Source organism: Neodiprion fabricii, chromosome 4 (assembly GCF_021155785.1).
Source record: "Neodiprion fabricii isolate iyNeoFabr1 chromosome 4, iyNeoFabr1.1, whole genome shotgun sequence".
NCBI classification, from domain to species: domain Eukaryota; kingdom Metazoa; phylum Arthropoda; class Insecta; order Hymenoptera; family Diprionidae; genus Neodiprion; species Neodiprion fabricii.
This window is the reverse complement of record NC_060242.1, coordinates 6,642,435-6,881,193: the sequence shown is the minus strand read 5'-3', so window position 1 is coordinate 6,881,193 and position 238,759 is coordinate 6,642,435. Positions and strand designations below refer to the sequence as shown.

At 38.2% G+C, this 238,759-nt stretch overlaps 8 protein-coding genes and 1 long non-coding RNA gene across 18 annotated transcripts; 4 read left to right on the top strand and 5 right to left on the bottom strand.

Moving 5' to 3' along the window:
* The first annotated feature begins 36,563 nt into the window (after positions 1-36,563).
* Positions 36,564-42,815, top strand: LOC124181334. Of its 2 annotated transcripts, XR_006870427.1 has the most exons (8): positions 36,564-36,821; positions 37,095-37,202; positions 37,757-39,247; positions 39,678-39,809; positions 39,999-40,083; positions 40,495-40,599; positions 40,736-40,913; positions 41,627-42,815. XR_006870427.1 is itself a non-coding variant. In XM_046567808.1 (6 exons), exons 1-6 carry the CDS (start codon positions 39,184-39,186, stop codon positions 41,768-41,770), a joined length of 708 nt encoding a protein of 235 aa, XP_046423764.1. In that variant the 5' UTR covers positions 38,308-39,183; the 3' UTR covers positions 41,771-42,815. The 2 variants fall into 2 exon arrangements, 1 of the variants encoding a protein (XP_046423764.1); XM_046567808.1 differs by lacking the exons at positions 36,564-36,821; positions 37,095-37,202 and having other exon boundaries at positions 38,308-39,247.
* Positions 42,816-44,971: 2,156 nt separating this feature from the next.
* LOC124181333 (protein roadkill) lies at positions 44,972-109,747 on the bottom strand. Its single transcript, XM_046567807.1, has 8 exons — positions 109,693-109,747; positions 60,944-61,091; positions 48,452-48,573; positions 48,187-48,338; positions 47,843-47,970; positions 47,550-47,727; positions 46,665-46,986; positions 44,972-45,520 (listed from the first exon to the last, which is right to left on the bottom strand). The coding sequence occupies exons 2-8, from the start codon at positions 61,019-61,021 to the stop codon at positions 45,376-45,378; spliced, it is 1,125 nt and encodes a 374-aa protein (XP_046423763.1). The 5' UTR covers positions 61,022-61,091; positions 109,693-109,747; the 3' UTR covers positions 44,972-45,375.
* On the bottom strand, positions 61,022-201,088 carry LOC124181332 (origin recognition complex subunit 2). 3 transcript variants are annotated; one of them, XM_046567804.1, is made up of 12 exons: positions 200,930-201,088; positions 200,434-200,565; positions 200,029-200,229; positions 199,650-199,912; positions 199,309-199,523; positions 199,035-199,167; positions 198,720-198,960; positions 198,245-198,478; positions 197,887-198,097; positions 194,353-194,409; positions 109,693-109,753; positions 61,022-61,091 (listed from the first exon to the last, which is right to left on the bottom strand). In XM_046567804.1, exons 1-9 carry the CDS (start codon positions 201,009-201,011, stop codon positions 197,895-197,897), a joined length of 1,704 nt encoding a protein of 567 aa, XP_046423760.1. In that variant the 5' UTR covers positions 201,012-201,088; the 3' UTR covers positions 61,022-61,091; positions 109,693-109,753; positions 194,353-194,409; positions 197,887-197,894. The 3 variants fall into 3 exon arrangements, with proteins under 3 accessions (XP_046423760.1, XP_046423762.1, XP_046423761.1); XM_046567806.1 differs by lacking the exons at positions 61,022-61,091; positions 200,930-201,088 and adding an exon at positions 200,744-200,881 and having other exon boundaries at positions 200,309-200,565; XM_046567805.1 differs by lacking the exons at positions 61,022-61,091; positions 200,930-201,088 and adding an exon at positions 200,744-200,881.
* On the top strand, positions 79,255-82,990 carry LOC124181337. The gene is made up of 3 exons (XR_006870428.1): positions 79,255-79,795; positions 79,856-80,157; positions 80,671-82,990. It is a non-coding gene; the product is annotated as an uncharacterized LOC124181337 (long non-coding RNA).
* Positions 160,775-162,852, top strand: LOC124181336 (ARL14 effector protein-like). The gene is made up of 3 exons (XM_046567810.1): positions 160,775-161,270; positions 161,959-162,230; positions 162,468-162,852. Exons 1-3 carry the CDS (start codon positions 161,202-161,204, stop codon positions 162,562-162,564), a joined length of 438 nt encoding a protein of 145 aa, XP_046423766.1. The 5' UTR covers positions 160,775-161,201; the 3' UTR covers positions 162,565-162,852.
* Positions 201,089-201,765: 677 nt separating the features above from the next.
* On the bottom strand, positions 201,766-204,949 carry LOC124181335 (signal peptidase complex catalytic subunit SEC11A). The gene is made up of 4 exons (XM_046567809.1): positions 204,780-204,949; positions 204,546-204,655; positions 203,490-203,639; positions 201,766-203,397 (listed from the first exon to the last, which is right to left on the bottom strand). The coding sequence occupies exons 1-4, from the start codon at positions 204,825-204,827 to the stop codon at positions 203,163-203,165; spliced, it is 543 nt and encodes a 180-aa protein (XP_046423765.1). The 5' UTR covers positions 204,828-204,949; the 3' UTR covers positions 201,766-203,162.
* Positions 204,950-211,153: 6,204 nt separating this feature from the next.
* Positions 211,154-215,901, bottom strand: LOC124180160 (laccase-4-like). Of its 2 annotated transcripts, XM_046565286.1 has the most exons (11): positions 215,813-215,901; positions 214,896-214,938; positions 214,458-214,675; positions 213,353-213,563; positions 213,014-213,288; positions 212,779-212,902; positions 212,484-212,701; positions 212,236-212,386; positions 211,923-212,141; positions 211,431-211,815; positions 211,154-211,358 (listed from the first exon to the last, which is right to left on the bottom strand). In XM_046565286.1, coding segments are annotated over exons 1-11 (1,932 nt in total). In that variant the 5' UTR covers positions 215,900-215,901; the 3' UTR covers positions 211,154-211,357. The 2 variants fall into 2 exon arrangements, with proteins under 2 accessions (XP_046421242.1, XP_046421241.1); XM_046565285.1 differs by having other exon boundaries at positions 211,154-211,815.
* Positions 215,902-218,538: 2,637 nt separating this feature from the next.
* LOC124179771 (ATPase H(+)-transporting accessory protein 2) lies at positions 218,539-223,961 on the bottom strand. 3 transcript variants are annotated; one of them, XM_046564495.1, is made up of 8 exons: positions 223,800-223,961; positions 223,469-223,596; positions 222,626-222,856; positions 222,192-222,506; positions 221,774-221,866; positions 220,695-220,796; positions 219,410-219,518; positions 218,539-219,177 (listed from the first exon to the last, which is right to left on the bottom strand). In XM_046564495.1, exons 1-8 carry the CDS (start codon positions 223,840-223,842, stop codon positions 219,098-219,100), a joined length of 1,101 nt encoding a protein of 366 aa, XP_046420451.1. In that variant the 5' UTR covers positions 223,843-223,961; the 3' UTR covers positions 218,539-219,097. The 3 variants fall into 3 exon arrangements, with proteins under 3 accessions (XP_046420451.1, XP_046420452.1, XP_046420453.1); XM_046564496.1 differs by lacking the exon at positions 220,695-220,796; XM_046564497.1 differs by lacking the exons at positions 218,539-219,177; positions 219,410-219,518; positions 220,695-220,796 and adding an exon at positions 220,845-221,607.
* A 2,599-nt stretch (positions 223,962-226,560) lies between these two features.
* On the top strand, positions 226,561-236,598 carry LOC124179498 (acidic leucine-rich nuclear phosphoprotein 32 family member A). Of its 4 annotated transcripts, none has more exons than XM_046563942.1 (8): positions 226,561-226,821; positions 230,667-230,810; positions 230,962-231,081; positions 231,166-231,278; positions 231,580-231,686; positions 232,051-232,127; positions 232,463-232,580; positions 233,379-236,598. In XM_046563942.1, exons 1-8 carry the CDS (start codon positions 226,774-226,776, stop codon positions 233,435-233,437), a joined length of 786 nt encoding a protein of 261 aa, XP_046419898.1. In that variant the 5' UTR covers positions 226,561-226,773; the 3' UTR covers positions 233,438-236,598. The 4 variants fall into 4 exon arrangements, with proteins under 4 accessions (XP_046419898.1, XP_046419900.1, XP_046419897.1 ...); XM_046563944.1 differs by having other exon boundaries at positions 226,562-226,821; positions 232,463-232,565; XM_046563941.1 differs by having other exon boundaries at positions 226,562-226,821; positions 233,376-236,598.
* The last annotated feature ends 2,161 nt before the right edge of the window (positions 236,599-238,759 follow it).

Sequence of the window (238,759 nt, the reverse complement as noted above, 5' to 3'; positions counted from 1 at the left end):
GTAACTTTCGATGCGTTGATCGCAGCGTATTTGAACTGCGCCCAATCGATTTCTCTTGCGGAATTACGTCGGAATAGTGCCACAATTAATTTATTCCAGCACTTTTGAAAATCCCGAGATTTTCGCCAGAAATACAAAGGGGTTAACCTTCCTTTTTTTTTTGACCAGAAAATTTTTCGTCTCGGAATTGATTCGTATGACTCTCTCCCGACCAAGTGGACCCCAAGGAACTCAGAAAACGCAGCAAAAGGAGCGTGGGATCAACGGGAGAGAAGATACGAGGGAAAAAGCACCTGCTGAAAAATGTCGAAAATTCAGGTTTTCGTTTTTTGGCTGTAACTTTCGATGCGTTGATCGCAGCGTATTTGAACTGCGCCCAATCGATTTCTCTTGCGGAATTACGTCGGAATAGTGCCACAATTAATTTATTCCAGCACTTTTGAAAATCCCGAGATTTTCGCCAAAAATACAAAGGGGTTAACCTTCCTTTTTTTTTGACCAGAAAATTTTTCGTCTCGGAATTGATTCGTATGACTCTCTCCCGACCAAGTGGACCCCAAGGAACTCAGAGAACGCAGCAAAAGGAGCGTGGGATCAACGGGAGAGAAGATACGAGGGAAAAAGCACCTGCTGAAAAATGTCGAAAATTCAGGTTTTCGTTTTTTGGCTGTAACTTTCGATGCGTTGATCGCAGCGTATTTGAACTGCGCCCAATCGATTTCTCTTGCGGAATTACGTCGGAATAGTGCCACAATTAATTTATTCCAGCACTTTTGAAAATCCCGAGATTTTCGCCAAAAATACAAAGGGGTTAACCTTCCTTTTTTTTTGACCAAAAAATTTTTCGTCTCAGAATCGATTAGTATGACTCTCTCCCGACCAATTGGACCCCAAGGAACTCAGAAAACGCAGCAAAAGGAGCGTGGGATCAACGGGAGAGAAGATACGAGGAAAAAAGAACCCACTGAAAAATGTCGAAAATTCAGGTTTTCGTTTTTTGGCTGTAACTTTCGATGCGTTGATCGCAGCGTATTGGGACTGCGCCCAATCGATTTCTCTTGCAAAATTACGTCGGAATAAAGCCACAATTAATTTAGTTCAGCACTTTTGAAAATCCCGAGATTTTCGCCAAAAATACAAAGGGGTTAACCTTCCTTTTTTCTGACCAGAAAATTTTTTGTCTCAGAATTGATTAGTGTGACTCTGTCCCGACCAATTGGACCCCAAGGAACTCAGAAAACGCAGCAAAAGGAGCGTGGGATCAACGGGAGAGAAGATACGAGGAAAAAAGCACCCACTGAAAAATGTCGAAAATTCAGGTTTTCGTTTTTTGGCTGTAACTTTCGATGCGTTGATCGCAGCGTATTGGGACTGCGCCCAATCGATTTCTCTTGAAAAATTACGTCGGAATAGTGCCACAATTAGTTTATTCCAGCACTTTAGAAAATCCCGAGATTTTCGCCAAAAATACAAAGGGGTTAACCTTCCTTTTTTTTTGACCAAAAAATTTTTCGTCTCAGAATCGATTAGTATGACTCTCTCCCGACCAATTGGACCCCAAGGAACTCAGAAAACGCAGCAAAAGGAGCGTGGGATCAACGGGAGAGAAGATACGAGGAAAAAAGCACCCACTGAAAAATGTCGAAAATTCAGGTTTTCGTTTTTTGGCTGTAACTTTCGATGCGTTGATCGCAGCGTATTGGGACTGCGCCCAATCGATTTCTCTTGAAAAATTACGTCGGAATAGTGCCACAATTAGTTTATTCCAGCACTTTAGAGAATCCCGAGATTTTCGCCAAAAATACAAAGGGGTTAACCTTCCTTTTTTTTTGACCAGAAAATTTTTCGTCTCAGAATTGATTCGTATGACTCTCTCCCGACCAAGTGGCCCCCAAGGAACTCAGAAAACGCAGCAAAAGGAGCGTGGGATCAACGGGAGAGAAGATACGAGGGTAAAAGCACCTGCTGAAAAATGTCGAAAATTCAAGTTTTCGTTTTTTGGCTGTAACTTTCGATGCGTTGATCGCAGCGTATTGGGACTGCGCCCAATCGATTTCTCTTGCAGAATTACGTCGGAATAGTGCCACAATTAATTTATTTCAGCACTTTTAAAAATCCCGAGATTTTCGCCAAAAATACAAAGGGGTTAACCTTCCTTTTTTTTTGACCAGAAAATTTTTTGTCTCAGAATTGATTAGTATGACTCTCCCCCGACCAATTGGACCCCAAGGAACTCAGAAAACGCAGCAAAAGGAGCGTGGGATCAACGGGAGAGAAGATACGAGGAAAAAAGCACCCACTGAAAAATGTCGAAAATTCAGGTTTTCGTTTTTTGGCTGTAACTTTCGATGCGTTGATCGCAGCGTATTGGGACTGCGCCCAATCGATTTCTCTTGAAAAATTACGTCGGAATAGTGCCACAATTAGTTTATTCCAGCACTTTAGGGAATCCCGAGATTTTCGCCAAAAATACAAAGGGGTTAACCTTCCTTTTTTTTTGACCAAAAAATTTTTCGTCTCAGAATCGATTAGTACGACTCTCTCCCGACCAATTGGACCCCAAGGAACTCAGAAAACGCAGCAAAAGGAGCGTGGGATCAACGGGAGAGAAGATACGAAGAAAAAAGCACCTGCTCAAAAATGTCGAAAATTCAGGTTTTCGTTTTTTAGCTGTAACTTTTAATGCGTCAATCGCAGCGTATTGGGACTGCGCCCAATCGATTCCTCCCGCAGAATAACGTCGGAATAGTGCCACAATTAATCTATTCCAGCACTTTTGAAAATCCCGAGATTTTCGCCAAAAATACAAAGGGGTTAACCTTCCTTTTTTTTTGACCAAAAAATTTTTCGTCTCAGAATCGATTAGTATGACTCTCTCCCGACCAATTGGACCCCAAGAAACTCAGAAAACGCAGCAAAAGGAGCGTGGGATCAACGGGAGAGAAGATACGAGGAAAAAAGCACCCACTGAAAAATGTCGAAAATTCAGGTTTTCGTTTTTTGGCTGTAACTTTCGATGCGTTGATCGCAGCGTATTTGAACTGCGCCCAATCGATTTCTCTTGCAAAATTACGTCGGAATAGTGCCACAATTAGTTTATTCCAGCACTTTAGAAAATCCCGAGATTTTCGCCAAAAATACAAAGGGGTTAACCTTCCTTTTTTTTTGACCAAAAAATTTTTCGTTTCAGAATCGATTAGTATGACTCTCTCCCGACCAATTGGACCCCAAGGAACTCAGAAAACGCAGCAAAAGGAGCGTGGGATCAACGGGAGAGAAGATACGAGGAAAAAAGCACCCACTGAAAAATGTCGAAAATTCAGGTTTTCGTTTTTTGGCTGTAACTTTCGATGCGTTGATCGCAGCGTATTGGGACTGCGCCCAATCGATTTCTCTTGAAAAATTACGTCGGAATAGTGCCACAATTATTTTATTCCGGCGCTTTTGAAAATCGCGAAAATTTTCGACAAAAATACGAAGGGGTTAACCTTCCTTTTTTTTTGACCACAAAGTTTTTCGTCTCAGAATTGATTCGTATGACTCTCTCCCGACCAAGTGGCCCCCAAGGAACTCAGAAAACGCAGCAAAAGGAGCGTGGGATCAACGGGAGAGAAGATACGAGGGAAAAAGCACCTGCTGAAAAATGTCGAAAATTCAGGTTTTCGTTTTTTGGCTGTAACTTTCGATGCGTTGATCGCAGCGTATTGGGACTGCGCCCAATCGATTTCTCTTGCGGAATTACGTCGGAATAGTGCCACAATTAATTCATTCCAGCACTTTTGAAAATCCCGAGATTTTCGCCAAAAATACAAAGGGGTTAACCTTCCTTTTTTTTTGACCAGAAAATTTTTCGTCTCAGAATTGATTCGTATGACTCTCTCCCGACCAAGTGGCCCCCAAGGAACTCAGAAAACGCAGCAAAAGGAGCGTGGGATCAACGGGAGAGAAGATACTAGGGTAAAAGCACCTGCTGAAAAATGTCGAAAATTCAAGTTTTCGTTTTTTGGCTGTAACTTTCGATGCGTTGATCGCAGCGTATTGGGACTGCGCCCAATCGATTTCTCTTGCAGAATTACGTCGGAATAGTGCCACAATTAATTTATTTCAGCGCTTTTAAAAATCCCGAGATTTTCGCCAAAAATACAAAGGGGTTAACCTTCCTTTTTTTTTGACCAGAAAATTTTTTGTCTCAGAATTGATTAGTATGACTCTCCCCCGACCAATTGGACCCCAAGGAACTCAGAAAACGCAGCAAAAGGAGCGTGGGATCAACGGGAGAGAAGATACGAGGAAAAAAGCACCCACTGAAAAATGTCGAAAATTCAGGTTTTCGTTTTTTGGCTGTAACTTTCGATGCGTTGATCGCAGCGTATTTGAACTGCGCCCAATCGATTTCTCTTGCAAAATTACGTCGGAATAGTGCCACAATTAGTTTATTCCAGCACTTTAGAAAATCCCGAGATTTTCGCCAAAAATACAAAGGGGTTAACCTTCCTTTTTTTTTGACCAAAAAATTTTTCGTCTCGGAATCGATTAGTATGACTCTCTCCCGACCAATTGGACCCCAAGGAACTCAGAAAACGCAGCAAAAGGAGCGTGGGATCAACGGGAGAGAAGATACGAGGAAAAAAGCACCCACTGAAAAATGTCGAAAATTCAGGTTTTCGTTTTTTGGCTGTAACTTTCGATGCGTTGATCGCAGCGTATTGGGACTGCGCCCAATCGATTTCTCTTGAAAAATTACGTCGGAATAGTGCCACAATTATTTTATTCCGGCGCTTTTGAAAATCGCGAAAATTTTCGACAAAAATACAAAGGGGTTAACCTTCCTTTTTTTTTGACCACAAAGTTTTTCGTCTCAGAATTGATTCGTATGACTCTCTCCCGACCAAGTGGCCCCCAAGGAACTCAGAAAACGCAGCAAAAGGAGCGTGGGATCAACGGGAGAGAAGATACGAGGGAAAAAGCACCTGCTGAAAAATGTCGAAAATTCAGGTTTTCGTTTTTTGGCTGTAACTTTCGATGCGTTGATCGCAGCGTATTGGGACTGCGCCCAATCGATTTCTCTTGCGGAATTACGTCGGAATAGTGCCACAATTAATTCATTCCAGCACTTTTGAAAATCCCGAGATATTCGCCTAAAATACAAAGGGGTTGACCTTCCTTTTTTTTTTACCAAAAAATTTTTGGTCCCAGAATTGATTAGTATGACTCTCCCCCGACCAATTGGACACCAAGGAACTCAGAAAACGCAGCAAAAGGAGCGTGGGATCAACGGGAGAGAAGATACGAGGAAAAAAGCACCCGCTGAAAAATGTCGAAAATTCAGGTTTTCGTTTTTTGGCTGTAACTTTCGATGCGTTGATCGCAGCGTATTTGAACTGCGCCCAATCGATTTCTCTTGCAAAATTACGTCGGAATAGTGCCACAATTAATTTAGTTTAGCACTTTTGAAAATCCCGAGATTTTCGCCAAAAATACAAAGGGGTTAACCTTCCTTTTTTTTTGACCAGAAAATTTTTTGTCTCAGAATTGATTAGTATGACTCTGTCCCGACCAATTGGACCCCAAGGAACTCAGAAAACGCAGCAAAAGGAGCGTGGGATCAACGGGAGAGAAGATACGAGGAAAAAAGCACCCGCTGAAAAATGTCGAAAATTCAGGTTTTCGTTTTTTGGCTGTAACTTTCGATGCGTTGATCGCAGCGTATTGGGACTGCGCCCAATCGATTTCTCTTGCAGAATTACGTCGGAATAGTGCCACAATTAATTTAGTTCAGCACTCCTGAGAATCACGAGATTTTCGCCAAAAATACAAAGGGGTTAACCTTCCTTTTTTTTTGACCAGAAAATTTTTCGTCTCAGAATCGATTAGTATGACTCTCTCGACCAATTGGACCCCAAGGAACTCAGAAAACGCAGCAAAAGGAGCGTGGGATCAACGGGAGAGAAGATACGAGGAAAAAAGAACCCACTGAAAAATGTCAAAAATTCAGGTTTTCGTTTTTTGGCTGTAACTTTCGATGCGTTGATCGCAGCGTATTGGGACTGCGCCCAATCGATTTCTCTTGCAAATTTACGTCGGAATAGTGCCACAACTAATTTAGTTCAGCACTTTTGAAAATCCCGAGATTTTCGCCAAAAATACAAAGGGGTTAACCTTCCTTTTTTTTTGACCAGAAAATTTTTTGTCTCAGAATTGATTAGTATGACTCTGTCCCGACCAATTGGACCCCTAGGAACTCAGAAAACGCAGCAAAAGGAGCGTGGGATCAACGGGAGAGAAGATACGAAGAAAAAAGCACCCGCTCAAAAATGTCGAAAATTCAGGCTTTCGTTTTTTGGCTGTAACTTTCAATGCGTTGATCGCAGCGTATTGGGACTGCGCCCAATCGATTTCTCTTGCAGAATTACGTCGGATTAGTGCCACAATTAATTTAGTTCAGCACTTTTGAAAATCCCGAGATTTTCGCCAAAAATACAAAGGGGTTAACCTTCCTTTTTTTTTGACCGGAAAATTTTTTGTCTCAGAATTGATTAGTATGACTCTGTCCCGACCAATTGGACCCCAAGGAACTCAGAAAACGCAGCAAAAGGAGCGTGGGATCAACGGGAGAGAAGATACGAAGAAAAAAGCACCCGCTCAAAAATGTCGAAAATTCAGGCTTTCGTTTTTTGGCTGTAACTTTTAATGCGTTGATCGCAGCGTATTGGGACTGCGCCCAATCGATTTCTCTTGAAAAATTACGTCGGAATAGTGCCACAATTATTTTATTCCGGCACTTTTGAAAATCGCGAAAATTTTCGACAAAAATACAAAGGGGTTAACCTTCCTTTTTTTTTGACCACAAAGTTTTTCGTCTCAATATTGATTCGTATGACTCTCTCCCGACCAAGTGGCCCCCAAGGAACTCAGAAAACGCAGCAAAAGGAGCGTGGGATCAACGGGAGAGAAGATACGAGGGAAAAAGCACCTGCTGAAAAATGTCGAAAATTCAGGTTTTCGTTTTTTGGCTGTAACTTTCGATGCGTTGATCGCAGCGTATTGGGACTGCGCCCAATCGATTTCTCTTGCGGAATTACGTCGGAATAGTGCCACAATTAATTCATTCCAGCACTTTCGAAAATCCCGAGATATTCGCCTAAAATACAAAGGGGTTAACCTTCCTTTTTTTTTGACCAAAAAATTTTTCGTCTCAGAATTGATTAGTATGACTCTCCCCCGACCAATTGGACCCCAAGAAACTCAGAAAACGCAGCAAAAGGAGCGTGGGATCAACGGGAGAGAAGATACGAGGAAAATAGCACCCACTGAAAAATGTCGAAAATTCAGGTTTTCGTTTTTTGGCTGTAACTTTCGATGCGTTGATCGCAGCGTATTTGAACTGCGCCCAATCGATTTCTCTTGCAAAATTACGTCGGAATAGTGCCACAATTAGTTTATTCCAGCACTTTAGAAAATCCCGAGATTTTCGCCAAAAATACAAAGGGGTTAACCTTCCTTTTTTTTTGACCAGAAAATTTTTTGTCCCAGAATTGATTAGTATGACTCTGTCCCGACCAATGGGACCCCAAGGAACTCAGAAAACGCAGAAAAAGGAGCGTGGGATCAACGGGAGAGAAGATACGAAGAAAAAAGCACCTGCTCAATAATGTCGAAAATTCAGGTTTTCGTTTTTTGGCTGTAACTGTTAATGCGTTGATCGCAGCGTATTGGGACTGCGCCCAATCGATTTCTCGCGCAAAATAACGTGGAATAGTGCCACAATTAATCTATTCCAGCACTTTTGAAAATCCCGAGATTTTCGCCAAAAATACAAAGGGGTTAACCTTCCTTTTTTTTTGACCAAAAAATTTTTCGTCTCAGAATCGATTAGTATGACTCTCTCCCGACCAATTGGACCCCAAGGAACTCAGAAAACGCAGCAAAAGGAGCGTGGGATCAACGGGAGAGAAGATACGAGGAAAAAAGCACCCACTGAAAAATGTCGAAAATTCAGGTTTTCGTTTTTTGGCTGTAACTTTCGATGCGTTGATCGCAGCGTATTGGGACTGCGCCCAATCGATTTCTCTTGAAAAATTACGTCGGAATAGTGCCACAATTATTTTATTCCGGCACTTTTGAAAATCGCGAAAATTTTCGACAAAAATACAAAGGGGTTAACCTTCCTTTTTTTTTGACCACAAAGTTTTTCGTCTCGGAATTGATTCGTATGACTCTCTCCCGACCAATTGGACCCCAAGGAACTCAGAAAACGCAGCAAAAGGAGCGTGGGATCAACGGGAGAGAAGATACGAGGAAAAAAGCACCCACTGAAAAATGTCGAAAATTCAGGTTTTCGTTTTTTGGCTGTAACTTTCGATGCGTTGATCGCAGCGTATTGGGACTGCGCCCAATCGATTTCTCTTGAAAAATTACGTCGGAATAGTGCCACAATTATTTTATTCCGGCACTTTTGAAAATCGCGAAAATTTTCGACAAAAATACAAAGGGGTTAACCTTCCTTTTTTTTTGACCACAAAGTTTTTCGTCTCGGAATTGATTCGTATGACTCTCTCCCGACCAAGTGGCCCCCAAGGAACTCAGAAAACGCAGCAAAAGGAGCGTGGGATCAACGGGAGAGAAGATACGAGGGAAAAAGCACCTGCTGAAAAATGTCGAAAATTCAGGTTTTCGTTTTTTGGCTGTAACTTTCGATGCGTTGATCGCAGCGTATTTGAACTGCGCCCAATCGATTTCTCTTGCAAAATTACGTCGGAATAGTGCCACAATTAGTTTATTCCAGCACTTTAGAAAATCCCGAGATTTTCGCCAAAAATACAAAGGGGTTAACCTTCCTTTTTTTTTGACCAGAAAATTTTTTGTCCCAGAATTGATTAGTATGACTCTGTCCCGACCAATGGGACCCCAAGGAACTCAGAAAACGCAGAAAAAGGAGCGTGGGATCAACGGGAGAGAAGATACGAAGAAAAAAGCACCTGCTCAATAATGTCGAAAATTCAGGTTTTCGTTTTTTGGCTGTAACTGTTAATGCGTTGATCGCAGCGTATTGGGACTGCGCCCAATCGATTTCTCGCGCAAAATAACGTGGAATAGTGCCACAATTAATCTATTCCAGCACTTTTGAAAATCCCGAGATTTTCGCCAAAAATACAAAGGGGTTAACCTTCCTTTTTTTTTGACCAAAAAATTTTTCGTCTCAGAATCGATTAGTATGACTCTCTCCCGACCAATTGGACCCCAAGGAACTCAGAAAACGCAGCAAAAGGAGCGTGGGATCAACGGGAGAGAAGATACGAGGAAAAAAGCACCCACTGAAAAATGTCGAAAATTCAGGTTTTCGTTTTTTGGCTGTAACTTTCGATGCGTTGATCGCAGCGTATTGGGACTGCGCCCAATCGATTTCTCTTGAAAAATTACGTCGGAATAGTGCCACAATTATTTTATTCCGGCACTTTTGAAAATCGCGAAAATTTTCGACAAAAATACAAAGGGGTTAACCTTCCTTTTTTTTTGACCACAAAGTTTTTCGTCTCGGAATTGATTCGTATGACTCTCTCCCGACCAATTGGACCCCAAGGAACTCAGAAAACGCAGCAAAAGGAGCGTGGGATCAACGGGAGAGAAGATACGAGGAAAAAAGCACCCACTGAAAAATGTCGAAAATTCAGGTTTTCGTTTTTTGGCTGTAACTTTCGATGCGTTGATCGCAGCGTATTGGGACTGCGCCCAATCGATTTCTCTTGAAAAATTACGTCGGAATAGTGCCACAATTATTTTATTCCGGCACTTTTGAAAATCGCGAAAATTTTCGACAAAAATACAAAGGGGTTAACCTTCCTTTTTTTTTGACCACAAAGTTTTTCGTCTCGGAATTGATTCGTATGACTCTCTCCCGACCAAGTGGCCCCCAAGGAACTCAGAAAACGCAGCAAAAGGAGCGTGGGATCAACGGGAGAGAAGATACGAGGGAAAAAGCACCTGCTGAAAAATGTCGAAAATTCAGGTTTTCGTTTTTTGGCTGTAACTTTCGATGCGTTGATCGCAGCGTATTGGGACTGCGCCCAATCGATTTCTCTTGCGGAATTACGTCGGAATAGTGCCACAATTAATTCATTCCAGCACTTTTGAAAATCCCGAGATATTCGCCTAAAATACAAAGGGGTTGACCTTCCTTTTTTTTTTACCAAAAAATTTTTTGTCCCAGAATTGATTAGTATGACTCTCCCCCGACCAATTGGACCCCAAGAAACTCAGAAAACGCAGCAAAAGGAGCGTGGGATCAACGGGAGAGAAGATACGAGGAAAAAAGCACCCGCTGAAAAATGTCGAAAATTCAGGTTTTCGTTTTTTGGCTGTAACTTTCGATGCGTTGATCGCAGCGTATTTGAACTGCGCCCAATCGATTTCTCTTGCAAAATTACGTCGGAATAGTGCCACAATTAATTTAGTTTAGCACTTTTGAAAATCCCGAGATTTTCGCCAAAAATACAAAGGGGTTAACCTTCCTTTTTTTTTGACCAGAAAATTTTTTGTCTCAGAATTGATTAGTATGACTCTGTCCCGACCAATTGGACCCCAAGAAACTCAGAAAACGCAGCAAAAGGAGCGTGGGATCAACGGGAGAGAAGATACGAAGAAAAAGGCACCTGCTCAAAAATGTCGAAAATTCAGGTTTTCGTTTTTTGGCTGTAACTTTTAATGCGTTGATCGCAGCGTATTGGGACTGCGCCCAATCGATTTCTCTCGCAAAATAACGTCGGAATAGTGCCACAATTAATCTATTCCAGCACTTTTGAAAATATCGAGATTTTCGCCAAAAATACAAAGGGGTTAACCTTCCTTTTTTTTTGACCAAAAAATTTTTCGTCTCAGAATCGATTAGTATGACTCTCTCCCGACCAATTGGACCCTAAGGAACTCAGAAAACGCAGCAAAAGGAGCGTGGGATCAACGGGAGAGAAGATACGAGGAAAAAAGCACCCACTGAAAAATGTCGAAAATTCAGGTTTTCGTTTTTCGGCTGTAACTTTCGATGCGTTGATCGCAGCGTATTGGGACTGCGCCCAATCGATTTTTCTTGAAAAATTACGTCGGAATAGTGCCACAATTATTTTATTCCGGCACTTTTGAAAATCGCGAAAATTTTCGACGAAAATACAAAGGGGTTAACCTTCCTTTTTTTTTGACCAGAAAATTTTTCGTCTCAGAATTGATTCGTATGACTCTCTCCCGACCAAGTGGCCCCCAAGGAACTCAGAAAACGCAGCAAAAGGAGCGTGGGATCAACGGGAGAGAAGATACGAGGAAAAAAGCACCCACTGAAAAATGTCGAAAATTCATGTTTTCGTTTTTTGGCTGTAACTTTCGATGCGTTGATCGCAGCGTACTTGAACTGCGCCCAATCGATTTCTCTTGCAAAATTACGTCGGAATAGTGCCACAATTAATTTGGTTCAGCACTTTTGAAGATCCCGAGATTTTCGACAAAAATACAAAGGGGTTAACCTTCCTTTTTTTTTGACCAAAAAATTTTTCGTCTCAGAATTGATTAGTATGACTCTCCCCCGACCAATTGGACCCCAAGGAACTCAGAAAACGCAGCAAAAGGAGCGTGGGATCAACGGGAGAGAAGATACGAGGAAAAAAGCACCCACTGAAAAATGTCGAAAATTCAGGTTTTCGTTTTTTGGCTGTAACTTTCGATGCGTTGATCGCAGCGTATTGGGACTGCGCCCAATCGATTTCTCTTGCAGAATTACGTCGGAATAGTGCCACAATTAATTTAGTTTAGCACTTTTGAAAATCCCGAGATTTTCGCCAAAAATACAAAGGGGTTAACCTTCCTTTTTTTTTGACCAGAAAATTTTTTGTCTCAGAATTGATTAGTATGACTCTGTCCCGACCAATTGGACCCCAAGGAACTCAGAAAACGCAGCAAAAGGAGCGTGGGATCAACGGGAGAGAAGATACGAAGAAAAAGGCACCTGCTCAAAAATGTCGAAAATTCAGGTTTTCGTTTTTTGGCTGTAACTTTTAATGCGTTGATCGCAGCGTATTGGGACTGCGCCCAATCGATTTCTCTCGCAAAATAACGTCGGAATAGTGCCACAATTAATCTATTCCAGCTCTTTTGAAAATATCGAGATTTTCGCCAAAAATACAAAGGGGTTAACCTTCCTTTTTTTTTGACCAAAAAATTTTTCGTCTCAGAATCGATTAGTATGACTCTCTCCCGACCAATTGGACCCTAAGGAACTCAGAAAACGCAGCAAAAGGAGCGTGGGATCAACGGGAGAGAAGATACGAGGAAAAAAGCACCCACTGAAAAATGTCGAAAATTCAGGTTTTCGTTTTTTGGCTGTAACTTTCGATGCGTTGATCGCAGCGTATTGGGACTGCGCCCAATCGATTTCTCTTGAAAAATTACGTCGGAATAGTACCACAATTATTTTATTCCGGCACTTTTGAAAATCGCGAAAATTTTCGACGAAAATACAAAGGGGTTAACCTTCCTTTTTTTTTGACCAGAAAATTTTTCGTCTCAGAATTGATTCGTATGACTCTCTCCCGACCAAGTGGCCCCCAAGGAACTCAGAAAACGCAGCAAAAGGAGCGTGGGATCAACGGGAGAGAAGATACGAGGGAAAAAGCACCTGCTGAAAAATGTCGAAAATTCAGGTTTTCGTTTTTTGGCTGTAACTTTCGATGCGTTGATCGCAGCGTATTGGGACTGCGCCCAATCGATTTCTCTTGCAAAATTACGTCGGAATAGTGCCACAATTAATTTGGTTCAGCACTTTTGAAGATCCCGAGATTTTCGCCAAAAATACAAAGGGGTTAACCTTCCTTTTTTTTTGACCAAAAAATTTTTCGTCTCAGAATTGATTAGTATGACTCTCCCCCGACCAATTGGACCCCAAGGAACTCAGAAAACGCAGCAAAAGGAGCGTGGGATCAACGGGAGAGAAGATACGAGGAAAAAAGCACCCACTGAAAAATGTCGAAAATTCAGGTTTTCGTTTTTTGGCTGTAACTTTCGATGCGTTGATCGCAGCGTATTGGGACTGCGCCCAATCGATTTCTCTTGCAGAATTACGTCGGAATAGTGCCACAATTAATTCATTCCAGCACTTTTGAAAATCCCGAGATATTCGCCTAAAATACAAAGGGGTTGACCTTCCTTTTTTTTTTACCAAAAAATTTTTTGTCCCAGAATTGATTAGTATGACTCTCCCCCGACCAATTGGACCCCAAGGAACTCAGAAAACGCAGCAAAAGGAGCGTGGGATCAACGGGAGAGAAGATACGAGGAAAAAAGCACCCGCTGAAAAATGTCGAAAATTCAGGTTTTCGTTTTTTGGCTGTAACTTTCGATGCGTTGATCGCAGCGTATTTGAACTGCGCCCAATCGATTTCTCTTGCAAAATTACGTCGGAATAGTGCCACAATTAATTTAGTTTAGCACTTTTGAAAATCCCGAGATTTTCGCCTAAAATACAAAGGGGTTAACCTTCCTTTTTTTTTGACCAGAAAATTTTTTGTCTCAGAATTGATTAGTATGACTCTGTCCCGACCAATTGGACCCCAAGGAACTCAGAAAACGCAGCAAAAGGAGCGTGGGATCAACGGGAGAGAAGATACGAAGAAAAAGGCACCTGCTCAAAAATGTCGAAAATTCAGGTTTTCGTTTTTTGGCTGTAACTACTAATGCGTTGATCGCAGCGTATTGGGACTGCGCCCAATCGATTTCTCTCGCAAAATAACGTCGGAATAGTGCCACAATTAATCTATTCCAGCACTTTTGAAAATATCGAGATTTTCGCCAAAAATACAAAGGGGTTAACCTTCCTTTTTTTTTGACCAGAAAATTTTTCGTCTCAGAATTGATTCGTATGACTCACTCCCGACCAAGTGGCCCCCAAGGAACTCAGAAAACGCAGCAAAAGGAGCGTGGGATCAACGGGAGAGAAGATACGAGGAAAAAAGCACCTGCTGAAAAATGTCGAAAATTCAGGTTTTCGTTTTTTGGCTGTAACTTTCGATGCGTTGATCGCAGCGTATTTGAACTGCGCCCAATCGATTTCTCTTGCAAAATTACGTCGGAATAGTGCCACAATTAATTTAGTTTAGCACTTTTGAAAATCCCGAGATTTTCGCCTAAAATACAAAGGGGTTAACCTTCCTTTTTTTTTGACCAGAAAATTTTTTGTCTCAGAATTGATTAGTATGACTCTGTCCCGACCAATTGGACCCCAAGGAACTCAGAAAACGCAGCAAAAGGAGCGTGGGATCAACGGGAGAGAAGATACGAAGAAAAAGGCACCTGCTCAAAAATGTCGAAAATTCAGGTTTTCGTTTTTTGGCTGTAACTACTAATGCGTTGATCGCAGCGTATTGGGACTGCGCCCAATCGATTTCTCTCGCAAAATAACGTCGGAATAGTGCCACAATTAATCTATTCCAGCACTTTTGGAAATATCGAGATTTTCGCCAAAAATACAAAGGGGTTAACCTTCCTTTTTTTTTGACCAAAAAATTTTTCGTCTCAGAATCGATTAGTATGACTCTCTCCCGACCAATTGGACCCCAAGGAACTCAGAAAACGCAGCAAAAGGAGCGTGGGATCAACGGGAGAGAAGATACGAGGAAAAAAGCACCCACTGAAAAATGTCGAAAATTCAGGTTTTCGTTTTTTGGCTGTAACTTTCGATGCGTTGATCGCAGCGTATTGGGACTGCGCCCAATCGATTTCTCTTGAAAAATTACGTCGGAATAGTGCCACAATTATTTTATTCCGGCACTTTTGAAAATCGCGAAAATTTTCGACGAAAATACAAAGGGGTTAACCTTCCTTTTTTTTTGACCAGAAAATTTTTCGTCTCAGAATTGATTCGTATGACTCTCTCCCGACCAAGTGGCCCCCAAGGAACTCAGAAAACGCAGCAAAAGGAGCGTGGGATCAACGGGAGAGAAGATACGAGGAAAAAAGCACCTGCTGAAAAATGTCGAAAATTCAGGTTTTCGTTTTTTGGCTGTAACTTTCGATGCGTTGATCGCAGCGTATTGGGACTGCGCCCAATCGATTTCTCTTGAAAAATTACGTCGGAATAGTGCCACAATTATTTTATTCCGGCACTTTTGAAAATCGCGAAAATTTTCGACGAAAATACAAAGGGGTTAACCTTCCTTTTTTTTTGACCAGAAAATTTTTCGTCTCAGAATTGATTCGTATGACTCTCTCCCGACCAAGTGGCCCCCAAGGAACTCAGAAAACGCAGCAAAAGGAGCGTGGGATCAACGGGAGAGAAGATACGAGGAAAAAAGCACCTGCTGAAAAATGTCGAAAATTCAGGTTTTCGTTTTTTGGCTGTAACTTTCGATGCGTTGATCGCAGCGTATTGGGACTGCGCCCAATCGATTTCTCTTGCAAAATTACGTCGGAATAGTGCCACAATTAATTTGGTTCAGCACTCTTGAAGATCCCGAGATTTTCGCCAAAAATACAAAGGGGTTAACCTTCCTTTTTTTTTGACCAGAAAATTTTTTGTCTCAGAATTGATTAGTATGACTCTGTCCCGACCAATTGGACCCCGAGGAACTCAGAAAACGCAGCAAAAGGAGCGTGGGATCAACAGGAGAGAAGATACGAGGGAAAAAGCACCTGCTGAAAAATGTCGAAAATTTAGGTTTTCGTTTTTTGGCTGTAACTTTCGATGCGTTGATCGCAGCGTATTTGAACTGCGCCCAATCGATTTCTCTTGCAAAATTACGTCGGAATAGTGCCACAATTAATTTATTTCAGCACTTTTGAAAATCCCGAGATTTTCGCCAAAAATACAAAGGGGTTAACCTTCCTTTTCTTTTAACCAGAAAATTTTTTGTCTCAGAATTGATTAGTATGACTCTGTCCCGACCAATTGGACCCCAAGAAACTCAGTAAACGCAGCAAAAGGAGCGTGGGATCAACGGGAGAGAAGATACGCGGGAAAAAGCACCTGCTCAAAAATGTCGAAAATTCAGGTTTCCGTTTTTTGGCTGTAACTTTCGATGCGTTGATCGCAGCGTATTGGGACTGCGCCCAATCGATTTCTCTTGAAAAATTACGTCGGAATAGTACCACAATTATTTTATTCCGGCACTTTTGAAAATCGCGAAAATTTTCGACGAAAATACAAAGGGGTTAACCTTCCTTTTTTTTTGACCAGAAAATTTTTCGTCTCAGAATTGATTCGTATGACTCTCTCCCGACCAAGTGGCCCCCAAGGAACTCAGAAAACGCAGCAAAAGGAGCGTGGGATCAACGGGAGAGAAGATACGAGGGAAAAAGCACCTGCTGAAAAATGTCGAAAATTCAGGTTTTCGTTTTTTGGCTGTAACTTTCGATGCGTTGATCGCAGCGTATTGGGACTGCGCCCAATCGATTTCTCTTGCAAAATTACGTCGGAATAGTGCCACAATTAATTTGGTTCAGCACTTTTGAAGATCCCGAGATTTTCGCCAAAAATACAAAGGGGTTAACCTTCCTTTTTTTTTGACCAAAAAATTTTTCGTCTCAGAATTGATTAGTATGACTCCCCCCTGACCAATTGGACCCCAAGGAACTCAGAAAACGCAGCAAAAGGAGCGTGGGATCAACGGGAGAGAAGATACGAGGAAAAAAGCACCCACTGAAAAATGTCGAAAATTCAGGTTTTCGTTTTTTGGCTGTAACTTTCGATGCGTTGATCGCAGCGTATTGGGACTGCGCCCAATCGATTTCTCTTGCAGAATTACGTCGGAATAGTGCCACAATTAATTCATTCCAGCACTTTTGAAAATCCCGAGATATTCGCCTAAAATACAAAGGGGTTGACCTTCCTTTTTTTTTTACCAAAAAATTTTTTGTCCCAGAATTGATTAGTATGACTCTCCCCCGACCAATTGGACCCCAAGGAACTCAGAAAACGCAGCAAAAGGAGCGTGGGATCAACGGGAGAGAAGATACGAGGAAAAAAGCACCCGCTGAAAAATGTCGAAAATTCAGGTTTTCGTTTTTTGGCTGTAACTACTAATGCGTTGATCGCAGCGTATTGGGACTGCGCCCAATCGATTTCTCTCGCAAAATAACGTCGGAATAGTGCCACAATTAATCTATTCCAGCACTTTTGAAAATATCGAGATTTTCGCCAAAAATACAAAGGGGTTAACCTTCCTTTTTTTTTGACCAAAAAATTTTTCGTCTCAGAATCGATTAGTATGACTCTCTCCCGACCAATTGGACCCCAAGGAACTCAGAAAACGCAGCAAAAGGAGCGTGGGATCAACGGGAGAGAAGATACGAGGAAAAAAGCACCCACTGAAAAATGTCGAAAATTCAGGTTTTCGTTTTTTGGCTGTAACTTTCGATGCGTTGATCGCAGCGTATTGGGACTGCGCCCAATCGATTTCTCTTGAAAAATTACGTCGGAATAGTGCCACAATTATTTTATTCCGGCACTTTTGGAAATCGCGAAAATTTTCGACGAAAATACAAAGGGGTTAACCTTCCTTTTTTTTTGACCAGAAAATTTTTCGTCTCAGAATTGATTCGTATGACTCTCTCCCGACCAAGTGGCCCCCAAGGAACTCAGAAAACGCAGCAAAAGGAGCGTGGGATCAACGGGAGAGAAGATACGAGGAAAAAAGCACCTGCTGAAAAATGTCGAAAATTCAGGTTTTCGTTTTTTGGCTGTAACTTTCGATGCGTTGATCGCAGCGTATTGGGACTGCGCCCAATCGATTTCTCTTGCAAAATTACGTCGGAATAGTGCCACAATTAATTTGGTTCAGCACTTTTGAAGATCCCGAGATTTTCGCCAAAAATACAAAGGGGTTAACCTTCCTTTTTTTTTGACCAGAAAATTTTTTGTCTCAGAATTGATTAGTATGACTCTGTCCCGACCAATTGGACCCCGAGGAACTCAGAAAACGCAGCAAAAGGAGCGTGGGATCAACAGGAGAGAAGATACGAGGGAAAAAGCACCTGCTGAAAAATGTCGAAAATTCAGGTTTTCGTTTTTTGGCTGTAACTTTCGATGCGTTGATCGCAGCGTATTTGAACTGCGCCCAATCGATTTCTCTTGCAAAATTACGTCGGAATAGTGCCACAATTAATTTATTTCAGCACTTTTGAAAATCCCGAGATTTTCGCCAAAAATACAAAGGGGTTAACCTTCCTTTTCTTTTAACCAGAAAATTTTTTGTCTCAGAATTGATTAGTATGACTCTGTCCCGACCAATTGGACCCCAAGAAACTCAGTAAACGCAGCAAAAGGAGCGTGGGATCAACGGGAGAGAAGATACGCGGGAAAAAGCACCTGCTCAAAAATGTCGAAAATTCAGGTTTCCGTTTTTTGGCTGTAACTTTCGATGCGTTGATCGCAGCGTATTGGGACTGCGCCCAATCGATTTCTCTTGAAAAATTACGTCGGAATAGTACCACAATTATTTTATTCCGGCACTTTTGAAAATCGCGAAAATTTTCGACGAAAATACAAAGGGGTTAACCTTCCTTTTTTTTTGACCAGAAAATTTTTCGTCTCAGAATTGATTCGTATGACTCTCTCCCGACCAAGTGGCCCCCAAGGAACTCAGAAAACGCAGCAAAAGGAGCGTGGGATCAACGGGAGAGAAGATACGAGGGAAAAAGCACCTGCTGAAAAATGTCGAAAATTCAGGTTTTCGTTTTTTGGCTGTAACTTTCGATGCGTTGATCGCAGCGTATTGGGACTGCGCCCAATCGATTTCTCTTGCAAAATTACGTCGGAATAGTGCCACAATTAATTTGGTTCAGCACTTTTGAAGATCCCGAGATTTTCGCCAAAAATACAAAGGGGTTAACCTTCCTTTTTTTTTGACCAAAAAATTTTTCGTCTCAGAATTGATTAGTATGACTCTCCCCCGACCAATTGGACCCCAAGGAACTCAGAAAACGCAGCAAAAGGAGCGTGGGATCAACGGGAGAGAAGATACGAGGAAAAAAGCACCCACTGAAAAATGTCGAAAATTCAGGTTTTCGTTTTTTGGCTGTAACTTTCGATGCGTTGATCGCAGCGTATTGGGACTGCGCCCAATCGATTTCTCTTGCAGAATTACGTCGGAATAGTGCCACAATTAATTCATTCCAGCACTTTTGAAAATCCCGAGATATTCGCCTAAAATACAAAGGGGTTGACCTTCCTTTTTTTTTTACCAAAAAATTTTTTGTCCCAGAATTGATTAGTATGACTCTCCCCCGACCAATTGGACCCCAAGGAACTCAGAAAACGCAGCAAAAGGAGCGTGGGATCAACGGGAGAGAAGATACGAGGAAAAAAGCACCCGCTGAAAAATGTCGAAAATTCAGGTTTTCGTTTTTTGGCTGTAACTTTCGATGCGTTGATCGCAGCGTATTTGAACTGCGCCCAATCGATTTCTCTTGCAAAATTACGTCGGAATAGTGCCACAATTAATTTAGTTTAGCACTTTTGAAAATCCCGAGATTTTCGCCTAAAATACAAAGGGGTTAACCTTCCTTTTTTTTTGACCAGAAAATTTTTTGTCTCAGAATTGATTAGTATGACTCTGTCCCGACCAATTGGACCCCAAGAAACTCAGAAAACGCAGCAAAAGGAGCGTGGGATTAACGGGAGAGAAGATACGAAGAAAAAGGCACCTGCTCAAAAATGTCGAAAATTCAGGTTTTCGTTTTTTGGCTGTAACTACTAATGCGTTGATCGCAGCGTATTGGGACTGCGCCCAATCGATTTCTCTCGCAAAATAACGTCGGAATAGTGCCACAATTAATCTATCCCAGCACTTTTGAAAATATCGAGATTTTCGCCAAAAATACAAAGGGGTTAACCTTCCTTTTTTTTTGACCAAAATATTTTTCGTCTCAGAATCGATTAGTATGACTCTCTCCCGACCAATTGGACCCCAAGGAACTCAGAAAACGCAGCAAAAGGAGCGTGGGATCAACGGGAGAGAAGATACGAGGAAAAAAGCACCCACTGAAAAATGTCGAAAATTCAGGTTTTCGTTTTTTGGCTGTAACTTTCGATGCGTTGATCGCAGCGTATTGGGACTGCGCCCAATCGATTTCTCTTGAAAAATTACGTCGGAATAGTGCCACAATTATTTTATTCCGGCACTTTTGAAAATCGCGAAAATTTTCGACGAAAATACAAAGGGGTTAACCTTCCTTTTTTTTTGACCAGAAAATTTTTCGTCTCAGAATTGATTCGTATGACTCTCTCCCGACCAAGTGGCCCCCAAGGAACTCAGAAAACGCAGCAAAAGGAGCGTGGGATCAACGGGAGAGAAGATACGAGGAAAAAAGCACCTGCTGAAAAACGTCGAAAATTCAGGTTTTCGTTTTTTGGCTGTAACTTTCGATGCGTTGATCGCAGCGTATTGGGACTGCGCCCAATCGATTTCTCTTGCAAAATTACGTCGGAATAGTGCCACAATTAATTTAGTTTAGCACTTTTGAAAATCCCGAGATTTTCGCCTAAAATACAAAGGGGTTAACCTTCCTTTTTTTTTGACCAGAAAATTTTTTGTCTCAGAATTGATTAGTATGACTCTGTCCCGACCAATTGGACCCCAAGGAACTCAGAAAACGCAGCAAAAGGAGCGTGGGATCAACGGGAGAGAAGATACGAAGAAAAAGGCACCTGCTCAAAAATGTCGAAAATTCAGGTTTTCGTTTTTTGGCTGTAACTACTAATGCGTTGATCGCAGCGTATTGGGACTGCGCCCAATCGATTTCTCTCGCAAAATAACGTCGGAATAGTGCCACAATTAATCTATTCCAGCACTTTTGAAAATATCGAGATTTTCGCCAAAAATACAAAGGGGTTAACCTTCCTTTTTTTTTGACCAAAATATTTTTCGTCTCAGAATCGATTAGTATGACTCTCCCCCGACCAATTGGACCCCAAGGAACTCAGAAAACGCAGCAAAAGGAGCGTGGGATCAACGGGAGAGAAGATACGAGGAAAAAAGCACCCACTGAAAAATGTCGAAAATTCAGGTTTTCGTTTTTTGGCTGTAACTTTCGATGCGTTGATCGCAGCGTATTGGGACTGCGCCCAATCGATTTCTCTTGCAGAATTACGTCGGAATAGTGCCACAATTAATTTACTCTGGCACTTTTGAAAATCCCGATATTTTCGCCAAAAATACAAAGGGGTTAACCTTCCTTTTTTTTTGACCAAAAAATTTTTCGTCTCAGAATTGATTAGTATGACTCTCCCCCGACCAATTGGACCCCGAGGAACTCAGAAAACGCAGCAAAAGGAGCGTGGGATCAACAGGAGAGAAGATACGAGGGAAAAAGCACCTGCTGAAAAATGTCGAAAATTCAGGTTTTCGTTTTTTGGCTGTAACTTTCGATGCGTTGATCGCAGCGTATTTGAACTGCGCCCAATCGATTTCTCTTGCAAAATTACGTCGGATAGTGCCACAATTAATTTATTTCAGCACTTTTGAAAATCCCGAGATTTTCGCCAAAAATACAAAGGGGTTAACCTTCCTTCTCTTTTAACCAGAAAATTTTTTGTCTCAGAATTGATTAGTATGACTCTGTCCCGACCAATTGGACCCCAAGAAACTCAGTAAACGCAGCAAAAGGAGCGTGGGATCAACGGGAGAGAAGATACGCGGGAAAAAGCACCTGCTCAAAAATGTCGAAAATTCAGGTTTCCGTTTTTTGGCTGTAACTTTCGATGCGTTGATCGCAGCGTATTGGGACTGCGCCCAATCGATTTCTCTTGCAGAATTACGTCGGAATAGTGCCACAATTAATTTACTCTGGCACTTTTGAAAATCCCGATATTTTCGCCAAAAATACAAAGGGGTTAACCTTCCTTTTTTTTTGACCAAAAAATTTTTCGTCTCAGAATTGATTAGTATGACTCTCCCCCGACCAATTGGACCCCAAGGAACTCAGAAAACGCAGCAAAAGGAGCGTGGGATCAACGGGAGAGAAGATACGAGGAAAAAAGCACCCACTGAAAAATGTCGAAAATTCAGGTTTTCGTTTTTTGGCTGTAACTTTCGATGCGTTGATCGCAGCGTATTGGGACTGCGCCCAATCGATTTCTCTTGCAGAATTACGTCGGAATAGTGCCACAATTAATTCATTCCAGCACTTTTGAAAATCCCGAGATATTCGCCTAAAATACAAAGGGGTTGACCTTCCTTTTTTTTTTACCAAAAAATTTTTTGTCCCAGAATTGATTAGTATGACTCTCCCCCGACCAATCGGACCCCAAGGAACTCAGAAAACGCAGCAAAAGGAGCGTGGGATCAACGGGAGAGAAGATACGAGGAAAAAAGCACCCGCTGAAAAATGTCGAAAATTCAGGATTTCGTTTTTTGGCTGTAACTTTCGATGCGTTGATCGCAGCGTATTTGAACTGCGCCCAATCGATTTCTCTTGCAAAATTACGTCGGAATAGTGCCACAATTAATTTAGTTTAGCACTTTTGAAAATCCCGAGATTTTCGCCAAAAATACAAAGGGGTTAACCTTCCTTTTTTTTTGACCAGAAAATTTTTTGTCTCAGAATTGATTAGTATGACTCTGTCCCGACCAATTGGACCCCAAGGAACTCAGAAAACGCAGCAAAAGGAGCGTGGGATCAACGGGAGAGAAGATACGAAGAAAAAGGCACCTGCTCAAAAATGTCGAAAATTCAGGTTTTCGTTTTTTGGCTGTAACTTTCAATGCGTTGATCGCAGCGTATTAGGACTGCGCCCAATCGATTTCTCTTGCAAAATTACGTCGGAATAGTGCCACAATTAATTTAGTTCAGCACTTTTGAAGATCCCGAGATTTTCGCCAAAAATACAAAGGGGTTAACCTTCCTTTTTTTTTGACCAGAAAATTTTTTGTCTTAGAATTGATTAGTATGACTCTGTCCCGACCAATTGGACCCCGAGGAACTCAGAAAACGCAGCAAAAGGAGCGTGGGATCAACAGGAGAGAAGATACGAGGGAAAAAGCACCTGCTGAAAAATGTCGAAAATTCAGGTTTATGTTTTTTGGCTGTAACTTTCGATGCGTTGATCGCAGCGTATTGGGACTGCGCCCAATCGATTTCTCTCGCAAAATAACGTCGGAATAGTGCCACAATTAATCTATTCCAGCACTTTTAAAAATATCGAGATTTTCGCCAAAAATACAAAGGGGTTAACCTTCCTTTTTTTTTGACCAAAAAATTTTTCGTCTCAGAATCGATTAGTATGACTCTCTCCCGACCAATTGGACCCCACGGAACTCAGAAAACGCAGCAAAAGGAGCGTGGGATCAACGGGAGAGAAGATACGAGGAAAAAAGCACCTGCTGAAAAACGTCGAAAATTCAGGTTTTCGTTTTTTGGCTGTAACTTTCGATGCGTTGATCGCAGCGTATTGGGACTGCGCCCAATCGATTTCTCTTGCAAAATTACGTCGGAATAGTGCCACAATTAATTTAGTTTAGCACTTTTGAAAATCCCGAGATTTTCGCCTAAAATACAAAGGGGTTAACCTTCCTTTTTTTTTGACCAGAAAATTTTTTGTCTCAGAATTGATTAGTATGACTCTGTCCCGACCAATTGGACCCCAAGGAACTCAGAAAACGCAGCAAAAGGAGCGTGGGATCAACGGGAGAGAAGATACGAAGAAAAAGGCACCTGCTCAAAAATGTCGAAAATTCAGGTTTTCGTTTTTTGGCTGTAACTACTAATGCGTTGATCGCAGCGTATTGGGACTGCGCCCAATCGATTTCTCTCGCAAAATAACGTCGGAATAGTGCCACAATTAATCTATTCCAGCACTTTTGAAAATATCGAGATTTTCGCCAAAAATACAAAGGGGTTAACCTTCCTTTTTTTTTGACCAAAATATTTTTCGTCTCAGAATCGATTAGTATGACTCTCTCCCGACCAATTGGACCCCAAGGAACTCAGAAAACGCAGCAAAAGGAGCGTGGGATCAACGGGAGAGAAGATACGAGGAAAAAAGCACCCACTGAAAAATGTCGAAAATTCAGGTTTTCGTTTTTTGGCTGTAACTTTCGATGCGTTGATCGCAGCGTATTGGGACTGCGCCCAATCGATTTCTCTTGAAAAATTACGTCGGAATAGTGCCACAATTATTTTATTCCGGCACTTTTGAAAATCGCGAAAATTTTCGACGAAAATACAAAGGGGTTAACCTTCCTTTTTTTTTGACCAGAAAATTTTTCGTCTCAGAATTGATTCGTATGACTCTCTCCCGACCAAGTGGCCCCCAAGGAACTCAGAAAACGCAGCAAAAGGAGCGTGGGATCAACGGGAGAGAAGATACGAGGAAAAAAGCACCTGCTGAAAAATGTCGAAAATTCAGGTTTTCGTTTTTTGGCTGTAACTTTCGATGCGTTGATCGCAGCGTATTGGGACTGCGCCCAATCGATTTCTCTTGCAAAATTACGTCGGAATAGTGCCACAATTAATTTGGTTCAGCACTTTTGAAGATCCCGAGATTTTCGCCAAAAATACAAAGGGGTTAACCTTCCTTTTTTTTTGACCAGAAAATTTTTTGTCTCAGAATTGATTAGTATGACTCTGTCCCGACCAATCGGACCCCGAGGAACTCAGAAAACGCAGCAAAAGGAGCGTGGGATCAACAGGAGAGAAGATACGAGGGAAAAAGCACCTGCTGAAAAATGTCGAAAATTCAGGTTTTCGTTTTTTGGCTGTAACTTTCGATGCGTTGATCGCAGCGTATTTGAACTGCGCCCAATCGATTTCTCTTGCAAAATTACGTCGGATAGTGCCACAATTAATTTATTTCAGCACTTTTGAAAATCCCGAGATTTTCGCCAAAAATACAAAGGGGTTAACCTTCCTTCTCTTTTAACCAGAAAATTTTTTGTCTCAGAATTGATTAGTATGACTCTGTCCCGACCAATTGGACCCCAAGAAACTCAGTAAACGCAGCAAAAGGAGCGTGGGATCAACGGGAGAGAAGATACGCGGGAAAAAGCACCTGCTCAAAAATGTCGAAAATTCAGGTTTCCGTTTTTTGGCTGTAACTTTCGATGCGTTGATCGCAGCGTATTGGGACTGCGCCCAATCGATTTCTCTTGCAGAATTACGTCGGAATAGTGCCACAATCAATTTACTCCAGCACTTTTGAAAATCCCGATATTTTCGCCAAAAATACAAAGGGGTTAACCTTCCTTTTTTTTTGACCAAAAAATTTTTCGTCTCAGAATTGATTAGTATGACTCTCCCCCGACCAATTGGACCCCAAGGAACTCAGAAAACGCAGCAAAAGGAGCGTGGGATCAACGGGAGAGAAGATACGAGGAAAAAAGCACCCGCTGAAAAATGTCGAAGATTCAGGTTTTCGTTTTCTGGCTGTAACTTTCGATGCGTTGATCGCAGCGTATTGGGACTGCGCCCAATCGATTTCTCTTGAAAAATTACGTCGGAATAGTGCCACAATTGATTTATTCCAGCACTTTTGAAAATCCTGAGATTTTCGCCAAAAATACAAAGGGGTTAACCTTCCTTTTTTTTTAACCAAAAAATTTTTTGTCTCAGAATTGATTGGTATGACTCTCCCCCGACCAATTGGACCCCAAGGAACTCAGAAAACGCAGCAAAAGGAGCGTGGGATCAACGGGAGAGAAGATACGAGGGAAAAAGCACCTGCTGAAAAATGTCGAAAATTCAGGTTTTCGTTTTTTGGCTGTAACTTTCGATGCGTTGATCGCAGCGTATTGGGACTGCGCCCAATCGATTTCTCTTGCAAAATTACGTCGGAATAGTGCCACAATTAATTTAGTTCAGCACTTTTGAAGATCCCGAGATTTTCGCCAAAAATACAAAGGGGTTAACCTTCCTTTTTTTTTGACCAGAAAATTTTTTGTCTCAGAATTGATTAGTATGACTCTGTCCCGACCAATTGGACCCCGAGGAACTCAGAAAACGCAGCAAAAGGAGCGTGGGATCAACGGGAGAGAAGATACGCGGGAAAAAGCACCTGCTCAAAAATGTCGAAAATTCAGGTTTTCGTTTTTTGGCTGTAACTTTCGATGCGTTGATCGCAGCGTATTGGGACTGCGCCCAATCGATTCCTCTTGCAAAATTACGTCGGAATAGTGCCACAATTAATTTAGATCAGCACTTTTGAAAATCCCGAGATTTTCGACAAAAATACAAAGGGGTGAACCTTCCTTTTTTTCTGACCAAAAAAATTTTTGTCTCAGAATTGATTAGTATGACTCTGTCCCGACCAATTGGACCCCAAGGAACTCAGAAAACGCAGCAAAAGAAGCGTGGGATCAACGGGAGAGAAGATACGAGGAAAAAAGCACCTGCTCAAAAATGTCGAAAATTCAGGTTTTCGTTTTTTGGCTGTAACTTTTAATGCGTTGATCGCAGCGTATTGGGACTGCGCCCAATCGATTGCTCTTGCAAAATTACGTCGGAATAGTGCCACAATTAATTTAGTTCAGCACTTTTGAAGATCCCGAGATTTTCGCCAAAAATACAAAGGGGTTAACCTTCCTTTTTTTTTGACCAGAAAATTTTTTGTCTCAGAATTGATTAGTATGACTCTGTCCCGACCAATTGGACCCCGAGGAACTCAGAAAACGCAGCAAAAGGAGCGTGGGATCAACGGGAGAGAAGATACGCGGGAAAAAGCACCTGCTCAAAAATGTCGAAAATTCAGGTTTTCGTTTTTTGGCTGTAACTTTCGATGCGTTGATCGCAGCGTATTGGGACTGCGCCCAATCGATTTCTCTTGCAGAATTACGTCGGAATAGTGCCACAATTAATTTACTCCAGCACTTTTGAAAATCCCGATATTTTCGCCAAAAATACAAAGGGGTTAACCTTCCTTTTTTTTTGACCAAAAAATTTTTCGTCTCAGAATTGATTAGTATGACTCTCCCCCGACCAATTGGACCCCAAGGAACTCAGAAAACGCAGCAAAAGGAGCGTGGGATCAACGGGAGAGAAGATACGAGGGAAAAAGCACCTGCTGAAAAATGTCGAAAATTCAGGTTTTCGTTTTTTGGCTGTAACTTTCGATGCGTTGATCGCAGCGTATTGGGACTGCGCCCAATCGATTTCTCTTGCAAAATTACGTCGGAATAGTGCCACAATTAATTTAGTTCAGCACTTTTGAAGATCCCGAGATTTTCGCCAAAAATACAAAGGGGTTAACCTTCCTTTTTTTTTGACCAGAAAATTTTTTGTCTCAGAATTGATTAGTATGACTCTGTCCCGACCAATTGGACCCCGAGGAACTCAGAAAACGCAGCAAAAGGAGCGTGGGATCAACGGGAGAGAAGATACGCGGGAAAAAGCACCTGCTCAAAAATGTCGAAAATTCAGGTTTTCGTTTTTTGGCTGTAACTTTCGATGCGTTGATCGCAGCGTATTGGGACTGCGCCCAATCGATTCCTCTTGCAAAATTACGTCGGAATAGTGCCACAATTAATTTAGATCAGCACTTTTGAAAATCCCGAGATTTTCGACAAAAATACAAAGGGGTGAACCTTCCTTTTTTTCTGACCAAAAAAATTTTTGTCTCAGAATTGATTAGTATGACTCTGTCCCGACCAATTGGACCCCAAGGAACTCAGAAAACGCAGCAAAAGGAGCGTGGGATCAACGGGAGAGAAGATACGAGGAAAAAAGCACCTGCTCAAAAATGTCGAAAATTCAGGTTTTCGTTTTTTGGCTGTAACTTTTAATGCGTTGATCGCAGCGTATTGGGACTGCGCCCAATCGATTGCTCTTGCAAAATTACGTCGGAATAGTGCCACAATTAATTTAGTTCAGCACTTTTGAAGATCCCGAGATTTTCGCCAAAAATACAAAGGGGTTAACCTTCCTTTTTTTTTGACCAGAAAATTTTTTGTCTCAGAATTGATTAGTATGACTCTGTCCCGACCAATTGGACCCCGAGGAACTCAGAAAACGCAGCAAAAGGAGCGTGGGATCAACGGGAGAGAAGATACGCGGGAAAAAGCACCTGCTCAAAAATGTCGAAAATTCAGGTTTTCGTTTTTTGGCTGTAACTTTCGATGCGTTGATCGCAGCGTATTGGGACTGCGCCCAATCGATTTCTCTTGCAGAATTACGTCGGAATAGTGCCACAATTAATTTACTCCAGCACTTTTGAAAATCCCGATATTTTCGCCAAAAATACAAAGGGGTTAACCTTCCTTTTTTTTTGACCAAAAAATTTTTCGTCTCAGAATTGATTAGTATGACTCTCCCCCGACCAATTGGACCCCAAGGAACTCAGAAAACGCAGCAAAAGGAGCGTGGGATCAACGGGAGAGAAGATACGTGGAAAAAAGCACCCGCTGAAAAATGTCGAAAATTCAGGTTTTCGTTTTCTGGCTGTAACTTTCGATGCGTTGATCGCAGCGTATTGGGACTGCGCCCAATCGATTTCTCTTGCAAAATTACGTCGGAATAGTGCCACAATTAATTTAGATCAGCACTTTTGAAAATCCCGAGATTTTCGCCAAAAATACAAAGGGGTTAACCTTCCTTTTTTTCTGACCAAAAAAATTTTTGTCTCAGAATTGATTAGTATGACTCTGTCCCGACCAATTGGACCCCAAGGAACTCAGAAAACGCAGCAAAAGGAGCGTGGGATCAACGGGAGAGAAGATACGAGGAAAAAAGCACCTGCTCAAAAATGTCGAAAATTCAGGTTTTCGTTTTTTGGCTGTAACTTTTAATGCGTTGATCGCAGCGTATTGGGACTGCGCCCAATCGATTTCTCTCGCAAAATAACGTCGGAATAGTGCCACAATTAATCTATTCCAGCACTTTTGAAAATCCCGAGAATTTCGCCAAAAATACAAAGGGGTTAACCTTCCTTTTTTTTTGACCAAAAAATTTTTCGTCTCAGAATCGATTAGTATGACTCTCTCCCGACCAATTGGACCCCAAGGAACTCAGAAAACGCAGCAAAAGGAGCGTGGGATCAACGGGAGAGAAGATACGAGGAAAAAAGCACCCGCTGAAAAATGTCGAAAATTCAGGTTTTCGTTTTTTGGCTGTAACTTTCGATGCGTTGATCGCAGCGTATTGGGACTGCGCCCAATCGATTTCTCTTGCAAAATTACGTCGGAATAGTGCCACAATTAATTTAGTTCAGCACTTTTGAAGATCCCGAGATTTTCGCCAAAAATACAAAGGGGTTAACCTTCCTTTTTTTTTGACCAGAAAATTTTTTGTCTCAGAATTGATTAGTACGACTCTGTCCCGACCAATTGGACCCCAAGGAACTCAGAAAACGCAGCAAAAGGAGCGTGGGATCAACGGGAGAGAAGATACGAGGAAAAAAGCACCTGCTGAAAAATGTCGAAAATTCAGGTTTTCGTTTTTTGGCTGTAACTTTCGATGCGTTGATCGCAGCGTATTGGGACTGCGCCCAATCGATTTCTCTTGAAAAATTACGTCGGAATAGTGCCACAATTGATTTATTCCAGCACCTTTGAAAATCCTGAGATTTTTGCCAAAAATACAAAGGGGTTAACCTTCCTTTTTTTTTAACCAAAAAATTTTTTGTCTCAGAATTGATTGGTATGACTCTCCCCCGACCAATTGGACCCCAAGGAACTCAGAAAACGCAGCAAAAGGAGCGTGGGATCAACGGGAGAGCAGATACGAGGGAAAAAGCACCTGCTGAAAAATGTCGAAAATTCAGGTTTTCGTTTTTCGGCTGTAACTTTCGATGCGTTGATCGCAGCGTATTGGGACTGCGCCCAATCGATTTCTCTTGCAAAATTACGTCGGAATAGTGCCACAATTAATTTAGTTCAGCACTTTTGAAGATCCCGAGATTTTCGCCAAAAATACAAAGGGGTTAACCTTCCTTTTTTTTTGACCAGAAAATTTTTTGTCTCAGAATTGATTAGTATGACTCTGTCCCGACCAATTGGACCCCGAGGAACTCAGAAAACGCAGCAAAAGGAGCGTAGGATCAACGGGAGAGAAGATACGCGGGAAAAAGCACCTGCTGAAAAATGTCGAAAATTCAGGTTTTCGTTTTCTGGCTGTAACTTTCGATGCGTTGATCGCAGCGTATTGGGACTGCGCCCAATCGATTTCTCTTGCAAAATTACGTCGGAATAGTGCCACAATTAATTGAGATCAGCACTTTTGAAAATCCCGAGATTTTCGCCAAAAATACAAAGGGGTTAACCTTCCTTTTTTTCTGACCAAAAAAATTTTTGTCTCAGAATTGATTAGTATGACTCTGTCCCGACCAATTGGACCCCAAGGAACTCAGAAAACGCAGCAAAAGGAGCGTGGGATCAACGGGAGAGAAGATACGAGGAAAAAAGCACCTGCTCAAAAATGTCGAAAATTCAGGTTTTCGTTTTTTGGCTGTAACTTTGAATGCGTTGATCGCAGCGTATTGGGACTGCGCCCAAGCGATTTCTCTCGCTAAATAACGTCGGAATAGTGCCACAATTAATCTATTCCAGCACTTTTGAAAATCCCGAGAATTTCGCCAAAAATACAAAGGGGTTAACCTTCCTTTTTTTTTGACCAAAAAATTTTTCGTCTCAGAATCGATTAGTATGACTCTCTCCCGACCAATTGGACCCCAAGGAACTCAGAAAACGCAGCAAAAGGAGCGTGGGATCAACGGGAGAGAAGATACGAGGAAAAAAGCACCCACTGAAAAATGTCGAAAATTCAGGTTTTCGTTTTTTGGCTGTAACTTTCGATGCGTTGATCGCAGCGTATTGGGACTGCGCCCAATCGATTTCTCTTGCAAAATTACGTCGGAATAGTGCCACAATTAATTTAGTTCAGCACTTTTGAAGATCCCGAGATTTTCGCCAAAAATACAAAGGGGTTAACCTTCCTTTTTTTTTGACCAGAAAATTTTTTGTCTCAGAATTGATTAGTACGACTCTGTCCCGACCAATTGGACCCCAAGGAACTCAGAAAACGCAGCAAAAGGAGCGTGGGATCAACGGGAGAGAAGATACGAGGAAAAAAGCACCTGCTGAAAAATGTCGAAAATTCAGGTTTTCGTTTTTTGGCTGTAACTTTCGATGCGTTGATCGCAGCGTATTGGGACTGCGCCCAATCGATTTCTCTTGAAAAATTACGTCGGAATAGTGCCACAATTGATTTATTCCAGCACTTTTGAAAATCCTGAGATTTTCGCCAAAAATACAAAGGGGTTAACCTTCCTTTTTTTTTAACCAAAAAATTTTTTGTCTCAGAATTGATTGGTATGACTCTCCCCCGACCAATTGGACCCCAAGGAACTCAGAAAACGCAGCAAAAGGAGCGTGGGATCAACGGGAGAGAAGATACGAGGAAAAAAGCACCTGCTCAAAAATGTCGAAAATTCAGGTTTTCGTTTTTTGGCTGTAACTTTGAATGCGTTGATCGCAGCGTATTGGGACTGCGCCCAAGCGATTTCTCTCGCTAAATAACGTCGGAATAGTGCCACAATTAATCTATTCCAGCACTTTTGAAAATCCCGAGAATTTCGCCAAAAATACAAAGGGGTTAACCTTCCTTTTTTTTTGACCAAAAAATTTTTCGTCTCAGAATCGATTAGTATGACTCTCTCCCGACCAATTGGACCCCAAGGAACTCAGAAAACGCAGCAAAAGGAGCGTGGGATCAACGGGAGAGAAGATACGAGGAAAAAAGCACCCACTGAAAAATGTCGAAAATTCAGGTTTTCGTTTTTTGGCTGTAACTTTCGATGCGTTGATCGCAGCGTATTGGGACTGCGCCCAATCGATTTCTCTTGCAAAATTACGTCGGAATAGTGCCACAATTAATTTAGTTCAGCACTTTTGAAGATCCCGAGATTTTCGCCAAAAATACAAAGGGGTTAACCTTCCTTTTTTTTTGACCAGAAAATTTTTTGTCTCAGAATTGATTAGTATGACTCTGTCCCGACCAATTGGACCCCAAGGAACTCAGAAAACGCAGCAAAAGGAGCGTGGGATCAACGGGAGAGAAGATACGAGGAAAAAAGCACCTGCTGAAAAATGTCGAAAATTCAGGTTCTCGTTTTTTGGCTGTAACTTTCGATGCGTTAATCGCAGCGTATTGGGACTGCGCCCAATCGATTTCTCTTGAAAAATTACGTCGGAATAGTGCCACAATTGATTTATTCCAGCACTTTTGAAAATCCTGAGATTTTTGCCAAAAATACAAAGGGGTTAACCTTCCTTTTTTTTTAACCAAAAAATTTTTTGTCTCAGAATTGATTGGTATGACTCTCCCCCGACCAATTGGACCCCAAGGAACTCAGAAAACGCAGCAAAAGGAGCGTGGGATCAACGGGAGAGAAGATACGAGGAAAAAAGCACCCACTGAAAAATGTCGAAAATTCAGGTTTTCGTTTTTTGGCTGTAACTTTCGATGCGTTGATCGCAGCGTATTTGAACTGCGCCCAATCGATTTCCCTTGCAAAATTACGTCGGAATAGTGCCACAATTATTTTATTCCAGCACTTTAGAAAATCCTGAGATTTTCGCCAAAAATACAAAGGGGTTAACCTTCCTTTTTTTTTGACCAAAAAATTTTTCGTCTCAGAATCGATTAGTATGACTCTCTCCCGACCAATTGGACCCCAAGGAACTCAGAAAACGCAGCAAAAGGAGCGTGGGATCAACGGGAGAGAAGATTCGAGAAAAAAAGCACCCACTGAAAAATGTCGAAAATTCAGGTTTTCGTTTTTTGGCTGTAACTTTCGATGCGTTGATCGCAGCGTATTGGGACTGCGCCCAATCGATTTCTCTTGAAAAATTACGTCGGAATAGTGCCACAATTATTTTATTCCGGCACTTTTGAAAATCGCGGAAATTTTCGACAAAAATACAAAGGGGTTAACCTTCCTTTTTTTTTGACCAGAAAATTTTTCGTCTCAGAATTGATTAGTATGACTCTCTTCCGACCAATTGGACCCCAAGAAACTCAGAAAACGCAGCAAAAGGAGCGTGGGATCAACGGGAGAGAAGATACGAGGGAAAAAGCACCTGCTGAAAAATGTCGAAAATTCAAGTTTTTGTTTTTTGGCTGTAACTTTCGATGCGTTGATCGCAGCGTATTGGGACTGCGCCCGATCGATTTCTCTTGCAAAATTACGTCGGAATAGTGCCACAATTAATTTATTCCAGCACTTTTGAAAATCCTGAGATTTTCGCCAAAAATACAAAGGGGTTAACCTTCCTTTTTTTTTAACCAAAAAATTTTTTGTCTCAGAATTGATTGGTATGACTCTCCCCCGACCAATTGGACCCCAAGGAACTCAGAAAACGCAGCAAAAGGAGCGTGGGATCAACGGTAGAGAAGATACGAGGAAAAAAGCACCCACTGAAAAATGTCGAAAATTCAGGTTTTCGTTTTTTGGCTGTAACTTTCGATGCGTTGATCGCAGCGTATTTGAACTGCGCCCAATCGATTTCTCTTGCAAAATTACGTCGGAATAGTGCCACAATTAATTTAGTTCAGCACTTTTGAAAATCCCGAGATTTTCGCCAAAAATACAAAGGGGTTAACCTTCCTTTTTTTTTGACCAGAAAATTTGTCGTCTCAGAATTGATTCGTATGACTCTCTCCCGACCAAGTGGCCCCCAAGGAACTCAGAAAACGCAGCAAAAGGAGCGTGGGATCAACGGGAGAGAAGATACGAGGGAAAAAGCACCTGCTGAAAAATGTCGAAAATTCAAGTTTTCGTTTTTTGGCTGTAACTTTCGATGCGTTGATCGCAGCGTATTGGGACTGCGCCCAATCGATTTCTCTTGCGGAATTACGTCGGAATAGTGCCACAATTAATTTATTCCAGCACTTTTGAAAATCCCGAGATTTTCGCCAAAAATACAAAGGGGTTAACCTTCCTTTTTTTTTAACCAAAAAATTTTTTGTCTCAGAATTGATTAGTATGACTCTCCCCCGACCAATTGGACCCCAAGGAACTCAGAAAACGCAGCAAAAGGAGCGTGGGATCAACGGGAGAGAAGATACGAGGAAAAAAGCACCCACTGAAAAATGTCGAAAATTCAGGTTTTCGTTTTTTGGCTGTAACTTTCGATGCGTTGATCGCAGCGTATTTGAACTGCGCCCAATCGATTTCTCTTGCAAAATTACGTCGGAATAGTGCCACAATTATTTTATTCCAGCACTTTAGAAAATCCCGAGATTTTCGCCAAAAATACAAAGGGGTTAACCTTCCTTTTTTTTTTGACCAGAAAATTTTTTGTCTCAGAATTGATTAGTATGACTCTGTCCCGACCAATTGGACCCCAAGGAACTCAGAAAACGCAGCAAAAGGAGCGTGGGATCAACGGGAGAGAAGATCCGAGGAAAAAAGCACCTGCTCAAAAATGTCGAAAATTCAGGTTTTCGTTTTTTGGCTGTAACTTCTAATGCGTTGATCGCAGCGTATTGGGACTGCGCCCAATCGATTTCTCTTGCAGAATTACGTCGGAATAGTGCCACAATCATTTTATTCCGGCACTTTTGAAAATCGCGAAAATTTTCGACAAAAATACAAAGGGGTTAACCTTCCTTTTTTTTTGACCAGAAAATTTTTCGTCTCAGAATTGATTAGTATGACTCTCTCCCGACCAATTGGACCCCAAGAAACTCAGAAAACGCAGCAAAAGGAGCGTGGGATCAACGGGAGAGAAGATACGAGGAAAAAAGCACCCGCTGAAAAATGTCGAAAATTCAGGTTTTCGTTTTTTGGCTGTAACTTTCGATGCGTTGATCGCAGCGTATTGGGACTGCGCCCAATCGATTTCTCTTGCAAAATTACGTCGGAATAGTGCCACAATTAATTTAGTTCAGCACTTTTGAAAATCCCGAGATTTTCGCCAAAAATACAAAGGGGTTAACCTTCCTTTTTTTTTGACCAGAAAATTTTTCGTCTCATAATTGATTCGTATGACTCTCTCCCGACCAAGTGGCCCCCAAGGAACTCAGAAAACGCAGCAAAAGGAGCGTGGGATCAACGGGAGAGAAGATACGAGGGAAAAAGCACCTGCTGAAAAATGTCGAAAATTCAAGTTTTCGTTTTTCGGCTGTAACTTTCGATGCGTTGATCGCAGCGTATTGGGACTGCGCCCAATCGATTTTTCTCGCAAAATTACGTCGGAATAGTGCTACAATTAATTCATTCCAGCACTTCTGAAAATCGCGAAAATTTTCGCCAAAAATGCAAAGCCTTGTAGTTTTTTTGGGCGAAAAACGTTGAGTCTGCGAATAGATTTAAATGATCCTTTTCTCACCAATTCGAAAATAGCGTATCCGTGATGTATTACAGTTACTCTGAATGTTTTTCCATACGAACACTTTTTAAAAAATAATTCTGCTTCTCTTCCTGACGTAGATACTTTACTTGCGACTTGCTAAAATAGCGTTTCGATTTTATGCCCACGATAATTTAAGATCGAGAGAGCAAATGAAAAGTTTTTGGAATGATTATCAATAATAATATTATGGAATACATCGAGCGCGGATCGAATAGAATCCCATTTCGAAATGAATATTTCTTCCATTTTCATATCATAGACGTATTATTGTAGATAATCTAGTTTGCCTCCTGAAAAATTATCAAATTTATAGTATGCGTCACGTATTAATCGTAAAGGGATCATACAGATTAATATCGTACATGGACCGCATATACATATATACTTTCTGGTCTCTGCATCATTATTACATCTGATCTATTATCATTCATGATCTATGTATCCATTCTTCTCTCGGGTACCTATACTGTAATTAAATCACTGTTTTCGAAATCGGTACCTCTCTGATGTTTTGCAATAAGTTTTCAACTCTACCGTTGGAACATCTCAGAGAGAGCGCACGACGATTTTCGGTTGTTACACCAAATCCTATTAAGTACAACTGTCTTTATATTTTTCAGCCAACGTAGGAGGTGTTTGGCGGCGGTCGGCAGCGATCGGCGGTGGTCGAGGAGGACCAGGACGACGCGACGTCGAGAGGCCCGAGCAGGAGGCGGAGGGGTACAAGGTGAACAAGGAGGACGAAGTTGGTCGGAGATGATCGGCGGAGGTTGATGGTGATTGGGGGTGGTTGCTGGCGGATGCGGTTACGCTTCTTCCCACTGGTATAATCGAGCTAATCGACATTTCTAAGTCGCAGTCGACAAGAAGTCTTACGTACTCACTTTGTACTGACTCAATCTGAAGCCTTGATACCGAAACTTCTTTGCTACTACGAATGTCAGTGCAAGCTCGTTAGAGAGAGTCGATAGAGCAGAACTCCTCTAGGTACGCTCCCAGGCCCACCTTGACCCACTTGGCCGCCGAAAACTGGTCACAAAAATTTATCCAGGGGTATCCGTCTTTATGTTCTTCAGTCAACGCCTGAATTCGAAATAGCTAGACTTATCCGACAATGCATTATCTTTCTGAATACACGTGACGGTAACATTAGTCTTTTCGGCCTTAAAGACTTTACGTATCGACAGTTCGCCTACTTTAGTTGCGCAACGCAGAGGGCGCTGCTTGACGATGAATTTACGATGAATTTGTCTCGTCCATTTGCGCTCACGGAAAGCCCCATAAGGATAGCAAACTTTATACATCTCCAATCAACGCTAGTGCTATACAAAAATCCACAATCTGTGTTCGACAATGGCGGACGAAGATGTGAATGGGGATTCTGACGAGGTGCAGCAGGAAAAGTCACAAAAGAAAGCTGCAAAATATGATAGTGGTGCTGCGGATTTGGAAAGAGTAACGGATTACGCAGAGGAGAAGGAAATTTCTTCGTCCGACGATTTCTCATGTGTAAGTTCAATCCACGTGCACCACACTATCTGAACCATTCATTTATACCATAATCATCGTCATATTTCATACACGCATTGTTTTGAGTTACAAATAAATTCCCTCATCAAATTGTTCCATTTTCCTCGTATTAATTCAAATGCTAAGTTGTTATTCGTTTCAAAGATTCGACAAATTTCTCACGCCATTCAAAAGTGTCTAAATGGAACCTAACCTATCTTCAATTCTTCGCTATGCACCAGTGTAATGATAATCGTCATTGTCTTAACTTAGGCGCTAACCATCATCGGAGATCGACGGAATAAGGAAGCAGCTGAAAAAATTGCTAAAGAGAAAGAATTGCTCAAGGTCTCCATTCATAAAGACGATGTGGATCTTATCGTAAGTATTTGAAGAATAATCATTGTAAATTTCTTCACTGGAACAGTTTGTAACTGTTTGAGGGGATACAATTTGATAGGTAAACTACAATCTTAGCAAAAATATTAACCTCAAGTCTCTGTGCAACGTCGCAATGTATACTTCTATCAAAGTAAATCTTTCATCTACTTCAGACACATCCTTACTTCCTGATTCGCAAGTTTCAAGTGTCATACACAACAGATTAAAACCCATTACAAACAGTCTCAATCAAAACTATGGTAGTAGAGCAATTAATTAATTTATAACCTGTGGCATGAGGTGAAGAAATATGCCTCAAAGAAATCTTACACTCCAGTTATTTATAAATTTGTCATGCTCGATAAATAGAATACTATTACACACTTGAAACCTCCTCTGGAGATCGCAATTCACTGTTACACTATATATTATTTACTTCTCCCATCTTTGATAGTATGTATTTTTATTTGTACGGATTCTCGTTGGTGTACTTTTTACAGTGAACCCTACCAATTGTAGTAAGAATTTTTACAGTAGTTGTTTGGATATTTCAGATGAAAGAGATGGAAATAAGTCGAAGCTTGGCTGAACGGACATTAAGAGAGCACAGAGGAGATGTTGTTGAGGCCCTTGTTACTCTGACCAACTGAGTTGAGATTATCTATGAAAATATTAGCTTCTCATTATTCCAAGCACTATTGTAAATTACGCAACGTATATATTTACATAGAAAACGAGGGAGGAACTTGTAAACTGAAGTTTGAATACGAATATTTATTATTAATATAAAATAAAAACTTTAAAAAAATACATAAATCCACAGACTTCTTATAATTTTTCATCCACTCGAATCAAACTTGTCATCTTTATCTTCTTTCTTTGTTAACGTATAAGATTGTACCAAATCTGGTGTTATTCTTTGATCAATGTTCCATCGAAACGTTTCAATTCCATTTCTCCTTACACTATAATTGTGAGGAAATTTTGCCGAATGAAAATTCCAAAATCGTCGCCCTCAGCTTACTTTACAGATGGAGAAACCAGTAATTTGCCTCAAGATTACATTCTTTCTTGCATTGTCGTTGATCTTGTCTTTCAAAAGCCAACTGCAACATTATAAAAATTCTATTGCTATCATGATTTACACATACTCGAAAATTGTCAAATTGTGAAATGATACGGCAGCTAATTATTTGTGTTGGAAAAAAAAAATATCAAATTTAATTCAATAAACAATGCCAATTGCTTTTTTCATCGCAATTAAAATCGCTGAAATTACCAAACAGTGATAAAAAATGTATATAGCAACTACTAAATCCACACGTCAGATTATCGTAGTTATCATAATCCAGCTTTGAAACGACCACTTACATGTATGGCCTGTAATCAACACAAGAAAATTTCATCAATGACACAAAGGACTCTGTTATTTAAGTAAATGAGCTTAACTACTAGGGCTTGATATAGTTACGGCATCTGCTGTAATTGAATGGAAAACGCATTGTATGCTCACGATTGCTTGTTCAATACTATAATCAGAAATAAAGTAGTTGTTAATAATCTTTTTTCATACGTTCAATAAAGATGATTCCTGAAAGAGATACAAGGATAAAAAATGTATGAATAATCAGACCCTTCAAATTCGTCAAGGACAAATGTTGAGTCATCAGGTGTGGAGGATGTAGAAAAAAATTTCATACTATTCGTAACAAAGATATGAGGCATGTGTGCGCATTATCACTGATAGCATTGAGCACATATCAGGAAACCCGAGATTGGCTTATGATTGATAGGTGGGATAGGTATTGCCATTTACTTATCCAGAACTCTTAACGTCTAGCAACAGTATTGGCAAAATGGAAGTTTATATCAGTGTTAGGTAAGTGCATGACAGTTAAGCTCCGCGTAATCTTATGTAGGAGAATGGGACTGAGTACAATTTCCTGAATAGACTGATGTCTGTATTCAATTCTTACTAATCATGTTGTTCGAACTTGAAAAGTTGTTATTGTTCTGGATTTTTATTCAAGAAAGTATCGTGGCAGGTACGTGAACACTGAAATTATTGTCAAGTATATGTTTTCTGATACTGGCCATGATATCTGTATGGATATATATCCACCCATTCGGTTTTTGACAAAAAAAAACAACCTTCTAGAAGCAGTTTAGTAAAGTGATGGATTTGTTAACATAAGCTACAGTGGAGCACATTTTGGTAATATCGAGCTATATGCGTGTGCAATCTTAAATCAGTGATAATATAACTGCGTAAATCATGTATAACATTTCTAAATCATTGAGAATTTTGAATGTTAAAACTATACGTAAATATTATCAAAGCTTGTGAGCCAGTTATTACAAACTTTTTCGCACGCCATTTTTCGTTCACCAAGTAGAATTTATAGATACTTTTGCCAACTTTTAAAAGATATGGGTAACAAATCAAATTGATATGTAATTTTTCTCATTCTTCAGGTTCATTTTCAGGTGAACTGACAAACCTTGGAGAATCGACTTCTAAACATAATTTGTCTAATTATCAGTTTTCAAACTGTTCATTATATACGATAGCCTATGGATCGTCTTGTACCTGCTTCGAGTGCGATAGTAAGTAATGATAATATTACAATTCGCCTGTATTTATCAAAAATCGAATTTTCCGATCGACTCTAGTCCAATCTCTCTGAATCTAAATTGTGACAGAAATCTAAAACATTGTATGTGTTATTAGCTAATTTAGAATAGCAAAAGATACCATGACTTCAGCGCTATATTCAATCATATTAATACTTACAGAGGGCCAGTGTACTATATGCTGCAATTCCCCAGGCGTACCAGCATTCACATGCTGTTACTGTCATGCCTGCCTGACGTCATGCTGGTAGTTATACAGTAGATCTACTAAAGCTTCTAACCACTTTTAGTTTGTAATTCCCACAATAAATGAAACTATGAATTTGTCTCTCCCATTGTTCTATCGGTATACTTCACGTCTCTGTATTCCCAGCGCTCGACACAGTAGTGTAAACTATAAAATCTGATGAACATCCAGTCACATCGCTGATATGAATAGTATTGACAAAATGCAAACACATAGAATTCTTCCATTCGTAGTGAGAAGGATGGAATAGATGTTTACTGCAAATTAAGATAAGAGAATCAAAGCAAGAGTTGCTGATATAATTGGAATTAAAAATTTCAGTACAAACATCGTCTCACGTAGGAGTGGCAAAAAAATTTTTAAATTCATATCGGTGCTATACAGATACTTAAAGGACTTAAATATTTTCAGGAACAACGAATGGCAGCTGATATCCTTTGCTCAAGTAGGATTATCGACCGCATTGCTCATTGCAACAGTCGTTACCATTGCACTATTCTTCAGAATATGCAACAGGTATGACGTTCCACTCAGAATGGTTGTTCCCACTCCCTGAAAATTAATTATCGAACTCGTTTACAGTAATGTATACTCGAAACAAACTAGATGCATTTAACTTACTGTCAAGTAATCTGATCCTTGCAATTTCAAGTGGAATGCAGTTCGGGGCTGCCAGGCGACCTGGCAATCCAGTGGTGAGAAACTCTGCGGGTAGGATCAGCATCTCTTCAATTCAACAGTACGTTATTCAAAGGCTTCAAGACAGACCTCCGAGATACAATGACCTATCCGACGCTCCGCCGGTCTACGGCACAGACCCTGCAAATAGGGTGGGTTGCATTGAAACATATTAACCACTTTCAAAACTTTGAGATCAATATGAGACAAATTTGGCAGATGGGGAAAATCGAGATTCACTGATTCATGGTATAACTGTTTCGACGAACTCTTAAATTTTTTTACCAACACGAAAATCTGATACACATAAAGATTCAGCCGATCTAAAACTCATTTCAGACTCTGAGCACCAGTAATTCATTGTAATATAATGATTTCTATACAACTAGAATTTGCCAGTAAAATTACTTCATGTCCTAATGTTCCAAGTATTAAATATATCCGTGATTGGATTTTGGAAAAATGTCTATTGGATGAACAAAACGTTCAGCAATATTTTCTCTGTGCAGACAACGTAGGTGATTTTTTTGGAAAAATATTGGACACTGCTAATAGAATTAGAACAATAATGAACTTGAAACTTGACAATAACAAAGCCATTCTGCTAAATAATGGTCACTTGTTGTGCTTCTCTGTGTAACTTTCATGTAATGAGTCAATTAGAAGGAGTTTCAGAAAAGCCGAAATTTTGTGCACATCAATAACTTCTTACTTTATTATTCTCAAATAACAAGTATTCCAGAAATGAATTACAATGTAACTGATTCTGTATTTTCCTTGTTCTTCAATGCTGACTCATAAAAATTCCCTGGCAAATGTCACTTGTTATGTCTCGAATAAAGCCAATGGACATAATTATTCACAGGTTGCAACTTCCGAAGCTCCTCCAAGTTACACGAGAAGAGCGGAACCAGCTGAAAGTGTAAATAATTCAACGCCAACAACAGAGTCGTCGACACAATCGAATACAAACGATTCACAATTACCTACGGCTATTAATCATATCTAAAATACTGTATTCCACATATCGATTGTTCTCGTTTTTATGTACCTTTTTTTTTACACAAATAATTATTTTTTAAGATTTTTTTTTTCTTTTCTTTTCTCTCTTTTGGTAAATTTTTATCTTCAACTATACAAATAGAATCAATCGAATCGTAGATATAGATAAATATATTATTATGAAAGTAATTAAAGAATCAGTTTTCAGGAGAAACCAAAGAATTGTAACTATATTGTTTAAAAAGCATCGAATCCGCGAATTTGAACGCGTCAAGAGATAAAGATCACTTAAGTTTGTCTGCAACTTTATCAACTGCAAAACTTTATCAACCAACTGTTTCTACTTAAGTGTATTGTACATTGTAATACTAGTAATAATAATAGTAATAATAGTGATAATAATTAATTACCTTACCAGACAACAAGAAATAACATTATAAGGGTATTGGAAATCATTACAAGGTCTCAAAAATTATATAATGAAAATGTAGTTTATTTGATGTGGTGCAATGACTTAAAATAAATTGAAAAAAATGAACGTCTGTATGAGCTGGGATTGATGGTCAGCAATTTGTGTACTAAAAACTGCTGCTAAGCTACCGCCTCCTCTAGTCACTACAACTTTTATAATTTTAAATGCAACATATAATGGAAGTAGACAAATATTTTACAGCAAGCAGTTGCGTAGCAGTAGTTAGTGACCCTTCTTTTTATGCTGATATTCATGATGAGGTAACACTTGTCTTACTTGTACTTAGATTATCAAATTATCCAGTCATACACTCAAGTATATGTTATATTCTTGCTGCAGATTGTTATCAGTATTTTTCTTTCTGTCTTTTCTTTTCTTCCATTATTCATTTATTTATTTTATTTATTTTTTGAGGGCGTGATCTTTATCTTCTCCTATAAATGTTTCGTCTCGAATTAATTTTTCGTTTTCTTAACATCTTTAGTACGCTATTCAAAACAGGGACAGTAGGAAAGAAAAAGTATGAAAAAAAAAAAAAAAACAAGTACTACTGACATTAATCAAATTTCTCAACGAAATTGCCAAACAGTCCCAAAGCTTAAGTTAAAGCATAATTGAAATAAAATTAGAGCAATAACAATATTCAAAATTCAATATGAAAGATTGTAACGAAATATAAAAATTTCAAAAGATTTAGCAATGGTAAGTCGTTGTTTGTATTTAGACACCAGTATTTAAAAAGGGTTGAGTTCCTTTACCTGTTCTTTTTTTTTTTTTTTTTTTTGTCGCAGTTTTATACAATCTTTATGTACAACAAGTTAAAAATTGGACCATATCTGGACTACTTCCAGGACCATGTGGGCAATGTCCGCTGCAAAAGCCAATATAACTTCGCAACTGGCTGTATGGAATTGGTATGCGGAATCGGAAGGGCAGGTTCTTAGGGGTACGAGTAAAGATCTGCGTATAGAAGGATATTTTGCAATACAGGAGGGGAAGAAGGAAAAAAGGATAGATTAGAGATGTAATGTTTTTTTGTTGCAGTAATATAATGGTCTTATCACAGAACATGTATGGCATTAATATTCGACATCATTAATGTAATGGTATAAGGTATTTTTTATATTTAAGTTGGCGATACTATCTAGCTAGTAGGAGGATCGGGAAGCCAGTAGAGCAGTAGTAGTAGGTAGTAGTAGTAGTAGATAGTAGTAGTAGTCTAGTAGTAGTAGCAGTAGTAGTAGTGGTAGTAAAAGTAGTAGAAATAGTGTTGTGTAGTGTTGTAGCAGTAGCGGTAGCAGTAGCAGTAGTGGTGGTAGTATAGTATCAGTAGCAGTATATACTGTACAGAATGATCATCGTCTCTGGTTGCCCATAATTCAGTTCATTTCACCACACAATTTTTATCAATTTGACAATTATATTAATTAGTTACACAAAACGATTAATATTTCATCATACTATAATTGACTAAACTTTATTTATACAATGTGTGTGATTCTTTTTCTAATTTATTATCATTACTTTTTGTTAAATAATTTTTATAACTTTATTTTTTTTTTTTTTTGTTTTTATCTCCACTAATTATCGATAATAACGTTTAACCATTTCAAACTGCAATCTTCAACATTTTACACTTTTTCTTTTTCGTATGTTTGTTTTTCGTTCTTCTGAATGCGTAACACATATCTGCATACATATCAATTTCTGGCATCGCGTACGCGCGAGCAAAACATGCGAAAAATAATAGACACCTTTTCGCGTTTTTTTCTTTTTTTTTTTTGTCTTCTACGTTTTTCTTCTTTTCTTAATCATTTATATAATCAACACAAAATTCTCATAAATTATGGACAACCCTAAAATTTAATACATTTAATTACCTTTTTGTTTTTTTAATCAACAAAAATTGTTCGTTCCTTTTTTTTTCTTGTCTACTATTTGTATAATACGTTTTACAGACGATGAGGGAACAAAAATCCCAAACTGCGTCACAGCTTGGGGAGGGGGAGGGTATCTGCAGACAAAAAAATATACAAGAATACAGGAGGAGAGGGGAGGGTAAGGGTCACAGATTTGCATGTATAGCAAGTTATCAGAAATCATATTGATAATTAATAGTTAATAGTTATACATAATTATATTGAGAGAAAGAGATCATAAAAAACACTAACTAGAATCATTTCTCCATTGATGGAAGAATTTTCACATTTTTATAATTATAAATCACTATAGGTAATAAACAAAGTGTCTAACCCCACGTTGGGGGTAACGTTTGATCCGTTGACAAAGGAACAAAATTTATACTTAGTCGTCTGGCTGACGTCTATCACAACTTTTTTTTTATTTATTAATTCAATTTTTTTTTTTTATCTTTTATCAATTATTTATATTTTTTTCCTCATTATATGCTTCGTTTTGTGCCAACACACAAGTATTTTAACGTCCTGGTCCATTGATTCAAGTTTATTCACTACAAATCCGTTACATCGTACGTCAAAATCAATGTTTCTATCAAAACTCTATTTGACAACACACGATGATCTGACATCGACGAGGTTGACAAAAGTGAAAATTAGAACACACGCGATACCTTCATTATTCCTTTACAATTTACTTTTCATCTCTTCATCCTTCCTCGTCACCAAATGGACAAAATATACACCTTGTTGCATGAAAATTATCAACAAATCCGTAATTGGGTGGGTTTTTCTTTTATTGTTGTATGTTTTTTTTTTCTTTAATGTTTTTATCGTGAGCGAGCGACGAGTGACACAGTCACAATATCTCTACCACCGACAGTGGTCACAGAACACGAAAGTCTGGTTTGGTGGAATGCGCCTTAGCTATATCGTATCGCTTGAAACCGGATATTTTCTCTGGCTCATCTGTATCATGTTTACGTTATGCCAGCTCATCCATGCGACAAGTCAGTCATTAGCTATTTCCGGATTCAATATCTGGACTCTGGACCAGGTGGTGGTGACAGTGGTGAGGGGCTCGCTAGGAAACATTGACTTTATTATTCACCACTAATCTTATCTTCTGTCCTTTCCTTTTCATCACTGTACACAGAGTCAAGAGGGATGTAATAGAGGAGGGGGCGACGTTGTCGTTATCCCCGGGGCTAAGGGCGTCTGCTTTCAGCTTTGCTTCATCCGTTTCCTCGGCGGACCGATTGGTGGGATCTGTTGGGTCGCTAAAGCGCGGAAAGCTTCTGCTATGAGGTGCGGATGAGAGTGGATCATTGATTTCCACCCTGCTGTATCCATCACGTCTGTTGCATGTCTGCAACATCACACAATACGCCCTTAATAAAACTTGGATCAACGGAAACCTGCATTATAATACATATATAAATGATGTCTTCGTGAAACCGGATATCCCACCCTATTGGTGAAAATTTGAAAAAAATATCCACAGTAATCAATACCGTGGAACTTGAGTCGTAAAAACGTTGCCCGCAGTTTATAAATTATCTTGTCTTTTTTTTATGATTTAAAAAAAACTAATCCTATATTAAATCCTTTTTATTTAATTTGATGAGTTACTACTAACAATATAATGTATTCTTTTCGTTTTTTTATAACTCTGTGATTCTCTTTTTCAGAACCTGACATATGGAATTTTGATCACCTAATACATACTCGTTAAACAAAATTAAATAACTGTAAGAAAGACATCTGAATATCTAGTTCTAATGTAAAACGATTCCTTCATGGTCAAATAATTTATGCCGAGTCAACTCCGTTCCGATGAAACTAAAGTGATGAGAAAACGATGGAAGAAAAAAATTGTCACAAAGCAGACGCTAGTTGTCATTGGCATGAAGTTATTAGGTGAATGTATAATCCTAATAATATGTAATCATGTGTGATAAACACCTGTTATCAATCAAGTATTGAATCTCATTTTGTTTCAACGTATAAATCTAACATAAAACATTTGTTCAACATTGTACATTGGCGTATTTTTATCTTTTCTTTTTGTGCGATTGAAAGTGACTGTATCAGTTAGTGTCAATACCAGTAAATTAAGGTATGATAACGTGGCTTGACCTTGTAAATTTCTTAGGAATCTTTTCTCACCAATCCGCTAATTTGCGATTATAATAGAGGTATATTTGTTCTAATACACGTCAGATTTTCAAGATTTACGTGATGCAACTATTACTAATCTACAAATAAAAATAAAACAAGATCGTGGAAAAAAAAAGAAACTCACTTTTAGTCCAAGGCATTCAAAACTATTGCTACCGAGAGTACTAATTGAAGAGACACATGAATAATTATGAACATCGCATGAACTTTCGGCTCACTAAAGAAATTACGTTTTTATTGATATTCCGATAAACAAGCCATGTTTTAAAAATAGTTCGACGGTAAATAACTACAAAAATTATCATTTATTTAAATATGTATTGGCAACTTACGTGTTAATAAAATCTATGGCTTGCGCTTTGAGTTGATCAGCGCTATGAAGATCGGCAAGGATAAGAATATCCGCCGCATTCTCAATAGCTAAACTCGTACATAACGCCTCTTCGCACATTACTTTAAGCCTCTCAAGTGCATATTTATCTGCAGCTGCGAGTAAATCGTCAGCCATTTTTTCTAAATTTGCCGCTTTCCCCGTATATATAAAGCGTAACATTTCTCTCAAGACTTCGTGATCAACGTCCGTTATATCGACTCTGTTTTGTTTTCGTTCCTCCATTTCATGCTCAAACATTGCCGAAAATACAGGACTTCGAGCTGTAATATGAAAAGAAAGGGTCCTGATTAATACCATCACATTCATCAGAGTGACAAATATATATAAGTGCAGGGCATCTTGACAAAAAATAATAAAAAAAAAAACAACAAACAAACACGTTTATACTGTAAGAATTTAATAAAATTCAAGAAACTTTTTGCTCTAACACTGAAGAGTAACGTAATGAATTCTAAAAGATGAGCTCATTCAAAACCTTCAATTTATCACACAAGTGAGATGTTAAACTTCCTACTTTACTTATTTATTTATATTTGTATAAATTCAAGGCTAAATCGATTCACAAGCTCTTTGAAAATGATTAAACGACTGACATAACATTCATAGTTAGATTGTGAACGCAAGAATAATTCTGTATGATTTCAAATAATATCAAGAGCTTTCAAGGCAATGTGTTATTTTCAATTGATTCCTCGTACTCGAAATAAGAGTGTTAACGAAAATTCAAGGTAGATAATTTTAATTTTTTTGTTTCTACATCATTTCACGATCATCTAGAACATAACAGAACGAAGAAAATTGAATGAAACAACCGTCAACTCACCAGCAAGTATCGCTTTGTGTGCCTGGAATTCTCTACCGCAAACGGTGAGTGTGACATCACTGAATTTTTGGTTTTCAAATAGCAGTCCAAGATCGTCGGGTAGCCGGCATTCGGGAACTTTGAATTGTATCGTATTACTCTGCCCAGAGATGTTTACGCTATCGGCAACGACACTTACCTAGTTGGCGGGTTTTATAAATTGATTATAGAACTAATTAGCTCATTTATCCATTGTATATAAATTTTGATAATATATTAAATAAATGTGACAATAAACATACAAAGGTATATACCTCACAGAATATCGTGAGTTTGTCATCGGGCAAAAGTCCATTTGCTTCGTCTAGTAGGAAATCTCTTCGTATGAATTTTTTGAACCCCCAGTCCTTTCCTTGCACAAACCTATAGGCTCGCTGGCTCTCTGCGAGATGAAACAGAAGAAACAAAAAAATGGTTTTAAAATTATTATAGCGATATATTTTAATGAATTATCGGTCAAGGAAATAATACCGAGTTTCAAAATTACGGTCGTCTACTTTTTACTGCAGAGAATAGTCTTCATGTCATATTCGCCGAATACTTCAACGATAATACCGTTTGAGAAAATAGCTTTTGAAATAAATTCACTTTTACTCACCCATAGCTTTGGTTTCTTCCCTTTTGGCATTAAGAATAGAAAATTTGAACTTTGCTCTGACTTCGGATTTGTTGCACGAGACAAGCAGTAGATATAAAGAGAGGTAGTCTTTACTTTCCTCGTCCAAACCCTTAGGATTCACTCTCAGGCACCTGTAACCAAACAAGTCCAATCAATAATCGACAACAAATTTTCCAAAAATACTATGAAAATTATACGGTAAGAAAATTGAACATTTTTAGTGCATAAAAGAGGATTTTCTCACCATTTAAGTTTGTCGTTTGCCCCTGCCGAGAAAGTAGACGACTTGAGGACTTCACCCATTTCCTCTCGGCAGAAGCTGAAGTTGTTTATTGTCCACATGTAGCTGAACTTGACCACCTTCACCTGTGCACACAAGACCTTCAAATGCGACACCATGTCAGAATATATCCGGTGGACACTGTCCTATACTATACTTAAGCTACAACAAGTATGCATCGTAGTCATGTTAAGTTTACGTGTAAAATAACGATAATGCTTTTCTTTCATTCTTTCTTTCTTTTTCATCTTACTGTGCGAAAAAAAAACACTTGTATTCATTTATCTAGAATGTATTGTATAATGTGTCGAGGTGTTGCGAACGTATCATTAATTTTTCAGCCTATTTTCCTTCTAGTGATGATCTTACGTCGAAATTCGTTACCGTAATACTAATGCTAAGATACAAATTGTTTGCACATAATTTACTTTCAGAATTTACTATGTATGTTTGTTCGTTATTTTTCCCCTTATATATAAGAAATTTTTCCAATAGAAATTATTGACGAGAACCAGCTCGCATTGAAACTTTGACCAACAAGCTGTCTAGTAAATATTTAAGAAGAAAAACATCTCTTTAGAATTTTTTTCATATTGTCTTCGCAAATTCGTATAATATCGTTGATTTTTTATTTTTTTTTGCCCCTTAATAAACACTGCAACACCTGTTCACATTAAAAACATACACGAAACGACATTGAGAACGAAAGAATTTTAAAGAGTGACTCGGTAGTTGGAATTTTGGCATGGAAAAGTATTGAGCAGCAAATCGTGAACAATTTGTCATAATTTTCGTATTGTAAAAAAAATATTTTCCTTCAAAATCGTGACGCCAAATTCCAAACACCGAATCACACGCGTTATGCATAATTTACACGTATTCTTGACTGACAATAATAATTATTCTTTCTAGTAATGCTGTGCAATTATTATTAAAGCGATAACAGGAATGAGGAGGAGAATACGTTGCGTGGTTGGATATAAAAATTGAAAGAAAAAGAAAGAATGGAAACGAGCTTGAATGATGAAAAACATGGAAAGGGAAGGGATGGAGAGGTATATTCACGGTGTACCATTTTTACGATGGCGTATAACGGCTTCTACAAGGCAGAACATAACACGTTCTGTTTGTCAAAACCCACCCACGTATAGCATTCCGGTAGATATTACGTATATCACACCTTGGTTCGTCCTTACAGTATATATCGCCGAACCAGTTCTGCAGCTAATAACTATTATTAAACTGTTTTCACCACGATCATCGGTCACGTAACTGACGAAAACGTGTAAATCCCCAGCAGTGTGTTATATATCTTGAGTACATTTGAATATACACACAAGCCTACTCGACTTTGGCAAATGAAGAAAATACAACTTCGGTCAGGTTATAATTATACTTCTCAAAAAGAGTGAATATCGTGAAAATAGCAATTTCACTAGTTTTACAACAAATCGTTAATTGAGTTTTTGAATGAAATTTTTTTATTTCATACTCTTGTAGATTGGGAAAAAAATATTTTGGACGTATTTTTTATTTTTTCGATTCAATCAAAATTGCCATTAATTTAACAGATTTAAAACTATAACATTGTGACGTCACCCGTGTTAAGATATATCTGTAAATATTAAAATCAGTGAAATTCAATCACCTGTAACATGAAAAATTATCATTCTTTAACGAAAAACAAAAAATACGTCCTCATTATTTTGGCTTGCACTGCATTAGGCACCCCTAAAAATGGAAAAAAAAAATTTCATTCAAATACTCAATTGCTGTAATCAACACTGTTGCGGGACAGCTAATTAAACCTTGGAAAATACTTGACGCACTATTGATATAAAAATTTCGAGTCTTTCAATAAACGATTGCATAAAATTTCTTTAAATTCGTTCCTTGCAGCTTATAACCGTTTAAAGTCCCCAGCTTTTTTCCTTAGAAGCGATACGTGATACCAATTATGAAAATTCAAAATAGCGTATCCAATATGGACTCCAATAATAGTAACAAGTATATAAACTATTCACGAAAATCATCATGTATGACGCAGAACATTCTTCGTTTATTTACCGTACGTAGAGGAGTGCGAACGGTATACGTATTGAGAAAAGTTTCTTTTGTTATAGTAACTAGAAAAATTCAGTACAACATGTATCGTTAAAACAACTGTTTAAATATTGTTGGAATTACGAAAAACGAGGTACGCCTAACCATTTTGCGCTGTTGTCGATCCTTTTTTGGTTATTGCAACGCTGAATCAGTTTCTTCGGTTCACTCTACTTTTTTAGTTAAACAAGGCTTTAACGTCAATTTATCGTTGCACAAGAATTAAATTTTCGCAACAGTTGCAAGAAAATATAGTAAGAGTGATCGTAATGAGAAAGAATAGTACCGGATACTAGACTTTCCGGCAACAGCTATAACACCAATTTTCATTTTCTACCTAGAACTATATTTTTCGATCGTGGTAAAAAAATGAAAATTGTCAAAGACTGAGCGGTAACCGGAACTAAAAATTTCTCCAAGTGCGGTTAACTTTTTACACACATGTCGAAAAATGAAAAAGAAACGACGATATATTCGAAAATTCGTGGGAAAATAATCAGTTGACATAAAAAAAAAAAAAAATTAACTGGAAACAATTCTCAAAGACATCTTTCGGTTTGGTACCCGTGTAATGACTCTGGTATAAACTATGGAGATGAACGAATTGCTAATTTTTCTCGAACGACGTCCGCGTGAAATGATTGTAGGAGAAGGGGCATCGGCGTGAAGGAGTCAACGCTCTCTGTTTCCCTGACCTTGGTGACTAGTTTCGGCCGAAAGCCGGACCGAAGCGTTATCTATTAATCGGCGATGTTATTTCGTGTGGCGAACCCGATGCACCCGTTCCTCCTCTCTTTTTCCTCTTTTTTTCCTCTTCGTCTCTCCGCCGCCGTCCATCCAACTTGCTATTCGCGCAAGCTCTCCTCGTCCTACGCATCACGTACAGAACGAATTACGCAACGCGTTAATAGCGGATCACGTCCAATGGCCGGGGTCAGTGTTCCCGAAGGCCTTAAGTTTATTTTAAAATCGCACTCAAGCAGGCCTGAAACGCAGACAGAGAGACATACGGACAGATCCCTGCTGTGCTGTGCTTCAGTCCAAATGTACGGTTCGAAATTGTAATTTTTTCATACCTACGTTTTCTTTATTTGGGTATTTCTTATTCTAAATACAAAATTTCCACCAGATTCTGCAGCAGCTTCAGCCGCCATCTTGAATTTATAGGGGAATTAGTTTTTGTCAAATAAATCGGCCGTGTTCAATTTTTTTACCAACGGCCGCCATCTTGAATTTATAGGGGAATTAGTTTTTGTCAAATAAATCGACCGTGTTCAATTTTTTACTAACGGCCGCCATCTTGAATTTACAGGGGAATTAGTTGTTGTCAAATGAATCGATCATTTTCAACTTTTTACTAAAAACTGTCACATCAATCTAAACTTGCAGTAAAATTAATACTCTAACTTTGAGGATGACATATCCATTGTCTACGATCGATATTTCCGGACCTGAAACATAAGTTCAAGATGGCGGCGAAGCTAATGCAGAATCTTTTCGAAATTTTGGATTTAGACTACGAATGACCCCCTCAACGATTAGAAACATAAGGTAGCGGTATCTAAAAATTGTAATTTCAGACTTTTCTTTTTTGTAGGCGCATAGCGACTGGGCCAGTGTCCAGGCCTTCCGTCCAAGTCTCACAGATAGTAATCTCGTCTGATCGTCAGGTTTGAGGCGCACTATTTTTGAACCATTATGCAAAATTCGCTTTTTTACGCGAGGTTGAAAGTTGTTAAACTTGTTGTAAAGAAGCTTACTAGCAACAAAATGAAGTTAACCCCCCTGATGCAGCAAAACATACAATTAAATTCCATGAACTTGTTGACTAATTTAGAAACGACGAAAGAGTAAATTTTGTACCGCCTCGTGGTTTCTCATTAAAAAATTTCTACTTTTTTGGTAAGAAAATAATTCGGAATTAAATCTATCGTGTCAAAATTTTGTCAACGTATACATAGTTAAAAGTATTTTGACTCGAAAAAATATTTATAAAATAATAATCTCGCAGATATTAGATTATTAGATCGTCGAAGAAGGAAACAAGCGCATTATGTGTTATTCTTTTGCCGCGGAAACTAGTTGTTAACAATATGCGGTGATGCAGAATAATGGCACACATTCTTCATGGAATTATACATTTACATTATGTACGATACGCCGCAAGTTGAAAGTTGTTCGAGCAATTCAATGTATATTGTATGCTGTGTGATATCAAACTATACCCAAGCGGTATACCGACTAAAGTGTTCGAGATACGTGATAACCGTTAAATATAACCATGGATTTGCCGTTGCATCGTTATTCTATGTACCTGTTACAGTTTTCGCCGTCGAAAGTTTGAAGTCTCGACTGGTGATCGAAATATTACTTTTATGACAGTTTCTTTCTTTTCAAATAAGGAAGTAGAAAGATAAGCATATTTAACAGGAACGAATTCCATCATCTGTACTTCGATTGAACTTTTACTGTTTTTTTTCATTTTTAATTACCGTGATTCTGACGGTATCGATTCGCTATTTATGAATATACACGAGTCAAATAGCACATTGTGAAAAAGCACCTACTGTTATTAGTGTTATTAAAAAAAAAAAAAGTAAGCTGATACACGCAAATTGAACCGAATCATTCTGTACAGAATATTAGAATGATGAACCGTTACAACTGATCGCGAGCCTGGGAACTAATTCAAAGTCGTTATTTATCAATATTCAAAAATGTTATTAACCTAATCACAGTAACGTGACGCAAACAAGTCGCGTTGTCAAAAATGACGCGTTTAAACGTGGATATTTTCCCGATTTGCATATATTCCGTACTCCAACGAACGTATACATATATTTTTTTTTAAGATAATTCGACACTCTCTGTAACAATGTCAGTTACTCTCTAAAACAACTTTACAAAAATAATCGAAAATCACAATTTTGTCGTATTATTTTTAGTGCCAGATCAGCATCTGCGATCAAATATTGATAATTACACAGATGCGTTAATTCTGTCATCGCATTTAAATATTTTATGCTTTAAGACGGGTAAAATTGACATTTACAATCACACGATACGTAATAGTAAAATAAACACTTAGAATTAGTATTTATCGTTTGTTTTAAATTGGAGTTTTATTATTTTTGAAGCGAACCTTTTTGATTTCTGTAAGAGAAATATTGAAATCCGTAACGCTAAACATATTCAAAAAATCTGATCGACGCTTTCTGGGCTGATCGCGACGCTGACAAAACGATACACCATTTGGTATAAAAGCAGCTGATGATTAGGACTGCTCGAAATGGTTTCAAAGGAATTTCCAAAACAAAATTTCTGACCTAAAATTAAAATCGTTACAACTACTCGGATTTTCTGTTTACTAAAAATTGTTCATTCGAACAGTCTCTTACTATCGGCATCATCGATCAACCATTAGCAGCATCGTAAATTCTAACCCAACCGGAATTTCAATATTTTCTCGTTGTAAAAAAATCTTCAGGCATTTCCCGGGTTTCCAGTAGTACTGACAATGTGATTTCAACTTTCAAACTAGGCAATAGGATTCTTTTCCGATTACACGTCGTACGATAACAAAAAATTACAAATTGTGGTTTTAAAAGAAACTCTGAAGCCCGAATTTTTTTATTAGATAAACTTTTGTCTGCTCAATACTTTAAGCACATACTTAAAAACGGTTAGTCAATTGTGAAAACGGACAAATTGAGGCGAACATTTTACGCATGGATCTCGATTGAGTATTAATTATCAACAGCGTGAATTGTGAGACAGTAAAAACGCGGTGATTTTCATTGTTTCGCCAATTATAGGAAACGAATAAAGAGATAATTATCTGAATGATAATATTAGATCAATTGAATATTGAAGAAAAATATCATTTACTCGACTGACGCGGCAGGTGAATTCGACCAAATACAAGGTTTAAAAAGAACGTATATCGATCACGTAAAAAAAAAAAAAAACGAATTCAAGAATAAACCAATTCCTGATATTTTACAGATCTTACACCACGTTATCGCGCAAGTGCTAAGCCTAAATACGAACGATATAAAATATTGTTAAAAAAGAAAGAAAGAAAAAAAAAACGAATAAACAAAAGAAAAATGATTAAATAATAATGAAATATTGAATGAAAAATTTACCAGTTGTAGAAACGACGGTAAGAGGCTCTTACCGGGTGATAAAATTCTCATGGCATAAAAAATACGCGTTCAAAGTTATACCGTTAAAAAAAAACTTGGATTATCAGTTTATTTGCGTTATCAGATCGGTATATTGAATATCGGATGCCTCTCTTCGTCATCCTCGGTTATCCTCGGAGATACTCTCCTCTCTCACGACGTCTTGGTCCATTATATCCGCAAGCACAGCTCTGCCTCGAAGTGGAATTAACTCTTTCCCGTGAACTCGGATCTCTCTGGCAAAGGGTTAAGAAGAATACGTAGGTACGGTCAAGGAGTACCTAGAACGCCAAAGCTGAAAGAGGAGGGAGAGTAGGTATCGTTCGGTTCGGCAACTCTTGAAACTCCACTCCTCGAAGGTCTGCGCTCCCTAAGCGGTTGTCGGTTCGCCGGTCGACGCCCGGGAAGTCATTCAACTCGTGATCGCGTTCGTAGTCGTCGTCGTCGTCGTCGTCGTTGTCGGATAGAACGAGGAACAGCAACAGCAACAGCAACAGCGCCGAGTATCGCCTGAATCACGTCCTTGAGTCATCTTCGCGTTGCGCGAGATGCCTGAGCGTTCGGTCGGCTCTTTTCTATACCCGTAGTCGAGGGCAGAGGATATCCCCCGCTGCTCGTTCGTTCTTTATTTCGCCCCCCCTCCCCACCACCCCCTCCTCTCTTCGGCGGGCGGAACACGCGAAACTCTAGGAGTTCAGTCCACGGTTCAATCACCTACCGGACACGAGGGATACCAACATCACCATGCAGCAGTACGTACTTCCGGTCCGAGTGGGTTTGCGGTGTGCCTCGTTGGGTTTCCGAACGGACAATGACCCGAGTGGAGGATTAGACAAGCCTCCAAAGAGAAAGAAGAAGAGCCTCTGTCTCACTCCCTCTCTCTTCCTATCCACGTGCGGCACGTAACCACGACGTACGACGAATAACGCCCGCGTCCCCTTGTTTATGCAATACCGTGTACGATGTAGGGGATTCACTCTGGACCGTTCGCAAGGTTGGAAGGGAAAACGAGAGAACTCGAGGATGGTCCGCGATCCAGGGATTTTCTCCGGTTCTGTAACCGCGGTACCGGAGAGCAGCAGCGGGACCGACTCGAGTTCCCAGGACGTGGAGCAAGACTGTTCACGCCACAGTCAACCAGGCCTCGAGAGAGATCCGGAGACAGAGACGGAGATGGAGACGTTCTCGTTCACACGAATCAATCCCTAGCCCTTCGGCCTGGAGTGACTGCTCCGGAGACTAGCAGACATTATGAAAGTTGACTCGAGCTTGGCTTCACTTTCGATTCGGTGCTGCTGCTGCTGCTGCTGCTGCTGCTTCATTTTGCTCGTTTACGGCCTTAGCGTCCCCCCCCCCCCCCTCCCGCCCCGCCGTTTCCCCTGACCTATCACCGACACCATATTTTGTTGTGCCACAGATGTCAGCGAAACTTAGATTCTCGTATTCCCCGACGAAAATCGCGTAGAATTTGTCAAGACGAGATTTTTCAATCTACCGCGGTTTCGGAACTGGAGCGATTTCAAATCGGACCAATCAGCGCTCGGTTCGAGTCCGACGTTCCGGTCCGCGTTCCGAGCGCTCTGATTGGCCGATATTCAGGTGGCTTTAATTTGAATTCTAAAAATCGTAGAAAAATATCGTTCAAACGATATCGTCCCCGTTTTTAACGTAGATTACAAAGAGCTTGTTCCAGATTCGATTACACCGACTACGAGCCGCGGATGTAACGCGAGGACGTATCGCAAGCTCGAAAATTGAATGAGGCTAGGGTGGGGGAATTGCCGCGGCGGGTTTCCAACGTGAGATATCTAGTTGCAGGTCGTTCACTTCTCTCTTCTTCGGTACCGGGGACGAGCATTAAAAATAGATCCTATCCTTACGCGACGGGACGCGCCGGCGCAGTTTCGACGAGTGCGTGAGACTCGTGCGTACCCGACTAACAACGCTGCTAGGGCGAGGGCGTGTGCGTGAATCTACGGTGTATAAACTTATCCGAACGAGGCTATGCCAGTGAGACAATAATCGCGGCCAACAACCTGGGGCCAGAGGCCCCCGACTCCCTGCGAAGGAGCATCTCTACGAGCCGCTATCGCGACGACTGACAACGACGCGTCCAAGATGCGGACTTCGTTTCCGTCCTCTGGTATCATATCGGCGAAAAATACATCCGACGAACGAATCGAAGCCGTCGGGTGGGGGGGGATCGGAATACGGAAAAACCGAAAGTTAGAATGTCCAGAATTCCGAATTTAATAAACTGGAATGACAATTATGAGAGAACAAATACTGTTGCAAATTTTAAGTCACGAATGGTACGCAATAAAAAAGCTGCGGTTTACCTAAAATGTATTTGGTAGAGGACTATTATCCGAACCTAATTACTTCGGAAAACGTTAATCCAAGAATTCAGAGATACAGAATTTAATAATGTGTAGAGTCGATATTCTAGAGAACGAATTCGTACAAAGTTTCATACTCCCAAATGTCCAAATATTATAAAAATAAGAGTCAGAACTCGATCATCCAGAATGTAGAAGGGTCATTATTCAGAAAGATCGGTGTTCCGAAAGTAACCGTATAGATGGCCTACCACCAGAATTTCACTTTCCGAGTCTATCCAACTAATCTACTTTGACTTGTAAAATGTTTTATAAACAGAATCAAACAAATTCTCTACTCGATACTCAATAAAGAAGAAAGAACGCAGTTGTTAAAGCTGTTGGGTTAGGCCTTAGAGTGTGACCAACGACGTGCCCGACTCTTCTCATGTATTGCGATTCTTCATTCCGATGATTCTGATGTACTGCAATTTTATATTCCGAGCCTTCTACGAGACTACTACTCGGAGTTCTAACCGTTCCGATTCTTCATCCTTCGCATTTATGAATTCGAATAGACGATAATTCTACTTTACGATCCATCCGAAGGTTATTTATTTGTGATTTCGAGCAATCGCATTTCCCCATTTCCGTTAACGGCCTTTCGGAATTTTCACCAGTTGTGTATTCTAATTTCTATAACTTCAAATTTCGATGTTTTTATATTCTATTACCATTATTTCTGGCTTAACGAAGATTCATCACTTTGTTCTTTCGTTATTGCGAGTTTTCGATATATTTAAGTTCGGAATTCTGACCATTCCGATTTTTAGTATTACTGATTTTTTACCCGCAGCCAAAGCCAGCAAATGATGTTCGAGTTAAAATTAATAAACTACGAACCTTTTACGACTGCAACGATGCATTGTTCGCGAAAAGAATTCTCATTCTCTTGTTTTTCAAAAGTCTTATACATCAAATACGAATATATGCGGCGAACTGCATGTTAATCAAGACACGGCACAGTTCTCAACTGCAACGACGATCGTCATTCCGTCGTAACCGAGACCCAATCTATTCGATCTCTGTGAGCGAGGACACGCGTCAAGGAATAGGAAATATATGGGACACCCGAGTGTTATTCGATCGCTGAGGCCGCCGTGGTTGCTTTTTACGAAATATTACACGTCTGCACAATAATTCATACTTACTAACCCTGGGGAAAGAAATGCTTGCTGATATTACAGGCATATTGAAACCCGATTACCTCGGGCAGTCGCCCGAATGTCTTCGAAGCAAATTTCAATTTCAAACATTTTAATACTATCGACATTTCGTTGGCATAAGATGAAAAAAATTTTGTATAAATCAAGCGTGTGAACATTGATAAGAAAATCGAGTAGGTATTAACTTATTGATCAAGACAGACGAGTTCGTTGGGTGAAGATTGAAGAAAACGTGACGTACGTGTGTGCGAGAATATAACTTTGACAATCAGGCGAGCCAAATTTATTATTTACTCAACGATTTAGCGGATGAGATAACGAGCTTCTCGATTTCCTGCCTGACAGCTAACAACCTTGCAATATCCGTTTCACCGAAAACCTTCCAATTACGAACAGTGACTAATTGGACAGGCAAGCAATCTTACGAGACTTTCGAAATTGAGGGGCAAAGATGTGAAGGAAAGAGAGACGGAGCGAGAGAGAAATAGAGAGGTTAAACGGTTAAACGACACAGAAACGAACAGGCAAAGCACTCGGATTCCAAGTTAAGCCTCGAGCTTCACGCTCATCGATTTTTACCTATCGCGCCCAAAGTTTTGCGAATAATATCGTGAAAAAAGTTCAATAAATGTTTCAACCGTGTGAAAAAAAAATTTATACTCGGTGTTCCTGAAAGCTCTTCGCGCATCATTGCCATGAGAAAATATCTCTTAATGAATTTAAAAAAAAAAAAAGAAAAAGAATCATACAACGACTATACGGTATTACATTGATTTGAGATTATGTTTGATGAAACTTATCGCCACAATTATCGATTTATCTACAAAAATAAAAAGACATTTTCGCATCGATATAATTTCACTCTTACTCTTCTCTTTGCGAAGAAGGATTCAACATCATTTCTAGAACCTTGTATAGATTTTATTTCAATGATTATCGACAGTTGCTCGGGATTTTTACAATATTTTAGACAAGCATGGAATATCGGAAGCTTTGCCTACAATTTGATACAATTTTTTTTTTTTTTTCTTTCATTTTCTTTTCCTTTATTTTTTTTTTTCTAATTATTTACCGTACCTACTACAACAGCAGCAACCACGACGTCAAATGTTGGTATAAGAAAGATCGAGTAGCTTGCTTGCTACAAGTGGGTTCGATGAACTATAGAACGAAATACACGGTCACAGTCCGTCGAGCAAACGCATTTATACACCGAACAAATTACGTATCACTATCAATATTCAATTGAACTTTGGAAATAAATGCTTGGCTCGACCGTCCTGCAAAATTACTTCCGACACATGCTGCATAGTTCAATTTTTCTTCCAACATTTGATAATGAATGAAATTAAAATACCGAACCAGGTGAGACTCTATGAAAAGACAGTAAATTATTGTTACATCAAAATTAATCTCATAATGATCTGATACACGTTAAAAAAATATATTTTCATGAAATTGGAACGGTTTTTAGATTCAGAGTTATCGAAAAATGTTGCGATTCAGTTTCCGAGTATTCGTCAAATACTTCAAGCTTCGTACAATTTGTTACAAGGAAAGAATGAAACGAAACCGCGATACATTTTGAATCTATAAAAATCCGTCGACGTCTTGTGTATTTTTATTTTAAAGTGGTAAAATTGAATTTACCATTCATTCGCTGCTAATTGTCAAAGGATCGACGTACCGAAATTAATTAATACGAATGTTGAGCTACGAAATGGTGAATCTGTAGATTTAAAAGCTTGTGAAACCAAAATTCAGTAATAATTGCAGGCCGGAATCGACCAAACAGCATAGTAAAGTTCTCAGGCTGCACTTTGTGACTAATTCGCGTGATGTTCGAACCGAAGCGATCGCGGTGTCGAAATCGTAATTTCCGAAATGATAATCGGTAATATTAAATAAAATTCTGCCTTATCAACCATCGAGACGATCATTGGTAGTCGTAAGAAATAATTCAAGATTACGGAAAAATCTGTTTGTAATCTTAAAGTTCGGTTAAAACAGGTATCGTTAAAAAAAAAAAAAAAAAAAACTGTTCAAATATTGTTGGAATTACGAAAAACGAGCTACGCCTTATAACCATTTTCCACCATTGTCGATCCTTTTTTTGTCAATTGCAACGCAAAATCAGTTTCTTCGATTTCCTCTACCTTTTCAGTTAAACAAGGCTTTAACGTTAATTTAAATATATATATAGCAAAATACAGCAACAGCGATCGTGATGAGAAAGAATAGTAACGGATACCAGACTTTCCGGCAACAGCTGGAAAACTATAAATTTTTCATTTTCTACCTAGAACTATATTTTTCGATTTTGGTAAAAAAAAAAAAAAAAAAAAAAAAAAAATGAAAATAGTCAAGGACCGAGCGTTAAACGGTACTAAAAATTTCTCTCAGCGTTAAGCAACGGCAACGAAATACGTAATCATGGCGTAAAAAAAAAAAAAAAAAAAAACCGCGATTCAAGCCGGCGTGTCGCAGGTTGGTCGTGAGGACGACCTCAGGATAACGGACCTTGGGTGAGGGAAGGGAGGAAAAGCCGATGAACAACAGAAGGTAAGCGGTCCGATATTTGTAGTAAAAAGAAAAACAAAAAGAAAAACGAGTATTACGTACCTGCGTGTAGCACCAGTTCTCGGCGACGGGCGTGTTGACTTCGGGCGGCGGAGGGCTCGGAACCCGGCTCACCGCCATGCTACTGCTGCTGTGCAAGTTCGACGTGACCCGCGACGTCTGCGGTGCGCAGTCACTCACCACCGGGATCCTGGAAGCAGAATATCAAACGTGCCGAAATAAGTACCAAATTCACGATCCCGTGTGCGGGGATTCCTTTTTTTTTTTTTTTTTTTTTTTTAGAAAATGACAGTACTCTTAGCAATTTGAGTTTCAGGGCTTTATTGTTTGCGGTATCGAGAACGTTTTAGAATTTATTCATTGAAATTAATATAGAAATGTAAGGATGGCGAATACAAGTTAGGAACGACCTCGCATTCAATCCGTTGCCGCAGCAGAGTCCTCGTTCAATTTTAATAATATATAATTTGTTTATCAAATTCGAGCTCGCGGCTAGATTTTTAAACTTCAGTCCCAACGTTTTTGTACGCAAATTTTTTTCAACAATTTTTTGGTCGAAGACGAGGAAATTTTTTTTTTTCACAATCGTACACGTTTGATTTTGTTTCATCAACGTTTCGTGATTTTCAAAGTCTGAAAATTTTGTCGATCTGTGGACGGCAAAAGTCCTCGAGTTTCGGTGTCGTTCGCTATACTTGTATTATACGCCATGCCTCCATTTCGTTATTCATTTCGATGAAAAACTTCGAAAATGTTCTTGAAACTATAAATAATAAAGCCCTGAAACTGAAGTTACTCCAAGTGTTTACATTTTCTTTAAATAAAAAAAAAAAAAAAAAATGACAAATATTGCTAAAAATAGGCAAGGCCATCCAATTGTAAACCCACCACCTCAAGGATTTCTTGATACCTCGAGCAAATACCAGATAGAAAAAACCGCGATGTTACGTGTCTTCGAATGAAACCAAATTTCTTTCATCGTACTCGTCAAATTCAGTCATCTTTTGAAATATTTAATTTTCATTTATTTCAAGATCCGACTACCTACAGCAAAATTAATCGATGCGATATGTGACCGGCAAGATTATTTTCAAACGTAACCGCAAACTGTAAAAGTTCCATGACAATTACACACACATTTTATCTATTATACTTTTATACCGTCTAACCGTAATCGGTGATTCAACTTTCATTCCGTTCACTTTATTTTTTCCAACAGCGCATTCGATCGCAAAATGAATAATAATCTCGATCATTAAAACATCACGGCTAGTCTACAGACAAAAACAGCAGAAACGACGAACAATGTGGGTTAGACACGTTGAACAGTTCGAAAAGTACAGAAAATAAATTAACAATAATCAGTATAAAAACAAAAACATTTTTTGTTTCCCTGTCGAGACATCACGTCCAATGGACAATGAAATAATAGAACAGATCGAAAGTGTTCTTCGTCGAACGCGATCAATTCCGCCGATGCTTCGAATCCGCCAATTGACCTCTCAATTTCCATACACAACCCGTGCAGACTTCCTTAAGCGAACCTTTCCTCCGAACTCATACCCACGTAATTTCCATCGTAGTATACGACTACGAATTAGGTATACAATTGTTCACCCTGTGCCCAATTCTGCGGTTGTTAAAAATGACCGTGCGTGTTTCTCACTGGCTCGAAGTCGGCAGTTGACCTCTGCAACAGTACCATCATCGCATACCTCGACGCGTATACGAGTCAAGAATTAAATCTAACTGAACCGATGTGAAAAAGCACGCACGGACGCGGCTGGAAAGCGTCGTCATCGTCATCGTCATCGTCATCAACGTCATCAACGTCATCCTCGTAGCAACGTCACATCTCTGGCCAATCGTCTAACCCAGACACGAAAGAGCAACCTTTGTGTGTGTTCTCGCAGTTCGAAACCAGCTCCGAGGCCTCGCACACAATCCATGGGCACTCGACCGACCGATGAGAGTCAGGCTCAAGGTATTTGACCTTCGATCGTTACCATCGCCAGCACGCAACACGGTCACTGCGACAATTTCTGCAATATATATATATGTATATATATATCCTCGGAGGTCGTCCTTCAATTATGTAAGGTTAATTGCACTAACCAACCGACTAACCAATCGACCGAACCCCCCACCACCAGTTGTTGATTTTGCATCAATGTCGTTTAGAAACTTTTGCAAATGTAGCCCGAAAAAGTGGCGGGGGGAAAAAAAGCAGAAGCGATATCGCTGGGCTTGAAAAGACTGGTCCAAGAAGTTTCGACTGTAACTGGAATGACCGATTTTTGGACTTTGATCTTATCAGTTCCGAGTAAAGTGTAGAAACTGTTGCTGTTGAAAGACTGGATGAATTTTTGGCCGAATTCGTTTATACCGGTTTTGATTTATCTTCAGACGAGAATAGATTTACATTTTTGAAAACAACTTGGTAACTACTTGGACAATTTCGCTAAAAATCTGATCAGTTCGGAGCTGGAAGTAACAGGAAGAATCGAAACCACCAAATATATAGTAGAATAAACAATTTGTCACAACGAATTACTTGGACGTTGATTTTAATATGGAAATTGGTCAAAGGTAATTCTATTCAGATCTCGATAAAACGTGAATATATATCGAAAGCAACAATTTCCTTTCTTCTCCGAGTATTTACGAAAAGCGGAAGTCTGAATATTTGGTTAAAATGCATCGTTCGAAAACATTGGAGCGCTATTAATAATCATCTGATATTCTCAACTTTTTTCTATTTACTTGAAAATTATAGTTTCTTTGTTGAAACGAAGAGAGGCATTTACCCTTTGAGTTACAGAGTCAATTTTTAAAACAAGATACTATTTAATGGTTTTTGGAGTCGCTGATTACGAATCTGGGATCTGATTTTGAAAATTCAAGACGGTGGATCGAATATACCGAACGAAAATTTCAAATTTGATCGAATACAGTCAAGAAACTCTGTGCAAGAGTTTTACGAGTCGCTGATTGGATTCGCCATAATGAGTTGTCAAAAACTGATTTCAGATTCGTAATCATCGACCCCAAAAACCAGTCGACAGAGTTTTTTCTCCGGATTCAATCAGATTGAAATTATCGTCCACCATATTGGATCCGCCATCTTGAATTTCTAAGATCCGTTTTCAAATTCGTAACCACCGACCCCAAAAACTTGTAATTTATATTATATTAAATAACTTTCTCACGAATGAATTATTCCATCTTTATCCATATTTGTTTCAATCAATTTTGTTCTAGCAACAATAATTTCAAATATGTTGAAAAGTTCTCTAAAAATACAAAAAAAAATAAAATAAAAATATAATAGGATATAAAATAGGTGGTAAGAATAATAGTTACCACTACGACTCGAATGGTTGGTTAAAAAAAAAAAATAATCAAGATGATAAAAATTTTGTTGCACATGTTCCGAGAGACCGGAACTAACAAAATCCCTTTTCTCATGGTCGTGACTGCAGGTTGCGTTGGATCATCGTCACATCGTTGGTCAGATCAGTCCGATGACCTCTCAGTCGTACGCTCTGGCCCACGTGAGTTTTCTTGTCACGTGCAAAGGGGCTACACCACCATAAACCCGATGCCGATGCCTACCTAGCCTCAACCTCAACCTCAACCTCAACTTCCACTTCCACTTCCTCTTCTTCGCTCATAATATACATGAAGTATTCCATGCCAACTGAGAGGTTATTTTCCCCGACCCCCGCCAATTTGATTCGTTATTTTTTATATGATTCTACAACCTAAAAAAAGCACTCACCATTTTGTTCAGATGTTTCGTCCCAACCATTCTTTTTTAAAAAATGTTACACGAGATGAAAACTATTTTGTATTTGTCAAAATATAATTGAAAACGAATAGAAGCCGTTCAGCAAAAGTATAAATCGAAATTGTAGAGTGAGAAGTGTTAGAGAAAAAAAAAAAAGAGCCACGCCACATCTACTTTCACTTTATTCTACATGCGTCGCTGTGTAGATAATATTACTAGTAAAGTACCTGCTACGAAAAAAACCAAAACTCAAGAAATTCACGCAGTCGTATAACTTTACCCTAATTCTCTTCTAACTAACCTCAAAATCTATTTAAAATCCAAATTTCACGTTATACCGTATAAGAATTATACTTTTCCTAATCACAGATGTTATTTTCGATAAAGATAATAATAATATTACAAGCATATATCGGCATTTGATAAAATGTCATAAACGTCAACGGGTTTTTAATGGTAAATAAATATGTACCATAGCGCCAAGAGCGTTAATTAATTTATGCTAATTGGCGTTCCGAGATGCGGAAATAACCAAGCGTGCAGCGTGACGCAGCGTCCGTCTGCCGATGCAGCGGCAATTCATTCAATTCGGAGACCAAACTGGAAATAAACAAGGACAAAACCCGACAGACTTACCGGCTTTGCATTTTGCACGACCGAAAGTGATTTACGAAAATGAGTAATGAGAGAGAGAGAGAGAGGAAAAAAAAATAAACGATAAAAACCGCGAAGAATCGCGTCAACGACGTTAGAAATATCAATAATTATTCGCATAAAAATAATTTGACGAGGAATTATGAATAAAGTAAGCACGAAACGTCGAATGTTACGAAGATAAATAAAAATCAATAATAATTTTTTCAAATTTAAATGCCGAATGAGGGAATAAAAAATTAATCATGACACGATATTTCACACAGGCGGGGAGAGTTGAGCTGCAAGACGATTTGCATTTTTTACATTTACACTTGCGTTAAAGTCAACAAGTGACATTTAGAGTTGATAATATGCCACGTCTACAGAAGCGATAATTTTTATATCATATTATATTATAATAAACCTTCCTTCGAACTATTCCGTTTATTTACAATCCAGACGAAATAAGATTCTGCAATATAATCTGATCGTTTCAGGTTTAATCAAGTACTTTAAAATCATAGACTTTTACAGTTGCATTTGCATTTCTCTTTTATTTTCATTGAATTATTATTACACCCGATTAGAATCTCACATTTTCACCGTTCGTAGAAACATGATAACGTTACATAAAGCTTGTAGGAATTAAGTATTCAAACACCGGTGTCAGTTAATTTTCGAATCGCATATTCACTCACAGTTTTGTAAAACTACAAAAAAAATTTTAAAAATTATCAAATTAAAACATGTAGTAGTCAAGGATAAGCGTCGATTTTTATTTATTTATATCCTCGTATCGTTGACTAGCGAAAAAAAAAATAAATAAATAACAACAATTTAAAACAACTCAACGTTTTCGATAAAAATCAATATAAATCATTCGATGAACGAATTTTGAATGAACGAGAGCCTCAAGTTACTGAAATAGAAAAGTTTAGATAAGTGAAAGGTAAGTGTGGATAGGTACAAAGGCTCACAATCAGAGAGCGCGTAAGCAAAACTCGTCGCTGCTGTTGTCCAATCGTAACCGAGAGTCTGTAAAAGTACGACCGACGACATTTCTATAGTTTCCCTCCGTTGACTTTCACTCTCAAGTTACCACACACACACACACACACACACACACACGACGGTATACCGGGTGTCGCGAAAGTAACAAATCTGTCCAATTCATGTTTTATAAAAAGGCTTCAATGGTATGGAAATGCTTGAGTAGCTCAGAAATTCGATTTTCACCACGATTTTTATACACCTATGAACGAATGAAATAAGCGTAAAGAAGAAAAAAAAAAAAAAAAAAAACACAAGCATTCGATAAAAATATGCCCTAAATTTTTCTGATTTCAACAATCTCTTTCACGTCTTTAGGAATCACTGCTAAATCTCTTCGATAACACAAAACGTGATAGCGAATCGAATGATAATTTATACACGTGAAAACAGTTTTTGTCATTGAATAAAATATAGAGAGAAGATTTTTCGTTCGCTTTTAAAGCAACCAATGAGAAGAACAGAAATTCAGTCCATGGGAAATGAAACAAATTGATCGGGTTGTGGAAATTAAAATTTGTCCCACACTTTTTTCCCCTCGTCAAATTTATCACAGAAAAAAATGTTACAATAATAGTAATTATTATTATTATTATTATTATTATTATTAACGTTTCGCGAAACGCGTTCGCGTATAAATGTTGAAAGTGATTAAGTACGTGTTAGGCAAGATTATGTTAGTTTGAGAAAACGGTTACTACACAGCATATATGTGTATGTATATTAAGGCGGAAGTTGATGAGAAGAGAATTAACGACGTGAAAGTAGAACAGCTCTCGGTTAAACGGCTGAGAGGCAATGAAGCAGAGTGAAATTGTTTAAACTGTCGATCCTGCATCTAACAATAAGCTGAGTTTCTCGCTAAAACCGCGAATCGCAATCATCGCGCGATGCGAACATTTTAACACCGGACTTGTAACACGATGACTTTCTCGCGCCGTTGTGCAAGAATTACAATTTTAAGATGACGCGAATATCCCTTTTGTTTTATGTCTATGGTGCGCATCGTTTTTATAACATGTGCGTGAAAAGTGGGGCTTTGCCCAGCAGTTTAGCGGGGCGAAAGTAAACAGCCAACTTCATCTAGGTGGCGTAAAGATGGGTTCGCGCATACGCGGTCCACAATTGCTTCGATTTCGTCCCTAGGGAAATTACTTTTCTCCCTAGGGAGAAAAACTAACCACTCGTCGCATATATTGTACGTAATACACGCATGCGATAAATTTTTTTGTCCGCCGATACCTCGAGAATGGATTACCGGGTTTGAATCATTTCGGTCTCAATTGTCGCGGCCTTTCTAAACTTAGAACTGATTACAGTTTGGCTTTGATCGGTTGAATACTTTTCGAATTATGTAAATAACATGGTTCTAAAAGATAAAATAACAATCGTGGTATCTTTAGATCGGAATGAAGGATTTTGATGAACCTTGGTACCCTCAAGTTTTTTTAATCGCTGATCACGAATTCGAGGTTAGATTGCAGGTATTACAAAATGGCGGATCCAATATGGTGAACCAAAATCCAAAGTAAATCGATTTGGACGAAACTCTGTAGTTGAGGCTTTTTGATGTCGCTAATCACGAATTTGAGGTTAGATTGCAGTTATTGCAAAATGGCGGATCCAATATGGTGGACAAAAATCCAAATTAAATCGATTTGAACAAAACTCGATGCTTGGGGGTTTTTCAGGTTGCTGATCACGAATTTGTGGCTATATTGCAGGTATTACAAAATGGCGGATCCAATATGGTGGACAAAAATCCAAATTAAATCGATTTGAATTAAACTCGGTACTTGGGGGTTTTTGAGGTTGCTGATCACGAATATGATATTGAATTTTCAAAACTGAAGACGGTGGATCCAATATGGTGAACAAGAAACCAGAAACATCCTCTTTCACCTCGAAATTTCATGTCTCAGGATTTTTTGTCTGTGAATTTAGAACCTGCAGTGTGAAAACGGAAAGTTCGACGGCTGTCTCACGATCAGCCTGAAACCGCTTGTTTCCGCCTAGATATAAAATACGTGATTATTTATATTTTCATTAAAAGTTTTCATACAAGATAGTGTTTTTTTTTTTTTCTTTCTTTGCTACATAAAGTGGAAGTTTTTTTCTCTGGTATGCAAACTTTAAGACGGTCGATGATCCAAATGCGAGTTTACCGTAATAAAATCAATAAACCAATATCCTCAACGTTATACCGACAATAATTTTACTAATAACTCTTGAAATTATCGCATTTAGCCAAGATTTTCCGTTCAAAGGAAAAGTAAAAAAATGAATTAAGTCGAGTTTGACGTAAAAGTTGATACAAAAATCAGCTTGTCCAGGGAGTCAAGGCCAACGCGTGTAAAGTATTATACGATAAGAGCCAAGGGCGTTGCGGAATAATCGCGGACGGTAAAACGTGACTAGTGTGTTATACTTTATGCGAATACGTGTAGGCTCAAACATAAGATACATACGTGTGTTAATTCAATAGAAATAGACTCGTGTACGTGAAGAGTCGCAATTAAACCGTTCGCAACGCGCCAATCGGTACAAAAGTCGCTGAACATACGAATAAACATAACACGAATGCGCGCATATATAAGTACACGTTACTTAACGGTAACATTGTTGAAACTGTGTTTTTTTCATCATATCGAAGTTAGTAAAGACATCGTAATGATTCATGCTGAGGAAAAACCCGTTACTTCACGATTTTGGAATTGCCTGAAATTCAGTAAACAATTCATACGGTTATACGTATACTACTGGTTTATATATTGCAACAAGAATTTTTGCTAAATATTGTTGAATAGTTCAATGAAGTTATTTTTTAATCCAAGAATTTGAGCATTTTCTTTTCGCAAATAATGAAAACATACGGTTAACTTATTTATTTCTAATAACATAGATGATCTATTGTTGAATTGTTAGGACATTTGTTATACGACAATGCGAAAACGGTGATTTTAACGATGAAGCTACACCTGCAAGAAGAGAAACAAACTAATACAACCAAGGTGAAAATACGTTTCAAGAACGTTGCAACATAAATTTTGCGACACCTGTAATTTGCAAACTAACTCTCCCCGCCTACTACAAGTTTGCAGAAATGTAAATATGTCGAATATACGTACAAAAGTCTAAATAGAAAGGGGGGAAAGTTTCTTTTATCCCGTTTCTTTCTTCTTTCTCTCTTGCCAATTTTTACCGATGCGCGTCCTAACTACAGAAAAGCGAACATATCGAGCGTTAATTTGAAAAGTTATCACGCGAATGAGAGCAGCAGCAGGAGCCACGCAAAATAAATCGTTTCTACTTTTCCTGACGGCAGCCGCCGCCATCCCAAGTGACATTTATAAAAATTTCAAACAAAGTACGACACGAATACGTGCGTGGCTCACTTTTTCTTCATTCAATTAATCGCGTCCGTGAGTATTTCAATATAGCCAGCAAAGTTTTTGCGCTATTTCAAATCCAGAACCGTTGTTTAAAAAAATATTACGTTCTATGTAGAAGAAAATTTGCATCAAATATCTAGACGTGAGTAAAATTTGTGATGAATAAATAAATATGAGCGTGTTGTTTCGAGAAAAAAAAAGAAGAAGACCGACTGTAAGTGAAATTAAGTATTACGAAAGAAACAATACGACCTTACAGACAATTGCAGAAAAAAAATGTTTCAATAAAATCACAAATGGCGAGGGTCAGACGTTGGTTGGATTCTCATGGAATCCTGCAGACTCAGTTCTACTTTAAATTGGAATAAAAACTTATACCTATCATGAGAAAATTAATGTTTAATAGATTCACATGGACGTGAATTTGTGCGTAATATCTTCACTCGATTTTACCGAGTTGAAAAAACTCCAGCGGAGTTTTTACCGCTACAATGCTTATTTTTGATCATCCATGGTTGAAAATACAAGTTGTAAACATAATTTCACGTATACGAGTCACGTGATCGAGATTTCGCAGAGATGTTTCAACAAATACTTGCAACTTGTGACAAGTAAAATTACAACGTTTCGTACTCTCGTGCCTTTTTTTCCGTTTATTGTTATTTACTTGTTCCGCTATCGATAAGCGCTCTTCAATACCGATAAAATAAAGTTAAAAAATATACCACTATGTATACGTATTTATATTTCATCCACTCGTCGTTTTTATATTTCTAAGATAAATATATACAGACACACACACATATATATATTATCAAGTGCGACCCAATCACGGATAAAGAAAAAAAAAAAACCGTGACCACATACATTTTACGTTCGTGGCCGCGTTTAATTAATTACCAAACGGTATTATAAGTACAGCCGGTTTTAGTACGAGAAACTAAGCGTTTATTATATTCTTATTCCTTCGATAATATTTTACGTCAGGTAACTTCTATCAGAAAATGGTGAAAATTAAACGGTTGGACAACATCTTGAATCATCAGCTACGAAAGTTTATTCTGGGAGAAAGTTTTGAAAAGCGTTGAAAAACTTGGAGAGTAAAAGAGAAGAACAGACTCTCCAAAATTCATTCACCGTATTTTCTGCTCAATCCGAGCGAGAATAATAAATAAACGTACCTGTCGCAAATTCGAAACGGTTTAGGCGGTAGAAAATTGAATTGCTTTTAGAAAGTTTAGAACCATGCGTAAACATTTCGTTGAAACATACGTGAATGACAAATGTGTAATTCAAGATAATACATGTCAGTATATAGTACGGGGATTTTTCTTCCTTATTAAACTGTAACGTTTAATCACAGCGAGCTCTAACGTGATAATCGAAGAACATCGTAATTTCACACTTATGTTACGATAATAAAAATTATTAAAGTAATAAAATCAAATTCAATAGTGGAGAAAAAACAAATCATCACCATTAAGAAGCTAAAAAATTTTGGTGCGTGTACGAAGATTAAGATAAAAAAAAATAAAGATCGTTCCTAAAATTATAGAATTACACACAAACGAAAATCAAAAACATTGGAAACTGCTACTAATCGTTAGCAAATATTTATACACGTAATTTAAGCCATGCGTTTGATGTTTTAAAAGCATCAAAAATAAAACAAAGAATGAAAAAGTAAGACCAACGTTTTTTACACTTTTGTATCGTTTATTTCAATGATTGAAAACAAGGCAAAGAGCACATTTGTTGAAAAAAAAAAAAAGAAACAAAGTATTTCGAAAGATCTCGCAGCTTTTGCATTACAGAAAATACGGTAAACGATACAAAAAAAAAAAAATCAAAATATCCATCGGTCAAAACTTCGGAAAGTAAACTCCGTTAGAAGTAATTACGTATTCAATAAATATTCAATTTATTTGTTTTTTTTTTTTCTTTTTCAAACATTTTGTTACGTTCAAATTCGTTACCGATTTGAATATCGTTCAAAAAAAATACGGGGGGAAAAAAATATCCCCACAAGAATTTGACATTCAGGATGATTTTTTTACGTGCTTGGAAAAGAAAATAAATAAATAAATAAATAAATAAAACAATATATTCCCAAATTCCAGATTCACCGGGATTTCTGTTTTTTTTTTCTTTTTTTTTTTCTTTCTCCCTCCTTGTCCGTCCTCCACCATTAACGCGAGACAAGTTTGCGGCGGCGCGGCCGCCGCGTTCCGAGCTTTGCAAATTGACCGTAAGTCTCAAGGTCGTCCGGTATTCCACACGGCCGAAGATCAACGGCCTGACCATGGTGGGCCCGTCTTTCCCACTCCGCCGGGGAATGGGACCTTTCAGAAATTCAACCAACTTACCGAGGCAGGTATAAATTTGGGACCGAGGCGTGCGGGGTCCCATTATTTCGCTGTCGTTGTTGCCGGCGATCCTTTCAAGACTCGAGATGGAAACAAAGAGAGAGATCCGTGTAATAATAATCACACAAAGGATCGAAGAAAGAATTCCACCCGAATTCGTGCAAAAGCGCCGAATCGTTCTCTGTGTTCAATTAAACTTACAGAAGTTTCCCGCAATTATTGTAAAGAAAAAAATAATAAAACAAAAAAAGATAAATATTTTCACTCGTAAGATCGCGGATTTAATTTTATAATGAAAAGCTTCCGACGGAACATTTTTTTTTTTTTTCATTTTATAACGGTTACAACGATACGTTTCGTTGGTATAAAACAAATTGTTGTAATTTTTCCAATTGCGCATTTAGCTTGTATTGTAAATAACTTGATATAGTTTCGTTTTGTTTTCTTCATTTTTTTTTTTTAATCATTATTATCCCTTGCGGTAATTTTAACAAACGGTATATTTATAAACGACTTGAGGATAATTTTATGGAACACGATCAGCGTAACAAGAAAATTCACTTCGATAGCTGATCCCTCGGTTAGGCAAATTTGTTATATTCGACATTGGAAAATGTAACGTGAATCTCCTGACGATAATTACATACAAATTAGCATAAATTGAAATTTGCGATTGAAAAAAGAATTTCAATTTTCAAGGAACGTTGTTTGTTCGAACGGCTATTGAAATTCACTTTGTTTTTCACCTTCAAAGCATTCGTTCAAAAATCATTCAAATTTTGTCAATATGTTGTCAATATCAATTTCTCGAATTCAGCTTCGTTTTAGAATCAAAATTCGCCTTTTTCACTCAGCGCAAAGAGGTCTTGGTCGTCTTTTTCTCTCTCTCTCTCTCTCTCTCTCTCTCTCTCTCGATCTCTATCGCTTTCAATATCGTTTATTCATCTTCGTATACATAACTCAATCAACGCGTTATACTCAAATAGCAACCGCACTTGCGTATACATCGTATAAACATATATATATGTTTGAAGTTCAAGCGTCAAGGTTAGCCGGGGTTCTTCTCCGCATAGAATTGGGAATAAATTCGATGTTAGGTATAAGGTATATAATTCAATACGTGCCGAAATGAATTTCGCAGAAGGTCTGAACCTTCGCTCTTAGGCCTCGACGGAAAAAAGTTGAATGTATAAACGGACGAGAAGCGATTCACTCCGAGCAGTTTGAATGCACAATGAATTCACAATCAGCTATGCGAGAATGATTTAAACTGTAATTAAAAGATTGCAAATATCGTCAAGTATACGAATATACATATACATATATTGTCAGGGACTTTGAACGTGCACGCGTGTTAAGTATAGTTGGTTAGAAACTCCGTGTGTCCAACGTAGAGAAGAAGTGAAGGTCTTCCGAGTAATTCATCGCATTGCAGCACACAAATTCAAATTAATTATCTTCGCAGTTTCAAAACCTTGCAACGCTGACTATTGCAGAGTCTTTATAAGTCGTCGTGATCGTTCTTGGACGTTAAATTGCGAGAAGAGTACTTGACATTTGTCGAACAACGAATAGTGGAGCTGAAGTATGGAAATCGAATGAGAATAAACGGCTATAATCGGTTAAAAGCGTCTTTGGCGTCGTTTCGAACTTGGATATGAAATTTCGTCGATTGCAGGATTTTTGTGGTTTTTGAATAAAAAGTTTATCCAACTAATTCCACGTTTTTCCAGATGCTCCGTCTTTATTTTTTACCGCCTCTTCATATTTTGACCGATGTAAAGCGTTCTTCGGTTATCCTAAACTCCCGAGGTGAGAAAAAATTTCAAACCCATTCGCCACTGCACATAAACACCCGACGTTTCGTCTGACAACTATTTCCAGTCCATTGTTAACATAGGTATGTCATGAATGCATCGTGTAGTGGAGTAAAAGGATATAAGGGAGAGAGTGAAAAAGATTCGAGCCTGTAAGCATCGGTCTGTAGACGATGGTTCGATTCATCCTTTTGCAGGTAAAATTTCAGGCAGACTTGTTCGGGTCCCGTGGGAGAATTTCCGGAAATTTTTCTTCCACTTCGAATATAACGCTGATCCCGATAGCGCGTAGACTGAACATCACCACCTGTCGAATTGACGGCGGGGTTGGAATTCCGAAATTTTTAGTAACGGCGAAACTTCAAGTAAAGAAATAAAACTCTGACGAAACATGGAAATTTCGAATGATCAAAGATTTTAAATTCTGTGAATTTCTGGCCTGTTAGTGAAATTTCCACGATTTGAGCTTTTTTTGTTTTGATTTTTCGATGTTTTCACCTTCGGAATCCTGGTAATTCTGATTTTCGGTTTTTCTCATTTTTTACCACCACCCGTTGAGTAAATTATCCTGCGTGAGGATATTTTAATTTTACTCTGTCCAAATTTTATTTTTCCAAATTTCGCTCCATCGGAAATTAACTTTTCGAAACTTTGTCGTTTCGTAAAAGCTGGATTCCTTGACCTCAAGCTTTTCGCCTTCGTATAATTCGGAACTTTCCAAATTTGGAAATCCAACCTCGCCACGATGTCGAGAGCTTTTGTAAATTCCTGAGAAAGGAGGACAAGAAGAAGAAGAAGAAGAAGAAGCTAATGATGATGATGATGATGATGATGATGATGATGATTATGATGGAGGAAAGAGGGTGAATAGCTTCAGAAGAAGGACGACAGCTCCCAGCCCTTTTCTGCCCTTGAGGCCCACGTCTGACGGCGGGGATCTCATCCCGTCCTTCCTTTCCTTCTCGTCCTTCTTCATTTCTTCCTTTGTGTCCGACTCGTTTAAATTCACCCCACAACCATAAAAGAGAAGACTTACTGCCTCAGTATTTCGTCGAATGCGTAAGCATGGTCGGATGACGTATTTTATACGTTGCAGATGTGAGACATGATTTTGAAACACAATCTTTCACACTGATAGAGAAATTTCATTGTTCCACAAGTACGCGTTGTTGAAAAGAAAATGAGTATCGATTGAGTAACATTCAAACATCCGTTCTAACGACGAGAAAATCCGGTACATTAGGTACAAATAACTATTCACTGTGGCCGTGTAGTTAGTTGTCATACTAAGTTTTCTGAGAATTTTAAAACCGCAATCTCTTCGTTCAGTCGGCTAAAATTTTTTCGGTTATTAACAACGCCTTGACATCATTTTTTAATTGCACCAGCTCAACAAATTAACACAAAATTCGAGAAAGTAACTAGAAAAATTCAGTAAAACTCCTCTCACCGTACGTATATTATACACATATACAAAAAGTATAATAACATATGGTAAAGATTTTATTGTTTGCAAAACTATATTGTAATCAATTTTCATTTTGTAACGAGAAGCAGCGTATTCTTCGGTTAGGATGGAAAACGGAGTTAATTCGTGAACCCGTTAACACAGTACGTGTAATAATTCCGTTCACCTCCATTTTTCTTTCCAACCCTTGTACAGGATGAAACAGTCTTTTCCTGACGACGAAAGGCTGGCTATCGCTGCCTGAATAATCACAGCGCTCGATTACCGAAAGCATTTTTATTTCACACCTTTCGAAAGCTATTAATAAACAAAATATTCGGATGAAACACGGTCAACTTTTCCGCCGTCGTCTTCGCACAGATTCATCTAACGTACGCCAAACTTGCGAAAAACCACGCTGATCACCGACACAAATTGCACACACTCAGTGTGCGAATAAGATTTCGATTTTTGGCAGCGTTTCAATAGTTGATACGACGCGCTACGATTCGAGGATGTCGCCTAGATATTTATACGTAATACATACATACCTGATAAACGGTGTACCGTTAACGACACGTCATTACTCCAATCTGGCTTTAGTCCTAAAATTTATTTTCCCCCCAACACGACGTATTTTTCATATTTCCGAAGTTAATGAAATGCGGTTTCAAAGATCGAAGCACAATTAAAAAATAAAGAAAAGTTGACCGCCGAAGGGTCAAACTACGACGAAAATACAAGGTAAAGAAAAAGGAAAAATGAAAGGTAATTTTAATTCGCGTAGAATCCGTTCGAACATACATTTTTTCGAGTTCACAGTCGTGATATCGCATCGGTGTGGCAAAAGGCAGGAATTATGCATGCAACGGTTCTTTTATTATCTCAGGGCAATGAATGCCGGGCGTATAATAGAGGCTGGACGATGGCATTTAGTATAGGCAAGCAGGCGTATACCCGAGGAAAGTAGAACTCGGCGTAGCTCTTGGCTTGAACGCGGTTACATGCATCGCGTATAATACGTGTATTATCTGGGGCAGAGAGACAAGTGAGTGTTTCTCTTCAATCCTCGAGGTTCGCGTTGATGGGTGGTTGTACCGCAGGCCATAGACAACGACCACGGCGTCCAAATTGCTCGAACGATTCGAATTACCCTCATTTCGGGTTTTCATTCCTGCCAGACAGCAGCGAATTCACGCTGGATGTAAGCAGACGTCGTACAAACTAAGGACAGCTGGGATCTATTTTTCGTTTTACATTTTTTCACTCAAACCAGATCGCACATCGACGATACAAACGATCGCCGAATCTTCCGAAATTCTTTCAGTGAGATCGAGAAATAACTCGTAACCGGGGGCGGGATTGAAATTCCGATTTTTTTGCTGGCCAAACTCAAAGTAGAGAAAACAAACTTTGACGAAACATCAAAGCTTCGAATCGTCCGACGCGCGACGCTCAAAGTTTCGAAAGTGCAAAAATGAGTAAATTTAAAAATCTCGAGCATCGAGATTCCGAATGATCCAAGATTTTCAGTTCTGTGAATTTCCGGCTTGATGAAATTTCTTTCTTTGTTTTGGGTTTTCCATATTTTCAAGTTCGGAATTCTGGTCATTCCGATTTCCGGTTTTTCTCATTCTTCACATCCACTCGCTGATTGAACTACGCTGTGTGAATATATTTTAATTTTCGGATTTTTACTCTGTCGAAACTTTCCTCTATGGTAACTTGAATCTTCGGAATCTATAGTTTCTCAACTTTGAACCGTCGGTTTTCCGACCACTCGAAACTTTGTTTCATAAATATTTCATTTCTTTACTTCAAGCTTCGTTACCAAATAATTCGGAATTTTGCGCTTTCGGAACTTTTCAAATTCAGATCTTAAGCCCCGTCCCTCGTTTTGCGTAGTCATTGCAGTTTTATAAAACCCAAAAACTGTTACAACACAACAACTTGAAGTATGTAATAATATCATTACTGAAACCCATCCGAACATTGGCAAAAAAACAATTTCTATGATCTCTTCATATTGTTCGAACCGCTGCAGAATTTCAAAGCTTTTCCTGACCACAAATTAATAATGACCTGTCAGACCTTTTCACAGAGTATACAATCAAAGCCAGGTATTCTGGCGATCGCTCGTCAAAATTTACGACTCTCATCTACACGAGTACGAAGTCTAAGCTGCGCGTCCTTAAAACCGTTTCGCACCTGCCTCCGTTTTGGAGCACCTGGCTTCAGGCATATCGGTGCTAAATAAAACGCGGAAATTACCGGCAATACTGAAATTTGGGTGAGGCTGATTTTCAAATACATAGTATACCTGTGTACGTACACAAGGAGCAGATAATTTGGCCGCTTGAGTTCTCGTAGGGTCTTTAGAAATGAAGTATAAATTCGCTGAATGTGTTTAGCACCGTGATGGGTGGTCTGCGAAACGGTTTCGCCGTCCTTTCGTTCGAAAACACAAGAGTCTGATAACTACGCGGTTAACTTTTCAACGTTTTTGACCGTTGGGCGGTAAAATCAAACGAAAGCAAGCCAAGTTTACTCAATTTAACGTAGGAGGATAGCGAAACTTCGTAAGTTTGTTTCTAAAAAAAGAAACCTGAATTTCTTTTACCTTCACATATTTCAGAAATTTATCAAAAATGTGTTAAGGTAGAAAAAAAAAACGGCTTGAAAAATCACTTCAAACTCCTTCATTTTTCAATAACTATTTATTACAAGGTTGAAGTCAGCGTATAGTATAACGTTACAAGGTGACTAAACGTTGGAAGAAAAATCACTGTTTTGCATCTTCGGAATAACTTTGAACGAATTGCCTCTGCAAAATATGACTATTTTAATGCTGCATCACGGTTTACTCTATTTTCAAGCGATCTTAACGTTGCGAAGTAGGTGTCGAATTTTCCTTCAAACTTATCGTTACAATATAACGTGACGAACTTGAACCTCGTCAACTCGCGTCAGTGAATGGGACAAATTTCATCAATCAGCTAGAAAATTGAGACACAATAATTCCCGGTACTGTTGTGGCATGTTCAACCGTCTCAAGTAGGCAACGTGTATCATAACGCAGGTGTTGAGACTTAATGTAACATCCATAACCTACAATGTCAGTGAAAACTAAATATAAACTACAACATACTTTAGCGCTGACACATTGGACGACGGGTGAACTTAACTGGTTAAGTTACAGTTAGATGCGTGTGTGTGTGTGTAAACTTGACAAACGGTTTCATTCCTACAGCGATGACAACTTGTGAATAATTTAAATAGACGAAGGAAAAAAGTTCGACGCTGAAATCTCTAATCACTTGAAGTTAGTTGTGATTTTATCACGAATGCATATCAGACTTGGTTTATTCATGCATTATATAGGTGTTTCTATTTTCCACGTGTGGCACCAAAAGTGCTTGAGAAATGTAATTTTTCATTAATGAGACGAAGCCGAGTACAAAATACGATTTTAGTCTCTTCGCTATAAAACGAGCATTGCGTATACGCTGCATCTTCAGCAATTTTTCATTCAAAGGAACATATAACAGTGTGACGAAAGCCTCGTTATTCCAATTTTCGAGACAACAATGAGTAATATTCAAGGATAATAATCACGGGTAGAGGTCGTGGTACGAACATACCTATATACATATGTACGATGACAGAAAAGCCTGAGCAAACCACGTTGCTAATCTGCCCGAGTACATATGGTTATAAATTCCCGACAGCAACGACGACGTTACTTGTTTACCATTTACCGTCGTTCTCGTTTATTCTCTCATGACATATCTCTTCACTTTCTTTTTCCTTTTCCTTTGTCTCTCATGCTTGAGGAGAATCCTAACCTAACCTAACCTAACCTAACGTAACGTAACCTGAGCTAAGGTAACCTAACCATCACTATTCTACAAGTTTCATGACAGTAGAGCTAAACACAGAGATCATATTGAAGTTAGTAACGTTACCGTAACGATTCATGCTGAGGAAAACCGTTATTTCGTGATTTTGGAATTGTCTGACGTTGAGTAAACCGTAATAAAAGAAAACACACTCATATTTCGAAACCTTGGTTGCTTTAAAGTCGTAGTGACATTAAGAAAATAGTGATTTTTTTCTCCAATGTTTCGTTACGACAACCTTGCTAACTTCAACGTCGTAAAGAGAGTGCAGGTTTCTTATGCACCTGTTCTCGTTCGTTTTCTTATTTTCATTTCTCACGACTGCGCTGCACCTCGACACGACGAATGAAGGACGTTATACGGATAATAATCAGCGTAAACAGTCGCGACAAACACGTAAATACGTCGAATGGGTGCTTAACAGTTGCGAGAAAGGCGTTTAGTCAAGACCCGACGTTTAAAAGCAGAGGAATCGCAGCTTCTTTTTCTCAATAATGGTAAGCCACGTTTCTCGATGTTCGAGGCACCATTTTAACATCGAACCTGATTACTTTCAGATTTTCATGCAAAACGGCAAACAGAATTCCTGGTTCCTTTGTCTTATGGAGTAAAGTGCACTACAGATCAGTTCCCGATATCCTTCGGCAAGTAGTCACTAAATACTTAGCAACGATTGTCTAGGAATGACGGTGATTGCGCATAGACGTAAATCGAGAACTTGACTAGACGATCCATGGGATAATTGAGAAAACTTTGGGAAGCGCGAAAGAACGATGATGTGAGTGAAGTTGGTCGAGTTTTGGTTGAATCGGTCAACGCGATGACAAGTGAGGCTCGACTCGCTGCAACGTTCGGACATGTGAGTCAAAACTTTGTTTGACCAGATTTAAACGCAGGGACGTGTAGAGATATAGGGGGCGTAGTAGAAAGATAGAGGTTACGTACCGTGCCAGGGCCATCCTGACATGAGATAATCCAGATATAGACGTCGGTAAGGTATCCAGTATTGTGACCGACGATATCTCACTTCTTGCCACATACACACGACATATAAAAACACGGTATTTTTCTTCTTTTCAACAAAACGTCCGTGTATCTTCTTTTGATATAATATTATTTTGAAAAACCTGCACCACCTTTATTATCCGTGCTACTTTTCTTCTTCTTCTTCTTCTTCTTCTTACTATTATTATTAATATTATTGTTATATGTCACTGACTACCCACGTCCTTTGCAACGCTACGCCTCTCTTCAATCTTCTCATAAATCAACGTTTAAACATAGAAACAACAAACGATGAAACATTGGCAAAGATAAAAAAAAAAAAAAAAAAAAAAAAAAAAAAAAAAAACGAATCAACAACCGGTTTCAGGCTTTGCAATCAATCGAGCAGCGAGAGTCCTGTACTACTACTTAACACACCGATCCGAATGAAGAACAAACAAATGGGGATGAAAAAAACGCGGATTAACTAAAAGGAGCGTGATTTACGACAGCACAACGAAACCGATAAAAACTGAGAACTGTATTATCGCCTGCCTGCCCGCCTGGCTGTAGCTGGTCCTCCTCCTCATTCCGGCACTTTGGTCACCATATCATTGAACAACGACGATCGGTGGGCGCTAAGCGGCTCGGAGGCGAGAGCAACTGAGACTTGTCTACCAACTCCGGACACTGCGCTGGCTCGACTGAAACTGGTTGAGAAACGGGCGCCCGGCGCCCCCACTTCGAGGGGCCCTGATTCGTCCGTTTCCGTATCGCTTCGGGCGGCTTCGGCTCGGCCTCGTCTCCCCCACGTGACCCCGCTAACGGCTTCCTCCCCTCCCCGCCAGCGTCGGTCGTTCCAGGGAGCGAATCGCACGGGCCAGGGACGACGCTCACAGGAAATAGACAGGCGAGGGCCACTCGATTCTGGGCGAGTGTTTAGTCGGTAGGAAGGTACAGCCGACAGCCGGGCCGACGTGCACAGTCGAACCCCTTTGGCTGGTCGGAATTCGATGATGGATAATCCGGCGGATTTTACGAGGCGAAGCTTCCGAGCAACTGGCTTTTCGAAAGCCCGTCGAGATTAATTTTATTTGCAAAAGTCCGTGTTGTCCGAAAGAATTATCGAACTAACCCTTGTGCCGCACACCAAGGTCAGAATGAAATAGGTAAAGGGTATCCCATAATTTTTTCAACTTATTCGAATCGATGTCTACGTTTCTGCGCAATTACTTTTGGTATGGGGTATCCAGCAGAGGTATTATACACGGGCGGTGTGCAGCGTAAGGGTTGATATTGAATTCGAACTTTGCTAGTGACGACGAGGGAAAAAGTCACATCAGCCTACCATATCTTTTCACCGAAACATCCGTATTAGTTCCTACGATTCGAATGAAAAGTAGCTGTTTTTGTGTACGAACGAATTTCCCACAAATGACCTACTTGTGAAGCAGTCATTTACGATTGAAATTGGCTATTGTTTGTCAGAATAGAGAAACGAACTGTACGAATGTTTCGGTGAAATTGTAGTATAGTAATTAGGTTTCTCTATCTCTGTTGAAAAAAAAGGTGTTTATAATTGAAATCCAGCGTTTTAAACTTCTTCACTGGAACAGATTCGTTGACACATTTTATACCCTTATTTTGTCACGTTTTTGTTTGAATATCTTTCTTTGATCTCACTGTACGCCCGAACGTAATTAATGACAACGCGTTGCGAGGCCTCAAATTATTGGAGTTTAAACGGCAGAAGGGACGTACGATTACAGACAATTGGGCACATCACCTGATCATGACAGGAATTGAAACCTCGGAAAAAATGTCCCGATTGGTATTTTCCAAACAACATTCACCGCACAGGCAGTTCTCTCGGCTGTTTGGACGAGGTTCAGCGAAATCGCGAGCTTCGCGCAGTTGGCATCGATATTCGAAAAGTCATAGAATTTGCATTCTTCTAAAAGGACTAACTTGCAAACCACGTGACATTACCATCGGTCGTTAAAAGCGTCGTGAATACAATACACTTGCTATGGTTCAGTAATTACTCGAGCTCTTTAACGGGCCAAAAATCCCTAGACGATGACAATCAAATTGGATCGTTCTAACCTTGCCCAATTTATGGTGAAACGATTTATGGTTAATGGGTTGGATCGTTGAGACGATGGTTCGACTGTATAACCAACTGGCAAGGCAATGCGCGTGTATGCTTCTTTTGTCGACAATTTCGAGGGGGCGAGAGAAGGGGGATGAACGGAGGGACGGGCCTCTGACTGTGCGGTGTATCTAGCGCTTTGTATATGAACACCCATTCGGTCCTCCGCGTCCGCCATAAAATACTTAAATTAAATTATATCAGCGGATCAACGTGCTTCTGTGTAGGTTGCACGCATATTGTCAATTGAGCGTAGACGCACCCAGGTATCAAGGTTAATTTTTCTTTCTTTCGAAGCATGCGGGGGAGAAATCGGAATCAACCATAACGTGGGTTACACGGTTGTTTGACCTCTGATAATTTCAATATCCAATTATTCGGTAATCCTTTTTCATATGTAACACCTTACACACGGTGTACAGTGTTCTTGAAAACTATCCTTGAATTTTTCTTGTGTCCTGGAAATATTCTATTTTCAATGTCCCTGAATAACCTGAAGATGTTCTTTAATTTGAAACAGATTTTTTACTGAACACCATGTTATAATGTCATGCTGGCGGTATCTATTCGCATCAAATTTTCTACATACATATTTCTTTGCAAAATTTCACCATTATACATAAACATTAAGCATACATTATTATTATTACTATTATTATTATTATTATTATACTCTACATAGTCATGAGTGTTCCATGCGTATTCCTAGTGGAAAAATGACTACCAACAAAGGGAGAGGGAATTGGAAAATGAAACGAAAGTTATACGGAACGGTGGCTGATCGACGATTTTCCATCATTGAACACAAGATTCCGCGTGAATAAGCAAAACGCGTATAGACAGTTTCAAACGGATAAGGAAATACGGGTCGTGCCTCGGATTAAGTATGGATTGTGCGACATTTTCGAGCAGGTATACTGGTTCAGAGAAAGAGGACAAAGGAACGCCCATGAGTGCAGTGTCAAGTATAATAGAAACAACGAAACGCGTGAATTAATAGTTACGCAGAAAGTTACGATAGAATTGTTTCGTAAAACAAGATGGCGAAAAAACAACGAAACACAATAATACTGCCCATTATGTACTTGGATCCGGACGAGTTTGCTAAAATTCGCAATATCTTCTCGAACGCGTATAAGCCTATTTAGTGTTCCAAAAAGACCTTGCTTAACTTGACTCAACTTAGCACTTAAGCAAACTCTTATTTCCTCTGCTCGTCGTTAATCTTAGTTTAATAGTTAGGTTAATTCTATCTCACCGTTCTTATCCCTTGGTTGGTGTGCAAAGGGAACTTGTCCGAGGAACACAATAAGCGAACATTATTATCATCATTATTATTTAATAACCTAAAATTTGGCGTACAAATTTTCCTGAATCGTTCCTATACTCCAATTACAAGGCCCCGCGTATTGGCCCGTAAAGAAAAGAATGAATTAAGAAGAGTCACATAGTCCGTATAGGTATAACAAAAAATTAACCAGCAACGACGATCGTTGACGTTATTTAAAACATGAAACACTCCCAACGAGTCCCGACATTCCTCGTTTCCGCTTGCCGTTAAAAAGAAACCTTACAGCATACGATCGGTGCCTTTTTGCATACCGGCTTTAGAACGCGACCGCGGATAAGAACGGGGCTTCGGTGGGCCTTGAGACGGCCCTGGCTGGCCGCGGCGAGCCTCCGGACTATCCGTCGAAGCCCAGCCTCCTTCTGATACAGACGGGTCCACGCGTTGTGTGTGCGTGGGCTGTTTCACGACACGCGGGGCTCCGGTGCGCCTTGAACCCGTCCTCTCATGCATCTGCTTGGCTATCAAATGTGGCCGGAGGTTTGTGAGACAGGTTAGAAGCTCGCTAACTTTCCGCCCTTGGGGCTGTCGTAGGGGCGGCGGGGAGGGGGGGGGGGCTCTCGGAAACGTATGGATCGAATGGGAGGTAAACGCGTTCGAAGTGGTTCAAGAATTAAGAAACGAATGCGAGCGAGAAGTTATCGAGCTTCTACTGTATCCGTTACAAGATTCTGATCGTTTTAAACAAAGCTAGGCCGTCTCGAATATACCGTTTCTCTGCATCAGGAATGTGGAGCGTCGCGAGAGGCCGTTTGAAGGCTACGGGATATATCGACGCCGATATCCGCCTATGGCAAACTTGTCAAAGTATTTGCGCAGAGTTGTACAGTATTTGTTGTTGGTATTCAAATAATTTGGAGTGTATTTTCAAATAGTTTGAAATTATTGCTAGCCAGTCGAAGATATTTCGCGTCAAACTTTGTTGGAAAGAAATGTATAATCTACGAATGTAATGTCGTAGTAACACTATTCGATACACTAATCGTCGTACTTTAAAATACGGCATAATTCGTGCTGCGTACGCATCGTTGACACATTTTTGTAAACGACCGACAGTCGAAAGTTTTTTTATCTTTATATTTCAGTTGAATACCTAAAAACGAGTATTTTTAAACAAGCATATCGAAAGTGTAACTATACATATACGTCAATATTAAAGCCATTATATGAACCAATTATTAAAGTTAAAACGCGCGGGTGTAATACAAAGTTGAATGAAAATTTTAATAAACTTGCTAACTTTGACTGGTGAATAAAAGGAACGTATTTTGAAATGTGCTCTTTCTATAAAAGCATTTCTAGGATAATTGAATTTGAAAGTATGTTAACGATATTTGAAACACTGCATAAGAAGTATTTTTTACAAAATTTCTCACCCAGTGTATACTGCGCTAATTGTACACTGAGAAAAATTTCATTTGTTGCAGTAACTAGAAAAATTCAGTAAAACAGGTATCATTAAAAAAACTGTTTGAATATTGTTGAAATTACGAAAAACAAGGTACACGTAACCAATTGCAACGCAAAATCAGTTTCTTCGGTTTACTCTACTTTTTTAGTTAAACAAGGCTTTAACGTCAATTTATCGTTGCACGAGCGTTAAATGTTCGCAACAGTTGCGAGAAAATATAGCAACAGCGATCGTAACGAGAAAGAATAGTAACGGCTACTAGACTTTCCGGTAACAGCTGGAAAACTAATTTTCATTTTCTACCTTGAACTATATTTTTCGATTGTGGTAAAAAATGAAAATAGTTAAGGGCCGAGCGGTAACCGGAACTGAAAATTTCTCTCCGTGTAAATTATATTCGACACGAAGGAAGGATTTTCTTTGAAACTTTCACGGTGAAAACGAGCGACTAGCTCGTTGGTATGCTTTGTACAGCGCCGCGATAACCCGACAGGTGCGAATCCGTACCTAAGCCAGCGTCCTTGCCGAATATGATTTAGGAACCCAGGTTATATTTCACAGCAATTTTTATGACGACCCGGAAAACGTGGCGCTTGTTTACGAGTTTATCGGCACAAATAAAACGTGCTGATATATGGGCAGTTTGAAAGCAATAGAACATCAGCAATAGCTCTTAATCATCCAGCGAAGGTGCGATTATTCCAATTACGATATGTTTGTACAGAGAATTTTGTTCACGTTGGTATGGCGCGATGCTAGGCGACGTCGCGACCATGAATTCATGACCTACGAATACACTTGGATATGCGAGGTGGACTGAAAGAAACGGCATTGGAAAAGCGTGGCTTTGTTTCAACTGGCTTAAATTTTCTTATCGTTAGTCGATTGTAATATTCGTACAAAGTTCATTCTACTCCCGAATGTCCGGCGGTAACGTCTAACTATAAGTACATACACGATAACACCAAAGTTATTTTACGTACTAATTAGTGTTTATGTGAAACTTGAATGACTCGAGTCATTCCACCTCATGAGAATCAAATACAGGTAAGTAGTAAACACTAATCAACTACTTTTATTCAATTAGACGGGCAGTTAAATTTTACGATACCGTTCTACTTGCCGAAGGACGCGGTAATTCTCCTTGACTCCAACTAGATTAGTTTGTAGTCGAGTCAAACGACGATCATTTCGACGCAAGATAATTTATTCGAAGCAAGCATTGTCTCCTAAATTCTTCGATTATCGATTCGTTACAACTCGCATTACGAGTTCAGATACAACCAGACGCTAGGAATTTCGATAACGTAGAAAACCTTGGCAGTGTAGGCAGTCGACACGTGGAGTTACAGGGCCGTACCTAAGGTTGTAAGCAGGTTGGGCAAAAATTTTTCATAATATTCCCATGTGAAAGTCTTCCGCCATGGTACGCGGTGTTTGTTTTTTACCATCATTTTTCATACCCGGATTCATCAAGGTTTTACCGAACGAACGAACGGTGAGAAAAACCTCGTGACGCCATTACCGAATATATACAAACAGATTTCGGTGACGGCTGTGTGTTCGCCTTTGGAACCGTCAAGCGGGTCGTCCAAGGCCGATAGACTAGGAAGGGTTTCACGCTCCGTGTCTCTGACGTAACGCATAAATTGTAACGGTTTTAGGTATCGGCATACCGTTTGTAAAAGTGGTCAATTTTTCACAACCTTCGCCGGTATTTGTTTTCTTTATTTCTCCTCTTCTTCCGAATCACTTTCACACAGGACTGGATCAGCTTTTCACGGTTGTTCAGTTTTCATACGATACTTTGATGCCTCTCGGTCTCGATGTTCCAAGTAAATATCTCGAAAAATGTGAAAAAGCTTTTTTCAAGCTACGTTCCTCGTTCAAGCGTGCGCTTCACAGCTCAGGTATCAGATTTGGATCGTTTTAGACGAGATACAGCCTTGAGTTTCCGGAATACTAGACATGAAAATCCCATACACTTGTGGTCCTTGTTGAGAGTGTGTTCGGAGGGAAAGGAAAGAGTAGACTTCCTGGTGCTACGGGTATCGATTAATACGGTAGTAGCTGTACATTAATCTAATTCACTTCCAAGTTTTGCTTCAACGAACACGGCATGGTTTCAAACAGTTCGATCCACTTCTCTATTTTCTTAACACAAAAAGCGCCAACGATCGACTACTTTTCGTCAAAACGGTAAATTTATTTAACGCGTAACACGCGTGCTGCGGGTATTGAAATAATTACTGCCAGAAAGAATGAATCAGACGTCGTCGTTGTCGGAAGTACTCGCAAAACACGACTCGACTCTAAGACAACACGTGAATTTGTGCACAACACACACGCATGGATATCAATATCACGTCACGTCGTCAAAGTCATGTTTTCTACCAATGTGCTCACACTACAATAATCGCTCGATATATGCGTGAGGTGGGAGTTTTGTTTGACGTTTTCCATTGTCCGATTTGTCATTAGGCTCTTTGTGGCCATAACCTTGGTATATACATTTGTATGATTAATCATCACAAACATGGGACATACGGCGTGGTGTATAATGGGCACATAAGGAACGTTCCACGCGTACAAGTATGCGCGTACGTAACGAGATACATTTGCTCGTTCCCTTGCTTCGGATGGTAACTCTATACTCTCATTCATCGAGAACACGCCTGTATCCACTTCTGTTATTTCTTTGACTTATTTTTTTTTAATTTCTTCTCTTTTCTTTCTTTTTCGTTTGCGTCGTTATAAGCATTATCCCGCAGTGGCGACTGTCGTTCGATCGTATCGAGTTCGATTCACACGCCTATAGACACGATCCATACCTCATCGTAACCACTGTCTATACGCAGTGCATCCATGTAGGTATGTATACATATATATACATATACTATACGCAGCAATAACTCCAAGAATCAAGTGCAAATGTACAAAATAATGCATAATGTGCTTCGAGCGTTGGAACAAAGCCGCAGGCAAACATCGGACGCGATGTTCTTTGAATATACTTCCGTCCATGGCTCTCACGCAAGGGTTACATATTTCCGGTTCTGCTTGGTTGGTGCATTTGCAATTAATTCCAACATTGGAATAGCTCAGCGTCATCCAAGAATCTACGTTACGAGGGGCGGCTGATCACCAGGGCATGGACACTTGTTACTATTCTTCACAAGTTATTCAAAAGGTTTGAACCAAAGGGCTACCACAACAATGGGAGAAACGTTATAGAGGATGAAATTCCTTTTAGTTTCATTCTTGATTTTATGCAGCGCCTTCTCGTGACTTCTTTCACGGATCAAAAAAATTCGTACGTGTAAAACATAGCATCGCTGATATATCAGTATATTTGAGAATTGGAGTATAGAAGTAATTCATAAGTTGTTAAGAGGGGGACAGAGATCGCCGTAAATATTAAATTGCCAACCACTTCAGTGATGATATAAAATATTTTGTAACGTCATTATAGTGGAAAACGTTATTATGTTGGCTACAGTTTGGTCCAAGCCCGATGAATAATTTGACCACACTGAGTAAGATTTCATTTGTTATAGTAGCTGGAAAAATTGAGTAAAACAGGTATCGTTAAAAAAAACTATTTGAATATTGTTGGGATTACGAAAAACGAGGTGAACGTAACCATTTTGCGCTATTTTCGATCCTTTTTTGGTAATTGCAACGCAAAATCAGTTTCTGAGGTTTACTCTACTTTTTTAGTTAAACAAGGCTTTAACGTTAATTTATTGCTGCACAAGCATTAAATTTTCGCAACAGTTGCATGAAAATATACATAGTAACAGCGGTCGTAATGCGAAAGAATAGTAACGAATACTAGACTTTCTGGTAACAGTTACGAAACCAACTTTCATTTTGTACCTAGAACTATATTTTTCGGTTGTGGTAGAAAATGAAAATAGTTAAGGACTGAGCGTTAACCGGAAGTAAAAATTTCTCTCAGTGCGCCAAATGGTATAGTATCCATACCCTGATGATCATCACCGCGGAAACGTAGACGTCTACGAGTGTGACATCCGTAACAGTGTCAACGTGTTATAGTTCACGTGATGGGACAGCGTTAAAGAGAATCGGTTTTTGCAATCGCGCGTTCGAAGTAAGTGCATGCACGCATGCGTGCAGTCAGCATTGGATATTGCATGTGAAGTTATCGAGATAGGGAATAAAACGAGGATGGTTGAGGCCGGAGACACGCGGCTACACAAAGTCTGCAGCGACGGTTTTTCACTCGTCCATAGCATGCAAACTGGAGCGTACAAGCGCGTCTTTCGAACTGCTGCTCATTTTTTATTGCTGTCTTTACTGTAGCCGTCTTCCAAGAGTTTCACATCACGAACGGAGAGCGGCTTGCAAAGTTAGGACGCGTACGTGGTTAAGGATGTGTCAGGTGTGTAATCCAGACAAAGAAAGACGGAAACAGAAAAATTAAAAAATCGAGGTGCACAGTCAAGACTGAAAGACGGAAACTATTTTTTCGTTAAATAAAAAATAAACGATTGAAAACTGTCGATTGCGAAGCAACTGGTTTAAGAATCAATCGATCGTCGGTATGGAACGACTTATTCGTATTGCTGATCAAATTTCAATGAATAGTACCTGGTTTTGTTAGTAAATAAATTATACGCAATTTACATGATACGAATTACTGATTACATGAATATATTTTGAAATAAAGCGTCAGTTGATTATAGGTACGTGATACGTACACTGATTTCTAACCAGTCGTTTTTCAGGTCAACTGAAGAGCTCGATACAAGTTTTGAGTTCGGACGATCCCATAGATGAACCTTTTACAAACGTAATAAGCTATGGCTCATTGAAATTCTACACTTTTTCCATAAAAAAAATCAGGCACAATATCATCACGTCTCAAAATTATTTCAAAACTAGACTTTTCCAGTGTGAATCTGGTAATTTTTACTTTTCTTGTTCCGCACATCGAAGGAACATTGTTTTGGCCTGATTCATTTCTCACATTGACTTCAACCGTCGTTTAGTAATTCTTTCATTCGGATGAAAAAAAAACCTGCTACGGATATTCGTTTGAGTAAATCATGAACGACTGATCTTGGCAGCTCAAAATACGAGTACAAGAAATCTGCTGAATGTAAAGACGATTTTGAGCGATGACCGTGGATGTTTTCAAAGCTCTTGTAAAATCGAGGAAAACGACTCGAACTGCAGGATCCGAATGTCGAGTTCTCCTCCTTTCGAACCCAACCAGACTGAATTCGTCATCGAGTTGTTCAGCTTGATAAAGCATTCGATAATTTCGACTACGTTGACTACTTTTTCCACATTCACCCTCCACTTCTGTACAAGCGTACGTTGTACAAAATAAGTGTATACCCATTATACCGTAATAGTCGTGTATGTATTTTATATATATATTAGGGTGGTCCCTATTCAGGGTGTTGACGACTTTTTGCCAGACCATCCCCCAAATCAATTTCAAATAATTCAAAAAAAAAATCGCCTGATTTTTCCAGATTTTTACACCGAATCTAAGATAGTCCGCATTGTGATCGAAGTTTCTTATGGAAATTAACATGGGTAAAACTTTTTTTCTCAGTATATATTTTATTGCAAGTGTAATAATGTTCCAAACAATTTGTAACCGCGAGGTTTTTGTGAGAATTAGTGCTACTATCTGGGAAAAAATACACATTATCGTACGAGGCAATCTATACGAATTGCACAACCTCGAAACCTGACTTTTTTTTTTATTTAGAGGAAGTGGAATTCGTCTAGATTGCCTCGTACGATAATGTGTATTTTTTTTTTCACATAGTATCACTAATGCCGACTAAAACCTCGCAGTTACAGATTTTTTGGAACATTACTACTTTCACGATAAAATATATAGTGCGAGAAAAAGTTTTTCTCACGTCACTTCCATAAGAAACTTCGATCACAATGCGGGCTACCTCAGACTTGCTGTAAGAATCTGAAAAAATTTGGCGGCTCTTTTTTAATGATTTGAAATTGATTTCAGTGATGGGGCGGTAAAAATTCGGCAACACCCTAAACAAGGACCACCCTAATACATATGACTATTAGGCATACTAAGGCATACTTCTGTGAATAATACGTACAGTTACGAGCCGAGGGAGAAACGCGTAACCTCTGTACGACCGCGTGTGCAGACATCTGATGTGGTTGCTGGGTATACTGCATGTTCTGGGATTCACAAGTTCGAGGCAATGGATGGGGGGGAAATCCCCGTCCCTAATCTAACCCAACCAAACCTAACTTAACCTCCTTCGCTCGTTCTTCTTTTTCAGCCCAGTTTTGTTACATACCACGTACCTACATACAACGTAGGTAGAAATGTTCAACAGAGTTTCCCAGCACGCTTCACGAATTGCCTGCTGCGACGTCTGGTTTCAGACATACGGTGACTTATACTTGGAAGTGTGTGTTTTTGCGCGCTTTCTACCCTTCTACGCCCTTCCTCTCCCTTCTCTCCATCACCAGACGGGTTATACACTCGTCTGTACGATATGTTGCACAACGCGTGTACAATACGCGTTGCAAAAATTTCGCCATCTGTGTGCGGGAACGCGGTTTGCAATAATTCGTCTCAATATTGATTCATTCGTCGGTGAGAAAGTTTCGCCTTCGAGTGAACCAATTTTCACCGTTTCATGTTCTCACTAATTGAAATTGAACACCGAGAAATGTTGCAGTATCGGCAGTTATACTGCAATCAAAAATCCTGTAAAGTTTCTAAAATCGATGACGGCCCGAGCTCCGTCAGATCGAATTCGAGCGCCATGCACGTTACACAGTTACAGGTATATAATCTGAAACGCGATACGTCACAGGTATCAAAATACGCTACGCGCAGCACGTGCAATACTAAACCGAGGTAAGTGTACGTGGAAAATTTGCAACTATAATATAGTATAGTATAGTATAGTATATAGAAGCAAATGTTCGTAGTAGCGAGAGGCGACTGCTGTGTGCTTTCTAAACTCTATTTGGCACAGTTGCACCACCGGACACACGTACGGCAGCAGTCCCTCCTAGATTCGACTCTCTCGGGAAGGGGTGAGAGCGATCTATGTGCTCCATATGCGTACCTACATAAGTGTAGTATGTAAGCCACTCCTGCCGAGCTGCTCTCCCCGATTATTATACCGCTGTGTATTCGTTCGATCATGTATGAAGCCAAGCTCATGATCGAGGACTCTCTCTGTGTGCCCGGCACAGATTTGGCATGGAAAACTTCTTGCCTGTACACTTGGGGACAATGAATCTAAGACGGCTAATTTTTTATACCAGACCGTTACGTTGGCAACGCAGAGAAACCTACAGCGCCACAGTCGGCCGAGCGCGAAACTAACTCAATCTCAATAAACGTATCATGACCCATGATCGTTGAATCTAACTTTAAAATACCGCGGGGATAATGACTTGTTGGATTGACACGTATTTTAAGGTTAGATTCGACGGTCATGGGTTATGATACGTTTATTGAGATTGAGTTAGTTTCGCGCTCGGCCGACTGTGGCGCTGTAGGTTTCTCTGCATTGCCAACGTAATTGTCTAGTGTAAAAAATTAGCCGTCTCAGATTCGTTGTCCCCAAGTGTACATACAGTGAACGCCATGCGCATCGTGTGCACCTAATTCTACACGGGAGACACATCCTCGTTGTGACAAGGCTTATATCTCCTCATATATCCTCGTTAACTAGAATATCGCAGCATACGCAGCCTCGCATTGATTGAAAAACAGAAATTGGACCTGATTAGTAATTATTTTCCCATCTTATAAATGTGTTGTTCTCAATTTCTTGACCGCATTGGAATATTTCGCTATAAGATAATCGGAAAGGTGATTCATGTCGCTTTCATTTGATGCTTGTGTTTTTGATATTTCAATAGCGGGTCAGCAAGGCATGCGAATTTTTAAACAAAATCGCGGGTTGAGGCAAGTTCGTCACAAGTGACGATAATTTCCCGAGTCCGAGTGAAGTTTTTCGGGATTTTCGGAATCTGAGTAGAATTTTTCACGTTATTTCGTGTTTTCGGGGTCTAGGTCGACTGGTTCGTGGTTTCCAGGAAAAAAGATTCATTGCTTAATAATATACATTGAAGACCCGAGTTTCTCACATGAAAACAAAAACAAGAAAACCAAGGAGCGAAAAAAAAATTATTCATAATTTTTTATTAGTTTTCGTCGTTTAAATACCTACTCAGACTTGCTTTGGAACAGCCACAAACTTTCTCTAGGTGGGCAAAGGATGCATCTACAGTCCCTATATCCGAATTGAATGAAATTTTGATTAAAAAAAAAATTCTAAAAATCGGAGAGTAACAAGTGTGACAACTAGCACCGGTCTCTCCTACCGCGGACTTTCAGCGAAGAAAGGAAACGCGATTCGTGACGATCGCAGACTTTTACCGTGCTCGTATGGTTGCAGTGCCGACCGGACGACGAGGTGTTTGCGCAGCTGATCCGAGTTCGTGATCTCTAGGGATATGTTGAAGGATTCAAAAGTTGAAAGTGAAAGTACACCGCAGCTAGGGAAGTTGCTCTGTTGAAGACCAGTTATTCAGAAATATCCTATCGTTGCAGGTTTACTGATTTTTTGACACTGTAGATGATATTTACCAACCAAACGAAACGACGAATTTTAAGAAACATTCGACAAGTATTTCGAAATATTTTTTTGGAATGAGGAATTATATAAACCTTGTGTTATTTCGGTTTTTTTTTTTTTGTTCTTTTCGTGTCAATAGAACAGAAAATACATGACTTACAATTTATTCACCTCTTTATCTCCGACAGTTGAAACATTTTAAACGTAGTAAGAAGATCCGTGTATGAGCGATGAAAATCATTAATGTGACTAAGCAACGTGATATTGCATTGCTCATTTCGGTGCAAAATATGACTGCGAAAATTGGCCAATTAGAATTATAATCGTATAATTCATACCTACTGAAGTATCGTTGAGAATAATTACTGGTCTGAAGAAATAACGATGGATTCTTTACGAAGCCTCTGTTTTATTCGCTCCATGTTATTGCCGACATCGGTTTACTCCTTGGTTCATATAGAACAAAATTGTTCAACCTTGACAGGTGAGACAGGTGTGCTAAATGATAAAGGAAGACGTTTGGGCAATGTGTATCGTCCCGCTCTACACCGCTTCTTTCTTCCTCCTCCTTCTGCGCCTGCACCTCAAGTTGTACGGACTACATATATCAATATTTTCTTAGGTAAATAAAATCATGCATGAAGATCCATGTGTTTGCAGGTAGATAAATATCGCAAATGCGTGTATAGATGTGAAGTTGTATGCGTTCCATAACACGAGAGGTTTGGTAACTTATTTGGCAAATGGATAAGATAAGAGTAATTGATTTTGAGTAAAATTTCTCTTCTATTGCCGGAATTATCAGTTGGCAAATAGCACGCGGTGCGATATTTGAGGATGGATATAGAAACTAGCCTTGGAATAAAAGTTCTACCGGTGAACCGACGCCAACCCGTCGATCCGGCTTTCAAACATATCGGAAACTCAAGGTTTTACAATGTCGAAATGTTCTGGCTGTCCAGTAATCAGCAGATAAAATTACCACAGAAAGAATGAGCTTGGTTTAAGTTGCATGGTCCGAAGATTTGCCCGTTTTTCTCAAATGAAATTCGGTTTTGACCACAATGATTTTGTTCCAATAAGGTCTTTTACCCTCGAATCAATAACGTAACCTGAATCCTAGTTACCCGAGTTTGGAACTGATCAATGGGTTTCAGGTGGCGATTGTCTGACGCTAAGTGCCAGGTGCGTGTGAACGTAAACTGCACGAGCGGCAGAGATATATTATAGACGCAGTAAATAGAAATGGTAAAATGAAACGGTGTTTTATGGACTCGGTTGTACAAACAACGAACGAAGATAAATCTTTACAGCTCAACAACGCTGCTGTTTTACAGCCATAGGTTACATACGTCCCAACCGATAAGGGTATCCATCACCTCATTCTGGCGCAATCCGCACCCTTTCGACATACTCAGATTATCGACGATGGCGTGGCTGCTTCCCCTGCATATTTCTTGTTCATTCGAGATAACGTTTCGCCATCTATTTTGTCAGTTGTTTCGTGAAATCGTGAGTTATTCTCATTGTCAGATATAAGAGAGGAAGTTTTCCTCGACTGGATTGACGAGATTAAAATTCTTCCGAACGACACTGGATCATCAATTTTCAAATTCTCGTCCCACGTTGCACGAAATAAACCTATGATTTTTCACACTCGTGATCTGTTCGAAACGTTACTGACTTACAATTTCTTTACTACTTCTTTACTATGAATATATCAGTCTCCAGGTATTTGGTGAAATGCCCTTACGGTATATCGGAGAAAAATTTCGAACCTGGAGACCTTCGGGTTTTTAGGAAATTACATCTTCATTGTCGCAGTTGTTATAAAACTTTCGTTTTTAAAAAGTTACCGAGTTTCCTTAATTGAACGTATAAAATTTTCCATTTACCTATAGTCAGTATACAGTCCATGAATATTCCACCTCCTGCCATCCGCAGAACATGGTTCTAAGTACACGATAAAAACTATGCTTGAAGGTACGACCAGAATATTTATGACACGTTTTACTTTTTCGTTTTAGAAAATAGTCACTTTGCCTCTATATTTTCTCGTTACTGTTGCAGTAATTTGATATCGTATCGATAAAAAGAATGATGTAACTCAACTGAAAAGTCACCAAATAGTAACAAGTGCCACATTTTCGTTTAGTTTCAACAACATTCCAACGTTATTATTCAATCCTCATTTTCCTATTCAACTTCACAGTAAACCCCAACAGAATGACATTTCTCCCCGCGTGTTTTGGGCAGGACAGGGAGTTGGAGATGGTCATTGGTCAAAGTGATGTCAAAACCGGCATCCGTAAATCCCACGAAATGTTCGTTTGAATTCGAAGGCCTCCATATACCATCCGTAATAACCCATGCCCGCATGCGTGTCGTTGGAGAGAAAGAAGTGCGAGTAGCGATCATCGGAGGGAAGAGAAACCAGAGAACGGACAGTTGGAGGGTACCAACGTGTTCGGTGAACCCCTGGGCTGAGATGGTACGGGAATGGCAGGCAGGGTGAGGGTGCGGAGGGTTCAGACGAGGTCAGGTCACGGGAATGGCGAGCGGTCGATACCCCCGCTACTCGATCCACGGCGTGGGAGAACACCCTGCGTTCTGCGTTCTGCGTTCCGTTTCCAAATGCATGTGAGCGAGGTTGTGTAAGTGCTGTACGCATCACTGGTGTATGCACCGTCCGGGAGAAATAATTGAAAAGGGCGTTGCGAGAGGGCGGAGGAAGTAAATGAGGAGATCCTTCTTAACGGACAATTTCAACTTCGTCTGCACACTCCTGCTGCAGACGTATCGCTTCGTAAAACGACGATGACACCGAGACACAATGTTCCTTGGAAGTGGTAGTCATGCGGGACCGTCGGTTAGGAAAACGTTGAACAACGCACATTCCTCGAATCATTTGGCTGGAGAAGCGAAAGAGTGAAGTACTGTCATGTTACAGCAAAGTATGAAGTAACGTTGCATAATTTGACACTGAAATCAACTCCCTATAGTTTCTTAATTTTTTTTTTTTTTATTCCAACAGTGTCCTCTTCTTCCATATAACTTCGAGGATAGAATTTCTCAGGAATTTGAACTATGCTTCGGCCAAATAATACGAATGCCGTACCTACTCTTGGGTCGTTACGAGGATTCCAGCGCTCGATGTAACTTTCGTCAGTTCCGATTTCAGTTTAAATTTTAGATAGAAAGTATATGCGGTGTGTTGGAAAATCTGTAGTGTAAATCTAGAGATATCTTCAACTTCAATTCACGGTTTCCCTAACGCAAAATAGGATATTTTCATCGATGTTGGACAACATAACATCAAGACACAGATCAAGTTCACCAGAATGTTCTTGCCTCAAATTGTACCCTTCGATTCTGTAAGACATTAATCATAAAATATCGATATCGCGATGAAACTGTAACTTGACAACACGACCTTAACCAATATTCAAAAGCAGCGATGCCCATCAATAAAAAAAACCCTGTCAAATCTCGCCGAGCTTCGGCAATACTTTCACAGCGTCATCATTGGAATGAAACTGTACTGCATCATCTCATTTGAAGGGTCCAGGGTAAGAACCACTTTAGTCCGCTCAGAATTGATTTAGAAAAAAACGAGTCCATTCGAAATCGATACTTGCGCCAGATTTTTCGTGGACCGATGCTGGTATTCCCATTCAACATTGGTCATTTTATGAAAATAGTCTCTCTAATGCCACCAACAATATCATCACTGACTCGTTTTCGATCCAAGAATACGGACTCGATCGGTTGTTCCCTTGGGCTGTTAATTCGAATGAAGTTCATGGTGTTTGGTTGTATCGTAGGCTTCGAGATATCTCGCGTAGAAATTTGTCGTAACATTATTCTCACGTCAGCCTAATATTTTCTCTCAAAGCACAACCCTAGCTTGATCCACGTGTGTCGTCGTACACGCGCAGGGTCCAAGGCTCAATTTTACATGTATATCCGTGTGGCTTGCTCATGCGCGAGGTTGCTCACCGAAGCCGACTGCTTCCCCTTGAACGGTTTCGGGCTCGCACCACTCTCCACGGCCTTGCCCTGCGGCCCACGTGACGGTTCTGGAAAATCAGAGTCGGCACGTGCACGCGGTCCTTCCCTCGGCCCTTCTTCCCTCTCGGGAACTCCTCCTCTGCCCCTCGTTCTCCTCCCTCTCAGCTCCGAGTCCACGACTCACGGCCTTGCTTCATCGACGCCATTTTGCCACTTTTCCCCACCAAAAGCCGCCATCCCTTCGCCCCCTTCGAGCCGCAGCCAAGGTGGAACTGCAGGGCATTTATATGATCGGAAGGCTTAAAGGGACCGGGCGAATTCACTCTGACGAATTGGGACAACCGAGATTCAACGTTGGCGTTGTTCTTTCAAGACACTCAATCGTAATGTTCTGACTTGGAATAAATGAGTTTGTGACAATGAGTGGAGTGTTACCAGTTTTTTCAGACCTGTTTTAGTTTAGTCATCGTCACAGATTCGTAAATCTTTTTCCTCACATGTCGATTACTCTCTTTTGGAAGAGCCGTTGATCTCAAAAGCAGATCAACTTCGAGCAATGCGATGAAAGCGTAAGTTTAATTAAAAGTTGTCATTTGTTCATTTTCATAGATCGTTGACTGCATCGATGAATCGAAAATGAATTGAAACTCATGCTGATCCCTTTAATGAGGATCCATATTCGTCAAATTCAGCGTAGATGGCACCAATGTTCTAGGCGTACGACAGGTTGTAATAAAATGAGGTAATGTTGACTGACGACTATACATATGGTATCGATCATGAATATATCTAAGGCAATATTTATGCAATAATAAAAATTTACTTACGTTTTTCACAATTTAGCGATGCGTAAATTGTCCATTACGAAGAGAAGTGACTGATTTGATAAGTAATTCGTTGAAGTAAATGTTATTCAATCATGAAAAGTAAATTTCATAATTAAATTCTCCCGCCTCTGTGAAAACGATAACAGTGCTGTCCTCAACTACGCCATGATCCCAATGAAGACCCCTATTAGAGTGCATCAATTTATGTAGTGACCTTAAGATCTATGTTAAATGTCTGCAACATGGAATTGGATGCAATTTGACAGCTGGCAAGTAGCGTTGATACCGAATATCGGCCAAATACAACTTCACGGAAGAATTATACCATAAAGATAAGAAACCACATTAGACGTTAGGCGAGAGGTATGAAGAGACAGATAGAAAGAGTATTTCCAGCCCTCGAAGAGCGTTTAAAAATTTCCTTGAGGAAGATTGTTACAAAAATTGCGTTTAAACCTAGTCAAAAGTTGGTAAAAATTGAATCAATTTAATGTTCGTTATCCTGCAAAGTATTCCGAGGTACCTTTTAGTCCGCTAAAAGTACTCTGAGTAAATTTGTCCGTTGCATAAAGTATCTTTAAAAAAGAACCAACGGTTAATGAAATTGGACCGTACTTTGTTACCTCGTACCTGGCGTCTATAACAGCCATAATTGGATCAAACGATGCAGAGGTACGCGGGTGGACGTAACAAGAATGGTGTAAGCGGTGGGACGAGTTTGAAGTTGAACTTTCCGAGGCGATGGATTCCGGTCAAGGCGTTCGAAGTTCAAACTGGCCCCCAGCTCGTTCTGGCCTTTGCACAATGCCGCGACTTGGACTGAAGCATGTCTCTGTGTGTATATACCAGCATTGTGAAAATTATATCCAGTATTCGCAGATGAGTTTCAAGTAGTTCAACGGGTTGAATTTGGCAAATGGAAGCATGATCGACATTCAATGATCGAAGTAAGTGATCAATTATTATACGATTAACGTGAAGAAGCACATTGATACACACATCTGCTCACTGAGCGTTATTTGATTAGGTGATTTCGAATCCAAGCAGAAGACAATGCGTGATTTTCGAGTGGCAATGACAACGATGCGAACAACAATAAAGCGGCATTAAGGATTCGCAATTTCCATACAAATGAGCCATACGTACAGTGTGCTGATTCGAATATAATCTGCAGTATACAGTTACAACAATCGCCCGAGTGATTCACCCGGAAACGTAACACCGCGGGATGGCTGATCTTGTTTTTAACTCGTTTCAGGTCAGCGGTTGCAGGAAGAATTCACGGCCAGAAATTTCTGCTCGAAATAATAACGAATGCATGCGTAAAACACACCGCGGATGTACGGCACGTAACGTTGCATACAACCGGGTTTGAGAAATAATTTTCCACCGCTGACGTCAGATTATTTGATTATACCACGCGTTGGTATTTGTTGTTATCTTGAAAATACAACGACGTCAGCAGTGTTAAGTCAAGAGAGTTATCGAGGTTTTAGTAATAGCATTTGTCCACTTTTCATTTGTGGACATATTTTGTTCGTGACCTTCCCTGTGTACAGGTCTTATATGTAATATACCAGAATCGGACCCGACGAGTTGTTGAGGATAAATAAAAAATGATGAAAATATTTCACACAATACCGGCTTTGAGCCGACTTCAATCGCATGCGCACATCTGTTTATTATACAAATCCGGTGTCGATTTACATTTCACCTTGTACCTCTGGATGCGTACTTAGTCGTACAAATTAATATACTCTGCTACGTATAGCTTTTGCTTTAAACCTTGTAATGTTTATAACAGTGGCAGTAGCTGAACTTACGGAAAAAAAACTTTCCAAACCGTGAGGCCGTAATTACAATAATTACATAAGTGTGATTGGTGAGATCAGTTTTCCTAGATTTGTGTTACAACTGTAATGTACAAACACATGAAGCACACTCTAATTCGAGAATTATAACGATTGAGAGGGGAGGGGGCTTCGCCGTTACAAAATAATATCCATTTTTAGGTGTTTTTTTTTTTTTTTTTTTTTCAAAGAAAATGAAAACACTTGGAACCATTTTTAGTTTTGGAGCTTTCGCTACTTATATGCGCCATGCAGCCATTTTGTTATTAATATCAATGAAAAAATTCTAAAATGTTTTTGAAACTATAAATAATAAATCCCGCAAACTCAAATTGCTCCAAGTGTTTTCATGTTCTTTAAAAAAAAAAAAGGCCCTGTCAGTCCATTGAAAACCCCAAATTCTAATGACACAAACTTAGTTTTCAATACAACTTGAGGAAAATAAAATTATTGTTCGATTTCTGTAATGCTAATAACAAGATCGTATTGTTTGACCCATTTCGATGGATGCCTGTGATCTCATTTCGTTTGTTAATGGATTCTCTACAAATTACCTGAAATCGATTTTTAATAACGTTGTTAAATTTTCCAATAAAACACAAGGTTATTCAACCCATAATCTTTAATCATTTTCTCACTTGACATTTTTGTGATTAACTGAGGAACCGATGGAAAAATTCACACATCAGGCCGTTTACAAAAAATGCATCGTTTTAATAAAATTTGTTGTACTTCGAATCGCAGCTTTCGAACCATGCGATTAATCGTTATTATTTTGTGGTATTAATTTTTACTTCTAAATCAGATAAAAAAATCAATTAAAAAAATAGAAGAAGATCGAACAAAAAGATCGACTCCTGCAGGTATCACAAAGTAATTGCTAAAAATTATAAATGCACCTGATTAATAACGTTGCAGCTACGAATCGGATACAGATGCAAATTTGCGTCTACTATTCCGGTACGAATTGCCACGTGTCAGTGCAGCTTTGCAAATCTATGCGACGCCTAAAATCACGGTGCAAATTTGATTTCACGCCTCTCGAGCCGCTCGGTGATGCTCCGTTGACTGTCTAAGCATCGCTAATCACACTTCGACGATCAGCTGATAACGCAGCCATTGAACGAATAAAGGATATAAAACTTACCGAGATTTTTCATGACGTTTAATTAACTCAAGTGGGTAAAACTAACTGTGTTTTTGGGCATCGAGATTGAAAAAAATTCATTCAGTGTACAGGGTATTTATTTTTAGAGGGAGAATCGGTTTTATTTTACTCGTCTAGACATTTTTACCGAATTTGACAAATTTCTTTCGTGATAATTTCAAGTTTGGAAGGAAAAAAAAAAAACAAATGGAATTATCCTGACTCAAAATAATCAAGCATTCAGAAATAGTATAAAATATCTGAGTTTGTGATTGTAAGAATGTATGGAAATGAATTTAAAATACACATAACAAGTCACTGAGAAAGATTACAGTTATGAGAATTAACAGGGAACAATTTCAAGATTTTGGTCAAATATAGTCATATAAATTCGAGGACACTTTAAGGACACTTCGCGCAGAATTTTTAGGACCGCTTGACATTCGGATCGCATTACACGACATAAAAAAAACACCCGACTACTACCCAAGCGTGAAGAAATTTTTCGGAAATATTACAAACGAATAAATCAGTGTATTTCCGGCGTATTTTGGTGCGCTGAATAGACGATAATGTTCCCCGATTTTATCCATCACATCAAGATATCAAAGATATCTCGATCAAAAAATGGCATTATTATCTCCCAAACCGCTTCGTAAATCATGGTAGAAAAAAAAACGTCCGTTACGTGTCGTGACCTACAGAATGACATACTGCTTGGAGAACAAAAAAAAAAAAAAATTTATCACGTCTGAAAACAGCCATAAATAAAAATAAAAACCAAAAAAATGTTTCACACCCAAGATAATTTCAATGCGACAAGGGTGTTTTCATAATTTTCATTAAACAAGTGATATAATTTGATATAAGAAAAAATATTCAACCCCTAGTATCATTAAATTGTACGTAACGTGCCAAAGTATACCAGGACTCAAATTGTTGTTCCTGTCAAATGAAAATAGCTATTCCTAGAATTTTTCCAAGTTAATTATGCGCGTATTTACCGGTTGTATGTAGTAACAGGCGGCACCGCGTGCACGTGTAAGCCTGAAGGCGGACGCGTTGTATGTGTGTAACATACCTCTAGATAAGGCTGAGCGCGGTGGATCGTGTAAGGTCAGGCAGCGAGGCATGGGCATCTTGGGTCACGTGGGACACGTGGATACTCGGGTATCTGGCATGTAGTCAGGCGCACCGAGTGCCACGTTATACGCAGATGGCCAAGCCATGTCCTTGCCTCGCGGCTTTCCGGCCAATTCTCGCGAGCTAACGTCGCCGACGTCATCGTATGCCGGGACGATCTCTTGAAACTTGAAAATCAACCGCGCATGCGCCGAGTAATTCAATCTCATTGGTCGGCCAAATCTTCCCGCGGCGATATTCTTGTCCGCGACGCAGGCGAGCCAACCTACGCAAAATGTGTACGTTTGAATTTTCAAAGAGCGTAAGCGTTAAGTTCCGACCGTTCTTTGAAGAATCGACTCTCCGACCCGACAACAAATGCTTCCCAAACCTTTCCGAGTCACTGCCTCGATTAGTTGAGATTCTAACCTCGAAAATTCGTATCAACTGCATCGCCGTCAGAAACAGTTTAACGGCTGAAACTCGGGATGGCCAGCCTGCAATGAACAGCCGATAAAACTCGCGCATGCGCTGTTGATTTTCAAGTTTCAAGAGATTCTCCCGGTATGTATTACAATCCAGATTCGGTAGCCTTGTCAAAATTATTCCGGCCGAAATTCGAGAGGGAGATGTTTTTTCGTCTAATATTAATATATCGACCGTGTAAGAACGTGAGAACAAAGTTAACGAAATTTTTACGTTATTTGTTGATTTTTAGAATTTTCTTGTTCTTAGCTCTTCAACCGAAATTACTTAATTTTTGTGCAATACCCAACCCCATATGATTCTCATTTCATTTTCCAAATTTTGGGTAAGCCACAAGTGTGATATGGCAACGACATGTTTTTTGTTCGTTTAAAATTTGGAATGAAATTAATCAGAACAATTTGAATGTTATAAGGGAGCGCAATTAATTTAATTCTCAAAAACATTCAATCCTTTTGCTACACTTTTTCCATAATCTTTATCCAATCCTACTACAATCTATTACTGTAAAGTGAAAGAAGGGGGGAAAAACACGTTTTCCATAACTGGGTAGCTCAAATAAATATCAGTTTTTCTCTGCAGTTTAAAATTAATCTCACGAAAATATAGCTAAAGAACATTATTACGTTTTTGAATTTTTCAGTCCACTTATTGTTCAATTGATATCCCGTCGATTATTTTTCTAAGACTATGTTTTCGTATTTAACTTAAACTTGCGTTGAACTTGAATATATTTTAGTTTCAAACGAAAGGAAATAGAATAAAAAATGCGCAGTCGGAATTCGTACGCGAGTAAAATGAAATGAGCTGGTCATGTAATCGGAAGGAATTTTAAGCACGCCAAGAAATTGGTTGGAATGTCTTGTCACACACAGTGACGTGAGATTGAAGAGGAATAAAGAGAGGCTCAGAAAAATGTTGTGAAAAGAAAAATAGAAACGGTGAATCGATTAAACCGAGGTGTAGGATTTTTAGCTCGTGCCAAGATTCAAGGATACTTGTCTATAAGACCAGTAAATAACCATGTAGATAGTTTTTTTTTTTTTTTTTTAGTATGAATCCACAAACTTGATTTAATGGTAATTCGATGATGACGCCGAATGGAATGGTGATAATGATTTTACAATCAACCCCCTAGAGAATGATAAAAGAAAAGGGTAAAACCGTTCAATTCGGAACCTAATAACTTTGTCAAAAAATATGTTAAACAAAAGTTGTTGGGAAACACAAAAAAAAAACAAAAAAAACCTAGAAAAGTGTCCTACGTTCATCTTCGTATCTTCAAAAATAGGGGAGGAAAAAAAAAAACGAAAAAACCTTAAAGTTTTCATTCAAAGCTATAAATTTTCAATCGGTTTTTTCTATTTTATTTTTGAAGATACGAAGATGAACATAGAATACGTTTTTGTGTTGTGTTTTTTTTTTTTTTTTGTTTGTTTTTTGTCCCCAACAACTTTTGTTGATAAAGTTATTATGTTCTGAATTAGACGGTTTAACCCTTTTTTTTATAACTATCTCGGTGGTTGATTGCAAAAATGTTATCAACGTTCGATTTAGCGTCATCGAATCGTCGTCAGATCAAGTTTCCGGATTGATATGCCTAAAAAGTACTATCTTTAGATTTTTTTCTTGGCCTAGTTTCAGATATTGTCGATCGGGAAACGAATGTTGTGAAAACAGCAGAGTCGTTACGATCAAACTTGTGTTCCAAAATTTCATCTGAATCCTTTGAACACGCCGACGCAGCTTCTCGAAACTAGAAACTAGAAACTAGCTACGTATGCAGCTCGTTTTGCAGAAAACGTAAAACCATATTCAGTCCGCGGAAGCTTTCAGAATTATTAGGAAACTGTATAATACGAAAACCGTTTCCGAGTTTCAATACAGTTTACGTATACCAATTTCATTTATGTCCCAGTAAATCGCGATCGCGAAATTCCATGAATTTTTCAGGTTTTCCAGACAAAAATCTCATAATTTTCCATGAACAATTTGAATGAACCGGTTTTACAAAATATAGATAAAAAAAAATACATGTTTTCCATATAATTTATTTTTTTATGAAAGTACGAACTGTCACTTGGATCACACGGTCCAATTTAGTCAACGTGCACAATCAGTTTGTAAGGTAACATTTGGGAATATTCAAATTTCGAAGAGAACCTTCCGGCGAAGGTAAAACAAATTTGTATTCGATGTAATTTATCTAAAGCTTGAAAAAATTGCGGAACGTATTTTTACGAAAAGAAAAAAATGTAGTGAACGATTCCCTGACTTTCCGCAAAAACTCCTGACATTTACTTGATTGTTCCGGAATTTCAGAATTCCATGACATTTCCAGATTTTTAAAAATTCCCTGACCACTTCATGGTTAAATGCTAAAAATTGTTCGCAAACCTTTGCTAATCGTTAAATTTTCGTTTTCATTGCGTATTATTCGGGATGATTTGAAAATTACGAGAATATCTCAAATTTTGATGAAAATCATATTCACGTTAGAGATGTACGACGATTTCCAAATTCTTTTTTCCTTACTTTCATCAAAGCTAGCTGACGAAAATTTCTATAAGGGTTGATGATGATAATACGCGAAAAGTGATGCCAAAAATTGACAACGTTCTCGTAGAAAAGCCTCGAGAAGCTCGACGAACAGTTTCGTTTCGCAAACGCGAATTTCATTGCGATAATCCGGAGCGTTCGGTCACTTGGGACAACGAATTTAAATCCAAGGACAGGGGAGCTGAAAATTGCACGCTTATCGGTTGGCGTCTAGAGAGACGGGACTGACTTCGTCGTCTAGCTTGGCTTAAGCAAAATGAATTAGGTTACGGAAATAACTTACACGTTGCCTGTGCGAGTCTAAAAAATACAATATCAAATTCGTATAGACTGTAACGACTCGTCACTCTCTGTTGCTTTAAAATTTACAAAAACAAATAAAAAATGATGTTTTTTAAACTCGAAAAGTGTTGGTCAAAACAAAACCACTGTAAAACAATGCTTTAAAAAGTGTCATTGACGTTGATTTAGTTACGATACTAAAGTTTAACTAAAAACGCCTCATTACTTATCTACAATATCGAATCAATCACATTTTCACACCATTTTGTATTATTTTTATGTTTGACTAACTTGTCACATTCGTTTTTTTTTTTTGTTTTTTCTTTGTGTTTTTTTTTAACAACAGTAAAATAATGATAACTCTCTTTGACATTGTTAACGAATCAGGACGTTTAAATTTGAAATTCAGTATTCAACATTTTTTCTTTTTGGATCACAGTGTTATTTCTTAATAAAATTTACGTTAATTAGATCGAGCCGCATTATCTTTGAACCTTTGGATTACATCACTAATTTTCTTCGAACTTATCTTTCAACCTAACAGCAGTTAAAACAGGATGTTTGTATGACCTGATTGACACTTGCCGCGATAGGAAATAATTGACGAATTAACTACAGAGGAAAATCCCCGGAATGAAAGAATTCCTTTCAGTCAGAGACGATCAAGCTTCCTTTCCTTGAGATCATTTCCTGAAATTCAAAATCAACTCTGTGTGTCCGCTTTAAAATTTCCTCCGAATTTTCCTCCGATGTTTCATTATCTATCCGATTGTGTTCATCGGTTTTACCAAATTCGACGTTTTCGTTTCACGTCGAGACCTACGTGCTTTACTCCAGGAAAAGCAGAACAAGATTACCATGACCGACGTTGAGGAGAATTGATGGAAACTATTGATTCTTCAGCCTGATCCAATGATCCGTGGTTATTGATGAGCTGCGTCGTTTCATTAGCGGTGTAATTCTACTTTTTTTATCCCCTCCGATCTTCAGATCTGCCTTGATTAATTACGCTATACACGCGCTTAACTTGGTAGAATGTAAGATATTTACACAAGAGAGAATGCTAATAATTCTAACGCGTGTAATCATCCACTATGTGTTGCAGAAAATTCAATTCAATACAATTCTGGCGTACAATTTTCGACAAATTGAGAGAATGATTTTAACCATATAGTTAATCTGTATTACGGGACTTTTGATACCGAGATTTTATTCTCTTTACTAATATATACGATTCTAAATCATAAGCTTTCAAAGTATTAGCTTGTAAATCAGATATTTACAATCGCATAAATAACATTTCAAATCTCGACTTGTATTCAGGTTTGAATATGAAATAAATTTTTTTGAATCATCCTCTGTGCTTTGTTTTCCCGATTCTGCGTACATTATTTATGATTTTCGTTTTCTACAGGGAAAAAAAAAACTCATCTACTGAGCTTTCATTTTCTTCGACATTCGTAGCTTCGATTTGACACACAGACCGCTGTATTGATTTTTTCGGATCAAAAACTTTTCGCTGTACTCCGCCTCGGATTATCGACGAGATTGAAGTTGAACCGCAAGGTTTGTATAAAGAAAAATCACTTTTTGTCAGGAAACCGAAAACAAGCGATTTTTCTAGAATTTTTCATGAAGAGAGATTTGAATTTATTAATATAAAAATTTATATATATATATTGGGGTAAGATTGAACTTGATTTCTAAAAATAATGATTTTTAAATCTGTTATAGCCGATCTCTGAGAGTACTTGTAAAAAAAAGACCTCTTGAGGTAAGATATTTTTTGACTGGATCATTCGAAATGAAAAAAAAAAAGAATATTTAGTTAATACAAGGTATTATCTGATCTTTGATCGAAGGAATAAGCAAAATATTAATTTATAACAAAACGGCGGCTTTACAAAAAAAAATTTCGCCTCAATTTGTTTGTAAAATGGAAAATATTTATCTGTGAGAAAAACCGTTCGATCAAGGACTGAAAAATATATTCATAAAGCTTGTGTGAAAAACGCGTTCCAAGTTTCAAAAGCACTTTCAAACGCTCCGGGGCGTTTTTGCAAATGCGCGCGTAACTTCGAGACCATTTATCGGATCGAGATGAAATTTTCCGTGTATATTCTTGAACACATAACGTTCGTAACGAGGATGAATTAAAAAAAAAAAAAACATAGATTTTTGGAAAACCCTGAAAAATTTATCCGTCAAATTGCATCAACTTTAGGAATTTCAACTTGGCGATTATTGTAACTTCGGTTTAACGATTCTCCACATTTCGTCCCCCATGCGGCCGACCTTGAATAACACCGGGTCGATTCAAGACGTACCGACGTATCGGCGACGTCTCTGTTCGTCCTTTCGTCCGAGTAGACTGAAATAACTCGCGGAGGCTGTCGCGATTCGATTTCGTTCGTGAGGCTTTTGCGCGTGTATTTGCACGCTGCTTACCCTTCAGCGATTGATTGGCTCCGATTACTCGCAATTCCCAATCTCTATACCTACTCTGTATAGTTACTCTGTATATTCGTCCAAGTGAAAACCACGTCATGCCCTAACGATGCTTAGTGTTTGCACAAACGGTAAAAGAAAAATATTACTAACAATAGTGCTTGCGCAAAAATAAGACGTCAAGATTTTTATATTATAAGATTCAATTTTGCAGACTGGATGTAAATATTGTAAAATATTGTTGAAATGTTGTCTTAAGATGTTCAATATTTTATTTTTAAAATTGTATTCAAGATTCAGATACTGCGTTTAATCTTTTGAGTCACACGTTATTGTGCTTAGTCGACTTTTGTAACAATATAGTGTTCTGTGAATTTCGCGTTCACTGATTAGAATCTGAAATCGGGTTTAAAAAATTTGAGAAGTCAATAAATTTTGCTAATGTTGTTCCGAGATAACCATAAATTATTTATTCTTTACTCAAGATCTTCGTTTAAAATATTGTTCGTTTTTTCCACGATAAAAAATAAAAACCGAGACTAAAATCGACCTACGGATATTTGCAGCCCCGAAGTATCGTACCGACATGTTTTTGTAAAGGCCAGTAAGTTGGCTCGTGTGAGATTCGAGGTTTCCTGCCATGTGGGAAAATTAATTATACCTGTTGTAAAACGCAATCAAGGATAGTTTCACGCAAATGGAAGTATACCTACGTGATGAACAGCTCTTGGTGGAATTAGACTGCGATATGAGTACACCAACCTTGTATTTTGTAACTCGCATAGCACACTGTACAAAATCGTACGTCTACAGTGAAAAAACGTGTTAGAATATGAAGAAACTGATAAATTGATTGAATATCTCAATTACTCAACAATTAGTATTTAAATCAGCGTCTCTGTAAAGTCGTTCTTTTATTTCGCATCGATGTTTATCGTACATCCTTGAATCAGGAACACCGTACAGGTACATACTAAACTTTCCTATAATTTTCGACTTGTTTCAAACCCATTTTGGAATCGATTAACGTTTATACACACAGAAATAGCGATTGAATAAATAAATAGGTGAATAAAGAATGCAATGAATATAATGTGTATCGTATATTATAAGTGAATGAACAAAATGTATATTACTTACGGAGAGACATATCGCTTTCTATCAGACAACAAGGCCTGAGGACGACTCAAACAAAGCGTATCTGAAATCAAACGTAATAAAGAATAGGTAAAAAATGAACTCAAAATTAAACCACCGAAATACATGTGTGGAGGGTTGATCATCGTGTCATTTTTATTTTTTTTTTTCTTTCTTATGTACCTACATTGTTGCGTGAGAATGAAAGAGCATGGACTAAAAATTATTTATTTACATGTAACAACGCAATAGTCAATTTTACACACTGTATTGATAATTGTTAGCAAATAATATTGAATTCATGTACAGTGTGTTCTTTCTCATCCTTCCATTTCTCACGATGCACTTTTGCCGGAAACGAGAGATAAAGGTATCGTCCGTACATACGGCACTAAACGATCATCGTGATCGTCAAGTTTCGTCGATTAATAGTCAATAACGGGATGGATAATCGTTCGATTGTAGAAAACTAGAGAATGAAGCGAGTGCGGTATCATTGGGTGCGTGTTTCGAAACCTGAAAGGTCTCGAGAATTTCCCGCGATCCGAATATCGTGCCTGTGGTATCCGCGCCTAGAAGGACATGACTTTCTAGTATCCAGTAACATAACCTATTAAACTAGTTTCATTCGTTCGTCACGGTTTTGTTGAACGAGTTGTTAAAACTTGAGCCGTGATTCGAGAGGAGCGAATTTATGGATTCAATTACTCCGTCTGGTTTCCTTGATTGACCTGCTACGGTGTTGGGACACACACGTTTCGTGTTTGTGATATCTAGGCGGACTGCAAGCTGGACAGTCGTCTGAGGGACAAAGGGAAGGAAAGGGAAGGCAGGGAAAGGAAAGGAAAGGAAACAAGGGGCTGAACGCCACAAGGAAGGGATAAAGAAGCCGAAGCGAGAGCGACTAGAGAAAGCGTCTTCACACACGCCGGTGTTCCAGACGTGGAAGTACGTTCGATGCAACGCGACTAGAGAGAGAAAGAGAGAGAGAGAGTGAGAGAAAGACTTCGAACAAGCGAAAAGGAAAAAAAAGTCGAGAGAGATAGACGAGAGAGGATGTTGATGGGGGGGGATATCGCTTTTTTCAACGTCTAATTTTCTCCCCAACGGAGAGAAAGAGAGATGGAGAAGGAAAATCGAAAGCCGATCGGAGAGAGAAAGAGGGACCGAAACGCCTAGTGGGGAGAATTTGGGCACCAAAACGGCCCTGAGCCACTTACTGCAGTAGGTCAGCTCTCTTCACACAGCACAGGACAACATTTACGAGACGCGAACCGCAACGGACTCGGCGTTATGTATGCGCCCATATCATGTCGGAGACTCATTGTGCGCCTAGTCCGCATGATGGACACCTTTTACCTCAAAACTGTTACCGTCCGGACAGACCGTGTAGTGGTCGTTTTTCGAGTAATAACAGCTTTGTTTCAACCCATTCTCATTATCGTGTCCTTCTTCAATCGAATCATGAAAACACCGTCAGTTCTATTTACTGTAGGAAATACGTAGAAAGTCAAGTATCGGGTCACCGAGTCATCAGGGATCCTGACTTCACGGAACAGTTGAATCTTGGAGTGTTCAGATTTTTCGGGATGTCCAACAGCTGAGCAATTCATAAGAATTCTAAGTTTCCCTGACTGAGATCTCAAAGTTTTAAGACCGTTTTCACTCTATCTCTATATCTCTCTCTTTCTCTTTCTCAACGTATATTTGCTCGCTTTCATAACTTCGTTTCAAAACACTCACTTTCACGTAGTTCGAAATAAACACGTATCCGTATAAATTCGATAGGTACCCAGTGTTGTCGTGAGTTCGAAGACGTCCATCCTCTTTAAAGGCCAAGACTGGTTACTTAGCAGATTATGTAAGTCGACTCTATCGATCTTCAGGGGTCCTAGATATCCAAGTTCATTTCGACCATAGCCTATCCATGAACTATCGAAGATTCCGAATGTTGTTACCAAACTGGTTATAAGAATACTTGAAGATCATTGCACAAGAAGTAGTTGGCGCTCGAACCAAGTTCTTTGTTTGTGGTAAGAAAAGTATCCGAATACAGGAGGGATCCATTCCATATATTCAGAGGCAGGAATAATATCACAGATGTGAAAATAAGATGCACATCGCGAATGAGCTTTGCAGGCGTGAGGAATAGCTTCAAGGATGGGCGGATTGGAATAGCCGAATTCCGTAGAGGTAATTAAAGATTGGAATAACGTCGGTAATCGACAATACAATCGGCCGATATAAGACAAACACAAGGATATGGACACGTATGAAATTGCTTTATTTGCGAACGGTTCAATGCCGCTGGTAACGAGACAGATGTATAGTCTGTTTGAAATGTCGGAGAGACTACGACTACTATAAACAGTACAGTCTTTCTTTATATAGTTCTCCTTAGATCTCTTCTACAAAAAATTCTGAGTTGTCAATCAACGATACCCAATACTTGTGCTCTTTGTTGTGAACTAACAATTAGATTGAAAGAATCGATTGTCAAACGTTTATAGAGAACCTTCGGTAAGTGGGCAATGAAACCAGAGGAGTCCAGGTGATCAGGGCTGTATCGAGAAACAAAGATAACAAATTGAATCTCGCAAGGTACCCCTGGTGCAATTGATAAGAATCATCAAAGGTGAAGGAGAAGTAGTAGAAGAAGCCGAAGCGAAAAGCAAGATAAGTCTACTGAAATAGAACATCCATAATCAACCACAGAGAACGGGCCGTGCGAGCTCAATCTCTCGACTACTATAGGAAAATTGACTTCAAAGCGACCATCGTCTGGAGGTTCTCCTCAGCACGGCCCTGTCCTGAATAGACGCAGAACGTACCACGCTTATCCATATCTAGGCTCGCGTCACTAACACGCCTGTGCAAACACAGAGTCAAGTATCGTCTCGGTGTGCGAGTTGAGCTGCATTTATGTGACCCAATGTTATTGACGAAACCGACAATGAGATCGAGCCCATATTCTCGTTCACGTATAACAAACGCTGCTGCCTAGACCTGGTCATTGTCAGTCAGCGAAGTGAAATCTACAACACGCAAGTGTAAGAACGGTACCGGAAGCTTGTGACCCTGATCTATTGTGTTCCGATTTTTTTAGTCATTCAAGTACACGTGTATACTACACTGTAGGTATACCACATTTACGAAGGTGGTAAGTACGGACCTGGGCATCGAACGGTTCACGAATCACCGCCGATCGGTTATACTTTCCTTTATTACACCCAGACTTATGTGGAGCAAGTCGAGCCGTCAATGGATACACAGAAATTATTGTTTCTTCGTAACTGAGTAGCACCAAGTTTCTTGGACAGGGTGGTGCTCATTCGGAGGACAGTGCACGTTGATCGTGATGTGCAACGGTCCAGCTTTCGACGTTGTTGTAGCAGTGATTCTTGACCATTAATCATGGGATTCGCATCGGAGTTTCCAATCAGGCTGACCGAATGAGGTAAGGAGGATTCCAGCGTGGGCCAGGAAACGGTTCTGGATCAAAGATCGGCCAGTCGCGTCATTAGTCAAATCACCTACGACCGGCCGCGACCTGTGATGACCCACAGAGTTATACCCCGTTCTTAATTCTCCTCTAATTGCATCCGTTTCACGAATATCACGCGGGCAGTTGGGTGTAGCGCCAAGGTGCACGCTTTGCGTGTGGGCGACCGAGTTTCAAAGTGGAATTTCGTTTCTGCCGGTGCAGTTACGAAATTCTGCTGATTTAAGCGGTTCCAAACCGTCTCCAATTCCTTGCGAAACTTCGCCGCGACTGCAGGGAAATCCTCGCTCCATTCGGACTATGGTTTCGTGTGTATATATATATATACACATTTTACAACCTTGCAATATTTGGTCAACCTACTTCTCCTTCTTTTTATTATTCGACATTACGAGAAGGAGGAAGAGCCGAGCGAGGATTTTGGAGTTTAAAATCGAGACGCGCGTCTCTGTTCCAACTTTGAAATAGTTGGACAAAAACTACGAATTACGACGATTTTATACAGTGAGAATCGCTGTAATTACTATTTAAGTTTTATTACAGGTTTCGATCCAGCATTTCGCATCTTATACGCATCTAGACTCACGGTGATCTGGTGACGATTTACGTCAATTATCCATCCTGTCTGCCTTGGCCTTTAACACGTCGATAATACGGTTACCTGTTATCTCACACCTCGATCACTTCCGGCCACTTCTACACACGCTTTGCGTCAGTTTGTGTTTAGGAATTATGAGAAATGAAGTATAATAAAGATTGGTACCTTTGTCTTTTGGTTAATCAATATCGAGTGTTTTCTTTCCATTTCCACGAGTGCGCAAGATCGTGGTCACAGAATTAAAGTGCCAAGGATGAGTCACTTTAGAACACTTGAGGCATTAAGGTATCGGAAAAAAGCAGTTCCTGAATATATTTACGATTACGTAATGCTCGTTGACATTCACAAACGCGCGTAAATTTCGTTTTAAAAAGTTAAATACCTATGAGAGTAAAAATCAAACCTCATATTCGCCACTTTGCATCTAGGCAGAAGAACGATAGGCTTTAAATAGTTTCGATTCTCACACGCACAGCGTTTTTCGACAAGAAGAAATTCTTTTTCTTCTACCGATATGGAATTCAACTTAACATCAGCATGACGTAACCTCGAAGCAAGTTAGAATCCAGTTCCAAATATTTATACTGTTTCTATCAATTTTCGAAACTTCTTTACAGCGGTCGTAAAGATACAATTGCAAACTCTATAATTTCCCAATGTCTGAAACGACTTCATTAAACATAAGAAGAAGAAAGTATAGAATACCATTTGCTTACTCCAACGTCTCCTCAACTTTTTGAACAAAATTAATCAAGGTTGTAGATAATGTGACAGATTTGTATCGAAGTCATACTTCCAACTTCAGGAATAGGTTCAGCCATATTGACCGCAAATGATGCACCTTTCAGCCTGTATTCCAGATTTTTTTACCGCCTCCATACCGTGTCCAACAGAACCTGAACTGACGAGATGAAATCGACGCGGTGAAACTGGACAATCAAAAAAGACCCTAAACAAAGTCTAACAGTCCCTCCGAATACACCCTCTTCGAAGGTTCGTCCGTCAGTCGAGAAGCAAAGCTCTCAAGGTAAAGGGAGAGCCCTGTAATATTCGAATGAAAAGCTAACGAAACCACGCGCAGGTGGCAAACTGCGCAACGGACAGATGGACGTCGGCAGGGGTTCGCCCACGTTTCGTTATTCTATACCGAACCGGATTTGGTGGTTCGAAGCCATGGAAGCGAAGGAGCGGAGAAGCTCGGCCTGCAGAATGGCCGCAGATGCCGGGGTGCGGAAGGGAGACGATGAAGAGACGATGGTGCTGGGCTTCGGGGTTCGGACCCGGGAGAAACTGGATGAATAACCTGTGCAGCCCTCGGTCCTAGAAATTCGGGGTTTGTGCTGCACCGCAGGAGGGTTCGTCGGCCTTCCGGAGGGGAAGAGAATTCAGCCCTTCGTCGGAGGGCGATAGGGGATTCGTTTCGATTCTTGGAGGGTCCCTTCGCTCACGGATGATGGGAACGTACCTCCTCTTCTCTTATTTCCTCCCCCGATTATTATTCCTACCTTATACCTGGACACGTATTTGGTCTGAAAGTTAGAAGGGGAAGGGAAACAGGTTTTGGAACGATAACTCAACATTACGATATCGCGTGTACGATGTGCAATGTGTTGAAAAAGTAGCCGGAATTTTGTAATTTTGCGTGTTGCGATTGTCCGATTCGCGTTACTGTCTGACCGAATCCCATATTTTTCGCATTTTTTCATCAATTTCCCGAACTTTTCTTAATAACCACGTAATCGCACTCATAAATTATATAATAAATTGTCTTTTCCGCGGCAGGTTTAACATCAGTGACACCTCGGGACTGGGAACAATCAATAAACTTTAGCGTCAGACCTACAACGTCGTGAATCAAATTTTGCACGGGTAATTCCGCGAAGTACTTAATGAAAAGCAAGCAATCCGCACACGCGGTTCAATTACGTACACGACGTACAAGTACCGTATAACAAATTGTTCCCAAGTCGAAGTTCATGATAGTAAAAGTCATTTTAATCGCCCCATAAATTGGAACTGTTGAAAAAAAGAACGAGATAAATACAAGCAAGTCTCGAAACCCAAACGATCAGGCCTCCTTAACGTAGCTCTGTTTTCACCATACATATGATTCAGAGTTTAATTCGTTCGTCGAACATTTAATGCAAGATACCGAATGCCGTTTAAATAAAGAACGTAAATAACGGAACAGTTTGTTTAAGGATGAAAGGACGGGTTTAACAGCAACAAGAATCTGTCTTCGAGATGTTTCTCCATAGATTCGCAGCTCAATCCCTTGCACAAGTCTATTGAATAGTTTCAGGCTGTCATTACTGCGTGTAATTGAAAGAAGAATCGAAAGTCGTCCTCGAATATTCAAACTGCTGATGATGCCGGTGCTACTGGTGTTCCTGCAGTGTCGTTTCACATACGAATGAATGAATGAATGAATGAATGGATGGATGGATGGATGGATGGATGGATGGATGGATGGATGGATGGATCTTCTGTTTTTCTCAAGCAGCGCGAAACGAGAGAGTGCCTGACTCGAATTTTACGAGTTACTCAACACTTCATTGCTGTAATGACGTGACTGCTCCAAGTTGGTCTCCATACACGTGAATACGCACAAATATTCGTGTTGTACCCGGCATTAACCAAACACTCATGTAGGCGTTTTGTAGATAATGCGAATTACACACTATTCATTTCTCTCGTCTTTCTCTCTTCCTCTAATCTCCACCTCGTTATCATCATCGTCGTCATCGTTTCATTATCAAACTCTACGTTCATTTGTTCCTTCTCGTTTTCTTCTTAAAACTTATTGAGGAAGGTCGTTTTTTTCGCTACCGCGAGGCGCGATTAAGCAAAATAAAAATTGTAAAAACATACACGCGCAATCAGAAAAAGACTCGTGTAACTGAATTTGAATCGCGGTCAATGAAATAAATTTGAATAGTATAATAAACGATCCTATCTATTTTCTACTATTATCATGATCAAATTTATCGCTGTTGCTGTTTGACTTTGCATTAATTTTACTAATTTTTTTTTCTTTTCTTTTCTTACTTTAAACTACGTTCTACGTATTATAAAAAAAAAAATATCTATTTATAATCCGCTGAGGGAAAAATTAAGAGAAAATCGAAGCATTTTTTTTTTACTTCTTTCTTTCCCTCTTTCTCCGCAGATATTACGTTTTATGCGCAACATGTGTGAAAATCGAGTTACTTCACTCATTCGATTGATAAAAAGTGAGGTCAGAACGCAAACAAGTTGGCTCGATTCTGTAATATCAAGTCACACGAATGTGTTACGGTATATGAAAATAAAGTGCGTGTTACATGTGTTCTAGAAATTGAATCGTAGTCGTTTCTTTTTTTTTTTTTTTGTTTTTTTCGATGTTTATAGTTGAATTATAACTGATTTATGAATCGTTGTCGGTCGTTTTTTTTGTCGTTGTTGCTGATGTCGTTACATCCGACTGTTTCTTTTTTTCCTCAGAATCGATCGTTCAATTAAATTTATCATAAATGACACTGTTTCATTCATTGAATTCTTAAATAATCGTCACACAGACCTGAATAGTTACTAGGTCAATCAACGGTTCGGAGAGGATTGAATCACGCGAGATGAAACAGTGTTCGAAATTTGCTGGAAACATATTCGACGCTAATGATTTCAGGATAGCCCGATCGATGATCAGGGACACTGCGACGTAAAAGAATTTGCGTTACATACTTTGCGCGCATATATCGATAAGAAATCAAAAAGTGTAAAAGAAAAGTAAATAAATGAATAAAGAAACCACTCGCGAGATGTCAAGGCGCGTCGGTTGTCACGATTTCGCAGCAAACTCGATGGCACAACACCTAATAATTTCTCGACGCCGTTAACCGCGTTTCTTTTCAACTTTCGTACCTTGATCGCTCGGCAAAACCACGTCGCGTAAAAAGTCGTCGGATAAACGACATATATTCAAAAAAATTTTTAACTTTGGCATTTTTCTAATCTTCCCGATGCGTTTATGACAAATTATTGATTTACCGCCGAATTATCGTTCAATGATTTCATATTCTTACCTCGAAATTTGCTAAACGACTAAAACTCGAGGAATGAAAAATGGTAGCCTGAAAGAAGAAAAGCTTTCCATTCGCGAGTCGGTTATTTTACCTACATACGAAACAAATGACTTTATACTGGCTTTGAACCAGCCTTCGGACTTCCCGTTTTCACACTTCTGGTACAAAGTTCTTAAAGAGAAAAAAAGCATAATATACAATTCGAATTTCGAACTACAAATTCAGATTCATGATTAACGATTTCAAGGCCCTCGGATACCATATTACGTGAAAATACGACAATTTTTTTTTTTTTTTGCGTATTTTGAACCACCATGACGGATCCACCATTACAAATTTTGGAAGTCTGACCTTGGATTCGTTATCGGTGACCCCAAAAAACCTCCACCTACCAATTTCTACCAAAACCCGTATATTTAAAAATTTTTTTTAGCAATATTGGATCGCCATTTAAGATTTCGCAATCCGACTTCTAATACGTGATCAGCCACCCAACAAACCGACGATCGTCTATATTCGTCAAAATCAAAATGTTTATAGTATTTTTTTTTGTCCACTTATTGAATACGCCAAATTTAAATTTTGCAAATCTGACCTTGGATTCTTGATAAGCGATCAAAAAAACGATACGGTACCAATTTTTCTTCAAATCGATTTATCCATTCTCAAAATATCATCACTTTTGCTGGATTTTTTCGAATTTTGTTATTTGAATAATTGAAAAATTAGCGAAACGATCATAACGAAAATCTGATCAGTTTTCAGTTTGAAAAAGCCGCATTGATACAGACCAAAATCATTGAAATTCTGTAACTCGTTCTCAAGATGTCGTCGAACAAAAAAATTGATCACATACGTACGTCCATCCGAAAATGATTAGAAATGATTTTCCAAACTACAAAACGTAGGGATTTAGCGAGAGCTCAATTTTTCATTTTCGGGGCGATTGAAATAACTCACATTTTTCTGTGAGAACAGCAAGACGGGAAGTTAAAAAAGGCGAGTTTATCGGTGAATCGAGTTGTTCCCGCTTATTGACCGTTGTTTTAGTACCCCGATATATTTTACCCACTATCGGTTGGCGCGCACACTGTCGATATGCCTGGGATTCGGACAAACAGGGTTGAAAGCACGCGAAAGCTACAGTCGGGTGGCTTTGACTCGGTTTTCTCTGTGAAAGCACTGCACAGAGAGAGAGAGAGAGAGAGAGAGAGCGCACACGGAGTATAAACAAGTAAAATTGGCTTTGCTCGCCGAGCTGCTGCAGGTTTCAAAGAGTAAAAGTATATCACATATACGCCGCTCGGATTTTCAGTAACGGTTCGCTTTCACTTCCTGTACCAGACAATTATGTAAACCGTAAGCCGTAAACCGAGCAGCGGGGTGTTCGGATTTAATAACGCACGAGTAGAACAGCGGCGATTGCTAATCGTGAGACGGTCGAACGGTCGAAACCGTAACAGGAACGGAAACAATGAAGACGGGTTTCAAATTGCCTCGAGATCCCGAGAGTCGTTTTTATATTCAATGAGATAATCGGTTGCGAAACGTTTCGTCGATTTCATTTTTCGATGAAAAAATCGACGGAAATATAAAGAAAAAAAGAAAAGAAACGAGCAGAAAACATCGTCAACTGACCTATAAGACGCAGAACGATAAGAATGAGAATGTTTGACAGATTTTTACTTTTATTTATTACCCTGTCGAAAGTAGTTTCTTTATTGGATATAAAATCTTTGAATTTTGAGTAGAATTTTTTAATTTTTTTTTTTTCTTGTCAAATAATCTAGAATAACAAAAATCTTTCAGGGTAGTAAATAATTCATAACTTTGATTCGACAATGCCTGCACGGAGAGACAAAAGTCGTTAAATCACCCGACTCGATTTAATTGGATGAATTGATTGTGGCTTTAATCGTTAGTTTGTGAAAATAAATACACCGTAGTTAGCATGATAAATTCTATCAGGTCAAATAAAGCAAACGAGTTACCTGCATTTAAATGCGAGCAATCGCTTCGACAAGTAATTTTTTATCGTCAAATAATTCAGTATTACGCGGAGTCAAATTTGATCCTTTTGAATCAACCCCTGCATGTGATTTAGTGAACAAAATGATTTCGTCAGACTAGGTGATTTTTATTCTCTCCGTTCAAAGTTGTATTTACATTGTTTAACACGTATGGTTGAATGAACTAAATGTGCCTTTTGTCGGGAACTTTTGACGATTGAAAGAAACAAATTAAGTTTCTAACTTGTTTCGCTTACGTATCCAAGTCAGCGAATATTAATCGACTAACTGCAAATACTTTTGTTGATTCAAATGCATGTATCAGTCTAAACAAGAACAAAATTGTTTTCATACAAATAGTTTAACGAATCCATCTACAATCACGAATAGGCTAACGAGTTCAGCTACTTTTGAATATTTTGTTCGTTGAAAGAAAAAACCACTAAAGTCGATCGTGTGAAGCAGCTGGGAAAACACGAAGGTAATAAAATCCAAGTTTTTAGCTTGTTGGATATGAGCGAAATATTTACGTCGAATAAATAATTTGGCGATTGGGAGAATTTCACTGGTCAAGTGAACTGTTTCATCGGCTTTTTCACTGCTTCCAAATTATTGAAATACTGATGAAAACTTCATGTCCATGCTTCGGATCCCGAAGAGAATCACGCGGCGTTTAATCGGTAACTAAAAATGCGTTTCTGAAAAATCTATCGACTGTCGTAATTAGGTTGAAAATTTCAATATTATTCTCGATCGGCATCATTCCAAATAATTGCAGGGCTTCTTTTCATTCCATGATTCGGTCTCGTCGATAGAAATTTAGAATAATTATAACGAAACGTTACCTTACTTTATAACCTAAGAATTTGTTTATCCCAACGATATGAGACTAGAGTCAACAAATAATTCGTTTCAATCAACGATTGAAACATTACACAGAACTGAATGTTCAATTTCTTGTACCTAGCTGTAATTTTTTCATCTAAATATCAAGTTCCGTTAACTGAGATGTTTTTAAACCAACAGAACAGGATCTTGCATAGATCAAAAGTTTAATTTCTTGGATTAAAAAGTAGGATATTCAGATTAACAAAATGATTGTCATATTCCTTAACTCGATGATTCGTCGACTGTGGATATCCTCGTATTTGTGTTAAACAATTATTCAAGCAACGGAATTACGTTTAATATAATTCGTGCGACTTTTAAATTGTTGTAACAATCAAATGTTCGTTTCGCCGTTTGTGAATGCCGCATTTAGTTGATCGAAACAATTTCTTTCTTTTGTTTCGTTTTTTTTTTTCTTTCTCTATTCAACGACTATTCTCTCTCTCAATGCGCAGCCAATATCCTGTCCAGCCCAGTTTCCTGCCGAGATCGAGGATATATTTAACCGCATAAGGTGCATTCGGTGTATTTGAAGTATCCGATGTGTCAGCCAGTGTAGTTGCCCCGATGCAGGGCTGAGCGGACTCGAGCCAGATATTCTATTTATACGAAACCTAAATAACTAAATAACCAACTCAAGTCGTCCGATTATACATCGTCAATCTTCCGCGTTAATATCGAGATGTCGGCGGCAAAATGCGAAGAGAGAGAGAGAGAGAGAGAAGAAGAACAAATTTTCACTGAGAGAAATTTTTAGTTCCGGTTACCGCTCAGTCCTTGACTACTTTCGTTTTTTACCGCAATCGAAAAATATTGTTCTAGGTAGAAAATGAAAATTAGTTTTCTAGCTGTTACCGAAAAGTCTAGTATCCGTTACTATTCTTTCTTGTTACGATCGCTGTTGCTATATTTTCTTGCAGCCGTTGCGAAAATTTAACGCTCGTGCAACGATAAATTGACGTTAAAGCCTTGTTTAACTAAAAAAGTAGAGTAAACCGAAGAAACTGATTTTGCGTTGCAATTGGTTACGTGTACCTTGTTTTTCGTAATTTCAACAATATTCAAACAGTTTTTTTAATGATACCTGTTTTACTGAATTTTTCTAGTTACTGTAACAAATGAAATTTTTCGCAGCGTTGCAAAGTGTTTTCACAGTCTTGACTCGATGCGAATGAATACCTCATTTGGACGATCAATGAATTTCTTGCGTATGAAAATTACAAGCATTGAAAATTACTCCCCTGCCGGCAGGCAAATTGCTGCTCAAAATGACGGTCGACAAAAATAGCGAAAATAGAAAGAAAATTACGGTGATGCAATAAATTTTAACCGACCGTCCGACGAAATCCATTCGCTCGATTCGGTCAATTCCATTTCTTTTTATCTTCATTTTCGTTTTCACAACGAGAATTTATTAACCGTTTATACACGCATGATGTAAGTTATATAGTTATATAATTATGTATAGAGACGATGTACGATCAAGATACAAAATAATACACTCAGGTGCACGCATTTAAGTATATTTTATATACACGATCGGACTTGATTTGAAAAATAAAGAAATGAAAATATTTTCAAATTGCTTCAATTGCGAATAATTTCGTTGTCGTATACGTACACTTCTTATCGCAGTGTCTGCCAGAAATTTGTATGGTAAAATAATGGGGCGCTCGGTTATCTTTTCGATCCGAAAACCCGTGGCGAAACATTCGACGGTGTAAATTTGTATAAACTATGTAAGCGTTATACGCGCATATATATATATATATATATATATATGTATATATAACGGCGGTCTAGCTGAAGACAACAACGAAGAGAAGAAGGGACGAAGGGGGAATGCAGTAAACGATATGTAAGCGTGCCATAAGCGAAATCAGTTGCAAATGTCTCTAACGCGAACTTTCTAAATTACGTCAGGAAATCGCATGCAGGAGTACATGCCTATTATCCGTATACATACATATGTATACGCATACATATACACGTGTGTAATACTCTTAAGGTAACCATGGATGAATATATACCATGAATGAAACAGATAATATATAAAACAGAAATGTAAAGTGAAAATTTCCATAATAGCGTTCTTCGATAGCGTCTGAAGATCCGATAACTCGATCTGAATATCCCAAAGCGAATTTGTTTCAGCGAAAGTTCAAAATTCAAGTGAGAAAGAGATCTAGATATACGTTATATGAAATAGAAACAATGAAACGAAAACGTTGACCAAGTTTTCACTTCTTTAAATTTCAATTAGGTAGTCACTTTTCTGTTCCGTTTAGTGTCTAAGTTAACATAGTAGTGGATTTGTTAGAAGATAAAAAGAATCAGATGTTCGTATGATTAGTTGAGACAGAGTATCGAACGATTATACGCAACGCAATAATTGCGCGGACCTGAGATTCGTGCGATCCGAAATTCTATTTTCGTAATCGTATTGAAAACGTGGAAGATTTGTAAAAATTTAATGACGACGTACTTGTTTAACGTACGATAGAACGAGGCGGGGTTGAAATTTTGAATTTGAAAAATTCCAGAAGCGCCAAATTCCGAATTTTTGTGGCGAAATTTGAAGTACAGAAATGAAAATTTGACGAAACGTCAAAGTTTCGAATGGTCCGAAGCCTGACGCTCAAAGTTCGGAAATGGCTAAATTCCGAAAGGGCATAACTCGAACAAGTCAAAATTCCAAAATTGCAAAAACGAGAAAATTAAAAAATCTGAAACATCGAAACATTGAATGATCCAAGATTTTCAGTTCTGCAAATTTCTGGCTTAGTGAAATTTCACCAGTTTGATCTTTTTGTTGTTTTGGATTTTCGATATTTTTACGTTCGAAATCCTGGTCGTTCCGACTTTCAATTTCTCTCATTTTTCACACCCGCTAGTTGAGTGAACTACGCTGCGTGAATATATTTTAATTTTCGGACTTTTACTGTATCGAAACTTTATTTTTCCGAATGTTTCTCTACCGAAACTTGAATTTTCGGAACTTTGATCCGCCGGCTGTCCGACCATTCGAAACTTTGTTGTTTCTTCGAAGTTTGATTACTTTACTTCAACCTTCGCCGCTAAATAATTCGGAATTAGGCGCTTTCGGAACTTATCAAATTCGGAACTTCAACTCCGCCCTCGGTTCAATGAATATCAAGTTTATATTCGAGGACGAGAGAATTTTCCCAGCAATTATTTTCACTCGCGCGTTCGTCCTGCTGTATGCGACGATACCTTGTATCATGAATAACGCATATCGAGTCAACCACGCGTTGCTTTCTGTTAAAGTTATCGCTATCTCCTACACGATTATCGCCAATGCAACCGCGTGTATCGAGCAACGCCTGATTTCTACGTTCAGGAAGTGCAGCTAAACCGTTAAATTCTCCGCCTCCGTATAACGCTTGCTACAAATTTATACAACTGCTTGTAACGTAACGCGGTTTATACATAAATAAGACAGTTCATGAACGAGTATGAAAAAATTCACCTGCTCTCCGTGAGGTAATAAATTCATTTATCCCGTTTCCCTTTCTCTCGAAGCTCGATTCTCGATTCGAACATCTACAAGGTGAAAGGGAGAAATGTGAGAAATTTAGCAAACCATAATAAACAAAACGTACTCTTGTCTTAAAAAGCCAACTCCTTATAAAAGTCGTTCGACAATTGTGCAATAATAATGGTTCCCTGATGTGTCGTTACGTCAAGTGGTAACATCACTGTCTACAAAAAAGAAAACCGCTTTTTTCACCATTTTCTTACTTTTACTTATTCTGCATGGAAAAAAAAGTCATAAGATAATAATATTTTAGGAAGTTATCAGGCATGTGTTTAAGTGTAATAGATAAAATTGTTCTCAACCAATATTAAAAAATGGCGACACTGGCGCAATTCTCGCGAATCAAATTGCATATTTGAATCTGGAAGAGAATAAAATAAAAAAAAAAAAAAAAAAACCTAATCTACGTATCAATAGCTATAGAAATACGCAGGATATTTCGAAAATATTGATTTTTGTGTAATTGGCGAGTATTCGAATGAAAATGTACAATATTCGATAAAAAAAAGGGTACTTGTTTGTTAGTAAATAACTTTTGAATTAATTTATCAAAAATCCACCACGCATTTATACGTAGACTAGATGACGTTTTTTTTTCTCAGATTCAAATTTATACCAGTTACATCGCGTGCCGCACGTTTCGCGAGAACGGCTCCAGTGTCGTCATTTTTGAAAATTTGTTGTTAATAATTTGTTTGGATTATTCTTAAACACATGCCCGATAACTACCTTGAATATTATTGTCTTATTACTTTTTGTTCCATTGAAAAAAAAAACAAAATTTCAAATTTTTAGGCATTTACAGTGGTGTTACCCCTTAACGTTCCTTCATGGTTCTCGAAGCTATCTCCTCTCGTAGTCCTTTTTCAGTCCAACGAGGTCCAGGCGATACACGCGGCCACGTTGACGGGCACCTATAACTTAACGTAAGAGAGCGCAGAGCATGCTTTCATGGAAAGCCAATAGTTATTATATCCGCGTGGGTGATTTGAGAAAGGGGTCGGAATCGCGGGTTGGATCGTTTTGCGGTCCGTCGTCGTCCGGCCGAGGCGGAAGTCCAGTCTGCTGGATGCGGACAAAAGATGAAAGTAGGTAGGTGCGACGGTGCCACACTCAGTTTTCAGGACTGTTTGTTCGGCGATGCTTCCACATTTCCCATTATGAGAACACTGCACCTTCTGGTACAATGACTGCATTCGTTATAACCTTGCGTACTCGGCATGTTCCAGTTGCCGAGCACTCGGAGTAACTTATTGCGTCCTGTTGATGCCACGCAAAAGGCATTCGGGAAAGCCGGGCGAAAGTCATCTGGCGTGGAAAAAAAGTGCAATGATTTCGTCGGTGCTCGGCGGGAAATTATCGACGAAATTGGATCCATCTTCTGTCGAATATCTAATCACCTGATAAATCGGGACTCTGAGACACGAGTCAAGCTCGGAGTTCGTGGATTTTAAAGGTTTCGACCAAACCGAAGGATGTCGAGCTGCTTTTAGCAACTTCGAATGAAAAGACTTTGGTTAAGTTCGAGGGACTTGAACGTGACTCATGAGGTGCTTTACCACTTCGAAGCAATTGGTACTTGGCACAATTTTAGATGGCTTTGAACAAACTCTTGGACAGTAATTAAGGAAACTCGAATTGGTTTCAAGTTACTAAGGAGCGAATGAGGGAATTCAGAACTTGGAGTGATTTGAAAGGAATTGAGACATCGCTGGAAAATGATCGACGAAATTGGATCTATCTTCTGTCGAATATCTAATCACCTGATAAATCGGAACTCTGAGACACGAGTCAAGCTCGGAGTTTGTGGATTCCAAAGGTTTCGACCAAACCGAAGGATGTCGAGCTGCTTTTAGCAACTTCGAATGAAAAGACTTTGGTTAAGTTCGAGGGACTTGAACGTGACTCATGAGGTGCTTTACCACTTCGAAGCAATTGGTACTTGGCACAATTTTAGATGGCTTTGATCAAACTCTTGGACAGTAATTAAAGAAACTCGAATTGGTTTCAAGTTACTAAAGAACGAGCGAACGAATTCAGAATTTAGAGTGATTTGGAAGGACTTGAGAGTTGTCGTCAAGTTTCGAATCGTTTGCATCGACTTCAAGCTACAGAACTGGCTTCACAGTCCGTGGCGTAACTAATTCAAATGACTTTAAGCGACTTGACCGAACGACTTCCGAGAACTTGGAACGAATGGATGAAATCGTTCACGTACTAGAGTTTTAGATGAATGTTGCTTGAACTCTTTTCGATGCCGAACCGCCTCTTCCGCTGCGATGAGACTAGAAACACAGTTACTTTTACGAGGATTACAATGAACTGCAAACACGTGTATGTATGGAACTTGAAGCCAAGGATGACACGTTACACGAGCTCCACGTGTGCATAATGAAAAGGCTTAGATTTCCGGGTGACGAGTGTGCGTTCGTGTACACGGCCACATTCCACTGCACTGAGCGTTGAACTACGTGGATGTGGATCCATGAGAATGGGCTTATTTGAACGTTCTTTATCGCGTATCAACGATGTAGGATGTCGTTGCCGAGTCGGAGATAAGGTCGAGCGACAAGGCGTGACCCGTTTTTGCTCTTTCGTTTCGCACGAAAGTCGCTTTTAGCCCATTCGCAGCAGTGTTCCAGTTACTGAGCATCTCGTATTGTCGAGTATGAATATACATATACATATATATACATACATATATATATATTAAATAATGTATACCCGGAGGCTCCTTCAAACTTTTTTAAACAACGCGTGACTGCTGAAACTGTTTATTCCCACTAGGAAATACTTATCAATGGTTTAAAAATCCGTTTATGAAAAATGGAGAACCGGGGTCAAACGGACCCCACGACATCCTCACAGTGGATTCTACGTAAAAATCGTTGATTTATTCTTTTTCTCAAACATCTGTGGCTTGAGAATTAGTTGGTCAATTTTCTGCTAAAAGTATCGAAAATTCAGTTAGTGGTGATTTTTTTTTAACAGAACGATCAATTTTCCGGTATTTTGTTGTTTTATGAATTTATTTCAAGACTAGTCCTAGGCTATGAAATTTGAGAATTTTCAGCTAAGTAGACTGCTTATTATCACGTTTCAAAATTGGAACAGGAACAAATACGAACTTGTAATGACAAAAGTTTACTATCTTCATTTCACAATCAGCTTTAATCTCCGCAGCCTTCGAATCATTCATGTTAATAGCCCATCAAATTATTCACAAAGATATGAATCTTGACGTAAGATATTGTGTACCGTTTGTTATCGCCCAGTTACCGAGAAAAAGCGTCGCTAACATTGAAATGTCAGTAAAAGGCTAAACGGGTTTGCCAATTCTAATGCAAATTTATAGGGCATTCTAATGCCAACACAATCGGCTTTCGATCTCTCAGTTTTGAATTTTATTAAAACCTTTTTAGGCAAAAATTTCATTCCTTTATTATTTCTTATTTTTTTGCAACACATGTATAAAAAATATATTTGAGACGCAAACATTAATGTTTGAATATGTTAAAAATGTTGAAAAAACTCTCAAACCTTTTCGACTACGTCAGAAACGTACATACTGTTCGAATAACGTAAAAAGTGTCATTGATTTTGGAGAAATTTTTTCAAAAATATGATTCAAAATGTTTGATGCAAAGTTTAAGAGACTTGCTGAGTAATCTTCGACATTTTTCACCATGTTTAACACCGCTGACAGGCAAGCATCCAAATCGTTTACCTCTCGTGGCAATGAGTGTAAAAATAACCAGTCGAAATCAATTTCAAATATCTCAGCTTGTAAGAAAGCTATCGAAATTTTTTGTTTCAATTAAAGTTCAAACAATTCCGCATAAAATGGTTGTATTATGAGAGTAATTAAGTTGAGCTAAACAAATAAAAGTACACGTTTAATGAGTTCAATCCTTACAGTCTGCTAAAAGAGTACAAGATTTTTTTGGGGCGAAAATTTTACCCTCATTGCCTGTCAGGGGTTAAGCATTCATTTTTGTAAAAAGCAAAAAAAAAAAACATGACATGAAATGAAATAATTGACAATAAGGAGAAAATACTTCAAGAATAAACGCAACAAATAGAACCAAATAATATAATGAAAAGAAAGAAAAAAAAAAATTCGACAGATAAAAAAGAATTTGCGAAACTAATTCACCGTACAAAATTTACACTCGATTTCAATTTCTGGGGAAGAAACGTTTCTCTTGTATAATAAATGGAGGAGTGGACGAAACGATTATTAGGTACAGAAAATTAACCGTTGCATCAAATGATCAATTGAATGATCAAAATTTAATTAACCGCGTCTCGGTCTCACCGATTAACGTAAGTGTTAATATTTTTGATAATTTAATCGTTGGATAACCGGTCACAAAAGTCGATCCATTTTCAAAATACAGAACAATTTGTAATCGAATATGGGAAAAATCTCGACAAGAAAACTTTCAAGGTGAATTCAAACGATTCAAAAATGATTTTAAACGGTTTCAAACAAATTTCTGAGTTTTAACCGATTTCAAAGTAATTTAAACCGGTTTCAAACTAACATCAAGGAGCTTCAAAGACTTTCAAAGTGATTTCAAGCGACTCAAAAATGATTTCAAACGGTTTCGAACTAATGTGAGTTTCAAATCGATTCAAAAGTAAATCCAACCAGTTTCAAACTAACATCAACGAGTTTCTAACACTTTTAAAGTGACTTCAAACGATTCAAAAATAATTCCAACCGGTTTCAAACTAACATCAGGAAGTTTCTAACACTTTTGAAGTGATTTCAAGGGATTCCAAAATGGTTTCAAACAGTTTCACACTAATATCTGAGAATATCAACCGATTGCAAGGTGATTCCAACAGGTTTCAAACCATCATCGAGGAGTTTCTAAAGCTTTCAAAGTGATTTCAAGCGATTCAAAAATGCTTTAAAAATAAAAAATCCTAAAATGAAAGTCACTACACTGCAGGTTACGAAGAAACGTGATTGTATACACAATATGCATACAATTGGAACAAAGATAAGTGCAGTATATATAAATCCAAGTGAAGTGAAGTATAAAGTGAAGCGAAGCGAAGTGAAGTCGAGGTCATCAGAGGCGTCGCGCGTTCCGAATCGTGCCGATTTCAAATCAAGGTTCAATAAAAATCAGGGCCGGATGGCTGCTGCTGGTGTACTTTCGCTCATGGCAGTTCAATCTCTCGGTTTCTTTGTTCTTAATCTCGTTTTCTTCGTTTTTATCACCTTGTCTTCAATCCAATAATCTTCTTCCGTCGATTTTATACGCTAGAGAAATCAGGCCTCGCGATTCGATAAATCAACTCTAAATGGCTGAGATATTTGATCGATTAAATTAAAAATGCAAGTTCGTATGGTTGGTTTTTTTTAAACTAAAACGGTAGTAAAAATTCTGTGTTTGATCATTACTTATTATCGTTACCGAAACTCAAGTTGCATTTCTTTTCTCATAATCAAATTTAATCAACTAATTGCCAAACAAATTCATTGTGATAATCGTTATTGTCTGGATAATATGATATTAATTGTCGATAATTATGATATTTTCGACTAAAACGAGTAAATGAGGATACTGAGCAAAAAAGAAAAGCAGAAAAAGAAGTATAAATATGAAAATGAGAACTGTATTAAAGCATAAGAAGTATAACAAAGAGAAACAAAGATTATTTAACTGTGAAAAATGTGCAACAATCACGTCTTTTCACACAAGTTTTGATTCTACGGATTAAAAGTCGCAGGAAAAAAAAAAAAAAGAAAAAAACACGGCAATAAGTGGGTCGAAATCTATACTGTTTGCAATAATACATGATGAGATGCACACCGGGAGAATGTACAGAACGTCAGGCGAGGAGGAAGAGGTTAAAAATATATGCAAAAAAAACGCACACACGAATGCCTCAAGCGATTTACATAATTGAAGCAGAGTAAATTCGGCCGATGAACGCGTGCGCTTAATTTCCACGCCGATATAGGATAATAAACATCTCATTACATGCCCCGCACCTATAATATAAACCTGACCGCGGTCTAGAAATCGACAGCCACGAGGATTGAGGAACGAGTAGAGAGGATCTTTCGATCGTTATTGTGAAATTGCCTGAAATGAAATGATTTTTTGTACGTAAAAGAAAACTCGAAATCTTGGCATTAACTCGAGAACTTTCTTAAAGCATTTGTCGACCTGTCAAAGAAGATTGTTAAATCACCAAAAAAATAAAAAACAAAAGATGAGTTCTCGAATAATTTAACTAAAATATGGAGCAAGATTAATTAATTTTTCTTTTCTATTTCTTGTACTTTTTTCAACTCTAGATACATGTACAACTAGATTAACTTAATTCTCGGATTTAATATTCTAAACATGTCGTAAAGATAAAAACTTTTTCAACGACGTCTGAAAGAGAAATTGTTTTACTCCAACTGTTTCGTTCGGGGGGGGGGGGGGGGGATAAACATATGTCGTCTTTGTTGGCGAAAATGTCGTAAAATTTATGCGCAGATGTGTAAAAATTTCAGCGAAATAGAATTTTTTACTCGTTAGCCGGGAGCAAAGAAGAAAAGGCAAAAAAAAAAAAAATCGGAGCAAAAATTGTCCCAAATAAAACAAGAAGAAGAGAGAAAAATTTCTCTAAGCCAAGTTAAGTTAACAATAAACTGAGCACCGGAATTTTATTCTCTTTTTTTTTAAACTTTTTCTTTCAAATCTAACTAACAAATTAATTTTATAATTCCGATCGTGTCGGTTGAAAGTAAAAAATTTCATCTCCAAAAACTCGTGGCTGCGGTAAACGACAGGTATTATTTGGTATTTGCACAAGCTGTGCATGCACGGGAAGAACAAATTATCATTCTCTTTCTCTTTCCGTGCACGTGAAAGAAAAAATTTAGAGGAAAGGAAATTAATTTTTGTGCGACGGTAGTAATAAAAACAACAACAACAACAACGACAACAATAACGTTAATTGGCGTGTCACATGCACTGTTTATGATTTACGATGAAAGTTGTTCGTTACGGGTGTTGAAAGTTTGTTAAGTTCGTACAGTCGAGTCGAGTCTCGAGTCTCGAGTACGTGACCTGGTTTTGTCACTGAATACACTCCTCCCGTATGAATGCAGGGTCGGTTCGTTTAAATCAAGTAGGCCAAATGAGTGTAACACACATAGGCGCACGAACACGAATTAAAGATTCGAAGAAAAAAAAAAAACAAAAACAGAGGAAAATAAAAACAAAATTCATATGTATATTAACGCAAATATAAAATTACCAATAACAATGTGCGCAATAATTATATGGAGCATATGGGTCACGCAATTGTGTACTGTTCCTAATTAGCGAGATCTCGATGCCTCCCCCCCTCCTTCGACCTAACGTTTATCGAGACGAAAAAAAAAAAAACAAATTCTGCGCAACACATTTTAGCGATATTTGATTATTTATGCGAAAATTCGACTAACCAACGTGACCGTGTGACATGATAGTAACGAATTGATTTGACATTTTTAAACTTTCACAGGATTCGATAGTTTGATTGTTAATATTTTGAATTTTCAGTTTTTCGAAGGAAAATATTTCGTCGCGTGTCTTTTTTCCATATATTTCTGACAGTTGTAGAAATACAACTCGAATGGCACAATTTGCAGTTTTTCATATTTTCCTTCTCTTCCGTTGCAACACTTTCACTCGCGCAACGTCGTTTTGAAATACTCAAATACGATAAAACATGAAATTTTCAAACTGTACAAATTTTCAGGTTTTCCAAATTTCTTATATAATTTCCATTTTTCAATAGTGCGATGTGAAAAACATCCAAGTATAAAAGTGCAGGGTAATCAAAATACCACAAAAAAAATAAAATAAATAAAAAATAACAATAATAATAGTTCAAGCATCAAGGTGTTCGTTACATCATTTTTTTTTTTTTTTTTTTTTTTTTCATAACCGCGTAACAAACGCGAATCGTGAATAAAAATTACCATGAAAATGTGGTGATAAATTTGAAGGGGTGAGAATTGATATACTTGTAAAATTCATGAAAGACGACAGAAGCCGGGATGTGAATTTTCAATCGCAATCACGTCACAGCGACGCATCGACGTCGAGGATTTTTATTTTGACAGCTCTGCACTTCAATCGGCAAATCCGATTTGGTTGACGTCGAAAGGTTTACGTAAGTATGTAACGTACGCGGATATGTGTGTGTGTGTGTGTGTGTGTGTGTGCGTGTGTATTTATATTCGTGTGTAAAACGAATACCTGTGCATACATATTTTGCGATACATAATATCAAGGGCATGCCGTTACAGCAGCTCGTAACTAGAATTCAATTTTCCGAGCAAGCGGTAAGGATTGTGCGATAAACCGGAGCGGAATGTGGTTCGTAATTAATAATCATATTGTACGTAAGGAAAGAAAGTTGATGTGGGGTTAAAAATTTTAAATAAATTTACCATCATTTTCAGGTCAAGTTAATTTGTTTAATTTTTTTGAATCTAATAACGTAGAAAAAAAAAAAAAAAAACTTTCTCTCATAAAGTAACAAAAAATTATTTTAATTATAGAAATAAAAGTAAAAAATATAAATAAGAATAGTCAATTTATAGGATATATTTGTGGAATGAAAGAATATTAGAGTTTTCTAATATTTATAGTTTGGCTGAGTATTATTTTAATAAATTAATTTTTTTCATTAAGAATATTTGCTAATATACGATAAAATGATTTAAAAATGTTTCAATAATGTTCTTACATACAATAATTACACTTCAAACCCGTTTGATCTCAAATCAAATATCGTATAAAAATGCGTACATAAAAAAAATGTCTAAAGTTTTCCCGCGCAAAGACACTTTCGAGGAAGTAATTTTTCGACCGGCCATTCGTTTAATTATCACGTGGCAAACAATTTCGAACGACTTTGAAATAATTTCGAGTGGTATAAAAATAATTCTACCTGGTTTTGGACTAGTATCAAAGAGTTTCTCATACTTTCAAAGTGATCAGAAGCGATTCAAAAATGATTTCAAACAGTTTCGAACTAATTCAATCGATTCCAAAGCTATTCCAACCGGTCTCAAACTAATATCAACGAGTTTCTAACAGTTTCAAAGTGATTTCAAGCGATTCAAAAATGATTTCAAACAGTTTCGAACTAATTCAACCGATTCCAAAGTAATTCCAACCAGTTTATAACTAATACCAAGGAGTTTCTAACACTTTCAAAGTGACTTAAAGTGATTTAAAAACGTTTTTAAACGGTTTGGGACCAATGTTTAGGAGTTTTACCCGATTTCAAAGTGATTTCAAATGGTTTCACAATAGTAACAAACGGTTCGAAACTAACGTCAAGGAGTTTCCAACGATTTCAAAGTGGTTTCAAGTAACTCCAAAAGGTTTCAAACCAATCGTAACAAGTTTCTAGCGTTCAAATATAGTTTCAAGCAATTTTAAACGTCTTCAGTCTCATTTCGATGCATATCGAAGTGATTTCAATCCAATGCAAGAGGTTTCACGCCATTTCCGAGCAATTGCAATCACAAGTGATTTGCATTTTCAACGAGTAATTTTCATTACGTGCATATGCGGCTAAGACCTTGATTCCGATATGCTTTATCAATCGTAATTGATTCCTCAGTTTCGCATTTCCATCTAACATATCTTGAATTACACCCAGAGGTGCGGTACAGCCGCGTTCAGCAACCCAACATACAAGCGTATATAAAGTCGATTCGATCTTATTGACTTGCCGTTAATTCGTAATTCGCTTCAACAAGCCATTGTTTGTTTGATACTTGCCTTGCAGGATTGACCGCTCGTGTATCGCATGCTGTTTCTTTATGCGTGCGTGTGTGTGTGTGTGTGTACAAATGCAATATAGGTAGGCGAGCAAGGCTGACCGAGGACTGTTGCCAAGCAAGGAAAATGCTGATCGAGTATCGGGTCAACATTGCGTAAACTCGGTACAACAATGAATTGTACGGTGCATCATCGAATCATTCAATCGATGATCGCCGTTTCTCCGCAAGATCCGATTTATTTCGATCACTGTACCGCGTACGCCAGTCAACCTGCATCCATCATTATTGCTCGATCATTATGCGAATGTGATCGAACTTCGCCCATGTTCCAACCGGCAAATATCCATAAACCAAACGGTAAGAAGCTCGGGATTAACGGAGATGTACATCCTGGATTCCAAAACCTGTTACGTTTAGTGAATTTTTGACGCGAATACCGATCGCGGTTACAATTTAACCGCTGTTTATAAAATTCGGTTTGAGCAAAAGTGGCAGCAAATTTTATCGCCCCGATTCCGGTTCGGTTGAATTAAATGTACGTGGGGAATTTCCCGGTCTCTATGCAAATCGACGATTGAGAAACGACTTTGGTACGCCTTTTGCGATTAAAATTTATTGACAAACTATGCACAGACGGATAAATTAGAAGACTAAATCTGCGTTCACCTTTTAGGACGACTGCGCGGATCATGAGATTCGCAATCGCGTTGATCGAAGGTTTTAAAATACGCGCTAAATTTTGAACGTGCAAAAAAATTGGCAAACAAATTTTTCGTCGCTGAAATACAGAACACAAATTTGTTCAAGTTCTCGACTTTAAAACTCCTGCAGCAGCAAGAGGTGAGATAGATTTTAATACACGATTCGCTCGCGTTCAGTTCTGATAGTCATTACATGACTGTGTCTTCAGCCTTCAGCTTCTATTATAGAAGCGATCGAAAATATTCTCAATCTCGTTATATAGAACGAGGAGAAAAAATTGGAACCTCGATTATCCGAAGGTTGTCTAAAGAAGTACATTTTAGTGTAAAATATGCATTGTTGCTCGCTGAAGAAAATGTGTAAGCAGCCATTCGTCAATTGAAAATGGACGACTGTATAAAACCGAAGTGATAAAATAAGAGTTCGATGTTTGATCGAGTTTCAAAATGTATTTACATGTTTAATATATGTAAAAATATAACATAAAGTAATGAAATATACTGTTTGCCGGTTTAAATTTATGGTACATATATACTGTATATTATTATCGCTCAAGTTAACAATTGCTTTTCGGTAATCCGAACTTTTCATTATCCGAACCAGGCTCTCTCCCAATCAATTCGGATAAACTATGTTCTACTGTACCTTCTTACAACCAAACGAATGGATTAGAACGATATGAAGCTGGCGCTCAGAGGTTGCCTACAGCAATGCTAGTTAAGGACATCATCCACACGTTACGTCAGTTATGAATTATATCACACCAGTTGTTTATCCTATTCCAAGTGCAAGTGTACCGAATGACTGTGCATTACGTTGGAAAAAAAACAAACAAACTTGATGTTGTTGTGCAGTCCTCACGTATTAATGACAAGGAAGCGAATTGCAGACGACAAGATTCAGTGCGTATACATATGCATGTATAATATAGCATTAAGGATGAATCAGATGGCTGTACAGTCCAACCTAAAACGACGTCCATATTTTGCAAAAATTAAAAAATGTGGTTAAATCGGGTCGAAACATTAATTTCCCGTCAACGTGACAACAAATGGAATGAAAAAAAAAAAAAAACTAGGAAACAGATTTTCGATAACTCTTTCAACGTCGAGCTATTCTGCAGATTTGTTTAAACAATTACACAATTTCGATAAATCGTAGTTGCTTTCGTTTGCAATTGAATTGTCCGTAAATCATCTGAACTTGTATTATTCTTGTGCTTTTTAACTGATCGAAAGAACAAAAAATAATTAAAATCAGCACAGTTTGCGTGGAAGAGACTGATGCTTTAATCCGAAATATATTCACGTTATCGGAATCTCATCTGAATCAGTTGTTGGTACAGAAATTAGTCAAACTTTACGAATTTGGCAAAAAGAAAAAGTGCTTTATAATGGAAGCTGTCTCAGATGGCAGAAATTCATAGTTTCGATTTTTTTGTTTTTTTTTTAAATTATTTCTACACAAAGAATAAGTTTCCGATAAAATTTTTTTGCTTACTGTCAATTTTTCAACCGAACTGTACACTCGATGGGTACATACATCGATCTTTGAGGAAATAACACGTGATTACAACCGTAGTTAATATCAGCAATTGTTCCAACGTCGTGCGGAATATCAGAAATGCGAAAATTGATTCGGATTCAAGGATGCAGCCGGAGGTAAATTTGTGTTTTTCGAAGATTAGCGCCAATTAAACAATCAGAACGACGATCGTCTCGGGAGAATATGTAAGAATGAAAATAAAGGCTTGGCGTATAATTTGGAGACGAAACATGAAAGTGTCTGGCATTTGAACTCGGATCGGCCGGATGCTCGTAAAAAACGCCGAGGTTATCCGGTGCGGCGATGTTGAGGATGAGAAGATGGTATAAAAATAAGAAAGAAATATAGAAATAGAGAAAACACCGTCACGGAGTCAACTTCAATCGAATATCACTTGACTCAAGTAATCCTTTCCCTCCGTATAATTCTGCGCTGTTTTTCAATTTCAACCGCTGCTGGGGCGATTTCACGAGCAGCGTTAGGAATCATAAATTATTTTTCGATCTGTTTGTTCCCAGAGAAGACTTCGATGATTGATAAAATTTAACCATTTACGAACCTTTAAAATAGACGCGAGTTCTTTCTCTATCAGACGCCGTGCGTTTGACATTTAGCATAAAAGCCAGACGCCTCGATGCGAAGCCTAGCAATCGCGGCATATTCCGGCCTTATTATAGTCGTTGCAGGTGTAATTATGTGAAAGTGAGTCAGGACCTGTGAGAGGTCGAAAATTGCGACACGAGAATATCGAGATGGCTGGCGCATCGCGGGCAAACCAAGTGGGCAAAATCATTGAGAATAATTTTGTGAAAATGAAACCTTATCTCAAATAGGCAAGACCTCGATGATTATTTCGCGTAAGCTGCGAGCTAGAAAAATATATCATATGTAATATAATGTACGAAGAAACAGGCTAACGATAAGTTGTGTGCGAAATTTTCCTTAAAAAAAAAAAAACAAAAAAAAAAGAAACCAAAAAAATTAGCGAATCTTCTTTTGTTTGTTTTTTTCATCTTTTTTTTTTTTTTTTTTTTTGTTGTTTCGTTCTACGAATTATCCAATATACTCGGTCAAACGTTACGCTACAGAAATGCGGTCGAAAAGTTCCCTCGAGAAATCCCGCAAACTTCGAAGATGTAATCCCCTATAAAAGATGGATCCTTTTATAGCCGGTCTTGCTTTTTGTGACTTGTAAGATGAACGTGAGTGAAGTATATACGTATATAAAAATGTTTTCATTTTTCCTTTACTCTGAACAAAAGACGGAATTGGTTACAGAGAGTTAAAAGAAAGAAGTGATTTTTCGAAAAAAAAAAATAATAATAATAATAATAACAACAAAACAGTCGATAGGTAAAGAAGGATGAATTTTTTAAACTGCATTGCAACCTCGTCATCTGTCCCAGATGCCAGAATGACACGTGCGACACTTTACACATTGCAAAGAATGTGTCAGCTTTGAATTTTGAAAAAATTCACCAGCCTGGATTTTAGTGTAGAAAATTTTTTGTTTACAATTCGAAAATTCAACAACAGTCAAGGTTTCAGATTAACATCAAAACCAAGATTTTCGTCTTTCCTTTCAACGTGCCGATTTTCACGGATCTGAAGTTAGTAACGTTGTTTAAAAACGTTATATATAAAAAAAGAAAAAAAAAAGAAATCGCTATCTCATTAGTCAGAGTTTATGTAAGTAATACTTGAAATGCAGTAAATTATAAACGGCACAATATATTCATATAATTTAAGAAAACTTGACTACTTCAAAGTCACTATAAATTTACAAAATTAGTGATCCCCCCCCCCAACGTTTCGTTACGTTAACGTTACAAACTTTAGCCTCATCGATTTTCACCGTCGAGTGCAAAAACCATAACCTATATGGCGCTTGCGAAATTCTTACGATACCCAACCCCTGCGGCAGGCTATTACGAACAGTTAATAGGACTAGGTTGTCGTTTTTACTGTGAGAGAATTCAGCTTGAGAAAGTGAACCACCGTTGCACCCATCATGTAACCGGGTGGCTGCTGTGGCGAGGCACGAACGGCTTCGTTGGCGAATAAACGTTTCGACACTAGTGCGAAAATTTTTCTGCACAAGTGAAGAACGAACGAAGTTAGTAGGAGTAGTTTACGATCTTTGTTCGCGAGACTATACAGCTCCCGGGGGAAAAGAGGAATAGAGGGGATAAAGGTAGGGAAACGGAGAATAAGGGGGGGGGGGGGGGGAGAACGGCTCATGTACATTTCTCTCTTATTGTACGTCGTGACGTTCTTTGTTTTTCGAATAGCGTTTTATTCCCCCCTGACTGCAGATACGCTTTGCATATTTTATTTTCCATCCCGACGACTAGACGGTCATGATTTTCTTTTATTTTCTTTCCCCATCACTTTACCATCGTTCTATTCGCAGTTTCCTTGTTCCTTTGTATTTTTTTTTTTTTTTTTTTTTTTTAAATATTTTCTTGTACATTACAATTTTACCCCGAGATTTTTTTCGCTCCTCCCCTAGTTGTCAGAACCGATCTCTCAGTCAATGTTATATTTTTGAACGTAATTCATCGCATCGAGAAAAATATATATATATATGTGTATATTTTTCTCGTTGAATAGTTTTGAGGCAAAGTTTGAATGAACCAAGTTTCAGAGTCGTTGACGACAAATCCTACGTCGGAATTTCGAAATTCAAGATAGCGGATCCAATATGACGGACTGAAAACACAAAAATTGATCCTGTTTGCTTGAAATTAGATCCACCGTTTTCAATTTTGATAAATTTCTCCGGTCTCAGCCCATTTTTGTAATCAGCGACCTCGGAAATCCTTCTATGTAATCAGTTTTAAGGAATTTGACTGCAGGGAAAAATTCATGCGTCAAAGGGTTAAACCGTACTCGCAAATCTGTAATACCTGCCGTAATAACAGCATCAACTGTAAAAATCGATTTTTCATCATTCCCGGCAATTCCGGTAAGTTAGAAGGGGGGAGGTGAAAATTAAGAACAGGCTACTGGGATTAGGAACAAGCTTCTCCCTGAGGATGCGTTAAGCCGGAGCAAAGCTAAGCCCATAATCTGAGGGTGATATTCGCTGCTTGTAGCACAGCGATCGCATTTAGCTTCGCTTTGTTCAATAGAAACAAAACATACCGGGAGAATCTCTTGAAACTGGAAAATCAACCGCGCATGCGCGAGTTTTATCGGCTGTCAAACTGTTTCTCACGGCGATGCAGTTGATACGAATTTTCGAGGTTAGAATCTCAAATAATCGAGGCAGCGACTCGGAAAGGTTTGGAAAGCATTTTTTGTCGCGTCGCAAAGTCGATTCTTCAAAGAACGGTCGGAACTTAACGCTCACGCTCTTTTAAAATTCAAACGTACACATTTTGCGTAGGTTGGCTCGCCTGCGTCGCGGACAAGAATATCGCCGCGGGAAGATTTGGCCGACCAATGAGATTGAATTACTCGGCGCATGCGCGGTTGATTTTCAAGTTCCAAGAGATTGTCCCGGTATAGACATGATTGAACAAAACACCGCATCTCGTTATGAGACGAGTGATATGATATGGTGGTGTGGGAATTGGCTAATTCTGAGAAACAGTGGATTCTTCCTAGGTAATAACCCATATTTAAGTAAATATTTAATTATAATTACGACCAGTTTGATAATATTGCGTGACTATCGTGATTAATGTGAAACTGATCATCAGCGTGTATAAAATTAAGGTCAAGTTCAAGAGTCGGGGATGTTTTAATCTGATTTCAAATCTGCACGAATAATTTTTCGGCATCTTATCTTCCCGATATCGAAATGAACCAAGCAAACGTCGTCCCGTGTGGTTAATTTATTCGGAATTGGCGCACAGCCGCTTTCGTCGGTTTATTACAACGACTGTTAAATAATGAGCGCACAGTGATGGTGGATATGACCCTCTTCTACGCGAGCAACGTGCGCTGTAACCGAGCGTTATAGTCTCCTACAACATCACGTTTCGTCATGTTTCAAAACGCATATTTGCATAAATATAGCGCCGAGGTACTCACTAATAATCACCAAGTTTCAGAGCGCCTAGTATTTTAGGATAAATCGGGTGTACAGTCAAGTCGAAAATTTGTCGAATCTAAAAAACAAAAGAAAAATAGAAATAGAGGTTTAGAACTGACGACTGAATCAAGTTGTGATAAATTTTATCGAAAAACTATATAATTTGTAGAGGAAAAAGTATTGAAAAGCATGAATTTTGGCCGAAATGGTTCAAAAATTTTAAAAACATCTGCTATCAATTAATGTCGAGTTCGTATAAGAAATTGGTCCAAATTTTTATGAACAATAACTGTTTGTTTGTAAATGAAATCTAGAGGAATCAGATTTTTAATCGCATGAATGTATTTTAAAATAAAACATATATGTAATTCATTAGATACAACTTCTAGTATTTATCCTACATAAGTTAAAATTTATTTCGTTTAATTAAACAGCTCGAATCAAATGGAAAGTCAACTTCCGATGCGATTTGTACATCGCATAATTGAAGAAGCAATGCGAATTCCGGTCGCTAAAACGCGGAATAGCAATGAACGTATCTCTCTGCATTTGAATTCACGGATTTTAGCTGACTTTTTGAACAAAAAAAAAAAAAAAACATTGGTTGAACTTTTTAAACCCTAGTCGGATCAATTTCCCAATAATAACCTAAAATTTTCACCAGCCCAACACTCCCTAAAATTAATCAATCGTCTTTTCTCTCATTTCGCGAAAAACGAGTGCAACAATTTTTATATATATATATATATATGTATATGTATGTATATACGTTAGGGTGATCCTTACTCAGGGTGTTGATGGTTTTTTTTCAGACCACCCTTCAAATCAACTATAAATAATTCAAAAACAATTTCCTAATTCTTTCAGATTTTTATATCAATTCTAACCCGTGCCTGTAAATGGATGGATATCACCGTTTAAAATACACTTGTTTCAGATACAGTCTCAGCATATAATTTATTGTAAGAGTGACGATGTTCGAATCAATCTGTAATTGCGAAGATTTGGTGAGTATTAGTGCTACTATCTGAGTAAAAATTCACATCATCGTACCAACCAATCTCGACGAGTTGCACACCCTAGAAATTTGACTTTTTCTTTTTATTTGTAAGAAATGCAATTGTCTACATTAGCTGGTATGATGATGTGAATTTTTTCTCAGATAGTAGCACTCGTGCTCACTAGAACCTCACATTCATGGATGTTTTCGAACATTATTACTCTTACAGTAAAATATATACTAAGAACGTGTCCGAAACACGTGTATTTTAAATTGGGAAATCCTTCCTCTTACACCGTGCCTGCGATTACAGTTGATATAAAAAGCTGAAAAAAATTGTGAATTGTTTTTCAATTATTTATAGTTGATTCGGTGGGGTGATCTGGAATAAATTCGTCAACATTCTAAATGAGGACCACCCTAATATACATACATGCAAAAGAATTTGAAAGATTGGGAAATAGTTATAATAATGATACCTAATGCAATTTTTACTCGTTCGTAATTTTTTACATACCAACATTTTCAATTCCCTCCCTCCCTCCCACCCTTCCTCCCCCCTTCGCCGTCCTCGCTTTCACTTAGCGGATAAAATCTGATAGGCTGCATTCGTCGTGTTACTATGAGATATTTTATCTCCGCTTGCGTTGTGTGCGTTTTGTGAATGTGGGTCTACTACGTACGACGGATTGTCTACACGATAGTGGACGAGGCCTCGGATTGCAGCGTGTAATTTGTCTAAAAGTGAGAAATTTGAAAGGGACGCGCGTGGGTCGATACGGATAGTGATTCTCGCGTGTGAAGCGAATAAATACATACGTGTATATCTATATATATATATATATATATATATGTGTTCATAAGCGTGTTGCACGTATTACATATTATGACCTGCATTTAACGCGGTTACTCAACTCGCGTCTGTGTTTGTGATACATACCTATAATAATAATAATAATATTAATATTAATAATAACAACAACAACAACATCCACGACAGGCGTGTTTATTATAATAACGCGACTGAATTTCGTCCTATGTGTATACACGGCACGGTTATTATAATCGTGCAATTGGTATCGATCAAACGTTTATCAATATACGCAGGTATACACAAAACGACACGCGAGGTCGCTGTTCGTCCTTCGATTTATCGTTCCGAATTTTCTACACTGTAATCCCGATAAAATGATAATTTCCCAGGTTTTCCGATGAGTTATGTAGGTACTAACGATCTCGTGCTCCGATCAACGGCGTTCGTCGAAGGCTAAAACAACTTTCGGCTAAAGACGCAGACTGGCCTGAACGACGAAAAAGAAAGCAAAGTTAATCGAGGTGAATTCGCTGGGTTATCACGGGAAACATGATTTTCTTACGAGCGTATCGCCGTTGCGTTATTCGGTGAAATTTTATTTTTAATTTCGTGTTTTTCCGGAAAAATCTTACGAATTCGTAGCTAGTAAACAGGAAGTAATGAATGACGAATTTGAAACGGAAATACGAAATTTAAACAATAGAATTTCAAAAATGGATATTCTGGAATACGCGGACGGTGAATATTTACACTCGGTATAAAAATTATGAGGAAGTGAAAAGTATTTGTTTGTTGAAAAAACGAGAAGTGGGCGAGGAAAATTTCTCGTTAGAAAGTTCAAATTATACATCGATGAATGAAAAAAAAAAAAAACCAGATTAATCCTTACGATATTTAGAAGCACGCTGTGAAAATTGTTATTTTTTCGTGTATGTTCATCGATTTCAATGAAAACAAAAAATGTCGAAAATAATTGAATTTTTTGGTTTTTTTTTTTTTTTTTTTGATCACGGTGAAGAAAGAGTCTTGACACTATAAATTCGATACAAAGTTCATTACTTATCCAGCTACGGATATCGAAATATCGAATTATTCAGAAGTGCCGTTGTTTCCACGTGTACTTCGGTCCGAGAAAATGTTTTGCAATAAAGAAAAATTTCTTTTTTAAACCGAAACGTTTGTCGACCCTAAATGGTTATTAAGAATCCCCCTCACAGCGACATTTCCCACAAAGTTACAGATAGTTTCGCGAGATCGGGAGACGAGGAACGCTCCGCAAATTGGTCGTAACGTCCAGAGATCGGTGAGAAAGCGAAGCGAACATGAAATAACGAGAGAATCTCATCTCGTTCATAAATACCCATCGGTACGTAAGAACGAACTAGCCAACCCAACCGTTGGCCGGTAAAAATCACCCGGATAAAATCACAGGACAAAATTTCCCCGGTATAAATCCCCACAAAGAAAATAAGAAGAGAATTTTTATTTTAAACAAAAACCAAATTAAATGAAATCGAGACGTACGAAGTTAAAGATTAAATGTACGATTTTGACGATTCAATGATCGCTCTGGGTGAAAATATAAAATTCTGCAGATGGAAATTTTGTCCGTAAGAGTTGCTCGCATGAGGAATTTTCCCAGGGCGGGGGAGAGGGGGATTTTTTTCGGGGAGATTTGAAATAAGGGTATTGTCGATGGTAACCGACCAACCAAACCTAACCTAACCTAACCTAACCTGACGTAACCCATGCATCGAGCGGAGAACCGCCAAAATGCGATAGACAGAGCGACCGGTTCCCCATTCCTCATTCCCGTTCCCCCCGTTCCGAGATTTAGAAGCGCCGCCGAGCGGCGCCGCGACACTGAGCGCAGGGAAGGGAGGGGGGGGGGATTAGCAATGGTGGTCAACATCGCGATAGCGAACTGCAGGAGAGAACAGCGAGCAATTGAAGACCGAGCATCGCGAGAACGGCAATGTGGGTTCTGTGAGACTGATTGCGAGTGTAACCGAGGCCTACTCGGTGAAGTGGAGTGGGGGACGGGGCGGGAGGGGGGTGGGGGGGAAAGAGGGGGAGTCGCGTGCCACTTAAGAGCACGAGAAGTCGGTCACAGCCTCGGCCCGTCCGGCCGGCCGTCCGCCCCACCCTCCCTCCCTCCCGGCCCGTGACGACAGTGGTTCTCACCCCGTTCCCGCCATTTCCCGTTTGACATTGCCGCGAAAAAATTGCAGCGAACGGATTGCGCGGGAGGATGATTTGTTTATTTATTTATTTTTTTTTTTTTTTTTTTTCACGTGGGTGAGGGGGGAGGGACTCGAAAGCAGAGCACTAAATACGCCCCTGTTTGTTTATTGCGATAATGATCTAATTTACAAGATGGTGTTTGGCGAGCTGACCTCATTCGCATGATATACGTACCATATATATATATATATATATACGAATAAATTCTAATACTGGAATGGAAATGTTTTTTGTTTCGAGATATTTTATGACGAATTAATAAATGTGCGGTGAGATGTTGTTTTTTTTTTTTTGTTTTTTTTTTTTTTATGATACGGCGACTAGGAAATTCTGGTTGATTCGGTATCGTGACAAACAACGTTGGAATTGGAAGAAAATGTGACAAAAGATATTAGTTGGTGTGATCATAATTGTCGATACTACATTTTCTGGTTATTGCAGCGTTGAATATGTTTGTTCAGTTGAACTATATTTTTTACACTTAGTTCGAGACGATTGAGTCGATTTATTGTTACACCATCATCAAGTTATTGCAATATTGTTACAAGAAAACAATCAAATAATCAGAGAAAATGGTGACGCATATACTAGATTTTCCGAATACATCGACAAAATTCATTCGGATTTTTTTTTGTTTTTTTTTTTTTTATCTAGAACTGCATTTTTCGGCTATGGTAAAACAAAGAGCATGGTATAAGAAATTCAAGTTTTACAAATCTTTTTCTTTTCCTTCTTATTATTATCTCGTTGATCTGGTCTGACATTTTTTATACATAAGGACACATAACTCCCCGACTTTCGTGTACTGAAAAATGAATTTTTTTTCCACAGCGAAATTTGATTTCATGTCTAAACTTCCTTAAATCGACCAAAAACTCGATGAATTTCTTTTCAAACAGTTATAAAATACAGAACACTAGGATATACATAACACGATACTGCATAATGGGCCGAATGAATATTCGGTGCTGATTTCACATCGCATCGCGCAGCTCGGATTCGGGAGAAAGAGGGGGGAGGGGGGTAAATTCTAACCGATTAGAAGCTGGATGTAAACTTATTTTCGCGTTGCTTAGCGAATAGTGTGACATCCTCTTTTCGACGCGCTGAAGCCTTCGGGGTAGTCGAGGAACGACACTGTAAATTAACACCGAGTTGTGTTGAATAAAGTACCAAAAACGAACGCAAAGTCCCCCCTGATTATTTGGACAGTGAGAAAAATTTTTAGTTCCGGTTACCGGTCAGTCCTTAACTAATTTCATTTTTTACCACAATCCAAAAATATAGTCCTAGGTAGAAAATGAAAATTAGTTTTATAGCTGTTACCCGAAAGTCTAGTATTCGTTACTATTCTTTCTGATCACGATCGCTGTTACTGTATTTTCTTGTAACTGTTGCGAAAATTTAATGCTCGTGCAACGATAAATTGACGTTAAAGCCTTGTTTAACTAAAAAAGTAGAGTAAACCGAAGAACCTGATTTTGCGTTGCAATAATCAAAAAAGGATCGACGATAGCGCAAAATGGTTACACGCACCTCATTTTTCGTAATTCCAACAATATTCTAGCAGTTTTTTCAACGATACCTGTTTTATTGAATTTTCCTAGTTACTATAACAGTAAAGGTATCACGTAGCCATCGTTGTAATTTTATATTCTCAGCTTAGATGATTGGAAAATTATGAAAACGAGTTGCGCCATCATTCCAAAGAAACGAAAAAATTCCAATCAAATGAATCATTTTTCAGTGTACATTTCGCTCAAATGCCGTTGCAAAGTCTACTACAATCTTTCAATTCAGACACGTCATGCAGCGTTGTTTTGTTTTCACATTTAAAGCAACTGAACTGCGTTTTCAACAGTCATTTTTATTATCTCAACAATCGCATCCAGAGACATACTCCTTACGATGTTTCATTCTTATTCTTTTTATTCATACGTTTCTTTTTATATCTGACGAGACTTGCAAACATGCGTCAAGACGCGACCGTTACTGGTGCCTAAAAAAAAAACATGCTGTGAATATATCATACATATATATATATGGATACTTGTAAGGCAGATTGAATCGCGGGCGTTGAACCGGTTCGATTTTAAAAGAGCCTGATTGATCGGTCTACGAATTATAATCTCAGTCGAATGAAACACTGACCCATATATATTCTCCAATTTCTGGTTATCAGTTAAGAAGGCACAGCTGGAGCCGATCGAGAAGCACTCGAAATGAGAAGATTAAATCTGGTCCGACGGAGAAAAACGAAAACCATTGAGAATGAAATCGAAAGTCACGGATACCTAATTTTTAAAAGAATTAATCTTATGACAGGATTCGTTCAGGGTTCATTTCTAAACTGGAGAATGCAAATGATCCAAGTTTTTGTGGTTGGACGCGTTGTTTCTGATCATAAAGTCCCTTCATGCCATCTCCGATGCTGCCCACATAAAACTGAACTCAACGGCTAGAGCTGGACCTTTGGAATCTTTGCACGATACATTTTTTATGTTAAAAGTATGATGTAATTCACGACTGGCATTCCAAAAAGTTAGTTTTCAACCTGCATTAGTCGAAATTCTGTCAAGTTACGTACAGATTTGTCCGCCGATAGTTTGACAAGAGTTTGGACCGAACGAGCGATTCTATGAAAAACTTCACGTTTCGAATCTTCCTGATTCGTTTCAATCAACGTCAGGGCGTCGAGCTGCCAACTATTCCGCAGGGTGCCGACTTGGGCTCGATGGTTTCCAATGTGGCAGCAGGACGAAAGGTGGATGGATGTATCGCGCGTCGGCGTAAATCAGTGCATCTTGGCGAACGAATGACGGTTTTGCGAAAGGAACAAGCCTGAAGGATGAGTGTACAACCGAGTGTGTCGATGTATTGTAACGACGACGTTTAACGTCTTTGACGATGTGGAGGAGGCGGAGGCGGCGTCGGCCTACATTTGACAGCTGCCACTACACGAAAGCCAGAAGTGAGGTGGAGAGCAGCCATCTTTGCAACGTCGTTCGTTTCTGCCGCCGCGCCTGCTGCGCCTCCGCACATTTGACCCTGGCTATATTTAGTCAATATTTCATCCGTTTTACGATCAACCCGGTCAAGCTAATTATTAAACTGTCCCTGGGCCGATTTGACCTGGTCTCGTTTAAGCCGGAAAAAAATTCGCCAAACTGACAACTTCGTTCTTGTTGTTACCTTGCGTAATAACAACTTCGTTGTTGAACCTAACTTGCGGCGATGAACGCGGTATGACAAAACCAACCACTCGCAGAGTTAACTCATGGAGTCATCATCGATAGCCACGTGCAACTGATTATCTCCGAGGTTTTTCTACATTTTCATTTTTGGTCAACGATTTTGGGCTCCTATCTTCGCTGCGTATTATTGTACCATTATATTATACCGTGTCCTTTTTACTTTAATCTCGCATTATCGTATAAGTTTAACTCGTTTTACCAAAGAACTCGGACAGAAACATCACAATGCTCTACACGGTGTTTAATCTCGCATTATCCACACACATATAACGTACGTTTAATATAAAATTAACGATCTTTGTCAGCTGGGTCACATTCTTTTGTGTCGCGTCAGACGTTACAAGTCCAACTGTTTACTCGACTTTTCTTTTCTTTTTTTTTTTCTTTTTTTTTCTTCCTCGTTAACAATGACAACGAGGTTTTAGAACAGTTTTATAACCGTTTACAGTACATCAAGGTATAATATAATACTCTATCTTTCCCCTGTAATTCACCATATATTACAGAAATCGAATTGAAAAATTATGAAAAACGTATACGTTCCATAAATTTCTCATTTGTCATTGAAAACATTGTAGAAATTCAATTAGTAAAAACTTTTCGTATAATTGTAGCGATGTCGATGAGAAGCATATTTAAATAGGCTACTGATCCCCGTGGTCTTTTCGAACGTCTTTCTTGGTTATTAGTTTCCGTCTATTTCTCTTTAAAATTCACTGTTGCTGGGCAAAGATCGTAATTATGAATAATAGAGACCAATAGGCGTGAATAGGAGGTCACGAAACTGGCCACTGCCGAGGAATTTCAACTAATACATTCATTGTACATACACTGTATATATATGTGTGTATGTGTGTGTGTGTATCCTACAGAAGAATAAATGTGTTGAGTAGCATAAGTAGCAGGTATAATAATAAGAGACCCACGCTTTGTGTCAACGATGTGAAAATGACCGCGGCCTTAATGCCGCACTAAACGGTTGTACATGGACTGAGAGGACGGTGACCGTGGCTGTAATACATAGTAAAAATTCCGTAAGAAGAACTGTGCATAAATTGCGTAGATTTGAATGCGCCCCAAATTCACAATTTACACAATGGTAGCGATATTTAATAATTTCGCAACATGACGCGTCGATGATGAACCGCTGAAATTCTCAATTAGATATCTTCGTTCTTTCGTTCATTATCCAGCCTCGTAAAGTTTGCGTCACTTCATTACTCCTAAGCGGTGATGGACCGTTGCGAAATTCTACGCATGCAGCGAGGATGTGACGATGACGGATGATATTCATCTTCGAGATATAGGCATTAAAACTCGACTCTGTATACATACCGGGATGATCTCTTGAAATTTGAAGATCAACCGCGCATGCGCCAAACAATTCAGTATCATTGGTCGGCCAAATCTTCCCGCGGCGATGTTCCTGTCTGCGGTGCAGGCCGGCCAACCTACGCAAAATGTGTACGTTTGAATTTTCAAAGAGCGTAAGCATTGAATTCCGACCGTTCTTTGAAGAATCTACTTTCCGATCCGACAACAAATGCTTCCCAAACCTTTCCGAGTCGCTGCCTCGATTATTTGAGATTCTAACCTCGAAAATTCGTATCAACTGCATCGCCGTGAGAAACAGTTTGACAGCCGATAAAACTCGCACATGCGCGGTTGATTTTCCAGTTTCAAGAGATTGTCCCGGTACATAATCTTCATACTTCCAGGATCAACCCAGTTGCAGAAAACGATACGAGGCTGTAATTACGATGGATCATTAAAGCCTCCCCGATCCATTGCTGCGACAAGTTTATCTCAAGGTCCAAAGTACGAAACAGGGATATGTTTATACCCCTTGAATTTTGGTTTTACTATACATTTCTATCTTACTTTTGTAAAATAAAAGGCATCGTCATCGTTTGAAGATGCTTAATATCTACCAACGCTATAACGAAGAAGATGGCTCATACAGTACCATAACTCAAATCCAAAGTATGTCACTAAAAATTTTTGATCATCGTGTCACAATTATTCGAGTGTCATTCGATACCGAGACGAAGTTACCTTGCACAATTGAATCGGACCAGTAACTCATTGAGCTCCCGAAACGAGCAAATGAGCGTGAAGCGTGACCAACGACTGACAAACGGACAGTGTGAAATGAAACCGCCACGATGTTACATTAAGACGCGATGAAACATCATGTCGGAAGAAAATTCTTCGGTTCGACAAGGAAGACGCAAGGTGGGCGATGCTGAAGGTGAGTATCCAGCTCGACCCGCCAGGCAGACCGGCATTCACACACCGCAGAGCCACGGAGGCAGGCAGCTCTTCAAAGTAGGCCACGACCTGCAGCTGAGAAAGATGCTCCGATAGATGGAAGGAAGCTAGGTGAGAATACCCAACGAATACCGAGTCATAGACGAGCAAGAGTGGAGCGGATGAGTATCGCCTACACGGCGAATCGCACTCGTCCACTGTACAAGCAGGGTGTCCATTGGTCCTGGAAATGTCTGTGAATTTCGATTGTTCTTCAGAAGTCCTGAACACTATCCTCGAGTTTTTCTTGGCTCCTGGAAATGTTGTATTTTCAATGTCCTTGAATTTGTTAGAGATTTTAGTTACCGGACACCATGATTAGCTCCTCTGTCCATTCACTTGTGAGCAAGCGACCAGCGACCTGCACTTCCTTGGGATGCTTGCACGCCTCGTGCAGCCTGACGTGAAGGGACCAGCTCACTCACGCCCAACGACACGCGTCTTTCGAAGCACGCCTGACGCAAGGAGACTCCGGTCTACTACGGGGGCGTACGAAGTAGGTAAATAGCGTACCGGTGACCCGTCACCTGCGTTCTCGTTCTATTGAGAGCATCGCGTCGTGGCGTAGGGGGGATAAGCAACGGAGTTACAGGAGCTCCCGTATCTTCGCGAGATTGAGGAGACTGCGGGCCGAATTCAGCGGCCAATTTCGCGGCGCCACCTTCTCTTCTTGTTCGTTTCGACCGCGAATTCGATAGTTGGAAATCCGATCGGGGAATGAGGAAACCATGGAGACTAGATAAGGAGCAGGGACTCAGATTAGTGAATTGACAAAACTTGTCACAATAATCGTACATATTAGATTCATTTCTAATACCACTGGCGTCTCTAGTGTTTCTTTTGCACCCAAGTGTCATTGGTTGCAGGGATTACCAAGACCGACTAATCGGTGATCTTGGAATGTGATTCGTAGAAAGTTGTACTCCCTCCACTGTCTTCGGTGCGTACGAAACACCAGTGCCATCTTATTTCAGGCAGCTATTTGGATACATGGAATTCCTGCTTCTTGTGTAGTCTCCATGGAAGAAACACTGTAAAGACTAGTTCATTCCTCGAGAAAGATCGATACGTCGATGAATTAGTCACTACCTGAACGATGCTGCTGGTTGTTTCGAGGATTCTAGAGACCATTTTTCGCCAATATTCAACGTCACTTGCAAACTTTGAGACAATGAATTTCGTGTTGGTCGTTTACGATTCATTGTCAAATTGATCCCCTGACCAATTCGTTATACATTTTACGCTGTAAATGAACGTACATGCAGAGAAGATCGTATACTTTTATTAGTGCTGGGCACAAGAACAAGACCGTAGTTGGTCTCGGCTTGGTCTTGCCTTGATTTTCGAAATAAAACCAAGAGAAGATACGTCTCAACGAAAGTCTCGCCAGGAGTAGTCAATACTCAAAAAGGAACTGCAATGAATGATAGGCGACATTTCGTTTACCTAACATTGCAATCATTTTAAATGAATATATCAGTTTTTTTCTAATCCACCACAGTGAGAATTTTCATAGAAACAACCGATGCGCTATTTCGAAAATTCCAAATTGATATATAAGCGTTATACTTGAACAATTGAAGGCCAAAAAATCACACAAGAAGACCATACCAAGACAAGACATGAAAACCGAGTTTTTCCCAAGACCAAGACAAAGCTGAACAGACCAAGAGAAGAGACTCTGCAAAGTCTCGTCTCGTCTTGTATCCATCGCTTGCACAGATATGCGGTATATTCGATTCGTCGAAACGGTTCTCTCGTTCCTAAGTTCCTAAATTTTGGCAACTCTGTCGCTATCAGCCCTGAAGATCAAAATACTCGACGACCTAATCTTCATTCGTATCGCTGATTTATGAAGCGATCCGAGATACGTCCTGAACCACTATCCCCTTTTGGTATACCAAGTCCTTCAGGCACTGAGTTTATTTCTGGCTTCGACTGGTTCGGCAGCCGTAGGCCGCGAAGAGCACGGCAATGCAGGCGTGCGTGAGTTGTCGCACTTTTAAATTGGACACAGGTCAGGTAACTGGAATCTCACCCCCCTTGACGATGCACCAGATACCGGACACGTGCACTCCGAGCGATCGTTCACCGAGTTGGAAAATTGGAAAATGACGGGTATGGGGATGCAAAAATTTTTCCATTTCGATCCGTTGACGTCGAGCTTTTGGATCCTTCAGACTGGTCCAACTTCTTGAAGCCAATACGAATATTAGGTGATGACGAAACTGGTAACGTTACAGTAACGAAGCATGTTTAGGAAAAATGCCGTTATTTAGCGATAAACAAAACATACTCGTATATTTCGAAAAGTTGACTCCTTGAAAGTCGTTTATAAATTGCACAATAATGATTTTTTTCACCGACGTTTCGTTACGTTAACGTTACTAACTTTAGCCTCGTAAGATTCGTGGCTTTGAAGTGATTTGACCCTCAGACCAGTGATCACTCGATATTATTAACAATCTTGTCAATATTTAAGAACGTATATTCAACTTTGAGCAGTATCGAAAAATATTAGCTTGTACCAGGTTGTTTAGCCTCGTTAAAACCTTTTGGTAAAACCGAAAAGTAATGAAAAAAATGAGATCGTGAATTAGGAATTGATTCGACGTCTGCTATGTTTCATCAAAAAACCGTCTCCTGGGTAAAAAAAAAAAAAAAACATTTAAAACCAGTAAATTTTAATTGAAATACAGTTCGATGATTGATAATTTGACATGCGTTAGATTATCGAGAAGCTTTTGTTGATGCCCGTAGTTCGTCAAATTTCAATAAATAACAACTAATTTCGTTTGTAACGTAATTCCTACAAAAATTCCTTGACACGTATTTTTAATAACACGCGTGCATTACTTGATTATATGCAATCTGTGACATCGTCAGAGGAGTGACGCGTGTAATTTGGTCGACTTTCGTCGTAATTTGAAATTCACTGAAGATTGAAGCGCCGTATTTTCGCGAACGAATACTCTTAACGATAATTAGTTTTTTTCCCTGGTACTCGGCTTTAGTTGACACGTGGGAACACGAAGGCCATTACGCGGATTGTGCATAATTAATGCAAAACGACGAAATGTATTTCCTTGATTGCATGCAAGCTTACGTTCGTCAAATGGGGTTGCTTGATGAACGACGAACATAAACGTACATTGATCGCGAGTGGAAAGGCCAGTAGAACAAGGTTGTATACCACAATTATTAATCGTGTTCTCTTTTATTCGCCCCTCAATTCTCTCGGCAGACCCGCCGCTTATACTCAACAGCTGCACAATACACTCAAACGTGCGTGCGATGTGTGATCTACATTTCGTTTTTGCATGCAACGTTTTTTTACTATACCTACGCGGTAAATTTTCGTTCTCCCAAACCGAGCTCGATTCAAATCGCTTCTAGATTGCGTTGTACGGAGCAGAACGCTGGTCAAGAAAGTTTTGTGACAAGGAAGGTGCTTGCTAATTTTTAAATAATTAATCACACCTATAATCTACCCTCTTTAAAAAACCATAGTTATTTTGATTCGATCAAGGTCTTGTTTTTGTTTTACAACTACTATCGGTGATATTGATCGTTTATCGTTTTGACTTACCTTTTTGATTCAGAGTCTTTTGTTATTCGCTATAAGTACCAGTTAATTAGTTACAATAAATAACAAACCACCCCGAATCAAAATCAGGTAAGTCAAAACGATAAACGATCAATATTACCGATAGTAGTTGTAAAACAAAAACTAGACCTGATCGAATAAGGATAAATATGTTTTTATAATGAGGTTGGATAGGTATTTTCAAATTAGTAAGCACCTTCGTCGTTAAAAAATTTCGTTAACCTGTACATATATGTATAACCACATTTTTTGTTCATAAAGACTGTAATTTGGAAAAACTAAGAAAATATATTACAATAAAACTATTCGACGTATAAAATATTCCAATATCAATTGAATTTTACTAAAGCTTCTTTCTAAGATACTCAGTTAAGGTTTTCATATTGCACAGAAAAAGTGCGCTGATGTTTGTTGAGGAAATATGGCATGGAATATAATACCGATTCATGTTTATAATAAAATCTCGCAATGATTCCTGCGTCGGGTAACAAATTTAACAATATTATATCATCAAAGAATTTCCGTTAAAAGTAATCCGAGTAACCAACAATTTATTGCACGAGCGATAAATGAGGTGAAATTTAATTCCGTGATATTTCACTTTCAGAGAATTAATATGTTATGTAATATATATTTAGAAAAAATGGTTGTCTGGATCTTTTTCTTTTCTCACAATCAATAGTTACTTGAAAAGGAGAGTAGACAAAAAAAAAATTGATTTACAAATGACATATTATAATACGGAAAGCTTTAAGAGATGCTGTTTCGAATTCATGAATATATCCTTTTAAAATATTTCTGACCAGCGACTGAAAACCTTGAGAAATTTTCAAGTCATGCAAAGTTGACGTTAACTGTGGAAAAAATGTTAAACCCGATATCGGTGAAATATTTCCGACTCGTACCGACGCATTTGGTTGATTAGAAGCGTCGATTTACCGTCCCCGGTGAATCCAGGCTGATGCAAGGTAGAAGGGCGGCGTTGATAAAAAGGCTAGTCTCGGTTATATCAGGTCAGTCGGCAGCCGCCCGTTCCAGATTTCACACGATATTGGGTCGATTGCGCCTATAGTGGAAAGGCGCTAGACCAGCGTATTCCGGGTCAAGAGGTATAAATAAATGCTAATATCAACACGCGCCGGATTGCCGGCTCGTATTATAACCTGTATACCTACACCATTATCTCCGCTGCTACCTACACTCGGAGAAAAATTTCTGCTTTTCTTAAAAACATCAATTTTTAAACGCAATTTGTAGAAAATTTTCTCCTGGGTACGCGATATTTTGTTGTCGATACCAAAGTTGATGAAGTAATTGTTTCAAAATTGCAAAAAAAAAAAAATTGTACTTTAAATAAAATATATTCGTAAATAGGAGATCTCGATTTTAATTTAGTCAATTTAATGAAATTATAATTTTTTCACGGTATTATCAAAATATTGAATACCCTCAACACAGTTCACTAAATCTGTTCGGTGGATAAATATTAGTCAAATTTAAGAAATCGTGAGAGCTACTAATTGATTACCGTTATAAAGTAATAAGTTACGTCGTAAATCCATTAAATTTTCTGTTCAAGGGACAAAACACTCTCCGTAACGCGTTAAAAATTCTTTCTCGGAAGAGAAGTTAGACGAGCAGTCATTTGGAGGGGCTCAAGGCATTTGTCTAGTATAATCAGCGCAACTAAATCGTACATTATTGGTCCAATACCATCGAATCAGCCTGTCAATTCACAATGGCATATTTCTCTGTCACAGTTTGATGTGGCACATAATTCACGTAGCGCATAAATTACGATCGAACGATAATTTTTTCGGTTACAACAATTAAACGATCATTTTTCAATCTTCACAAAATGATTTCACTCCGTAGATCTCGTTTCGCAAAAGCAACAGAATCTATTGGACTGTGGATCCGAACCTGCTCTTAGACATATTTCTAAAACATTTTGTTTACTGCCCACTATGAAATCAACCAAACTTCTTGATTCTGTGAAAAAAGTGTTTGGTCGGATACATGTTGACCCTGAAATTGTGTTCCAAGAACCAAATTTTGGTCATTACAACCTAATTTTTTACCGAGTGTATTATTTACGTTCATCCTGCACCCTGACACAGAGAAAGATTTGATTTGTTACATAGTAACTGGGAAATTGTCGTAAAACAGGTATAATCGTTTTACAATAACGCTTTGAATATTGTAGCAATAAAAAGAAAATTGTTTTACAAGTAGGTATATTTAGTCTAAGCAAACTTTTCCACAATTTGTTTTCATTTTTTAACCCAAACTTATAATACATTCTTCGAATAAATAATTATATGTATATCATAACCAGAAATTAATCTCCATTTAATTTTGGTTATAATACACATACGCGGTAATATTTTTATAAGTATTTTCATTTTCCACCTTAACAAGTGAAAATCAATTCCGTAAAACTGTAGCTACAAAATGTACAATATGTGTTATTATCACTTTTGTACACGTTCACTAATTCTAAATTCGCTTCTGACGGTTGCGATAATTTGTCAATGATGGAGCCATAAATTTGTACCATGAACTCTGTTCGGTTGAAAAAATTCGGCAAACCGAGCAAACAGATTATAGCAACAATAACCAAAACATTTTCTATTTACCGCGAAGAAAATAATAATGAGATTTCTCTGGGTAAAACCAAGGCGAGATAACGAGTCTGGCACGACGAGGTCGCGGTTAATACCGAGCAGCTATTATTTCAGGGATAAGGCAGCTGCAGACCTCAAGACTCCTGAAGATTACGCGATCTGTGTCAAATTATTAGCAAAAATAACTCTTATTTATCACGGTGTTGATTCAACTGTCGAATGTTTGGTCGCTATCTCGTATCGGCTGCGCTCAACGATTATACGTATAAATGAAATGAAATGAAATGAAAAAAAAAAAGAAAAGAAAAGAAAAACGGAAAACGGCAACAACAAAGTAACAAGGTGACGGTAATTGACATTTGAAAGACAATTGCCCGTTTCGATGTTGAAATAATTTCAATATCGTGGACATATTTGACTTTTGTAACGACCGTTCTTTTTATACAAATGATTTTTTTTTTTCTATTTTACAACATTTTAGATCTTTGTTCAATGCTGTTTCCAAGGATCGTTGGAATTGGTAATAGCTATGCTTTTGAACAGCGCTAGAAGATAAAGTTTTCTTTTATCGTCAGTCAGGAATTCAACATTTATAATAAGTTTGTGAATTGTTCGCAAATTTTGAGGGACTACGAACAGTAGAAATTGATAACGATATTTTTTCATTATGGCTAAACAAAAACTAATGGTCGAAATAGAATGGAACGAAATTTATTCGAAAGTAACAAATTTCCTATTTGAGAGGAAGAAAAATAAAAAAATTTCAATAATCTTAAAAATTGAGTCCTGTTAAAATTGAAGCTCTGCGTAAAACGATTGGCAAAAAGGTAACCACGTTTTCAGGCGAACGGAATATCCGAAATATGAAAACCAGGACGTTTTAAAATCGTCAATATACGCTCTAAGCTTCAGTGAAACGGATTTTTGACTCGACCTTTTACTTTTGAAAAATGAATAAAAGTGTGCCCGAAAGGGGTTAAAAAAAAAAAAAAAACACGAAACCTGAAGCAAAACGTAGCAGTTAAGATAAATTTCAATTTATCAAAAATCCGGGCCATAGAAACTTAAGAGGATCTTTTGAAGATTCTAAAGTCTTGGTTTTTGTATTTCGGATATTCCGTTCGCCTGCCAAACGTGGTTACACGCGGTAAAAGTTGCAAAAAAAGAAAAGTAAAAATGTCCTGTGGAGTAAACTCGAAGCAAAACGATTCCAGATAGGCACGACAAAAACCGTTAAACAATTTATTTATCCGAAGAGAGGAGGCAATGCGATAACTTTACTTTCACGCCACGTTACGCATGTGTCGTCTTCGACTCTGTGAACGCTTGCTGAAGAAACAAGAAGGAGAAAGAAGATAAAGGCTAAACAAAAGTACCAGATTAAAATTACCAACGTTGATGTAACAAAATATTGAAACTAACAGAATTGTTTTGAAAATTTAGAACGGATGCAAAGGAGTTTAATTTGCAACATTCGAATCAATTTCATTTAAAAAAAAATATATATTACTCAATTTGAGACGATCCTACAGTTGCTAAACAGTGATTTTTCGTAATAATTAATCCTTACAAGCTAGCTTCACTCTCTTACAAAAGTGAGTTTACGATTTCACCGATGTCAAAATATCTATATCATAAACACTCAGAATCCTCACAACAGTACCGAAATATCGTAAAATGGTAAAATTTTCGGAAAGCATAGTACTAAAATAAATAAAAAGTCGTTAATCCTGAACTTAGCACAGTTTACTTACAAGTTTAAATGATCATTGTTAGCTCGTATAACCCTAAGAACCCCCGAGTAACAAGCTACAGCCAGAATCATCGAATCCTTTAACGTTTTTTCGATTTTACATCCGCCATATTGAATCCGCCATCGTGGATTTAGAGATTATCAAATTAATACTTCAGACTCGTGATCAGCTACCACAAAAAACCTCCGAGTGACAACATTCAGGACAAAATATTGAGTTCAAACATGTGTGACTGAAAGGATTAAACTTTGTAGGTATCTCACGGTCTGGATACTTGCGATAAATCTTGTCAATTTAACCTTAAAATAAACAGAAAAGAAAAAGCTTCGCTTTTACCGATATAGTGTATATATATTAGGGTGGTCCTTGTTTAGGGTGTTGAAGAATTTTTACCGCCCCATGACTGAAATCAATTTCAAATCATTAAAAAAGAGCAGCCAAATTTTTTCAGATTCTTACAGCAAGTCTGAGATAGCCCGCATTGTGATCGAAGTTTCTTGTGGAAGTGACGTGAGAAAAACTTTTTTCGCACTATACATTTTATCGTGAAAGTAATAATGTTCCAAAAAATCTGTAACTGCGAGGTTTTAGTCGGCATGATTGATACTATGTGAAAAAAAAATACACATTATCGTACGAGGCAATCTAGACGAATTCCACTTCCTCTAAATAAAAAAAAAAGTCAGGTTTCGAGGTTGTGCAATTCGTCTAGATTGCCTCGTACGATGATGTGTATTTTTTCCGAGGTAGTAGCACTAATTCTCACAAAAACCTCGCGGTTACAGATTTTTTGGAACATTATTACTCTTGCAATAAAATATATACTGAGAAAAAAAGTTTTACCCATGTTAATTTCCATAAGAAACTTCGATCCCAATGCGGACTATCTTAGATTTGGTGTAAAAATCTGAAAAAATCAGGCGATTTTTTTTTTGAATTATTTGAAGTTGATTTGGGGGATGGTCTGGCAAAAATTCGTCAACACCTTGAATTAGGACCACCTTAATATATATATATATTTATATGAAAAACTGGAACGATGCTGTAAATTTAATTTTTATTTTTTTTATTTTTACATCATCACCTTGCGATTTCCAGCGTTTCAAATGACGCGATTTCTTCAACGTTATATTATTATACTTAACCCGCCTAATACGAGCATATTTGGAACAGAGACGCTTTTCTACAACGAGCTTTCAGCGGGAACAAGCAAACTCAATCCCGTAACGGCAATGCGAGCACGTTTGTTTTTAGATCGAACAAAGTCTGACAGATGTCGCTAATTATACGAACGTTTCATTGGCAGCTGGTTGCCTAGGTTACGATTACCGGTAAAATCCCCTCGAAACTCTAACGAGTAGTGATATTATTCCGTTTAGACGGCCGGAGTGTGACGACAAAAATAAAAAGAAAAAACTGAAAAATTTACTTCCCGTATAATTCTTTCGAATCCTGACAGATTCATTCGTCGTTCGTATTTTACGGAAAGATGTGTTAATTTATGTGAGTACCTGTTGACTTACCGTATCAGTATTACAGATACACGACGTAGTATTACTCGGTGAAATTCGCGTGATATTACAGAGTGAACAAAGCTGCCGAGTACGATTGTGAATTATACAATCTGCAACAGTGTTGCCGACTTCTTTGACACACATAAACGAATCGCGTCTCCGTATCCGCAAGAGTGTTTGAACAAAATATTGTTTACGCGTATACTAGAGAACTGTCTCGACGACTGTCCGAGATTTTTATCGATCGATCAATCGTTTGATCGGACTAAACGCGACATCCGCATGGTGACTTACTTTTTCAACGTTGGATCGTAAGAAAAGTAAACCAAGATAATATGGTCAAAACTTGAACCACATTCACGGTGTGATTAATGTAGTTTTTCATATAGTTAGCCAGTACAGTTAGACTCGAGCTACAAAAATGATATATATTCATTGTTCTAGTACATCCGGTCTATTTTCTTTCCGTTTCGATGAAACTTGGTGTTGGCACGCTATTACGATGTGACAAAAATCTATTACACATATTCAATCCGTAAACATCTCACTCCGAATTATCTCCAGTCGCTTTAAATTCAACAAATATTACAGCAAATTCCCTTTCAATTGTCGTGATTTAAAGCCAAGAAACAGATTATTCGTTAAACATGAGCTCAGCGCAGTTGGCAGGAATGGACAAACGCAAAACGGCGGGAAATAATAAAACTACAACAATCATAATCACGATTGTAAACGTTTGGTATAAAAGTTATACGAATAAAAGAAACACCGGGAGAAATCTTTAGTTCCGGATACCGCTCATTACTTAACTATTTTCTTTCCTTACCACAATCGAAAAATATAGTTCTACGTAGAGAGTGAAAATTAGTTTTCTAGCTGTTGTCGGAAAGTCTAGTATCCGTTACTATTCTTTCTCATTACGATCACTCTTGCTATATTTTCTTGTAACTGTTGCGAAAAGTTAAAGCCTTGTTTATCTTAAAAGGTGTACTCAATTTTCCTAATTACTGTAAGAAACGAAATTTTTTCTCAGTGAACGAAGGAGAATTCGACTCGTGCGTTAAAGTTATAGACAGAAATTTTACGGTCCGTCATAAATCTCGGGAATGATATAGAGGGGGGAGAGAGCGATTCCGATGTGAAATTGCGTAATCAAGATGGCGGATCCTTAGGGTCGGCGGTAAGTAGCGCGATCTAAAGGCGGAAGAGACGCTGGCCTTGTTCGGCGATTACGTGTTGATAGGGAGTGCGACACAACCACGTGACTCGGTTTCGGTGTGGGATCGTCGTCCAGCGACTGTTAAAGCGTGGTGGATCAAAGGCTGCTCTCACCGATTTAAATAACATTATTATTTTATACTTGGTCGAAGGGAGTGAGGCAGACGACTCGATTCGAGAGGCGTATAGGTGTCAAGAGAGGACGGGAGGATCGTGTTTCAATTTCTGCGCCAGCGCCGATCGGCGTTTATAACCTGAAAACGAGACGCTTCGACGCGGTCGCGATCAAGTGGCGCCACCTACGTAGAGAAAAACTTGACGATCGGTTTGACGGCTGATAAAGAAACGCGCGTCGTTTTTTGACTCCTGCTTCGTGTTTCGAGGTTCGGTTTTTGACTCTTTTTAAAATTGTTGCGTCGGCTGGTTTTTTGTTTTGGGAACATCTCGTGAACGAAGGAAATGAGTGACGATCTGCGCGCGCTTGCTTCGAGGGAACGAAACTCTTCGCAAACAACCAAAAACGAACAAGTCAGTTGCGGCTGGTTATTTTTTACGACTTCTGTCATTTTTCATCAGTCGGGTGCGAATTGGATCAATTGGAAGACCAAAAGAAATATAAATAGAAACACGTACCGATTTCGCGTAGATGGTTTCACTTTTCAGAAAGTCAATATTTTAGATAATTATTCAGGTTATTTAATTGGTTTCTGATGTCGGATTTGAAACATTGAAAAGGCCGGATCTCGTATGCCGTATCCAAAAATATGATAACGTTGAGTCGTTATAAAAATTTATATGTTCAGGATTTTGGTGCTTTTTTTGCCGTCAGAAATAACAGATAAAAGCTGATTTGAGGAAATTTACAAATCGATCGAACGACAATTTTTACAAAAATCACTGTACTTCGTTAAGCTTTCGATTATTTTGAATTTTTGAGTTCTATTTTCATATTTAGATCCACAAGTTCAAAATGCTTGATTTTGAAGTTACTATACTAGTTTGATAACCTTTTTTTTTGGCAAAAAAACAAACCTTCAACATAAACCAAATGTATTTTTCTTTTTTTCTTTACCGTTGGATACTGGGGAAAAATTGAGCACCACGAGTATTGTAAAAAATTACAATGATCATCGTTGTATTTGAATTTTTGTTTTCACCGTGGTAAAACTTTACAAGATATTTCATACGAATTACTGAAAATTGTATCAAATTTCAGAAGGCAGCGAGGCTATCAAAAATGGCGGCGATCTCGTCGGAGAAAGGATTCAAGCCGTTTTTAAGTGATTTTGATCCCGAAACTAGCGAACGTGAGAAGCGTAAAATGAACCAAAGACTTAATCTGAAAGATAAGAAGCACGTTTTATACGATGATAAAGGGATTTTCGTTAGAACTGGAGAGGATCTATGCGACTGTTTGCAACGCGGCTGTCCCGGATGTCATTTCCCTTGTTCTAAATGCAGATCTAGGAAATGCGCCCACGAATGCAGGTCGTCATATTATACTCAGCTGCAATATTCGTTACGATTATCACGATAGTCAGAGGCGTAACAGCGATTCGCAATTTTCCAAAACCATATTTCGCGAGATTAAGAATTTATGAAAATTTGGCGAAAACAATTCCGCCGAGATTTTAACTCGTTTTCTATTCTTCAAATTATGATCAAATCATACATGCTGTAACGACAGACTATCGATAAAAATATTTAATTATAATAATATTCCAGAGTAAATCGAAAATGGGCGTACAAGTCAATTTCTTACGAAGGATCCGACATCGTCATCAGAAATCACTATCTCAACGACGGAAATGCTGATCATTAAAATTTACAACCATACCACGTGCAAAAGCTCAACATACTCGACATTCAGTTTTAAGCTATTAATTATTAATTGCATCAATGTTGCATCGACAACCGCAATTATATTTTATTTCGCTTAAACATTTTTCTTTTCTCGCTAAACTTGTACTTTTATTCGTAAACTCTCACATGTCTTTTAAACATTTTTAAACTTCATGCACGTGTAAAACGTCCTCATTTTCGTAATATATTATCACTTTGTTACATAACTGATAAATATATTTGAAATAAAATATGTTGTAAATTTGTGCCTTTTGATAAATACAAACAATCAGAATACAATATAGTTTATAAAAAGCATTATTTTCAGAGATTAATTCCAACACCAGTGAATTAAAATTTTCCAATTGACGCAAAATGAATTCAGTCGAATTTTTAGAATTCAATTGAACTCTGACGTCAAAAATTTCATACTCTGCAATATTTACAGAAATGACACGGTGAAATAATTGTTATTATTTACCATCCTGTAACAGGATTCCAGAATTGATAATTCATTTTTCGCCTGTATAATATGTATAAAAATGGATTAAACGAGATGACGATTAAAATGTTAGAATTTTGCAGCGTCTGCGGCTCGCAAAATTCTACTCTCAATTCGTACCGCAAAGTTTAGGCAATAAATAAAATCCCTCCCCCTGACCGAAGAGTTCTTATTCCAGTGCCGACTGCACCACCTGCGAATATAACTCATCGTCAGGCTCTCGCTATATACTTTTATTTCCAGCTATTTCAACCTCCGCAAACAGCGCTCCACATCTTTTCCATCTGCAGTCTTCTTCTTCTGCTGCACCCTGGCTCAAACAAATACGGCTGCTCAATACCAGCAACGACAAACGTTTTACCTTCTGCGACAGCAAATTTCGTCTGTATAACGTCGAATTTTGTAATTATATAATTGTTTAGTTTTACATATATATGTATGCATATATTTTTTTTTTATTTCAGACACAAATTTTCAAACATACGCCTCGAATTCGAAAAGCATTTTACGTACCTAATAACCCCGAATCCTATAATTTTATTACCGATTCGCATTAACCCTAATCGGTCGCTCAGAATGAATTTCACACTAAAAATTTGTCACACTTCTTTCGTGGAGTTCCTTAATCGTGAAAATGGGCCTCTTGGCGGAATTCTTTGTCCAATTCTTAATAGGAATTATCTGTTGTTTTTTTTTTCGTTACTTTTAGCACATCCTTTAACTTTGCCGATACTTTATAATATTCGTAAAATAAATATTGATTAGAAAAACTGTGAGAGATTTTTCCGCGATCCTTAAACGATACCTAGATATCTTTTTGAAGAAGATTTTTAGAACTCGTTGCGTCCAGCAACTCTCCCACAGTTCTTATACGAACATCGTGGTCCTCTTATCTCTACCAGTCTCACGCTATTCACTATCGCGCTTACTCATCTAATTCCATTCCCTTCCTCTAGCATCTTCACACCTTTTCCGCACCCCGACGATTCTCGTCTCTAGCGACACTCCTATTCTAACTCTCAACTACGTCACATCTGGACTTCTTACATAGCTTCGTACAGCAGACTTCGTTTTTACCGCCATCTCAGCTTATCCGAAATAAATATACAAGTAATGCCTCAAACAAATCCTACGTTATTTAATCCTCATACTGATTTCCGGTTGACCCGGAACGTAAAAGTGAAGCCAACCGGTTTATTCCTACCGCTCAGGTGTAAACTCCATTCACGGACAAAACAAGTTAATTTTTTTTTCTTTTTTTGAACAAAGAATCACTTTTGGAAGAATTTTAACCAGTGTGACAGTTGTGGGATAAGGATTCCACGATGATGAAACCCATCGTCATTCGATGTTTCGTCTTTTCCGATTGAAAAGACGTCCGCCCTACAAATAAACTCTAAACTTTATTAATCTAATAAAGGTTAGAGGTACAACAGGGATCGATTAATAATTGAGTATGTAACCCGGGAGGCGGAAGTTGACCTTCGCCCGTTTCGTTAAACTATAGGCGAATATATATATATATATATATATATATATATATATATATATATATATATATACATATACACCATACATACATGTATACATACAGATACAGACACGGGTATGATACATGGTTACGGATAGCAATTTGCCGAGGTTCGATCGGTTAGACTAGATTGGGTTAGGTCGGGTCACGAAAACTTTCTAAGACGTCGTTAAGGTGAGAGAACGCCGCCGTGACGACGATGATCGAATAAAACCCGGTGCGGCGGCGTCTCGGTCACATGAACGACGAAATCCAGGCCAACTCTTCCGTTCGTTTCGAACCGCGTTGTGTGCCTACCCGTCTTTTCGAACTTAACCGTGTCACCTTTGCGGATACGTTCTTATTCCTTCTTTCACTTTTTCTTTCCGTTTTTTCTTTTTTTTTTTCTTAGTATGCCGCATTTGATGACCCCTTCTTTTACGAATATGCATAAAGTTGGACTAGAGCGTCGAAACGGTCGAAAAGGCAATTTTTCTTCAGGAATTAATTTGGAACAAACGAATGTCGGTAAGGTAAAAAAAAAAAAAAAAAAGTTTCCTTTCGCGCGATGTTTAGTAATGGTTTGAATGATGTAAAAAAAAATTCTTTTAATCCCGTAACGTTAGTAGTATTCACGGGATGCGGGGTCAAAGGTTGGGTCATTTTTTTTTCTTACATATATATATATAAATAATATATGTGCTTCGTTTTGCAGCGATATCTTGGGTCTAATCGACCGATTTGAATCGAATTTCATTGGAATGCTTCTAAGACTGGTAGTTTTCGGTCCACGCTCGAAGGAAAAAAAAAAAAAAAATCAACAAAATTCAATCATTTTTGTAAAAACATCAATTTTTCACTAGAATTCAAAGCTTTGTTAATTAATAATTGAGAAGTTAAGCTTTCCCCGAAAACTTCCGAGCATGGCCCGAAAATGACGAACTTAATGAAGACGCTGTTCGAATTTCAAGTCGATTGAAGGCTCGGTTTTCGAGAATTCGCGAAAATCAAAAAAAAAAAAAAAAAAAATGATTAAATAAATAAATGGGAGAAAAACGCTCTCAAAGTTTGGGATGGCTTTTGGATTTCGCGAAACGTGCAACGATTCGCGTTTTCGGCTGCCAAATCCGTAATTTTTTCGAATTATTCAAAAATTTTAACTCCGAGATACTTTCGGAAAGAGAGAAAAAAGTCGGATATGCGATTTTTCGACGCTCTAGTCCCCTAATTATCCTGAGAATGACGCTAAATTGGAAAAGCCAGTTTTCTCCTTGCAGAATCAAAAAGTGGAATGATATGCGTATAATAAAAAGAACGCAACGTCGTATTTTCAAATTTTGAAAGTCCAAGTACATATACAAAAAAGTCGAAAAATTGAAAGGTGAGAATATCATTAAAAAAAAAAAAAACGAAAATGCAGGATAGACGGAATAAAGATTCTGGAATATCAATAAAACGATTGAAAGTTTAACGATTGCATTTTTCGCCTTTCTATATATTCCGAATTTTCTTCATTTTTCGACATTCTACATTTTGAAATTCTATTACAGCTTCAGATTATAGCTCTGTCGGAAGTTCGATATTACATATTGCGACTCTCGAATGTATTTCGTAGCCATTTTACCTATTTTCCATCGGGTTAAAATAAAAAAAAAAAAAAAAAATAAAAAAATCACGACATAATCAGTTAAATTGTCCGAATTAGTCTCACTGGAAACGAACCCATTTAAAAAAAAAAAAAAAAAAAAAAACAACGATTTCCATTTCGTTTCATGGATTCTTGGTCGTACTTTACGAAGTGTTGCAGATTTCAGGATAAATACAAGTCGTATTGCATGATAAGAACGAAAATGAAATCGGGCGTTAAAAAAATTGGCGTAAATTACACATTCGCGTTAGATAAAATCCGAAAGTCTAACGCGATAAATGCTGGAGCCTAGATTGATGGTAAAAACTGACAAGAAATGGTTCGATCGGCGCCTAATCCGCGTCTGCGTGAAGTGTAAAAGAGACTTTCTTAGAAACCGTGAAAGTATGGATACGAGCTCTCGCCCGAGTTTAGCCAAGATTGGAACGAAGGTGACCAACGCAAAAGGAAAAGTAAAAGAAAAACGAGAATAAGATTAAGGAAGAAAAAATGAAAATCATGGCAAGGAGACGGCGGTGATAGAATGATCGTGTAAAACGTGAAATTGACTCTCTTCCTGAATATCTCGCAAGCCTCGATAATACGGCGAATGCTCACTTTCTCCCCACCCATATCCATCGTTCAACCGAGAGAGTAAAGTCGAGCTTACGGAGGCGGACGCGGCAAGTAAGCGTTTTATACCTACGAGTAATTCCTGCCGGGAGAAAACCGTCGTGTTGGCCGAGTTTTATCGGCTATGCGAGACTTTGTCACGAGCCGTTCGTTCCTGATGTATTAATTATACGTTCGTTTATCTGTTCTTGCTTTATCGTTGACGTTACATGCCTGTAAAATATATTGTATGAAGATAAAGCTGGTTCTCCAGCTACGGAAAATTCACGAAAGCCGTTTCCATCCAGCTGATGTTATTGGAGTTTGCGTCTTTCGAATAAACGGTCATTTTCAAACTTCGGGCTTGATTGTATATGCGGAAATTCACCCGACCGTGATAAAGGAATACGCAATGTTTATATTTTCATAAAAAAAATTTGTGAAAATAATTATTTACCTCTGATTAGAAAATGCTTTAAGATTTGTCAGAATTATGAATACACACACACACACATTCGTTGCCAAAACCATGCATAAAACTGATTCATCGTTTGACAAGGCGACCTGAATCGAGTCGATGCAAATATCGGCAAATTCTTTTAATACACTGAGAGAAATTTTTAGTTCCGGTTACCGCTCGTTTCTTCGCTATTTTAATTTTTTACCACAATCGAGAAATACAGTTCTGGGTGGAAAATGAAAATTAGTTTTCTAGCCGTTGCCGAAAAGTCTAGTATCCGTTACTATTCTTTCTCGTTACGATCACTCTTACTATATTTTCTCGCAACTGTTGCGAAAATTTAATTCTTGTGCAACGATTATAAATTGTTGTTGAAGCCTCGTTTAACAAATAAAAGTCGAGTGAACCTCAGAAACTGATTTTGCGTTCCGATAACCAAAAAATGATCGACGATAGCGTAAAATGGTTAGGCGTAATATTTTTTTTATCGATACCTGTTTTGCTCAATTTTTACTAGTTACTGTAACAAATGAAATTTTTCTCAGTGCAAGTCATTAATTTGAATGCTGTAAAATTGACTTGTGTAAATAAATTTGAAACAAATAACTAATTATTCAAATAAGAATATCTCATTGATAGAACTTCGTTTCCACGTCTTGCCGAAGAGAGTGAAAAGTGGGCTGATTGTGAGAGGCTTGGCAAACGAGGCGACAGAGTTTGGCCAGCGTTGCAAAGGCAATAATTATACAAATGTAGAAGAAAGCTGTTTTCGCTACTGAGCTCGATATAGTTGGATACTTTTTTCTTTTTCTTTCTTTCTTTCTTTCTTTCTTTCTTCAACAACAGAACATAATCGAGGTCTCCGAGAGGAGGAGGGCGAAACACAGTAGCAGGTAGCGGCAGCTGCAGGGCTTAGCTGCTGCCACGGCGGCGAGAGTTTGCGCACTTTCCCCTGCCTTTCATTTGCATGTTCACAGAATTCTATAACGCGTAGATGCCGAGCGTGCATCAAGAGCTACGTGCACGTCCGCGCGTTGAAAGGGTGTTTGAAGGAAGAAGAGAAAAAAAAAAGAACTTTGAAAATTTGCAGAAAATTTGCGGGCACTCTTCGAAAAAAGGTCTGATATTGTTTTCTGATAAATTTACTCGTTCGAAAGTTATTCAACGTAAAATGTTACTCCAGGAACTTGAATAACTTTTGAAAGAGTAGATTTGTCATAAAATGATGTCGCACCTTTTTTTGAAGAGCGATTAATTGTGTAGAAAAATATGTCTGTTCATTTTCTGTACGACGCATTGTTGGCTAGTTATCAAAATCAGAAGGAGCAAAAACGATTTTTCCCATGTTATTCTTATGGAAAATAGAATAAGTGCGATTCGTAACGTTTCTAATGTTAATGTTGAGAGGTCAAATTTTAACAGGCGTATTTTTATACCTAAATGAAACTTTTGAACCTGTTTGGAAGAAAAATGAATTTTTTTTTTTTTTTATACATTCGATTTTTCCGTCTAGTTAAGTATCCACTTCCAAGAATCTCTCGGACTTTGGAAAAGACGAAACGTCAGAGAGACGAATGATTAGATTATCAGAAGGCCCGATGCAAGCAAGCCTTGAATTGGGAGTCTGATAGGAATTGGGAACATGACGTTTGTCGAACCGCGTAATGAGCACTGATTTCTAGTCTTTCCTAGAATTCTCAACAGATGATGAAGATCATGAGAAGTTCGAACTTCCTGGAATCTAATTTCATTTCTATAGATCACTGTTAACCGATGACGATTATCGCGGATAAGTTGACAGATGACAATAGTTACTTTAACGTGACTGATTCGGAGAATGAAAAATGTGAAAGTAGGTACAAGTATAACACATCTCAACTAGAAACACGGAAAGTGTGAACCTTCTAGTTGTAGATATATTATAATATGAATCACCGATCATTGGGTACCTGATTGAAAAAATATCCGTACCTTCGATAAAAGTTACTGCTTTCCAATTCTAATTCCTTTTGAGAACGATCAAGCATTAATTAATTGCAGGCATCCGGTATCGATGTTATGCAAGGAGTAGTTTTTAGGGAAATAAAAGAACTCAAAAAAACAAAGGAATCCTATTCGAGTAACGATTTATAAGATAATCTATTTTCCGACAAATTATATACTGCGATTTTGATCTGATCTGATGTTGGACAAGCAGTAAAGTTTTGTCATACGAAAAAATGAGTACTTCGTACAACCCGTTGTTTTTTTTTTTTCACCTCGTTTCCTTGTAATATCGAGGGGACATTGCTTCGACCTAATTCAACTTGATTAACTTCAGTTGCACTTGTTGTTCACAGTCTTTACTTCGTATAAAACTCTCCGATTTGTATATACGATACATAAATATATATATATATATATATATATATATCCAAAAACTCGAGGATATTTCAAGACAAATTAACAACAAGTAAACACCTCGAGTGTCGCGTTTACGTTAAATCTGTTAAAAAAACACGCTCGAGGATCACGAGATTGCGAGTATTAATTTGAAAGTCGTTTGTTGTACATAAACGCGGTGAAAAGAAAATTTGCATGGATTCCCTCAGGAATGGATGCGGCGATTAGTTTCTTCCCCCCCGTTTGAAGGGTGGCTTTTGACGTAAATTGCATACCCGCGTTGAAATAGGTAGGGAAAAGGTGGGTAACCCATTTCGGAGGTGTTCGGTTGGCTGCTCTGGTTGTGGAAGGCGGGAATGGAATGGAAGGGAAGGGAAGGGAAGGGAAGTGAAGGGAATGGAAGGGAAGCAGCCCGGCCCGCCTTGCTTCTGGTGGATATTGAACGGCACGTCGACGGGGTGAACGCTCTTGCGCAATGCATGCGCTAACACCCCCATCATCTCCTGGAAAATCATTCCAGGTAGATCTGCAGGCACCAATGCCTACTTGGCTCTGATGGTTGTGACCGTACCTGTACAGGTGTACAACACAGGGCTTCGAGCCTTCGAGACGAGACGATTGAACGAGGTTGTCGTGGTTAGAGGAGGTATTAGATCATTGGAAACAATGGACATCGAGGTCGAAATACCGGCGCCACACGGGCCACAATGAATATCGAATTACGGGTGATGCTACAATTGATTGCTGCGAGTTGGAGCTAATACTCGTGCGCAAATGTAAAGGATCACTTGGGCTTGGTGAATGGATAAAAGACTTCTCGGAGGGATGATTCAAGGATTGAAGTCTTTCCAGTTACACGCAAGAAATCCCATCGCTTAATGTTATACGCACTTGAAATCCTTCCCGAATATTGGATTAAACAATTGCCCCAAGTTATTCAAATTCACTTCAAGTATCGAATCGTGAACGAAATAAATATTCATAATGGTACTCGCAAGGACATTGTGATTCTAAACAAGGTTGATAATGTCACGAAAGAACGGTGGAAAGAATTAGAGATTATTGTATCGAACAGTTATTTGCGGATGAATGTACCCGCTTGTTCAAATTCCTTGTGACAAAGCAGCTTTTTTCATTAATTTGCAGAAATGTTTGTTCTGGCCGAAATTCAGCAGGACGAACAAAAATATCAAGTCTCTGAGTACGATTTTTCGATAAAAAGTTAGCGAAGTAGCCACTGTGCGTGATGATGGAGAAGCTGAAATTAGATCATGTGAAAACGGGAAACACAAATTTTTCAAAAGTGACTAATGAAAAAAAAAATGTATGCAACGAGTGCAAGTTTCGAGTCGTTTCAACACATGACGTGAAATTTCGTAGAGCCTATTGATCGTGTGTTTGAAATTTAGTTTTCAGTTCACGATCGATCACCTGAAGGCGGTAATTAAACCACGGAAAGTGACGTAAAGTTAATTTAACCCTTTAACGGCCAAACCTTTTTCCCATTAATATAAATAATTTTTCTCAAACAAACTGTTTGAAAAATTACACACTTTGAAAATAGAGTTATCCAATTTTCATGCCTAAATAAAAAGTTTTTCACGTGAAATCATTCGGTGAGAATTTTCTTTATAGTGCGTTACTATTTGTCAAATTATTTCCGAACTTTCAGATTGAAATTGAAGAGGAAATTTTCGAATTCGAAGAGATTCGAATTAACGTTGAAGTCAAATTCAAATTCAAATTCTATCGTATTAATTATGTGGGTCCACCCTTCGAAGTGTCCCTCGTTTAATAAACCATTTGTTCAAAGGTTACAGCACGTTGCGCGTTGTGCGTAAACGCGTGGGTCTGATACTTAAAATATTTACGATTCATCGTCAACCTACTTTTGTGAACGTGAAAAATTACGGAGTAAACGCGGTCACGCAGGTCGTGTGTCTATTACTACGTGGAATCCTTCTTGACTCTGGTCTAAAAACCAACGACGAAGATACTATGCACACGCCGTACGTGTACAGACCTGTTTTATTCTAAATGAAATTCACTAATTTTTAACCATCGTTGCGCTGACGTGTTTCAGAGTTAATTAGTCATTAGCCCAGTTAGCCCGATTAGTCATTGCTCGAGGTACTCGCACAGCAATTCTACTCTACCAAGATGCTAAATCGTCGTAACGTTATACACGTACCAGCTTGCGCAAATAAGCTCAATTTTCTTTGGCACGGTTTATTTTTCTTTTTCATCATTGACTCGATTAATCACAGCAAACGCAAAATCACAGAAATCACACCGTTACCACAGTCTGCGTTATTTATTTTCTTTCTACTTTCCGTTTTGTCTGCCATCGCACGAGCAAATCTAAACCAGATTTATTCGAAACGCTTCTGGGACTGCTCGTATTTTCTGTGTGGCTTGTGCGGTAAACTCCGATCACCCATCGCCTCGGGGATTCAACTTACAAATCGACGTTCCCAAATAACGACATTTCCTCTGGCTACTCGGTCAGGGTTGAGACGACTGGAGATGATCGTTCGATCGAACCTGAATCTCCCTCCCGCTTCTATTAACCACCATGAACATGTCGAGAAGGAGGTATGTGGTTTTCCCAAGTTCCTTATACCGCGAAGCTTTACATCGGAATACTAAATCCGAATGAAAACTATGTCGACATATAAATCCATCCCACTTAATGCTTATTCCAATTCGACAGATGCATGTAACTTACTGCGATTGAACGTTTCCAAAGAGGTTCAAGACTGTGAAGGAACTGCGAGACATTTAGTGACTTGGGAAGCGAGGAATTTTCACAGAGGTCCAAGCTTCCCTGAAACTGGACACCATGGTTTGGTATTCCATCGGTATCCGGGTGTAAACATATCGGTGAGCAGACATTCTTCCACATTTGGGAAACAACGAGGCGTTAAGCTTCCGGTACGACAAGACCGGGGTGAACATTCCACCGTGAATACCTTGGCATCGCTTTTAGCCAGAGCCGAGGGATGCGAGGTAAATCGATAACGGGTCCTTCTCGAGGAAACATTTTCCATGGAGGGCGTTAAAGCCGGAGGCTTTGAGCCTTAAAACCTGTCAAGGATAAGAGAGGGTGGAGGGTGAAGCTGAGGAGAGCCTGACTCCTGGAGGACCGAGGACGCCGTCTCCTTCACCATGTCCTTGATGGAGTTCAATTTAATCCTACGGTAGTTCGTCCATCGATCACCGTTCGGGTGATCCGGTCCTTTTAAATTTCCTGATAAAAATCCTTTCTAGATTGAAGTGCACTCAGTCGAATACATCGGGCGAAGGATTCAAATTCTGAAACGATTTCGTCAAACGTCGCGACGCGCATTCTCCGCAGGAGTTGTTGAGGGAACCAGGTTGAAAGGAGTCGATTTCACAACGTGACCAGTCCAGTGCAGACCATGTCGGGACTCTGGGATTAAACGACGGGATCTCTGACCCTTGATTCAGTGGCTAAAGATCATTAGATGGGGTAGTCGTTCCGGGCGACCGCATAGACGGAAGCACAACTCAACCGCCAATCGAGCAATTGGTCTGATAGGCAACTCGCTTTGGACTGCAACGCGACTAGTCGGAGGATTTATTTAATTGGGTGTGTCGCGCTTGCGGATTTCCGAGGCAAGTTAGGCAGGAATATCGAGATACAGCGAGTACTGGACTTCTTTTGTCTGTATCACAGAACTTTTTTTATCGGAAAAAATTGGACGGTGATATCGTTTCGGAAGCTGTTTGTAATGAAAGAACAGGTGTCATTGTCGATATGCGTGCGTAGGGAAAAGCCGGAGAAGCGAACGAAAAACGGAATATTCAACGTTTCAAATGTTTGTACCTGCAAATACTGCGAAACGTAGTCAGAATACGGAGGTCGATATCGACTTTGAGCTTGCTTATTTAAAGCTGTGGTCCAAGCACGTTTCACTTCATCCGCGCCATAAACGTGTATCAAAATATCCTAGAAAGACTTCACATCAAAAAGTGCTTTTACACCTGATGTATATCTCTCTGATGAAATTCGTCTCTCTCGCTCTCACCTCACCTTCACTATTATTGATTCAGTATTTCAGATCAAGGATTTTATCAGAGTGATAGTTGATATTGCAATATTTTACGCGATAGAGATTGACGGACTTACAAAATGAATATATAACGGTAATAAAACGCAAGTGTGTACTAATAATCGAAAAGGTTATGAGGTTGACGTTAGTAACGTTACTGCAACGATGCATGTTTCGAAAAAAAATTGCTACTTCGCATCTTTAAGATTGTCCGAAATTTAATCAACCGTAACAAACAAAACATACCGATATTTTTAAAAAACCAACTCCTCAAAAGTCGTTCTAAAATTGCACAATGGTGACTACTAGGTTCTACTACCCGATGTTCCTCGTGAAAGATTTAGGTAAACGTCAGAGAGAATTGTATACCCTGGTAGAAAGATAGGGTACACCAAAGAACCCGCATGGTCGTGAACGACTCCTATCCCAAGCTTCAAGTTTCATTTAACCAAAATGGTGGTATTTGGGCATAAAGTTGAAGCCGATAAGGAGCTCTACGATATTCGTCATTCCATGTGCCCTAAAAGTCGTCCGATGAAGAGGAGGGTATGTTTACTATCCAAAGACAGCCAGAGGCTGCACGTGCCATTGGCTTTCGGGTGCTTTCAAGTTCCGAGGCACGATGCACGCGGCACGAGGTACACGCGGCGCAGCATCGGGCCTGCTCCATGGTGTGGGTTGATGTCTTCCATGAGACGGTCCGAAGGAGTTGTGTACAATCCACGTGCCCGTGGTGAGCGAGTGAATGAATGAGTGTGCGCCTACTCGTCATACGATAATAACGGTTATGAAACTTGACTGCGTTAGTGAAAGTGGTGGCAGCGTTTCACAACTCGGCGTTAACGACGCCGTGACGAAGTATCTCCGATCGCACGTATGTGAACACGTGTATGACTTATGCTCTGCCGATTGAGAGGTGCCCGCTCTACCGTCTAGGTATTTATTTATTTACCCACGTACGTACGCATGTGTGCCAAGACGGATTCTGCACCGTCCGAAGGGTGGTGCACCAGACCATCGCATCGGTTCATTGAAGCGAGTTGAAGAGCGATATAGATAGAGAAAGGCGTTTACTTAAGAATGTCCTGGAGCGATGAGCACCCTAAGGACAACTTCGGTGTACAATGCATGATACTCTCCATGAGATGTATGATAAGAAGATACGTAACAGATATAAACATTTGAAACAGAATATACAATATATTTGAACTTTACGCTATCAAACGCATACTACACTACCAAAATACAAAATAGAGAACATAGAGATAAAAAATAGATGATATCAAAAAAAAAATAAGAAACAGGAAATAAGACGCGAGGCATGAGTGCTTCTGATCTAATTGAAAGAAGTTCTCAGGCTGTCTAAATAATTTGACAGTTTTTACTTGAAGGTATCTAGATGGAAGATGACGTCCCGAGTAGAGGTAAGCAACGAGTTCCGCAGAGCACAAGCAAACACCAGAAACAACGACTTCTAGAATCCAGCTCTACGATGCATGGGACCGAGAAAATCAGAAATGTAGCTAGGACATTGAACAGAAATGGGAGGGGGGGGAGGTCGTTGAGAAAAAATCGAGGAAATGTTGACAAGAGAAATTGATTTTCAATACGGCGTTACACAAAACTGAATGCAATTGCCGAAATTTCTATGGTGATGCTGTTCTTGAACAAAAATGATTACAGTCATTTCTACTCCACTGCTGTTGTTCAGCAACCTCGACTGATATCAAAATTGCCTTCAATCATGTCCAGGATTTCCATGCTCTTTCCGATGGTTCAAAGGCTTCGAAAGTTGATTAGTTGAGTGTAGCCTGTGTCAACTGTCAAGTGACTACGCATGATATTTGACCGTATAATTAGATCAGGCTGAAGTTTGTAACCTTATTGTAATGATGCATCTTTGGAAAAAGTTGTTATTTTTCAACTTTAGGATTGCCTGAAACTTGGCAAATCGTAAATACAGCATCAACAAACCAAGATTTTGTACATTCGACTTTTCCATTTATTCTAAAGTTGCGAAACAGTAATTTCTTGTTTCAACGTTTCGATACGTCAACGTTACCAACTTCAGTCCCGCATAATTAGAGCTCGGCTGCAGGTGTACGCTAATGTCGCAAGTACCACACATCGATCAAAGGGGCGAATGAGAAAAAAATAAGGGAAGTACAAAGTAGGTGCAGAAAAAAGCTTCCAAGTCGGTTAGTTGTAAGAGATGCTTCAAGAAAATCGCCTCGGTGATGCTTAGAGTGAGTGATTGAGTATTCCTAGTACGACGAAACGAGGCTTTTCAATTACCACAATTATGATGTACTGCTTAGTTAATGTATTCCGCGTTTCATCTTCTCGTTATTCTGTAAATTTTCTCCTTGGAAACGACGTTAGAAAAGAACCAGGCCATCCCAGGCCGTAACCTTCATCGTATCTTAGTAGGTAGGCATATAAATGCCTATAATACTTGATATGAAACTTTATCTTCAATTGATGTTAAGCAACGTTGAAACACTAGCACTGAATTACTGTACAGGCACGTATATACCTTATAGTGTACGTGAAAGTAAGCCTTATTTTATCACGATGATGGTACCTACACGCTTCCAATACGCACGTGCACACGGTATCTACATACATCCTACTTACAGAGCCGCGACCTGACTCTCCAAGCGTACGCAAGATTTTTCACTTTCATGATTACATGTATGTAGGCAGGTAGGTGTCCTGGCTTATTTGGACATTCTGTTTTATCAGCTTTACCCATCGCATGTGTGTGTTTGTGCGTGTATGCGTGTGTGTGAATCGTTAATGAGGACAGATCCGATACAAATTGTTCAAAATTGTAACGATTACTCATCATCTTAGTGGTGTACGGATGAGCAGTGAGCACCTGGAGAATGTGATTTATGTAGCGATTCATCGAGAATTGGTTCAAGACCTATTTCCCGTCTCTGCCAAATCATATGGTACAACTCTCTCCAACCTCATCGTCCGCTTTCAAAATACGAAGTGAAAATCTTGGATAGTAATTTAAAAGTAAAGCGACAAATTATCGTAATTCCGTGTTTTAATCATCGATCGTAGAGATGGTGAAGTTGCAGCAAAGCAAAGAAAGAACGATTGAGGAATTTTATTCGAAGATTAACGACAAATTCTTGACGAAATTAACGAGCGAATTTTGATAATCAGTTTGTCCGTTACACCAGTTATGCGAATTGAAGGTATTCGTGAACATGGCGGTGAACAGGATCGCAGAGTTATTCAGGGCGAAGTATAGCTTGGCAAGCTACCTCGGGTGCCCATTTAATATATAATGGTGTGGAATTATACACTCGCCGTCGAAAGCACGGCTTTGGTACATAAATAACGAATCCAAGGGGCGGTCGACGAGGGAGAATTTCGAGGGTGGGTAAGTTGGAGAGAGAGAGAGAGTGAGAGAGCGAGGCCAAAACGGAGAGCGAATCGAAGTGAGGAGGAGGAGGAGGAGGAGCTGCCAGTAAGGAAGGGTGCTTTTCACCAAAGTATTTCCTTGAATTCTCCTTCTCATTATTAAACAGTGATTAGCTCATGCGCGAATTGACCTCGTATCGTCATTATCAGAGTCATCGTAAATGCAGGTTTCTGCGAAATAGAATTTTAATGTTAACGTTTACTCGTATTATACTCGTCATACCAGAGTATTAGATATGAGAAGTACCTAATTACAGGAATTAACCTCCAATGTCAAAGATGTCGTCACTTCGCACGTCACTTCATGGTCATGGGAAAAACTCTGCGAATTTGTTCACTCTATAGTACAATCGAGGTGTTGACACGTGAATGAACAGATTTTCACGGTTTAAAAATTGTCGAGATTATTCAATCTAGTCTAATTGATGCCGATAATTTGTAAGTCAGTGAGTCACGAGATGTCACTGCGAATACGGAGTTCCCGCGAGAAAACCGCTCCAACTTTTATATTCTCATCAGATTTACGTACAGCGTGTCTACTTCAATCGAGAATTCAGATTTCCGGACTATTCCAAGGGTTTTCAGGACAATTAATCTCGTTTTATTACAAATTTTAGGGACAGGATGCGTTGGTTAAATATCGAGTCAAAAAATGTATATAGCAGTTTATCAAGAGAGAGTTTCTAACGACTACATGGTCCGTCGTCTGCTAAAATTTAACGCATGCAAGGCCGTTTATTACAAATAAAATGTAGAAATTTTCTAATCAAAAATAAATCATATCGACTTTTCTAGGATTCTTGAAAATATTACTTGAGGATCAATTTTTGTTTTCCATGATAATTCCACGATTTAAGGATATTCAAGACGCTGTGGACCCCCTTTACGTATCCACCACATATTCGCAAATATTCCCGGTTTTTGCCAACTTTTCATAACACCGACCCTGATCAATACAGAAACAAAGAATTTGGTTTCCCGTAGTATTCGAGCATCGATCACGCCATTATTCCACAGTCACGAGTCCAATTTGCTATTTAGTGCAACGTGCCCGTGTTTTAACCATGTTCGACAATGGGCCACGTGTTTCATTTCTTCCAGTTACAAGAACAATGAACACAGCTGTATATAAACTGTCCGTCTAATCTCATCCCTCGGACCACCCTCCGGACAATCGAAGCCGGAAGTGTTCCGAGCACAGTGACGCAGATATGTAAGTCCCCCAAGAGAGCAGATCCGGCCCCTTATCGTATAATACCGTAATCTTAGACTTCGGCCCCCACCGACTTTGTATGAGGTGGAATATCCGACCGAGGGGCGGTAGGGGAGGGAGCCTGGAGGCTGGAGACACGGTGGTGGAAGACGTTGGGGGGGGGGGAGACTGGAGGTATATTGTTCACAGTCTATTTGTCATCGCGGTCCCGCAACGCGTGCGAGCCTCGGAGTCCTTCGTGACGATCGACGCGTTCCCGAAGAGGGACGAAATTTGCCGAACCCGAGCGAAAACAGCTGTTCGGATTTCGGGGGAAGGGAGAGAATAATCTACCTCTCTCCTCCCCCCCCCCGCCCCCCTCACTTTTCCCCTCGTCGCTCTAAACCTCCGTTTTTCTACATCTTCCGTTCGTCTCTTTCTCGTAAGCTTAAACTAACAAAGCGAAGAGCGGGAAATGAAGAATTAGTGCAGGATGAACCGTTCAGATGATATATATATATATATATATATATATAATACTATAATACCGATAGGCTGATGCAGATTTTTTTTTTTTTTTTGTACGGGATTGCTCGCAGATCTATGAAATTGTGCTGAATTAAACTAAAACGTGTCATAACTATCGTGTTTAAAATATTTTATCGATCGTAATTCTCCGGTTTTTCGCACGTTTTCTAAACATGCTAATCGATAGTTGCAGATTTTATGATCGGTTATACAACGCGGTGAAATCTTTGATACGTTCTGCAAATCGTTGTACGCGCACGAGTTTGACTGCTTTTTTTTTTTTTTAATATTTTTCCGTTTCATTTTTAACGTAATAACTGAGAAAGTTTTAGAAGATATGGATTTCTATTTTGAGAATTTCGATAATTCTCCGTAAGCGAGATCGTTCCATTTCCATCGTGAAATACAGCTGTAGGATAAATTATTATTGATCAAATATCGCGAACTGATTTGTTTTGTAGTTTAAATTAAATCAGAAATTCATTCGCACCGTCTTGAAGTCGAGGATCTTCAGAAAAATTTCTTACGCATGTACTGTTAATAATCTGCAAAATTTTTGTACTCAATTAAAATCGATTCCAGCTTACCACACTGAGAAAAATTTCATTGTTTATAGTAACTAAAAAAATGCAGTAACACAGGTATCGTTGAAAAAACTGTGTGAATATTGTTGGAATTACGAAAAACTAATTTTCATTTTCTACCTAGAACTATATTATTCGATTGTGGTAAAAAATGAAAATAGTTAAGGACTGGAGCGGTAACCGGAACTAAAAATTTCTCTCAGTGCACACGCCCAACAAGTTTTCCAACCTGACATCGCACTATTTCATCCCGATCACGCGGCGCGTTAATTATTATTTTTTCAAATTCCACGTAGCTACATCATTCCATTCCTTAGCTTTCTGTGTATCGGACCATTTCGGCTTATGACCTGACTTAAACGAGACTAAGAGGCCACTTACGTCAGCAACATTTCCGGCATTGTGTGTACATGTTATATAGACAGAGCGATATTGCGCGTATACTGTACGCTGCTTGTCTTCTCGCCCGGATATTATAACTCCACCTTGATCATCTCATTCATCATATCACGACACGAGTTATTAATTATTCCGACGAAAATTCGGTGGCCTAAATTCCTGCGACACCAGCCGTCACGTATCACACGCGTCATTATCACTAATCAGATTTTTTACATGACCCTGAATTTGTTTTGTTTTTTGTTCTGCTTGCTTTCTCACCGTTCATCAATATAGCATCCGCAACGATTTTTAATTGCTCTGTTTCAACGCCGACACAACAATGGCGACTATTTTGAACAACAGTTTTGAAAAGTTGTAAAAATTGAAAAGAATTCTACGAATCGTTTCTAAAATAATTGATCACAGTAAGCATTTGATTTTCACGTAATTTGTAACTCATAAACATGATTAAAAAATTAAAAAATACAATTTTTATCGCAGAAAAACTTGCGAAAAAATTTAAATAAAAAAAAATGTAATACGCGCATACGATTATCGTCTCTTTTAGATTAGCAATTTTCACCACCGCATCGACAATGAAATTCCGTCATTGCAACGCGTGCGAACGTTTATATTTATATCCTTGGTTTATTTGCAATGTGAATAAATTACGTAGCCATATTCGCGACGTGTAGCAACACAGGTAAAGTGTTACACGCGCATACACACAGAGACACGGGTTCGGGTAATGCGGTGCCTTATATACGGACAAGGTGAAAAGTATTGAACTTGTTACAGACGAACGATCGCTCGAGCTGCCGTCTGTCTGTCAGTCGTTGGGAAATGGACCGATCAGTCAAGGGACCCTGACAATTCGGTAATGACCTGAATTTGAGGAATTACTTTTTCAATAAACCGCAACCGTACCGCTGCAACGGAGCAAAAACCGGACATTGAAGCGAGGTGAAGCGAACGTCACACCGAATTGCCTCTGATCCCCTCAGGGTCGCAACATGCTCGAGAAACGCACCGGTTCACTCGACTTTTATTATCGTTACGCAGGCTTCGTTATCAATCCACGACGTCGAAGGGGATGTTGCTCGCTTTTCAATAATCTCGGTTTCTGCAATCTGAGAGAGAAAGAGAGAAAGAAGAGAGTAAAAGTGTTTGTATCCTCCGTAAATTCGGATGGTAAAATTTTTGTGCGTGATTAAACTGAGAATATCGTAATGTAGAATTGTAGGTTAAATTGAGAATATTGTACTGTAGAATTGTAGGTTAAATTGAGAATATTGTACTGTAGAATTGTAGGTTAAATTGAGAATATTGTACTGTAGAATTGTAGGTTAAATTGAGAATATTGTACTGTAGAATTGTAGGTTAAATTGAGAATATTGTACTGTAGAATTGTAGATTGAATTGAGAATATTGTGCTGTAGAATCTTATATTGAATTGAGAATAATGTGCTGTAGAATTGTATATTGAATCGAGAATATTAAACTGTAGAATTGTAGATTGAATTAAAAATATTGGACTGTAGTATTTTAGGTTGAATTAAAAATATTGTACTGTAGAATTGTAGATTGAATTGAGAATATTGTGCTGTAGAATTTTATATTGAATTGAGAATAATGTGCTGTAGAATTGTATATTGAATCGAGAATATTAAACTGTAGAATTGTAGATTGAATTAAGAATATTGGACTGTAGTATTGTAGGTTGAATTAAAAATATTGTACTGTAGAATTGTAGATTGAATTGAGAATGTCGTGCTGTAGAATTGTAGATTGAATTGAGAATATTATACTATAGAATTGTATATTGAAGTGACGATATTATATTGTAGAATTGTAGATTGAATTAAGAATATTGTGCTGTAGAATTTTATATTGAATTGAGAATAATGTGCTGTAGAATTGTATATTGAATTGAGAATATTAAACTGTAGAATTGTAGATTGAATTGAATTATACTGTAGATTGAATTGTAGAATATTTATACGCAGGTAGCACACCCACCTTCAAATTATCGCTTGTGACAAAGTAGGTACGTGACTTTGGAAGACTGGAAATAACCTTCAGCAGTGATTTCACTCATCTTCAACTGACAACGTCACTTAAAAAAAATTCATGTTTTTACGTATGACTAACTTTCAGGTGATTAATCGTCTTCGGAAGATTTCACAAAATTTCTAACAAGACCAAAACTCTGCGCGACTTGACATTACGTATCGATATACTTTAAGTGGCTACAAGTGCAACTGTATACGCAACGTTTCAAATCACTTACATTGGCTTCAATGCATTTCAAGTAACTTCGAGACATTCTAAAATACATATAGTGAATTGGAAATAGTGGAATTCGTTGTCCTCTAACTGTAAGTGAATACGCCTTGTCCCACAACGACTGACTCTTACGTTGTACCTACAACCCGAAAGCTTTTTTTCCACAACCTTGGAGGGATGTCGGAAATGTGATCTCTAATTAAACTTGTGGCTTAAGGCAGATGATAAAATTAGTCAGTTTGATAAGAAGGCCACGTTCGATAAGAGCCATTTATATCTGTCCTCGAGTAGGTGGATGATCAAGGTGAGGTTAACGAAGCGTCACTCAATTTCAAAAAATGTCGTTCTGCCATTGCTCATTTTTATGACAGTTTAAAATTGGTCGTAGATAAACCTCTTGGACAATAATTTTGAGTTGCTGGAAAAACGATGATAACAAAACTTGTCCCCGTGGCACCTGACACCATTTTTTCACAAATCGAAGAGACTGTACTGGAAATTTTTCTCCCCTCGACGAAAAAAATTAAAACCGTTAGTGTAAACCGATGCATAAAATATACTTTGAATCAAATACCATTCGACAGCTAGTACAAGCACAAGTCCGAAACCTTTCGACTCTGATGCCACTTTCTTTTCATCGAAGATACGTTAATGGTTTATCCAAGCACATTAAAACTGAACATCAGCACAGTTAAACTAGAGACAGCGTAAAAAAGCGTGGAGAATTTCGTGACTCGAACCGCTACATTACATTGCAGACTGCACAACGTTAAAGAAGGTAACTCGCCAGCTTCTTTGTAGCGAAAACAAAGTATAAAATAGCCGGGGGAACGTTAGCAATCCGTGGTGTTCACCGAGCCGCGAGATCACGTTGTTACACGGAAGGATGGAGAGACATAATTAACTGTACAACTCTTAATAAAAATCCACACAGTCACGCTCCATTATCCACGATAACGTAGCGATGAAATATCGACCCACCGTAACAATTCCCCATACCAGAAAACTATACCTACGTACACATCGCCTGAAGATATCCACCTCATCTCTCAAACTCCGTTCAGCGAAGGCAAACTTTTCCTGATCATTGATCAGGAACGTTGGAAAATGACATCTCAAGTAACGTCAAGTAACGTTTATAGTGAAATGGACGGATTGTTTTGACCACATTACAGTGCACTGATGTTTTGATGATTGGTCCGGCAAGTCTTTAGCCAAGACTTTGAGTCTCGTATCATCTCCGACTTTTTCAAACCCTCGAAACTCTTTCTTCTTCGTTGTAACAAGCTATCGTCGCAAGGTTGCTTTGAGTCCAAGGATCATGTCAGTCAAGCTCGATACGGTTTGTCCCACTTTCCTCTAAATGCTCGTAAAACTTGATAATCTCTCGGTTCTGTAAATGTGCGACAGATTTGTTATCCATACGCATACCTATCCAGCTGAAGAAAATCTGTAGCGACTTTCTGGTTGGCCGGTTATCCCTGCGCCATACGAAGCCTAGCAGATCCGCGGATCCGCGATGAGAGATCAACCCAGATAAAGTTATGCAGGTTATGCTTGAGGAGAAGTAGGACTGCGCAGCAGCGATGATCGGGTTGTCGCCTTATCACGTTATGCTAATGCGAGACAAAGGATATGACACAAATCCGTCGGGTATCTGCGGGATAAATTCAAGACATGCATGTCGCGATGGAAGTGCGGCGTGTCCTCCTTGAGCAAGTGTATTATAAACAACATGCTGCTACAGAGACTACGCCTCATGAACACTCGGTGCCTAAGATGTGCGCATCAACGCCAGAAGGATGAGAAGGTCCATCCTCGTAGTGTGCTAACTATTGACGCGTCGTCATCGGTTGTACGAAGTTGAAGTTAGTAACGTTACTTCATTAATGGGTGTTCAGGATAAATCGTTACTTCGATCCTTAGGATTGTCTGTGAAATTCGGCTAGTAAATCATAACAAAGAGAACATGTTCATGTTTTGAAATGGCAAATTCCTCACTTAGAACGTCGTTGTACAATTGTGCACCAACGATATTTTCCATTATCTTTCATCACGTTAACCTTACCGACTTCAGACTTGATCATTTGTAACTTTGTACGTAAGTTGGTGTGGATGACAAAATCACGTGAGAGAGTCTCCTCATCGCGCTAGCAATGATCGAGGAATCTAGGTTGCTACGTGGGCAGGGCTCGGATATTACAATAAGTTCGTCACGCGTTCTTGAGCGTATACCCTGACGAATAGATTACCATACCTACACACAGTCTCGAATTATGATCGGAAAAAATCTGCATTCGTCAGTTCATTCATTCGATTATTATCGCAGTTTATCCATGCCCGGTTTCAACATTAAGACAAAGATGACTATGCACTTTGGTTAGTATCTTTTCAATAAGAACGAACCGACAGTGATAATAATTCATGACGATCGTTGAATTATGTACCATAATTTCGTGATTCACACAATCATGGTACAGTATGCAGTATGTACTGGTTGGTATTTGGTAAATCAATTTAGTGATCTAACAGCTATTTTTTTTTTTATCAAGATCAATATCAGTTAACCCTTCACGCGAACACTTGTCTTTTACAACATTTGTCGATACACTTTTTCGAAGTCTTCCTGGCTTTCGAAATATGTGAAAAATTCAGGCTTCTTTCTCAAAGCGTTGACTATATTATTCAAAACATGGTAGGCTCCAAAGTTTTGAAGTATTATTCATAAAAATTGATATTCATAAAACTAACGACTGTTCCTCACAAGACCCGGTGTGTTGACAAGAAGGATTAAGTCGTCAAAGGTTGAAAAAATCAAGAAGTATCGGTTTTCAATTCACCGAGGTCTTCCAAGTGTACGTAAATAATATATAGATATATACCTGAGTGAAAATATGATTGCTTATAGATATACCAATTGAAAATCTCCAGCCTTGAGAAGCCTAATCTACTTAACAGCCTGTTCATCTAAACTGTGATCAAGGCCACTCTGTTTGACACAAATCATCGGCTTCCGGTTTGCGGTTTTTCCTTTCCGCACACTGCAGCCATGTAAGCTGTCGCACATAATAGCCTTTAAATCTACGAGAATAGCACTGCGCTAAGAGTATATAACGTGATAATATGATGTTGGTGCGTGCATGGTGTGAAGGTATGTACATACGTACATATCACATATGTAAACATCAATTACTGGAGGTAAACCGCGAGTTTTTATTACAAATACATGCGACGATTGCGAATTCTGCCTTATTACTATACACACTGAGAGAAATTTTCAGTTCCTGTTACCGCTCAGTCCTTGACTATTTTCATTTTTTACCGCGATCGAGAAATATAGTTCTAGGTAAAAAATGATAATTAGTTTTATAACTATTACCGGAAAGTCTAGTATTCGCTGCTATTCTTTCTCATTACGATCACTGTTGCTGTATTTTCTTGTAACTGTTGCGAAAATTTAACGCTCGTGCAACGATAAATTGACGTTAAAGCCTTGTTTAACTAAAAAAGTAGAGTAAGCCTCACAAACTGATTTTGCGTTGCAATAACCAAAAAAAAATCGACGATAGCGCAAAATGGTTAGGCGCACTCGTTTTTCGTAATTCCAACAATATTCAAAAAGTTTTTTTTAACGATACCTGTTTTACTCAATTTTTCTAGTTACTACAACAAATGAAATTTTTCTCAGTGTACATAGTTAAGTATATATATTATGCATGTGTACATACATGTTTGACCAGAATTCAAACGGAATTCATGTACGTATAACTATGTGTAAATAAATCATATAGATGATAAAAAATCACGGCGATTCGTAGAGCAGATTAATTCATTGTTACAGGTGACCGAAATAAAAAAAAAAGGAAACTCATTTTTCAATCCATAAAAACAATTTTGATCAATTTATCTTTGAACGTCACAGTTGAAAAGGTAATTTAGGTTACCTGTTTTAGTGACCGGATTGATTAGAAAATTTACTTATAGGTACATACTTAGATGCGGTACTAATTATTGTGACCGCAATTTTTTCAATTTTTTTTTTTTTTTATTTTTTTTTTTACTGAATTGAACTTAATCTCTGGATCGTAAAAAATAATATTCAAATAGAGATTAATCGTAACATTCAATTCTATTTTCCTTGGATATTTTAACGACGATTATCGATGATGAAAGTTTAGTTACCATTAATTTTCCTCTTCCGGCATACGTAAAGGACTAATTATTACAATCACAATGCATAACGAAAGAAACGCGTTCACTTTTAGCGGTTAGGATAAAAATCGTTCGATAATTTCTTTCTTCTTCTTATTTGTCAACTCCGTCAACAAGTTATTTTCATGGATTTGTTTTTGTTTTTTTTTTTTATCACTTTCTGCATTACCGACTGACGCTCGCATGCGGTACGTTACACATTGTACAACGTGCGCATGCGGAAACGGTAGAAACGTACAACTCTCTCTAACCTTTCCAAGCTTCTCAGATTCGCTACCGCGGCACCACTTGCTGAGAAACGTTGCGGAATGCAAAGTTTCCTGTTACATGCCGACTGTATTACATATACCGGCGTTGCATGTGAAAATATAAAAATATAATTATGGTAAAAATAAAAATATTGGCAGTCTTCCGAAATATAATTACTGTGTTAACAAAGGAAAATGGAATAAAAAAAAAAATAAATAAATGAATAAAAAACAAGAACGAGTCAACAATCGTTGGTTTGTAAATGAACGGCTTTAAACGTCCGCAGCGGTGATTCGTTATAAATTTATAATAGCGTATGAAATCCGACAAGAAGATTGTTTCCACTGTATTGGCACGACCTTGTCTGACGGTTAAAGATTAGCATTACTCGAATCGAATGCCGCGAGGAGCAAGGCGAGCACTGCACACGGCTGAATATGAGAAGAAAAACAGCAGACGAATAAAAAGAGAATGAAAAACAAGGCAATGATATCGGAGAGAAATTGATATACAGTCTCGTACAAAGTCTTCTCAATTCTTACACGCATCGATGTAGAAAATTTGCAAACCGATGTTTTTACGAATTATACGCAAGTAAAAACGAAAATTATTCGTACAATTTTTAATTAACGGAGGGAAAACGATTCTCAACATCGGATCATAATTCGAAAACTTTCGTATGAATATAACAACGTGTAAAATAATGCAACTTCTCTGAAGTTGTTAATATAATAATTCAAGTGAATTTTAGAGTTAAAATTCGGTATAATTTCAATATCTTTTTTTTTTCACAATCGTGGGGACTTTTTTTCTTTTAATTATAATGTAAATAGATTAATTTCTTACAATTGCTTAAGCTGCACGCACGACTGTGTGAAATAATTTCATAAAAGTTTATAGTAAAACCTCTCTAAAGTCCGATGAATTTATCTGAAACTTCGTAGACTTAATAATTATACAAAAAATCGTTGTTAGTCAAGTAGAATAATCGGAATAAATTTAAAATGGGGGGAAAAAAAAACTCAATTATTTCATAGTATCCAAAACAAGTCACGTTTACAAACGATTTGAGACATTTTCTTTCGAAAAGTGTGTAAACGTGAAAAATAATACGAGGTCGAAACTGAACAACGTTATCGTCACAATTAACGTTGCGGAAAATGGTTATTTCGAAATTGCAAGTAGGTCGGAAATTCGGTAAATCATTTCTAAGGATAAATGTATTAATGTTTTGAAAACTTGACTGTTTCAAAGTCACTATAAACTTGCAAAATAGTTATCAATCCGCCGAATGCTTCGTTACGTTAACGTTGCTAACTTCGGTCTCGCAAGATGAAATGAAAAAAAAAATAAGAAAATTGCACACGTTGCGACGACAATGATGCGACTCTCGTATATATATGAGGTATTCCATGCCAACTGAGAGGTCATTCTCCCTGACCCCCGCCAATTTGCTTCATTATTTTTTATATCATTCTACAACCTAAAAAAAGCACTCACCATTTTTTTCAGATTTTTCGACTAATGTCTTGTACACATACAAAATAAGAAAAATTATTCCTCTAAAAAAATATTTAAACAATACAAAAAATCAATTCTGCACTCTTGAACTATGGCTCAAAATGTTTGTTTTGGAACCCTAAAATTATGTGAATTTTTGCAAAAACAAAAAAAATCAGGCTTTTTTTTAAGACCATAAAAGGGTTTGTAACATTTTTTAAAAAAGATTGGCTGGGACGAAAAATCTGAAAAAAATGGCGAGTGCTTTTTTTAGTTTGTAGAATCATATAAAAAATAATGAAGCAAATTGACGGGGGTCAGGGAAAATGACCCCTCAGTTGGCATGGAATACGTCATATATATATATATATACACACACATATAGTCTACACGATCTGCCAAAGTGTAAATTATATGCATATACGAGATGAACATACGTGCGCGATTCTCAAACGAATGAATGGAATTTGGTTGTGTGGTGGGGGTGGAGGTAGGGAGAGGAGGGGGAGGAGGGGGGGTGGGGTTAAATTACGCAATCTATTATTATTATGTTATGTTATGTTATGTTTAGTTCGAGCGACCTCGGCGCGCCCGTTCTTACGTCAAAGAGCTTATGTTCGCCGAACGTTATAATGCGTAGCTATGTATAACAGACAGACACGTGCAGAATTCGTCGTTGTGTGTGGATGGTAAGTAAGTTTGCACGGTAAACGGCAAAGGTGTGTAGGTTTTAAACGGTTTCATACCTATATCCGTCAAGGATGATTTAAAAAAAAAAAAAGAAAAAATCACAACTCACCAAAGCTTCGATACTTTTAGCTGAAAATTGACCGAGTAAGTCTCAAGACACAGATATTTTAGAATAAAAATATAGATATACCGCGCGATGAAAAAAAGGTATTTATTTCAGTGAGTGAAATTGGATTTTTGTCAAAAAAGAATGAATCGAACGATTTTTACGATATTTCATTATTCATCTTGGAATCAATCAGATTATTTCGGATATTTTCTTTCATATGGAATTTACGGTGAAGATGGCGCGGGGTCAGTTTGACCCCGGTGTGTAGAATAAGGATCATTAATGAGTAATAACCCATTTGGCGTAAAAGTAACTTTTTGTTTGTTTACACGTGTTCGTTATCCTGTTGGATTATTTTTTTTTTTTCATTTTCGGCATAATAACAATGATTATTACCACCTTGAAATGGTCGAGGGTCATTCATTGGGCGGCATTGTCTTTGCGGCTCCCGAGATAATTGAAATCGTCGCTCGGCACAGACCGTCGACGATAAATTCTACGATAGACACGCGTGTACAAACGACGAGGTGAGGCGTACGAATAATTCTTGTCGAGGTAAAATGGAGCAACGGGAGAAAAAGAAAAAAAAGAAAAAACATTTAAAAGGTTAAATTAACGACAGTTTTTCCCTCGAGACGTTCGTTCGTCGTTTTTATACTCTACATGTATAGTAGGGTGATCCTTACTCAGGGTGTTGATGATTTTTTTTCAGACCACCCTCCAAATCAACTATAAATAATTCAAAAACAATTTCCTAATTCTTTCAGATTTTTATATCAATTCTAACCCGTGCCTGTAAATGGATGGATATCACCGTTTAAAATACACTTGTTTCAGACACATTCTCAGCATGTATTTTATTGTAAGAGTGACGATGTTCGAATCAATCTGTAATTGCGAAGATTTGGTGAGTATTAGTGCTACTATCTGAGAAAAAATTCACATCATCGTACCAACCAATCTCGACGAGTTGCACACCCTAGAAATTTGACTTTTTCTTTTTATTTGTAAGAAATGCAATTGTCTACATTAGCTGGTATGATGATGTGAATTTTTTCTCAGATAGTAGCACTCGTGCTCACTAGAACCTCACATTCATGGATGTTTTCGAACATTATTACTCTTACAGTAAAATATATACTAAGAACGTGTCCGAAACACGTGTATTTTAAATTGGGAAATCCTTCCTCTTGCACCGTGCATGCGATTACAGTTGGTATAAGAATCTGAAAAAAATTGTGAATCGTTTTCCAATTATTTATAGTCGATTCGGTGGGGTGATTCGGAATAAATTCGCCAACATTCTAAATTCGGACCACCCTAATGTATAGGTACTTCTTTTTTTTTTTTTTGTCGTTGAAGCAAAGTAACGTCGATTTATGCATCATTTCACGCTACCGCAAAAAACAAGATAATATTATATTACACAATACCTGAATATAAAAATAGAAACAAGCCATATTACGACGTAAAATTGTTCACGCGTTATCTCTATTTTTTACCAAGTATATAGATGCTAGCTTATATTATATATTCTATACTGACGTTTGAAAAGATTTATTACACAAGTGAAGTGATTTCCTCAACTCTTTGAGTCACACGCTAATGCGCTGAGTCAACTTTTATAACAAGATAATGTTCTGTGGTTTTTGGGGTCGGTGATTACGAATCTGAAATCAGGTTTAAAAAACTCAAAATGGCGGATCCAACATGACGGACGAAAATTTCAAACTTGATCTAATACGGTCAAAAATTGATTGGATTAGATTCGCCATCTTGAATTTTTAAAATCCGATTTCAGATTCGTAACCAGCGACCCAAAAACATGTATGTAATACGTGTAGAGGGGTAACTTTCTCGAAAATAAATTATTCCGTTTAATTTTCAAGATTTTTTTCATCGCAGTAATTACTCTCGAGTATTGAAAAACTATTGTTATACTGTCGAAACTATCGAGAAAAAAAAAAAAAAAAAAAAACGACATATGTCGACAAGTTCTGCAAGTATACGAAAAATGGATTATAAAAATAGGTGGTAAGAATACTTAGCACCGTAACTCGAAGGGTTAGAAAGATTGAAGGAAAGAAAAAAAAAAAAGAAAAGAAATAAAAAACAGAAATGAAAAAAAGAGAGAAACCATCACGTTTCACTCTCGCTCTATTTATTTATCCATCAAATTCTCATTTTCTTTCGCAAATGTTTGTATAAGCTATTATACACGCATATAAATAATAAGACCTTGGACGGATCTTCGGATAACGGGTTTTTATACGTGAATATGTATATTTTTGCAAATGCGAGTATTCATCGCTTACGTAAACGTGAATATAAAATTGAAATAAAAATTGTCACGACCTTGTAATTCCCGAGGTCTTAACATACTGAAGCCAAATAGTAATTAATCGTATTTCACCCGCTGCTCGACGAGTCGATTTTGGGGCTTTTTTATGGCTAATTTTTTACGTAATGCTTGGTCAAACTCTGTCCGTGTATAATAGCGCACAAGGCATCACGGCAAATTACGCTTCGCATGGAAACGAGACGTTGAGACGAATCGTGTAACTTGTTCCGTAACGTCTGCAGTTATGTATAATGAATGCGGGGGAGTAATTTATAATTGTTCGAGTTCGCGTGCGAGTATCGCTGATTAAGCGCTGCTGTCATCGGGAGAGCAGGAGAAAAAATAATAGTAAAAAAACTGGGTAGATAAACAAATGAAAACCAAATAACCGGATGAATAAACAAAGTTTTTACGACCGTTTATTCGAATCGTATAATTAATTAACGTGTATAAACGATGTGTTGAAAAATCGGAGAAGATTATTGGAAAATTCTCTGCGATATTTACGGTGGTATTTATTCCGTGTTCCAAACTTTATAACAAAACTAGATAAAACTATATAAAATCATGCTCTTTAAGACGAAGAGAATTCATTGAAATTTATTCGGTAAGAATCTTATCGGAAGAATAACGTTTCTTCTTCTTTGGTTGAAGAAAAACAACCGTTTTCCACGTATTTGTAATGACAAATAAAAAACTGAATTAGTTTTCCAAATGTCAGTGTCAAAGATGACTCTTACACGACGTAATAACCGTCGGTTTCTTATTTATATATTAAAACAAATCTGCGGCTAGCCGCAATTAATTATCTCATCGAGATCTTTACAATTTTATTGTATTATATACGCAGAGCGGAAGTGTAAAGCGGTGATGTAATTTCTATTTCCGCTTAATTTTCTTAACGTAATCTCAGACAGCGTCGGTATGTACTCAAGATTATACGCGCGTCAAGAATAATCCTTACTCGTTTTTAAATATGAAATAATTATATCAGTATTATACGTATAATGATATCAGTGCGCATCGTACAATGCAACACCGAAATACATGCAATTAAGAAATTATTGATAAACGCGGTAACGTTCACGCGTATTCGTAAGTCGCAATAAAAAAAAATAAAAAATTTGCCAACTTTTTGCAAATTCATTTCGCTACGTATAATGCATTATATTATGACTTGAATATATATTCGAATGGTTTACATGACGTCGATGCTTTGAAAATATACATATGGAGGGGGGGGGGGGGGGGGGGGATTCTTTATGTTCGCAGTCTCTCAAAATGCGGCCTGTTATTATATCGAAAATTAGCTAATTGCAACTCAGGATTTCCTCACAACGAATTCTTGAGATGCAAATTAGCTTTCGGCTAAATATTGCACCGATCTACATGTTCATTTTTTGTTAGAATTGTAGTATCGGTATAAACTTGATTTTTTGATCAACGAAACGTCCGGTGTACGAATATTATTTTGACTTGTATACTCTCGTTCAGAGAAAACTTTTTACTTTCTCGAAAAAATCAATTTTTACACGCAATTTGTAGAAAATTTTCTCCTGGGTACGCGACATTTTGTTGTCGATACCAAAGTTGATGAAATAATTGTTTCGGAATTGCAAAAAAAAAAAAATTGTATATTAAATAAAATATATTTGTAAATAGGAGATCTCGATTTTAATTTAGTCAATTTAATGAAATTATAATTTTTTCACGGTATTATCAAAATATTGAATACCCTCAATACAGTTCACTAAATCTGTTCGGTGGATAAATATTAGTCAAATTTAAGAAATCGTGAGAGCTACTAATTGATTACCGTTATAAAGTAATAAGTTACGTCGTAAATCCATTAAATTTTCTGTTCAAGGGACAAAACACTCTCCGTAACGCGTTAAAAATTCTTTCTCGTAAGAGAAGTTAGACGAGCAGTCATTTGGAGGGGCTCAAGGCATTTGTCTGGTATAATCAGCGCAACTAAATCCTACATTATTGGTCTAATACCATCGAATCAGCCTGTCAATTCACAATGGCATATTTCTCTGTCACAGTTTGATGTGGCAAATAATTCACGTAGCGCATAAATTACGATCGAACGATAATTTTTTGGGTTACAACAATTAAACGATCATTTTTCAATTTTCATAAAATCATTTCACTCCGTAGATCTCGTTTCGCAAAAGCAACAGAATCTATGGGACTGTGGAGCCGAACCTTCTCTTAGACATACGTCTAAAACATTTTGTTTTCTGCGCACTATAAAATCAACCAACCTTTTTGGTTTTGTGAAAATAGTGTTCGGTCGGATGCATATTAACCCTAAAATTTCGTTTCGAGGACCAATTTTTTTCCGAATGCTGTAGAAACGAGCGATATTGGAAAGCAGGAAACCTTTTTCCACATTTTGAAACGTGCGCGTGAGATAAGGCTCGCGTCAATAATTAGAATATCGCGACCGACTTTGCCGTTTCCTTATTCACTTTATAACGGCTAGTTTTCATTCGTTCGAACATCAAAGCATGCATAACGTTGTTCGAAAACAATAAATTACGAAACCGCATCCGCCTTGCAACGTAAAATCGGCGAATTAGGTATTCAGTTTCAACTGCAGCTAAATTTGAATTGTAATCTTGGAGCTAATTTCATTTCCCCTGATAGAAAAGTATAAAGCAATGAACAAAATTCACCCTCCAAAAGTTTGACAAATGCTAACGAGACGAAAGTTTCATTTGTCAACCTAACAAGTAGATAAAAACAAAATATTTGTAGATCTAAGGTTCGTTGATCTGGCTTATTTATTTATTTATTTATTTTTTCTTGTTTTTTTGCTTGTTTTTTATCGTAGACTTGAGCGGTACGTGGATTAGTAAATGTTATCGCAATTTATAGATCAGTATGTTACACATTACTTCACGGACGCAATTTAAGTTTAAAAATTGCAGAAACCGAATCACAATATTATTATTTGCAAGTTTTTAATACATGTGTGAAGCACGTCGAATATACCGAGTAATACGCATTTTTATAGAAATAATGGTATGCTTATAAAAAGTATGCATTCAAGATTGGACTTCATTTCGAGTACTCACCGAAACATAAGACGAAAATTGGCGATCCCTTGATCGGTTCCGAGCTCACGTAGCAGCCTGAAACAAGACGATTTTTTATCAATTATTAAAATCCAAACTTCAAATCGCGATGATAAGATGAGCATCGACTGATTGATGTCACCCATCAGTGCGTACAAACGTGTAATACCAATTTAAATATCGATATAACAATCAACTGATAAGATCGATGTGAAAAACTCATCATAAACAGCAGGAAATTCGCTTTATCAATCGAAAATAGAAATCACTAGCAATATATACATATACATACATATTAAAAATTAACAATTAAATTCGCACGTTTTTCTCCTTAAAATTATTACATGCGTATAACGTGCGAATTTAATTATTAACTTTTTGTACGAATAGCAATTAATTAATTGAATAAAACTAAAATATACGACGTTGCACGTGTAATAATTTAGTTCGGTTTTACGAGTAACGTTCGTAGTCGACAGTTTATTTCCGAATATTATACACACGCGTATTATTATACCGTGCTTGAGCTACGAACAGCGATGCACATTAGAAGGTCACAATTCGTATATAGCTCGGCTACAGAATAAAGAGTATACCTGTGTATAAGATACAGTGCAAACTTCCGGAAATTAGATACATCTACGTACGTACTTTGCACGAGTAGTAATTGAATTAGGTAACCGCGTCTCCTTGAATTCCGTGTAAATATCCGCGTGTTCAAACGGGTTCGAAGTTTTGTATTAGGTAACTTGAGGTCAGAGATACCGGGTGAGAATAAAATTATTACCAAACGACACCGACGATCTCTATGATATCTCTACAATATCATGTATTAATTTACGAAGCGTAGTAAACTTTGTCACATTGTCAGACTTCAGTGCCGGAAACTTGACCTTCGCATTATCGTCACCCGACAGTGTAATAAAGATTGATTACGAGTGATGAAAACACTGGCCTTGAAATTGGTCAAAAGGGCTTTCCACCTTTTCGTACGAGTCTGAAGTTAGCAGCGTTACCGCAATGATTCGTGTTTCGAAAAATATGTTATTCCGCAACTTTAAGAATCTCTGAAATGCAGTAAATAATAACAAGGCAGAAGTAATTCGTGTTTTCAAAACTTAGCCAAAGTCACTAGAAAATTGAAAAATAGCAATTTTTTTCCCCAAGTGTTTTGTTACGCTTACGTTAATAACTTCAGCCTCATCTTTTCACGTGGTTTCAACCTCGACTGGATTGAAGTTGGTCATTTCCTGTCAGGAATCTATTTGTAATCCGAAACTTGAGCATCTTGCAGTTAAAAATTTTCCAACCGACAATTTCTTCGAAAATGATAATAAACTAGTATTCAAAATGATAAGTAATAGTTTCTTAGAGGTATGATTGTTTTCATCACGAAAACCAAGGTCTCTCTCATAATAGACCTGGAGAAAAAGAAAAAAAGTGTTTCTTTGCAGACGACGCAAATGTCATACACTACATTCATAAACAGACGCAGATGTCCGACGTATCGTAAACTAAACACCTACTCGAGCATCACACATACCTAATCGGTCTCACATACTTATCCGACAGTGAAGATACGATTGGATAGGTTAGTTTGTTCTTTAATCCTCAATATGCAGCCGTTGACGGACTCGAATTTCGTCGGTGGTCAAAGCAGAGGGAAAACAGGAGGGGTTAGGTCAGGTTAGGTTGAAGTTACGCGTGCCGAGAAGCTGCGTCTGAGCCGAAATAAGTGTCGCGAACGCAGAAAATGTAACGAAGTATAAACGGTGATCCTGAGTGAAGTTTGCCGAGTTAACTGAGCCCACGGATTAATATTTTCCCGTAATAAGTCAAGGACGTTCAACCCTGTTCAGTCGCTGCGCAACAAAGAGTCCCTCTTTGACTGACTGACTAACATAAGTGCGATACGTACGTGCTAGCAGCCTTGAAAATCTTTAGCAATCGTTTCTGTCTATCTGTATGTGTGATTTGTCTACCATCTCTCATCCTTCTTTTTTTTTTTCTTTGCATTACGAACGAACGAACGTATGTACGGATAGATATGCGTAAAGTACTCACCTTTCGTAATTACGGCGGTTCGGAGGGTGAGGGACGAGGAATAACTTCGCGGTTTTAGTATCACTCGGAGTTAAACGCAATTCACCTCAAACCAATCGAGGCATTTGACATTTCAGACTGTATGTGTTTATGGTAATTAATAAATATACTCTAAGGAGCGAGAACCGTCTTATCACACACGCACAATTTACTCAGAAACACCGAATGCGACTATGGATTCTACCGAGCGTTACCAACACCGAGAAAATACGGACGTTTACCACGATTCTTGCACGTCTGAGGACTTTGAAACCGGCGATTACACTCCCGCTTTTGTTGCAAACGTTTTTAATCCTCCTCGCGACCGAATTAACTCGGATTTTATTCTCACGGACGAAGGATTTTCAAAATTAACTCGTTTTCAAACCTATGCTTTGGCTGCACTGTTAAAAGATGTTTGTATTTTGTTTTTACCGCGCACACTTCAAATTCACTGCACACCAGATGGCGGTACTTACTGGACAACATATCCCGTCATCTTGTGCCGAAATAGCCAAATGTGATCATACGTATACGCAGATAGTACCGAAATCGCGATTTTCTTGAAACCGAAATTTGTCCTGATATACTGAAATGCCGTTGAATAGCATCAAAATAAAGCTTTGATTGAACACAGCATTATTCATAGACAATACGTAAATTGAAGTAGTTACGTTTATTTTTGTTGTAGATTATTTTGACTTTGGATTTAAGAACCAATTCAGACGAAGATAAAATTAACGGACTGGTGGTAACAGTGTTTGGATTTAGAACATCAATTCATGGGTCTACAATTCGGTCACTTAGAGATACGATTTGCCGTTTTCAATCCTAATTCCCTGCAGTTGCCGTAATAATGACGTATGGTTAGAAGCATTTTCCTATCTCGCTCAAAATTGTTAGCTAAGTAATAAGACAAACACGTTTTTCTCCGATTTGCTTTTCGTTTGTGAGACACCTGATGGTTGAATTTCAAATAAGTGAAAGCCTGCAGACGAATTTCGGGGCGAAAGACGAAATGTTCAACATCATAACATCACATAGCATTTCTCACAACAATAAACTAAAATTTTTGCTCGTTACACGTAAAACCGAAAGAAGAGAGTTGCTTTAAAGTTATTGAAAATCACAAATACAAATATCAAATTATTTCATCAAGAATTTTTTCGCGAAATCACGCCGGATTAAGAAGGAAAAAAATAAACGACTAAAATACATAATTTAACGCTTGCGGAACTACGTAATACGAGTGAAACCTATGTACATACATTACTGTGTGTTATTGAGAACGAATGACTATAAAGAATAAAATTGATTTTAAAACTGAGTAATTCCAATGAAGAAAATCGACTATGCGAATTTTTGTTTACTGAGCTTATGAATGATGCGTATATGTGAATTATCGTTACTAAGGCACTATGCACAAGTTAGAAAAATTGGAAAGTAAATCACCAAATTCGTTACGCAGTTTCTTGCTGATCAAGGAATTGTTTTAGTAATGTATTATCCAGCGGGATACTGAGATACTCTGCACCATCATAATTCCGCTTGGAACGCACTAGTTTGTGATCTATGAACTCAGTTAATTGAGCCCTGAGAGCTGTGTCTGAACTAACAAGGAAAGCCTCACGTGCGTTCGAGTAGAGATCCTTCAATAGCATACCTTAATAGAGAAAAATAAAGATTTATTATTAGCTAGTTAAAGGATGAATATATACGTCATCGTCTCAACGATTATAATTGCGTTCGAATATTGCAGAATAGATGCAGATACAAATCACGGGATAAGTAATTAAACACAAAGACTGACCAGGATAAGTGTCGCTAGTTGCGTGTTCTAGTTGATGTTTAATGAGAAGCACATAAATAGCACGTGCGTTCGAAGTCAGGGAGAGAAAAACATTGAGTAGAGAGGAGAGGGCGAGCGCTCCACTCTTCTGCACCATAATCGAGCTCTCAAAAGACGTCTCTGCATCGTATGGCAACATTGTTGTTACATCCCACCAACAGAAATTATACCGTGAATGCTTTACGTTGTCCCATACTGAAAAATAATGGAATGTTCATAATTGTACTCGACATCTATCAAGTTGATATTTCAGTTAAATTAGTGAAAGGCATTCAAGTAAGACATATGCAGAAAAACGTCATACCAAAGAGGGGAAATTTACTGTTACCTTTGTGTACTATTCAATTTCGATTCGCAAATTCGAATAGTTGCTTACTGATGATTTTATAATATGCCAAATAAAATGAATTCAAAGTTTGTGAGTAATAAAACTTACTGAGGGGTGTATTAATGTGATCGACGGAAGCAATGAGTGAAAGATTTGGAATGCTAGCTAAAATCGAGAGAGTATCTTGGGCCTTGTTGGAGCGGAGCATTACTCCGTCAATATTATGCACTAACAAGTAAAGCCGATCCTCGGGATTCTCTCTGAGGGTACTTTCGATCAAGCTTAGACATTCGTTTGGATTCGTCGGACTCTGCAGCCCCAGAAGATCGGTTGTTATACCGTCCAGTATCTTTGGAAATAAATTAATTGGTCAATAAGGAAAAATACACGAGTCTAGTACACCAACGTTGATAACTGATTCACCTCTTTCAACGTAAGACTGGGGAAAAAACCGTTCACAACAAGTGTAGGATGATCAGACAGAGTTTCTTTATGAAAATCATTCATCAAAATCCTTTTTGATCCTAAACCGTGAAGTAACAGACTGTAGCCTTCTCTGAAAGGAAAAAAAAACTTCAATTTCGATTATCTCATAAAAGCATGTGATAATCATAAGCGATCTACTAGAAATATTGTTCTTGTTTAGTTAAAATATGTCGTAAAACATTTAAGAATAGTGCATAATTATTTTATTTACTCCAATATGCAGTGCCACATTGGAAACAAAGCTCTGTAGTCCCTTGAGAGTGACCTGATGGCTTCTTTATGTTCTTTAGAAACAAAGCTCTGCTTGGATAATAATTTTTGCAATTTTTCTTCATCCATTCGTGGGTTCACCAGCCTTCCTAAGGTTCGATCGGAAGTTAAAACCTTTTCCGATTGCATTTCGAAGTAATCATCCGTTTCCAGATGCTGTAACAATTTTATTCATGTGTACTATAAAAATATAAATCATATATCAAAAAGTCTGCCACTTACAAAGGACGAAATAACAACTTAGCCAGCTTCCTTTCATTAAAGACAGAATATGAAACTCACGTAATCGTTGTAAGTGACACGTGTATTCCGTTTTTGTTTAGAAGTTGATAAACGTGAAGGAGCAACCTTTGCAGGTGTTTTTCTGATTTGCTTTTTGTTATCTTCTACATCACTCTCCGAACCTTCGGAACTTTTTACTTCTTCTCCCTCTTCGCTATCATCAGATTCCTCATCAACTGATGGCACATATTCGTTGTCTTCAGAAACACTTTCACTCTCACTGGATGATTCGCCAGATATATTACGAGCAAGAGAGACCAATTCTAAACATTGATACAAGCATTTAATATTCAATGTTTCTCTTCGAAATAAGAGTACCCCCACATTAACTTGAAAAGGCGATGGCAACAAGGGTAATAACGAGTTATATGATACTCACGTTTCTTGAATTTGTTGCGAACACTGTGCGGGGTTTGTGCAGTATCTGTAACATTTTTTTGCTTAGCAGCATGCTTCGGTGTCTGAGGAGTGGCTGCTGATCGGCTGAGGGCAGCTTTTTGAGCCATTGCTCCACTTTTAGAAGGTGTTGGAAAATGATACATGCTGGCACCACTGACATCTTGTTCTTCGGTATATAATTCTGGGAACGTAAAACAAAAAATATATATGCAAAAATGTTCTATTATCGGTTGATGAAAAGTACTGTCCATACTACTTACAGGTTGTCATATTATACAAATATTACGACTGTGCTCGTGAACTTTTTGCGAAAATAATCCGAATAATTCTCAAATTCACCAGAGTTACTGTTCCTGCATTAATGAGTTACGTCAAAGTTGATCACCTGTTGGCTTCTGTACATCTTCGTCAATAATTTTCAATTCATCTTCCAACTCTCTAGCCAGCTCATCCGGAGTTTGTTCCCCATCACTACTGCTAGAACTAATCTTGCGGCTTCTCCTTTTCCGTTGCACTCCTGTAATACAAACGTGACTATAATGTATCTGCACATATAAAATTTGGAAATCCCTAGTGAAAAGCATCTATCTATAATAAATGAAAAGTATTCTTCCAGGGCTGTAATTTCAGCAATGCAGAATTCTATATGTCACCTAAACTCAATACATCTTTTCTCAACACGTGTCTAATCTTACAGTTTAAAACAGCATCGACGAATTAATTTTCGCTTATAATCATGCAGCAATATTGTGAAAATAAACCGAACTAAGTCGGTAGTTCAACGTGTTGAAAACAATAACAAACGGCAGAACGTTTGACAATTGATTTAAATCGTTGGCTTGTTGCTGAGATATATTATTGACTGATTCCCCGTGTTTAACCTTTTGTAGAATCCTCTGTTGCTTGCTTCGAAGGTGTTTTTAATCGGGTAGAACGTCGCAAATTTACGCTGCGTTCGGCCATCGGGAAATATTTGTTTGCAGAAGAATCAAATTTCTGCTCCAGACGGAGTCGGTAAATGAATAATGCTTATGAGGGTAGCACTGATACACCACGTGATATAACATAAGAGCGGGAATAACGTGTGCATGCCTATATTTCTTGCGAGCCAATTACATCGTTGGGATGGCTAGAAGCCACCAATCACAGTGCAGGTCTGTTTCTAGTTGCAGGGACTGCAAATAAAAGAAGCCGATCGTCGCCATTTTGTAAACTCTACGCGCCATATTCAAATCGCGAGGCGAGACGTTTTTTTGTTTGCATCGGGTAATTGGTAAATTTTCGAATTTCTCTGACGACGCTACTTGAATTCACTTCAAAAACCCCGTTGCCAATACATGTGTATGTAATTTTTTCGCAAACTGTATAAATATTAGGTGAAAGAAATAATCATGTATTTTTAAATATTGAATTAAAGGTTGGAAGTTTTTAAGAATATATTTCTCATTTATTGTAATTTTTAATTCAACGGTGTTCTAAGAAATAATTTTAAAAATAATTATATCATGTTCATTTTCAAATAAATACATCAATTGATTGTTCAAAAATAAAGTTTTTATTGTGATTCATTCCATCTTTCACATGAGGTACAAAGTTATGTACCACCATAACGTTATCGTAATGCAAACTCCCAGAAATCTATACACATGTTCTTTTTAAACAGGGTCTATAAATGAAATTGAATGACATAGGTGTTGTAAATTAATAAACGTGATTGTTAATTTACAAGTATTATTTTATTACATACATGATGTTGTAAGTATTAAAATAATAAAGAGAGAGAGAAAGAGAGACCACTTACATAAATTCAAATTCAAAAGACAATTATATACTCCCGACACTTTTCAACTGAGATCGATACCTGTGTATGATTTTAATAAATAATTAAACACGAAAGGACTCATCGCTTGCAATCACCAATAATGATTGTCGAAAAATTTTGTAAAGTATAAAAAATGGAACAATCAATCAACTGAAGATCCTTTACATGCTAGTTTGATAACTTCAAACACAGTTCATTTTTGCAAAATTTGTTACAGTGATGTAGATATTAGTGCAGTCATTTTGACTTCCACGACTTTTAACATTGTATTATGTACTTTTATAGAATGTGCTAAACACTATTCTGCTTATTTGTTTTTGGTTGTTAAATGTTAAAATGCAGACGTGTACATATCAAGTTGTAAAATTCCAACACAACCAATATATATATCTTTGTTATTTAACAAAGTTCTTAACATTTGTATTGAGTAAATACTGAATACAAGAATTTACTAATCCCATTTGCCCTAGCTAAATATTCAAATAATCATGCAATTCTAGTACAGTAATTCGGAAAGTATGCTGCAATCTAATATGTATATCTACATTGATTCCATAGGTACAAGAATTTGCAATGAATAGATGTACATCAATTTTGTTCACCCAACTGAACAATCCTTGTAAAATGAATATCATATTACTTAGAAAAGATAGATCGTGACGTAAAATATGCATAAAAGTAAACTTAAAATAAAAATGACTACGAATAAAATTTATAAATTGAATATATTTCATAAGTATATTGAACACTGTATTTCAAATATATTTTACTTTAATGAATTACTGTATCTCTTATTCCACAAAAAATATCCGTACCGAAATACTCAGCGAATTCAAAATCACAAAGGACAAAAAAAGAAGATACCTCATGAACATTCACAGTTTGTTAGTAGAAATATTAAGCGTCACAGAATCTGAAACCTAACTGAACACTGTTCCATTGTATCCATCAATCCTTCATACTGTTCCATTGTGACGTATCAGATACTCAATGTCCATTGACCATTGAACTTTTCATTCAAAAACTCATGCTATGAAATATATGGGCATCAAACATAGAACTTATCATTTGTTAGTTTTCAACAACTCGTTTTCTCAGGAATTTCATTGATTAAGACGAAACGATTTGTTTGTATATTACTTCTAAAGTATACATAACCTTCGATCTTTCAATAGCACAAGCTTAACAATTCATTTTCTTGATATCTCTTTATTTCAGTAAATTATCAGTGACTGATAAATCGTTTTAATGAAATATATGTATGACAATTTGTGTATAAATAATTCTATTAGCTAGTTTGATTCTCTGTGTACCAAAACATACAATCCGAGACAAGCTAGGACAAAATATTTGAACTTGGGATACTCGTTCATGTATATAGTGACCATTCCAACATACGGTAGGAAACCCCTTGCTCTACCCACTACGTCTTTGTGCGTTAACCACAACTGGCCAGGGGCATATAAGCCTCTGTCGTCAACTGAGTTGTTGTCTCCCTTTGTTAAGAATTTCACTGTATTATTCACCCTAAGAACAGGAAAGAGTACATAATTGATATATATCATGATTACTCGAAATTTTGGAAAATGTTTTCCTCCTTTTTTTTTTTGTCAACTTACTTTTCATGCAATTTCAACACCCTGTGTACAATGGGAATGTCACGACCCTCGACTTTAAATACAACGATTTCTCCAACACGTACTGGTTCGTCCTGATAATTGGTCAAGAATAAAAGGTCCCCTCTATGGAAAGCAGGCTCCATGCTCCCGCTGAGGTATCAAAACATCAGAACAGTTACCACAATGTTCAAACAAACATTTTTCTACATTCATCTCGTGTGACATTGTGATTAAAAATTAATAGGAATTAGGTGAATTTTCAAGAAAACATGTCAAGTACTTATGATTCATTTCAATATCTTCATAAAATTTTTTACTCCCACGATGTTAGATTCGGAAGAAGAAATCAGATTCTTCTGCTCGTTATTTCATAAGAGAAGTGAATTATGAAGTTTTTGTAAATCTGCACTGATCACGAATAGCAATAAACCAATGGTTTTACAGTAAAAATGTAATTTCTTGCCTTTATTACTGATTTTTTCAGTCTTAATATTAGCAAATTATACAAAAATCAAGTTTACTGATTTTGTTTACTGTACACATTAGCGCAAATATGAAACACTAATGCAATCGAGCTTTCTGTGATTTAGGCTGGTTTTATTGCTATCTTACAGAACAAGTTAAAAAGTAATTTTTGTTGAACAGGATAAATTGTTTATCGTGAATGAAATGACGCAGAGGTTAGATAAGTGGCTTGTATACCACACACATGGAGCTATTACTAATCATCTCAGTTTGCATCAATTAATTAACAGTTTTGAGCCTTCTGCGAACACAACACGTACTTAGGAATACATGAGGTTTAAATTGATTGCTGTTCAGATAAGGATATTAATCTAATAAATAACAATAATTCTATCGTTGCCTCATACAAGCACTTTTACTTCGCAGCATGGTATTTCTAGTAAAACTACAGTTACCAAAGCGAAAATATGTTGGTGATAATAATCTTAACTTTCGTTGAAGAAACATGGACTCAAACCCTTATATGAAGTTGGTTGTTCATGAAATGTATATAGGGTAAATTGAGGTTAGGTTAGGTTAAGTGATGCAAACCTCAGAACGACGACGATGGGACTTTCACTTCCAGTAACAACCATTAAGCCCTTCCATATCATGAGGGCTGATGATACGATCATTCCAAAACTCAGTACTTGATAGAGGAACTGCAACAAATACGAAATGAATTGCTTTAGACAGATCAGTCAGAGTACGTACACACGCAGAGCCATATGTCAACTGTCGATGTGCGTGAATGTTTTTCGGGCAGACGTTTGCCGTTTTTGTTACCTGACGTTTGTTCATCCGCCTGACATCGTCGAACACGCTTTGTAACATCGTGCCTGGCGTTATTAAATCTATTTCTTACAGCGTTTAAAGGACGCGGTGAATTCTCACACCCGATGAACTCCTGCCGGCATGCACCAAATCAATCCACCAGTCCACTACCACCACGTCATTTGAACAAGGAACGCCCGAATTGGTGGACTGTGGCACCGACCAGACCATTGACTAAAGAGATTGTTATAGACTGCCTACATGGCGTTACACACTGATAGCCCTGGGTTATTTTTCGTAACAGTTTGTTGGGCCTGGGCCGGATTTGGGGCTTAGAGCATATACCATGGAGGAGGCCTGGTATACCCTTTCATGTAAGTGGAAAACGGCACCGAGAGGGGAATAGTAAGATGAGTACCTTTTTCTGTCTCGCACGCTCGAGATTGGTTACCGTAGAAAGAGAGGAATACTCGTCTTAATATATTCCTCTCTTTCGGAAAGAGCGACTGAGAGGGCGAGAGAATTATTATCTTCCGTCCTTCTGAAAACTGACTTAAATCTCTTCTGAGCGTCGTGCGGCATCAGTCGCAATCAGTCCTTTCCGAGCGATCGAAGCGAGGTTACGCGCTCTCAATATCAGTTCAACATTCAGACCGCGTTGTTCGATCAGTGTATTTCCACCATAATCGTCTGTGAATAATACACGAGGAGCAGCGTGTAGCGTGTAGTAAAGAAAAACCGTATTACTGAAGTAAAAACATCCTGCGAACGTCGAAGATCAATTTCGTGTCCCGCGTTTTCATTGTTTTGTGTAACTTAGATTTCAGTGAATTCTATTTTTGTCTCTATGCGTCGAGCGTCCATTTTATTATTTTTCTGGCTGATTTATGGCAAATGCGCAGTTGCATTGTTAGGAAGATTACTCAGTCGGTTCAAACAGACAGCTACAGCACAAAAAATGAGTGTAGAATCAAGTGATATTGCGGTGCGGGTTTTTGGATTGTAAGAAATTAGTGAAGATCTGAATTATGTGAAAAGTGCGTTGCTTGAACATTAAACCTGAGATGCTACAAAAACTACCACATGTAAAAATGTGGAGCAGCCCAGAGTCGAGGTAACTATACTTATTTTAATTACTAATTGATAATTCGAGGTGGTACATTTAAAGCCGAACTTTTGTTCTTGCATAACATGTAATGCATAAATATGAAACTAGACAAAAGTAACAATTAATTTGAAGACTGAAAAGCTAATTTGCTAAATTAATTCAAGTGTTTTGTTCTTCACAGACTTAAGCAGAGACTTCCGAGAAACTTTTTCATTTCTCGGCAGCGTTTGTGAGTTTGCATGTGTTGGGTTACGGGTATTTCCCTGGGATTCCTCTCACGTGGCGTGGCGGTAACAATTGTTACACAAATCTTCGATTTCTTAGCTGCATGGATAGGCTCATTCACGATCGCAACGTGCTTGACTTTCAGTAGAATAATTTTTTTTTTTCGCAATTCAATTTACCGTAGCTTACTTCAAGTTAGAAATTTTACACGTTGCTAAGAGTGGAATGAGTATCGCGACAGGCAACCATCGCTTACTCGGCATTTACAAGTTCGAATTGTGTTTCGTAACTGATGTAATAATCTACGATTGAATTTTTTGATGATACCGTTTGAGTGGTGGGTTCACCTGAGGTAAGAACGTATTCAATTATTCACGTTATTGTTACATCGATAAAATTTCAAAGTCTGGCATAACGTAACGTAATCAACTTACATCTTATATTATATATCATGTTTAATCATTTAACATCCAATAAGTATTGATCAACTGCAGGCTTAGCTCACTTAGAAAAATGCTAATTGGCAGACAGGATGTTTTTAATCAATTTTACAAAAGGTTAATGTATCTACAGTCTGCCAACATTTGCTAAAATTGTACATACAATATTAGATTTAGCGGGATGCAATCGCGATACTATATTCTGAGTAGGCAGACTATGATACAAAAACATTTTGCTCCCAACAGGTAACCAACGAAAATGTAAGTCAGTGACCACGGCGCAAATGATGAAGAATGATGTGTGTTGGAAAAAATGGAGAATCGTTAGATCGAATATAGGTAACCGGGTAGGTAGGTGGACGTTTTGGGATTCGTCGCGCGGTTTATGCATGTGTATGTGAGTCTCTCTTTTCCGTTGGGTGGTTCCGTTGGAAAACAGGCAAGGGTAGGAAGGTCGCGATGTACCGTGATGTTCCTAACTTTTGTAAACCACAGCGTCAAACGATCACAGAAATATTTTCCCCAAAAAACTTCGTACTCAAGTCTCTCGACCATTTGTAAGCATTTGAATATTAACGAGATTTAATTGCCTTTTGTCACTCTGCAACCATTTTTCAATCGTTATTCAATTCAATTATTTAGTCATCACCGATCATTGTTCCATTCAATTAAGAATCTGTGATCGTCTGAATGGGCAAAACGCATCTCTGGACCATCTATCGTGTTCCGTGGTACGCTAGATGGGGAGAGATGCTGAGCTCGAAGACTTCGCGTCGAAGAGGACCGCCGACCGTCACGCCACACAATAATGCATGCCTTCCATCCTCCCTCCCGATATCAGAGGCTGTTTATCGAGTCGCTTATAGATCATGTTCGGTTTGTATTTCACTGTAGATGTATAGAGCTTTGTCGTATTTTGGTGGTTGTGCTTATTCTGATCCGATTTGTTTCCATTTCTTCAAAGAGTTCTGCATCGTCTTCCGATAGGTAAATGCCAACATCTTACAGCGATTCGTGTTTTCGATCTTGGTTTAGTTGCTGATTGTTTCACGTATTCGCCTGGTTCTCCATTTTAGTGATTATCTCATACCTTATAAGAAAAAAACCCGTGCGCGAACATTCAAAGTCAATCAACGTTCGCCTATAAGATAAAAACAATCACCCTTCATTCATAATTAAAACAACCATCTTTCATCCATAAATAAAATAGTCATCTTTCATCGATAGTAAATAGAACAAACTGCGAATATACGTTAATACAAATTGATTGGGCAAAACAATTTACCATAATTAATATGTGAGAAAAAGTCCACTGTAATTTTTCGAAGAACTTAAGATCGATCTTGCTACTATTCTCCGTGGAGTAGGCCTACTGGGGATACCACGTAAAAAAAAAAAACACTCCGGGTGCTCTACTGCTTGCGGTGGTGTAGAAACGAGCATAAGTGAACTTATTTTCATCGGCCAAGTACTAACATATTGTAGTTTTTCAAATGACAATTTTATTTTTGCGTAAATTTAAATCGTTGTCAATAAAATTCATGCTTCAATAATGTGTAACGCATGTGGAATCGTAATACCTTCGGATTTCTCTAGTTTAGTCAGAGTGAATTTCACGTAAATACATTTTTCTTTTTGATAAAATTCATTTCTTGATCAAAGTCAGCAAGGTGCACATACCTTTGGCAATTTAGAGCTTGGCAATTCCAACATCTTTCTTCCCCGCTTGACGTTTCGTAATCGATACAAGTTATTACAATCAAACACGGTATTTGCATACCAAATGAGCATGTCTACCGTGACACGCGATAAAGAACAAAAAAACGAAGCCAGTTCAAAATTTACTACTAAAAATGATAAAAGGCACGATGTTAAAATTTTGTACATTCGAGATCACGGGTGATCCGTCTAAAAGACTCATTGTACAAGATCGAATACAGTAAGAAATTAACTCCCATCTTCGCTTTTGAATCTATATTGTAGAAGATTATTTAAAAATTTTTATGATAAATTTATGTGCCCGCTTGATTTCTAGATTTTTTAATCGAATCTACTGTCAAATACTTTTTTCAAAAAATCATTACATTCACACACATAAAAAGAAAAGCAACTAACATGATAAGTTGCATTTGATAATATTATTAATTGATTTTAGACTCGATTAAAAATCACTAAAGAAATGTTTTGTCATATTATACATATAAATTTATTACTTTCGACAGAAGGAAAGTGATCCGTCAAGAACGCAAATCACAAATCAGTTGGAATAAAAAATATGGCTGTTTGAGTGGAAAAATTTTTGTTGGAAGCAGAACACTTGTAACTTCCGAAAGATCCTACAACCTTCCATCAGTATTTTTCTGACAGAGATATTATAGATAATTGATGATAAAAAATCCGGAAAATCCATCTTTAGATGATGTCAGATATTAGTTTCTGATACCCTGTAGATAGTATTATTACACAATTGCATCCTCGGGAATACATATTCTCAAACTCGAAATTCCTAAAAATCAACACGGGCACTGCCATAAATGGATAATAAAGTGGACAAATATGACTAATTATAATCTGGGCCACTTGATAATAAATTTCTGAACATTCTTGTGTTTGGGGATCAGCGGACAGAGTCGCAATGTAGCCAAATAATATGAGTAGAAGTTGAAAAAAGGAACCTTGATCATCTCTAAATTTTTTTTAATCACTTTTGTAATAATGATTGCTTGAGGTTCATCGGGGTTTGTTACTCAAACGTTAGTAATAATCGTGTCTTACTTAATTTACAAAAAATATTCACTAGTAGTATTTTTCTGTAGAAAGGTCTGGGTTTTCCGCTGCAAATAAACTGCATTTCTAAAAAACCACGGAAATCTAATGTCAGTTAAGAAATTAGTTTTACGTGTCAGCTGCATGTTCTTTCGAAATGAAGTTATGATCATTGACTGAACATACATATTATTATCTTCGGTTAACGGTGCGAGTTAAGTATTAAACAGGTATGTACAGAAATTACATAAGGTACATATTGGAATAACTATATATCTCTATCTTTCGATTAACTTCTTCGACTATGTCCCCCATCCTTTGCATCAACAATAGGTTGCTAACTCTGTTAACAGGAAACAGGTATATGTTTATTTTGCATCTATTTAGATAACATTACTTTTCTTAATCCGATGGAGTTTGTTGGACATTGTCGAATTTGACTCAAATGAATTTGCGTAGTTGAAAAGTCTATACGGAGTTATATGAAAATTTTAGTGTATTCCCTTTCGTCATTCCATAGGCATAATAATATTCGACTCTGTATTATCTGGGTACACGTGGTGAGCGGTGGTAAGATCAGTTTATATCGGCCATTTTCGATTACGAAAAGCCCCATAAAACTAGCAATCTTTATGTATCTTCAGTCAACGCCTCAAGTAAAATATTCTCTTCGGCACCTGTAAAAAACCTTTATTGATCCAAACAATCCTTTGACCCCGTATGGCTTCAAGTTTATCATACGTTTTTAAATTAATCAATTACGCTTTCTTACCCAAAAATGAATTCCATAAATAGATCGTTCAATCTGTATATAAAATGCGAAAATTACGGTTATTTAATGCTGTTACGAATAATGAAGATTTCAAATTTGACCGCGCTTTTATCGCGTCCACTTAATACTCTTCGGTTCTGAGAATAAGCACGGCGTTTTCAAGCCACGCTTGATTCGTGAGAACAAAAATCGAGAAGTGTAGGACGAAGAATCTCGTCGTTGGTGTTTATTTAATATTTTTCATGATGGTTTAAAATATTAATTATCATACTAATCATATTACTTCCTGGTTCCGAGCAATTTGCTTATTTTTTACAATTATACTGACAAAGACAGAGTGTTCGATCAAACGAAATATTAACTTCAGATTTTCAGATACATTGTAAACCTCCAAACAATACGTAACAGCTTGGGTAAAAGCCGGTTACGTCACATTACTTATCTACACTCAAATTATATCATTCGGTAAAAATGTAATTGCTCATTTTACGCGTGCTACAACGTGTATGAGTACATTTTGTTTGCGTTGTCTAAACAATGTCCGAACACCTGTCAACTGGCAATTCTGGTGAAAGAAAGTAGCTACAATTGCCTGCCCATAGGGAGACTTCGTCTATTTTGCTATACGACCACTCTGGTGCAATTATGTAAGCACAAATATAGTTCAACGTAGTTTAGGATTATCGGATCGTGGTAAATATTCTTGAAATTTGCAACATTTATCGTTACATCGCATAGCTACAAAATATTCTTGACAGAACACGTGATAGGTGTTTCCAGTTCTGTACGGTAGGTAATCTATGAATTCCGTCTTCAGGATTCAAATGTACTCCTGAATTTATATGCTAAAAAGCAGATGAAAGGATTAGATAAAAATTGTGGATACATTTCTTCGTTTTCTCTTGTCTTGCACCACAAGGAAGATAATTCTTACTTAACGAAGTGATAAATTATACGAGTAAATCCGACCTTGGCAATAAACATTCGCGGGCACCATATAGATACTGTATAAAATCGCTGATAACCAATCATGACCGTATTATTAGAGTGAAAAAGAAAATTGTGTAACATTTTTCTTTCTTTTTTATTCTCAAGATACAACAATCTCAATATCTGATACTCCCAGCTATCACAGAATACGTCACAGTCAGTTAAATCTTATCACAATACATACTGTGTTTTGTACGCGAAATGTTGATATGTTCAGTGTTGTGTATGTAGAATTTTTGTGCGTGGTGATTCTTGTGTACTCAAAGAATTAAGTCAGTGGATCAACGTATCTGAAAATGAAGATAAATATGTGTATCCCAAGCATCGTACGACCCCCGTTGGACATATGCACAATTGAATACCACGAGGACGACGAGGAGCTGGAAGTTGTGGAATTCATGTTCCAGTTTCTACATTTTGGAAAACTGTCCGGAGGTTGAATCATCTCGCTGTAGTCCCCGACCTTGATCGCGACCCCCATACCCATCTCAGCATGATTGGAGACGTGACAATGGAAGAACCAGAATCCAGGGTTGTTCGCGACGAACCGTAAAACTGCAAAACCTTGAGCTGGCACGCCGATGTTGTCTTTGACCGGAGCCAGATCCAGCTTCTTGTCGATCAATCCGGCCTCATTTCTGCTGATCACTTCCTCCACGGTGATATTCTCCCCTATAGCTTCCATGGCGACAACTTGGAACGCATGACCATGCAAGTGCATTGGATGATCGTCAAACCTATCCAATCCTGAAACAATCGGTCATAATACCCAATCCCTGCCGAGAAATAGATATTGGTCGCCATTGCATGCACTGGTCTTCCTTGCAACTGAAAACACAACGCGAAATACTCACCCAAATCCACAATGACGATTTCAACTAGACTCCCTGTGTCTACAGAATAGAGTAATGCACAGGAGCAGAAGTCACTGATGCATTCCTTGGCGCTGTCGTCCTCCTCCGTGCAGTACATGTCGTCTGTTATCTCATTGTATTGAGTGAGAAGTGCGATGGATGGGTATTCGAAAGTCATACCGTTTATTTGAGGGTACGGTCCTGGCCAACTAAAGTTGTCTGAAACGATTGGAAACGTAAAAAATCCTAACTACTAGCTCCAGTCTAGGAAAAAGACCCAAGATATATTTCGCTTCGTCTACAAGCCACTCACAGTAGTAATTGTAAGTATAATGCAGGTAAATTATGTTGTCGGGTGTTCCAGACACGTTGGGCTGTCTTTCCAAAGTGCTGTTCAGGTCCACCAGATAAATCAAGCTGTTGTTCGAGTAGGTCTCATTGGCTACTTGTACCGGGTTCAACAGCTGCGTAAATGAAATCGTCGAGTCATTATATGCAAGTTTAGGGTCGCTGATAATAATAAAATATGTCTTTCTATTGGCAAAATCTTGGTCTACTCACGGCTCCTGATCTGTTGCCGTCGTCGTAATCGATCGTTCCCGACGGATTTGCCGTTTCGTTCGACCCGCTGTAACGAAGGATAGCCTCCGAGGTGACTGAGAGACTTGTGGAAACGCAGTCGCCAAGGCCTCGGTACCTTATCCAGTAATTATCAACTGACTGATCAGCAGTCAGGACGAAATCGTACCGTTCTCCAGCGTTGATGATCAACGAATCAACTGCACACGACCCGTGAAATATGAGGAGAGTTTTACAAACTTACATTACGGTTCTCATTAGATCGATAAATGCGTACCTTCGACAGGCTCGAACGTTCCAGCCTCCGACGCAATTACTAACAGCGTGTGATTGTCTATGGATACTTGAATTGGACAGTAAACAGCGCTGTTGTACATCAGCCTGAACCTATACTTGTAACCCTGAAGACATTTCGGTCAGATTAGTACGTCATTGTACAGCAACGATATGTACTGTACTCAGTATAGTCAAAATTGCGGAAAGCATAAAAAAAAAAGATCATCGCGAAGCACCTGAGTCACGGTGAAATCAGCCCTAGGCGTCATGTAAACGACACCATCCTTTTCGTACTCAACGGTAGAGGCCAAGCCATTGACCGTCAGACTGTAACCAACCACATCAGCGGATCTATGAAGTGCACTCCTCAGTACCGAGCCTGTGGGTTCGTAGTACCAGTGCCAAACAGCCATCACGTGTTCGGCTAGGTCGTAATCGTAGTATTCAGCTAGAGAATCGTTAGCTCTGCGTACTATAAAGCTTCCATAGAGTCCGTCCGCTTCTTCGAAACCTGATTCGTACCATCAATTAGTCATTGGTGATCATGTAAAACCTTATCGATTACTACTACCCACCGCTATGAGAATGCCATATGTGGGTTCCAGCTGGTCGTGCTGTAAAGTTGTACTGGAAGGTGTTATGAGGAAGAATTGGACACTGGGTCAAATACGGCGTGCCGTCCATGTACGGACTACCGACTTGGTGCAGTCCATGCCAATGGATCGTCGTACTTTTAGTCGCTAATGTGTTCGTCAGGTCGACTTGGACGGTGTCACCTTCGCATACCTTGAAAGCCATTCGCAAATTAATGATCATGATGCGCTTCTAGCTTTTGGAACTTTTTGTAACTGAATATCCGAAAGAAGAACCTTCGTGGGAGACATTTGAGTCGCTGATCACGAGTCATAGCTCAGAATTTCCAAGTTCAAAAATAAAAAAAATAAAAAAAAAGAAACTTGCGCATTTAATGGAAATCAACTTCACCCCGTAATTTTTTGACTCTATCCAATCTCAAAGTTGCTCCACCGATATGTTTCTCGCAGCGAATTAGAAATTTGATGTGAAGATTTTGGAATTTGAAATCCTGAATACAAGACAGTGGCCCAAAATTAAGAAAAAACATCAATTCTGATAAAAGTATCATTTCTTCAAAGCCTCTGCAGATACTCGAATGTTCAAGCAATGACCTCAAAAACATGGAGTACAGTTTCATACAAATATCGCTACACTACATTTTAAGATCGGTCCACTGTCTCGAATCTCATGACTTCGAGTTTTGTATCGGAATGAACAATGTCAAAAGCCTGCTCAAATAAGTTTGTATGAAAATCGAGCAAGTCTGAAATTTCTCTCAATTCATTCATCTCATCACTTTCAGAAGGCATCCCAAGTCTTACATTTTCGAGTAGAATTTCGAAGAACGATAAAACGCTCCTAAAAGTGAGAACAATTCGCCGGCTCTCAAAATTTAGTTCGACAAAACTCCATCTCAGAATTTCGCTAAACAACATCTTATGTCCAAGGTGATAAGCCAAAATCTGGAATAAGGTTTTCTTGAACCAGATTCTCAGGTAGAATGTTAGTATATTAAGCAAACCCGAATACACTCGAAAACCGTTCAGCTTTTTGTTCGAAAATTCTCTCCATATAACGATGTGGAAAACGTATTCGACCAGAGACCTGGATGCTGGGTCCAGGCAGCAAGTTGTTCACCAATATGACTTCGCGAACGTGACCGCCGGCAGTTACACATCCCGTATTGTAGCAGTCTTCGATTTCGTAGGGGCAATTGTCGCAGAGGTAACTCATCGTGGTATATTCGAGAACGGTGAAGCTGTAGACGCAAGTTCGTACATCCCCTTCTACGCACGTTCTGTAGCACTCGTGCGATGCCCCACCTTAATCAGTAAATTTATCTATAAATTTTTTATGAAGTGGATACCGATCATTGTTGAAAATCTCTTAACCAGTCTCTTATCGCCCGACAACTGGCTTTGATATTATCGCTACAATATACCTGCGTGAGCGTGCGAATTAACCCTACGCGTGTTTGCTGTTTCGCTGAATCTGAAGGAGAGAATAAACGGTCCTCACGATATCTTAATGTTAGTCACTCACCCAGCACTTCGGCATCGGTGTTGTTAAAGTCGAATCCTCGAGTCTGTATAATGAATGCAAAAGAAAATTCAATGAATAATACAAGATGATACAAAGTTTAATACAACGTTTGTTTAAGCAAGCGAAAAAGTAAACCATCAAAACAAAATCGGACATAAAGTAAAATATATAATTTTAAGAAAATATGATGTGCTAATCGATTTAGGTTCGGGTTAATTTTGTTTTGTTATTGACTGTTAAGGTATTATTGGACGGATATTCCCAATCAAAAGTCAGTCTCGGTAAGAATATTGAACACTTCGCGATAAGATTGAAATCCGACAGAAATAAATTGTAACCGAGTTTATAAGATAATTCCTTTTGAATAATAATACCAAAAAACTGTTGATAAATTGTTTAAACAAAGATTTGTGTATCAGATCTCTAGTGAATTTTTTTTAATTTCGTATAAAACGAATTCATTGATTTTTTCTGAATACCTATGAATTTTTTGGAGTTTTCGGCGATTTTGAATAATTCCGTTTTCCAAAATTCGAACCTATTCGTTCCAGGCCTCTAAAACTTCTTCAGTGTAATATACAACCATTTACGAAAACCTGTGAAAAAGTCTCGAAAACGAATTTTCAATATCGAATCGAATTCGTAGGTATTCAGGAAAATGAGTGAATCCATTTTATATGAAATAAAAAAAATTTCGCTAGAGATTTGTTGGACAAATTTTTGTTTAAACAATACATCATCAACTTTTCGGTATTATTATTATTAAATACTTAGTATCTTGTCAACTTGGTTATGATTTACTTTTTTCAGATTTGCATCTCATCGCGAAGTGTTCAATATTTACACCGACACTCACTTTTGATCGGGAATATCCGTCCAATAATACCTTAATCCCAAGCCTTTTTTCAATTATTTACCATAGCGGCAAGCCTGAAGGACTGAAACGCCCTCGTTCCATGGGCCGTGAAGAGGGCCCAAACCGCCCAGTGGAAGAGGTGCCACATCTTTGTCGCTCGTTGAACTGAGGATTTTACTGGAACCGATCTTATATAAACTACCCGTAACCTGCATCGATCTTTCGAAAAAAAACCTAATACATACTATCTCTAGCGATTCCATCTTATCGGTACACTGCATTGGTTATTATATCACATACCTATACATGCGATGTAAGGTGGAACTCGAGGATCTAAGAATAAGATCAGTACGCCGGCCGGCTGATATTTACAAAAATTACAAGTTTCATTGTTTAGATCGCACGATATGTTCCCGGGCTGATGTTGCATGCTAATAATCTCACGTGTCACTAGACAAGAACCAAATTAAAATCATTCAAGCTGTGCTCCAAGTTCAAGTTTATTAGTGTCCAATATTCGTTTTTGATAAAATTTTCACACCTCCAAATCGAAATCTTACTTTCGTGGTAGTTTTGTCCATCTCAAAACCAACATCGACGTCAACGTAGTCGATATATTTATATTTTTCTTCGAAATTCTGAGAAATCGTATACTTTTCCCGTTTATCACGTGGATGAAAAATTGTACATTTCTGCAATAGGAAACATCGTATCGGTATCCAATTTTTACACGCGTTGTGGGCAGATAGCCTTTATCGGTATGCGATTCTTATTAGATGTTGCGCGATCACAGTAATCCAAAAAATTCCGTAGGTATAATTATTTCGATTATACTGCAAAGCCGTATGATAAGAATATTGGAATTAAAATCGAAAGTATAATGTTAGGTAGCAAAGTCTAATTACAACGATGTGATTCACACGTCATATTATCTGGACTGTTAAGATCGTGTTTTGACGTTTTTTTATTTCGCGCTATCCATTGCATATCCAGGTAATTGAGATTTAATGCTCATTTAATATCCTTACGACAGATACTTGAATTTATCATTATCGTAACTCACATGTATCTTAATTACAAGTATATTTCAACAACAAACCACGGGAATTACATTAAATTGAAAACCGAGAATACTTACATAATAAAAATTTCACAGTTGATCGTTGAAAGAAACTTATCAACCGCACTCCTAGCAAAATTTTTCTTCAATCAAATATTATCAAAAAACTTCGAAGTCCCAAATAATTTGTTCAGTGACGGTGAATTAAAAACATTTTTTTTTCATCACGTGATTCGATTTGTTGTTATTTTTTTTTATCTGTCAAGAGATTCTGATGATTAAATCACAGATGTTGATTTATCTACGATTCAACGAAAATAAATTTTTCTTCCCTTTTAAACTCGGTGAATTTAATCAAACTTATCGCCACTCTTTTCAGAGGTTTTTTATGCGAGGTCGTTGTTATTGATAAGTTTATATGACGCTTCGAGAGAAAATTCGATGTTATGTAAAGTGAACACTGTAATTAGCGATGAATTAAATGTTGCTAACGATTATAGCGTTGTCTGGCAGTTTCTCTAGTAGGTGACAAAAAAATAAAAAAAAAAAAATACATGCAAATAAACAATAGGATACAATATAGTATAGCAATATTTTTTATTCGATCATAATGGTTTTCAATTAGCTGTATAAGCACTGTGTTCTACTACAGAATACTGTAGAAAACTCATACTCTCAATAAATTACTTTTAGACGGTGAATCACACATATTTTCATATCAAAATAATATATACATAATCATAGGCCGACTGTATTTGACCGCGTCTGCAAAAACGGAGATCAAAGATACCACCGAATAGTCATTATTCCCATTCTTTACGTTCATTCTTTGCCAAGCATAGTGATTTTAGGGAAAAACATCTTCATCGTCGAGTGAAAAGCTATAGTACTGAACTTGCGATTCAACAGAAAGTATTCAATTAAAGTGAATAAATTTTCTTAAAAAATACAGAAAGATTATATATTTCTGTACGATTCAAAAGCTTACGAACAGAATTAGTCGTAAGAAAAAGAAAATGGTAAGAAGTCAAAATTGAACTCCTGCAAAAATTTCTGGAACTCATGTGCAGGCATGCGGGAATACAACTTACGAATCTGTAATTGAATTCTCACAATCAGCTAGCTTGTAATATTATCGAAATTTCTACATGTGGGAAAACCGCTCGTACGGTCGATCATTTCGCTGTTGACTCCAAACTGGACCACTACCGCCATTTCTTCCTCCATGTGGGCTGCAGTGTGACAATGAATGAATAAAAAACTCCAATTGGTTATAAAATAATCTAAGAAAACGTTGGAAAAAATGATAGACTTCACACACGAAATTCCTGGTACTATACAGAAAAGATCATTTTCAAGATCTGATTTCAGATTCGTTATCATCGACCCCTAAAATTTGAAATCTTATTGTACGATATCACTGATAACTTTTGAATCTTGATATTAACCGGATGAAAAAACTTAGTTCATTTCTCAAAACGCGAACTTGCCGACGGTGCGGAACCGATTGAAAAGATTAAATTTTAATTTAAACATGAATAGGTGCCCAAGGTATGAATTAAATGTTTTTGAAACGTTTAATTAACAGGCGAAATGAAATATCTTCTTGGAATCGTATACGATTGGCAAGTAATTTTATAAAGCACAGAGTTGAAAATGACAATTTGATCGGAGAATTGCTCAAATTGCGGGGAAGGAAGCCAGTTTTAATTACGATACGTTCCAAATTGTGTCAATTCAATTTATTTGACAACTAACGTAGAATATCGGCAATCTAAATTGAATTTAAATATTACTTTGAAATATACATTAATATTATTATTATCATTACCATCTTCATCATCATCCATTCCTAAATAACATAATGTACAGACATATTATTATACTTCCTTCACCTTCGTGCTAAATATCTACGTAAATTGATAGCTAAACTTAGTCATTAACATATTTATACTCATCAATTAAACTCTAGGTACGAACTTGTTAAATTAACCATATTACGTTATGTATACGACAAGGAATACTGGGCAATGGGTTGTGGTATGACATATCCTCGTTACCTACGATTCCTCATTAATGATGGTAGAGTCGCGCTAATACTTTCCTCAAACTCGACTAAGGTGTTGGGAACGAATTTAACGCATTGAATGTGATTAAATCAATAATGATACATTTTATAAATATGGAATTTACAATTTACTAGCAACTATACTTGTGCCACACATTGAAGCGGACATTTATCTTCACATCACGATGTTTCGATATCACTGATAGATGTTTTTACATTCAATTATCCTTCTTCATCCTGTTGGAGGTCATTCTGTAGATGATCGAATCACGTCCCGGATCCATGTCGGCGATAGTAACTGAGCATGGGGATAAATAATTATAGTTGGATTATTGAAAACATTAAAAAATTTCTATTACTCTCTTACTCATTCTTGAGGACAATATTTTTTTTTTCAAAGTCGAACAATGTCCGGGGAAAATTATGAAATATACGAAAGTTAAAAAATAAATATCAATATTGTCGTAAATGTGAAATCACCGATTGTTTGTTCGACGTTAAATTGAATGACAATAAAATAGAAAACATACTGCAAATGGCGATCAATGAGAAGACGAAGGCTACTCCAAACCACAGGAAGATGGTGAACATGACGGGATAGGTTGCGTCATATTCTTTGGAGGCGTTAATGGTATTACTCTGCAACAGACAACCGACAGTCCTAACGTGTTTTGCGATATACTTACTACTTCAGAACAATCTTGCTCAAGCTGTTGTTCTACTACTTGGTACTTACCAACGTTAAACAATTTTGTCTACATCATTTTCTTACTACATTTTATTACCTTATACTGCATATTAAATCATATAAGTATCTATGTACAATAAAACCTTGATTATCCGAACCTCTGTTATCCGAACTACGATCTCTTTACTTCACGCAATTACAGAGTTGCAAACAAAGCATTTGGTCAGACATATTCAAGCTTGATTCGCCAGTCAGCACATTAGTGGCCTTGCATACTCATTCTTACTGGTAGTTTTCATTCAACTCCAGGAAAACTAAGTTCAATAGATAGGTGATAAGTATTATAAGATGTACGTGTATGACATTTTTTGAATATTTACCAGCGCTGAACCTTGTGTCACCTAACGTCACTGTTCGATTATCCAAACTAGGCGCGATCCGAATTGGTTCGGATAATTAAGGTTCTACTGTAGCATGATTAAATAAATTTTTTACCAATCCTAGACAGTTAAATATATAGATAAAATGATTTTAGAAAACGATTCGAATGCAACACAGTGAATGATGAAGTAGAAGGTGGTTCACAAACAGATAAATTTTACGTAGGTATTAAAGGTAAGTGAACATATGCAGATATACAGGAAAGTAATATAGATACAATAGTGTGATAAATATGTCGTTGCGACTACTACAAGGTTTGATGTTACTACTAAAATCTAGTAAGCAAACATTTAAATAATAAAAAAATAATCGTAAGTAACGCATGCAGATTTATACGTGTTAAAAAACACTGGTTTTAAGCATGGAAAGAAAGAGAGAGTACGAATGCTGTACACATGTCGTTAATTCAGCTAGCAATCAGCTGAAAACTGTACATCTGTCACGGTTCAACAAATATTTTTCTCACTAAAGGAACAGGATTGTAACATAACATTATTTAAAATATTCGTATAATAATCGTTCCAGTTTCACAGGATGATAAACGTAAATAATAACAAACTGAATCTCTAGCATATTCAACTTCTGAAGTTTGCCAGCATTTTATTATCAAGGCATTAACTACATAACATTGAAGATTAAATACCGGTATTGGAAAAACCATGCAAGTGTACATGATTCAACAATACCTTGATTTGTAAAACTCTTGGCTTTCTTTCATATGATTCAATTGTACTCCGATTAATTTTACCTTCTGTGGTAGATTCTACAGTTTTATGGCTACTTTGGGCCTATAAAATTTAAAATAGAGTGTTGATTATTATAGAAAATCGCAACGATTGTGACAAGTAAGACATTGATTATTATTAATAGTTGTAAATATTGTTACAAGAAGCATAGATTAAAAAAGATAGATTAGCAATAAGTAGCGAAAGTTGCAAGCTTTGGTGGATACCAATAGAGATTAGTTGTCTTCACCGGTTTGTTCAAATTTTATTCAAAGATAATCCTTGATGATTACTGTACAAGTTAGGCAAGAGAAAGTTGTTCGTAGCAACCTGTTAAGTATACGATCTATCCAATCCAACACCGTATGCCACAAAACTTTGTTTACACCAGTAATTTGCACCAAATTATTGCTATATTAATAATCGGCAACTGTTTTATACGATCCTAAGATTTATGTAAATTTCCAATAATACTCTAATACCAGATATGCTTTTATGTTATAATATTTTCACGTACTTTCATGAAAAGAAGAAGTACAAAAATCAAAATGATTTGCACAACGTGTAGTCTTTCTACAAAACTGTCAACAAAAATGTGTGATTGTGAGATTAAGCCTTACATTTAGAGTTTTAAGGTGTGAACAAAGTTGCGGCATGATAATAGAATGAAACGGAAAATCTAGTAAGATGATTACGACTCCTAGAGGATTTATTAGCCAGGATACAGCTGGATGAAATAAAAGAATTGATCAGTAAAAAGATTGAGTCGTTAGTATAATATTTGGCTGGGTAACGATTCTGAGATGGAAAGAAGACAAAGACGAAGTGAGGAGTGAATCCAACCAGCCAGCTTTATCAGCAGCTTCTTCAAAAGCTGAAATACCACACCAGACTTTGCGTCATTACATATGAGCTGCTGATTTCCCTTCAAGAAATTTTCAATATAATGTCGTTTTTCTTATTTATATAATAACAAGAATCCTTGAACATCTATAAATCATTAACATCTAACTATTCGATAAATAATGCGTTCTACTGACCGTTATATTGTCAACACGACTACCAACTCCGTCACCTGCAGCACGTGTGTGTCGAACGTGAGAAGCATCATTTGTGAATACAGCGATGATTACCTGACGGAAGAAAAAATAAGAAAAAACAATCTACATTTCGTTTGTGTTCTTTTATAAGCAGACGACTTTCTATTCATTGCTACATAAAGATTCTATCACAAATTGAACTTTGAAATTTACCATCAAATCCTAGATTTTTAAAGAATCTACTTGAGGCTACGAGTCACCACCTTGCTTCTTATTCACCAATTTCATCAATATTTCAAAATGTTTTTTGCATAATGAAAATATTTCCCTATAAGTACAGACTTCTAGGAAAAAGCATACGATATCAATAAAAATTCAAACTAAGTAACTAGATAAACACGATGGAGCGTAAACGAACCTTTCCTTTGTAAGCATCCACGAATGCGTTACTGAGACGACTAAGAGCATCATTGAGAATAGCCAAAGCTTCTTTAACTGCAGCTGGTTTATCCCTGTGAGAATCGATTACAGGCGAAAGTGCGGAGACGACGAACCAGTAAAGATCTGTTTTGTCATCGATAGTTATTCCTGACAATACTTTGTTTGTGAAAGCGTCCAGCAACTGTATTTCTTCCAAAAATTTCCTGTCCGACTCATTTTCTAAACTAAGTGTTTTTAAAGATGCCACGTTGACTGGTTTAAGTTTCAACTCTCCAAGAGCAGATCGTCCCAGCTGGAAAATGGCCACGAATTATATACAATCACGACAGATTCCGCATCCAAGTGACACTGGCATGAAACTTAATAAAACTTCAATCGCTAGATAGTTCGCTTGATTTATGAAATACATACAGCATCTACACCATCTGCAGTATTAATTCTGACAACCGTTTCAGAGTTGTCACGCTCTTCAAGACGACCACTCAAAGCTTGCCATGTAGTTTCTTCTGACTCATCTTCGATCAGAGGGTAATGTTTGCCTCTGGGCGGTTCTATAGATGTCACACCTTCTATGGCGACGCCGACTACTGCTTCAGGTAGATCAAAGATATTCGTGATTCTCATTCCGTCCCACGAGCCTCTCTGAAAAACAAGATTTTACTATTCTAGTTCATGGGATTAGAGTTAGTATAATATAGGCTTGCAGTAAAAGACGATTACTCATATAATTTAATGCTCATTCGTCACGAAGATTAAAAATAGCTATTAGTTAGATGCGATTCACAACTGCCATACAATATGTCTGAGTGTATTTTACTTAGTCTTTGTTTCGTAAGATGATACTTCATGTAATTGGTATAATATACATCAGTAGAATAGTTAGTAAAATTAAGCCACTTTCATTTTAATCTGATGTATTTAAAGTTTTACCATTTTAGCAATTCTTTCAATCAAACTTGTCGAATCTTCTATCAGAAATTGGCCTCATCAAGCTTATTCAAAATTCTCTTTTCTTTTTCGTTCCTTTTATGTATCGATATTTGCAAACTCTTTTGCTCTGAATATATTATTTACAGGTCAGACAATGCAAGTGTAAGTAAAAAAAAAATAACGAGAGTAATCATTCCATCAAAAAATGCTACGATAAGCTACCAGCTCTCTAACAAAAATGCTGTCCTATCAGTTTCTTAGAATTAGTAATATGGTTGAATAAAATTCAAAGAATAGATGCTCATTTTTCTGCTGGTAACGCACCATTTTCGTAGTGTATCCAAGCGTTAAACTGAAAATCTCAGGTAGCAGGCTTTGACAAACTTCCTCATTTCCATGGAACGTGACGCTCTCTGGGCTGTGCATGATAGTGAATGTCCCATGGGCTTGAACTGTGTAAGATAATTTTTAAAGTAAAATAAAGAAAGAGTGATAATGCGTACTGCACAATGAATATTTACACAAATTTCTCGGAATTAGGGTATATCCAGCATTTACTGACACGCCACACCCCCTTTTACTATCATTCATTGTAGGACGATAAAATATAATTTATAACCACGTAATGTTAGGGTAATTAATATCGACAACTCACCTGCAGCCAGCGTGACAGCCACGCATAATATCTGCCGGAACATTTTTCTACTTTTTTGAGAATCTGATGATTTGAGGAATGAAAAATACGTCTACCTAACCCTGCTCTGCCCCAACTACGATCATGTGATAGAATCGAGCGCAATCGCGTGCTCGAGTTTCGATATTCGTATCGACGATGTGGAGGGGCGTACGGGCATGAAATATGTGCTATACGAAGAACGGTATTTGCTTGTTTGTTTATTTATTTCTTTAATGCCTTGTGATTCTTGGCATTTAAATAACGGTATTTAGCGTCAAAATACGACGATATCAAGTCGTTACTTATAAAAAATGACCAAAAAGTCAATAACTATTACTTTTTTCTTTTCATGCAGTGTTTGATTATCACAGCGGAAAAAAAATGTGCAGATTCAAAATGACCAGCACTTCGCGGGCTCGGATGTTCACTGGACGATGTATCATCTGGTGGTGCAAATTGGAACCCTTGTAAAAAATCTCGTCCAAAGGTGAATCTCATTATCGTAAATCTCCGCCCTGCTATTGGTGGAAATATTTGGAGACATTTCAAACTGTATAGGTAAGCTATGAGTAAGCACACGTGATATGATTACAAAATGTAATCTATAACACGTGCATACGAGGGAATTTTCAAATGACTATATTTCTCTTATATTGGATACAATGAAGGGAAAAAATCAGTCGTTAAAAATCAAGTGACATGATTTTTAGGGTTCGATATTCTTTCGAAAACTTATCAACTACGTCAAAAGCTGAGCCGCATGCACCTATCGAATCCGGAAACGTCACTCCAGCCCTAATCGCGTTCGATTTCAACTTGCAAAGTATATATACACATAATCCACAGTAAGTATATCATCGTACATGATATATTTGTATCTGCAATCATATAGAGTTACACACCCACATTTATATGATTCTAACTTTAGTCTTTAATCATTTACGTAATTGGCACTCACGACAGAATTGTCATATATCATAAACTGTGGTGCTTGGAACCCTCAATTATGAAATACGTGCTCAGCGATCGAAAAAGAATTGAATGATTCTAAACTTTCATAATTTCTATTGTTTTTCCGTTGAATTAATCTCGTACAAATTCAATTTATTTGAAATTTCAAATCTTAGTAAGTTCTTTTCACAATCAGTTACATTCAGTTTCTCATGAAAAAACACCAGCATATGCTTCAGCCTACCGAAGTGAAACAGCCCAACGTTCTAGCTCAGGAAAGAGAAAAGAACGGCAATGAAAAAGTAGTTAATACTGCATATGTTTATTGATCTCAACCCTCGTCAAATTCCACAAATCCTACAGCTGGGACAGACTTTTGAGGTTGATGCAATTTAGGATACAAATACGGTATTCGTATATAAATAGGATTACAACCATACTCGTTGATTACGTACAAATAAATGAACTAATTTTATGAAAACTATTACACTTCGAATGTTTTCAACTATTGTTCCATGTGTATTTAGCGCATGCATGAAACGATTGTTAAGAGTTTAACAGGGGTTGTTCTTGATGTGAGGTCGACGTCAGAGCGGTCCTTCACCCTCCTACCACCTTACTTTCTCGCTATACGTAGATATGTCACCGGTTCATCGGTGTACACCTATTCTTGTTGTACATACCTACATACATACATATTTTAAGTTGTTCTGCGCAGGTGCATCGCGTACGCGATGCGCAGATGCACGGCATTTGCTTTTCTCGCAAGTTCTTTACCTGCGATGAATCTATTCAATTTCCATTTCTTGAATGATCGATATTAATGTTACAACCAGCTGCTGTACCACCGGTATTATTATACGATAATCGTATGATAAATGTGCGTTCCAATATAAATTCGACAACTTGTTGGCTTCATTCGGAACGATGTACGGCAAAACGTACAAAGTAAATAGGCATATTTTTAGCCTTATTGAAAATTGTTCGTCTCCTGGTGTGAGAAGTAATTAGAATTGCGGTAAGAAAGAATCCAAAAAAAAAAAGAAATCGTACAATGTGTCGAGTACGAGTATTATCTGAGTAGAAAAAAAAAAATGGAAAAAACCAAGCTGGTTTTTTTCATAAAGTGAAATCGACGGTACATTGATGCAACGTACAGGCTGAAAAAACTTGGAAAAGGGGATATATGTTACGAATAGGTAAATTGAGAGATTATTCCAATTCTTCTGCCCTGTTGCGCTGGGACATCGATCCTTGGTTAACGCTTTATCTGCATTAGCAGCGATGCAATTATACATACCTACACACATATTACACGCATATAAAAAGCTGTGCTCGAGTGCCAATTACCGGCGACCGTACCGCATCGGTCAACCTGCGTATAGAGTCGATTGAATCTTACGTAACAATGCAGAGAACACGAGTTTGCCTTGCGAGACAAAATTATGCAGCTTTGATTTATCGGGTTTGTAAACGGTAAGAATAAGCGAAAAAAAATCGACACCCCAGAATTAATCTCTCACGCGGCATCGTGCATTTTCATCACTCTCGTAGTTCGGCATGGAAAGATGAGGGCGAAGTGCTCGACGGCGGCGGCCGTGGAGGGGAAATAAAAAACGTAGTCTACCGGTGCTACACCTTGTTGGTACACTTCGGCGCCGGCAGATGGCGACTGTGGCGCCACGATGGAAGCCGCCCGGCGATTGGTCGCTTCGAAAGTAGTCCCAGACATGTGTTTCGTTTCCCGCATTTCCCGCCTCCGAGGTTGTTATTGTGGGGGGGCCCCTCTAGCCGCTAGGCCAGGATCGAACTGCCGTTGGGTTGGTTCTTCGGTGCGGTGGCTCTGTCTGACTGGCGACGACCCGTCCGTCCGTCATTCCCGGTTTGAAAGCAAGGTTGCGGAGAGACTCGGGGAGACGACGTTGTTACGACGCAGCGTAGCGCGGTGCAGTGATAACTTAGTGCGGTGTTGTATACTTTTACTTGCGTTTAACTGCCGGCCATGGAGAAACGGATAGAGCTTGAGAAGCGGGGAAAAAACCCAGGCGAAGTAAGATTTGATATTATATTTTCATTAATATTCAAAGCATCGCACTCGTGCCCTCGTTCGTTTATCGCTTACTTTATTTCTTTCTCCTTTCTATCTTTCTTTCTTTCACTTTTATCTATCCTATAGCCAATCGTTGCAGAATCGTAACGAGAGTTTTTTCCGTGCACGTCGAGACATCACGCATTTTCTTCACCTTACACTTTGCTCCTTTATATTTTCCTTCCTATTTCTCCTCAACCTCAAATGTTTTCAATTTACAATTTTATTTTTATCCATGCCTTATCGTGCTCGTTGATACATTTTTCATCCCCTCCCCCCCCCCCCCGTCCTCGTTATTTTTGCCCCAATTTTCCTTCAGTTTATCCCGTTCATTCACCCTCGATCAACCGCTCGATAACAATCGTTACGATCAATAGCCAATTTTTATAACCCCCGAACGTGTAATTTGGAGCGGCTAGCCTGCTTGTAGGCATGGCGTAGTTCGCATCGAGTGTCTTGCTTCTAACACGCTGCCGCTGCCGCTGCTCGTCGCAGGCATACGTGTGTGTTGTACCCACTACCGGGTGCATCAACCACTCTTTTTTCCCCCATTTCGAGCCGCTGTTTCAAGGGCGAATATTTTCTTCGTACTTGTGGAAGAGAAATTTTTCTTCCGGTATCCATGCCTCCCCCCCTTCATGCGTGGCAGCAAAGGAATTCTAAATTCTCGAATTTTTCTTCTCGTATTCTAGTCATCCGATCACACACCTGTCCGTTAAAATTATTCATCCTGTATTAATTTACTTGAGGGAATCCGCGGCGTCTGCTCTCTGTTAATGTTTATAACTAAAGCGGTGTTGCTCCGCGCGTTGTTGATAAGTAAATAAATATTTTCATACACCGAGAGGGGAACATATGCCTCCGACCAATGGCAGGTACCGTATTCACTTATACTGCAGGTCTCTGCGATGTGGCGTGTACGGTGGGATTTCGGATAACCTACGCTAACAATTCTGCTCCATTAATCCTCGCGACATTGAATTTATTCAATAAAACGTTATCGCACGTATGCGCACACGAACGGAAACTTTGGACAGAGATTGCATCCGTAGAGTATCCAAAGTATGTTTACCCGTGCCTCCCAAACTCGGTTTACAACTGATTATAAAAAAATAAATTTACGAATTTACGCCAAGTTCCTTTGAAAAGAACGGTAATATACGTAGCGCGATTGTGTGCGGGTGTGTGTGTCAAGTGTCAATTAATTTGTACAGCATACGACAAACCGCGCCATGATGCTTATTTGTTGAGTAACATATGCAATGTAGTACATACATACCTGTACATATTCGTATATGTATATGCATATCGTATGTAAGTACGTGCATGCGTGCACGCGTGCAACGCTGCTTGTTTCATCGGATTCCCTCGGACTTGAGAACGAGTATAATATTATCGCTGCAAAGAATTAGCCGATAATCGTTTCGAATGAATTTCCATTTTATATCCCGGTCGGGGGTATTTAGAAGCTGCAAGCAAGCCGGGGGGTGGTGGGTGTGCTGCTGCCTGCGTGCGTGCGTGCGTCTTCTTGTGCCATGAGGTGAAGATGCGCGTGCGAATGGACGCCGTCATGGCATGGGTTCCCAACCGCACACGAGGGCAGACATGTTGTACGGTTATTAGATTTGCCGCGTTCTTCGTTCCGTCCCTTCACCTCTCTCCCTCCCTCCATCCCACCCGCTTCCGAATCTGCAGGCGTAAACAAAAAGGCGAGAAAGAAAAATGCCATGAAAATTCCGTTCCGTTCCGACTCCGAACCGCCAGAGTGAAATCGATCATATTGACACTTATTCGGCGAGAGGAGAAGAGCATCGGCCGCGGGATTCAGCGATGGGAGAAAATGCGCGCGAAAGTAAGACCGTAGGACGGGTGAAAAACCGTGCAGCGATTAACAACGACGAATTACCGAGACGTCGGAAGGACGGATGTGCTTGCGCAATAGTCACACTCGTGTTTTGACCGGCTCAAACAATTTTTACCGCCGGCCAATGGATCTCGCGGCCATATTGGACGAGTCCATTTGCCCGTTGGTTGATGCCGGCGCTACGCTAAGTAGTGGCACCGAGGCACGTCGCAAGCAATAGTAGATCCGATCAGAAGCAACGCCTTGTTTACACGCGCGGAACGCTCGGAATCCGATCGCAAGCTCTACCGCAACACGTTGTCTCGTCGAGACTCGGAGGCTGACCTGCTCCAGAAAATTTATTTCATTTGGTTTATAAATGTATTTCTTGGTCGAGAATCGTCGTTTCTTTCTTTCCCCGCATGGTTGTAACAACCCGAAAGGTGAATGCATGTATTCGTCACGTCACGTGGGCGTCAGCCCGTCGTTCGGCAATTGCAGGAGTTTCGTTTCTTTCGTTTCGTTTCGTTTCGTTCCGTTCCGTTCCGTTCGTTAGTTCGAAGCTTCGACGACCGCCGCTCAGCTTCTTTCCCTCCGTCCCCCCTCCCACCTCCTCCTCTAAACCGCCCCTCTTTCCTACACCGCTCCGATCAACTTTGTATGTATGTACGTAATTACTTATGTATCTCGCTCCGTACCGAACGGTCTCTCTGTATACTGCGCCATCTGATCAATGCCCGATAGCTCGAACACGATGCGGAGGTTTTCTTCACGCCGTCAACTCTCGGATGAAGAGCCAGAGACGAAATTTCACGCAGTGCACTAATTGCTTCTTATTTATGTACTTGCTTATTTATCTTTTCATTATGTTTTACCGAGCGTCGCGTGCCGCGCCTCGCTTTCTCGCTTGTATATTCCGTGATGCCGCTAAACGTGACGCGGCGTGTGCCCCACTCTCTTAACTCCGATCAATAAAATAGTCCCATCTTTAGCGAAAATTGATCTTATACCTGCCCATTGAAATACCCATTATACATTATGACTTTGTGTACGGTTCGTTCTCTCCGTGCCTCGTGCCGAAGTCGTCACGTTCGCAGGATACAGTTTAATTGCGCAGATTCGTTTGCTCCGCCGCACGGCGCCGATCTTCTCTGATTCTAGACATATTATTTACCACTAAGGATTTTAACCATTTACCGATCTATGTCTCTCTACGATTATGTACATACCGTATGCTTAGCAAAATTTCCTATCGGAGAGAAAATTTTCGATTTTATCTCAACAAACTTGAGGATTTTTCAGGGTTTTTATGAAAATTATATTCAGATCAGCGGAATCGGGAAAACTCAGGAGAGTTGATTCGAAATGTAATATATTGTTCTTTTTCCGAACAACCGCTAAACTACTCCGACAAGTACTTGACTCTAAGCGTTATTCTGCACTAGAATTTGTCTTTGTTCTTTGATTCGCAGATTGCTTCATGTTTTTCTGTAATAACCATGGGCGGAGTAACTTGGAGTAGGTTTTATTTTAGATACAATTCACTGTGACAAGTATTTGTTTTCTTTTTTTTTTGTCCAGAAAATGTGGAAACTGCGGGGAGTCTAGAAATTTAAAGTTCGTAATAAGTTTTCAAGTAATATTATTAATCTGTTATTGTATATCGATCATAGAAAGGGTAGGAAAGACAATGATCGTAGATTAAACTCTTAAGAACTTTGAAAGATAGAAACTTGGGGTCTAGTTGCTCACAGTTTTCGTTGATGCTATGTGTTTTAAATATTCAACTTTGCGCCATGGCACACATTTTGCTGTAGAACGGACAGTATTGAGAATCAAATTCTAAATCGATAAATTCTGAGCAATCGCCCTTCAAACTGTATTCGCTACATTTTAAACATAACACTGTCAGATATTGATTCTGATATGTTCATTACTTAATTGTTATTTTTTTCATTTTTAGATAACAGAGTTTGTCCTGGACAACTGTAGGAGTACAAACATTGTAGGTTTGACCGACGAGTTTGTAGCTCTGAACTCACTCAGCCTCATTAATGTGGGTCTCACAAGTCTGAAGGGATTTCCTAAGTTACCAAATCTGAAGAAGGTAATTCATTCTAGATCGTTGGACATTTACAATATAACTGAAAACATACCCCTCAAACTTGAGTAGAAGATTATAATGCTGTTAGTGTGATGTGCTTTGTTCGATACTCTTCTCACAACTGAATACTAATTACTGATGTTAATTTCACCAGTTGGAGCTGAGTGACAACAGAATCTCTGGAGGTTTGTCCCTTCTAAGTACCAGCCCTAAATTGACTCACCTCAACCTTAGTGGAAACAAAATCAAAGACCTTGACACGCTGCAGCCTTTGGTAAGCACAATTTCGACAAATATCCGTCTTGAAGTTCCTGTTTACATCAGAAAATACAGTAGATTCATTGTTAATTTTTTACAGAAAGAGTTCAAAAACCTGAAGAGTCTGGACCTATTCAACAATGAGGCAACATGCATGGACAATTACAGGGAAAAGGTTTTCAGCCTTATCCCCAGCTTACAATATCTCGATGGGTATGTGTTTTAAATATTTAATATAACTGTAGTGTATGTTATAAGTGTGTAGTTCACCAGTTAGTACGAATGACAAATATCAAAGTATTGACGCAAAATAAGGTGGTAGTAACTTTTTTCTCACCATTCGCTCTGAAAATAAGTTATTCTTATTTTTAAGATTGTAAGAACAACTTCAATTGTCCAATTACACTAGCACCACAAAAGTTTGACTGATAATTCTTACAGTATTTTATTTTCTGGATGTCAGCAAGTGAATTGTCATTGTTAATATTACATTTTACCGTTTCACGGTTTTCAGATTCGATGTTAATGATCGCGAGGTCGATGACAGTGAAGGTGAAGATGACGAGGTGAATGGAAATGATGACTGCGACGGTGACGCCAATGAAGATGACAGCGACGAAGGTATGTAAAGTATTGTTTGCACAAGAATTGAAAGTTTTCAAATTAGTTCAATCCTTTGTTTAAGAAAAGTATACAAACAAGTCAGTGTCGTATTTTCTGCTCTTATGTAAATAGTACACATAAGTTGTAGATAAATAAATTATTTCAAAAACCCAGTCTCTTTTTCACACCAGTGAATAAGAGACTTTCTGGAAAATCCAAAGTTTCTACCGATTATCAAAATAGTTGAGTGAATTATTTCTAGGGAAAGTTTGATAAAATAAATATACTTACCAAGTTTGTGAAGCGATTGTTGGTAAGGATTAGGTAATTGTCAAGAATCATTGAAATATCGTATTTGATAATACTATTGGCAATATTTTAGTTTCGGACGAGGATGACGACGACGACTTAGATGAGGAAGTTGTTGCTTTGGATAGCGTATACAAAGATTACGTGGATGTAAGTTTGTGGTGTCTTATTGCATTTTATTCACACTTAATTACCCATAGTATACAGAACTAAGAGACAATTCTACTTGAGATAATTACCTGAAAGTTTGAATTCAACGAATTCACATGCGTGTCACAAAATGTTATCAATGTCTAACTATCTGATTTCTGATAGACTTATGATAAATTCAGAAAACCTGATGAATACAATATTTTAAGTTCAAAATTCTATTCGATTTACGATGTTGGAAAGCTCCACACTTGGTCTTCATGTCTTATCGGAAAGTTTCAATTTTACCATGTGTTTCATTCTGTCCAAATCATTTGATTGGTTTTCAAATACAGGATGATAGTGACGAGGAGGATTATATTGGAGGGGAGGAGGAAGAGGATGCTGAGGAAAACGACGATGACCTTGACGAGGAGGATGGTCAAGAAGAGGACGAAGGTAGGATACCTTTCGGTAATCTATTGCTTGAATCGTAATTTTTCAGAGTTTCACTAACTACCAGATTGGTGATAATTGTAGAGTTCAGTATCAAATCAAAAAATTTAAATCAAGAATCGTTATATCTAATCAGTGCTTGATTCATAGAAATAGTTACATTTCTGATCAGTGATTTGAAATTAATATACACAGGCTTTGTTAGCATAACTTGGAAGTTAAAAAAAAAAAAATTAGAAATCATACTAAAGTTTGGAATTGTAATAAAAAAATTTACATTCCTACGGATTTAATAGGAAAAAAAATGAAAGAAGAAATCTGCTTTGTGCCTAGTGCAAACTTTTCTTCACGTACGATTACTAGAAAATTGAATTTCATAATCAAGTCAAGAAAGGAAAATGAGAGTTTCAAATTTTTGGATTTGTATATGTGAACCTATTTTCATTTTTTAAACCCCCTATATCGCAACAGTGTGGTGTAAAGATGTTAGATTTACAGATGCAGTTACATGAAATGCATTCCTTTATCGAATTATTATTTTTACTTCCGGAAAATAGCGTAAGAAAAAGTCAGTGGTCCTTCGCAAATGTTGCAATTTAATTTACCATTAACCTATGATATTAGATAGCAGGTCGCAAGATAGTGCAACATTTTCCAGCTCAAACCGCAACTGTTTTTTTTCCCCCGACTTGAGACTTACGTGCTTCCATTTCTCGTATATTATTCTTTTTTCATAGACTAACATAATAAATTCATATTATCATAGGCATAGTTTAAACGATGATAAACAAATGTTTAATTATTATTATACAGCAGCATCACCAGCCCGAGGCAAGAAAAGAAAACACGAGGACGGCGGCGAGGTGGGGAACTAGAACTCCCTACCCCCCGGAATAATTGAAGCCGTGGAAAAAGAGACGCCGTGTAAAATTCTTATAAATAAATATCAATAACTACGCCGCCGAGTGAATAGCTGGAAATCAAACCAATCGACCGACCAATGACAGACTACATGTAGTGGTGTGAATTTATCATTGAATCATTGACTTGAGGAAGGGACTGGGAGGGGGGGGGGGGGGGAAGAGGGGGGGTTATTCGTCCGCGCAACTACAAATGTATAGGGTTTAATGCGTAAGCGAGAATTTGATAAGATTAAGGATAACTATATACGAATATGAATTGAATATGGATATGGGTATTTGTACGCAAAAGAGTAAAGGAAGGAGGGGAAAGTAAGGAAGAAAAATGAAGAGAAAAAAAAAAAAGAAATATGAAGCAGGCATACATAGGGCTGCATTCCAGCTAGACCCAACACGTTTTAGTTATACTAACGATATTTTATATAGAGTATATAATTAGAGAATTAGAAGTGTTGCTTAGTATGGAGGAATGGTAAGTGAAATCAAGAGTATTATCGGATTGTCTGAGGGATGTGGTAGAGAGCGATGTATTACACTCGGAGGGGAGCGTATTTGTCTGTTAGCTCCGGTCGGCCAAAGCTGGTCATGCTGGTATGCAGCCATCGTTAATCAGTACTAAGGTTACGTAAGTTACATTTTAAATACATCATCATCATTATTATTATTATTATTATTATTATTAGTTGATAAATCTAGAAAAAACGAGGATCAATAAATTTTGTACAGGTTTATAAAACTGATGTTTCAGGTGATTCATGCCAATGTGAGAGATGGTTTCAGAGACAGAAAATAGAAAAATTCAGCAAAAATTTGTACTTTTTTCATATCCAATTGAAAGTCTGTGGGAAAGCATACTAGTAAACAATCTAATGAAACAATTGTAATCAAATCGAAATCGCTACAGCTATAATTCCATAGAGTATGAAGTTCTTCGGTGCTTCTGAAAATTTATTTATGTTGCTATCTGCTCCGCTTACGATATACAACAAATACCAATCCAAACCCTCTATAGATTTTTGAGGATAGATTTTCAGTCCAACACCATTAACGTGCAGTTCTGAGTATTCATTACAGTGTGTTCCTGACCTATCTGAATGTGGCTTCCGTGCGACACTGTTATTTATGGTACCTAGACTCACTTTACCACATAAGATTCGATCGGACCACGGTCACTCTAGTAAGGCGCCTCAATTTTAGAGCATAAAAGAAACACGTTAATAAATTAGAGTAGATACTGGTCGGATGCAGGTCAGGTTCTGAGATTATATTGTACAGTAGTCTTGAAGATGCATGCCCTGTATCATCTTCCATTACAGTTTCGAATTTCTCCTCTTCGCTTTATTCGCAGAATGCAACCGCTAGTTTCGTGTGTCTCTTGGAGACCAGGAAAATTACATCTCATCCCTCTCACACTTTCTTTCTCTTTAGACGATAGTTCCTTTTGGAGGATTTCGGAAGCGTTGTCTTCCGCGGACTTGAGGAGAATAGCTGGTCAAGTACCGGAACATGTGTTATTGGATAAGCTTGTAGATTGAGAGGATTGACCAATCAAGACTTTAAAATTCTATCAAGGTAGATCCTTGCAGTGGAAATGGGAGAGGCAGGGAAAGATGTTTGAATCGGACAATGATTCAATAGTTCTGCTCGTGTGTCAAGATGGCACCGAGTTCAGGAGATTACCAAATCGAGATTATTTTGCATAATCTCAATTTGAAAATCATGATTCTTTTGCCGTTACATCGAACAAGCAATTGAAGAGAACATTGATCCTCCTGCTTTGCGACTCATAGAAGATGTTACTTACATTTATGCTCGCAGTTATAGTGATTGAAAGAAAATCAGAAAATGAGGACAAATGGAAAGATATCTGAAGACGTGAAAACGTAACGAATGTTCGCATATACGTTGCGAGATAGAGATCATGTGAATGTGTCGATGAACACTCCTTTCATTTCTGTCTCTAAAATAATCAGGCGTTTATTTGTCGTCTCGCAAGGCATAATGGCGTGAATACAATGAATAATGATCATTATTATTGTTATCATTATTATTATTATCATTATTATTATTATTATTCTCATTGCTATTATTATTGTCATTATCATTATTACTAGATTACGATCGTATTACGATGAAGAAGCAGCCAATGTTTGCATCTGTGCTTATTCGTACAGTGTGCAATACATCTGTGTATGGATGTGTGTGAATGTGTGAGTGTGTATGGATATACACATATGAATATATTATACCAGCATACTTGAAAATGCGCGTTTAGAGTATAGAACGAAAAAAAGGACAAGATAGCAAGGGACAGGGTGAATGGGTTGTGAGAGAGAGAGAGAGCGAGAGAGAGAGAGAGAGAGAGAGAGAAAGAGAGAAATATCGGTGAGGTATTAAAACGATTATTTAACATGGAGTTAATACGTTTCAGGTAGAAGAGCTTTGTGCCTGATGAGTGTAAGATGAGTGCATAGATGGTGAGGATGTACGATGAACGCATGACGCAGCTATCGACGAGACTGTAGTAACATAATTCGTAGACCGACTGGCTCGACCACATGTCTCGTAAATACGTGCTAGTGCAGAGTGTAAAGGAGCGGAATTGTCCAGAGTGAAAATGCGAGTGAATGAGAATTGAAATTTTATAAAACTCAACAAGAACAAAAACAAAATGAGAAGCAAAATTTAATATAGAAATAAAAAAAGAAGTGGAGGAAACGTTTGAGAAAATAGGTATATCGTAGATGATGATTCGGGGAAATGGCGCTAATTTGCCTGCCAGATTGGTTATATTATGGCCTTATCCAATTTTTCCAAGATTGCAAAAAAAAAAAAAAAAATTAAAAAAAAATTTATATTAGGTATACCTACTACAGTGGATTATTAACTATACATATTATGTGTACAAGTATGTCAGAAATGCGCGTGTGTGTGCGAGAGAGAGAGAGAGAAAGAGAGAGAGAGAGAGAGAGAGAGAGAGAGGAAGAGCGAGGGAGTGAGCGAGAGAGAAGAGAGGAAAATTCATAACACGAAAAAAAAAAAAACCGAGAAACAAAGGAAATAATTGAAAATCACGATATGAATATCTGTAATTTGCAATTGCGGCTCGCGCGGAATTGATCGTATATACATATGTATACGTGTGTATGTATATTCGTTTGGAAAAATCGATTTATAAATATTAATAATAATAATAATAATAATAACAATAATAGTAATACTAATAATAATACCAATATCAAGGATAAGAATAGGAGTAATAGTAATAATAATAATAATAATAATAATAATAAAAATACAACAATAATTGTAATAATGATAATGATATTTCCGCGCGTTCCGCGACGCAAGTTATACTTTTGTCAATTGTGATTTCGGATAGACCATTTAATTAAGAAATAAATTTTGTCCATCACCTTGGATTAACCAAGTACCTACATTACATCCGTGTATTGTCTGTCTATTTCTGTTGTTGAAATGAATTTTTGTCGTCAAGTTTGTTTATTTTGAACAACCCTCATCACAAGATAAGAGAAAATAATTTATTAATAAAACCATTTATAAATGAATCCTTGCTGTCTGGTATTTAATCCGAAGTTTCACCTGATGTAGTTTTTTTTTTTTATCTTTTATCAATCAATTGATAGCAAAAAACTTATTTTTTTTTTTTGTTTCTTCACGTATTTCTATGTACGTTTATATGCCTTAGACGATACAATCTATTATTACTTTATCGTTATGTGTGTATACCCTATGAATTAAGTAATAATTACCTATCACATATATTATGCGCATTTTATGTTTTTGTATTCCATTTTCTAGATTATTTTGTTCCTAATAAATTGTTAATACGAATGAACTATCATTTTGTGAAATCCCGCAAGCATTTGCATCTACGAGAAATTACATTTACGTATAAGAACCGAATTGCTGGCGGTTCAACGAAATTTAAAACACGCATTAAGTTCTTCATGAATTGTAACTCGGTTACAGTTCACTTCATTCGGCTGATCAGTTTTAAAACTGTTATATCTTTGAGCTCATACAATTTTAAATATTTGGTTTGATAATTCAGTCTTTGTCAAAAATAGTAAATACATTTTGACATTCTAGATAGAGCGTGATTCATCAAAATGACAGCCTGAAGAGGGATCATGACATAACATAACGTCGCCATCTCGTTGTAGTACCGTGGTGAAAATAATTTCTACGCCAAACGGCAATAAAATGGTGTTGGATGAAAATTGTAGGAAATATTCGAAAAGCGTACAACATTGTGAAAAATCTTTAAAAATCGTCGTATTTTTCATAGAAAATTACTAATTTCTACGAAAAATGATAAAAATCTACAATCTTTTGTAAAATTTATTTATAATTTCCGATAGCGGAGTAAATAAATATTTTTCTCGTAGTATCCTAAAAATTTCGTTGAAAAATAAAACTATTTATAAACTCCGTGAATTATTATAAGAGTAAAATTTTTACGGAACTTGTTTTGTTCGACAATTTTAGAATTCGATTTAGATCGAAAAGATTACGAATATCTATGAGAAAGTATAGAATAGTGTACGATCATAGCCGTCTGGTTGTCCATTGTTAATAGGAAGAATGATAACACCGAGCCTTCATAAGTTTTCTACATTTTCTGCAATCAGTGTAAATTACTTTCGTTATAATCCTGCGATGGTGCGTAATTTGACTAGTCATTAGGAGTGCTAGCGTTTGGTTATTTTTCGTAACGGTTTGCCAGATCTGGGGGTTTCAAGTATTATCAACCAAGTTATCGGTGAAAGAAGCCTGTATGCTTTCACAATCAATACCTATTGTGTGGTACACAACATTGGTATTTGGTAACGTATCGTCGTCAATACTTGGCAAACACCAATCCCAACAATCGGAAAAGAATTGAAACGGATTGAGAATTTCAATACGATCTATTCCGATTTCTTCATCCAAACGGATGTTTCGTATTATTTGAAAAGAATTAATTCGGATAGAAAGAATTGAATCGGATTGATAATTGCCATCCCTTATTCTAAACAAATAATTGAAACGAACAAGCTATTAGAGGTGGCATTGTCGCGAATATGACGGGACAGGAAAGAACAGATAAAATCGAATAGAAACGAACAAACAGATTAAATCGAACAGTGTCTCATTGGAATAACTCATGCTTAATTCGGAAACTTAAAGAAATGGGATTCATAATTCTGCTAATCTTTCCGTTTCTATTCTTTTCCAATTGTTGGGAGGTTTATCAATGAGAGAGCCACCTAA

Excerpts from the sequence above, each read along its gene's own strand:
- LOC124181334 (XM_046567808.1), top strand. The coding sequence starts at position 39,184 with ATGTTGTTCGAACTTGAAAAGTTGTTATTGTTCTGGATTTTTATTCAA. Across the intron at positions 40,600-40,735 it reads TTCTTCAGAATATGCAACAG|TGGAATGCAGTTCGGGGCTG; the intron begins GTATGACGTTCC and ends TGCAATTTCAAG. Across the intron at positions 40,914-41,626 it reads GCACAGACCCTGCAAATAGG|GTTGCAACTTCCGAAGCTCC; the intron begins GTGGGTTGCATT and ends AATTATTCACAG.
- LOC124181333 (XM_046567807.1), bottom strand. The coding sequence starts at position 61,021 with ATGGCGGTGAGCCGGGTTCCGAGCCCTCCGCCGCCCGAAGTCAACACG. Across the intron at positions 47,971-48,186 it reads GGAAGAAACCAAAGCTATGG|AGAGCCAGCGAGCCTATAGG; the intron begins GTGAGTAAAAGT and ends TTCATCTCGCAG. Across the intron at positions 46,987-47,549 it reads ACACAAAGCGATACTTGCTG|CTCGAAGTCCTGTATTTTCG; the intron begins GTGAGTTGACGG and ends TTCATATTACAG.
- LOC124181336 (XM_046567810.1), top strand. The coding sequence starts at position 161,202 with ATGAGTGACGATCTGCGCGCGCTTGCTTCGAGGGAACGAAACTCTTCG. Across the intron at positions 161,271-161,958 it reads AAACAACCAAAAACGAACAA|AAGGCAGCGAGGCTATCAAA; the intron begins GTCAGTTGCGGC and ends ATCAAATTTCAG. Across the intron at positions 162,231-162,467 it reads AAATGCGCCCACGAATGCAG|AGTAAATCGAAAATGGGCGT; the intron begins GTCGTCATATTA and ends ATAATATTCCAG.
- LOC124181332 (XM_046567804.1), bottom strand. The coding sequence starts at position 201,011 with ATGGCCGAACGCAGCGTAAATTTGCGACGTTCTACCCGATTAAAAACA. Across the intron at positions 199,168-199,308 it reads ATGTGGCACTGCATATTGGA|AGAAGGCTACAGTCTGTTAC; the intron begins GTAAATAAAATA and ends TTTTCCTTTCAG. Across the intron at positions 198,479-198,719 it reads TCACATTAATACACCCCTCA|TATGGGACAACGTAAAGCAT; the intron begins GTAAGTTTTATT and ends ATTATTTTTCAG.
- LOC124181335 (XM_046567809.1), bottom strand. The coding sequence starts at position 204,827 with ATGTTACAAAGCGTGTTCGACGATGTCAGGCGGATGAACAAACGTCAG. Across the intron at positions 203,640-204,545 it reads CCCATCGTCGTCGTTCTGAG|CGGGAGCATGGAGCCTGCTT; the intron begins GTTTGCATCACT and ends TTGATACCTCAG. Across the intron at positions 203,398-203,489 it reads GTGTTGAAATTGCATGAAAA|GGTGAATAATACAGTGAAAT; the intron begins GTAAGTTGACAA and ends TCCTGTTCTTAG.
- LOC124180160 (XM_046565285.1), bottom strand. The coding sequence starts at position 215,899 with ATGTGGCACCTCTTCCACTGGGCGGTTTGGGCCCTCTTCACGGCCCAT. Across the intron at positions 214,939-215,812 it reads CCTTCAGGCTTGCCGCTATG|ACTCGAGGATTCGACTTTAA; the intron begins GTAAATAATTGA and ends TTCATTATACAG. Across the intron at positions 213,289-213,352 it reads CATATGGCATTCTCATAGCG|GTTTCGAAGAAGCGGACGGA; the intron begins GTGGGTAGTAGT and ends GGTACGAATCAG.
- LOC124179771 (XM_046564495.1), bottom strand. The coding sequence starts at position 223,842 with ATGTTCCGGCAGATATTATGCGTGGCTGTCACGCTGGCTGCAG. Across the intron at positions 223,597-223,799 it reads GGCTGTCACGCTGGCTGCAG|TTCAAGCCCATGGGACATTC; the intron begins GTGAGTTGTCGA and ends TATCTTACACAG. Across the intron at positions 222,857-223,468 it reads TTGGATACACTACGAAAATG|AGAGGCTCGTGGGACGGAAT; the intron begins GTGCGTTACCAG and ends CTTGTTTTTCAG.
- LOC124179498 (XM_046563941.1), top strand. The coding sequence starts at position 226,774 with ATGGAGAAACGGATAGAGCTTGAGAAGCGGGGAAAAAACCCAGGCGAA. Across the intron at positions 230,811-230,961 it reads AGTTACCAAATCTGAAGAAG|TTGGAGCTGAGTGACAACAG; the intron begins GTAATTCATTCT and ends TAATTTCACCAG. Across the intron at positions 231,279-231,579 it reads AGCTTACAATATCTCGATGG|ATTCGATGTTAATGATCGCG; the intron begins GTATGTGTTTTA and ends CACGGTTTTCAG.